The sequence below is a fragment of the Sarcophilus harrisii genome, chromosome 1 (assembly GCF_902635505.1).
Source record: "Sarcophilus harrisii chromosome 1, mSarHar1.11, whole genome shotgun sequence".
Classification (NCBI taxonomy): Eukaryota; Metazoa; Chordata; class Mammalia; order Dasyuromorphia; family Dasyuridae; genus Sarcophilus; species Sarcophilus harrisii.
In genome coordinates, this window is record NC_045426.1 from 694,721,542 (window position 1) to 695,003,586 (window position 282,045).

Here is a 282,045-nt window from a genome sequence, read left to right on the forward strand (position 1 = left end):
CTGAACCATCTATAGGCATTAATTCATCCTCCTGGTGGCCCTGAGGGCCAAAGAGATAGTGCATATTCTGGATTTATACACCCTTTGGGATGTGGGGTTCTGGCACTGGGCCCAATCATACATGGATTTCTCTAACATGCCAAGAGCCATATTTATTTTTATTTTCTACTTTCTCTTTGAGAAAGATCCTGGTGTAGTAGATAGCGGATAAGCCTTGGAATCAAGAGGACCTGAATTCAAGTCCAGCTGTGATAGATACTTGATTTATGGCCGTGTGTAAGTCAGATCACATCTCATCGCTCCCATTCTCTAAGCCTATCAGTTGCAAAAACTTTGCCAGCGTGCACCAGTGTAGAGAACTTTCACACTGGATATTCCCTACTTTTAGGATACTATGGGTCCAATCCAAGTAAAACTTGTCCTTCCAGTTTCTTCCCTACCCATCCTAGAACCAGAAGATCCAAGATCTAGGGCTAACACGATCTTCAGATGCCAGCTGATCCAACTTCTTATTTTAAAGATGGAGGAGAATGAGCTTCAAAGAATCACACAGGACTATGAATTTGAACTCAGGTCCTCCATCTCCAAATCTAGTTCTTTTTATTACCTCTACTATGCTTCTTATTCCACAGAGAGACCTACTAAAGAAAACATCTAGACTCCATTTCCATTTCTTAATGTTATTTTATTTTTATTGATTTGTTGTTCAGTCATCTTTCAATCATATCTGACTCTCCATAATCCCATCAGGGGTTTTCTTGTCAAAAATATCAGTATGGTTTCCCATTTCCTTCTCCAGCTTATTTTACAGATGAGGAAACTGAATTAAATAAGATTCAATAACTTGCCCAGCTAGTAAGTATCTAAGGCCAGTTTCAAACTCAGGTCTCTCAGACTCCCAGCCCTAGTGCTCTATCCACTGTACCACCAACCTGTTCCATTTGTAGTGATAGATTTTGTTTTTACATCACCTTCATTTCTAAGTACATCTCTTTTCCTCTACTATCCAGAAAGATGAAAAGCAATTCAGCAAAACCAGCATGTACACTATTTCTCACCCACGGGCCCCCTGCCCCCTACCACCACCTTTGCAAAGAAGGAAAGAAAATGCATTTTCTCCACTCTTCTCCAAGATCAAGCTTGATCATTACAATTACAAAGCCATCTATTTCAGAATTTTTTGTTTTGTTTTGGGTGATGTTTTTCTGGCCTTTCTCATGTTACCCTTTGGATAAAGACCCCAAAAACCCATCCCTTGCTCTCACCCTGGTCCTAGCACCACTCACTGATTGCTGGAACTCAGGAAGTATATAGGTTTTCAGAGAAAGGAGAGGGAGGGAGGGAGAGCAGCCTGTCTGGCTAATAAGCTGATTATCCCACAGTCCTCAGGAGTGGGGCTGAGCCCATCTTACTGTCACCGAGCCCCAAGATGGGATTAGCGGAGCAGCTTCCATCCGAACAGCCATGGGGCATTTCTCGGGGCACGGAGCGAGCTGGGACCTTCTCCATCGCTCAACAATTTTGGCGTTTTCTCGGATCCCAGTGAGAGATCACCTTCCAGGGCAGCATGGCATCTTTCATGCTCTGTTACTATGGAAATAGCTATGATGTTCAAATCCCACTCGCTCAGATAAACAGGCAGGAAGGAGGGCACCTGAGGGAGATTCTGCTACATGGATGTATCAGCTTGGCCCTTCTTCTCTTCTCTTTCTATTAGCCTTAAGGTAGAAAACCAAAGACAAGCAACAGGAGGCCAGGCAACTGGTTTATCATCAACATTTCCCTGCATGCAGACACAGCAGAGGCATGATAAATTAGAGCTCGAGAAGCCTTATTAGCAGAGGCCGTGTGTGATTTAGCCGAGAAAGTGCTTTTTGGAGGTCTCAGGAGATCCCAGATTGGGGTTTCTAGCTCTCCTCACCCAATCCATGATCTTGTAGAAGCCCCGAGGCAGTCTTTGTGCAGGCAGACTGAAGCATATGGACAGGAAGAGCTCAGAAGAGAAAGCAGCATTTCCTATATGGGCAGAAGGGACGCCTGTTGAATTGACATCACTGGGATTTGGGGAGAAATCTCCCATGCCTCCATGGTTAGCTATCTGGATTTTTCCCAGTTATTAGTCCAGTTCTCTGAAGCAGGTTCCTGGACCAGAATGCTATGGTCCAGGGATCTGATTCCCCAGAATATTGGAGTAGTTTGCCATTTCCTTCTAAAGCTCATTTTACAGATGAGGAAACTGAGGCAAACAGTAAGCCAGTGTACAGTTCCCAGAAGGGCACTGTTGTTCCTTACCTAGGAAGGACTGGCAGAGACCTCAGGAGCCATCTAGGCAAAACTCTTCATTTTACAAAAAGGGAAACTGAATCCCAGATTTTAGGATTGTGGAACTACAGCTGAAGAAACTGTAGTTTAACCTTCTCTGTTTTATAGAAAACAAACACAGGGAGGAAGTTCCCAAGGGGCGGGATTTGAATCCAGATTCTCTGACTATAATCTATTGCCCTTTCCACTGTCCCATGCAGGCTGCTTTAATTCAAAGTGAGGATTTTACAGATCTCTAGGTAGATCTTGACCTGGAAGGGCCCTCAGAGATCATTGAGTCCAGAGCCCTCATTTTTTCAGAAAAGGAAACTGAGGTCCAGCAAAGCAAAAGTGATTTGCTTGTGGTTGTGAATCTAGTTAAAAACATAGGTGGGATTTGAACCCTGCTCCCTCAACTACAAATCCAGCATGCTTTCCAGCAGATCACACTGTGAACACAGCAAGAACTTCCAGGTACTTTTTTGGGGTAACTGTGTAAATTTACAAAATGCAGTCCTTACTGCCTCTGTATGTAATGCATTAGGCAAGTTTAATTATCTCTATTTTATACAAGATTTGGAGTCTGTGGAGGTGACCTGGTTTACCTAAGACCACACGGAAGAATACTGGACTCCTAGATGTAGAACTGCATAGAATCTGGAGGCAATTGAATCTTTTTAAGAGCTAGGGAATCTGTTTAACACAAAGATTAAGCCGCTTACCTGGGACTCCACAGCTAAGTAAATAGTACATGCTACTACACTGATAAATAATCAAATATTAAAGGCAGGATTTGAACTCCTGTCTACAAAACCGGGAGTTTTTCTATCCATCACCATGCAGCCCCTTTGAGACCTGGGAAATCCCAGCAGGTGCCCCATGCAGAGGTGATCGAAAGATGGATGCAGAGTTCTTAGCAGCTGCAAATGAGAACCAAGCTTTTCAGAATGGGGTCACTACTTCTCAGGTGTGGCAAAGCCTTGCCAGGTCTGGGCCTTGGTATATCCTGGGCACTTTCAACAGCATACATGTCTTTTTTTTCTTAAATTTTTTTTAAATAATAGCTTATTTTGAAAATCATGCAAAAATACTTTTCAGCATTGACCCTTGCAAAGCCTTGTATTCCAAATTTTTCTTCTTCTCTTCCCCTCACCCCCTTCTCCTAGATAGCAAGTAATCAATATAGGTTACACATGTGCGATTCAGTGGGGGTATCTTTGACTGCTATACCAGACCCAATCCACACATCTGGCTACAGCTAATCTTGTGGCGTGTCTGCCCCCGACTTGGACCAAGCACAACTAAGATGACCAATGACTGGTCAGTTAGATAGGACATTGGAAAAGAGTTCTGGCCCTGGAATTAAGAGGACTTGAATTCAAATCCGGGTTCAGACACTTGCCACTTACTAGCTGGGTAACCCTGATTGCTTTGGTGACGGGAGGGAAGGAAGGAATATGGCCAATGGTGGGAATCTTCAGTGTTGAGGGCGTTGTCCGAAAATGGGCATGTTAGTGCCCTGTGAATGGACCTATGACTTGTTCTCTCCATTCTAGAAAACAGTTTGGAAGTGTGGGAAGTGTGGACTATGATGCCCATACCCTTTGTGCCAGAGATTCTGCTGCTAGGAATATACTTCGAGGGCTGTGAAAGATTAAAATCTATACCAAATACACCAAATATTTATAATGGCACTTTTTGTAATAGGACAGAATGGAAACAAATCATTGCCCATCAATTAGGGGATGGCTTAAGTAGGCCGTGGTCTTTGAATATAACAGAACATGATTGTGCTACCAGAAACAGTGCATTTGATGGGTACATATGATTCCATATCCTATGGAATGATAAAGAGTTGGTAATGGAACCAGGACAATGAGATATGAAGTGACCACAATTCAAATGTAAAGAATAACAAATCAATGGGCACTGGATACAATGGAGTTATAAGAACCACGCTGGTCTTGAGATAGGAGGAGTCTGCTTCCCTTTTTTGCAGATTTTGGGTGTTTGGTGACTTGGAAAATCCCACATGCCAACGTCAGACTTTTTCGATGGATTGGTTAGTTTCTCTCCCCCACCCCTCGAACCCTCTTCGAACCTCCACCTTTAATTTTGTTTTAACGGATGGCTTTTTGGTAAGAGGGGAAAGAGGGATACTTTGGAAGGTGTAGGGACTATAAAAGTCAATTAAAATCTATTTTAAAAAAGAAACAACATGAGAAATCCACAGAAGCATGGGAAGACTTAAGTGAACTGTTGTAAGACAGAACCAGAGAAACTCAATGTGGATTGACTACAACAGTGTAAATGGAAAAAATAAATAACGAATTGGAACCAAATGCTATTAAATGACACTGAGCATGGCTCTAAAGAAGAATTACGAGAAGGTACCTCACTCCTGTTTTGGGAAGAGGTAGGGGACTATGGGTGTGAAAAACTGCACATAATGTCAGTCTTTTTCACTAAGTTGAATAGCTTTGCTGAGCTGCTTTTCCATTCTCTTTTCAAATTCTTTATTAGAAGAAAATAATCCCTCTGGTAGAGAGAAGAAAGAGGTACACTGGGAAATGCAAGAGATAAAAATGTATTTTAAAAAATGAGGGAGGAGGCAGCTAGGTGGGGCAGTGGATAGAGCACCAGCCTTGAATTCAGGAGGACCTGAGTTCAAATGTGACTCAGATGCATAACACGTCCTAGCTGTGTGACCCTGGGTAGGTCACTTATACCCAATTGGTTCATGAAAAAAAAATGGAGGGGAGCAGCTAGATAGAACACTAGCCCTGGAGTCAGGAGGATCTAAGTTAAAAACTGGCCTCAACACTAAACACTTCTTAGCTGTGTGACCCTGGGCAAGTCACTTTACCTCAATTGCCTCTCAAAAAAACAAAAACAAAAAGTGAGGAAGGAGGAAAAGAAGCATTTTTTTTTAAAGCGCCAGTTTTGTATCAGGTGCTCTATAATTTATCTCATTAATCCTTCCCTGAGAAGTTTCTTGTCATTCAGTCATTTTTCAATCATGTCTGATTCTTTGTGACCCCATTTGGGGTTTGGGGGGCAGAAATACTAGATGCTTTGCCATTTCCTGCTCCAGCTCATTTTACAGATGGGGAAACTGAAGCCACGAACCTTGCCCAGTGAGTGTCTGAGGTCACTCAGCTCTCCCCCAGGTCCAGCACTCCATCCATTGTTCCACTGCCCTCTAGGGGTCTTCCCAGCTCCTTGCCAAAGATCCACTAATCCTGAACCCCAAAGGGGACAATGGGATGACCTGGAATCAGTGAGGAAGAAGGGAACTGAGCACCTTATTTCCCATCGCAGCTAAGCAGGCGCTGTGGGGGTGAAAACTGGCTTGCAATCTGCTCTTATTTGCATGCTCATTAACATGTTAATTGAATGAATCGCCTACATTAGCTGGTAAGATCCCCGCATCTGAATCAGACTACTTGAAATAAGGACTTGAGATCAGCAGGCAGGAGATTCGTTCTCCCTCATCCACATGATCAGAACGTTTCCTTCTTCAGCCTGACCTTTATCTTTCACTACAAATGAGCTAATCCATTACACTTCCCATTTCTATAACACTTTTCTCACCAACCCCCTAGAAGCGGAGCGTGCAACTATCCTTCCTATTTTACAGAAGGGGAAACTGAAGTTAATTGTCTGGTTCCAGGTCACATTATGAGGGATTGTAGGATTTAGACCTAAATGGATCTTGGCTCTGGAGCAGGAAGAGATTTCAGATTTATTCTATTTCCCTTTATTCATTCCCTTTATTCCCTTTATTTATTCACCGAGGCCCAGTAAGGTGAAGGGACTTTCCTAAAGTTGCCCAGCTTCCGAGAGCAGGATTTGAACCTTGGTGTCCAAACTTCCAAATCTGGTACTCATGGTTCAGGAGCATCGGGCGTCCATGTTGTCTCTTTCCTGTCCAGTACTTGGGTCTATCAAGCCCTGGTGGTCTTCAGGTCTCAAAACAAGGAAGAGAATTCCAAGGGGGCAAACTTTTCCCATTCCATAGACCCCACCCACCTCAGACGAGAAAAATGAAAGGATCGACCAAGACTTTAGGCTCAAGAGCACATTGAATTTTTTAATAAAGTCATTACAAATATGTACAAAGTGTTTTCAAGGTATGAAATCCTTCTTACAAAAGATAGCACAGCAAACTTGTCATATCAGAAACCAGAAGGGTGTGTTCTTAAGCTTCTTGTCTGCTCAAGCCACACTGTAAAACCTATAAAACCCGCTATAGAAACATTCTGTGCCCAACTCCAGGATTCCCCTATAACAAGAGTTCTTCATTTTCAAATGAATAAAATATAGAGGATTACAAAGGAAATCGGCTATATTGAAATAAAAATGTCATTTCCCCAACCCGTCCCTCTGAAATCCATCCCTGCATCCCTTGGGGTATCTGTGGATCCCAAATTCAGAGGTCTCTCACTAAAGTAAATTCATTCCCCCAAAGTGGGGCTTTTAGTGAAACCCAAAGAGGGGAGAAGGGGACAAACATAATGGGCTGGGGAGGGACTTTGGAAGTGGGAGCAGATGGGAAGCAGAAATGTTTGCCCAGTGCTCAGTGCCCTGAAAGGAAAGCTGGTGATAAATGAGATAATGCTCCTTTGATCATCCATTTTTTGACTGCAAGGAATCCTGGGAATCAACCAACACTTTACACAGGAAGAATCTGAGAGAGGGGATGTGACATGCCCAAGAAGCTACAGACTGGTGGTCTGCATTAGAACTGGAACCAAATGGGGTTCTCTTGTCACCAAAGCCAATATTTTTTCCATGTTGCCTCTGGGGATGGGGACCCAGAACAGGTAATAAGTAAAATGAAAAGTGATGGTACCTAAAGGCATGGGATGGGTTAAAAAAAAAAAAAAAAGATACCAGTCCCAGCCTTGTTCATTTAGAACAATGCATCCTTCAAAATAGAACCATGGATAGTTCTCATAGGCCCTGGTCTAGTCATACGACCATCCATTAGGATGAAACTTCTATTGGCTTTGATTGTGAAGTTGTAGGATGGTAAACCATCTTGTCCTACTGGGAAGTGCCCACATCTCACTGTTCTGACAAATCCCTAGGCTGGAAGGGACCTCTGGGATCACCTGGTTCACCCTCAGCTCAGGCTGCCCTGAAATCATGAACAATATACAGATCTCTACTGTGTATTTAAAATTCAACATGGAAGAAACTTTCTGGCATCCCCTTAAATCATGGGCGGGGAACATCCACCCGTTTGCCAAGGAGACCCCAGGTGATGATGAACTGAAAGCTATGTACAATAGTCTCCCCCTGCTTGTATTTGATAACCTGATCATTTTGTATGACCCACAAATGATGTTCTAAATATCCAAATGGCCCTTGGCAGACAAAAGGATCCCCTGACCTAAAATAGTCCCTAATTGGGAATGACTTCCTTTCATATATGTCTAATCTAAGACTAAATTCAAGTGAAACCATATGTGTTACGGTAAAGACTCAAAAGTCTCCAGTGGACTGAGTAATATGGGAGGCCAAAGATACAATATCTGATCCCTGCCTTTAAAGAAGCACCCCCTTGCTCTTACCTAGATAGGTTTCATCATAGAATCGAGGATTAAAATTGAACCCTTTTTCTTTAATAGGTGAGAAAATCGGGGTCTACAGGTAGCAACTAGGCAGGGCAGGATTTGAATACAGTTCCTCCATCTCCAAATCTGGAGCGTTATCCATTACACAACTGATCTAGAAATGTTTTATTATTTTCCTTTTAAATGATTCTTTTGGATCAGCTTTCTTCCTCTACATTTGACTAAGTTGGAGACCGTAAAGCTATATGGGAATCCAGGTCCTCTCAGCTCAGGCAGATCTCAATGACAATATTCTACAGCCGATAAAAGCCACTGGGCTCCTCCTGTATGTTCAGTAAATATTCAAAGATGTGAAAAGTTGTTCCAGCTGGTTACGTTCAACTTCAAAGGAGGAGGGGGGGGGATATTATTTGCTTAGGAGGGAGGGGTCGCCGATAAGGAGTCTTAAAGTCCCAGGGGCATCCCGACGCCAAGGCCCCCATCTTCTGGGGATGTAACCCATTTTCTATAGCATTGTTGTTGTTTTGTTTTAAGCACTGAGCCCAAGCTATTCTTCCCTGGAAGCCAGTACCTAAATGATGATCTCAGAAGCTCTCCCCCCCCACCTTTCCCTCTGCTGTACCAAGTCAGTCTGCTGAAATCCAAGATGAGGTCTTTCTTTATTTTAAGCCCTGCCTGCCTGCCTCCCTCACTCACTCCCTCCCTTCCTCCCTCTCTCTCTATCTCCTTTGAGGCTCTGCAGCAAAGCTCATCAAAATCAATGACTTCTTAGTGTCTGGAGAACAGGGGGAGAGAGGGAGAGCGAAAGGGAGTGAGGGAAGAGCTGAGAGATGGAACTTACCATCAAAATACAGATAATCACCAAAGAGCCCCCCTTGCCATCCTATGCAATCCCCGTAATGCAACGAGAAGACAGCAGAGACGTATACGGATATATATCATGCGTCAATTTCCTAATACAAATGTCAATCAAGAGTCGAGTCTCCTATCAAAATGAGCATTAAAAACAGCCCCTTGTCAAAAGCAGGGGTCGCAAAGAAGTGCACTCATCCTAATGATGTGCCTTCCCCCCCGCCAAAAAAAAAATGCAAGATTGAGATACACATCTGCTAATAATACATAAAAGCTATATACAGTGAGTCCTTGCCGGAAAACTTTGGGGGTGTGCTTGGCTCTTTCAGCAAACTAGCTTTCTGAAATCAAAGTCCCTCAGAATATAAACCTCACTTTTTTCCCCCCAGCAGGAGGGACTCAAAAGGTAGCTGAGGAAGAAAGAAAGGATCCAAGTCGAAGAAACACAGCACTGACTGAGCGTTTTCCTCTGGGCCTCCAAAGTGGAGGCCACTGGGCACTCTTACAAATACTAGAGGGATCTGGAAAAGACAACCCTTAAATAAAAACCGCCTTATGGTGCTACCACAAGCCAGGCAGCACTCCCCAGGCAGAGTCAAGGACAATGGAGTAGTTACTATGTTAAGCCAGGAAGGTACAGGACTCGGGTAAGTACGCTGCCCTCCTTTTCTCCGACTCCCTTCCAGAAGTCTAACTCCGACATCCAGCAACTCAAAGCCCCAGAATAAGGGCCCGGGCTTGGCCCAAGACCTGGCATGTGGAGTTAAATGTCAGCATCGAGTCAGCCCCACAAAGTCAAATCCAAGTGAAGGGACTGACCGCATGTGAAAGAATGGAGGATGATCCATCTATCTTCATCTGCAGTTGTTTTAAAAATCTATTTAATGTAAGTTTTATTAGAAAAGGCTGGGGGGGGGGGGGAGATGGCAGCAGGAATTGGGACCCTGCCATGAAGCTCTTTCTGCCTTCTAAGGGACCTGCCTCTTTCAAATGCCAAGGGATCAGTCCCATTTCAGCCAGATGAGCCCAATGAACTCCTGCTACTTGCACTGTGTTCTCACAGCTGGGCTCCCAGCCACCAAAGTGAGCAAAGCCGCTACCCACAAAACGTGTTGTGTATTATTTGGAATCTACAGTCTGAGCCTTCCCTCTCTTGCCCGTCGAGACAATAGGAGCTGGAACGCCCGGCACAGATGTATAATACCAGTTGTTATTTTGTTTTGGTTTGTTTTTTTTTAATGAAAACAAAAATAATAATAATTGCTCCCTGGGGAGACTCTGTAGCCAAGTTGCCCTCAGAGATGCATGCTTATAATGATCTATAAATTTCTGAAAATAGTAACTTATCTTAAAACCCTCCGACAGCTTGCCGGTCTGGTGCCCACCGCTGGGATGCCCATCAGCTTCTCTCCTCCAACCCCTGCTTAGAAATCCTATTCAACATCTTGGCTTGTGAATCCCCCAAACCCAAGAGCAGAGCTCCCTTGGAATGGCTGTGGAATGGATTCCCAGGGCAACAACCTTGAGGAGGGGGAGAAATCCCTGCTCACTTGTGGAGCCAAGTTTCCTTCTGCCGAGCCTTGCCACACCCTTATCAGTGCCCGAGGTGTTCCCAAAAGGAACCAAGGACAGGAAAGAGAAAATGGCAAACAGAACTTGGCAATTCATCTCATTTCAAACAAAAACTCCAAACAAGCAAAATAAATTCCTCTCTAATCCCCAGCCCCACGAACAACTTCAGTAAAACGGTAGCACCAGAAAGGCAGTTTAGCACCCGGCAAATATGAAAACAGCACCAAAGAAACTAGATAGAAAAAATGGATCTGCCCTGGTGGGGCAGAGTTTCTATATACACAAATTAAGCCTCATCAGAATGTTCCAAGGTGGAAACACCCCGGACCTTGTGCCCACCCCTTGCCAAGACTAGCAGGCCTCCATTCCCCCATCTGTATCCCTCAGTGGCTATCTCCAGAGGTTTGATTCTGGCTGTGGGAAATGAGCTAGCTTTGTCCCAGCGGGCCTCTACTTCCTGCTCCTCAAACGCGGAGGGGACAAATGTTCATATTGCGAGTCGCATAAAAGGAACGGGAACGCCCGTTCTTAACAAGGCATGCAGAGATGATAAATATTCCTATTCTCTCTTATATATATATATATATATATGAGGATATGTATATATATGGATAGGTTTCTGTTTCTATTTCTGCTGCTGGATGTCTGAAGGTCGCCTCCAGTCCAATTCGGCATTCCCGTTGCCCAAGGTGTTTTGATGTCCTCCACTTTCCGCTTGTGTTGCCACCCTTCTGGACCAGTGGCTACTCACATTCCGGATTCCCTCCAGGAAAATGGGATCCAGCTTGCTCCAAGGACACAGGATTTTCTCCAGCCTGGGGAAATAAAAGATCTGAACATCAGTGACTTTTGCTCATCAGTCGATTGGCATTTATTAAACATCATCTTTGTGCTGGGCACTCAAGAGCACAACGATAAAGCGGCAAATCTTTGGCATTAGGCGTTCCATTTTAGAATCTGGTACAATGGAAAAAACATCAACTCTCAAGAAGCAGAAAAATCTTCAAAATCTTCCCTCTCAAGCTTATTATTTTCTGTGTGATTTGGGGTTAGTCGCCCAACACCTCCAGGTTGGGTTTCCTCATCTGCAATATAAAGGGATGGACTCAATGACCTCTGAGTTCTCTGCCAATTCTAGATTTAGGATCCTCTTGGGAAAACTAATTTCTTTCTCTGGGTCTCATTTTCCTCATCTGTAATCTGAAAGTGTTGGATTAGATGGACTCTGAGATCTCTAAGGTCCTCTTAGGCAGGCAGAAGCATAACGAGGGTGAGATAACTGAATTTTGTCCCAGGGAAGGGAAATTGAAGCCCCATTGAGGTAGAAAGGGACATTCTTCCTCCCCTGACTACACTATCTTTCTCTCCTGCCAGTTTCCTCCTCCTTCAACTGTGGAGAAATCAGTATGTGTTACCTCTCTCCACCTCTCAGCAGTCACACCTCAGCTATGTGTACCCCCAATCACCCAGGTAAACCCAATCATTAATTATGTTCATGAAGCCAAGAACCAAGTCTTCTATTTCTCTCCCAATCCTAACTTCTCAGAAGATCACTATTTGCCCAGTACCCATTATGGTCACTGTGTGAATTAGTTCTTTGGGTAGGTAACCCACCAAATGCCTTGTGTTCTACATGTGGATTTCCAATCTTTGAGTCTTTATAGAACCCACTGCACTTACAGCTTATTCTAATTCTTTGAGTAGGGATTCCCAGAACATGATTTGTGTCTCACATGGCCATTGCCAGTCTTTGAGTTTTGACAGAACCCTCTATGCTTACAAATTGTATTATTTTTTTTTATTTAGGGATCCCCAAAACATGATTTGTGTGCTATAGGGGATTCCAAATCCTTGAGTTATGATAGAGTATATAGCATCAGGTAAAAGGGTGTATTCCACCTTCCAATCACTGAACCAAGAATCAATATAAAATGTGAGATTTTTCAGCCATTAATTCAGAATTAAAAGGCAGCTATCAGAGAGAAGAGAGGCCAGATTAGGAGCTGAGTTCAAGTCCTCACTCTTCACAAACTGTGTGCATAGCCAAGACATGTGTTCTCTCCATTTCCCCCTTACTCCTACTCCCGAATCCTTCAGCAATTCTCTTAAACTACCAATTACAGCAGAGTTTCTTATTTGCCTCAGTGTAGAGTCTTTCCACACCAGGAGGTCCCCAATTCAATTTTTCCATTCAATTCCTAGGATCACAGATGAAGAATTGAAGGGAGCTTTAGAGGTCATCTCATCCAGTTTTCTCACTTTAGAGATAAAAACACCCCAGGCCAGAAAGGGAGAATGATTTAGAGGATCAATCATCTAGAATGAACCATCTATTCCAACTCTCTTGTTGTACAGATGAGAAAATTGACACTTAGAAGACTAGCCTATTGTTGCAGAGCCAGTAAGTGTCAGAAACAGGATTTGAACCCACATCTTCAGAGCTCTACACCAGTGAAATCATGGATCTAAGTCACAAAAAATATATAGGTGATTAAAAGTCTATTACATGAGATGAACCAAATCAGTTCCAATGGAGCAGTAATGAACTGAACCAGCTACATCCAGCAAAAGAATTCTGGGAGATGACTAAGAACCACTACATAGAATTCCCAATCCCTCTATTTTTGTCCGCCTGCATTTTTGATTTCCTTCACAGGCTAATTGTACAATATTTCAGAGTCCGATTCTTTTTGTACAGCAAAATAACGGTTTGGACGTGTATACTTATTTTGTATTTAATTTATACTTAAACATATTTAACATGTATTGGTCATCCTGCCATCTAGGGGAGGGGGTGGAGGGAAGGAGGGGAAAAATTGGAACAAAAGGTTTGGCAATTGACAAGGCTGTAAAATTACCCATGCATATAACTTGTAAATAAAAAAGCTATCAAACATTAAAAAAAAAGTCTATTATATATCCGTAAAATCGGTATTGACTCTTCCCCCATCTTTTCCCCCAACTACTTAGATTCGAAGTTCTTAATGCTCCTATCTTTCCGGTGAATTATTCTAAAACAATAAGCAGAGGGGTTGGACATGATCATGACAAGTCACAACGTTTTAAAGATGAAAGATGATAGATTGTTTATGGTTTCATTAAGATTTTAATCTTTGTTTTGCATTCAATCATTTTTGATTATTTTATTGATGATTATTAAAATTCGAATTTGGAGAAACTGGCACCAACTTGGGTTGGCCATAGATCTTGCTCTGTGATAGTCCCTTCTTATTCAAGTCCTCCACATTCATGATGGGGAGGAAGGGAGGGAAGAAACATTTATTAAGCACCTACTATGTGCCAACTACTGTATTAAACAATTCATGCATTAAGGTTTCTCAAGTGTTTGACTCTCAGCACTCATATAGAGCCTATTATTTTCCTTTACTAGACGAAGAAGCTGAGGGTCAGTGAGAAGAAGGAATTCGCTCAGCCTATACTTGGAGACTTTCACTGGAGGGGAAACATCCTGCCTCCTGCAGCCTCCCATTCTATTTTGGGTCGGCTTCCTTGATTAGGAAGTTTTCCCCAACATCAAGGCTAGATTTGCCTTCCCATAACCTCCCCACAATGTTCTTCCTTCTGCTCACTCTAGTCAAGCAGAGCAAGTCTCATTGCTTTTGACCATTCAACTACTTGAACACAGCTCCCATGTCCCCCAAATCTCCTTTTCTCCAGATTGAACATCCTCAGTTCCTTCAGTTGACTCACATGATAAGGTTTCTAAGACCCTTCCCATCTTAGCTTCTTTCCTCTAGACATTTTAATTATCGGGGTCCTGCCTAAAACACGGCCTCCCCAGAACTGAGCACAACACTCCAGATGTGAGCTAAGCAGGCCATATGCCACAGGGCTTCCTGCTTCTGACTGTTATTAGCTTTCTACTAGAACATGTTTTTGTTTATTTGTTTTTTTTCATTCAGGAGTGCTTGCAGGGAGACAATAAAGTAGCTCTATGAGAGAAAGAAAGTATGCCCTGATACCTTTCAGAAATCAGAGGAAGCTCCTTCTGCCTCTATCTTCCCTATTTTTTTTTTTTAACAAGATGAGCTGGAGTAGGGCACAGAGCTGCTCCCAGTGTTAACAGCTTATAAAGCTATAGAGAAAGACCCTCTCCAGGGGAATAATCATGGAAGGGGAGAAGGGTTCCTCTGGTCTTAATTATCACTTAAATAATGATACATTTCTCTGGTGCTGGCTTATTAGGAAGCTCAGGGCTGAATGGAGGCTGTAATGGAAGTTAGAATGATGAAAGTTAGAGTTTGGAGATATGTTAAGAGGAAAGGGAAGTTTGGGGTCCCAAGTTTCCAAGAAAATGAATAGCATTTCATCATCATGGCTAATATTTATATAACACTTATTATGTCCAAAGCCTTTACAAATATTATTTTATTTGATCTTGATGACAATCCTATGAGTAAAATATTTTATGAATAAAATGTTATTCCCATTTTACAGATGAGGAAACTGAGATAGATGAAATGACTTACCCAAGGCCACATAACTAGTAAATATTTGAGGTCAATTTTGAATTCAGGTTTTCATTCAGACAACTATGCTACATCAAGGCCTAGAGAAGATCATCCATCATCTCATTGTCTGCAGGGCAATAGCTTTTTGGTCACAGGAACCCTAGAGGAGCATTTGCCGAGTTATAGAGTGGGTGTAATTTGGAAGAAGCAATCCTACTGATGAAATTGTAGTCTTAAAATATTATTATTATTAATTGACAAGCATTTATTTAAGCACCCACTACTAATTATTGTTTCCTTCCTTTCTAAGATTACGGATCCTGGTCCATCCGTAGCCCATATTCCATGCCGTAAAGAGTCATCAGAAATTAGTGAGAGATAATATGATTTTTTTTTTGTAAAAAAAAAAAAAAACTGTTTTTTTTTTCCTGGTGCTTTAAGGTTAACTAAGTGCTGGAGACTGGAGATGCAAAAACAAAAGATGAAATTGCCTCTGCTTTCAAGTATCTTAAATTCTATAATAAAATAAGAGACTGAAATTATAATTAAATCAGAGACTGAAATCATATTATATTCTATAATAAAATCACAGGCATAGATTGAATCTACCCCTCTCATTTTACAGATGAACAGACTTTTGCCTAGGGAGATTAAGTGATTTGCCCACAGTCACACAGGGAGTAAGACCTGAAGGTGAAATTTGAACCCAGGTCCTTTGATACTAGAGTTTATACTTTTTCATTGTGCCACATATAAAAGTATGAGTAAAATAGAATAGGAAACAGCTAGTGGATAGTGGAGTGGATAAAGCATAGAACCTGGAGTCAGGAAGACATTTTCCTGAGTTCAAATGTGGCTTCAGATACCTCCTAGCTGTGTCACCCTGAGCAAGTCACTTCACCCTAGTTGCCTCAGTTTCTTCATCTGTAAAGTGAGCTGGAGAAAGAAACCACTCCGGTGCCTTTGCCAAGAAAACTCCAAATGGGGTCACCAAAAGTCAGACACAACTGTAATGACTGAGCAACAAGAAGAATAGGTGAAGGACTAGGTCTTGATTTCACCGATAGAGAAGATTCCCAAATAAGGAAACATTCTCCCTCAATGCAGAATGGCACCATCTCTGCAACTGATAAACTGAGAATGTTGCTTGGAATTACAGTTTTCAAAGTGTCTTCTGTGAATCCCTGGGAATCCTGAAGGCCCTTTAAGAGGGGCCAACAGGTCAAAATTGTCCTCATAATAATACTATCTATTACAGTAAATATTACTAATTATAACTCAAAAATAAAAGCTCTTAGTAGGGAACCCAATAATTATTAAGAGGGCTCTTAAAAATTAAGAAGTTCTGTTGGCTTAGAATATGAGATTGAAGTGACTTCCTCTGTGTCATGGAGTCAGTAGATATCAGAAGTAGAATTTAAACCTCTATTTTCCTGGTTTTGAGACCATCTCTATTACATCACATCACCTCTTCTATATAGAATAGATACAAAATAAATATAGACAAGGGAGTTAAATAGGAGTAGTTTGGAAAGGAGACTCCTGACATTTGAGAATATCAGGAAAGCCTTTGTGTAGAACTTCAGAGTCAACAGAAAGTCAAATAGAAAAAGGGCCTCTAGTCAGTCAAGAATTTAATCACTAAATTACTACCTGGTTGACTGTGAGAAAAATATTGACTTAGAAAAGTTCACATTAATATTGTCATGTCACTTCACCCTTTGTGCCTCGGTTTCCTCATTTGTAAAATGAGCTGGAGGAGGAGAAGGAAATGGCAAACCACTCCAGTATTGTTGCCAAGAAAACCCCACATGGGGTCACAGAACTTCAGACATAACTCAATCATTGTATTCTTATTTATTTTGCTAAATATTTCCCAATTACACTTGAATCTGGTTCAGGATTCATGCAGGCAGAAGATGGTGCGTTTGGCCCTTTTGATGCTGAAGGTGCACTTGAATTAGTTCTTGAAGGAAGTGAGGGATTGATCCTGAGACAAAAGTAAGGAGGGAGCGTTCCAAGCAATTTCCCTGACAAGGACAGGCGAGTTCGGCTGTCAGGAGGCAAGTCCAGAGTATAGGATCGTCTGTGCTGAGGCTAGATTTGTTTATTAGTTGTAATTTATGGTCAGAGTCTCTGGCTCTATTTTGACCTCAGATTTAGGGCAGAAGGACCTTGGAAGTTAATCTATTTAAATCTCTCATTTTACAAAGGAACTGTGATTTAAGGGAATGGAGACACAGCTTCAAAGCTGGGAGGGACCTGAGAGGCCAAAGATGGAGTTCAAGGGCAATCACTTAGATCCTCTCTCTACTTTCTCATACTATGGAGAAGCTTACCCCTTTATCAGGAGGGAGCCGCCCAGCTGAGTGGGGCTGGTGTCCAAGGGCAAAACTATCATAATTTCTTGGAAGGCAGAGGTTATGTCTCCCATAATTCTCTGGATGATCTTGGCTGACAAATATTAATAGATAACAATGATTGCAAAGCGACTGAGTCAGGGAAGTCAGACTGAGGAGAGGACCTGAGTTCAAATCCTAGCTCTACCACCGGTGTGACCTTGAGCAAGTAGAGTGTCAATCTGCCAAGGGATGTCAATTTCCTGGTACACAAAATGAAAACATTGGTTTTAATGGCCTTAGACTTTCCTTTCAGCTCTTAATCTGATTCTCTAAATCACTCTAATCTCTCTGAATCTCCGTTTCTTCATCTTTAAAATATACACAAAACATTAGATGATCTTTGAAGTTCCTTCCAAATTTGGAACACAAGGTTTTGCAAAGATGAATGTTGAAAATATCTTTGCATGCATTGGGGAAAATAAAATACTATTAAAATTTTTAAAAAGGAAAAAAAAAAGATTTAAATCTAAAGATCCATGAGGTGACACAGTAAATACAATGTAAAGGGAAGCGATCACCACCACAAGCCACAAAATCCAACTCCAGTTTACTTTCTAATTAAAGCAGCAATTATGTAATAATTAAAATGACCTATGTATTGTATATACTTAATATGGTAACATCATTTCTCCAGAGAGAATAGAAGCTGTTTAAGGGCAGGGAATATTTTTGATTTTGAGCACCCAGACCCAAATGCCTGACCCAAAACAGCATCATACGGAAGAGCTAGAAAGGACCTCAGAATCCATCTAGCTCCATCCTCATTTCACACAGGAAGAAACTGAATCCAGCCTCAGAAACTTACTATATGACCCTGGGCAAGCCACTCAGGTTTGTTTGCCTCAGTTTCCTTATCTGTAAAACGGGAATGAGGGTCAAATTATATAGGATCTGTAAAGCATTTGGTATACAAGTATTTAACACATTCTTGTTTCACTTTTTTTAATTAGGACTATTGATCCTGGTCCATCACCAGCTCACATTTCATACCATAAACAGACACCAAAATAGGATTTATGTAGTAAATAACAATAATAATAGTAATAATAATTAATAATAATATTTTTCTAAAGCTTTAAGGCTTATAAAGCATTTGCATCAATAACTCTTCCTGGGGGCAGCTAGGTGGCACAGTGGATAGAGTGCCAGCCCAAAATCAGCCCTGAGTTCAAATCTGGTCTCAGACACTTACCACTTCCTAGCTGTGTGATCCTGGGCAAGTCACTTAACTCCAATTGCTTTACCAAAAACAAACAAATAAATAAATAATTCTTCCTGGGCTTTCATTTCATCTTTTGGATAATAAATCTCATTTGAACTCAACTCTAACTTGATAGTATCTCCTAGCCTACTGTTTGAGCAACTACTGGGGAAGGGGGTCATTAATTTAAAGTGGAGGGGATGGGCAGGGGGTGATCTTCATTATGCCCTTAAAGGTATTTTCCCAGTAACAGAAGTGGATTTGCAAGCAGTCATCCACACAGTTACACACACACACACACACACACACACACACACACATATACACACACACACACATATACACACCCACACATACACACACATACATTCTCTCTCACACACATACACACACACTCTTTCACACACACACACATACACACTCTCTCTCTTTCTCTCTCTCTCTCTCTCACACACACACACACACACACACACACAGAGTAACATGCAGTTCCATCCCATCTCACTTGAACTGCCCTACAGGGGATCATCTCCATAGCTCTGGCCTCTTGATGCCCTATGCTGCCCAGACACAGAACAGCTGGAACTCAGACATCTCGGGAGCCAAGTCAATAAAGAAGGTAAATACAATGGCCAGCTAATGTAATCAAAAACAATGCTAAAAAGCAGCCAAGCTCACATTAATGGCAATAGCCACTCTGGAGCCCACGGAACAGATGACAAAGCGCAGGCTTCCCGCCTCTCCTCAGGAGCGGAATGGAGCATCCTTTACCCTGCATCTCCCAGGTTTTCATAGGCTATCCTCTGGGCCTGGAATCCACTCTCTAGTGACCGCCTTTCTTTGATTTGATATATATTTTGTAAATACTTATATCCTCACGTGTTTGTTGTCCCTTCAATAAAAGGTAAGCTCCTTGAGGGCAGAGACTGTTTCATTTTTGTCTTTGACTCTCTAATCCCTAACCCACAGGAGAGGCGCTGGGTAAAGGCTGGTTGATTCATTAATTGATTGAACTTGTTGGAGAGTTCCAGCATTTTGTCAGTTGGACAGATAGGCAGTACAATGGTTAGAGGTCTGAGTCAGGAAATGTGATGAACATGTGACTTTGAATCTAGCTTCAGATACTTACTAGCTGTGTCATCCCGGATCTTGACCTCTCTCTGCCTCAGTTGCCTCACTTGCAAAGTGAGGATAAAACTGCACCTCTCTCCCAGGGTTATTTTGAGAGACACATGAGATAATCTGTAAAGCACTTGCACAGTGTCTGACACATAGGTATTCTAAATAAATATCATCAATTATATAGTACCACTAGTATTATCAGTTGGTTTCGCTAAACTGTTTTCCTTTATTATAAGAGAGTTTTCAATGATGAGGGTGGAGTGTAGATTTGGGCAATAGCAGGTATATAAAATAAAAAGCATTCATTTTTATTCAATTCAGAAGCAATTATTAAGCACCTATCATGATTGAGATGAAATACAAGACACCAGGGGTAAAAAGACACTTTTAAGAATAATAATAAACCTCTTTGCTGTGCTCGGGGCTCTCCAGACTTGACAGCATGACTCAGCTGTGTTTTCAATTGGCCTTTTCCTCCACCATGCTGGCTCCTTTCTCCCCCTGGGGAATTCCCTCCAAAACCTCCATTTTGGGGTCAGGCCTAGGATGGCCACGCTTCATTTCCCATCCAGCTGTGCATCTGACTATGGACTTTTACCAGCATGTCTCAAACAGGGACCTTCTCGCCACTTCCCCAAAATTTTCAACTCTCTTTTATGTATTATTTTCTACCATTAGAATGTAAATTCCTTGAGGTCAGGGATTGCCTTTTTCTCTTTTCTTTCTTTTCCCTCTTCCTCCCCCCTTCTATCTTTCTTCCTTCCCTTCTTCCTTCCATTTTTCCTTCCTTCTTTCCTTTCTTTCTTTTTTCTTTTATTTTTTTTTCTGATATTTGTATCCTTAGTGCATGTCAGGCATATGGTAAGGCCTTAATAAATAGATTCTGCTGGGGGAGAATAGCATGTGCTTAGACAGATACATACAAAGTAAATACCAAGTAGTTGGTGGAAAACACAAATAATTAGGGGAATTAGGAATTAATACAATTTTTAAAAATTCCTTAATAAAGGAAGGGAGAAAAGAGACAGACAAAGGAGAGAAAGGAAAGAAGGAAGGAAGGAAGAGCGAGGGAGAGAGAGGAGGGGAAAGAAGAGGGAGGGAGAGGAAGAAGAAAGAAGGGAAGGAAAAAGAGAAGAAGGGAGGAAGGAAGGGAAAAAAGAGAAAGAAATAAAAAAAAAGGAAAATAGAGAGAGGAAGAGAAGGAAGGAAGGAAAGAAGAGAGAGAAAGAAAAAAGAAAGAAAGAAAAAGAAAGAAGGAAGGAGGGAGGAAAGAAAATAAGAAAGAAACAAAGGGAAAAAAAGGAAAGTTTGGATCAAGTGAAATATATTTTTTAATTTTAAATTATTTCTTTATAGAATTTGTTCTTACATCACTTTCATTTATGCATATAACTCTGCCTGCTTCCCTGTCTACTGAGCCATTTTGATGGCAAAGGTTTAAAAAGAATAAGGAAAATGCAAGTCAGAAAAAAACTAACCAACACATCGGGTCAAGTCCAAAAACATTTATCAAGTGCTTACTCTGTACCAGGCACTGCTAATGGAGTCAGATACTCATGCTCCACCATCTCTTTTAAGGGAAGGAGATGTATTTTCTTATCTATTCTTTTAAGATAAACTAGAATCAATCAACTTGAAGGACCCTTTCAACTCTAGATGCTGATTTTTGAAGTTAATTTGTAAAGTTTTTACTTTTATTATTTCATTTTGTTTTAATTTTTAAAATATCCAGCTATTTACAATATAGTAAAACAGGCATGAAATGGGAAATGGCAACAGAACAGGGTTGTCCAAAAATCCCCTTCAGGTTCTATAAATACAATAAGTTCCTCTAATACACATAACATGCGACTGAAAGGCTATTAACATGGAACTTTCCACCCTCTGATGTAAATGACAATGGCTTGTGTTTAGAAAGCAAAGACAAATGACCCATGTGATTCATCCGTCTCCATACAATGTTATTAAGTCTAGAAGAAGGCACTTTGGATAAATCCCTTTTGGAAGATGAGAAGTCATGGATGAACCATGATCTGCAGAACTAAAGGGATTATCCACAAGGAGCTAGGTGCCAGTAGATAGATCAATACCTTGGAATCAGGGAACTCTGAATACAAATTTTTCCTCAGATACTTACTAATTGTGTGTTATTGGGTCACTGCCTCAGTTTGTTCTTTTGTAAAATAGAAATGATGAAAGCCTTTATCTCCCTTGAGGCAGGGAGACCAATTAGAAGGCTGTTTTTGGCAACAGTTCAAGTGTGAGATGATAAAGGACTGTGTGAGCAGAGAGCAGGGGTCATATATATGAGATGATGTCAAAGGCAGACCTGAGGAGCTTTGCAATGTACCAAATACGTATAGTAAGTGAAAAGGTGAGAATGATAGTGGGGTTGTTAGTAAGTGCTGGTGACTGAGAGAACCGTGGCACCCTCCACGATAATTGTAAAGTCTAAAGGAAGAAAGATAATGAATTGTTTTGGGCACCTGTTGCATTTGAGATGTCTACAGAACATCCGGTTTAGGATGTCCAAAAGGCAGTTGGTGATGTGGGACTGGAGCTCAGCAGAGAGAGTAGGACTGCACATACAGATACCAGAATCTTCTGCACAGAAATGATAATTGAACCCAAGGGAACTGATGAGATCACCAAGTGAGACTGTACAAAGCAAGAAGAGAAAAGGGTCTGAGACAGAGCCTTAGGGGACAGCCGTGGGCAATGGGAACAAAATAGACGATAAATTCAACAAAGGGAGATGGAAAAGAGTGATCAGAAAGGAGGAGAAACAAGAGAGAAAAAGATCATGGAAGCCTAGACAACAGTGAACATTGTAGAACCCAGAGCTAGGATTTTGTAGGAAAATCAAGGCTGGATTTGAAGTCAGAGGGGCTGGGTTTGGCTTCTGGCTCAGTTTCTCACTCTTTGGTTGAGATACTTCTTTTCTATGGGTCTCAATTTACTCATCTGTAAAATGAAAACTAGATGAATTCTAAAGTCCAAAATGACCCCAAGAGTTCATGTTGTCACCCCTGTTAAGATTGTAAGCTCCTTAAGGGCAGGGACTGTCTTGCCTCTTTATAATCTCATTGCTTAGCATGGTACCTAGCACATAGTAGGTGCTTAACTAATATTTGCTGAACTGAATTAAAATTTATTCTATCCATGCAGGCTTCATATTTTATGTCCTTTTCACCCATCCATATGGCAACATCAAATCAACACTACCACGGTTTCTGGAAACACATCTAGTCAGATTTACTAAGCTCCTACTGTGTATCAGGCATTGTCCTGAAATACTGAGATTACAAATATTAGTAGAAAGACTTACACACCTAGAAAGCAGGTAGGTGGTGCAGCAGATGGAGCAATGAGGCCTGGAATCAGAAAGGCTCATCTCCCTGAGTTCAAATCCTCAGAATTTTACTAGCTGTGTGACCCTGAGCAAGTCACTTCCCCCCACCTCAGTTTCCTAATCTATAAAATGATCTGGAGAAGAAAATGGCAAACTACTCCAGCATTTTTGCCAAGAAAACCCCAAATGGGAACATGAAGAGCTGGATACAAGTGAACAAGTTATCAAGAAGCTTACATTCTTTTTTTTAATCATAGCTTTTTATTTTCAAAATACATACCAAGATAATTTTCAACCAGAATGTAGAAAGATAACACATAAAAGAAGGCTGGAAAATGGGGAGAACATTGAGGAATAGATGCAAAAATCCAAACCATCAGGAGTGCAGGTCTTAACCACAGACTCTGCTTTCAGTCGTCATCCCTGTGACTCCTTCCCTAGCCCCCACTCCTCCACAAGTGGCCTGTTGAGGACAGGCTCTGTCTTACATTTCTGCCCTTGATACTTTGCACCCAAAAGGCACTTAATGTATCAATGAGTTTTTCATTCATTCATTTTGAGATTTTGATCTGGAAAGGATCATCTTAGAGATCATCTCAGCGGCTTCATTTTATAGTTGAAACTGGTAAGCTCAGAGACTTATAACTTAAAAGAACCTGGGAAATCATCTAGTTCAATGGGTGGCAAATTCAAGTCAGGCCTATTGACTTAGATTAACATTACGCCGTATTGTATTTTTATTATTCTCATAAATGTTTTTCATTCACATTTTAATATGATTCAGCAGCACTTAGGTGTTTTGCTGTCCACTTGCCACCCATCAAAACTAGGATTCAACACTTCTGATGCCCTCATCTCACATGGGAGAAAACAAGCCCAGGGAGGGAGCTAAGGTACAATTCCAACTCCAGTCTTTCCCAAGCCAAAGCCTGTTCTGTATTTGCTAAAGTGTGCCTGTCCTAGGTTTGTTAACCTTGAAAGAAGTAAAGTTGGGACGAAGACAGAGAAAGAGATAAAGAGAAAGAGACAGACAGGCAAAGAAAGATAAGGAGAGAGAGAGAGAGAGAGAGAGAGAGAGAGAACAAGAACACAGGGATGTGAAAAGTCTAGCTATGAAGAGGTACTTTTGCCCCAGTCACATCCACAAGGTGAGCTGCTTGTTAACTTTGAAAGAAGCAAAGTTGGGGAAAAGAGAGAGAGAGAGAAGAGAGGGGAGGAAAAAAGACATGCAGAGACCGACAAAAACAGACAGAGAGTCAGAGACATACAGAGAGAGAGGGAAGGAGGGGGAGAGAGGCAGAGAAAGGGGGGAGAGAAAGGGAAGGAGAGAGGGAGGGAGAGAGAGACACACAGAGAGAAACAAGAGAGAGAAACAGAGAAAGAGAGATACAGAGACAGACAGAGGGAGACAGAAAGGACAGAGACAGAGGGAAGGAGGGAGAGAGAGACAGAAAAAGGGGGGAGAGAAAGGGAGGGAGAGAGGAAGAGACAGACAGAGAGAGACAGAGACAGAGACAGAAACAGAGAGACAGGAGAGGAGGGGGAGAGTTTCGGAGAAAGGGGGAGAAATAAAGGGAGGGAAGGAGGGAGGGAGGGAGAGAGAGAGAGAGAGAGAGAGAGAGAGAGAGAGAGAGAGAGAGAGAGATATCAAGGACACAGGGACGAGAAAAGTCTGTGATGAGGTGCTTTTGCCCCATCACACCGGTGAGCGAGCTGCTGCTGCTGGTGTATTTCATTATCCCCACGTACAGTTGTATTTACATCCACAGCTCAGTCACTTGTGACTTGGAATCTCACCAGGAGAGTTGGCCAGCTTCACGCCGGAACATGTGGCGATCGGGAGGAGGGCTGTGTCATTAGCTGCCTGTTTCCCTCACATCTGGACATTTCCCTGAGGTTCCTCCAGCTCACTAACCACATGTCTTCCTGAGAAGCCCCCTCTCCCCTTCCCCCAAGTTAAAGGCGCCCTCAAAGTCTTTGCAGAAGTGAAACACGAGGTGGGAGGGAGGAAGAGACTTGCAAACTCACCTTTAAGCTCCTCTATTTGGCCCCATCTGCCTCCACTCCATCTTTCCTGCCTTTCTCAGCTCCGGCTTCCCATGCCTTTCCCAATTAACATGTGCCCATAAAAGTATATGCAAAATACGAACAAAATGCAAGAGCTATTAGGGGAACATTAGCAATAGGGAGAGAAGGGGGAAGGGAGAGGAATCAGGAAAGTCACTTTTTATTTATTTAATTTTTATTTTTTGCAAGGTAATTGGGATGACATGACTTATCTAGGGTCACACAGCAAGTTCCTGTTAATCTGAGGCTGGATTTGAACTCGGGTCCTCCTGGCTCCAGGGATGGTACTCTATCTGCCCCCTAGTCACTCATTTTTGAAAGAAGGTCCAATTGATTATTGCTGGCATTTAAATTGATTTTATGATTTGCAATGATCTTTATCAACTTTATCTTCTTTGATACTCATGGGGTTCCCAGCAACATTGTCAAGCAGACACTAAAAGCTGTTTTATCCACCCCAATTTGGGGAGAAGGTGATAGTATTGATATAGGGAAATTCTGGAGAGTTAACGCCATCTCCTAGTGCCAATCAGTCCCTGCTTGGTAATTTACAATGTCCAACAATTGCCTGGGAGGAGTGAGAGATTAAATGGCTTATCCAAGATCATATAGTCATGGGGCATCAAGAAAACTATTATTACTGTTAATAGTGGCAATGATAATATAGTAGTATAAACAGACATCATTGCCCAGTATTTAGCAAGTTGACCTCAGAATTAAGAAAACTTGTGTTCAAGTCCCAAGTTTGACCCATCTTGGCTGTGTGACCACAGGAGACCATTTCTACCTCTCATCCAAGAAGTGTTGACCTTTGGCTAAGGGAGTTCCATCACTGAGGAGGTTACAGAGTCAGGGAAATCACAGGTCCAGTTCCTACCCCCAGCCCATTCTTTTTCTTACCAGGAAAGATCTGGTCACCTCCGCCCCACAGCCCTAGAATGGGCTCTGAAATCCTGATCCATCCAATCAATACCTGTGCCTTCTACTTGGGGGATGAGGTTTCCTCTCGATACTTGAATAACCTGTGATTTCATACTCTTTTGACCAATACCAATCGCTGCTGCTTTGTATTTTGGGAGATGAATCGATCTCTTTCCCCCTAACTAATTCTAGTTTAGACTAAGGCAGCCACACAGCTCACCACGAGGTCCTTACTCTAACCCCTTCCGCTTTGGGGGAACCTGCCAGTGTTTATGTGATGAGGACAGATTTTTTTTTTTTTTCCTGGAACAGAAGCCAGGTTCATCTTCCGGCCAGGATGAGAAACGAGAAGGGTACTTCAGTGGAGTCCAAATAAAATTAAAGAAGTTGTTATTGTTGTTTTAAGAAGGATATTCAAAGGCTAGCAACTTCCTCAGTTCGGCTCCAAAAAAATCATAGCAACTAGGTGGATTAGGGCGCTGGAAAGAAGTTAAAATAGTGTCTCGGTGGATTACTAGATGTGTGATCCTGGGTGAGTCATTTAACCTGCCTTAGTTTTTTCTTCTATAAATGGGTGTGTATGTGTGTGTGATTAATGATAGCACCAACCTCATAGGGTTATTGTGAGGATCAAATGGGATAATTATGTAAGGTGCTTTGCAAACCTTAAAGCACTATCTAAATGCTATTATTAACATCATGATCATTTTAGATGAGGGCTGGAAGGGTACAGATGGGAAAACTGAGGCTTAGTGACTGGTCCCCGATCATTTGATTAATGATAAAGACGGGAAATCTGGCACCAAATGTAATTCTCTGGAGCAGCCTGCCTCTCCTCTGGGGTACAGAGGCTGCCTGGTCACCTAAGTCTCAGACTAATCTCCACAGCGCTGCCAGCGATCTGAGCTCCTCCCGAGAGCCGGGCATTTGCTCCCATGCCCAGTCAGGACCTCAGAGCACTGGTTCCCGGGCAGGGCGTCTGCCCGGGGCTGGGAATGGGGAACCCCCGCAATTCCTCTGCCGGGAGACCTCTCCTCCGGCTTAGCCCCAATCAGCCCCAGCCGAGCGCATCCTCCCTCCCTCCCTCCCGCCGAGCGCCTCGGGCAGCAGTCCCTTCCCAAGCGTCCTCCCAGCCTACGGGCAGCCTGCCACCCCGGGGCCAAGAGCATCTCCAGCCCTACCTCCGCCCTGAGCTGGCCGCGCAGCCCGCCCGCCCGCCTCTGGCGCCTCTGGGACGCCAGCCCCCCATCACCCTTCTGGCTCCGGCCGGGTCAGGCAGCTCCCCGAAGCACGCGGGGCTGCAGAAACCCCCTCTGCGCTCACAATCCCGCGCCCCGAACCCCAAGCCCAGGGAGCGGGAAGAAGCTGTCCCCTGACAGCGCTCAGCGCCCGTTTCTCTACCCCCATCTATCTCCTGTCTTCTTTCACTCATGGTCTTTTTTCTCCTGGTTTTTCTTAATCATTTCTCTTACCTTCTGCGTGGTACAGAAATGGGTTCAAAGCCCGTCTCTCAAGCTCTACTACGATTAATTCAATAATGAATGAAGTGAAACTTCCTCGGTTTCCTCATCTATAAAATGCGGGGCTTGGACTAAATGTACATTTCCTCCAAGACCTCTCCGAGTTCTAGAACTTGGGACAGGGTGGATCCTCCCGATTTAGTTCTCCTCCTCTCAGTTTAACTTTGTTAAATGAGGGGATCGAACTCCAAGCTCTGCGATCTACCACACCCTATACCCCCAGAGCTAATAGATCTTAATCTAAGTGTCCTCTCGCCTCTGAAATTCGTTAATCTGAGCGCCCTCTCGGCTCTGACAAGCTAATGTTCTAAGGTCTCTCTCTGTTATTCTCTGTTCTAAGAATCCTCTCAGCTAATGTCCTAAAGTCTCTGACATTCTCAGTTCTAAGCACCTTCCCGGTTTTGACAAGCTAATGTTCTAAGGTCTCTGTCTGCCATTCTCACTTCTAAGAGCTTTCCCGGCTCTGACAAGCTAATGTTCTAAGGTCTCCAGCATTCTCGGTTCTGAGTCCTCCAAGTCTGACTTGTTAATGTTCTAAAATCTTTCTGTGGCGTTCTCGGTTCTAAGAGCTCTCCCAGGTCTAACCTTCGATGTTCTAAGGTCTCTATCAGCTCTAACATTTTATGCTCAGCTCTAGCATCCTTTGAATCCGATCTAAGGGACTCTTCAACTATAACTATCTAGGATTCCTCTTCCTCTTCTTTCTCTATATTTCCTTCTTCATTTTTCTTATCCTTTCTATCCATTATTTTGCTCTTCAGAAAGTTGTTCCCTGTTCCACGCAGAAAACAGACTAAACCCGGGGCTAGACAGGGAGGGCAGCTTCTCCGCGCCTCAAAGGGAAAGAGAGATCCGCAAGTGGCGGATCTTGCTCCCGCTTTGGGCAGGAGTGGGACCCGAGCCTTTTCCCTCTGCCACAGGTTAGTCTAGCGGAGTAACTTTCCCAGAGGTAGCAGACATGGAGAAACTCACAGGCTCTCTTCTGAGAGGATTCGGCTTCCCCAAAAGCCCCCGTCACCCCCTCTTCCCACCTCATAAACATCACACTATTACGACCCCTCAGGAATGAGCCGATGTGAGCCGGCCTCCCCCCTCTCCCCCGCCCCCTGCCCAATCCAGAGAGTAGGGACTCGGTACTCCGCTCCAGCCTGCGAGCCCCAATACCTGAAGGAGCCAGTCCGGGGATGCGCAATGCACTCCCCGGCCGGGACCTCGGGCGTTCGTGCAGGCGTTGGGGCTTTCTCAATAGCGCCTTTTCCACGGATTACCACTAGTGAGCCTCCCAGCCCCGCCGGGCTCAGCCTTCTTCTCTTCCAGGTCCCCATTGCCAATTTCCCTCAAGGGCACCCCCCACACACACACTTCCCTCCTCCAGCTGCTGCACCTCCTAGCTCTGCCCGGTTTTTCAGCCTCCAGTGGGACAGACCTGCCGAGCACCCAGCACCCAGCACCCAGCAGGGTTCAATGCTTCTTAGGAGACAGGCCGTCCCGGACCGTCCCTCTTCTCCCGCCCCTCAAAGGGGACTGAATGACTGACTACCCGTAAGCCCAAACCTCCAGGGCCCTTCCCAGGCAGGCTGGCGACCAGGACAAGTTCCTGGAGGGCCGTCTTTGGAGGTCCCATGTGGGACACGAGATGTGAGATAGAAGGAGGAGGCAAAAGTTGGCCAAGTCCAAAGAATGGCCTAAGCTAAGAGAGGTAGAAGGAGGCAGGGAGAAAATGAGAGAGAAGGAGAGAGAGAGAGAGAGAAGGAGAGAGAGAGAGAGAGAGAGAGAGAGAGAGAGAGAGAGAGAGAGAGAGAGAGAGAGAATAGAGGGACGGGCGCAAACTCCAAGAAATCAAAGGAAGGTTCGGAAGAAAGATAAAGAAGGACAGAGCAGAAAGGAGGGGAGAGACTGACACGCAGAGAGGAGACAAGAAAAGGGCAAAAAAGAGAAGAGAAGGGGAGAGGAAAGAAAAAAGAGAGTAGATGGGAAACAAACGTACCGACTAGGAGGACGGAAGAGTAAAGGGGGTAACAGGGAGAGGGAGGGAGAAGCGGGGAGTGGAGCGGAGACACTGAGGGACAAACTTGGTCCTGTCCAGGGCTTGCCCAGCGCGGCTGGCGTGGGCAGGACCGGCCCCTGAGTCCCGGCCAGCCCCGGCTAGCAGGTCCCCGGCCCGGCCCCAGGACAGTACCTGTTGCTTGGGCTCCGGCTCAGTCTCCGCTTCGGCCCCCCGCCAAGAAGCCCCCGCGCTCCTACAAGTTCCTCCTCCGGAGCAGCCAGGCCGCCAGCGCCGCCACCTGAGCGGCCGCGCACAGCCAAGCCCAGTAGGCGGGGAGCCCGCCGCCGCTGCCCGCCGCCTCGGCTGAGGCCCGCCGGCTCCGCGCCCGGCGCCGCCACATGATCCGCTCCTGCAGCTCGTCCCCGAGCGCCTTGAGGCGGGCGCCCGTGAGCTGCGCCGCCGCCGCCGCGCGCTGCTCGAGGCGGTCCGAGCTGCAGGCGCACACCGCCGGGGGGCCGCGACCGCGGTGCAGAGGGCACGGGCACATGACGGACGCCTCCCGCGCTCCTCCTCCTCCTCCTCCTCCTCCTCCTCCTCCTCGGGCTCGACTCGCTAGCTCCGCTTCGCCCGCCTGGCCCCGGCTCGGCCCCCGGTGCCCTTCTCCGCCCGCGGGCACCTTCTTTCCTTAGCACCGCTGCGCGTCCAGCCGCGTGCGCTCCGGCTGCGCCTTGATGCGCTCCGGCCCCGGCTCCGCACACCAAGTTTCCGTGTTTGTGTACGTGTGTGAGTGTGTGTGGTGTGGCAGGCGGGCGCTGGTGGGGCGGACGACGGCGCTATTATTAATTAAAGTGTCACATGGTAAGGGGGGAGGGTTGGGAGGGGGGTTACATCATCCGGCCCCGGGGGGGCTGGAGGCAGAAGAAACCGAGAGGTAACTTTTAACCCTTCGTGTGCCGGGAGCTAGGTTGGGCTGGGGCTGGGCGGGGGGCGACAGACTCCTCCCAGCCGGAGCCGTCCGCCCGACCACGATCGGACAGCCCGGTGCGTTGCCGGGGACACCTGCGGAGACCAAGAACGGAGCTCCGGGTGTGATTTCCTCCTCTGTTTTGCTTTGGAGCTCTCTCGCTTTCCGCCCTGGCAAGAGGCCGTGTCGCTAGTGGAAACCAAATTCTTCTTATTATTCAAGAGTGTGTTTATTTGGGGAGGGGGAGGGGGAGGGGGGGAAGGCGGGTGTCGGAGAAGAACCTCATTCTGGGTCCAGCTCGACCCGACCTGACGGGTTTCCTATCAGAACTTGTCATCGAATCCCTCTGGTCCCGAGCCTCTCGGAGCCTCCCGACCCTGGCTGGAGCTGGAGGTGCCCGTGGACGGCGGAAACCAACTTGAGCTCTCATCTCTCGGAGCACCTGTTAACGGGCTCGGAGCTCAGCTGGTCACTCCTGGCCCCGGGCGCCCCCGGGAGAAGCCAGCCCCGGCTCTGGGGAAGGAAACCGCTCTTTCCTCCCAGTCACACCTAAGGGCGACTTTTGCCTTTTATAGAAGAGCTCTCTACCTCCCTCGCACCTTTTGGATTTACAATATATGCCAGCACCTCAGTGTATTCTATATATAAATGTATGTGTGGATATGTATATATACACATATGGATATGTGTATATGTGTGTGTATGTGGGTATCTAGGCTACACTGAGGTGTGTGTATTTATACACACTTCAGTGTAGCCTAGATACATTTGTGTATGTGTGAGTATATATACAATGAGGTGTGTGTGTGTATATATATATATATATATATATATATATATATACACACCTCAGTGTAGCCTAGATACATTTGTGTGTGTATACATATATATATATATATACACATAAACATATATACACACCGAGGTGTGTAAATATCTACATTCACTGTGATATGTGTATACATATATATATAATATATATACACTGAGCTATGTGTGTGTATATATATATATATATACACACTGAGCTATGTGTGTATATATATATATACATACACACTGAGGTATGTAAACATTCATACATATATGTGTGTATATACATGTATATACATATACATACATTAAAGTATGTATATAAGTAGGTATACAACATATATACACACACACAAACATATATATTATATATATACATATATACATATATATATACATATATACATATATATATATATATATATATATATATATATACAGACATCTCAGTGTAGCCTAGATACATTTGAAGAACAAGAATTGGGGAAGGAAGGATGGTGCACCCCTATCTCTACAGTAGAGTTGAATATACAGAGGCCCTTCGAATAAGCAGGACAAGTGAAATCTACCCCTCTGGAAATCAGGGTTAAGTACCCAAATTTGTGCCGGATATAATTTGGGGGATGGAAAAGGCAAAGGTAGATCTGAGTTCCATAGAGTCTCGTTCAGAAAGATGGATTCCATGCTGGAACCTCAGGCTTCATTCTTCTTTTACTGGCTGCTTTCCCCAATCTCTTTGAATTTCTGAGCTTTCCCTCTGTTAATTATTTTCTGTTTATCCTTTTGCTTTGTTTGCAAGTCGTCTTCCCCATCAGATTGTAAGCTCCTACAAATTAAAGGAGTTGTTTTTTGTCTCTTTTTGTATCCTCAGCGCTTAGCACAGTGTCTGGCACATTTAATAAATTTTTTATCAACTGATTGATAGGTGTGTAGTACAACTTCCTTATTATAGACATGAGGAAAAAGGCCAAGAGAAGTCAGATCTGAAGTGAAGGGACTTGGATTCAAATCCTGCTTCTGATATTTCCTATTTCTGTGACTTGGGGTAGTCAGTAAACAAGCATCTGTTAGGCACTGTGCTAGAACTGAGAACATAAGTACAGGGTATGAAACAAAGTATTATTCCAAATGGCTTACATTCACTTCTCCACCTCAAGCCATAGTTGCCCCAGTTCTCAAATGACAAAGTTGGAGTTCCCTTCCACTTCTTGATATATAAATAGCCATTTCCAGCCCTTCTGCTCTACATCTGGCCCCTGGACCCAGATGGCTCTGGAGGGGAGGTAACCTTGCCCAGCCCTCCCTCATTTAACTCCAGCTCACTCCCATGTCATAGCATCACCCTCTGATGTCAGGGCCCTCTTGGAGAATGAAGGACAATCAACAACAACAAAAAACCCAGGTGAACAGGCAGGATTGGGACCCAGGTCCTGTTAATGCCAGATTCAGGTAGTAAAAACAAACCCACTAGACTTCAGAGCTGGAAGGGTCAAAGAGCTTTTAGGACCTCCCATTTTTAGATGTGGAAAATGAGGCTCAGAGAGGTTGGGCATAACCACACTTAGCCAATTTCATAGCAATTTTATGACAAAGCCAGGATTAGAACTCAAATCTCCCCCAACTTCCATTCATTCTCTTCAGTAGCATTCATGGTGCTACTAAACCAAATTCTGTCCTTATACTCAAAGGATATATATATATATATCTCACTCATTACTTACTTCAGCTAAAAGGGACAAATGTCCCTCCACAAATAAAGATTCCAACAGGTCAGAGTGCTCAGATGTCTAGGCAGGGGAACAACTGAGTAAGATACTACAGCACAAATCCAGAAGGATCTTTGCATTTCAAAAACTCCTCTTCCTCAATGAACAGAGACCTGGATGGGAAAGACTGGCTCTCATTGTCTCCTGGCCAAGTTTATGAGAAACTCAAGTGCAGGTTCTCGGGATAAAAGATTTAGGGCTAGAGGGTGGGCAAGTGCATGTTCTTGGGATGACAGATTTAGGGCTTCAAAAGAGATCTCTGAAGTCACTTAGTCCAACTCTTTCATTTTATTGATAAGAAGCTGAAGCCCAAAGAGGTGATTGTTCAATGGCATACGCATAATAGGGAGCTGAACCAATATTCGAACCCAGGGTGGCTACTGGTGAAGCACTACTGAGAGCTCTGGCCAGGGATGAGCTTCTCCAACCAAGAATTGCCTTCCTCCAGTCTTGGGCGCAGCTTACCGTTTCCCAGCTCGAAAACCGGGGCCTGATAAATTGCAGGGGTGTCGCATTCCAAGAATTAAGACCCAGTGTCTATTTAAAAAGCCCTTTCGGTTTAAATTGAACAATTTCCCCTTTAATCTGCAGGCTTTTAATGGCTCTCTTCACGGACATTAATTTTAATGGGACGATTATTACCCTGTTTGGAAGTCTGCCCTTTAGATCTATGGCTCCAGCCCGGGAAGAGTCTGACTCAGTGGGTGGTGCTTGGGAGCGTCCCAGCAGCCAGCACGCAAGAGTCCAGCCTCCTCTTTAGAAATGGGCTTTTTAACAGAGGGCTGTGGGAGGCGAGATAATAATCCCAGATTATAGATCAAGATTTGGAAGGGTCCTCGGGATCCATCAGCCTAAGGTCAAAGTAGGCAGCATGGCCCAGTTGTCAGAGCATCTCCACCTATTCCAAGTCTCGCTCGTTTGCACTGCACTCTATCCTTTCAATAATATTATGTATAATATTTTAAGGTCTGCATAGCTCTTTGCTTGCAATATGCCGGTGAGAGAACCAGTGCAAGTAGTACAACAGGAATGCTTATTCCTAAATGGATTTGACTAGATGAGCTCAAAGATCCCTTCCCAATCGAAAAGACTATGGTTTTGTAATCCCTACTTTAAAATAGCTAGGTGTCAGGCAGATGGAGTGCCAGGTCTGGAGTCAGGCCTGAATTCAAATCTAACCTCAAATTCTTACTAGCTGTGTGATCCTGCTCAAATCACTTAACCTCAGTCTGGCTCAGTTTCCTTATCTGCAAAATGAGCTGGAGAAGAAAATGACAAACCGATCCAGTTATCTCTGCCAAGAAATTCTCAAATGGGGTCGTGAAGAGTCAGACACGAATAAATAACAATATCTGTTTTACACGTGAGAAAACCAAGACTGAGAGATTAAATAAATTGTGGGATCATCTATCAGAGGCCTGCTTTAGCTTGATCATTTTAGAGATCTCTATTTTTATAGAAGGGGAAATTGAGGCTGAGGGAATAGATGATTTATACCCAAGCTAGCAAGTATTTATAAAGTACCTACCCGGTGCTAGGTACAATGCTAAATGCTGGAGATACAAAAGAAAGGGGAAAAAGAATAATAAACAGTCCCTTTTCTGGAGGAACTCAGAGTCTAATAGCAGAGGCACACAACTATATACATCCAAGATATAAACAAGATAAGTTAGAAATAATCAGCAAAGAGAAGGCACTAAGATTAAAGAAGATTGGGAAAGGTTTTTTTTTTTTTTTTTTTTCAGAAGCTGAGACTTGAATCACTAAGGCCAACAACTAAAAAGAGCCTCAAGCCAGCTAATGTGATCTCCCATTTTTACAGATGAAGGAAGTGAGGCCCCAAAAAATAAGAGATTAGCTGAGGATCACAAAGATAATAATAAGGGCTTATTCCCCTTTCTAAGCCTTTGCATAGCCTGCTCCCCAAACCTGGAATTCATTCCCTCTTCATTCTCCCTCACAAAACATCTCCAAATCTAAGCTCAGATATCTCCTTCAGGAAGTCTGGCTTGATACCTTCCTTGCCTGGGAATTATTTTGTACAAATTCTGTTTTTAATTATAATCATACATACAAGTCTAGTTTATATATATTATATAGCTGTCTGTGTATTATAATTTATATATTATATAATGTATATATTAAATATAGTTTATACATGATATATAAAGTGTATTATATATATATATATATATATATATATATATATATTTGTGCCAATAGAAAGGAAGCTTTTTGAGGGTAGGCTTCTTGTTTCTCTTTGTATACTTTAACATGGGCACTGAGGTGGCACAGGGGATAGAACACTAGGTTCAGAATCAGGAAAACATCTTCCTGAGTTTAAATCTAGCCCCAGATACTTCTTAGCTATGTGACCTTGGGCAAATCATTTAATTCTGTTTGCCACAGTTTCCCTCATCTGTTAAATGAGCTAGAGAAGGAAATGACAAACTACTCCAGAATGCTTGCCCAAAAAAACCCCTAATGCTGTCACAAAGAATAGATCATGACTGAACAATAACAGAATGCTCTAACATAGTAGCTGGGTTGTAACAAGTGTTTAATAAGTGACTGAATCGATGACTGAATGGTCTATCTGACACGGGTACTTGCAGTTACAAAATTCTGAGAAGTAAACACCCACCTACATTGACAAATCATATCCTTAGTAATTCAGCTGCTGCTTTTCCTCTCAGAGTTTGAGTGACCCTGAGGAGTTGGGAGTGAGGAGGAGAGATTGTCTCTCTAATGTTATAGTTTACAAGCCCCCATCAGTGTACTTCCACTATAATTATTAGTTGATATCAGCCAGACAAACTAAAAGCCTTTTTAGAAATGAGTATTTAGTACTGTGTTGTAATTGGTACAAAATAAACCTCCCAATTTTGATAACCCATTCTTCCACCAATACATACAGAGTTCAGAGGAGAGTGAACTCTAGCTTAAGGCACATATAGCAAAGGAGTAACTCACAGCTCTTGAAGTCCTTTTACTCAAGTCTGCAAAACGTTCCCCTCCCTCCCTCAGATGACATAACTGTTCCATTAGAATCCTTATGGAGTCTGGAATCTGCTTTTCTTTATCAAATCCAGTTCATTTTCAGCTTCTAATATAGAATCAGCTGTTGCTATCTTGGGGACATTGCTAAGAGCTCCAGGGAAAGGTCCAAGTCCTTTGGTCTTCTGAACTTCACTCCCTTCTGGTAGGATGGAAGAAGGAGGCAAGGAAAGGTTGTGTGTCCTCTCCTTCCTAATCAGTTCCTTTCTAGGGGTTTGGCTATAAGATTTCTATCTTAAGTGACCTGTCACTGGGAGCTCTCATTCCAAATTAGCTTTCTAGTTTTAAACAAGACTCAGAGAATGGCTTCAAAGAAATTCCTCAACCAATCTGAACAGACTTCCTGCAGCATCAAGCTGAGATGAAGATGCCAGACCTTGTTCACGCCAGTTTCACACCTGTTTCATACCTCTAATTGATTGATTCGATCAAGCTGTGTTCTCATCTAATAGGAATATTAGGGTTAAGTGGATGAGGGAGAGTTGTCATGACGCTACCCTTGTATACATATTTTAACAAAGGCCATTGAAGCTACAGATGAGACGTTATTAATTAAAAAATTAATCAAGACATTCAAAGATTTAGAGATCCTACAACAGCCACTTACCAGCCATGTAATCCTGGGCAAGTAATTCAATCTCTCTGAGTCTTAGTTTATTCAACCATAAAATTGAAATCATGGGACTAGGACTACCTGCCTTGTAGTTCCCCCTCTGAACTAAGTGGACACCAAAAAGGACTCATAATATCCCATGAATGTGGCAAAACATACAAAAGACTTACAGTAGCCCACTAACAATCATAAAACTCTCTCTTTCTGTTAGTGTCATTTCCCATAAAGTCCGAAGGACTTCCAGAATCATTGAACTACTTTGTGGTTTAAACCCCGACTTCTGTGGTTCACGACCCTATGTGGGGCCTTGTAACTGAATGTGAAAGTCATGTAATTATGGATTATTATCGGTAAACATTTTATTTGTATACTTATTTTATATACCTATAAATCTAAAGGCAAAAAGGAGTCAGGAATGGAGAAAGTTTAAGAAGCCCTACTCTCTTGGGAAGGGAAATAAACTTGGGATTGATGGCAGCCCGCTTACTTTCCAGTGAGCATATCTTCTCTCAAAACATAAATACATTTCTCCACACTCATTTACCGTTTTCTGTACAGTGGATTGTACTCCTCCAGTAAAGGAAATGAATTTGAGGTTGCTAGGTAGGCAACATCATGAAGTTCCATTAAGATGGCTTTTCATTAAGATTAAGACCCATAAAGGTACCAAGATTATAGTGTGACTCTCAGGCCATGGGCACCCTTTGAATGAAGACATTTGGTCCCTCTAGACAGGTAACCTTCCTCCCATTGGAGCCCACCCTGTCTAAATAAGTCCTATAAGAGAGCAGAGGACATAGTCAAATGATAACCTTTGACCCTAACTTCCCCTTTGGGACAACATGACCTTCAATCCTCCTACCAATATTCTTGCTAGCATCTTTGTTCATATTTCCCTATTATGTTATAAGGATCATAATGTTCTCATTTCTTCTTCTTTCATCTTCTGGGGAGTGAAGGCTGGATTCTAGGATTGGGAGCTATTCAGGAAATCTCTTTTTGAGAGATAGCTAGATTCTGGAACTTCTGAACTTGGGTTTCCTCAAGAGAAGATCTCTTAATCCCTCCAGAATTTAGGCTTCAGGAACTCATTACTTGTATTACATGGTTCTCTTCTGCAAGACTACCGCGTGGTTATAAGCATGAATTACTCTACTATCATATCTCTAGGACGAGGCATTCTGGATACTCTTTCACTACATCGGCCACTGTCATTTCTTTACAGAGAGGCTGCTGTCTCTTGAAAATGTGGCCATGTTGCTCCCTTCTCCACAGCCGGCCTATTGACTGAAAGCACTGGATCTTATGTGTCTGACATAAGGTAACCGTTCTATGTTGAATCTGTCAGATCTTTTATATTCTATGATCCTCCTCACTTCTAACATTCTCTGATCTGTCATTTTTTTTTGTTTTAAAGATATAGTTTTGACATTCTGTGTTCTAAGGATCCTCTCACTTCTGACATCCTATATTCTAGGGGCTCTATCAATTTTACAATATTCATTTTTTGATCTTTTCCAATCTTGAAATTCTATTTTCTAATATTCCTTCCAATTCTGACTTTCTGGATTCAAAGGCCTTTTCAGCTCTGACATTACATGTTTTAAGGTCCTTCCCGGCCCTGATAATCCATATTCTAAGGTTCTTTCCAAATCTGATATTCTTTTCTTGCAGGTGGAAATGGATCCCTTTAACATAATGGGCAGATATGAATAAAAAACAGTAGCAAGAATATTGATAGAAGGATTGAATATATAACCGCAGGGCCGTGTACTGCTGAGCTGGATCCAGGAGGAAGAGAGGGAAACAAGAGAATTTTGACTTAAAGTGACCCTTGGAATTCTGCTAGATCACATTCCTAGTCCTGAGGATTCCTTGGAGATCCAGAGAGTTCTGAGACCTCCATGGAGGTTTGGTAGTACCCTAAGGATCTATCAATCAAGAATTATTTGTTAACAGTCTGTTTTGTGCCCTGGGCTTTGCTGGGCATTGTTGAGTACAAAAACAACAACAACAACAAATGCCACAATCCTTGCTCTCAGGAGTGTATAGGAATTTGTTTGAAGTGATGTTTTCTTCTTTAATTAAAGAGATTATTCTCTGCCAATAAATTATAATCTGATTTAATTTCCACTACTATCCAGTTTTACATTTTCCATTGGAGCTGCAGGAATCTGGAATCTCACTTTTAACATATCAAAACCTATAGATCAAGGTTTGGGATTCATTTTAACTTAGCAAGTGATTTTGATTTGGATCTACTTGATTGGTACACCAAAAAGACAAGAATGATCAAGTTTCTAATTGTTCTTATCAAGTAGAGATAATTAAAGCATTTCTAAGCCAGTAGTATTAAATGAGTAGTTAGGTGAACCCTGGATATTTCTAAGGATAAAAGAGGTTACCATATTCCCTTTTAATCCCAAAGGACTTGCAGTTGGAAGGAATGAAGGAGGGAAAGAAGGAAGGAAGGAAGGAAGGAAGGAAGGAAGGAAGGAAGGAAGGAAGGAAGGAAGGAAGGAAGGAAGGAAGGAAGGAAAGAGGGAGGAGAAGGAAGAAAGGAAGGAAGGAGAGAGAGGGGAAGAAGGACAAAAGAAATGAGAGGAATAGGATGAGGGAGAGGAAGGAGAAGGGAAAAGATAGGGAGAAACAGAAACAGAGAGAAAGATAGAGAGAGAAAAAGAGAGGGGGGAAGAGGGAGAGATGAAGGGAGAGGGAGAGACAATAATCCTATTTAATACAAGTAGCAAATTATTACAACTGCTGGATAAACTTTTCTCTCCTAAATCCACCAGTTAATTCTCTCTGTTCTTCCTAATGTAATTTCCCAAATCCAACCAAAAAAAGAACATAGAACCAGAGAAGGAATTTAGAGCAGAAAATGTCAGGGAAGGGAGGGAAAATAGAGCACAGAACATCAGATCTGAGAGGAAGGTGTCTTAGAATATAGAAACTGCTACGATTTATAAGGTTTGCAAAATGCTTCGCAAATATTATCTCATTAAATCCTCCCAATAAGCTTGGGAAGAAGGTACCATGGTACCAATCATATTCCCTTCTTATAGATGAGCTTTACTTTTCTTCTTTTATTTCTTCTTTCCCTTTTCTTCTTTCTGTCCACATAGGGTATCATACCCTTAATGTCAATTCTCTGCCCAAAGGAATGTAAATTTTGATTGCTGAAATCTCATAAGACATCTTGGGGTTTGTAGGCTAGATTTCTTTCTTAATGACCATATCTTAAACCCAAATCACTCTGGCTATCATTGATTATCCAATAATAGATCCCTGGCCAAGCCCTACTTGATCATTGTTTGGGCCCTGCTTGGCTCAGAGTGAATGTAAATAGTTATTATTTGTTTTGGTCAGAAAGTTTGATAATCTTCCCCTCCCAAATATGTGTGTATGAGTATGTGTGTCTGTGTATACACATATATACATACACATATATACACAATATATATACACATATGTGTGTACATATAAATACACACACACATATATAAGTGTGTGTATTTGATTAAGTAAAAGAAGTCATTTTTTGCCTCATTTTTTACCTAGCCTGTTGGAATCTTTACAAACTATTAAGTCATTAGAGTTGATAGAGACAATAATTATCTAATTTAGCATGGTTCAGTATGATTGATCTGATCCTACAAGAAGATGTTATGGGCCAGAAGAAACAAGGTACTAAGTGGAACTGAGAAGCAATGCTTGTGTTCACACCTTTACTCATTGGAGTTCACACGTTTGGGAGATTTCAGGGTTTAGTATGAGATATTGAATTCACACCTCCCTTAATGCTCTCAGGGCCAAAGAGCACTCTTGGAGAAATCCCACTCTCTCAGAAGAGATCATATATAAGAAACAGACAGAGGCTCTCTTGGGGAGTTGAGCTGAAAACATTGAGAGGGGAGCTTGATGTCAAGTCAGTTCAGGAGAAGTCCACTTTCGGAGGCGCAACCAGATTCACTTCATCTCACAAAGCTGTGGTGGCTGGGCTCCTGCACTTCCCCGACTGAGACCAACGCTGGTCTGAAAGGCTCTCCAGAAAGCTGCCCAACCCCAGGCAAGGAGGTGCTGACTGGAGGCTAAAGAAAGCAGAGTCAAAGGACAAAGCTGCAAGTGCTCTTAGAACCAAGCAGAGAGAGAGGCTTCTAAGAAAAACTAACCGGGTTATATTGGAGACAATAAAAGATCTGAACTTTTAGCACCTGGCTGCGTTTGGGTAATTATTACTTTTAACTGAAACTAAGGCTGCCTCCAGAAAACCTCCCCAAGAAACCTGCTTCCAGAGAGAACCATTATTATTTTAAAGAAGAAAAACACCACACTAGCCTTAATTGCTGAATTGGGTGTTGCCTCAGTTAAACTGAACCTGTTAAAGACCTTATCTTATAAAGACTACATCTATGGCCATCTCTGGTCATCCTGATCTGTATCTTGTGACTAGACTCAGATGGCTCTGGAGGAGAAAGTGAGGCTGGTGACTTTGCACAGCTCTCACTCACTTAAATATAATTCACTTGCATGTGAAGGTATCACTTCCCAGATGTTATTGTTCCTCTTTGAGAACAAAGAACAAACAACAGTCCCCAAGTGAAAGGGAGTCTTAGCACAGGGAATAAAGAAAGCAGGAAGACCTGTGTTCAAGTCTTGCTTTCTGACACATCATAGTTAATCAAGTTACTTATATTTATAGTTCCCCCCAGAACATCTACTTAAGGTAGAATTCCTTCAGTCAGGAAATTTCCTATACTGATGAAATCAATACATACAGTTCTTGTCCCTGATGAATTTCATCCCGAAGACTCCGCAGTGTCTTGGGACTTAATGAATTCAGGACAATGTCATTTATAAACATGGACATTTGGCTTCTTATGAAGATGGTGCTTTGTAAATGTTGAAGTAGTTAGAAAATGTTTGTTTTTGTTGGGTTATTTCAATCATGTCTGACTCTTTTTGATTTGATTTGGGGTTTTCTTGGCAAAGATACTGGAGTGGTTTGCCATTTTCTTCTACAGCTCATTTTAAAGATTTGAAAACTGAGGCAAATAGGGTAAAGTGACTTGGCCAGGGTCATACAGGTAGAAAATGTCTGAGACCAGATTTGAACTCAGATCTTCCTGACTGGAAGGTCAATGCTCTATCCATTGCACCACTTAGCTGCCCCAGTAAGCAAATAGGAACTATTAAATGATAGTCACTTAATAAAAGTTTGTTGATGCTGATTTTAAAGTGATGTTATGGGGTTGGTGGAATAGAGAGAGAATATGGACCTGATGTTCTCATATTTCTTGAAGGTATCTTGCAGACAAATAGACAGAAAGAAAGGCACAAAGAAAGACAGAAAGATAGAGAAAGGAAGGAAGAAAGAAAGAGAAAGGAAGAAAGAAAGAAAGAAAGAAAGAAAGAAAAAAGAAAGAAAAGAAGGAAGGAATTAAGAAAGAAAGAAAGAAAGAAAGAAAGAAAGAAAGAAAGAAAAAGGAAAGAAAGAAAGGAAGGAGGAAATTAAGGAAGGAAGGGAGAGAGGAAGGAAGGAAAGGAAGAAGGGCAGAAAGAACCCACAGATCTTTGGGAAAAAACCATGCTTCTTCTCTCCTAAAAGCTTCATCATCTTATAGACATTATCTAATTCATCCTCACAATAGCCTTGTGATGTTCATCCTTCAATTCCCAAGTCCCTTAAAGAAAGTTTTGTGATGGCCAATGCATTTTGCTGATGTTAAGTGCCCATATAAATCCTAACTTATTGGCTTCAGTGTCTGATTTTCTATGTTTATTTGCATTTGTAATGAAAGATAGATGATAAAACTTATTTTTTGTTCATTGACCAAGGAATAGGGAGAATTGCTATCTTAGGAACTGAGGAACTTAAAGTAAGTGTGTGTACACAAGAGGGGAGCCTCCCATTTCTCATTCTCTTTTCTTGAGAAAGAAGGAGACAGTACTATTTTAAGATGGTTCAGAGACTTGGGTAGGGGCAAGGTGATAGCTCTCTCTCTTAGTCTGTTGTGTGTCAAAATAGAGTGCTGGTTCTGAAGTCAGGAAGACTAAGTTTAAATCTGACCTCACATATTTATTAGTTTTATGATTCCAGGCAGGTCAGCCTCTGTTTGTCTTAGTTTACTCAGTTATAAAACAGGAATAATAATGGCTCCTATCTCCCAGAATTGATATGAGAATCAAATGAAATAATATTTACCACCCTGATCTTTCATTTCCTCATCAAGTGAGAAGTTTAGACTAAGAGGCCTCTGAAGGTCAGCTACCAAACACCGTATAGGGTTAATGGTACTTAATATTGTTAAAGCCTTTTTTTTTAACCTGAAATTATATTTTTATTGGTTAGGAAATTTCAGGTAGGAATATTCCTTTCTGTTTCTCTGTGTCTGTCTTTTGCCTCTGATCTCTCTGTTTCTCTGTCTCTCTCTCTCTCTGGTTCCTCTCTATCTCTTTTTCTCCTTCTCTGTGTCTTCTTTCTCTGTTTTTTCTTGTGCCTCTGTGTCTCTTTTTGTGTCTCTCTCTTCTCTCTTTCTGCTCTCTGTTTCTCAGTTTCTATCTCTCTTCTCTTCATGTCTCTGTCTCTGATCTTTCTGTTTCTCTTTCTGTCTGTTTTTGTCTCTGATCTATTTCTCTGTCTCTCTCCCTATAGTGCCTCTCTGTTTCTCTCCCCTATGGTTTCTCTCTGTTTTTCTCTGGTGTGTCTCTCTGTCTCTTTTTCTTTCTCTTTGCCTCTTCCTGTGCCTCTGTGTCTGTCTTTTTGTCTCTCTCCTCTCTTTCTCTTTCTCCTCCCTGTTTCTCACTTTCTCTCTCTGTGTCTCTGTCTCTGTCTCTGTCTCTGTCTCTCTCTCCTATTTCTCTCTCTCTTCTCTTTATGCTCCCCCTCTCACGGCCCCTTAATTACCAACTTTGTGCTGGTAACTCCCATATGCAGATCTATAAGTTCAAGTCTGTCTCTGTCCTGAATTTCAGCCCTGCATCACTCACAGACTATGGGACATTTCAAATTGATTGTCCCAGAAACACCTCAAACTCAACATTTTCAAAATAGAACGCTACAGCCCAGAATTCCTGTTCTTAATGTGATTTAAAAAAAAATCATTTATCAAACATTCAAACCTAATTGTAGGAGTACCCCGAGGCTTTGTCTTGAACCCTGGTTTTTTTCCTACTCTCTTTCTCTCTTGGTGATCTTAACAACTCCCCTGGACTTAATTATCATTTCTACACAGATGTCTCACAGATCTCTGTGTCTAGGTCTGATATCTTTCCCGAGCTTCAGTCTTGCAGCCCCTACATCAGTGCCTATTAGATATTTTAAACTGGTTGCCCTGGAGACATCTCAAACCAACATTTCCCAAATACCTCGTTTATGCATAGCTATTTGAATGTTGTCTCTCCCCCATTAGACTGTGATTTCCTTGAGCATAAGAACTGATTTTTGCCTTGTTTTGTATCCCCTGTGCTTAGCACAATGCCTGGTCTCGAGGAAAGACTTCATAAAGGTTTATTGGCTGAATTTGACTTTTCCTTTCTTCTGTCCTGGACCTGAATAAGGCCATTCCCCAGGGCAATTTATTTTATATTAGAACAAAATGATGAGATACCTGTAGATCATTCAACATTTGAGAAAAATAGATTTATTTAGCCACAGAAAAAGATGCCTATTCAAAAAGGATAAACAATGAGGGTATAAATATAGGGATTGGGAATTCAATGTAATGGTTTTTAGTTATCTCCCAAAGTTCTTTCTCTGGGCGTAGCTGGTTCAGTTCATTACTGCTCCATTGGAAATGATTTGGTTGATCTCGTTGCTGAGGATGGCCTGGTCCATCAGAACTGGTCATCATATAGTACTGTTGTTGAAGTATATAATGATCTCCTGGTCCTGCTCACTTCACTCAGCATCAGTTCATGTAAGTCTCTCCAGGCCTTTCTGAAATTATCCTGTTGGTCATTTCTTTCAGAACAGTAATATTCCATAATATTCATATACCACAATTTATTCAGCCATTCTCCAACTGATGGGCATCCATTCAGTTTCCAGTTTTTAGCCACTACAAAAAGGGCTGCCACAAACATTCGTGCACATACAGGCCCCTTTCCCTTCTTTATAATCTCTTTGGGATATATAAGCCCACCTGCATTTTTGATTTCCTTCACAAGCTAATTGTACAATATTTCAGAGTCTGATTCTTTTTATACAGCAAAATAATGTTTTGGTCATGTATACTTATTATGTATCTAATTTATATTTTAATGTATTTAACATCTACTGGTCATCCTGCCATTTAGGGGAGGGGGTGGGGGGTAAGAGGTGAAAAATTGGAACAAGAGGTTTGGCAATTGTCAATGCTGTAAAGTTATCCATGCATATAACCTGTAAATAAAAGGCTATTAAAAAAAAACAAAAAAAACAATGAGGGTAAGTTGATTCCAAGGAGTGAAGCTCTTTCCCCAGTTCTGCCCGTCATTTCCCATCAAGCATCCAAGTGCCTTTGGAACTTCCTCATGGCTTTATACTAAGGTGACCAGGAAGTAATGGCAAGAAACTGAATTATAGATGTACAATGCGTGTGCAGATTGGATTCCCTGATAAAATAATTCCTCCTCCAGAAAGATACTGGGTTGTATTTTTTTGTTTGTTTGTTTTTGTTTTTGGTAACTGTAACCTTAACATTGAGTATAGTGTTTACACATTGCAGATGACTAATAAATGTAAACTTGTTAATTCATTCCAACCCAAGCCTTTTTCTGTATCTAGCTTGCTATACATTGTTGTTATTCAGGCATTTCCAGGCATTGCTAATTCTCTGTGGCCCTGTTTGGGGTTTTCTTGGCAAAGATAATGGAGTAATTTGCTATTTCTTTCTTCAGCTTATTTTACAGATGAGGAAATGGGGGAGGGGGGCAAAGAGGGTGAAATGATTTACCCAGGGTCATACAGCTATTAAGTATCTGAGCCTGAATATGAATGATGGAAAAGAAAATTTTCTGACCCCAGGCTGGTGCTCTGTGCATTATGGTGCCTCTTAAGGGCCCCAGATACATATTAGCCTACTCTATATTGCCTATCTTTTTTTTTTAATATTGTTAATAATTTAATATATATATTATATATATAATATATTATATATAATATTAATATATTATATTATAATATATAATATTGTTAATAATTTAATAATTGTTACAGTAGAGGTACTGACTTTTGAAAGAGAGAACATGTGTTCAAATCCTGCCTCTCACATTTACTGTTCTAGTGATCTCAGAAAAGTAAGTCATTTAACATCTCTGGGGCTCAGACTCCTCGTCTGTAAAATAAAGTGGGAGAGGGCATTGGATTAGAATCGATAGATGTCTAACCTCTGTTGAGCACTGCCTGAACCCCAGATTAAAATATAATTGGGAAATGCCTAATGAAATAAAAATATAATATAGATAATGTTAATTTGTGATTTTCTAAATCAACATACTGCTCTAAATCAATATGCTATTTCTATTTGAATTTGATGCTACTGGGTTGGGAGATTTCTGGGATTCCTTCCAATTTTGAATCTATCCATTTTCTCCATAAAGTGAAACGGTTGGATAAGAAAATCTTTTAGGGCTCATTCTAGTGATTCTAGAGAGTATTCTGGACAGCCAAGAGTTTCACTGATTAATCCAGGGTCAATGTATAGCAAAGAAGAAAGTTTTTTTTTGGCTCTGAGACCAACTCTGCATTTCACCATTTCTGTCTTTGGTTGTATTCCAGTGAAATGTTAGCCCCTTAAGGGTAGGAGGGTTCTTCCTTCCTTCCTTCCTTCCTTCCTTCCTTCCTTCCTTCCTTCCTTCCTTCCTTCCTTCCTTCCATCCACTGCCTCATCTACATCTATCTAATCTGATTATCTCCTCATCCATCCAATTCTCAATCTCTCTCTCTCTCTCTCTCTCTCTCTCTCTCTCTCTCTCTCTCTCTCTCTCTCTCTCTCTCTCTCTCTCTCTCTCTCTCTCTCTCTCCTCCCCATTTATTTGAGTTGTTTTAGGAAGATTCTGATGATCACTTAGCAAGATAAGATACCAGACCCTGAGGTCTGATGGAACTGACATGGGAGACACTAGCACCAGACTGCCTGTACTCTATGAGCAAAGCAGAATTGAATTAGCCACTCCAAATGTTCATAAGGACTATTTGTGTCCGACCTATGGCAGAGCTCATATTAGTCTGATCGTAACTTGACTCTAACATAGTGCCGACATTTTGGTCCTCTTTGAGAATGAAAGACAACAATCACATCCATCCATCTTTCCATCTTTGTCTATCCTGTTTATCCCTCCATACACCTCTCTCAATCTGCCCATCTCTGTCTATCTACCCATCTCCTTCCATCCATCCATATATCCATCCATTTAGGTCCATCATGTTTCCTAGCGCACCAAAAATGGAGGTTCATAGATCGAGAATACCCCCGCCCTCATTTTACTGTAGAGAAAACTGATATCCTGAAAATCTGTGTCATAGTAGGGGGTTTTTTAGAGGGGGCTTTAGAGCTCATGAAATATAACCACCTCATTTTTCAGATAAGGAAACTGAGGTATAGAGATGACTTGGTTAAGATCTTGTTGCTCAAATGTCTTGGGGGGGGGGAGGTCGGGATTTGAACCCAGGGCTTTCCGATTCCAAGTTTATTGTCTTCTCTACTAAGCCACGAATAACATTTTGTGGGCTTGATGTACGATAATTCCTACTAGTATTTGGGAAAACTGGGAAGCAGTGAGGGGCATATGTTCAGTGCCTCTGCGATTAGCTCAGACCCGGCACCCAGTAGAAGGTGGAGAAAAGCTGGTTGACCGATCCTCTCTCAACGCCTCGGACTTCCACAGCTCCCTCTGTCGCGAGCGCACAAAGCCCCGCCCCTTGCCCTTTTCAGATTGACAGCGTGGACAGTCTCCGGCCCAGCGGGCTCTGACCGCCGGGATCACTCTGAGAGACTGGAGAGGACGGGACCGCGCGTGCGCCAGGAGACTGCCCGGAACCCGAGGGTTTAGGCACCACCCGCGCGCCCAGAAGGTCCCCGGAACCCAAAGACCCGGGTGTCGGTTTCTCGCTCTGTGGCGGTCCCTTCTCCTTGAGGGACAGATCCGGGGGAGCCCGAGGAAGTCGCCGGCGCCGCTGCCGAGGAGACGCCGGCTCTGGGCAGGGGCTCAGGGACCCGGCCCGTGGGGCTGAGGAGACTTGGGAGACTCCCTGTAGGAGCGAGCGGAGCCGGGGACGAGGGAGGGAGCAGGGACTGGCCGGACTGGGGGTCGTCTCCCCTCTCTGGGACTTTGGAGGAGGAGCCCCCTTTTGAGGGACATGTTTTTTTTTTAATTGAGAGTGAATGGGGGGATCCCCTCTTATCTTGGGTAGGAACCCTTGTTCTCGGGTGAGAGTTCAGTTCTCTTTGATGTTGGGGCAAAGGGATTCCTTTTCCTTTGGTTTCGAGGTCAGGAATCCCCTTGGATCTCAGCGTGACAGCTTCCCTCCCGATCTTGTGTGAGGGGCCCCCTTTCCTTCGGGGAGAAGATCCTTCATCTCCGGGTGATGGTTCCCCTTGTTATAGGGGTGACTTCTGATCTTGGGGTGAGGCTTTACCTCCCTTTTATTTGGGGATGAATTGTTGATCTCCACGTGAGAAATCTCCCTTTTTGATTATCGGGATGAAGGGTACCTCTTTAAGGATGAAGGTCCTCCTTATCAAGGGGTGAAAGTCCCCCTTTATCTGTAGTGAGGGTCTTCTTTATCTTGAGGGAAGGCCCCCTCTCTCTAGGTGAGCCCCATCTCTGGATGAGGGTCCCCCTTTATCTCTAGTTGAGGCCCTTATATCTAGGTGAGAGTTCCCCTATCTTTAGGTGAGCCCCCCTTTCTCTCTAGGGGAGGCCCCTATATCTAGGTGTGTCTTATCTCTAGGTGAGGCCCCTATATCTAGGTGAGCCCCCCTTTATCTCTAGTGAGGATCCCCGTTTATCTTTAGGTGAGGCTCTCTATCCATAATCAGGATCCCCCTTTAGGTGAGGCCCCCTGAAACAGTGACTGGAGCCCGGCTCCATTTTCGGGGCACCCCATGGCCGGGGCCGGTCTGGAGGAGTTCCGCCGGCGCTGGCGGGAGGAGCTGGCTCAGCGAGAGGGGCCGGCCAAGCGACGGCTGCCCGCGGGACCCGAGTGGGATGAACGGCGGCGGCGGCGGCAGCGGGGCAACGGAGAGGGGCCGGCTGGGGCGGCCCGGGAGCCCGAGCCGGTGTCGCAGTGGGGCATCTGCGGGGCCGTGCGTGCCGCCCCCGAGGGCGCCCCTGCCCAGCCGGCCCCGGCCGCTACCGGCTATTTCGAGCTGGCCAAGAGCCTCTTGGAGGGTGGGGAGTGCCCGCTGGCCTCGCCCGCTCCCTGGACCGCCGGGGAGTCCTCCTGCTCCGGCAGGGGACGGGACTCCGAGGTCTCCCAGGTCCCCGAAGCCCCCCAACCTGAGAACACCGGCGGTGACCGGCTACTGGAGCAGCTCATCAGAGACCTGGTAGGTGTTTCGGCGACTCCGGGGGTCCCTTTTAAAACTCCCTCCCCCCGCCCCCGGCCCAATGGGAGGCCGAGAAGCTGCTCCTCCTCCTCCTCCTCCTCCTCCCCTCCGGGCCCCGCCTCTTCTCCCCCTCCCCTGGGAGAGGAGACAAATATAGACCCTCCTTGTTAAACTGTATAGAGGATGATGCACATTGTAGCATAAATGTAGCATTTCAGCAAATATAACTTTAAAACGAAGCTTTATTCCTGCGGTTTGCCTTTACGTCACGTGCCCGTGTCAGCGTGCCCATCTCCGCACTCACGGAATATGTTTTCTACGAAAGGGCACGGGATCCTCCCTTGGAACAAGTCTTCCAAAAAACTCCTCAAAGAAACGGTTCAACAAAAGCAAATCACACAGCTGGCTCACAATGTGATATGCTACACGTAGCCCACCCCCCAACAAAATGAGAGAGGGGCATTTGCCCATTCTGCCTCCCTTCCCCACCCCTTCAAGTCATATTTGGTCGTTCAGCACAATTTACTGACCTTTACCCTGTTGGAATCATGGTGTCTGTTGCTTTCCTACTTAAAAGTCTTAATGCTTTAAGTGCTTAGCATCTAATAGGGGCTTAATGCTTATTGAATTAATTGCTTATTTAATGTGTTTCTTAGATTTCTTCCTATTCCTTTTTTATGGCACAATAATCCATTACTATTCATGTACTATTATTTAACTTTCACAGTTACTGAGCATGCCCCAATGTTTCCAGTTCTTTTTACTACCCAAAATGGTTATTTTGGTTTATACGGAGCTTTTCTTTCTTCCAGTATATGCCTATTAGTGGGATCTCTAAATCTCTAAAATCAAAGGTCATAGGACATTTTTAGTTCTATTTTAGTCCCAAAGCTAAAATGTATGCAGCTATTAGGTGGAAACCTCCATTTAAGATGTGGATTTTAAATCAGAAAGACCTGTGTGATTTGAGGCTAGCCATTTAACTGTTCCAGCTTCGTTTTCTTCATCTGGAAAATGGAGATAATGATATTTAACCAGTCCAATGAACATTTGTACAAGATACAGTTTTGACTATGGGATTTACAAAATAAAGACCAGGAAAGAATTTAGCAACTTTGAATCTACTTTTAGTTATTCATCTCAATGGATGAAATGATATATGTATGTTAAGTGCTTTTCAAACTTTAAAAGATCATTTATTTTCTAAATTAAAAGATTTTATTGAAGTCTTTTGTCTTTCAGTTTTCCAGCATCTCCCCCACCCTCCAAAGAGTCATTTCATGTAATAAATATTATTTTAAAGGCAAAAAGAAAAAAGAAAAAGAAAAAGAAGAGGAGAAAATAAGCATTTTATGTAGATCAATACTTTTGGGGAAAGTTAACTAAGGACCCTGCAGTAGCTGGGGACTTCCCACCTCTGTGATCCTCTGCTATCTCTTCTTTTGAGCCCTGTTTTTTTTTTTTTTTTTAAATAGTTTTTAATGGCATTTGCTTTTACTTTTTTGGATTTTAATTATTGTAAATATTTGGGTATGTTGTTTTCTTGGCTCTGCCGATTTCACTCTACATCAGTTCATATAGATCTTTTCATGCTTTTCTGTGTTCATCTCATTCTTTATTTTTTAAAATACTATTTTAATTTTCTAAATACATGTAAAGATAGGTTTCAACATTCACCTCTGCAAAATCTTATGTCCTGAATTTTTTTTCCCTTCCTCTGTCCCCCCTCCTCTAAACAGCAAGCAATCTGATATAGGTTATATCTCAACATTTCCCATACACAGTACTATTCCATTACATTCATATATTACAATTTGTTTAGCGAATCGCTAAATTTCATTGAGGGACCTCTCTGTTTCTAAATTTTTGCTAAGACAAAAAATGATTTTATAAATATTTTGGTGTAAATGGGAGGAACTTTCTTCTTAATAATGCCCTCCCTGAAGTATAACAATAATGAATCTCTAAATCAAAGTATATAGACATTTTAGACACTGTATTTGCATAATTCCAAGTGACTTTTAAAATGATTTTTAAATGTGATGATGACTCAGACTTTCTGAATGCTTTGCTTTTGGAGTACAAACTCTGGGAAGGTGGCATTTGGAGGCAAGATGACCTGGAGGCTACTTAAGACCTAACCTTGTGAGCTTGAGCAAGTCCCTTAACTTTCTGGTCTTCATTTTCTTCATCCTTAAAACAAGGAGGTCAGACTAGATGAGTTCTCAGAAGTTTCTTCCAAGTTTAAACCTGTGATATGTGGCATACAGAAAGGAATGCTTCCTGCTTCAGCCAGTTAACAAGCATTTATTAAGCATCTGCTATCTGCCAGGCACTGTGCTAAGTACTGGGGATACAAAGAAAGGTAAAAGACAGCCCCTCCCCTAAAGAGCTTACAGTGTAGTGGAGAAGACAACGTGTAATACCACAGAATACCTCTGTGCAAATAAGGTAGATGCAAAATAAATTTTAAATAATTAACAGAGGAAAGGCACTAGTATTAAAGGGAATTTGGAAGGACAACTTGTAGAAGGTGAGATTTCAGCTGAGACTTGAAGGAAGTGAAGGAAATTAGGAGGCTAAGATAAGGAGGAAGAGAATATCAGGCATAAGAGACAGCAAGGGCTAATACCTCAGTTTCCTCCTCTATAAAATGACGATAACATCTATTGCCTGAGTCGTAATGAGGATCAATGAGATATACAAACCTTAAAACATATGAGTGTTATTAGTATTAATAGAGGAGGAGTTGCTGCTTACTTTAGTGATAGGCTGCCCACTTGTTGAATTCCCCACTTATTGAATTCCTATAATGTAAACTCTTTGAATCTTTATATCACCAGGACCTAACCCTGTGCCTGGCATCTGGAAGGCCCTTATAAAATTCTTGTTGAAGTTTGGCCCCAAATAAGATATGAAATAAATACTGCCCCTTCCCTCTTTTTTCAGATAAAAGGAATCACAGGTGTGGAATTTGGATATAAATTTGGACTCTTGTGAATGGTGGTCGGTTTTGTTGAATTATTTTTTTCTTCCTTTTTTTAAAAAAAATGTTTTAAGTAATGGCTCTTTGGAAAGAGATGAGGAGAGGGAGACAGTGGGCAGTGTAAAAAGCTTTTCAATACAAAGTTATTTTAAATAAATGAAATGTTTGTTGAATGAATGAAAGTTTCCATGCATCTAAGTTAATGGGGACATAATGATGGGGTAGGGTGGTCCTTGTTCTAAAAGAGCTTATAATCTATAAGGATTCTATATAAGGATATCTATATAAGATATCTATAATTTCCTATAAGGAAATTATTTGTGTAATTAATTAAGAGCTCACTGTGATGAGTCAGAAGTAACATCTAGAAAATATCCTCTGAGATTTAGGGCTGAAATTCCCCTGAAATTGACAAGTTGCCCAAAGGAGTTGTCCTTTAATGGATTGATTCTGAGGCATGCCTAATTGGGCTTTATGGATTAAACAGGAGGTGGGTAACATCCAATATTTGCAACTTATTAGTTCTATTTACCCAAGACTTAGCAACCTTCAGTAGTGTCGCTCTAAATGGAAATGTAACTCATATCTTAGAGGAATATCTTAGATGACCCTAAACCTATTTGATTTCTTGAACTTGGATAATGATGATAAAAGGTCTTACTTCTTTTTCCTGGTAGACTTCTCTGTCAGAGAATCCTTATTTGAACTGTTTATGAAGTAGAATTTATTTTATTCTTAAAACTGAAAATACTTATTCCCTCTTGGGACTATGTAGAAATATCAATAATGTTGATTCAGGTGAAATAATGAAAGAGAATTGATCCCCATTAAAACTTAATTGTGCAGATTTAAAGTACTTTAGTTTGTTGTTGTTTTAGCAGTTAAGTCATTTCAGTCTTTTCCAACACTCCAGGATCCCATTTCAGGTTTCTTGGGAGAGATACTAAAGTGATTTGCCATTTGCTTCCTTAGCTCATTTTAGAGGCAAAAAAAGTTAACTGACTTGCCCAGGGTCACGAAGCAAGTAAGTGTCTGAGAATACATTTGAACTCAGGATCTTCTGACTTGAGGCCTCCTACTCTCTCTATTGGACTATCTAGCTCTGCACCACCTAGCTATGTCCACTCTCCCCCTCTCTTTTTAAAATAGTAGTAGCAAATTTAATTTTGATTGTAAATATTGTTTTATTTTAAAATGTCTTCTCTTTTTTTGAGAGCATATGCAGATCTTTGTAACTTAAGAGCTTCACTTTTAGAGTGTAGTGTTGACTGGGAAGATCTGTGTATTTAGAGTGGCAGGGCCAACCTTGATAGACAACTACAATTCAGTGGAAATGAAAACTCAGCAGTGATTCCCACTGAGTGTTGTCTCTGCCCATGAAGCTTTTAATAATAGCAGTTGGAAATCATCTCATCTTAGGTGGTGAGTTAGAAATATACTAAGTGAGCAATTGGTATTCTTTGTATTCAGTTACTTAGATGCAGAAAGGCAGTCATATTCCTGGGCAGAATGCCACTGATAGTAAATGCCTTCCTTCTTTGCCCCTTCTCTGTTCTCCTTTCTCCTTCCTCCCCTAGTAGTCTTGGGGCAGGCTCAGCAGGGTTTTAGCTCTTCTGCCTGCTTTCTCCTTTCCTGCTGTGATGAATTCTGTCTACATTTCCCCTCTTAATTTTTAGCCAATCACTGTGAAAAACAATCGATGAATAAAATTGTTTATTAGCATCATCAGAGTATTTGTGCTGGGAGGGATCTTAAAGATCATATAGCCAAATTCTCATTATAAAAGTGAGGAAACAGAAGCCCTGAGAAATTCTGTGATTATCAAAGATAATGCACCTAGTAAATAAGCCAAAGCACTCATTTGTACTTTAAATCAAGTCTTCTTAAACTTTGTCCATTCATGACTTCTTCCCTCCCTCCCAAAGAGGGAGAAATTTTTACATGATCTCAAGTATATAGGTATATCAAATAGATATGTAAATCAAACAGTTACTGACAATAACTCATAATTTCACAACCCCTACATTCAATTATGAAACCTCATATGGGGTTTAAGTCACAGTTTAAGAAACTGGACTCTAATAAATCATCCTAAATTTTATCTTTAGTAGCATTTCAAAATAGTATTTGAATGTGAATTATTATTATACATGGAGGCAGGCTACTGAAGGTCATAAAACTCACCCATAGTTCTATTCATGTCCTCAAAATGTATGACTTTTAATAAAAACCTGCTTATACATGGACTTTGATTTTTCCTTATTGTCTGTTTCGTGCAGAAATTTAGGGTTAACATTTTAGAGCCAGGCAAATATATATTATTCTAATTATTAACACTTTAATATTAGCTACTGCTAATACCTGATAATGTTTATAGTAATAGAGCAATATCATCAATATATTTGGAATATATTTATCAATATATTTATGATTATATAAACTGGAAAGTTAATTTAATTGTAATCTTTTTCTATCCTAAGATAGAAATAAATTATTTCCCTAAATATGCACATTTTAGACAGATAGATGTCAGTTACAGGTCTGGGTAATCAATATCAATGATGAAACAAAGAAATTAATTCTCCTGTGATAACTTCTAAACTATATGCAGATTTCACCTCACTCGGACATTTCACCTTACTCAGACATCACCCTCTCCATAAAGTTTTTCCTTAGTTCTCTGGTCCATAAGAATTTTTCTTTCTTCTTTGCTTACAGTATGCAAATAGGCTTTGGTGGTCTAAGCTTGGTATTTCAATGGGAAAATGAATTCCAATTTGCCAATTTTAATAAGGAAAATATAATCATAATTGAACATTGCCTGTGCTGCCCTATATTCCTATTTAACTTTTGATGTGTGTACATCTTGTTCACCTACACTGTAAATTTCTAGAAATTAGGAACCAGTCTACAAGTTTTTATTAGGAATCGTGTCTTATTATTGCATAGTAAGCTTTTATTAGGAATCATAGCATCTAGCTCATAGCACAAAGTAAGTATTCTCTATGTACTTGCTGAATGAATGAATTCAAATTCAGTTAGGTGGCACAGTGGACAGAGCCTTGGACTTGGAGGAACACCTGAATTTAAATCCTGCCTCAAATACTTACTGGTTTTGTGACTTTGGATAAGTTATTTTGCTTTCACAGCCTCAGTTTCTTCATTTATAAGATAGGGATGATCAGCTAATCAATAAACATTAATATGCAAAGTACTAGATAATGATAGTACCTACCTCACAATGTTAAGAGAATTGAGTAAGATAATACGTGTTGCAATATAAATGCTAGTTAGCTGTTTCTTTAAAGTAAATCTTTAGGTGGTATGATGGGAATATGTGGAAACTTTATTTTGACTATCCAGGACATTTGCTATCTTATTGTTTTTCATCAGCACTCAAGAGGAGTGCTTTGAGAGAAGCTGGCTTCATCCATTACATCTGATTGTAATATCTTTTACTTTACTTAGCTTTTGCCAATAGTAAAAGTAATCAAGATAAACTGCCATAGAAAAGAGAAGCTTTTAGTCACATACGGTTTTATTGTAATTGCATGAACATTTTTTGATCATAGTTATAGTTACTTTTCTCTCTTTAAAAAAAAACACTTAGGGAAATTTTCTCTTTGTCCTGTTTTCCCTGAAGGTTTACATTGGAGAAGAAATTAAGAAGAAAGTCAATTTCCTCACTTCTTACTGATTTGGCTCTTACTAATTATCCCTTTTTTAAAAAAATGAGGGGGCAGATTAAATTTCTGACAGTAAGGCACAAAACTAATCCATTTACAGAATTAGTATTACATTAGCACATAGGAGTGCAACTCTCTCTCCCTGGGGATGGATCTATTTGCAATTTCTACCAAGCCTTTTGGAATAAGGCCAGTAGACTTTGGGAAAATTGAGTACTGAGTGACTTTGAAGTAACAAAGTAACATTACCCTTTTGTGTTTTTGGTCTGACCTACCTACACAGTAGTGAGTAAAGAGATGTCTGTCTATATCTTTAAATACAAATATTGTTTGATTTAGAAAAGCAATAAATATATGAGCCATTGGACAAAAACATTTCTCTTGCCATCAACGGTTAACATTTGGTATATGTGCCGCTAAGAAAGCATTTTCCTTAAGTTTGAAGAACTCTATTATCTGAAGAACCACTATAACTTTGATAATTCTTAATATAATAGGGTGATAATGATAGCTGATATTTCTGTAGGTCTATTTTATTTTATTTGGTCCTCCCTGTAACCCTGGGAAGGAGAGCCTTGAGATATTATTGGCATCTTCATTTTCCAGATGAGGGAACTGAGGTTCAGAGTGGTTAAATGACCTTTGGAGGCAGGAATCAAATGGAAGTCTCTTCTGATTGCACGTCAAATGCTCTTTTCATCATACCACACTTCTGTGTATTCCTTAGAGAATCATTAGTAGTGTTCCTCAAATATATTGTACTTACTACTATTTTACAATGTGACCAAGTTTTGCTAAATGACTGTACTTAATAACTATCTAGTTCTTTTCCCTTTTTGGAATTGTTTTGACTTCAATAAAGAAAATTGTGGATTTTTATTTTTAAGTCAACAGTTACTGATGTTATCATTGAATTGATAGTGCCTGTAGTGGGCAGCAATACAGTTCTCCTGCTCAGAAATAGTCTAAGTGCAAATGTGATTTGTAACACAGTAAACAAAGGGAATATTTCTCTGAGCTAGTGTAGCAAGGAGACATATATTCCTGTTTGTTTATTTACATAGAGCTCTCAGAGATCACCAAAATATACAAGACTGCCACTATTAGAGTTGACTTCATAGTCTGGACACCAACTATGTTATCAAAGGGAGTTTTCATGATCTTTTTTTTTTTTCAGATTGATCGTCACATTGGTCTTCTAATGGATAGAGGGTTCTGGCAGGTCAGAAAGCCACAAGACTTGAAAAAGTAGCTCTTAGAGCACCTCTCCCTTTTCTTCTACCATAGGGCTTTATGTGTTGTAGGAACTATAATATTTTATAATATTATATATAATGTGTATTATATATTAATATATAATATTTTTCAGATTATTATATGTCATCTTCTCATTGTTTTCTATGGAATTCAGAGAGAAATAATCTTGGCACAAGTCACCATCCCATTCTTATTCTTTTATTTTTCCAGGGACTGTTTCACAGGTATTGACATAGTTGCTTTTGTATTTGAATATTAAAGAAATAAGCTCCTCTTTTGGAGGCTCATGGAAAGCAGCTTAGTACCATTCCAGTAGCACCCAGGCCAACATGGATGATATGTACCTAATTGTGTTCTCACATGATTGTGATCTTTTTTGCTGCATCTTTATATTTTGCATGTGTTTCATTCGGTGGCGCTCTGAGATGGAATACTTAGTGCCATGAAATCCATGACCACATTCTTGAGTTAGTGTTCTTATGATTAATATAACATTTCTGTTGTGCTTTCAGGTTTGCATAGAGCTTTATGTGCATTATCTCATTTGAATTGGATTTTGGATTACTCAAAATCAGTGACAGAAACACTCCTGTCTTCTCTTCCACTATAGTAACTTGGTATTGCTTCTCTTGGACAGAGAGGAGGATGTAGGAGATACTCAGACTTTGATAAAAGGATCTGTTGTAATTACTGGCCTGGTTCCTTTGCCAGGTTCTGGTACCAGTCCATACTCTAAGCAGGTGGAATATAAATGACCCATGAATTTATAACCCAGTGGCTTGATGTCAAGTAAGACTGTTGTTAGTCTTATCTTGAATTATGTCCTGGTTCCATTACTGAATTTTTTTTTCTTGTTTCTTCTGTCCAAATGTTTCTGCCCCGATTTTCAAAATCTCCATCTTATTGTCGTTCTCTTTCCTACAAGACTGAAAGTTCCCTGCATGATGCACCAGTTTTTCAGAATTGAGGCCCTACTTTATTCTCCTCAGTTTTCACAGAGTTTAGAGTTTTATCCTTGACCCCTATTCCTGTGGCTCAGTATTTACTATTTGCTTCTGTCTTTGTCTAATGCTTGTCACCATCCTCACCTAATATTAGATGCAAACTCAATTTTTGAGAAACCTACCTGTTTGTTACTCATCTCAGACCTCTTTGATGTCAGAGAGCTATCTTTTTTTTTAAACCTTTTTTCTGCTATCAGGTGCTCCTGATATTACCCACCCTGAACATTTGTCCAGAATTCTTCCTTTTGCTTGCTAGGATTTTCCTGAAATGTCTCCCCAGACAAGAGGATAACCTCTGAATCTAAGGCATATTCACATAATCACTGAATTTGAATTTGAAAGTTGGGAGAGACCTCAGGAACTATCTAATGCAATCCATAGCCATATAAGAATCCTCACTAGACTATATCCAACAAACGGTTATTCAGCCTCTGCTTACAGATCTGTAGTGAGGAATAACCCATCAACTACTGAGGCAGCCCACTCCACCTTGGGACAGCTGTCTTTGTTGGGAAAATTTATTGACAAAACTTAATTTCCTTCCCTGTCCTATGCATTGCCATCTAAGTTCCTGAGTACTACCATTGGTTTATAGATATCATAGATCACAGACCTAAGGGAGAAGAACTCAATTTAAGAGATCCTCCTGTTTAATCAATCATTTTATTAACTGTGAGCCAGACATTGTATAAGTATTGAGGATAAAAAGAAAGAGCTGTAACAGTTCATGTCCTCAAGGAGTATTTTAATGAAGACAACATGTACATTTATAGATACATAAAAGACATGTATAAAGAATATCTAACTTTTTATGTGTGGTTTTAAGGTTTGTAAAAACACTTTATATAAAAATATCTTATTATTTCATTCAATAATCCAAGGTAACCTTAGAGCAGAAAGCTATAGCATCTGGCAGACTGGGAAGGGATTTTGGTGATCTGTGTCTTGAAGGAAGCCAGAAATTCCAGGAGATAGCCGTGAGGCGTGAGAGCATTTTAGGAGCAGATGGGCCACCTGATGGGATCATAGCATGAGAAGAGGGTAAGAAGATGGGGGTGAGAAGACTGGAAAGATTGGAAGGGGCCAAATAGATTTATTCTAAAAGTAATAGGGAGCTGCTGTAATTTACAAAAGAGAGGCAGGTGAAGGAGGATCATATCTATGCTGCAGGAAAATCACTTTGTCCACTACATGGAGGAGGGATTGAAGTGAGGAGAGCCTTGTGGCAGGGAGATCAATTAAAAAATTATCATGATTATCTAGACAAGTGATAATGGCCTGAGCTGGAGCAGTGACCTATAAGGGAAGAAAAGACTGAAGTGAGAGAGCTTGTGAAGTTGCCCACATACAGGATATGTGGGGTGAGGGAGCATGAGGATCAGAACCAAGGCAACTGGACAGAGACAGTGGGGCTTTCCAAACTGGAAGGTCAAAAAGGGAATAGGTTGAGAAAGGGAGGGAAGATGATTTCTGTCCTGAACATGTTAATAAGCCCACAACCTCAGCTTAGTAAGCCACTTTGAAATAGGCAATGAATATTTATGAAGGGTCTGAAATTTTTCAGGCACTATACTAAGCACCAGGGATACAAATATTAATAAAAGGAAGACAGTTTCTTACTTCAAGGAACTGATAATCTAATGGGAGGTGAGGGAGAAGAAAACATAGATGTGAGGTGGGAGGGAGGGAGGAAAAAAAGGAGGAGGAGAATGGACTCAAAGTGAGGCCTTAGCAGAGAACTGAGAGAGCAGCCAAGTTAAAAATGAGATTTGCTGAGCTGAACTGCCTCCTTCAGTAGAGGGTTTGGAATTCATGGCCCCAGTCACCAATTTCAATACCAGAGATAGAGAGTGCTGATGAGATTTTACAGAATGATGAGATTATCCCAATAAGGAACTTCCTGGGGCATGGCAAGGAAGTTAGAGAAATCCCACAGTAGGGCAGCCAGTTGAGAGACAAGGATTTTGGAAATGGATTCTATGTAGGCTTTGAGGAGAGAAAGTACAAGCAAGGTCTGGCAAGAGGGAAGGGTGAGACCAAGCTTCTTTCGGAAGGGGGTGATGGACTTCCTTCAGCTCATAACCTGGTTGTGTAAAGAGAAGAAACATTTTCCCACCCTTAATCCTTCCTTAACCCCAAATGAGAGTGCAGAACCTTGGTGATGTGCTAGCAAAGTTCAGTACTAAAGGAAAACCAGAAATAGGATTCCCTCTATATCCTATAGTAGGAATAAACTACTGCTGTTTGCTTGGAGTTTTTTCCCAGAGGCCTATTCTTTTAGTAGTAGTAACTCATGGCATTTATATTTATTTCCGCACACATTTTTCTCTCTCACACATGGACCCCTTTGGAATTGTTTTCTGACTCTTTCGGGAGCTAATAAAACATAGTTGGAGAAATATTGCCCTTCATGAAGGATTTCCCATTATTTTTGCTCAAAGCCCTTTCTTTGGCATGTGACCGTTTATAGACACTTTTCTTGGGTACCAAGTACCTCTGTCTCACTACAATATCTTTGTTCCTTTCTACCCCACAATTAAGGTCCAATCTTTCTCCTTTCTTGACTTCACTTTCTGGCCTTAATACTTGACCCTCCCGTGAGTTACTATAGCTGAATCTTATTCTTTCTGGTTCCTTGGATATTTTCTCCCTTCCTGGATTTGGTGATCTACCCAAACTGACCTCTTGTCATTTCCATGCACACAACTCTCCTCTTGTCTCCATGCCTTTACACTGCTGGCCCCACAAGATTCAGACTCCTCCATAAACTGGGAGATGTAGTTCAGTTTAAATATATATATATATATATATATATATATATATATATATATATATATGAATTTATTTTGTATTTCTCAATAACACGTAAAAAAGTTTTTTTTTTTTAACAACCAGTTTTTAAAATCTGAGTTCCCAATTTTCTCCCTGCCTTCCTCCTCAAGAAGGCAAGCTACTTGATATCAATTGTACATGTGAAAGCAAAAGATTTCCGTATTAGCCATGTTGCAATCTAAGACACAAACAAAATAAAACAATAAAAATTAAAAGTAGAAAAAATTCTGTCTCAGATCCCATTTTTGAACATGGGTCTTTTGGAATTATCTTGAATCACTGTTTTGATTTGGAGTAGCTTTCTTTCCTTTTTCTTTCACAGTTGATCTTCCTTATAATATTGTTATTACTGTGGACTTGTATCTATGGTAGGACCATATTTTCTTTAAAAGCTGAGATTGTGAATTTGAAGCCTAGAACCATGTAATGAATAAGGATGTTTTCTTTGGAATGGTGAATTACTGATTGGCCTGTCATGATGATAAACCACTGAAGTCAGCCAAAGAAGCTGATTAAGATTGCATTTTATTAAGTATATACCTGCTGGTGGAATGAGGAGCATGATTTTTGCCGGATATAAAATGAAACAAGGCAGGTTCATGTGGAAGGGAGCACAGGATCTATTTTTCTTTTTGTTTTGACACTTTCCTTTCTCTTTGTAGGCAGGCACTTTTCAAATAAAGCCCGTTACCTCATCTCTAATTGCTTAACTAAAGACAAGCAAGCTCTAATTTCTCAGCATTAATAAATGACACAGTAGAAGAAGTGCTTTGTTTGCATTGGCCCACTCAGGTTAACCAGTGTAATCCCCTGAGTGCATTAGGAAACTCTGTTCTTCTAGCAGCAAAGGGAAGATGGTGTTTACCTCAATTAAGAGTAGCATTTTATTTATTTACTTTTTATTCCTTTTCACAACCCTGCTCTTTTTTTTCCTAATGAAAACACTTAGTGAATTAGATCAGTCTTTCTCAGTGTGTGGGTCTTATCCTCCAAGTTGGGGGTAGCAGCAGTTGTCTTGGAAGCCAGAGCTGTTTCTCGCTCCTGGATGCCTGGATTCTCAGGCCTTTTTTTTTTTTTTAGCCACTGACTGCTCCAGTCTCTTTAACAAATAAGAGGCACCCTGTTTGAAGTGGGTGAACCTTTGCAGAGATTCCTGCTGTGCTCCCTAGCTTGTAATGTGGGAACTGTTCTTGCTTTTTTGAAGCATTGTGGGAACTGGTTTCTAGGATGCTGAAAGTGCACAAGTGGGGTTGGCCAAGAACTACCTGAGGGGTCAGGCATTTGAGAAAGGTTGCTAAGCCCTGAATTAGTTGCGTGCTTCTGATCTATGGAATAGTGTGAATTTGTCTTCTGATTTAGAAAACAGTGTGATCTCTATTGTTTCTACCTAAGAATGGATGTTTAATAATTACCTGGATGCTAATTATGAACTCTTTTCATACTGTGGAATATGAACTTTATGTCTTAATGATTTTATTTTGTCTTTTCAGAATGAAATCAATGAGATCCCCTTCTTTGACATCCAGCTACCTTATGAATTGGCATTAAAGATATTTCAGTATCTGGGCAGGACTGAACTGGGAAGGTGTGCTCAGGTAAGCTTACCAATAGGCAGATGCCTTTTTTTCCCCCAGTCACAGGGACTAGCAACAAGTACCTGAGTAATTTTAGTTTTATGTCAGAGAACTCCATTAACTATAAATAAATAGATTACATTTAATAACTTTTTTCTGAACACAATTAAAAATTTATGGAATTAATGAATTATTGTGATGCATTCTAAGGAATAATACCCTCTACACTGAAGATTTTGGGTGTTCTACACTAGTTTTCTTAAACCTTTTCCACTTGTGATTCTTTTTTGTCTGAGAAATTTGCCTGAGTATAAAATAGGAATACAAATCAAACATTCACTGATAATAAATCAAAATTTTGGGATCTCCACATTCAGTAATGAGACCCTAAAAGGGTCACAACCCACTAAGTATTTTGTTCTACACTAGCCTCTCAGTTCAATGCAGGAAACACTTCTTAGGTTTGCCTACTGGGGCAACGAGGGGGACGCCATAGTGCACAGGGCCAGGCGAGCCTCAAGTCAGTAAGATTAATCTTCCTGAGATCAAATCCAACCTCAGACAGACTATTGTCTGTGTGACCCTCGGCATATTACTTCATGCTGTTTGCCTCAGTTTCCTTATCTATAAAATGAGCTGGAGAAGGAAATGGCAAAGTACTCTAATATCTTTGCTAAGAAAACCCTAAACAACAATAACAAAATGCCTACTCTGCTTTGACCTCACCATATTGTCAATACTACCATAAGGAATTATTGCCATCTTACATACCTGGCTCCTTTTGTTAGATGTGTTGTAAGTTAACTAAGGTAACAGAAAATACATGACAATGATCACTATCTTTTGCAAGGTTCAATAGCTCATGTTGTGGATGTGCTAACTGTCCCTAATAGACAGATGCCAGCCAATAGTTAAATAAATGATGACACTGGGAACAAAAGTAGCACACACGCAGGATTATTTTTTTAAAAATCCTGGTCAGGCAGTCTGTTGACTAACTACCCACAGGCTCCAAAGAGAATCTCCATTGCCAAGTAAGGATTAGACATTTCCCTAGAATATGTTAATTCCTTTTCCCATTCCATGAGACCGTGTTCATGTATTCCCAGGAAAAGATGTTTGAAAGATTATGTATGTTTAAATAATAAGGAATTATGTACAAAAACCAAAGCAACATGAAGTTAGAGATACTAAATGAAGTCTCAAACCCTTCAATGAAATTCCCAGAGTTTTTGTGCCTGCTCCTTCTGTTATGATTGAACATCAGAATCAATTTTTAAATTTCAGGGATGGAAAAGTACTTCCGAGATCCTCTAGACCAAACAGAGCTCTAGTGAAGGGGGAGAGCCCCACTGTCCATGAAGAACAACCCGGTCCTTTTCTGGGTGATGTGGGGAGAGCTTTGGGCCAAGCTTTCTCTCTGCGGTGGGGTTTTCTTTTACCAGAGGCCATGGCCGTAGTCATCAGACACCGGGCCTTGAAGCCAGGAAGACCCTGATGAGACCCTCCTGTGACCCTCCAGTGTGTGAGCCTGATGTCACTAAACTAAAGCACCGAACAAAATCTTATCTGGCTCTTTGCGACCCCATTTGGGCTTTTCTTGGTTTCTCCTCCAGCTGATTTTACAGAGGAGGAGACAGAGGCAAACAGGATCTAGTGACTTTGCCAGCTAGAAAGTGTCTGAAGCTGGAATTGAACTCTGGTTCCATTCTGGGTGCTCCGTGCTCTATGGCGCCACCTAGCCACCTCGCAATAGAATATGTGGTGTTCTGTGTCCATCTGCCACCAGGAGGGATTCTTGCCTTGGATTTAATAGCCTCGTTTCTACTTGACTTTGACATCACTGTTCTAAGCAGTTCTCAAAGAATAAAAGATACAGAGTTGCTGCTGACCTGGACTGGTAGGGAGAATCTCCTATTCCAGTGAAATCACAGGCCCTAGGATCCTGTCCTTTTATTTTGGCATTAAAATTTATTTTTAACATTATTTATTATTACCTTAGCATTAAAAATAATACAGTTTTTAACATTTAAATGGGAAGTTGTGATTTTAAAAATATGAATTTGTAAAGATTTACCAAGTTGTGAAAGATCTTTTTTTTTAAACATCAATGTTAGATTTTTGAATTTGTATTGAATTAATATAGATTTTTTTATAGCAAAATTAGGCTACCTCCGATGTCCCTTACAGCTCTTGAGCCGAGATCCTGTGAAGAATACCTCTTTAGCATATGATGAAGTTGAATTAGAAAAGATCTATTCAATAGAAATTTACTTTTAGAAATTCAGTTGGAACACCTCTTTTTTGTTAATCAAGGAAAACCAGTATTGACTTCCATCCTCCTTGGACATTTGATTTGTTAAGAGTCTAACTTTACATACTGGCTCTCTTCCCAAAAGGGAAAATAAGAGGGAAGCTGATGAGTCTGATTGCTGGATTTCAGCCGGGCCTGTGAGTTGTAATCTTGGGAGAGGGTTTAATAGTTGCTTTATAAAAAGTCAGTGTTAGAAGATAAAATCTTTCTCTTGATAGGGAACTGCTGTTTAAGAAATCATTTCTTTGAGCATTGCTTTCTATTCTCCTGCTTTGTAGAGAGGGCCATGTGGCTTTCACATCTGCTGCTGCTTCTCTCGGCCAAAGAGTTTATCAGTTACAGATATCATCTTGTAGAAAAAGACATCCCCCTTTCTAGACGGCAGGGCTGCATTTCAGGGTAGATTGGTTATGCTGGTGAGATTATTCTGCAGGTGTGAACAAGCTAATTTACAACACAGTAGTCCAATTGTCTACCAGAAATCTTCCCCCTTTGGCCAGTTGGATTTACTTCCTTTTTTTCCTCCAGTCTGGTTTGGAGGGAGTATATATAAGAATTGGAAAATATTCTTGAATACAGCTCTTGGATAATGTGCAGTGCCCCAGGTGGCCAGGATTTTGTGAGGCTTTCACAGTAAATGCCTACTGAAGGCTTGCAGTTCATAGAATTGGCTTGCTTTTTGAATGTTAAAATGAAAGGTGAAGTAATAAAAATAAATAGATTTCCATTTTTTTCTCATGGTGTTTTTGTTTTTGAAACAAGAAAAAAATCCTTCTGTCGAATGGAATGTCCTGCTGCTTTATATTTTTATTGTAGAGGTCCTTTTTCTTTCTTCTTTTTTTTTTTTTTTTTTTAAATCAAGGTCCCTTGGGGTTTTAATGAAATGGAGCCAGTTTTGTCGAATTGGCATTGTGAACTATATGAGTGCCCTTGGAGAAAACCTGTTTGCTTAGCTTTTTATGCCAAATCGGTAACTGACTAACAGTAATGTAGCCTGATTGTGGATGTCTTTGGAAATTCAAGTAGTTGGAGAAATCCTTTTCCTTTGATTTCTGCCCCCTGTTTTCCCTTCTGTTTCTGCTTTATTAGGTTTTATAGGCTGAGATCTTACTATTTTGTATTAGCTCATGATCTATGAGTCCTAGATGTTTCACTTTGGAGACCTTGACTTTCTGCAGTTGAGGGCTTAGTGCTCAGGGAACTGTGCACTGTTGAAGGAAAGATGTGGTGTTGGAAAATCCCCTCAAACGATCTCCCTGTTTGTAAGAGAATACATGAAATTTGCCAACCTTTAAACTTCTTTGTTAGATTATTTATCATTTGTGTTACTCATTTATTTAGTGCTTGAAGGATGTGATACTTTCTTGACTTTTAAAAATAACAGAATAATAAAGCTTGCCCATCAAAACTTTATGAAGCATCTACTGTGTACAGATGTACTTTGCTAAACTCTGTGGCAGATACAATAAGACATCAGAGTATAGTAGGGGAAGATAAGGCATGTCTATTTAGTCAATCAGCAAGCATTTATTAAATGCCTACTACATGCTCTGCATTGTGCCAGGAGGCTCATAGAAAAACGAACTATAATGTGATAATTGTTATTTCTCTTGTCACAACGTGTGAAAAACGAGAATGTTAGTTTAGCTGTTAGGATGTCAGACAGTGCTGGGGAGAGTGATTTTCAGGTGTGGGTTGCCATTATCCACTTACGTAAACTGCAGGTGTCAGGCCTTCTGTTGGTAACCACACCTGCATTAGCACCTGCGAGGTACTTGAAACTCTGTGTCTGAAAATGATATGTTGAATGTCTAGGTCCACCTTTGTGGAGGAAAGAATTCCATTTCTTTGGGCTTAGCAGGAAAGAACCAATAAAGAAAATGAATGGATGTTAGAAAAATTATAGGATTCCGTGATTGCTGATGGAATTGAAGAGCAGCAGAAAAGTGATCCCAAGATAAATAAGCTGTTAGGTTTGTGATGGTAAGATGTTGTTTGCCTGGACAGAAAAGACTAAAGCAGAGTCTCTTTGGAGCTGTTTATTGAAGTTCTTCACTTAAGGAAGAGCACCAAAATCAGGGTGAGACCCTGCTCATCTTCGAACCAGTCTCTTCTGTGCAGACTGCCACAGGCAGGCAGGACCCAGAGGGATCAGAGGGCTGTCACTGTGCATCTCACCAGAGAACAAGAGATGGGGAGTGCAGAGACCCCTGGAATTGATCATTAACTTCCTAAGATCTGACTGTGCCCCTTTCTGGAGGGACAAGAGTCCAGCATTTGGTGGTGAAAGACTGAAAAGGTCCTCCTCTTGTGGGGACAGTCTGAGGAGCAGGAGAAGGTCGTAGGTGACCTGTGCTGCCCTCCTTGGGTTTGAGTTTGAAGCTAACCCCTTTGCCAGCTTGTCCTCAGTGAGCGGACTTTGTGTGTGAGTGTGGGTAAGTGTGTCCCCAGAACAATGGCATTCTGTTTGCTGGGCCTCATCACCCCGACTCGGGGAGAGCTAATCAAGCTGATCTGGAGCCAAGGGCTGTTTTTTAACACAGCAACTCACAGTGGGGTTGTAAAGTGAAATGCTGGAGACATTTTTATTAGAGACTTCTTGCAGCTGAGGCTCACTCAGTGGGGCTTTTTTTACAGGGGAGTGTCGTGCCAGTTCTGGTGCATTAAAGAAAGGTCAGGTTAGGCTCTCTGGAAAATTTAAGCTAGCAAACTGGCTAAATTTCATATAATTTGATTTTTAAAAATCACAGCATAGATTCCTTTGGGGGGGGGGAATCTTTAAGTACTTGCGAAAGCTTTAGAGCAATCTATATTTTTTTTCTTTAACTTTTCCTTAATTACTTTAAAAAAAAAAACCTTAATGTATTTGCTTTCTTAAAAGATTCCCCCCTCCCATTCCTGTTTAATTTATTAAAGAAATGGGCATCATTTTTATAATTGCAAGACCAGTCCCTAAAATGTTGGCGATTCTGCTGGTTTGCTAACAAAAAACAAGCTTTTCACCTAGCTTTTTCCAAACACAATCATAGTCTGCTCTCTGCTGAGTACATGAGTCTTCTCTCTTAACACCTAGCACAGTGAGAGGCACTCAATAAATGGTTGTTGTATGGCACTGCACTGGAATTGAATCCTAGGCGACATGCACTGATCTGGGCAGACTCAGATGGGAGAAAGGAGGAGGAAAACAAGGAGAGAAGGGAGGAGGGAGGTGATAATCCCTTTGTACTTTTTCCTAGGCAGGCCACACTGTAAATGTTATGTTCACATTTGAAGTGTTAGGGATGCCACATTTGAGAAAGACTTTCAGGATGGTAGGGGACCAGAGACTATGCCATCAAGCAGCAGTTGGAGGAATTAAGAATGTGGGTGAGTGCATGGGCAGACATAGCTGTAATATCATTGATAATTATGTGGAAAAGATCCTAGAACCAAACCAATGGGTACAAATCCCTGGGGAGCAGATTTCAACTCAATGCAAGGAAAAACTTCTGGCTACCTTTGGGGATAATGAGATTCCCATCACTAGCGCTGGAAGTTCACTTGTTGGAGATACTGTGAACAGAATTCATAATCAGGGCATGGGTTAAATTAGATTGACCCTCATTCTGACTCTTAAGATTCTGTTTTCTCTGAGGGCTTTTTTAATTCCTTGAGTTTCTTTAAAACAATTATTTGATCTTTGGAGGCAGCTAAGTTTTAAATCTGTCTGCCAAGTTTGGCAGTTTAGGTTAAGAAAGTGATGTAAGTAGCCTGAGCCTTCAGCCTTTTCTACCCTTCTCATCCAACTTCTTACATTGCTTGTATTTGGGTATCTTCATGCATCACACATGCACTGGTGTATATCTATGCTCAACCTGGCTTAAAAATACAACATCTGCTCTAGGTCCCATGCTTATCTCATTGAATTATACCTGGTACTTGTACCCATAGTCATACATATGTCATTTTTGGAATGGGGGGTTTCATATGTCTTTTATTTTTAATTTGCATATTTATAATATAATTTATAATAATTAAAAAGACTTAGTCACTCAAAATCATTCTTAAAACAATATTGTTGTTAGCATATGCAATGTTCTCTTGGTTTACCTTTCTTTTCATGCAAGTCTTTCCAGGCTTTTCTAAGATCAATTAGCTCATCGTTTCTTATAGCATCATCATGTCATCATCACAATCATATACTACAACTTTACAGCCATTCTCCAATTGATGGAGATCCCTACAATTCTGAGTTCTTTGTCTCACAAAGTAAACTGCTATTAACATCCCATTCACATTTAAAGTTTTAATTACTATTTGTGAATTTCCTTCTATCTTATTTTTTCTCATGGTTTTCTCACAACCTCTCTTTTTATCCTATTCCTGTTAACTTTTCTTCTCTTCCCAATCTCAACCACGTTCTCCTCCAAAAGTCCCTCTCTCTCCCCACAAAATGGAAATTTGACAAACTGAAGGACTTTCAGATATTTGTAACAAGAAAACTAGAACTCATAAGGTATTTTTTTGCCAGGGTGTGGAAGTTAAGTCAGAATTTGCCTTTGATTGTAATTGCTTTGATGTACCTCGATACACTGAATTCAAATACCAAGTATGTGTTCCTGGGCAACCCCTGGCACCTCTGCCTCGGTTTCCCCCTTTATAAAATGGGGATAACAACAACATCTATCTTGTTGTGAGACTCAAAAGAGATATTTGTAAAGTGCTTAGCCCAGTGCCAAGCACACAGTAGGCACTTAACAAAATCTTGTTTCCCAGTTGTCCCTCCACCTCTCCCCCTCTCTTTACTTGGAGTCAGGAGACCTTGGTTCAGATCCCAGCTGGGCCACATTTCTAGCCACATAGTCCTGGGAAAGGCCTTGAGTCTCTCTGAACCCCTTCATAACACTGATACTTTCCTCATGCAGTGGTTGGCAGGAAAGTGTCTCGTGGAACTTTTAAGGGTTATAGAAGCATCATTATTCCCCCATATATTCATTCCCCATCAAATTTCATGAGACTTGTAGGGCAGTTGTGATTTTTCCTACTTTCTAGGGGAGGAAATTTAGATGCAGGAATCTTAGAATCTCGGGATTTTTAAGCTCCAAAGGACTTTAGAGATTATCTAATCAAAATTCCATGTTTTTAGAGATAGGGCAATAGAGGTTCGCAAAGAGGGATTGGGTATTTTCCCCAATTTAGTTAATAAAAGAGCTGAAACAAAAGAATTTTCCTCATCTAGTCAGTTTCTCACTATACTATCTTGTTGCCTGATAATGACTTTTATATAGTAACCAGTCAGCTGGCATTTCTCAAGAGCCTACTATGTGCCAGGTACTTTGGCTCTCAAGGAGCTCCCAGTCAGCTAGAAAAGACAACACACAAACAGCTGTGCACAACAAGGTGGAGATAGAACCAGATGGAGATAATCTCCCTGGGAAAGCTTTTTGCAGAAGGTGGCACTTAGAAGAGACTTGTAGGAAGACTGGTTCAGGCACAGGACCTTCAGTGAACATGCTGGGAGGCAAAAGATGGATCTATGTTTTATTGTACTTTGCTTTCTTAAACCCCACTTTTTTACAAATTGGGGATTTGTGGCAACCCTGCGTCAAGAAATCGTCAAGCATCTTACAGGATAAATATGCAGGAGAGTTCGATCCTTGTACATAGTTCAAATATTATTCCACTAATCTAGCACCCAGCATCCTGCAGCCCCTTTAGAAAGGACACACAGGTTGTCCATAAAGCTTCAATTCAGATTGCAGCAGACAAGTTAGCATCTGCAACAGAAACCATTGTGGAATCCTTCTTAATGTAAAATTTTCATTCCTTAATTTTTGATTTGACAGCTTAGGAAACATACCCATATATGTGTGTATTTCTGTGTGCACCTTTAAATGGGGAGCGCTTTTGCCTCAGCTGATCTCACATTCACAAGAACTGTCAGCCTCTGTGTGCCTTGTTCTTTCCTCAGTCCCTTCCCCACCTCTCCTGGCCTGGTATATTTGATGTTTAGAAATGTCCCTCAGGGAGTGGTACAGGTCACAGGTTACTATCCACTGTGGGTCACTGTACTCATTTTATTAGATGTGAGTTGCAACCTTAGACTTAAGTACAAGCATTAACCACTTGATCCTTTGTTATCATAATACACCATAGACCCCAGATCACATTTATCTGTCTGAACCAGTCTCAGATTCTTGCCAACAAAGTCTCTCCTTTGCAGTCTGGCCAATTTTGTACGTCATTCTGGTACATCATAAATCTCCTTCCTTTAAGGAATGATTGAAAGAAAGCACTAGCATCTAAAATGGCTCGTTTCCTCTGGATGCCAATGGGTTTTAAAAAGGACCATTGTTGACATAATCTTAATTTTTCTACATCAGTCCTTGTTAGCAGCTTGTACTATCCATAGGGGAAAAAAAAAAAGCACATGGGTTAACATTTTAGTCTCATTCCTGCTAGAGCGCTACTTTCATATTTTGAAGGTATTTTTAGCTTATGAATATGATAGAATCCAGGTTCTCATAGTCAAGTGTATACATCTGAATTAAAGAAGTGTGATTTACTAATCAATGACAGAGTCACTAGTGTTTACAGTTCTTTACAGTATCCCTGCATTTCTGGGCATTATTTTGCTTCTCTTTTACTCACTCTTCTAATCTCTAAGCGAAGAGAGATAACGCTTATTGGCACTGAGACTCTCTTATGAAAGATGTTATGTAACTACAAAATCTAGATGTTAACACATTTGAAACTACATAGATTTTTGCATTTTTATTTGGATTCTTAAAATCTCACACATTTAAATGTGACAATCTGATTAAATGTTCTAAGATATGATTGTAGGTAGTAGTTCAACAGTTTTGAATTCTTGGGAGAAAAAACTGGAAACATTTTGCTTATATTTTTTTCAACACAAAGCATTTTGTTAACGAGGCATTTTACACTTCCATAAATCTAGGGCAGTAATAAAGGTGTTGATTGATTTTTGGATGGCAATGGGGCTTCTGTAATTGCATAATTTGACATTTATGTCACTTGGGCTGTTTTAGGTGAGCAGGATGTGGAAGGTTCTTGCAGAAGATGAAGTGTTGTGGTACAGATTGTGCCAACAGGAAGGGTACCTTCCAGATACCAGCATCTCTGATTGCTCCTGCTGGAAACTTGTCTTCCAAGAATCCCGGGCCAAGGAACACACGTTAAGAACCAACTGGAAGGTAAACAGTACCCGGGGTAGTGTTACCTGTAGGAGACTAACTCAGTAGAGGATTAGAAAACCTAAATCTGGAACCCTTCAGTGGCAGTGTGAAATTAACTGCCAGAAGTAAAGGCAGTGGGGAGACTGATGAGCTTTTCCCTCAGCTGTTGGTAAATTGATGCCCATTTTGCTTGTCTTTAGAAAACCATCCCCCATGTTCTATAGTAGCATTTAGGAGTATCTTCTTTCTCTCTTCTAAATTGGGGCTATTGAGTTAATCTTTGTTTATTTGTCTTTAATATGAGGAATTCCTTTTGCCTTCATTGGTGTCACTCGGTTGAACGTAATATTCTTAGTAAATGCAAAGAAGAGATTATTAAAGTCCTGTTTTCCCATCATTATTGACTTGATTCCATATCATTTATCACTGTAGGATCTTTGGAAATATTCAATTATAGCTAGGAATTGCCCAAGAACTTTCTGTGAATGAAACCAGAGGAAGGATTATCATTGATGTAGTTTTGCTTCAATTTCTAGATAGAACCTATGAAAATCAAAGTGCATGAACTTAGTTTCTTCAGTGTTCACTGTTCTTACTACCTTTTCTGTGCAGCCTTTCCCCTTCTCATCAGAATCTCTCTAGCTATTGAACTCCCATTTATTTGGTGCTTAGATCATCTTGTGATAACTCCTATATAACTCCCATGGTTCTTGAAATTGGCTCCTGTATATACCTTATCTTTCCTTTTAGCTAGGGAGATAAGATAATTTACTTGTAATAGTCATTTAATAGCTATTTATTTGTTTGGTTTTTTTTAAGGTTTGATTGATGCTTTTTTTTTATTCTTAATCTCATTGTCATTTCTCAGTACTCATATACTGTACTGCCCTCTAGGATCCTCCCTTATTAAAAAAAAAAAAAAAGCAAAGCTTACAGTTAAATAAAATAAACTCATATTTTGACTGCCTTTGAGAACATAAACCTCATTCTGTACTCACATGTGCTATCTTTCTACTTAGAGAAGGCAGTGTGTTTCATTATTTGCCCTCTAGAATCAAGGTTATACTTATTAAACTATTCTTTCAGAAACCAAATGTATTGGAAATTTAACAATGTCAGAAAACTGGGGGAAACTTTGGTATTGAGATTGCCTTGGATTCATTTTTGATCAAACTAGGATTAAATAGTAACTCTGCAATTAACATGAGAAATCATTTATGAAATTGTTGCCATGTAGGATCTTATCTAAATTCTAGCACGATGAGTTTATGAGTGATCATATTCATTTGTTATACTTTAAATTGGAATAGACTCAGAAACACCACTGGTCAGTAGAGTCAGTTCAACTCATCAGACTTATCAGAAGCTTAACAAGTGGTTATGTCCTGAGCCAACTCCAGTTCTGCTTTTAACACTCTTGTAGAGCTGGTCTTGTGCTAGTAGATCAACTCCATTCTATTCTTGTTACTTCTGAAGTTTGGCTTAGTATTTTCTGTATGTAGTCTGCATGATAGTCCTTAAAGGATCTCAGAGGCCCACTACTTTCCCATTTGGGATGAACTTGAAACTCTTAACTATATCTCTGGATATGCAATTGTAAATATTGTGCAGCTATTCCAAAGAATATAAATCAAACATTTTATAACCACATTCAGTTACAGGACCCCATATGGGGTTGCAACCACAGTGGAAGAAGATGGCGTCTAGATCAGTGGTGTTGAAAAGGATCCCTGAAAGTTCAAATTGACTTAGAAAATAAAAAATTAACATTATCTATGTTATATTGTATTTTGGGGACAGTTAGATGGTTCAGTGGATAGAATATCAGGGCTAAAGTTAAGAGGACTTGTTGTCTTCTTGAGTTCAAATCTGGCCTTAGACACTTTCCCTGGGCAAGTCATTTAACTCAATTTGCCTTAATTTCCTCATCTGAAAAATGAAGTGGAGAAGGAAATGGCAAACTACTCCAGTATCTTTGCAAAGAAAATTCCAAATGGGGTTATGAAGAATTAGACAGGACTGAAATGACTGAACGACAACATTTGTATTTTTATTTATTTTGATAAATGTTTCTCAATTAAATTTTAATTTGGTTCCCAAGCCACGGAGGAATTCTATATCTGGTCTAGATAACATCTGAAGTTCCTTGCAGCTCTGCTTCTGTAATTTTTTGTCCTTATAAGTACTTAAATAGCATTAAATGGACTAGTTTTAAGAATGTTTATCTCTATGGGTCCGGGTCCTAAGGGAGACATTTATGAGAATTTCTATAGAAATAAATCTGTTTATATATATACATCTGAATATATATATGTATATATGTATACACACACACTTCTCTCTCTTTATTTTCCTGATGATTAGAAAGACTTTGAAAATGGTAATACAATTTTAAAAATTGTAAAAAGTTGCTCCGACACTTACCTAAATATTTTGGCACTAGATGACCTCAATAATAGAATAAAAATATTTTCAATTTTTTTAATGCAGAATCGCAATGGTGCAGTGAGCCAGCTGCAGTATGAATTTGGTAACGTTCTATGTGATGTCCATTCTTGTGACGGTGTTGTGATTGCTGGGTAAGCAAAAATATCTTCACTTTTTCTTCTTGATCTTGATATGTCACTTATGCTCCCTTGTCCTTTAGGATAGTGTCAGACTTAAATTTGACTGATGGCACCTTTTGCCATTGCATCTACAGTGGGTTGTGATTCAGTTCTCTATTTCCAAGATCCTTCTCACTGCCAGTGTTCTACTGTTCATACTGAGACTCATACTATAGAATCAGCCTCCTGTTGAGTGGGATTCTTAAGCCATTTGTCTTAATAAGACTTCCTTAGCTTTTAAATTACTCTTGTGGCATGTTGTCTTGGGTTTTCATTAGGGTAAATAGTTTGTATTTTATGAAGACATAAAAAAGTCAAACGAGAAGAAGAAGAGTTGGTACAAACCAGTGTCTACACTAATTCTTTATTTTTGAAGCCTTTATTATGATGAAGGGCTGTGACCACACATTATCTTCCTTCCCCACAACATAGTATATATTTGCTGTTTAAGTTGCCTTTATGTGTCTTGATGCACTAGAGGTCTAATTTCACTCTCACATCTGTAAATTTCTCTGCATTCTGCACAGAAAACCACTTATGAATTCTTCATAAATTGCCAGAGATGCCCACATGTTGTTTTGTGACTGTAATGGGAAGACCATTTTTCTCTATGGATCATGAATGTTTTTACATCATTTTGCAATCATGTATGCATTGTTATAAAGTGCAGATTAGAACTCTTCAGAGTTTTATTTCAAATTTGAGTGACTCACCTAAAAGAGTAGCTTACTCAAGAGAGAAGTGTCTTAGGCATATTTATATAATAATAATAGCAAATAGGTCTGTTTCTTTAGTGAATTTAGGGAAAGCTTTTCTTAAGTAGCATTCTTAAATGGCACTCAAGTTTGGACTGAAGTTCCAAATGGTAGTAGGCAGGAGGATTTTAATGGACAACTAGTGTTCGGATAAAAAGCAGTATTGAATAACTTTTATTGGCACTATTTGGTGCTTTTAATACACAACATATGCCCAGGAGGAAAGCTATCTTCCCACTTTGTCCTTTTATTTGTGATTTCAAGATTAATGCTGATCTTGGGCATCACAGAACTATTTTGAGTAAACATTTGTAAAATGTCCTGCAAGTTTGAGCTGAGTGCCATAGAAATACCTTAAGAAAAGCAGTAAGTATCTACTTATACTAGGTATAGTGAGTCAGGAAGCACTTTTGTTGTGAACTGGCTGGGCATCTCAGTTCACTTTTTGGGCCTCATTTTTCTAATCAATAAAAGATGACTTCTGATGTCTTTTCCATCTCTGGCATTCCATGATCCTGTGACTTATCTAGGAGGTATATCGCTTCAGCTGCAAAACTCAAGGCTGAGATGTTGTCATTTGGATTCTCCTACTCTAAGAAAGTCTAGCAGGGACTTCTCATTCTAGACATGGTCTTTGTGAAGACCAACAACATTCGGTCAATCCTTCCTTTTCTCCCTCTTCTGTTGTCCAAGACCTGTTCTTCAGCCAAGGCCGGCATGAAAGGCAGGAGATGCCAGTTTCATGGATCGATAGACTGAAACTTGATCTGTGGGTCAGAGCAGGCTCCTAGCATCTCTTCTTTCTCAAAGAGCCTTACGTTTATGGCCTAACATCAGATAATTCAATCTCGCCTGTATGTACAGCATCTTGTGTTTATCATTAAAATTTTATCCAGTGGTTACGATGCTTGTTTTCTGGGTCAGATCTTGAATCCCTTTTCATTTGAGACAGTGGTGTTTGTGGTTACCTCACTCCCAATCAATGATGTATTCACCAGGTTTTCTACAGTTATGTTTCTCTGAGGATTTTCTTAAAGAGCTAGTAACCATTTCACTATTTCTTCCCTGTATATTTTGCTTTCATTCCTTCTTTGTAGTTTCCTTTTACACAAAGGAAACCTAATAAGAACAAGCAGGTTTGGTAGTTTTTTTTGTATGCAGGTTTGGTAGTTTTTTTTGTATTCAGGTCTAAAGTTTGTGTATCAAAATGTTCTTTTATGCATGAAATTTTTTTCATACATTTTACTCTCTGGTCTATAGAGACCACGTTTGGTCTCTATTTTTTGGTAAGTACCTTTTATATCTCTTTCTTCTTTTCCATTCCCTCCACTAAAGGAACTTTTAGGTATCATTGTAACTTTTTTCCTTTATCTTTGAGAAACTTTGGTGCATAGCAGAGATGTCAGAAGACAAGAGATGAATAAATATATTAATTTTTTTAGTGATAGGGAGCTGATGGTGATGGGGAGGGAGGAAGCAAATGAAAAGCATTTATTTAAGAGGATTCTAGAAATTGGGAATGCTAATTCTGGGAGAAATTATTGAATACCTTGTGAACACTTGAAAAAAGAAAATGTTCACTGCAGGATTTGCTTAGTGCAATTCATTTCCTTTTTTGATGGGATTAGAATGGTAGATCAGAAAGATACTATCCAAAGCATTCTTGTTTCTTAATTTTCAGAAGACATTTATTTGATCAAGTCTTTCATAATTTCTTACTAGACAAAATGGGAGCAGAATGAACTGGATGAAAGTACAGTTAAGCGGTTGAAGAACAGTTTAGCATTCTATATTTAAGACCAATGTGGCTTAGTATGAACCAGCAATGTTCTTTTATTCTTAAAAACATTATTAGTGAAATTTCAATCTATATTAATAGGCATACAGAGTCCGTGTTAAGAAAGAACCTGGTGTTTTCTGCTCTGGCCAGATCACATCTGGAGTTTCATGTCCACTTTGGGCACCACGTTTTGGCAAACTAGGCTGGACTGTCAGAAGCAATATAGGAGAGTTTAGAAACTGCTTCCTCTCAGCTACCAGAAAAATGATCATCCCCTTGATCTTGCCATCATCCAGAAATGTACCACGCCATGTTCATCAACTCTGAATTTCTTTAAATGATTGTGGTCTGTTGTCATTCTAACTCTTCTTCTGCCTTAAATCCCCTAGATCTAGACTTCCTCTTCACTATAACCTCCAGTCCACAAGAACCACTCAGTTCTCTCCCTGGTCATCTCCCTGCATTAGCTACACTTCCTTCCCCATCTTGACTCCTTGGTGAACCTGTCCAGCTCTGTGCTGCCCTGTCCAATCCCTGCCTTCTGGACCGGTTGCTGATCTTGCCCTGCCAAGCAAGTCTCAGTCTATGAGCCCTCCCACCATTTACTGCTTGTGCCCCGCTTCATGTACAAGGAAGCCATGAGGCTCTTTGGGACTGTTACAAACTTATGAATCTTGGCAAGGCCATCACTAAAGTAAGACAGTCCTTTTGCATCTCCCTAATTAATTCACTGGCTCCCTCATCACAGGGCTCTGCTAGACTTTCCATCCTCCTTCACATGGCTTCCCCTGGCCCCATTCTCTCCACTGAGGACCTCCTCATTTCTCTGATTGAGACCATTCGCTTGGAGTTCTTCTTTCTTCTCTCTTCCTCATCTCACTTCTCCCAGATGCCTTCTGCCACTATCCTCTCCTTCCTCCCTGGCCTTCCCCCTCACAAGTCATCTCATTCCATTCTGCCGTCTCCATCATCCCCTCTGCCACTTATCATCATACCTCCTGTCTCCTCGATGCTGCTTCCTTTACCCAGAAACGGGCCATGCTAACCCTGCCCACCTGATCTGTCCATCTCTGCTAGCTATTGTCCCTTCTCTTCCCTTTTGTGGCTCAGCTCCTCGGGTGGTCTTCTACAATTTTCATTCCTCTTACTTTCCTCACATTCCCTGCTTCCAGATTCATCATCCCACTGACATTTTCTCTCCAAAGTTAAGAAGAATCTTTTAATTGCCAAATCTCTTCTGGTACACGGCTTTATCCTGGTGCTCCCCTTCCTGTTTGAATGTTCCCTTTTAGTTTTTTTTTTTTTGTTTTTTTTTTTGCTGGATTTTCATTCAGATCACATCCTGTAAAGTTGGGCCCTCTGTAGGGCTCTCCTCTCCCCTATCTCTCTTGTTTCACTTGGTGATCTCATCAGCTTCCATGGATTCAGTTAGCATCTTTATACTTAGGATTTGCAGTTCTATTGATCTGGTGATCTGTGGCAGGCCTCTGATCACACTCTCTTTGGATGTAGATTTTAGTGTATGAGGTTGCCATTTCTAGGCAAAGGAAGCAGCATCAAGTAGACAGAAGAGATTGATGATGGCAAAAGGTATCGGGGGAAAGAGAGATGAGGAAGAGAGGAGAAAGGAGAACTCAAAAGCAAATGGCCTCAATAATTTCACAGAAATGTGGGACAGTGTATGAGCCTGAGGGATTAGGAAGATGTGTATGCCCTGGGTGTATCTATACATCTCATAGATTTGTTCCTTTCTTTCCTAACACTGCTACCCTCCTGGTGCCAGCCTAGGATTTATCCTGGAGTTCTCATTATGTCTCCCCCTAAGATCCAAGCCATTGATTCCATATCTGCAGTGTCTCTCAAATATGACTCAATGTCTTCTCTATGGGACCCCCGGTACAGGCCCTCATCCTCATCCCTGGACCATGCAGTAACTCTGCTTGTCTCGGCTCTCCCCACTCCAGCCCATTCTCCCTTCAGCCACTAAAGGGATTTTCCTAAAATGCAGGCCAGATCATGTCAACCCCTTTTCTCCCTCACCTTATCCCTCACCCACACAGACACATTTATGTCCTCAATCAACTCCAGTGACTTCCAGTTGCCTCCAGGAACAAATACAAAATCCTTATAACTTGTTCCATTCCACTTTGCTGGTCTCCTTACATCTTACTCCCAAACACGAATCCAGTGTATCTTATGGCTACTCCACAGACAAGACCCTCTTTCTCTAAGCTCTGAGCATTCTCTCTGACCATCTGTTCCTACTATTGACCCTGGCTTCCATCGAGTTCCAACTAATATCCCATCAACTATAAGAAGCCTTTCCCAACCTCTCTTAATTCCACTTCCTCTATTAATAATTTCCTGGTTACATTACCTACAGCTTGTGTGTACATATTTTTTTTCATGTCGCCTCTCCCATTGGATTGTAAACTCCCTGAAGCCAGGGACTTTGTTTTGTCTTGCTTTGGATCCTTGTGTTTAGCACAGTGCTTGGCACATAACAGATCCCTGACGAACTGAGATCATGTGACATTGGCGGAGGGAATGTTGAAGGATGTTTAGTCTGAAGAGAGAAAAGGGGAAAAAAATAGGAAAGGCTTCTCTCTGGGAGAGAGACTAGACAATCTTTGTTTCCTCATGGTCTTGTTCAGAGGGCAGACCCACATGGGCAAGTTACAGGGTGAAGATTTCAGCTCAGAAGGCAGAATTTTCCAATAGCCAAAACTGCCCATCACAGACCAGGCCACCTCAGGCCCTGTGCAGTGTTCAGAAGATTTTGGATCCAAAAGGTTCTAGAGGAGACAGAAGTTTGGCTGGAAGTTTGAATTAGATGACCACAGTCCCTTCCGACACCAATGAGCCACAGCATTATTCTTTGTCATTTTTTGCAAAGATTGTTAAGATTACTTTATTAGCATTCTGCTTTTATTTAAGATGAGACTGAATCTTTTGTTCTGCACTCTAGTAACATTTTGAGAAAAAGGTGATTGTCTTATTCCATAAAGTTCTTTTTAAAAACATTTTTTTCTTCACTCAGACACCAAAAGAGAGCTTTTTCATGAGCACAGCAGATCACAACAAGAAAGTTCTTCATGAAGCTGCAAATCTCCATTTCACTTGTTGGGTTGTTTTTTCTTTTCTTTTCTTTTCTTTTTTTTTAAACTTGTATTTTTGTCTACATGTATTCTACGTGTTGCTTTCAAAATGGTTGTCTCCTGCTTATTAAATGTACTGAAAGGTGAGCCAGCAAATCTCAGTTCTGAATATACCCTTGTCACTAACTTGGGCAACTGAGCTAACTTCTTGGGGCCTCTTCTTCCTAATCTGTAAAAAGGATTTCCTGTTTCTAGCATTCTGTCTGTCTTTCTAGCTTGTTTGTGTTTCATTCTGTCATTTTCTGTGCATTAAAAAATGCCGTCATGGCTTTGTTAGTGTAAGGTTTTGTAACTGTCATGATTACACTTTTCTGGGAGGAGTTTTTCTGAATTGACCTCAGAAAAAGAACTTTATTAGAAAATTGAAAGCCATAGCTGCATTTTGAACTGTCTTTCTGGGAACAAAGAGTTAGCCCAGCTGTGGGAATTTCTGTTTACTTAGTCAGTGATCTGAGGAGCATCAGTGGGAAAGCTGGCCTTGACCTGCCCCCAGCTGCCTAGTTAGCGCAGTGGTAGGTGAGAGGCCATACCTGCTCTCTGAGCTTTTGAACACCCAATACCATGAGCGCTCCGGTAAGGTTAAGGAGACCTGGAGCACATCTCCTTTGCTTTTAGAAGAATTGGGGCTTTCTGAGAGGCCATTATGGAGGACGAGAGGAGGAGGAGCAGGGATGCTTCCTGGAACCAGGCAGGGCTCATTTCCATGCTCCTAACAAGTGGAGGGTCCATAGTGAGACACACCTTGTCAGTCTCGCTTTGTGAGTCTCAAAAAGCTTCCCCTCCCACTATTTGCTGTCTCATAGTTGAAAGTGTGTTGAAAACAGATGACATCATGAGTTCAGAAAGGTCAAATTAGAAAACCTGATCTGTAGGTCTAGTTACAAGTTGACATAAAGTGTATTCACTTGACTGCCACCTAGTGAAGGAAAGCATCTCAGGTGAAACCTGGAGCAGAAACTTGAGCCTTGTGCTCATCGGAGACCCCTGTGCCAGCTCAGCCTCACCATTAAGCTATTAGCTTACCAAAAAGCTTTTATCAGATGCCCAAGAGTACGGTGGTATTTGGCAATAAATTCCCTCCTCACTGGTGCTTAAGATTCATAAGCCTGAAGCATCTTGCAACAAAGCATAATTTTCTGTTTATATTTGAGGGCTACCTTTTGTTAAAAAATTTAGCAAAATCATTTGTTTTCAAAATGTTTTCTTTGCATTACTTACCATTGTATTCTCCTCTCTCCCCTCAGCTCTATTTAAAAAAATTTTTTTTGATCTAACTTTTAGTCAACAATTTGCACTCTTTTCTGAAATGCACACTTAATTTATCCTTGCTTGCTTGCAGTACTTGTGGATGGGAAAATTCCTTGCCCTTCCCCTTTCTTCCAATCATTTTGTTCTTTGAAAAAACAATTATTTTTTTTTTTTCTTTTTATGCTGAACCTTTAATTTACATGCTCAAATCTCCACAATGAAAGTTATCAGGTAATCAATCAGGTAAGCCCTTGTGGGCCCAGCAGCCATTCTTGTACCAGTCGAGTATGTGTGTCTCCCCAAACACTGGAAATACCATTTCTAATGTTCTGTTCAGCATCAGACATCTAGTCTACATGTATGTGGATTTCAATGTCTGCTTCTCTAATTGATTCTGTTTGCCCAGAACAAAGGCTTGATCATTGTCTATAATTAGGATTTGTTAAATGAAAGTTCTCTACTCAAACATAGACATGAGTCAAAGATAACTTCCTATATTACCTCATTTTTAGTTATTTCATTCCCCATATTTCCCCTAATAGTAGGAGAAGTCGACTCATTTTATGATTGAACAATTTTTTTGAATTAACCAAATTCTTTGACATACTTTTTGCTTTCTGTTTCAACATGAAGTATTTCTCCACAGATTTCAAAATTTTCTACATATGAGAAATGAAATTTTGGTTGGTTTGGTTGACATTTCCTTTTTTGTTCTGACTACATTAGATATTTTTTAAATTAAAGTTTTTTTTTTTTCAAAACATATGTATAGATAATTCTTCAACATTAACTCTTGCAAAACTTTGGGTTCTAATTTTCCCCTCCTCTTGAAGTCTTGGCTTTATCCTTTGCTTTTGTAAGACTTTAGAGATGAACCTGTTTTTGCAGAGGATATGATAATAGCATAGGAAGTCTAGCAGGAGCCACCAAGTCAGACATATTTTGAGAATGGGCCTGGGAGGACTAGTCTGACTGAATTGTGAGAGATTCATCACCAGTTTGGTGTTAAAGTAATGGCTTTTTCAGCCACAGAAATGCACAAAAAGATCATCTAAAAGAGTTGTCTTGGTCAGTTTTTGTGGGAAAGAGAGAATCATTGGTAAGATCACAAATCGTTGCTACATGGAATAAATCCTGGTTATTATGATTACTTTAATCACTGTCCCATGACAAAGTTAATCATTCAATTCAATTAATCATTCAGTTTGCAAATCTAGACAGAGTACTAAAAAGCAGACATGACCTTGCTGACAAAGGTCTGTTTAGTTAAAGTTATGTTTTTTTTGCAGTAGCAATATTTGGCTGTAAGAGTTGGACTGTAAGGAATGATGAGTGCTATGGAATCAACACTTGTGCTAGAGAAGTTTTTTTTTTTCATTTATTATTCTGAATTTAAGAAATAAAACATTTCCATAACAGAGTAGAATAGAAAATATTTTTTAAAATTAATTAAAAAAATTAATAACCTCTTCACTTATATTTAGCAGAATTAAAGTCTGCTTCCTTATACCCTCAAGTTATTGCTCATAATTCTACTCTCTGGGACTAAATAGAAATACTTGAAAAAATCTTCACCGTGATACTTGAACCATGATACAATAGATATTTGAAAACAGTTATGAAATCTCCCAAGTCTGTTTTTTTCTCTAGCTAAACATCCTTAGCTTCTTCAAATCTGATCTTTATTAAGTCAGAGATTCCCAATATCCCAAAGTTTCCCAATATCTAGTCTGTGAACCAGCACTTCTCAGTAGATTTTTACTGATTGACACATTTTTTGCTATCAAAAGTTCTTACTACTTCAAGCTTTTTTTTCTTTTTAAAAATATTTTTAAAAAACAGAAGAGGGGAAAAAAAAAAGATGAAAATAGTGTGTGTTGATCTACATTCAGTCACTATAGTTCTCTTTCTAGATGCAGATGATGATTTCCATCTGAAGTTTGTTGGGATTGCCTTGGATCACTGAACCACTGAGAAGTACCAAATCTGTCATAATTGATCATTACCCAAACTTGTATCTGTGTACAATGTTTTCTTGGTTCTGCTTATTCACTCAGCATCAGTTCATGTAAATCATTGTTTTTTTCTTAATAAGACAATATTATTCCATTACTTTCATATATTAGAATTTATTCAGCCATTCCCCAATTAATTTTCATCATTTTTCCCATCATTTTCCAATTTCTTGCCACCACAGAAAAAAGCTGCTACAAACATTTTTGCACATGGGGTTCCTTTTCCCCTCTGTTATGATCTGGAAAAGGCTTTTAAGAATACTTTGGACAGCAAAGAGATCAAATCAGTCAGTATTTAGATTAATTACAAAACTGTTCACTGGAAGGTCAGATATTAAAGCTGAATCTTAAATACTTTGGCCACGTCAGAAATTGGGATTCATTGGAAAAGTCCCTGATGTTGGGAAAGATCGAAGATAAAATGAAAAGGGGTCCTCAGAGGATGAGGTGAATAGGCAGTGAGGAAACAATGAACATAAATTTGAACAGACTTTGAGAGAAAGTGTAGGACAGAAGGGCCTGGTATGCTATGGTCCACTGGATTCATAGTTATGACTGAATAACAAAAACACTGTGCTAGGTACTGTGGAAGAAAACACACATTAATGACATGCCTTGATTTTGTGCAGCTTATGATGTAGTCAGGAGATAGGACAACAGTTCACTGTAATATAACTACATTAGTGTCTAAGAAAGGAGTAATCAATTACCATGTAATCACTATTCTTCTTTTAGCCTCTTTAAAATATTTCTAAATTTATTAATTTATCTGTGTTGTAAAATATCTGTAAACGTATAAATATGACTGAGGCAAGGGTATTGATAATGTCATAGAAAAAGCACTAAGTTTATTAAATCCATAATAACAGATAGCCCAGATATCTTTAATAAATACTTGTGAACTCATGCCTGCCTTTATCCATCTCCTGTTCTCCCAGGAGCAATGGAACGAGCCACAGATTCAATAACTCTGTGTGTAATCATCACTGACTTGGACTCTATTGATCGTGATTAACCAAGATGTATAGAAAATAGTTTGAAGTGTTCTGTGCATGCAGTCTCTTTGAGGCTCCATTAAAAAGTTCATTATTTTCTAGTTGATGCCTTGTGAGCTCTTTCTTAATGGTGATTACTGTATTGTTGTACAAAATCTTTATTTTGGGATGAAGTTAATTTTTTGTTTATTGCATGATATTTTAATTAAGTTAATATTCCTATTTGTAGGGATTTATTGTCTTTGATATTATACAAAGAAAAGGTATTTTGAAGAGTGACGATTCCTCTAAATTTCAGCATGCTAGAGATAGGGAACTTTCACACAAGGGGCCAGGTCTGCCTAGTGTCTCTGTAACCTTTTTTTTTATGTCCATCTTCTTGTATGGAGGCAGATAAATATTCTTCCTCTGTCTTTGCTCTCAACAAATGCCTTTGGTCTTATCTTTGCTGCTCTCATAGCCTGAAAATTCAGTGATTCTTAAAAGTATTTGGCATCAGATTCACAACTCCTGGTGCTTTCTTGTTGCCCATCTTGGAGCACGAACGTAGCTGCACTGGTACGCCACAGAAGCCCCGCTTGGGTGGCTGCCATTCGCTTGTTTCGTTACTCCCTCTCCCCACATTTCCTTGATGACACCATTTATTCTGGTTCTGTTTCATCAGAGTTCCTTTTTTGTAATGTGTTGTCTCCTGCTCACGTACTCACATTAATTCCCCCAAGAGGGTAGTTTGTCATGACTCAAAAGTCATACAACAGAACTGGCAGAATTTCTGTATAAAGAAAATGGGCCTGGGATTCTGGGAGAAGTTCAGGGTCACAAAACCGCGTTGCCGTTTCCTGAGGATGACCCAACCTGTTTGCATCACCCCCTCTTCTGTACTTCCCCTCCCACCCCACGTCCTTTTCTTCAGCCTGATGACAGCTGCTTCCGGGTTGCTCCTGAAACAAGACACTCCGGCCCCAGACTGGACATCTTCTCTGGCTGTCCCCCATGGCTGGGTGCTCTCTTTCCTCATCTCTGTCTCCAGGTTTCCCTGACTTCCTTCCAGTCCCACTAAAACCCCACCTTCTACAGGAAGCTTTCCCATATCCCCCTTAGTTCTGAGGCCTTCCTCACCTTGTCTCCCAGGTTATCTTCATCATGTGTGTATGTTTGCATGTTATCTCCCCCATTAGACTGGAAACTCCCTGAGGCCAGGGCACATCTCTGGCCCTTCTATGTTTCCCCAGAACCTAGCACAGTGTCTGGCACACAGTAGGTGCTTAATAAATGTTTATTGACTGACTTAAATTATTTTGCACATATTTATTCATCCCTGTATATATTATTTGACTTCAGAAGAATGTACGCTCCTCTATCCATAGACTTCATTTTTGTTTTTGTGCCCTCAGTATCTCACACAGTGCCTGGCATACAGACACTCAATAATAATAGATAGCATTTATATAGCGCTATAAAGTTTACCAGGCACTTTGCATGTGTTAGCGTATTTGATCCTCATGATTCCCTGGGAGGGTGGGGCCATTATCAGCCCATTTTATAGGGGAAAGAACTAAAAAAATTGACAGTTTGCCCAGATTGAATGGATTGATGCTGAATTTGAACTCAGGTCTTTCTTGTTAACTACTGTGCTTTCTTACTGCCTCAGTAATAGAAATGCTTCTTGCATTGACCTGAAGCTGTTCTATATCCTTAGCCATCAGGCCGCTGGTTAGAACTGGTTTCAGGTCCCCGGTCCTTGTTGCTATGTCTTTCCCTCCTTTATGTCCTCTCTTTGTCACTGGACAGGATGAAGCTGGTAGAAGTGATGGAGCATGATTGACGATAGTGACCTGGAATTGGCGTTCTTCCGCTTCCCCCGCCGCTCCCCAGTGAGGCCCCAACTAGCAGTTTTTTGCACTTTCTTTCTTTTTGGTCCTAATTTAATGTTTCTGCCTCTGAGAATATTTGCAGGTCTGAGTGAGAAAGCTTGCTGGAAGGCACCTCCTTTGGCAGCCAGCAGGCCCGGCCACCGGACCGAGGCAGCGACCGTCATATCTCTTGACGCCACATCTCTTGGGGCTTTATCCATGACATCTCCAGACCTCCCCGTGTAAGGGAGGTGCTTACCGGAGGCCATATTGTCCCTGGTTTCCAGGCAAAGGGACTGGAGGTTTCCACCACTGTGCCTGTGGCTCCGCTGTGACCCCAGGTGCTTCTGCCTCTGGGCCTGAGCTTTTCCAGGCCCTCTACTTTTTGATGCTGAGCAAGTAAAATATGCTTTTACCCAGAAATAGACCAGACACTGAGGGGGTAGTGTTGGCCTGTGAGAAAGATGAGCTTTTGACTTACAACTCCATCTTTCTTTTTTGGTTTTTCTTTGTCTTCATAAGACAAGTATCTGAGTGTTTGTTGGAGACTCGCCATTTGTGACTTTGTAGCTCCTGAGAGTTCAGCATTGGCTCAGCAACGATGGGCGGAGAAAGGGCCATACCTGCCCTCTCCCTGCCTTTTAACTGAAAATCAGGCATATTTTTCCAAACCCCGCCTCTGTAGAGTTAAACAGTCTCAATGCACATTTAGAACAATGGGAAGAGCAGTAGGATTCTTCATTTGCACCATAGAGTGGGGCACTTAGCCACTGGTTTGGGAAAAGACTTGTTCTCCATTTTTGTCTTTCATGAATTCACGTCAGCTTGTGTGTTCGTTGCAGTTGTACTTTGCACCAGCACCAATTAGCCAGCCATCGTACACCGAGGTCCAAAGGCTTTCTGACAATGTCACTTCATAGTAGTGTCTTAATTAGTTGAGTGGGATTGTCATTAGGCAATGATAAAGACATCTGGAGCTCTGCAGAGAGAGCAGCCTTTGCTCCTCCCTCCCTTCAACATCTATTCTGTCTTCCCTTGGCCAGTATAGCTCAGTCTTTTTAGATGCCATTTAGGTTTTTGTCCTGCCCTTCTCCCTGCCTCCCTGTGATATTTTACATCTGGGAAACTCTCTGTTTTTTTTTTTTTTTTTTAAACCCCCAGTTCATTAGAACTAAGCCAGTCAGTCTCCCACATTGAGTTGTAATGCCAGCTGAAATGGAGCATTTATTGCCCCACCCCATTCCCATCAACATAAGAGACCTGGAGACTTTAATATTCACCTTCTGGGCAATGCTGCAGCAAAACTGTTCTCTCGTTAACTGCCGCAGTGAGTGGAGATCATTTAAGCAGATATTTACAGAAAAAGGTCTTGCTTATCAAAACAGAATCATTGAGCTTATTTATTCCCAACTGATGGTATCTTTTACATAATGAAATAGTCAAATAAGAAACATTTTTATAGATGGTTAGCTCTTAATTTCTTTCAGGGGCCGATTAATCAGCCTATGGGTTATTCAGCCCCATTTTATTGTGTTTCTGTGTTCTTTGCCTTTGGGGATGTTGCACTGATCATTAGTCCTGCCACTGTAGAGGAAAAAAGATAATGAGTTCTGTTGTGGATATTTGAGTTTGAGATGTCTATGGGACATCAAGTTTAGTTTCAGTTGGTGATTGTGGGACTGAACTTGAGGGGAGATACTGGGGCTGGACATACTGGGAGTCATTGACATAGACGTGATAAAGGTCCCAATAGAGAGTTTGAAAGAGAAGAAAAGGGGATACAAGACAGAGCCTTGTAGAAATCCACAGTTAAGGGTCTAATATGGATGATGAAGCAGCGAAGGAGAATAAGCACTGGTCAGACAGAGAGCAGAGAGAAGAAGCAGGAGAGATGAAAATCATGAAAATTCAAAGAAGAAAAAGTATTTAGAAGTTGGAGTGTGCTCAGCAGTGTGAGATACAGCAGAGAGGTCTAGAAGGATGAAGACGGAGAAAAACTAGTTAGATCAGACAATAAAGACAGAGCCATACAAACATATACATAGAAACATTCTTGTAGCTGTGGAAATATGAACACACCTTAAATTCAGTGTACCATTTCATATGTGTTATTAGACGTATCATATTCTGTCAGTGATTAGTATATAGTATATTATTATCTTTAATAATAAGAATAACTATTAAAGGAGTTATAATAAAACAAAAAATAATATAATACAAATTAAAGAGGATGGTATCGGACTATAAAGTGGAAAGAATGGCAAGCCAAGGATTTAGCTTAGGATAATAGTAATATTACCCATTAACTTGATTCCCAGGCTACTTGTACCACCACATTCACAGTGAGTATTTCTGCATGCTGTAGAATGTGTAAATGACAGATGTACATTGCCCTGTTCATTCTTCTTTTGACAGTATAAATGAACACCTTCTAAAGTCACTCCTGCAAGTAGAAGGGAGAAATTCTCTGATTGCTGTGAATTCACAATAGTATGATCTCTGACCCTCATGTGGGTACTTAGATTCTGTATTTAGGATGATGAGATCCTAGAGTTGGAAGAAAGCTTCTAGTTCATATTACCAATGAGAAAATTGAAGCACAAGGTTTAAGGTCACTTTTTCTCAATTGACCTTAGTTAATGGCAAATAGCTTAAAAGTATAAACTAGTCATACATTCAGCAAGTATTTCCTTGGAAGCTATCTAGCCTCGGTTTCTGGGATAAGTGCTGCCATAACCTTTGGGTATAGTATAGACCCTTGCAATAACCTTGGCTATTACTCTCTCTTAAGGTGGGATAATTACTACAACATAAAATCTGCTCCAGATGACTTTGACTCCATTAAGAAACAACTTCACTGACTAAGATTCATGAGGGTGTTTATATGTATAGGTAGAGAGGTAGAGGATCAGGGGCAGAGAATCCTTCACCAAGTTTCATGGCCTAGGGACATTGCCATTTACCCTCACTGACTAGAGGAATACAGGTATCCAAGGCTGGAGATATTCAGTCCAGCAATCTCACTTACTTACTGACCAACATTTGGGCCTGGGGTAGGAGCTACTTTTGCCCCAATTGTAGTACTTGTTTGTGGTTCACTTATTGAACAGTTCTGTGGTACCAGTCTGTCTACTAGTTCTCCTGAACCATTATATGAAGTTTTAAATCAAATACTGTTAACATGGGAAATCATTCTTTCTTAAGAAAGATCTCTTTTTGAAAATGCTATTATAAAAAGAAGTTTCATAATAATGCTATTCAGAACTAGATTGGTCAGTAAACTCTTAGCTAAAAAAACCTGTAAGAGGATGATCCCAGAGGGAGAATTCTAAGTGCATATAAGTGGTTATAAGAGAAATTGGAATAGTCAACTGTGTGACTTGAATGAAAATTTTGCACATTGACATAATTGCAGCAGCATTATTCCCATCATTTGTGTTTGTTCAATTCACAATTAATAGTACAATTTAAATTTTAGAAGAATTAATGTTATTAGAAAGTGTAAATAAAAATGGAATAAACATTTAATATTTTAAGGATTATTCAAAGATTATTAACTTGCTATCTGTTACATGTGAATAATACATACTTCAAGATAAGCTCAAAATATGAAACTGTTATTGTGTTTTCATTGTTTTCTGTCTCAATGCTTTCAGTACATATTGCACTTTTACTATGTGTTATTATTGCCCTTCAGAATATGTAAGCAAATATACTCTGGATTCTTTCTAGAAACAAACAAACAAACAAAAAAAAAAAACCAAACCATTGATCATTCAGTAAAATTTATTGTGTACTTTTCTATGTGCCAGGGATTGTGCTGTGCATTGATCCCTTCCTTCATGGATCCACAGTCTACTGGGGAGACAGCATTCAAACAACAATATAAAAAACAAGCTGTATATAGAATAAATTAGAAATAATTAATAAAGAAGAGGTATTAGAATTGAGAGGAATCAGGAAAAGCTTTCTGTGGAAGGTAGAATTTAGAAAGTTGGGGAATCCAGGAGACAGAGATGAAGGAGATCATTCCCTGGGGGACATCTAATGAAAATGCCCAGAATTAGCATATGGCGTGTCTTGTGTGAGGAGAACCACGGAGACCAATGTCACTGGATCTCAAACTATGTGGCAGGTGGAGTGGTTTAAGGTAGGAGGTGACTGGGAAGAAAGCAGGGAAGGCAGGTTAGGACTTTGAATGATCAACAGAAGGTTTAATATTTGATCCTGGAGGTGGTAGGGAGCCACTGGAGTTTATTGAACCAAAGGAGGGAGTAACACAGACCTGAATTGTAGGGAAATTAATTTGATAACTGGGAGAAAGATGGACTGGAATGAGAAAAGGTTTGTGGTGGGGAGACCGATAGCAGCTATTTCAATGTAATCATGAAGTGATGAGAACATGAACCAAGGTGGTAACATTGGCACAGGAAAGAAGGAGGCATATTCAAGAGATTACAAATAATCAAAAATTGGCCATGGGACAGAGAGCTAAAAGGTAAAGTAATTGTCAAGTTTGTGTTCGTGTTCAAGTGTGCTTTAGTTAAAATGGAAAAGGAGAGAAAGATTTTAAAACTGAAAAACAAGGTACAAAATTGAGGGGAAAGGAAAGGAGGAATACATTTAAGAATAAGGACTTTGAATGGAGAAGTTACAGGTTCTTCAGCTTTCTACTTGCTTTTATTTCATATGTGATCTGATTTCTTTTAGATTCTAGATAGATGGAGATAAACTTATTTCCATATTTCATGTAATAAATAATAAAAATATATATAGATATTGCTTTAAAAATTGGTAATTATCAGGATAATCACCTGATAATACTTATAATCAACAATACTTGATAATATGATAAAAAAACCTACCAACATTCTTTTTTCTTCATTTGAACTTCATTTACTTAAAAACAATAACTCAAAAAACTCCTAAACATTTTATTGACATTTTTGGTTTTTATATTCATCTTCCCACTCCCATTGAAGCCTCTCTTCTAACAAAGAATAGTAAAAATCAATATGCCTGGTGACCATGTCTGATAGTGGATATGACCTTCTGCATCTGTAGCTGTCCAACTCTCCATCACAACAAGGGAGATGTGTCTCATCTTCTGTTTTACAGGAGCAAGTTTGGGCCAGAATAGTTATTCAGAATTCAGTTGTTTTAAGAGTTTGCTTTTGTACTGTAACATTTGGTGGCCCTGGGTCTGCTTCACTAACCACATTAATTCATGTAAGCCCTCCCATGCTGATTTGAATTTCTTACACTGGTGGCTTTTCATCTGGGCTTTTTCTCTGGCTTGGAATGACTCTCCTCCATTTCACCTATTGACCTCTGTGGCTTCCTTAAAGTCCCATCTAAAATCCTCTCTTTTATTAGAAGCTTTATCCAACTTCTCATAATTCTAGTACCCTTCCTCTGCTAATTATTTCCTATTTATTGTTTGTAGCTTGTTTTGTATATATTTGTTTTCAAGTTATCTCTCTCGTTAGATTATAAAGTCTTTCAGGTAGAGGATTGTCTTTTGCCTCCATTGGTATCCTTAGCATAGAACCTGGCAAAGATTAAGTACTTAATACATCTCTATTAATTATGCAATAATATTTATGCCATTACCTTCATATGCTACATTTAAAAAAAATTCTCCAGTCAATGGACATCTCCTTTATTTCCAGTTTTTGCTATCAAGAAAAATATTGCAGTGAATATTTTGATGTATACATGGGCACTCTCTGTCTCTGACCTCTTTTTGGCCTTTGTGGTGACTAGCAGAACTGCTAGGTCAAGTTTAGTGACTTTTCTTGTAGTGTTTTAAATTATTTTTCAGCATAACTGGACCAATTCATCGTTTGACTGATAGCGTGTTGATGACCCTGTTTTCCCACAGTACCTCCAGCTTTGACAATTTCCACTTCTTATCATTTTTGTTAATTTGATGTGTGGTAATACTTAGGACTTTTGATTTGCATTTCTCTTATCTGTGATTTGAAGCATTTTTTAATATGATAATTAATAGTATATATTTCTTCTCTTAAAAATTGCACATATACTTATCTTTCAGGGAATGACTTGTATTTATGTCAATTCCCCATATATTTTGGATATCAGATTTTTATTTGATTTGAGGCTTTTCAGATTTTGTTTTCATTTATTTGATGTAAATTTTTTTTTTTTGACCAAGTGGACACTATCCTTTATTCTGGTTTCATTGAATTTGTTCACAAAATAGCTTATTTATTTGGGGTGATTGAAATTGTTTTTTTTTTTTAATCTTTTATGCTCACTTCTATCCTGTACTTTGTTAATTTTTACTCATTAGAGTTGTGAAAATTGCTTCTATTGGTTCTCTAATTTAAAAAAAAAATTTTTTTAATTCTATCATTTTCTGTAGGCCTATAGGTTAGAGTGGGAAGGCATCTTAAAGGTTATCTAGTCTAACCCCATCATTTTACAGATAAGTAAACTGAGTTCCAGAAGGGCCCAAGATCATATAGTAGCAGATCCAGAATTAGCTAGTCATCTAGTCCAGCTCCCCCTGATGGAAGACAGTGCTGTCATTTCCTCAGTAAAAAGTCATATAGCTTCTGCTTGGAAGAAAATCTCTTCAGTGTGCAAGTTCTAGACCTCCTGACCTTCAGAGAGGCAACAAATAAAATATTCTTTAGTTAGTTGATCTTCCATAATCAGTCATAGTTTGACATGTATTAGATATGAAGGGGAAAAATATGTTGGGTTGAGATAATACTAGCTTCAGAGTGAACATAGCCCTTTGGAATGTGGGCCAATAAATCAGTTCAGTGTGTATTTATTAAGCATTTAATGTGCCCAGAGCAATAATAAAAGTTGGGGATACAAAGACAGGCAAGAAATAGCTCCTGTTCTCAAGGAACTTACATTCTAATAGAGGGAGACAACGTGCAAAGAGCTTAGTGGATATAAGGTACATAGAGAACAGAAGGCTGTTTGATCAGCATAGTCATAGCAGCTGGGGTAGGAGCAGGGGTGGAAAAGGGATAGCGGGATTAGACTGAGTCTTGGCAGAAATCAGGGAAACTGGACGATGATGACTTTTGAAAGCAGAGTGCTGTGGTTTGAGTCTCTCTGACTCTGAAATGGGTCATGTTCTTTAGGGTAGGAGACTTAATGGAATAATTTAAACTATCTATAGACTAACTTGCTATCAAAACTTTGAGTCAGCCTCTACTCTCGAGTCAATTTTGTAATAAATATGCATATAAAAGGAGCCATAAGAACTTTTGATTATACATGATCATATTTATACCCATCCAGGTAGCATAGTGGATAGAGCATCAGATCTACAGTAAAGAAACCCTGAGTTCAAATCTAGCCTCTGACACTTATGTGACCATGGGCAAGTCACTTCACCCTGTTTACCTCAGTTTCTTTAGCTGTAAAATGGAGATAATAATAGCACCTATTCTACAGAACTGTTGTGAGGGACCATAACTTAAAGTACTTAATACCATGTCTGGCATATAGTGAGTGCCTGTATAAATATTAGCTCTTATTATATTATCAACATTATTATTTGTGATAATGATGAGGATGAGGATGATCACATTGAGTTTAACTCCAAGTTCTGGTCTAGCCATCATTTAATACCATGACTAGCACATCTTAGGCACAGTGCTTGCTGAGACGTGACTCAATTGAAACAGTCATGTGTTGAAAAGGCAGTATGCGTAAGAGAGTTCTACAAAACTGGACAGTGTCGAGCTTTTCATGAGAAGACAGCATTGTCTGGCTCCTAAAGGCAAGATTTAATTGTATCAGCAAATCAATTAGTCTTTGGGGACTTTAAGCAGTCAAATCTGATGCATGGATGAAGTATTAGAAAGCCCATGCTTCCAGAACCATTAGTTCTTAGTGTCTACACAGCATTTTTACATGTGTATATGTATGCATGTAAATACTGATGCTCATAGTTTCCATTAATGCCTCTTTCCTATGAAGATATATAAAATGTAGTTTGGTTATTACAAAAATTATAAAAAGAAAGCTCCCCAACCTTTTTTTTTTTTTTTTTTTTTTTTTTTTTTTTCATAATCTTGTTAATTCTACATGGTTCCTATTCTTTTGTAGAATCATAGACTTAGTTTATTTATTTGACATTTTCTCCTTTGGGAATCACTTATTGAATTATCTTATTTGTGGGGAAGCAGTGAATTTGCCTTGACTATCTTATTTCTGTCATGTTGTTTTAAGGCTCTTTCCATTTTCTCCACAATGGTGCCCTCTGAAACATTTTTGGAACAAAGAGTGCCCTTCTCTTCCAGATATACATCAGGGGATGTGCGGTTGTGGGACACCCGCACCTGGGACTTCACAGCCCCCATCCTGGAACCGATGCATGGCGCTGCTGAGCCTGGATCTCAGCCACATGTCTCCTTTGTGAGGATAAACAACTCTCTGGCTGTAGCAGCTTATGAGGATGGTAAGTAACCACAACCCTCCTCCCTATTAAGAAAAAAAAAAAAGCTTTACAAAAATTAAGCAGCTGTGGCTAGCTCTCCCCCTTCCCGTAATCCTCTACACATACACACTTGCATACACCCATGTTTACACACATACACATATATCTACCTTCATGTGGAAAAGCTGGCCAGTAACCCTAAATGCATTAGCAGGCATTGGAACGTAGCACCCATCTAAACTGGTGTTTAATTCCTCCTGGAACTGTTGCATTGAATTCGAGTGCCAGGCAGAAGTCTAGCCAATCCATCTTAAGCAAATAACTTGTTTGCTGTAAAATATTAAATATGCTTTGGCCTGCTTTACCCCAGGGAACCCATCAGTCAACAGAAACGGTTATGGGTGATAGATGCAAACTTTTTGAGATTATGGGTATTGAGATCTACAAATAGGTCCTTTCTTCTGCTTAGCCCTTGTGATGACATGAAATCTCATTTTCAGCCTTGCCAGGTTCTGGTCTCCATTACACTCAGTGGTTCTGTATAAGTCTTGCCTCACTCACCTCACGGGGGACCATATAATATTTCACCATGTTGCTATTCGAGCTAGAGCACCGCTGCTGATTTCCAGGCAGTGCAGAGTACAATACTGTTAGCTGGCTCGAGGGATAAAACTGAAGACAAGCAACTAATGGGGAGCCATGGACACACATGTTAGTTAAAAATAAAAATAAAAGCCAGAGCTGAAATGATAAAAGAGATTTCCATCTCAAGGTTTTATCAGCATGAACTTTGTTCTTGTGGTTTGATGTTTGTACAAACCATGGATGGACTGACTTTTTTTTTTTAAGCCTTCTATAAGTAGGCCAGCTAAACTGCTTCTGCTATCATTATTGTTAATATTTCATAAATGCTTATTGAGACACCGCATAGATGCTGTAGCTTTAATGGCAGCTTGTGCTCATATGCTATTTTCCAATGGTTTTTTCACATAATTTTATGCAAATGTTGTAGTGTTTGAAGTTTACTTTCATGATTTCAAAGCAATTCATGATGGCTTTTGTGTCTAGTAATGTTCATGGTAACACCTGATTGATTTATTTAAACATTTCTCTCTGGTGATGCACAAATCTATAGTTGAAATTGGCTTTCTCAGTGTTTGATTGCTCTTGCCACGGAAAGCATGGATATATTGCAAAATTATGAAGAATATGTTTCCAAAGCTTCTGAAAAACTTTCCAGATACAGATCTTCTCTTTTATTGAAAATTATTGGGTTTTTCCCTTCTCTTTCTCTGCCCTTGCTCTTCACCTCTGAACTAGACTTGGGAGTCTGCTAAGCTAAACAGCAGCTGCTTCCAGCTCTTCCTTAACACTCACGGGGAGTCATCCATCTCAGCTCACATTAACACATTAATATGATGTTAATGTCATTAATATATTAACAGAAGAGCTACTCCTGGACAAAGACAATTTGAAATAAGCACTTTTGCCTTGGTCTAGGATGACTGAAAGAAAATTCTTAAAAGAGGGAAAATGTGGCAGATAGGGAGACGACTTCAGAAGAGATGCTCTTGAGATTTTGTCTCTGTGCCCTGCAGGAAAGAAGAGTACCGTAATGAAATGGACTCTTGAGCCTCAGCTAGATGCTTGGGCCACAGGGAGCCTTGCAACCATTGAGGCCCTATTGAGTATGAGCCCCAGAGGAGTCAGATTCAAAAGAGGAAGGGAGATGGGAATTGTCCTGGGGAGAAAGTGAGTCCTCCTCCCCCCGCACTCTCCTTGCCCGCTAGGAACACTATGCACACACCTGGGGCGCCAGGAGTTGGCAGGGCGATCCACAGTTGTGATTTTTGAATTCCAACCCACTGGCCTCATCTTTCTTCGGCCTTGTTTCCGATTGTCAGCACTGGCCATTCTCCAGTTTGATTTTACCACTAATTGTGTTGCACGTTACCGTACTGAAATGAATCAAATCAAAATGCTTTTCCTGGAGCATTAGATAAAGCAGGCGAAGGTTCTGAGTAATGAGCAGATGCTGCTAATGCAGGGACAGCAGAGACCTTGCCAGGACTCCATCTGCTCCACGCTTGTCTGACTTTGGCCTGGAGCCACCACTTGAAACCCCCTCCCTGTTCAAAGAGTTTGTCTCGAAAACTCATTCTTTGGTGGTGAGATTGCACACATCTTAGGTGAAAACACTTTTAAATAGAAGTGGAGGAGGGAAGAATCCATCCCTATTCACGTTTGTATATTGATAGGGCAGGAAATAGATGCTTTACCTGCTGCTATCGAGAAAATCAAAGTGACTTAGCATGTTCACAGCTCTGCAGGCATTGTCTGGTCCCTCAATCTCTGATTCTCTCACAACTTTTTTCGATCTCTCTGTCTGTCTCTCCCTGCCTATGTCTTTCTTTGTCTCTGGTCTCTCTGCCCCTGTCTCTCCTTCACACACATACTCCTATACATGTACATAGATAGAACATCTCCTTGTAATCTTGTCCCTTAATAGATGGGCTTTATAGACCCATGGCATGTCTCTGGTTGGACAGGGACTATTTTTGCTTGACTTGCTAGCTTTAGTTTATAAGACATAAAAATCCTTTGGAAGACCAGCAGTCGAAAATGCCAACCTTTTCTCCAGAATGGAATTGCCAGGGCTTCAGAACATTTTAGGTATGATGGGACCTACCAGAATTGCTTTGTCTCAGTATTTTAGGAGGAATCCATTGAGATTTAAATTTATCTACTACCTAAGCATAACAGACTCATACTCTAAGAGCTACCAGAGATCTTAGGGGTCCTTTAGACCAAGATCTTTGCTTTTCAGATGAAGATACTGAGGCATTGTTTAACTGACCCGCCCAAACCAGGGCCTACCCAAGGTTGCACAGCAAGTCAGTCATGGCTGTGTGCCATGTTATCTCGTCTGCTGGAACAGAACCTGCATTGGAAGTGGCAGAGGCAGCTGCTGGCAGAAACCATCTCCCACATTTTTTTAAGGGAGAAAATATTCAGAATAGAGCCTTTTACTTATGCTCCCATGTACTGTTACTTACATGTAAATCTTTTGGCTAGCAGAAGGGTCGAAGTTTCTTTTTTTTCTTCCTAAGTTTTATTGCTAAATTTTTGAAGTAATCTTATAGAAACAGGAGATATTGATTCATTTGAAATGCCTTGGTGATGATTCCTTGGCTTATTGTACTAATTTTGCTAAAACTCTTTTTTTTTTTTAATAATGTTTGAAATTAGGGTATTTTGTCATATTATGGAAGCAATAGCACAAATTGGCTTTCTGGAATTTAGAAGAATTTAGAAGAATGAATTATCAGAGTTTATATTTATTTATTTTAAAGTGTAGTAGTTTATTTTTTCCCTAATCACATGTAAAAACAATTTTAAATATTCGTTTTTAAAACTGAGTTCCAAATTCTCTTCATCTTCCCCCTGCATTGAGAAGGCAAGCAATTTGTCCTACAAAATGTATTTCCATAGTAATCATATTATAAAAGAAAACATAGACCAATATTAAAAAACCTAAGAAATCTAAAGTAAGAAAAAAAAAGTCTGCTTCACTTTGTATTTACACTGGATCAATTCTTTTTCTGGGTTTGGATAGCATTTTTCATCATAAATCCTTCAGAGTTGTCATTGCTTTGCTGACAACCGTTGATTCATTCATAGTTGATCATCTCACAACAAACTGTGTACAATTTTTTCTTGCTTCTACTCATTTATTTCATTCTGCATCATTTCACGTAAATCTTTCCAAGTTTTTCTAAGAGCATCTAGCTCGTCGTCGTTTCTTACAAAACAACAGTATTCCATCACTATACTACACTTTGTTCAGCCACTCTGCAATTGATGGCATCCCCTCATTCTCCCGTTCTTTCCACCAGAAGAAAGCCGCTATAAATGTTTTTGTACATATAGGTGCTTTCCATTTTGCTTTTTATCTCTTTTGGGAAACAGATCTACAAGTGGTACTGCTGGGTCAAAGAGTATGTACAGTTTTATAGATTTTTTGATCATAGTTCCCAGTTGTTCTACATAATGATTGAATTACTTCACAATTCTATCACCAATATATTAGTATCTCAGTTTCTTTCCCTCCCCTCCAACATTTTTCATTTCCCTTTTCTATTCTATCGGCCAATCTAATAGGTCTGGGGTAGCACCTCAGATTGTTTTCATTTGCATTTCTCCAGCCAGTAGTGATTTTAGAGCATTTTCCCATATGACTATAGACAACTTTGATAACTTCCTCTTAAAAGTGACTGTTCATATTTTATCATTGGGGAATGACTCTAATTCCCATAAATTATCTCATTTTTCTATGTATTTGAAAGATGAGGACTTTATCATAGAAACTTGCTTAAGATTTTTTTTTTTCAGTTATGATCACTAACTGTATTTCATTCTCTCCTTTTACACTGTCCCTCTTCAAAAGTGTTTTGCTTCTGACAACTGCCTTCCTCAGTCTACCCTTCCTTTTATGAGCACTCCTCCCCTCCCCTTCTCTCATCCCCTTTCCCTTCTACTTTCCTTTAGGACATGATAAATTTCTAAACCCAACTGAGTGTGTATATTATTCCCTTTTGGAGCCAATTCCAGTGAGAGTAAGATCAAGCATATCCTCTGACACTTCCCCCATCTTCTCCTCCATTGTAACAGTTCTTTTGTGCCTCTCCCCCTTCTTTTTCTCTCAGTTCATTTCTCTTTCTCACCTATTAATTTTATTTTTTAAGGTATCATCCCATCATATTCAGTTCTCATCTGTGTCTTCCATCTATGTATACTCCTTCTACCTGCCCTAATAATGAGAAAGTTCTTATGAGTTTTCTTGTCACCAAAGTAACATTCTGACTTTCTAAAGTCAGAATTTATTTCTGTTGTTTGCTGTTTTCCTGCCTATTTCTTAACTTTTAACTCTGTTATATTGGGACTTTGGTTCCAGGGTGGAGGGTACAGTGTCCCCAGACTTAGGGATTTTATGCAGCTGTCTGTTTTCACAGATACTTCTAGGGAACTGTAAGTTTTCAGTTATTTCACAGAGAGATGTATTTACTACTCTTCTGGCAAGTGCTCTGTCTGTGAGTGACCCACAGACTCTCTTTTCTGTCCTGAAGGAGGATCCCACTTCACTTCACTGTAACCACAAATTCTGATGAGTCCTGGGATTGCCACCCAGGACTGCAACCCAGATCTGAGTATGAGCAAAGCAACAGAGTCCTGCCCCTGGTGCCAGCAAAGAGACTCCTGTAATCTCTTTCTAACCAGTTCAGCTCCCTCACTGTCTGTGGGCTGAAAACTGATTTAGTCATTCCCAAGGTTGCCCCTGGTTTGCTGGGCCTGGGGCTGTACTGGCATGGCCTGCACTGACAGACCTTTCCTGTTCGACTTCCACATTGTCCCTTTGTGGGTTCTACCTCTACAGAACTTGTTTTAGGACATTTAAATGTCTTTGGAAAAGTTTTGGTGAAAGCTCAGTCGAGTTCTAGCTTTCTCTCCAGCATCTTGGCTCCTCCCTCCGGAGTCTTTATATTTAGCTGTACATAGCTGAGCATGGACTTTTTCTATTATGAGATATAAATGGAATTTTAAGTGAGCAAAACCAGCTTCATTTTCCCAACAGTAGCTCAGCTTTTGATAATGTCAGCCTTCCCAGTAAGCCCCTGAACCTTAAATAAAGCAGAGATTTGTGTATTTGGGGAATTGATATGTTTTACTGAAAAAATATCTCTGTAAGTTGAGGTTGTACAGTTGATGTTTCACTTGGAAAATGATTCTTTTGGCCTCCAGAGAGCAAAGCAGGGTGAAGCAGGCTGAGTCATGTAGGGAAGAAAACCTGTTCTCTCTATTTCCATTCTCCTTAATTTTGTGCATGGATTGATTAATGACTTATTATCTGAGAAGAGTTAGGTCGTCATATAGGTAAGTACTTTTGTAGCCCCCAGCTAATGAAGGCTTCTAAGTCTATTTAAGAATTTGTAAGAGCATAATAATTGTGAAAATATGTATAGAAGAATTGTACATATTTAACACATATTGAATTATTTGCCATCTAGGGGAAGAAGTGTAGGGAAGGGAGGGAAATATTTAGAACACCAGGTTATACAAAGATGAATGTTGAAAATTATCTATGTATATGTTTTGAAAATTTAAAAAAAATAATAAAAAAAGTTTGTCAGAGAAGCAACCCCCAAAAGCCTGGGACATGTATGTTAGCAGTCTACCCTTGTGCTATCAAGAGGGCCTCACCGGGGCTTTTGTCCTGGTCTCTGGAACCTGGGGCAGCACAACTCTCAATGACGTTAGCAAGAGGATGGTTCAAAAGCTATTTTTTCAGTCCTGATGGAGCTTTGTGAGAAGTTCTTCTCTGTAGATTACAAAGGCCTTAATTCTGACTGAGATGAAGCAATGTTCTAACTAACTCAAATAGAGAGTGCTTCAAATTTTTCTGCTTTTTAGAAGCTTACTACTCTGGAGATACACTGTGTAAACCCACAGCTATGTAAAATCCTGGGCACAACAAGGTAGGGCACTAATAGTTGAAGGAGGAGGGATTCTACAAAGGTCTCTGGAAAGAGGCGGAAGGAGTAGGGACTCTACAAAAGTCTCTGGAAAGAAGCAACAATTGACCTGAGATTTAAAGAGACCTTGGAAATTCTGGAAGCCCAAGAGGCAGAAGTGAGAAGGAAAGTAGTCAGATGGCCTGTGCTGATCAAGGCCCAGAGACTGGAGCAGGAGCATCCTATGTGGGGAACAGCAAGGAAATTGCTTGTGGTTGGAAAGGATACCCTGGAGTGACAGGGAAGGAGCAGCAAAGGAGAGAGAGCACCCAAAGTCTCCTGAGTCTGAGGAATGGCTGCCTAGGAGCTTGGGGAGGTGAGGGAGGAGAGGTAGGACAAGGCCAAGGTGAACAGAGGAAGGCAGGGAGGAGGGTACTCACGCATCCAGGTTATTCTCTGTACTTGCCTTCATTCTCTCTTCTTGGGAGGCAGGGATTGAAGAAGGGACTTGGCTTTGGGGGAGCTCTGAAGTCATGCAGTCAATCTCCTCATTTTACAGAGTAGGAAACTGAGTCTAGGGAGTGCCAGAGCTCAAGATCCAAATTCAGAGCCTTTGATGCTAGGATCAGCTTGCCTCCACCTAGACCAATTCATTTGCCCTGTGGAGCTTTACTTTCCTTGTGTTCAAAATGAGTGTTCTCCACTTCTGACTTTGTGACTCAGTCTTGTCTTCTCTCTATCGCTGTAATTCAGATCCAGCCTCCTTTCTGCTAATGGCCCCACAGAACCTTCATTGTCTGCCAGCCTCCAGCTTCTCTGTCCGTCTCCGGTGCTATTTCCAGAATCTGCTTTGTTTACTGTCACCCCCTCGGATCCCATGTTACATCCAGGTCAGACTAGACAGAGAGCTGGAACCCTCGAGACAGAAGCTCTGCTGAGCTTCTCAGAAAACCCGGGACACTAGTCCTCAGCCCAGAGAGCCCTGCTCCAGTGGCGATCCCTAAGGATGATGAGGTGAGCAGGAAAGAGCCAAGAAGCTCGTGGCCAGAGGACTGAGCATTGACCTCTGGGTCAGGAAGTTCTGGACTTCAGTCTGGTCTCAGACACCCTCCAGCTGTGTGACCGTAGCCAGTGTCTTGTGTGCTCTCTGAGTCTCCGTTTTCTCATCCAATAAAAGATGGCGGTTACCTTCTGGCATTATGAGCATCAAATGAGAGAAAGTTTGCAAGGTGCTGTGAAAAGGCAGGCAGCCTTTTTTGTTCCTTCTACCAGAGAACCAGAGAACGACCTGTCACACATTTTTATTTCTGATGAATTTCCCTTTTCCACGGGTGGGCTTGGGCTGATTTACTGCCTTTGTCAACTCTTTGTAAAGAGCCAGTTAATTTTAGTCATTCTGACCACTAATTACTGATTTTAGCCACTTAATCAGGATAACTCAGATCACGTTCAGTTGCTTATTCTGTGGCTATTTCTGAGGCTAGGGATTCCTGCCTAGAATCAGTTACCAGGCAAGTAAACTCCCTAACCCGCAGCTGAAAAAAACTACAGTTGGCGAAGCTGCCAAGGCTGAACAGCCCAAATTGATAACTTGTTTTAAATGTATTTGTGGTTCATCGAAAAGATCAAAGGGGAGGGGTAGTGCCAATTGTATTTTTTGAAAACCAGTTCAGCAGTTATTTACCTTTCAAGCAATTAACATAATTACCATTATGCTAAGAAGTAATTTTGGAAAGTTCTGCCCTGAATTCTTATGACTCCATCGGGACAGTTTTAGTGGGGACTTATCTTTTTGATGGAAGCCTAATTGCAATTTTGGCTTTGTGCACAAAAACAGAGGCAGCTAATTGTTTAGGCAAATAGCAGATTAATTTAAATATGCATCCCTAATAAAACAAAAATGGTATCCATTATGGTCCTCGTTCCCATGACGAGGAATATAAATATTCCATGGAAGTGCCATTAGGCAGAGGTCTTAAGGATTGTCTACATTATTTCACAGTGGTAGCACTTTCCAGATATCAAGTAATCTTTACAAAAGCTAACATAAATCAGTTTAAACTCATTTATATCCCATTTCCACTATGTGCAGTTTCATTACCACACTCTGGCTCACCTCCTTTGGGAGATGGGAGGAGCATGTTGCAGGCTGGCATAGGTGCCCATCCACAGCTGCTTAACAGGGCTTTATGTCTCTTCAAAAACAGTAGCCATCGTTACTCATTTCATCCTTAATGAGCATGCATAGTCTTCGTTGGACTAAATACTCCTCTGGTGCTGTAGGAGGAGTCTGTCAGGAAGGAGGGTCCTACATCCACTGGGTGCTGTCCAGGGTACTATGTCCAGGCCCTGACATAAGTCTTAATTTTCATGTGTTTGCATCCTTACACATTTCACTTTTGCTCATCTAGAAATACCCAGTTTTTACTTTTGTGTGCCATTCTTAGATATTCTGATCATTAACAAATGAAATATTGTTAATCATCTTTTTGTTTTCAGTATCATCTCAGAGAATTAATTTTTTCCCCCCGAGCTAAGGAGATGTCAGGAAAAAGCCTTGTCAAACTCTTGTTTTTACTTGACTGATTCATAACCCACGTGCTTCATTTGTGTTTAAACAATGCCAAGAAGTCTAGAGAAAGAGCTTTCACCTACCTGTTTGCTGAACCCCTGTGGAGCATTTAGAGAGGATGTCACTCTGGATGGCAAAATGTGAAAGGGTTGTGGGAGCTACCCCTTTGCAGCTAGTGTCCCTACCCTGCAATTCCATCCCGTCAAAACCTCAAAGAAGTGAGACAAATGGAGGGCTCTGAGTTTGCCTGCTATGCATTATACCCAACCTAGAATACTTTGTGACAGATTTTTTTTTTTTTAATTGTATTCATTGCAGGCAGTGGCCTGCTACATTTGTGTTAGAAGGAAAGGTCTCTTGTGAACTTTGAAGTTGACTTACATATATGTCAGATTTTTGGGGTGATGGATGCTCTTTATCCATGTGCATTACTTGTTTTCCATTTCCTCCTAGGAGAGAATAAAATAGTTAAGGGATTACTGTAATGAAAGGATTAGGGATCGAAAGCCTTCCTTGCCATCCAGAAACTTCCTGATTGGCTAAGAGTGAGCTTGGGACTGTATTCAAGATTAATTGGTCCTTTATTCAGAGGGCTCAGGTGGGCAGGTACCAGATTTGACATGGCCATATTTTCAGATGGGAATAGAAACATTGGCATTCCCATTGCAGAGAAGATTGCAAACCAACTAGGCTTAGAGCATTTTAGTTAAGGTTTAGATTGGAAAACCTTATTTAATACTTAATTTGAGACTAAGTTGATTTCTTTTATATATATACTTCTAATTATTTTATCACACTATACTATTTCTAAAATTGGCACATTTTCTTTCCCCTTATAAATAATCCTTGGAAAATAGACTTTTGGGGTTTGTAGAATCTGAAAGTGAATTTCTGAAAATTCTAAAATTTTTCCTGAAAAAAATTGAAGTCATTCACTAAGAGTGCCCTTTTCTCCCCTCCATCTCGTTTCGTTCAGATGCCTTCTCCTGCTACCTCTCCCTTCACTTGTCTCACATGAATGTGTGGCTCTTTTTGTCACCAAAGTAAACTCTTTTGCATGCACAAGCTATCCCATCCCATCTCATTTTCCTTAGTAGATTGCTCCCTCTATCATCCCCCACTCTCTCACTAATGTTCAGTCTCTCATTGCCTGCTGGCTGCTTTCCTGCTGCCTACAACATGCCTCTTTCTCCTCCTGCCTCAAAAACCCCTCGTTGTTCCAACCTTCCTCACTAGCTAGTCCTGCAGCTTTGATCTCTTTTGTGGCTAACCTCCTTCAGAAGGCTGCCCGTGATAGATGTGTTCATTCTCTCTCCTCATCCTCTTCTAAGCCCTTTGCAGTCTGGTTTCCAACCTCATTGTTCATTCCACTAACCTTCCTCTCTCCAAAGTTACCAAGGATCTCTTGATTGTCATCTGCTGGCCTTTTGTCAGTCTTTATCCTTCACCTCCATGGAGCCTCTAAATCACTCTTCTCTCCTTAGGTTTTTGTGGCACGGCTCTTTGCCATTTCTCCAACCTGTCTGACTATTCCTTCTCAGTCTCCTTACTGGATCTTTCTCCAGGGTGCACCAGTGACCATAGCTGTCCTCTAAGGCTCTGCCCTCAGCCCTCCTCTCTCTCTAAACTGTTTTTCTTGGTGATTTCAGTAGTTCCCGTGGGATTGGTTATCATCTTAGATCTATTTAACCTCTCTTTTCACCTCCAGCTGCCTTTTAGATACCTCAAAGAGAACTCATTCTCTTTTTCCCCAGACTCCTTATTTCCAACTTTCCTGGCATCATCCTCCCAGGCTCCAGGGCTGGTAATCTCAGGGTTATTCTTAGCTCCGCACTTGTACTCACCCCAGAGATTGTTGGTGTTTCTTTCTGTCTTCACAACCTCTCTTTTATGTGGTCCCTTTTCTCAACTCACACAGCCCTTCCCGCAACCCCAACTCTCACCCCCAGACTGGCTCATTGACCCCATTGATTGCCTCCCTGCTTGGAGCCTCTTCCATTCTATATATTCTACACTCAGCTGAGCAAGGAATCTTCCTGAAGCACCGGTCTGAATATGGCTCCCATTACCTGCTTCAGTATACGCCATTGGTTTCCTCATTGCCTCTGAGACCAATAGAAAATCTCTTTAGCTTTTAAAGTCCTTTACACTCCTTCCTGTTCTACTTTCCTCCACAAATTATGATCCAGTAACACTGAGCTTCTCACAGGACACCTTCATCTCCAGCCTCTGGACCTTTTCATTGAAATTCTCTCCCTTCTTACTTCCATCTTCCAGCTGCCCTGACTTCTTTAATACTCATCTCAAGCCCTATCTTCTGCAAAAGACCTTTCATTGTTTGTCCCCACCCCCACTTACAGAGATGACCTCTTCTTATTCTGACAACTTCATTCAACTTTAGCCTAGAGAGGATGAGAGAGCAATCAGCTCTGTAGACCAGTGGAGTCAGAAAACTCTTCTTGAGTTCAAATCTGCTCTCAAACTGGCCTAGGCAGATCTCTTCACCTCATTTGCCTCAGTTTCCTCATCCATGAAATGAGCTGGAGAAGGAAATGATAGACCACTCCAATGTCTTTGCCAAGAAAACCCCAATAGGGTCACTGAAAATGACTGATGTTACAAGGTTCCTTAATGCCCCAGAAAACATTTGTCCTGGGATTTCTGAAGCGAGAAGGGATTTTCTAAGTCGTCTAGTCCAAATCCATCATTGGAAGTCTCGGCCCACAGGGATGAAATCATTTGCCCAGGGCTACACAGCTGATCCCTAGCAGAACTTGGCTTTAAACCCAGTCCCTTTAACTTCAAATCCATCAGACATCTTTCCCCTGCTTGTCTTGCCAATGTGCATATGAAGTCAATTCAGCCAGCATTTATTAGGCTCCTACTATACAAGACTATAGTCTTGGCTCCGTGCTAGGGATACGCTGGGGAAAAAAAAAACCAAAAACATAAACCACATCAAAATATTCTTTGTCTTTATGTAGCTGACATTCTATTATGGTAGAAATAATAAATAGCAAATAATTTGCAATTTAAATAAATTGAGTAATTTTGGTAATGTGCACCAATCAAATATTTATGGAATTATAATTCTTTGCTAGGATGTGCTTCCAGCTTTGTGTAAATAGTAGACACTGGACTGGAAGTAATTTTGGTCTCTTCCTGTTTAATTACTTCTTGTGGCCAAAATATGATAAATTACCCTAGAGGCAGTGGTGAGTAGGATGTATATTCTCAGCAATGGCATCTAGGTGAGAGAGACCAGTCAACAGACATTTAGGTGCATTGACCTAGTCCTCAAATAACTTCCATTGTAGTACAATAGAGAGCCTGACTTCTGCATCAGGACTAGTGGGAGTGTGGGGATAATCCATGAAAAAGGTCTCTGGCATCTGAGGTAGAAGCTGAAAGACTGAAGTGAAGGTAGAGTTGAGACAGTTGGAGAGATATGGCAGGACTCTTGTCCCTGTTATTTGAGGGAATACTCACATGGATGAAGCCCTTATCCAGGAAATTCCCTTCTACTGCTGCTGGGTTGCCTCAAAATTAAGGTTTGGAAATGAGCATTAACTAGACTTGGGTAAGCCACAGCCTTGGACTCAGATGGAGTCTATGTAGCTCCTGTCCAGGTCATAGTTGGTGCCAGTCACACCTTGGACTCAGGTGCAACAGAATTTCAGTTTTCCTGTGTTCTTTTGGCCTGTGGTGCTCGCTCCTCATTCACTTTGTTCTTCTGAATAAAAAAAGGAAAAGAGGTGCGTAGAACAAAATTAAAGTGGTGAGATTCACTGGCAAATATAGGTACTTTCTTATGTTCAACTTGGTGTGAAGACAACACACTGCACTGGAGAGTTAAGACACTTATGACTCAAGAAGAGGGATCTGTTTCATTTCTGATCATGTCCTGATTCTGCTGACAGATGGAAATGCTTGTAAACCAACCTAAATTTATTCTTCTATTGTTTCTGAACCATATGTTATTTTATGATAAAGGCCCCTGTCTATAGCTCTTATACTTGAAAGAAACAGAGCATATTGAATGAAGAGCTGAGAATGGCCTGTTAAGGGAAGAAAGATGTAAAGCCACGTGTGTGTTCTAAGGATAAGAAATAGCAGGAAAATGGACATGAATTTATGAATGAACAAAAGAGACATGAGAAATTAGTAATACTGACTAATTTATTGAGCATTTGTATTATTCTAAACACCATATAGACCTTATGCAAAACAAGCCTTTACTCAGATTCACACAATTCTGGGTTGTGTCATTTTCTCTTAATGGATTTTGGAGGACAAATTGAACTGGAACTAGAAGTGAGGGTCAGAGTGGGGTCTGGAGAGGGTTCCATTTTTTTACACTTTGAGTTATCTTATCTGGGTTGTGCTTTGGTGTATCAGGATATAATTTTGGCCATGGAATTTTCAATGAGTTGAAAAACATGACTTGGTATATAGAAACTAAACAAATTAAGCATATTTACTAATTCTCTGCCATTTATAAGCACTGTGCTAGTGCTAAAGAGAAAAAGATGGAAAACTACAGAGGTCTTTTCTGGCAGCAGTTTCCAGGCAGTACAATGTAAGGTTATTGAGAACAAGGTCCCTCTTCCCTCCTTCCCTACTTTCCTCCTCTCTTCCTTCCTCCCTCCCTCTTTCCTTTCCTCCTTCCTTCCTTCCTTCCCTCCTTCCTTCCTTCCTTCCCTCCTTCCTTCCCTTCCTTCCCTCTTTCCTTCCTTCCTTCCTTCCCTTCCTTCCCCCTTCCCTTCCTTCCTTCCCTCCTTCCCTTCCTTCCTTCCTTCCTTCCCTTCCTTCCTTCCTTCCTTCCCTTCCTTCCTTCTTTCCTTTCCTTCCCTTCCCTCTTTCCTTCCCTCCTTCCCTTCCTTCCTCCCCCCCTTCCCTTCCTTCCCTCCTTCCCTTCCTTCCTTCCTTCCTTCCCTTCTTTCCCTCTTTCCTTCCTTCCCTCCTTCCCTCCTTCCTTCTCTCCCTCCTTCTTTCCTTCCTTTCTTTCCTTCCCTCCCTCCCTCCTTCCTTCCTTCCTTTCCTTCCTTTCCTCCCTCCCTCCTTCCTTCCTTCCTTTCCTTCCTTCCCTCCCTCCCTCCTTCCTTCTTTCCCTTTCTTTTCTCAAGAAAAGCTGATCTGTACAGGAGAGGTGACTCAAACATAGAGAAAATATTGGGGATACAGTAGCATCTGGGAATTAGGAAAGGCCTTATGGGAATAGTCCTTAAATGCTTATTGAATTGAATTGCAGTCTTAAGGGAGTAGAGTGTATAAAAATATATTTTGTGATATAAAGTAATAGGGTTGAGAACAAAAGAGATTTGAGCTTTGAGCTGAGGGAATCAAGGTAAGCTTCAGGGAGAAAATGGCACGAGGCTAGGTTAAGAAGAAGGATCAGGGAAGGCTAGAGGATTCTTTATTCTTTACTTTCTTAAATGCTTCTAGAACACAGGTTCTTTACCTGAGATTTATGAACTTGTTTTAAAAAATATTTTGATAACTGTTTCAATACAACTTATTTCCTTTGTATTCCAATACATTTTATTTTATTTTTGCATTTACACAAGCATTTTGTGTCTGATTTTAAGGAGACCATAGGTTTTTGCCACTCTATCAAAATAGAGATGTAAGAGGAATAAAATCTGAAAATTCAGAGAAGTGTGGTATTTCGGTAACAAAGTATGAACCCATCTTCCTATTTAGGGTTTGTATTTTGTGGTAGGATACAGATAGTTGTTGGAGATACTATTGGGCAGCAGCAGCAGTAACTTTCCAGCAAAGAGGAACCTACTTTATGAGGATTGGAGGAGAGTGGACCTCGGCATTACTTTCCATGCCTCTTTCAGAAATGTCCCAAAGCGAGAAATGTAGTCAGTAGGAAGGGATGCCCACAAGGCAAATGGCCACATTCAAGGCCCAGAACATTGTACCCAGAACTATTCATTCATCATTTTCATTGTGCTCAGGGTCCATGCTCCAGTTTCTATGTGGAGCTCTAGCCTCTCTGGGCCTGCTAGAGCCCTGGAAATCTGTCTTCAGGAATGATTAAGTCAGACATCCCCAGCCTCTTCTACCCTTTCCCAGGGCTCTGCAAAGTGCTGTGGCCCGGGGGGGGGGGGGGGGGGGGGGGGGGGGGGGGGGGGGGGGGGGGGAGATAAGGGACCGTGCATGGCAAAACCCAGTACCTAGAAGAGAGGGCAACAAGGACAAGGGAAAAATAGTGTTTGAACCTTACTCTTACATTGAAGTTTTATGCAGTTAAAAATCTATCAAATAAAACTGCAGAAAGGGTAACGAGTATGAGATGAAAGAAAGATACCATGGATTGAAAAGTGACACAGCCAAGTTCATGTAAATGGGACAAAGGAATAATTTACTTATACAATAACTTAAAAACAAATACTTAAGTGCTTGTGAGGTACAAGGCCCTTTCAAGGATTCTTGTGAGAGAAAAACAAAACAAGGAGCATAATTAACAAATAGAAAAGAGGGGAAACAGAAGAGCTTTCATAACAAGGACGTTATGGATATTGCAACAGAGACATTGATAAAGAAGAGAAAAAAGTGAACAGATTAGAAAAGGAAACAGACAATAAGTACTTTTAGAAACAAAGATTTCTTAAAGGAAAAGCAAAATGTTACAATAAATTATAATGAACCTGAGAAAAGGAAAATGGAATAATTTCAAGAACTAACAGAATGGTTCAAAAGTGCAATAAGAGTCAAAAAGAAAGATAACAGAAGAAAAGGGAAGAAATTAGGATATAAATTAATTATTCTTGAAAAAAAAAAGACAAAAAAGGAAATTTAGAACAGTAATGGAGAAACTCTCCAAACACTAGATTATTTGAAAAAGACAATGTCATTGTATGCTTTGGAAAATAAAAATGCAGATAGAAGAAAAAGATAAAAAGATGGGAAAGTTTATTTTTAAAAGGGATGTAAATAAATTGTGGTAAATGATTATGATGGGATATTATTGTTCTATGGGAAATGATTAGCAGGATACTCTTAAGAAAAACCTAGAAGGGAAATTGGGAAGTCCTTCATGAGCCCAAGCAAAGTGAAATGTACTGTGTACAATGTAATAGTGGTGTTGTGGGATCATCAGTTATGAATGACTTTGCTATTCTCAGCAATATAATGATCCATGAGTATTCTAAAGGACTTATGATGAAAAATCCTATCCATACAGAAAGAAGTGATTGTGTTTGACTACAAATTGAAGCATATTCTTTCCTTTTTGAAACTTTATTTTTTCTTGAGGATTTTTTGTTTGTTTGTTTGTTTTAGGAAAGGAGATATGTTTTGTTTTTTTTTCACATTGACGTTTATGGAAATGTTTTGCATAACTTCACATTTGCTTTCTCAATGGGGACTAATGTTAGGGATAAGGGAGACAATCTGGAACTCAAAGTTTTAAAAACAAATGTAAAAATTATTTTAAATGTAACTGGGGAAAAATAAAAAATATTAAAATTTTAAAAAGGATTTAAATAATCATTATTGAGGTCAAAGAATAACAAAGCTCCCTGGGAAAAACACAATGGTTTGAGCATGGATATCAGGTACCAGTAACTAACTAAAGATTAATTTCAGTTTTTTTTCTAGATTCTTTGAGAAACTTCAGAGTCCCTTATATTTTGGTTACATAGAAATCAACACAATTTGTAGGTTCCTGTTTTTCCTTTCTTTGTCACTCTTAATTTTTTTCATTGGTATCCTTTGTTTTGTTATTTCCAAACACATATTTTTCTTCTACCCTAAGAACCATATCTGGTAGCAAAGAATAAAAAAGAGAAGGGGAAAAAATAGTTCAACAAATTCAATCAACATATCAGTCAAGTCTGGTGTTATATGCATTGTTTGATACGCTTACTCCTGTCACCTCTACAAAGAAAAGTTTTGTCATCTATACTTTATCATTATAATTACACTGAATCATTTTTCATTTTTTGATATTTGTGTTATTCTTTACATTTACATTGTGGGAGTCATATAGATATATATATATATATATATATTTGGGGGGTTTAATTTTTTTTTCACTTTGTATCCTTTCACATAGGTATTCTCATATGTCTCTGGATTGGTTATAGTCATTGTTTCTTACAGTATAAAAATAACCTGTTTCATTCATGTACTTAGCATAGTGCCTGACACATAATAGGTGCTTAATAAAGGTTTATTGGTTGATTGATTGATGTAGCACAACTTGTATGGTTATTTCCCTGGCAATGGGGATCTACTTTATTTTCCAGTTCTTTGTTTACTACAAAAAAACTTGATGTTTTGAATAGTTTAATGCTCTTCATTGCATTGCTTGTGTTGTCTCTGCTCAGGGACTGTTAATGTTTGGAGTTTGATGATTGGTCGTGATCCTGTCCATTGCTACCAGCACAACCTAAAGATACAAGCATTGGCCCTCAGCCTAGAGGGTGCCACAATTGCTACAGCATCTGGCTCTGAGGTCAGAGTGGAATGCCCCAATGACAAGGGATATTGGGAAACAGCAGCTCATTTTGAAATACAGAAATTGGTGAGTTTCTCATTAGTTATGTTCTCTTCCATGCATATAATCGGTGGCTAGAATTGGCCCTAGAAGAAACCTTCCGGACAGGAGGAAAATGTTGAGCAGACTGGCAGTAATCATAGCCATTGGAGACTTTGGTGCTATCCGTGCCTTGATGGACTAGTCCCTCACCCCTAGAAATCTGAGATCAGTTTCTGGCCCCAAAATCAAGTGAAAATGAGTGTTATAGTGTCATTCAAGTCCATATGGTGAGGGAGATATCCCTCCCACTCTTTAATTAAAATTTTTTGGTCAAAATTAGACTGAAAATTGGCTTTCTTCATCCCAAGATTTTCTCACGTGGAATTAGGAGTAACTCTTGAGTGCACACAGATTTAAGTCAGTGTTAATTGGTTAATTGGTTGCCACAGGATGCCACATCTGAAACTGTATTTTCTTTAGATTATGATTTATTTCAGACTGGTTCAAAATCTAGGATTTTTTTCTTCTTTTTAAAAGAACCTATACAGTTTTAAAGATATGGAGGAAGAGTTGAACATGATGAATTTAGATCTAAAAGAAACAAACTGATTTTGGCATTAGAAAGAGTGAGCAGAAAAAATCAACAATGAGGTCATGATTCATTGGCCAGGATTGGAATAAGCCTTAATTCCCATCTCTTTTCTTCCTGGCAGAAATCTTGTTAGGGTTGTGTATTTTTAAGTCCTTGGTGATAAGAACACACACACACACACACACACACACACACACACACACACACAGCCTTCTTATCCTTTCACAATCAAATGTGAGAAATCAAATTTCTCATAGTAAAACTGCTTAAGAAGTTATTGTTCTCAAAGATGTTAGAGGTTCACCTTGGTTGAATTCAGGATGAAAATAGAAGTCTGGTTGTTTTTAGTTACAAAAGGTTATTCTTGGGTTTGGGTTTTGTGTGTGTGTGTGTGTGTTTGTGTGTGTGTGAGAAAAAACTCTTAAGACTCGTCATGGAAATATATGGTCACTAAATACTACTACAACAAATATTCTTATGCTGCCTGAAGGAGATGTAACTAGCTACCCATAAATGTCACAATCAGCTCACTGATGATTTGGACATACTTTAAGATTTCAACAGCATTTAAATGATCAACAGAGAGAGCCAAGCAGTTTTCTGTTTTGGTTCTGTCCTGGAAGATATAGTTTAGCAGAAAGAGAAGGAAAGATTCTAACCAGAAAAAGAAAACAAGCAACTATATTATAAGACAACTTTTAAGATATCTATTTATTTCTTTTCCAGGATAGGGAGAAGGGGGGACTTGTCAGCAAATACTATACTTTTTGCATCTCTCTACTCTCATGATGTGCCATTTTATTTTTTCCAGATAGGTTTGGCAACATTCCAGTGTTTGTACAGAATGCACATCCTTTGTGCTAATTGCATAACGTGGGGTGTTAGGGTGTCATTCACGCTGTGGAAATTGAAGATCAACAAGGTCACCAGTGTTTGCTATCTTTCAAGCTCCCTTGGATGACTTTCAGAATTTAGGCTTTTGATCTTAGCCTATTGTCAGAGTACTGTCTTTTATACTGTTTATTCATATAAGAGAACAGAGTGGTTCATATCCAGATTTTTTTTTTTTTTACTGCAGTCATTCTATATAGTGAAAATTTCACATTAGGAAAAATTGTAGACAATTATTTGCTAGTTATATGGGATCAAAAATAGAAACATGCAAATATCTCCTACCTATAAAAGGGGAAAACACTCTTTTCACCTTAATATTATTCATGTATTCATATAACTTAAGGTTTAGAGCAAAGAATATGGAATTGTAAGAGTCTAGATCCATTATCTTATCTGTCAGTGAGGTGCCATTTTGAAATGTCGGGCAGAACACTCAATTCCAACTTAATTTTTCATCTATAAATGTGACATGAATGCAGTAGTGAAATGAAGATGAAGGTTACTTATTTATTTTCCCTCATCTGAAGATAAAATCTTTCTAAGAATCAAGTACCACATATGTCACATGAAGAGCCAAAGAGATGGTTTGGAAGCTTTTAATTACTAATTACTACTAAACTACTGTTTTTGTACATGTAGATCTGGCTGCACTTTTTAATTTTGATATTAAGAGCCATTTCAGCTAAACCATTAAAGATTTTCAAAACTTTTCTTTTAATAGGTCAACTTTCTTCATCTGATTCCAGATACTGGAAGACATCCTGTTGCAGTTGCAGCTACTGAAGATGTCGTATACCTTCTGAAAGCAGAGAACCCAAGCCGAGTTCTTCACTCTGTGTATGGCCAGCCTGTCACATGTCTGGATGTCTCTTCCAAGGAGGCAGCTTTTGGTGTAAAAAGTTTGGGATGGATGAATGAAGGAAACAAGGTACAGAGAATAGTCAGATGTCAGTTTGGAAAGATGGAACTTGACATTCTTTCAAAGGCTAATGAAAAATGGAATTATTCTGATAGCACTTAGATCAGGGATGGAGAGAGTTTGGGTTTTTGCAATTCAAAGAATCTTAGATCCAGAAGAGAACTCAGAAACGTCAGCTTTCTTTGCCACATGAGAATTCTCTCTCTAGCACTAGTCAAACTGAGTCACTGAAATAAATAGCTTGGCTTGTTGATAAAATCTTTTCCTTACTTACTATTTTGCTAATCTTTGCAATAGAAAGATAATATGCTAATAATAGTAGGGTGTAATGGACAAGCACTGGAATTTGAATTAAAATGAGGAAGTTGAACTAGATCAGGGCTTCCAAATCTATTTTTTCAGTTCTTGTACTCCTTGGCTTTTAGAGATGAAGCTGGCAGGGAAAGTCAAAGGTCTTTTTCTCTGAGTTGTACTGGGAAAAAAAGAGGAATCAGAGAGATGTTGGGGCCTGCTGCTCAGAGAAGGTGGGCCGATGAATACAGAAACAGAGTAAATGGAGTTTTTCAATTCTTAACTTTGCTTCTCTTCTACCTGCCTAAAAGACTGGTATTTGGATTGGATAGGAAAGGATCAATGTGGCTACTAGGGAATTGAAACTCAAGCAACGTAAGGAGAGAGTATGAGAGCAGCCTGCTTCCTTTGGTGGATTCAATCATCAGGCCCGAGTAGACTGTGTCCCAGGATGTCCCTTACTGAAATGATGATCAAGATAGTGCTCTTGAAATTAGACTAGTCATAGAAAGATGATGCCTCAGGTCTAGAAAAAGTCTCCAATGTCACTAATTTCAAAAAAGGAAAAAAGAATATATCCTGCCAACTAGGGGCCAGACAGAATTCAAGGTGATGCTGAAAAAAGGTCCTGTGAGACTAACCACATTTCCTCTATTGTAATAGGTTAGGGGAATGCTATAGTTACAGCTTACCTAGATTTCAGTCAAGAATTTGATGATGTCTCTTCTGTTATTTTTCTGGATAAGATGTAGAGACGTGGACCCACTGGTCATAGGATGGAGTCGGTTGAGCACTGATTAGATGAGCAGACTCAGATTAGTTGTCTCTGAGTCACTGTTGCCTTGGAGGGATGTACCTAGGAGAGTGTCCCCAGAGTCTGTAATGTTTAACCATTTTTTGTCATTGACTAACTTGACTGTTAGTGTGAAGGCCACACTTAGGCTGCAGATGCTACAAAGCTGAAGAGATGGTCAGTATGTCAGATGACTAGAGTGGGGTTCTAAAAAAACTCAACCAATTACAGCATAGTCCAAATCTAATTCATTAAAATTTAGTGGTAATAAATGTTAAACTTTACAGTCATAGATTAAATGTTACTATGGGTTCAGATCTAGGTTTGATAGATGTCGGCTTCTTCTAGTGGAAAGACCTGTGAATTAGGAGTCAGAGCACTGGCTCTATCACTTAATACCTGTGTGACCCTGAGCACATCACTTCTCTGTGTCCTTCACTTTCCTTCTCCATATAACGAGAGGATTGGTCAACATGATCTCAGAGGTCCCTGTCAATACTAAATCTATAATCGTATGATTTATGGAATTCTTCTGGAAATTTTTTTTTAAAGACTTTTCTTTGTTTTAGTGGGGAGAAGGTTAAAACACACACTGCCACACATACCCACATACCCACACACATGCAAAATTCTCGGCTCTGAGTCTTGCTGACAGTGAGTAGAAGATCCAGAAAACATGTAGTATGATTCTTGGGAAAAAATGATTTCTGCTTATTGTAGAAAAGTCTCTGAATTCAGAGTGCCAAGGACTCCCTTCCCTGAATCATCCTGTGGAAAAAGGTAATTTTTTTTCCTACCTTTTTACAACCTCTTCTTGTTGCTAGATTGTCATAATTACTAACAGGAGCTGTTCTTTGTGACCAGTTTAAGCATAACTTGTATTTTCTTTGGAAAATAAATTTATGTTTCCTTATTCCTTACCTCTGGCAACTGGATTTTTGCAAATCAATGATATAAGATAGCAACACTGATGATAATATTGATTTTTTTCAAACTTTTGCAGTGTAACAAAATAGATTGGATTTTTTTTCATAGTATGATATATATAAATTAAATTATTTAATTTTGATTGTTGCATTGAAAAGCAGAATTACCTCAAATGAAAGAGTGCAATCAAATAATGGAAATTACCTGGAGGTAACTTTTTTATGCCTCCAATCCCTCAAAGATTATATTAGTATCTAATCTATTACATGCTAATATCCACTTCTTGAATTTCTTGATCTCTGATTCTTATGATTCCCCCCTTTTAAAAAATTTATTATATTTTTCTCACTTATAACATTTTTTTAGACATTTTTTAAAGTTTTGAGTTCCAAATTTTTTCCTTTCTTTCCCTCCCTACCTTGAAAAGGCAAGCAATTTGATATAGATCATACATATGCAATCATGCAAAACATTTACATATTAACCATGTTGCAAAAGAAAAAGAATACCCCCAAAATCCCTAAAACAAGAAAAAGAAAGAAAGTCAAAAAGTCTGCTTCAGTCTGCAGTCAGTTACCACTAGTTTTTTCTCTGGAGATGAATGGCATTTTTCATCATAAGTCCATAAGTCTTAGAGCATTGTATTGCTAAGAATAGCTGTCAATCACAATCGATCATCATACAGTGTTAAGTGTTACTGTATACAATGTTCTCCTGGTTCTGCTTACTTCACTCTGCATCAGTTCATAAGAATCTTCCCAGGTTTTTCTGAACTATCCTGATCTTCATTTTTTTAATCACACAGTATTACTATATACAACTACAACTAGTTCAACCATTTCCCAAATAAGAGGTATCTTTAATTCTTAGTTATCACAAAAATAACTGCTATAAATGTTTTTGTTCAAATATGTAATTTTCCTTTTTTTTTTTATTAATTTCTTTGGGTTGCAAACCTAATGATATCGAAGAGGTATGCAGAATTTTATTGCTCTCCAGAATGGTTAGATCACTTCACAACTCCACCAATAGCGCATTAATACCCAATTTTTGCACATCCCTTCAAACATTTATCATCTCTCTTTTCTGTCCTATTAGCTTGTCTGTGGGAGTGAGGTGGTTACTCAGAGTTGTTACAATTTTAATTTTTCTTGATTATTATGATTCTTGACACATATTCAGTATAATACACTGGAGGGTCTATTGGACTTGAAGCCCAGCTCTGACACTTAGTAGCTGTGTGCTGACACAAGCTATTTAGTCTTTCAGAGGCCCATTTTCCTCAAATACAAATTAAGATATATCAGTAAAAAGCCTGGATTTGGCATCAGAGCACCTGAGTTTGAATCCAGACTAATATCTCTCCTAGTGCCTCCATTTATTGGTCTTTAAAATGAGGTAGTGGAGCTAAATGATCTCCCATGTCCTTTCCCCCAAAATTAATTGTGCTAGATTCTACTCCAAATTTTTCTTTGGGGAGCTGACATGGTTTGGTGCAGAGGGTTGGACTTAGAGGCAGGATGTCTATGCTGTGAGTACTGACCCTCAGATCTTGGGCAAAGCTGAAGAGTGTCTTTAGGCTTTTTCCTCTGAGGCAATAGTATTTGGTAAGCTAAAAACCAGCTTCCTGTTTCCAAACCAATTTTACAGTCTCTGAGAGGATGTGGTCTTTGTACCATGGTCATTTATTTTTCTTGAATCACAGCTTGGCTGAGAAGACCCTGAGAGCATAAGTTTTGTAGAGGAAGTAGCTTTTCACACCCTGGATCAGTGCATTAGGTTTGTCTTTGGTCTGCTAAACTAAGGAGAGGTAAGCAGGATAGTTGCCCTTTGAATTCTTTTATTTTTTGTACTTTCAGATCATTTTTCATCACAGTTTAAAATTTTCATTTATCTAACCCTCCAGTGGGGTCTGTTTCCCTTTGACTTATTTGAATTTGCATTTATTCCTATAATGTAACTGCCAAAGATAAATGGTATGTTTAAATGAGAAACCAGTTAAGGTGAGAATTTCCTATATAGGTAAGGTGGAAATGTTGCTTAAATATGGCCATGGTTATAATTCACCAGCTAGCTCTTAAAATGGAGCTATCCCAATAGAGAGTCTTATTTTACCTCTAAAAGTCCCCTTTCAAGCCCAACAAAAAAAAAAATCAGCACATTAATTTTATGAATCTTGTTCTTCTCAGGTTGTTTTCCATCAGATTCTCTGTTTCCTCCATCACCTACTGATTTTTTTTTTTAAATTAAGAATTGTAGAATAGTGAAAGTACTTATACTACAAGGATTGTTGAATAGTCTGATTAAAACAGATAAAATGGATTCATTTATCTGAATGCTTTTTGTGTTCAGCACCAAAAAGCTGACATTTGAAAATGTGTTAATGACTACAAAAAAATAAAAATAAAAAGCTAACACAAAACATTTTATTGGGATATTTGCCCTAAGTCAGGAGTCCTTATCCTGGGGTCCACAACCCAAGAAGCCTATAGTAGATTTTAGGGTATTTATAACTTAGGGTAATTTATAATTATAAAAAAGTCACCTCTTTCTTTTCATTAACTGCAGTATAACTTTTCCTTCAATTGTGAATGGAGGCAACACACAAAATTCTGAGAAGGGTCTGTATGTTTTACCAGAGTACACCAAATTTGGGTGGGACACCCAACAAGCTGTAGAGCTCTTGGCAGTTTTACGCAAGTTTGAATGTTGGGCAGAATTATCCTTATGTTGATGAGTATCATGTTTTGACTACTTAGGTTTATATAACTGAGTACATATGCAAAACTTTTTTTTTAAATTAGAGTTTGATTGTTTTTATTACATTTTGTATGAGACCAAATATGAGATCATTAGCTTCTGCACTTTTGGCTTCTCTTCAAGGACTCAGAAGAATGCTCAGGAGAGAGAACCTTGGGGCCAAAGTTAGACTTTATCTATAGTTCACTCCTGATTATGCTGTGGACAAAATCCAGAAACAAAAATTGAATTTTGGCCTGTCTTTTAAACTTCCAAATCTGATAATGCTTTTATAAAGTGTTAACAAGGCCCATGAAGTAGGAGTGTCTCTAGAAGCATATTGTAATTTGTGGCCTAATGCAGTTACCTGATCAGGTAATGCTAGTGTTGCTGAACTAGTTGGGAAGTATTACTCTAAGATCTAAAATGTTCATGTAAATAGATTATATAAATAGCCCATCCTTGTTTTCACTTGAGTTTTCCAAAGAAAGGGAGTGACTAAGAGGGATTTTCCCTTGGACTATCTTGAAAGTAACTTATTCTTTGTTGATTTCCATCATGCACATAAATCAGAGATTGTTGACTTCTCGAACTTAGGTGGAAAGTTCTCTGCTCATCCCTTCCCTCTTTTGTGAGGAATCAGAGAGGCAGCATAGAAGGGATGAGGGAGCATGGGAGACAGGGTTGCCTTTGGCCACCCCTTTGCTTTCCATTTAGTTCACCAAATGCTTGGCAACCTCCATAATCAATGCTCTTCCCTTTGTCCTTCTCCTGCTGATGCTCTTTCCTTCTAAACCAGGGCATTGGGAATAACAGCTGAACCCAGCTGTGCCCAAACCCTCTGTCTGCTCGGAAGTCCTACTTATCCAACGGGAGAGCAGTGATGGGATGGAGAGCTAGCCTGTCTTGTCTCGGACAGCACTCCCAGAGATCCTTGGCGACTCTCACATTGGCAGGAGCAGCCTGGGGTGGTCAGTTGAAACCTGGCCTTGGCGTAAGCCATTGCTCAGGTCTGATCCTTCCTCTGGTGTTTTAAACTGATGTAAGCAAGTCATTTCACTCTTCTGAGGTGGTCTCCTTAGCTGCAAAGTAGAGATAAAGTAGTGTAAAGGAATAGGTGAAGGTGATGGGGATAACAGCTTCACAGATCCTGCAGTGCTGTATCTAGTTGAGCTGGGAGAAGGAGCCAGAAGTCCTGACACCAGCAAAGTCAGAGGTGCACAAAGCTCTAAATTAGGGTTAGACACAGGCCTGGCCATTGGAAGGGGTGGAGGAGATTCTGTTAAGAAATCATCCTGTGGATGTGGCTCTTCAACAATGAGATGACTCAGGCCAGTTCCATGATCTTATGATGAAGAGAGCCAACTGCACCCAGAGGGAGGATTGTGAGAACTGAGTGTGGATCACAATGTAGCATCCTCACTCTTTTTGTTTTTGTTTGCTTGCATTTTGTTTTGCTTCTCTCTCTCTCTTTAAACTGGTTTGATTTGATTTTTCTTCTATGGCAAGATAATTATATAAATAGGTATACATATATTGGATTTTACAATTTTTTTTTTTTTTTACCATGTTTAACATATATTAGATTACTTGCTATCTAGGGAAGAGGCTGGGGGAAAGGGAAAGAAAAATTGGAACACAAGGTTTTGCAAGGGTTAATGTTGAAAAATTATCCATGCATATCTTTTGAAAATTAAAAAGCTTTAAGAAAAAAAAGAGGGGAAAAAAAAGAGAAAGAAATCATCATAAATCAAAGTGGAAGGCATGTCAAGAATTGATTTGTCTTAGTCCCTGCCCTTGGGCAGACAGATGATTGAGGCAGTCAGTTCAAGTAACTTTACATAGAGTTGCATGAAGGCATGAAAAAGCCTGAATTAAGCACCCACTCTGTGCCTGGGGCTAAAACCCCAGGGATATACTTATACTTTCTAATGGGGGAACACCACTGATTTTTGTTGTGATGACTAAGGAGGAGAAGTCATAGGGATGGTGAAAGAGTCCCAGGGCCATTGATTGAGGTGACCTTTCCAGAAATGGCCACCTTTGTTTGATTCCTGTTGCCATAGCTAAAAGTGGCAGGAGAGATGGGCGAGTGTGAGGGCGGTATGGCAAGGGCTGGAATGGATGTGGGGACCTCTTACCAACCAGGAGTGCAGGACATCGGGCCAGAGGGAGTGGCCCAGGTCAGAGGTGGAGGCTGAAGCACAATAGCTCTGGCAAGTGAGAGACGTCACTATGAGAAGAGACTGTAGAAATGGCAGATGGGGCCAGTCATCGCCTCTTTCATTTGTTCACTCAGAAAGCATTTATTGAACATCAGTTATGAGCCAAGATAGTGCCCCTCAGGATGCAAATGTTTAAAAAAATAGAACAACTTAGGCTTTGTCCTCAGTGAGCTCACATTCTGCTGGGAGTGATACGACATATCACAGGTAAGCATAGGAAATCCAGACAGAGGATTGGGGAGAATCTGAGCTATTTGTAGTAGGGAAGAGAAGGCTCCATGGAGGAGGCAGCACCTATGTGACCTGAGAAGGAAGAGGAAAAGCCAAAAAGCAGAGGGGACTATGGGTGGGCATTTCAGGTGTCAGGGGCAGATTGCCTGGAATAGCAGCCATATAGATTGCTGCTATTTATATGCCTTGTTACAGTTTTTAAAGAAGCCTTCTTTTCTTTGAAATCATTTTTCTGTTATTTGCTGTGATTGTATTGGTTGACTCAGTGAGAAATTTTACATAAAAAGGATTTCCATGTTAAGTGACTGATTCTTTCTTCTAAAGCTTCTCTTTCAACTAGACCTCCTTGCAATTAAAGTTTTTGGTTTTTAGTTTTCTCCAAAGAATCTTATTTTTTTTTTCTATCAGGCCTCAAGTCCTTCTGGGAGACATGATGTGTGGAGAAAATCCTGTTAAAATGGCTTTTAATCTAGATGGAATCTGATTCATGTTCTTTGGGCTTGCCCTCTTGGGTTTTCAGGCCTCAGTGACACAGAGGTACACTCTGAAAGCAATAGCTCTTAACCCGTCATCTGATTTCAGAGCATACAGACAGACAAGACCAGTTGATTTTAATCTGAAAACTTCCTTGCAGTGTGGATTTAAAACGCGTGGAAAATCCATTAATGTTACCCTTTTTGCCCCAAATGTCTCCTTCAAATTTATTTTTACACTGTAGAGACCCTGAATCCCCCATAAATACTTCCAGTAGTCAGCTGTACTTATGATGCCATATTGTCTTTATTAATTCTTTTGTCACTCTAATCTAATTTTGTTCTCAGAGGTGGGAGGCTAGAAGATAAAATTGCCTCAGTCGAGAGCTTTATCTTGGTGATGGTTCTCATACTCATAAAGGAAGGGAGAAATCCACTTAGAGCTCTTAGCATCATTCCTTGGATTCGGACATATTTCCTAATTTAGTCCTGAAGTATTGGGCATTTGTTGGCAGATTGTATTAGGCAGCACATCCACGCGCATCCTAATCAGGGAGATGTGAGTGAAGTAATCCAGACGGCTGGAATGTGTTTGACAAGAACGCTTGCTTGGCACTGCTACCCTAGCTGACATCACACTGGAAATTAATTACTAATGTCTATTATGATAATTATTCCCCACACATGTACGTGAAGAGACTCTGGATTGGTTGTTTACCCTGGTCACGAGTTGAAATATCTGTCTGAGAGAGAGTCTTTGAAATCAGAAATTTATTGCTCATCAATTTGATTGTGTTTTTTGAATATGTACCAGAACATACAGGCAGCCTTTCTTTTTCATCACTCCGTCGAACGAGGTAGTTTACAGAATGGCTGAGCTGTAAGACATTGGCAGTTTAGTAGCTGTGCTAATTCTTCTCCCTTCCATGTTGGTTGAAATTAAAAAGAAAATTATTTTCTCCATGGTGAAATATCTGGCCTGTATACCAGTATTTCCTGGTACTCTTGTGCTTCCCATAGAAATTAATGTGGCCCGGTAGGGCTTCTAGAGTTCCCAGAACTGAGCTGTGATTCTACAAAAAGTACATACAGGGACGGTTATTTTTTTCATGTTATTATAATTTTTTATTGACAAAACATATGCATGGGTAATTTTTCAACATTAACCCTTGCAAAACCTTCTGTTCCAACTTTTCCCCTCCTTCCCTTCCACCCCCTACCCTAGATGGCAGGTAGTTCCATACATGTTAAATATGTTAAAGTATATGTTAAATATAATATGTGTATACATATTTATAGTTATCTTGGTGCACAAGAAAAATTGGATCTAGAAAGAAGATAAAAATAAGTTGAGAAGAAAAACAAAAATGCAAGCAAACAATGACAGAAAGAGTGGAAATGCTATGTTGTGGTCCACACTTATGGGAAGGTTATTTTTAAAAATTAATTTCTCTAGTGATGAGAGAGACAGAGAAAGACAGAGAGAGAAACAGAGAGGGAGGAAGGGGGGGGGGAGAGAGAGAGAGAGAGAGAGAGAGAGAGAGAGAGAGAGAAAGAAAGAGAGAGAGAGAAAGAGAGACTAATTATACTAGGTCGACTTGGGGTTTCTTTGGGCAGGAAGGAAGCTTGTACCTTGTGTGACATTTTCCAAAAGGAGTTCCCTTTTACCATCTCAGCAAACAGTTTATTTATTTGTAAGTTACTCTTTGATTTTGGCCTTGTATGGTTATAATATCTTTGGTTGTTTTTGCTTTTGTTTTTCTCTCTTTTCTAAGCATATTTAGGCAATTAGAAAGGCGATACGAAAGAGTAAATGGTTAGATGATTGGATTTGGCGTTATCTGATATTGGTATTGTTTAGAAATCTTCAAGTATGTTGAGGGCAGAAAAGATAGATCTACTGAGACTTCGGAGGGGAACTCTTCCACTAACTGGATTTCTGAACAGATCCTTGGAAAGGCAGTGCCTTGCACCAAGTGGATCTTCAATAAATATTTGTTAAATGAGCCATTCAACAGTACAAAGCCAGATGTAGGTGTGGGGAGATCTATCCTTAAACTTTGCTGTTGGGTCTCCCTCTCTTATGGCTTCCCAGAGTTAGGAATGACCTCATCACCTAACCCCAGGCTCGACATTGATCTCCCACAAGATTAGCTTTTGACTGACAAGTACTAATAACAATGGCCATTTTTATCTTTTATGTCATTGACACTGATATTTGTCAGGCCCTAACCAGGTTTCTGAGGCAATTACATTGATTTGTAATACCCATCAGCCTTCTTAATCCATTTTGGCTCTTGGGTTGAACCTTAGAACTTTATTTAGGATCTAATTTCTCTAATGGTTTCTCTAATCATTGATGTGAAATTTGCATCTCCTTCATTTTGCTTGTCCATAATAATAAGCATGTGCTCATGGGAGAGTCCGTCAGAACTTGTAAAAATTCTGATTTGTGTCACCGAATTATTCTTCTTACTTAAAGGTGTGGCTTTTGCAGCAATATGAGGGGTGGTCATGTGAATGGGTGCCATGCAAGCAGGCTCCCTTCTGTAGGGGGGTTAAGAGAGGGAATTAGTTCCTGCAAATTGGTTTGTCTTGTTATTAACAAAAGGCTAGGGGTGCTGGATCGGAAGGCCTAGGGCTCATGTCTTTAGAGATCCTCACAACAATCTTGGGAAGTAGTTGCTATTATGATCCCCATTTTACAGATGAGGAAACGGAGGCAGACAGTGGTGGTTTACACAGCTAGGAAGTGTCTGAGGTCAGATTTAAACAGCACCCTGTTGTCACCATTATCAGTGCCGAGTCCTGGCCTGGGAGGGAACAGGGCAGATGAGCAGGGCTCAGGTGAGGCAAGAGGAGAGCTCCCATGGGAACCAAGGAGGGGGGAAGGGAGACTGGCTGTGGGAGAGATCGGGCTGTGAAACCCCGTGATGGTGGCTGGGGGGAGGGTTGGGGGGGGGTCAGCCAAGGGTGATCCCTAGGCTGGGGAGTGAGTGCCCGACCAGCACTTCTGTGTGTGTGTGTGTGTGTGTGTGTCTGTGTGTCTGTGTCTGTGTGTGTGTGTATAATGTGAGTGGCTGGTGTGAGTCTGTGATGTATGGTGTGTGTATGACATGTGTATATCATGTGTGGTGTGGGTGGGACTGTGTCTGGGAGTGTACCTGACTTGTGTGGTTTTTTTTATTTGTGTGTCTGTATGGGCATGTGGGATGTATATGTCTGAGACTTGTGTCTCTGTGTGTACCTGACTTGTGTGTCTCTATATGTGACATGTGTGAGACATGTGTGAGACATGTCTATGTGTGTGTCTGCCTTATGTCTGTGTGCACCTTTGTCCGAGTACATAATGACATAGATGTTCCCTGCTCACTTCCCTGAACCTGTTTTGTGATAAAATCTGAATCAACTCACCTCCCTGAGCCTCAGTTTCCCCTTCCATAAAATCAGGGGGTCTTAAGAGCCCAGTGTGGGAGCCGGAAGGGCCCAGGGTACATGCAGGGCAGCCCCTTACCTTGTTTCTCCATTGTCCACTACCCTTTCCTGGGAGCATGACATCCCAGAGTGGTTGTGACGAGTGAGATGAGGCAGAGGGAGCACCTTACTGTCCTGAAAGCCAAGTGGGAGGGTCAGCCATCCTCTTCCTCCCCTCCTTCTTCACCCCACCACTGCCATCAGTCATCCCGAATCTCTTTGTCATTGTCATTGTACTCCTCTTGAGTGTTCTGTCACCTTCTATGTAGTAATAACAATGACAATCAGCTGGTAATTCTGCTTATGGCTATGCTTTTCCTATGAGGGAGATAGTTTGGATGTTATGGTTATTTGTATGGATGGGGAAACTGAGTCTCCGAGTTCCTGTGACTTGTGCAGGGTCCTGACATATTTATTGTTCTCTCAGGAATCTAGTTTCTCTCCTCACTGACTCTTCTCCCCCGCCCCCAACAAACAAAACAGTTTTTAAAAATTTTCATTATTTTGAACTTTACAAAAAACAACAAACGTGAGCATTTCCAGATACAATGAACATAAAATGAGGATTGTATATGAAATGACAAATCTTGATTATTTAACACTTGTTTTTTAAAAATACATAATAAATTCAACATATTCATCTCTTGTCTAGCTCCTTCTGAACTCCCCTCCCTTTTTTTGCATCTCTTGCTCTATCCCTCTACTCTGTATGTCTCTCCCCATCACACACATACACCATTTAAAAAAAAAAACCTCAAACCCCCTCTTGTAGCAAAAAAGCACAATTAAGCAAAACAAACCCACACACTTTCTCACAGTTTCTCATTCTGCCCTTTTATCCGTCGCCTCTTTGAGGCATCCTGCTTCATCATGGGTCCTTTGGAATTGTGGTCGGCTTTCAAACTATTTTTATTTACAGAGATTTAATCACTGTACAATATAAATTGTTTTGATTCTGCTCACATCACTCAATTAGTTCATACCTGTATTCCTGAATTTTGCTCTTATCCCTTTTATTATTACTTAGCACCTAATAATATTCTATTATATTTATATACTAGCCTCAAAAACAGGTTGTTGTTGTTTTTTAATCTTCTATACCCCAACTAACTACTAATGTATTCCTCTTCTCTACTGCCAATGTTCTTGGGAAGGGGATCTGCATTAAATATCTGCTTCTTCACTACCCACCTTCTCCCTAACCCTGACTTCTGCTCCTGTCATAAGACTTGTCCTCTCAGAGATCACTCATGATTTTCCAGCTCCCGTATCCAACCTTCTCTTTCCTTCCCCCTTAATCCCTAACTTCTTCGAAGCGCATGGCACTGTGGACAATGGCCCCATTTGGAGTTTCTCTCCCCCCTTTGCTTTAGAGAACTTGCACGCTCCCAGTTTTTCTTGTCACTAGCCATGTCTGCTTCCCCTGGTACGGGGCATGGAAATTTTTAGAAAGGGCAGTTTCCAGGGAATCTTAGGGGTCCTGATTTCTTGGCTCCAAGTGTTCTGTGTTGTTGCTGCTACATCATGGCCATGCCCATTCATTAATTGAATTGTTGTTGAATTAAATTGAACCCATCTCCTGCTCTAAGTCAAGTACTCTTCCTTTTACATCCTGCTTGAGATGCACACTTGACACATAGGATCTTTGATGGATAATAAGCTCTTAAGTTTCATACTCCTTAAATCTAAGCTAGTTTTTAAAAAATCTCTTCACATGATTGTGTGGAAAGGAAAAAAAATAGAAGTTGGAATTGGTCTCCCCCCAGCTTACCTCTTGTTCCTTAGAGTTGGGGCAGGTTAGATCACAAGTCACCAGTTTGGCCTCGATCTAGCCCTTTGTAGACATCTGTCCATATCACAAAGCCCCCAAGCCTGGCACAGTCCTGAGAGGTTGGCAGCGCCCGCCCAGGAAGGGGCCAGGGCTGGAACAGCAGGGGTTGCAGGTGCATTGGCAAGTGATGGTGGGGAAGCTTACCCAGTTCTTGCCTACACCATGCTTGGCTACACGGAGGGATACTGTACCATCACTGACATATCTCAGCTTTGTGGGCCCTTTCATTCTGAGCAGAACCCTAGGAAAGGCGAGGGGCTCTGGCTTTGTGAGTTGCTCAGGTGATTGTAGCTAACCTGAGCGGCATAGCTTGGGGATTGCCAGGAGGCTTCTACTTAAGGGAGCTGAAAGGATGTGGTCATTGCTTCACTAAGCAAGTTCTTCAAACCTTGCAGATTGCTAGTTAGTGCCGCTAAGTGCACCTGAGATGGAAGTTTTTGTTTGCCAATAGAAAGTCACCTTTGGGATGGCATGAAAGTCAATTTTCCACATGTTCACAGACATAGCTGTGTTAGTAGCCCTTCTGCTATGACTTATTTCTGGCAAGGACTTGCAAAATAGTCTCTCTGGCTGATTGTCAAAAATTACATCATATCGGAGTAAACTGCTTTTAAATCAAACATCCATTATTCATGTATATTAACTGCTTTTTTATTTTTTTATTGGCTGTTTTGTGTATGATTTACTCTTTTCTCTCTGTCTCCTCCTCCCTCCCCAATTGTCTGTCTCTCTCATCTATTCCTTTTAAATCTTAGCTCATCTGTGAATTTATAGAGCCCATACACTTAGCTTTGTGTATGAACATCGATATGCTGACCCTGCATTTGTTCGTAGTTAAATTTCTTATTTTCGTTTGCCATATTTATGGTGGGTCAGAATAGCAACTTGGGACATTTACACTAGCAAATTGCACCCTAAAGACCTGTAAACCTCATTCTTTTGTGTCCTTCATTGAAAGAGAGGAAGAAAGAAAGAATGCTACATGCAGCAATAGTCATTCTGTGCATCATAATATCTGCTAAGAAATATTAGAAAAACTGCACTTGTGAATTGGCTGAATCTGTTAGTTAGTAGAAAACAGATTGGCTGAATTTGTTGATTTGTATACAAGAAAATACACTCTTAGTAAAGCTACCATATCACTGACTAAGATAGAATCGGTGGATAAAGGCAGAGATGTGTAGGGAGCAGATTTCTGCAGAACCATCTGTCCACTTCGAAAGGGGAGCTGGAAGGTGTCCTGGGCAGCTCCATCTAGCTCTGACACAATGCACTATGTGGTCTGGCCTTGGAGCTGCAGGTTCGGGGACCAGCTGAGGGCACCCACACATGCATGCTTGTACATAGACATAGACCCAGAGGCATGTATTATATACACATATACAGCACAGAGGTACATGTGCATATACACACACAAGCACATGGGTGAATAAATACACATGTTAGATACTGAGATCATGTGTATGTGTACCCAAGTATGTATGTACATACACGGACATGCAAAAAAAAGGGGGGGGGAGAGGAAAAGGAAAGAGGAGGGAGAGCTTGTGAAGGAGAAAAAAGAAAAGGAAAAACAGAGAAAATGAGGAAAAGCTCCTGATATCTAGTTAAGGGATCTGGACTTTTAGTCTCTTAGAAGTTGGGAATCATTGATGGATTTGAGTAGGGCAGTGACAGCATCAAAGGAGGCTTTTAATAAGATTCATTTGTTGATGGCTAGAGGGCAGATTGGTACAAACTGTGTCTCAGAAAAGTGTTAGGAGCCTGTTGTTGTTTAGTGTGCAGTGAGAGGGCTCTGATGGCAGGAGGGGTGAAGAAAAGTCCATGGCAGGAAGAGGGAGGAGGGAGATCTGATGGCATGAAATGACTTTAATTTGTTGTTGCTTGAGATCTTGAAACTAAAATTTTGTATTTAGAAATCATTGTAGTCAATATTTTGTCTCTCCTTAAATACACACACATACATACATGCACATACACATGCGTGTGTATATATATGCACATTTATAGAGCTAACTTTTCATATAAATGTTTATATGTGTATATTCATAAATGTATGTGTATAGGTGTAAGTATATGAAATGTTGGTTGTTAAATGAAATTCTGCACATTGAAAGTTCATTTTTACAAAATTAGAAATTATTCTAGAACAAAACCAGATAGACCAGTGATTTTTTTTAAATATAGGGATAAGGCTGGTCACTGGTATAAAACCTTCCCTGTCAGTGCACTTCGGCATTTCCTTTGTGACTTGCAGTTGGAAAGCTGCTGGGGACTCAGATGAAGGACTTGGATGTGACACTTTCTTGCCTCTGGGTGAGATCTCTATCTCCTATTCCATGGCAGGCCTCTCTGGTAAAATAATAATATTAGTCAATCCATCCTATTTATTTAATGCTTCCTGTAAACAGGCACTAGGCTAAAAGCTAGGGCTACAAAACCCAAAGTGAACTAGTCCTGCCCTCAGGAAGCTTCCATTTGATTAAGGGATACGTGTACAAAAATAAGTAAATACAGAAATAGAAAATACTTGGGAAAGAGGGAAGAGAGCATTTCGGAGATGAGAGTGGTCCAAGTCCTTCACATCCTTTTAAGTTATAGAGCCCATTCCTGCACAGAAAACCCAAGGTGAACTAGTCTGCCCTCAGAGGGCTTCCATTCGAATAAGAAATACATTTACAAAAATAAGTAAATATAGAAATAGAAAATACTCAGGGGAAGAGGGAGGAGAGCATCCCGGAGCTGAGAATGGTCCAAATCCTTCATATCTTTGTAAGTTATGGAGCCCATTTCCAGCTACATTATTTAAGTCTAAAGAGTCTTTTTTGAATAGAAAGAAAAAAGAACATTTCACTTTCCGTTCCCTTTACTTTAGTGCCTGTGTTGTTTTTATGTTCTGCCTTTGCTTTCTTGCCTTCTGTGTTGCATACCCAGACTTGAGTAAAACTCATCCATTGTTCCTGCTCAATTAGAGCGAGCTTTTAGACATTTGTCCATTCCTGTTGAAGGTGGCTTCTCCAGCACATCTTCCGAATGTCACATTTATCAGATGCCAGATACTGAAATTCGTGTTCTAACAAGACCCCAGCTTCTGTGTGAGTGGCTCTCCTGATCTCCCTCTCCTCTCAGAATCATTGACATTATCATCCAGGTATACATATATCCACACATGCATACATAAATACATTTCATTTAGACGTACATTATTATTTCCATGTCTGCTTGTGCTCCCCTTCCCAAAATTATTTTGTGTTTATTTTCTGTTCATTCTGGATATATTTGTATGTGTGTCTATTGTCTCCGTTGATAGGATGTAAGTGCCTTGAAGTAAGGAACTTCCACTTTTGTCTTTGTTTTCCTCAGTTCCTAGCAAAGTCCTTGGAACTTAGGAGTCCTAATAAATGTGTGTTGATTGACTTATTGATGAAATTTTTTGCAATGGTTTCTCCTATATAATTATTTGCTTGGAATATGTTGTAGCCTGCTTGTCCCCACCATCTCACTTTCCTTTACTTTTGGGGTAATTTGTAATTATTCTGTTTGTTCAAGACTCTCAACCATACAGTGTCCCTGAGAAAATACCAATATTAAAAAGATAGACATTTGTTTCAGGGAGAAGTTAGGAGGCATAAAATAACTTGGCAGTTTCACAAAGGCAATCCAGGCCCCTTTCTTCCTCCTGTTCAGTTCTTCGACCAACTCCTCATCCATTTGTTGTATCCACCTGAGGTGTACACATACTGGTGGACCAATTTGTGGATTTTCATTCCAATTGCACATCATGTGCTGGACAAGAGTATTCTGAGTCCACTTGGGCTTTCCTGTGCTATTAGTAATCAGTCCCACTCTTGTGAATGATCAAGAGTCTCATGTAGGAGATTATATGCTGTTATAGGGCTTAATGCAATCAGTTCAGTATCATCCCCAAACAGAAGCTGATCTAGACTAAGGATACCTTTTTTTTTTTCCTACTGGAACTCCAGGCTTGAGCTCCACTGTGACATAGTGAACATTATTGATAAACCAATGTCTATGTGCCTGATTTATGCTTTCCTTGATATTAGTGATCATGGGATGGTTGAACAAAGTTACTTCTTCATATTATCTTTAAAGGACTCGTGTAATTCTAATCTATGCGAAGGAGGCATCTCATTGGAACAGATCTTTTGAAATAGCATTTTGATTTACCACATTGAAACTTGAAACATATTAAGTTATGAATAAGTACAGTAAGATTATACATTTACTATATCTTTCAATTATTTATATAATGGTAAAAATGTGTTTTGTTTTGGACTCTCACTCATAAAACCTTCCCTGTTCCATTTTAAAACCTTCATCAACAATGGTGGATATAATTATTATCTTCATTTTATTATAAATGGGAAAGTAGATATTTCAGTTGGTGGTTCATATTCTGTTGGTTGTCTTTTTTTTTTTTTTTTTAAGAAAGCATGTGCTGGAAATGACTCGATCTTTAAAACAATATTTTATTTTTTCCAATTACATGTAAAAACAATTTTTAACATTCTTTTTAAAATAAAATTTTGACTTCCAAATTTTTTTCCTCATTCTCTTCTTCTCAAGACAGTAATTTGATATAGGTTATATGTGTATGTGTGTGTGTATATATATATATATATATGTATATATATATTATATATATATAACATATCATATTAATCATATTGTTAAAGAAGAAAAAGGCCAAAAAGAAATAAAAAAAACTTTAAAAAAAATAGAGAGACTGAAAATAGTATGCTCCAATCTGCATTCAGATTCTATCAACTCTTTCTCTTGATGTGGATAGATAGCATTTTCCATCATGAGTCTTTTGGAATTTTTTTCTCACTAATATTCTATTTTTCCAAGTACATATAGAAATAGTTATCAACATTAATTTTTAATAGTATTTTATTTTTCCAAATACATACAAATATAGTTTTCAACATTCATCTTTGCAAAACCTTGTATTCCAAATTTTTCTCCTTTTCTCCATCCTCCACAAGACAGCAGGCAATTCAATATAGGTTAAATATGTGCAATTCTTCTAAACAGATTTCATATTTTTCATGCTGCACAATAAAAATCAGATCAAAAGGGGAAAAAAAAACAAGCAAACAAACAACAAAAACAAAAATTCTATACTTTGATCCACAGTCAATCTCCATAGTTCTCTCTCTGGATGCAGATGGCACTTTCTATATCAAATCTATTGTAATTACTTTGAATCACTTCATTATCAACATTCATTTTTGTAAGTCTTTGTGCTTTAAATTTTTCTCCTTCCTTCCCAAGACAGCAAGAAATCTGATATAGGTTAAATATGTGCAATCCTTTTAAATATATTTCCATATTTGTCATGTTGTAACTGAAAAAGCAGACCAAAAGGGGGGAAAAAATCACAAGAAGGAAAAAAACAAAAATAAACAAAAAAAATGTGAAATTACTATACTTTGGTCCACAGTCAGTCTCCATGGTTCTCTCTCTGGATGCGGATGGTATTTTCCATCCCAAATATATTGGAATCATTTTGAAGTATGGCATTTTTGAGAAGAAAAGGGCATGATTTTTAAGGCATTCAGAGACTGGTTTTCTGCCTGGAATCTACTCTTCCAGGAGATCCAATCCCTTAGTGCCTTAAAAATTGTCATTTCCAGCACACACTTTCTCTCTGTACTCAGTCTAATCTAACCACATTTCCTCCAATCCTTATTTTCTCCACGTTCCCTCTGGAAACAACCTGGGACTGTGATGTTTTTGTCCTTGATAGTGACAATAGTTGTTCTAAAAGTCTTTACAGATCCTTCCCAGCTTTCATTGGTGGTATTTAATGGGGTACATGTACAGAGCCGGAACTCTGGAGAAATATACTTGAAACAAGGTGTTAACTCAGTGGTATTGATGAGATGATGGTTTTCTATTTCCCATATATACTTAGTACTTAGTATGATGATGTAATGGTTCTCTAGTTCACACATACTCAGTATGCTGGCATGATGTATTTGTACTAAGGTAGATAAGGGCTGAGAAAGACTGTAAATGGGACATTGCCTTTTTGACCATTCTCCTGGTGGCTCTCCTGCCTCCTGCACTCTTCCACTAAGACCAAGGATTTGGGCTGATCCCAAGATCTTCCAGAGAGCTAGCCCAAAAATTACAGGTACAGACCCTCATCGTTTCAAGGCAGTCCCATTTGTAGGTTTGTCAGGTTTACTCTGTAGACTGCAAGGAGTTCACTGACTTCAGTCTCCTTTTTCATCTGCAGCCACTCTGTCTGGAGCTCTCACTGTTTCCTCCTCATTGGCCATCTATAGAAACCAGTGCTGGGCCACACTAAGTAGTTCAGACCACTTTCAGAAGGTATTGGGCACGCCTCCACCAGGCCACTTTGGCTTTCCCCCGTCGGATCGGGGTTTGGCCGCGCTGACTCCTTTCTGGTTCTGAACCTCTTCTCCTTGCTGCTTAATGTACCAGCAGCTGTGACATGGGCAGTAGAGTGAGTGAATATCCCAGGAGGAGCAGGTTATATGTCTAGGCAGTAACCCAGAGGAGTGACAGCAGGTGGCACTGGCCCAATGGAGAAGGAGAGAGGTGGCTTTTAGCTGTTGGCAGCTGCTGAAGCTGTGCCCACCACCTCTGTGCCTGGTTGGGATCACCCAGCACATCATCTCTAGACCTCCGGGGGCATGTGCAGGCAGAGCGGTGAGGAGGACCACGAGAGTGGTCGTAGCTGTGATAAGGGATCACAGTAAACTCTTTCCATCTGGATTTATATCTTTGTAAAGACCCAGTCCCATTTCTGGATTTGGGGCAGTGCCGGAATTGCCTCGCATTAAAGTATGGAGCAATTAGAATATGATTTTATTGTACATTGGGATCATTCCCTTTCTAAACAGTATCTGTACTGGGGATGTGTAAAACTAAAGAAAAAATACAGGTGAATCTAAAACCGCTGTGGGTGTCAAGCAAGAAAGTAAGACAAGAGTATAACTAACCTACACTGGCAGTGTTGGACACCGTTCTTTAAGGGCTTTTTGAAAAGGTTTAATGTCTCCATTTCTGGCTCCATGTAGAATTGTAAGGCTCTGAAGGGGAAGAGAAAGCTGTCTGTTTTCTAATTTGTTTTCCTTTACTTGGCAACAATTTCAAGGCTTAGCTATGAGTCTCAGTAAAACAACAGAAATTCTGTAGAAATACACCTTGTGCCCACTTTTTTCACCATCTTTATAAGACACATTTGTACTTTTAAAAAATTCCCTGGCATCTATTGATTCAGTGGTCACATTAGCGCAGAATATTCCCCAAGACTTTAGCTCCGGGTGGATTTTTCCTCCTTTCTAACATATCTGCCCATCTCTTTCTCAGTACATCTGTCTAAGGAGAGTGGCCACAAGTTTTAGACTCACCCAACTAGTGCAATAAAGGGAAAAATTAGTCTAATGCATGGTCTTAACAAAAGGGAGAGTGTGAGCATGAATAATTAATTTCACTAGTCTGTGGCAATCAGATAAAATGAAGTCCCATTTGCTCAGCCTTATTAAAAGAGAGAGAGAGAGAAAGGGAGGAGGGAAGGAGAGAAATAGTAAAGGTCGTTAAGGGACTTGTAACATGGAACGAATCGCCTCTGAGATGGATAATGTGTTTTCTAATCTCTGTGGTCTTTAACTAAACGTAATGGTAAAGGTACTCTGGATATTTCTAATTCATTGAATTATTAAACATTCTAGAGAACACTTGACTCTTAACTACTAACTTAGAAGTCCTTACAATGAAAATAGAGAAAGTCTTTTTTGGAAAAGAGTTTAGGTCACACTCTTCTCAGTTAAGAATAATCCATCTCTCCTTTAAAAGAAGCAGGAGAAAAGATGAGGGAGCTTTTGTAATCAACATATTGGATATCAATTCAAGATCCACCATGGCCTTTTTCTGCCTCGGGCACTCCTTTATTCACTGTGCTTATTTCTCTTTTATAAATGAATACTTTATTCTTTGTAAAAAATACTTTAAAGAGATCTATAATAAATGTTGGGGATATAGAGTTAGAATAAGTATACATTTTATGGACATAGTAACCAAAACCAGGACTAATTTTTTTTTTCTCCAGAGCCTTTGAATAAATTCCCTAATTAAATCCTCTTGGGTTATTAATTATTAGTGATAGTTGTTTCATTATTAGATTATCTGTTTATTGATCTGAGAGAAAAATTAGTAGAATTAAAAGGTCACTTCCCTGATGCACATAAATCTTATTTTTATTTTCAGCTTTTCTTTGATCTTTTTCTTTGGTCTTGAATCATAATAAACCTGCCCATTTCTTTCAGAAATCCTCAGCAATAGTAGCTGTGATATTATATCAAGATTTGAGGTATTAACTGGTTCTGCAGATATTTGTGAGAAAAATGAGCTTGACGTGAAACAGCTGGTCCTCTAGGTAGGGACAATCCTTAACATAAAAAAGACTGCTACCAGCTCAGCGTGTTTGCTTCTGTAACATACAGGACATCTGAGGTATACAATATCCCCCAAAGCCTGTGGTAAACACGTCTAGGAATTGAAATTCAATCCTTTGGTTCAAAGGACTTGCCCTCGGTTGTGCCTTTCTAGCTTGGGGTCTTAGTTTTTTTAAGAGAGAAGGGTAAATTATTCCATTCTGTTCCCATCTGTGGTAAGTTAACAGGAGAGGTTGCCGATACACTGAAAACCAAGATTAACAAGCTAATTTTTTGTATATGCCTTATGGTGATTATGGATTATAGAGCTGTGGCTGCCATCTTGTCCATCCCCCTATTTTGCCATTGAGGAAATGGGAAAGGGGCAGCTAAGGAGGGGCAGCTAAGGAGTGCCATAGTGACAGAACACCAGGTCTGGAGTCAGAAAGAACTGAATTCAGATCCTGCCTCAGATACTTCTAATGGCCAAGTCACTTAACCCTGTGTGCCTCAGTTTCCTCATTTGTAAAATGAGGTTGAGAAGGAAATAGCAAACCAGGTTTTATCTCTGCTAAGAAAATCTCCAGTGGAGTCATGGGGAATAACACATGACTGAACAATAGTAGCAGAAGGTTCCTGCAATGGGAGTGATTTGCTTATGGGAATGAGCATCTGAAGTTAGGTTTGTGCCCAGCAGTTTGTTCCTTACTCTCTTGTGGTGGATCACTTGCTGTCCTGGCCTCCAGAGGAGCCCTGGGAGCCCGTGCTACTTTAAGTCCAACCTTGAGCCGCCCACTCTGGCAGCCTCCTTTCAGGAGCTTTGTGTTGGACTTTCCACCATGAGGAGAGTTTCCTCTGGCTGTAGGATCCAAGCTCAGGCCAGTGACTGAAGAGCTGTTCTAAAGACCACCTACCCCATGGGCTCAAACCTTTCCTAAAAGACCTTAGACCTATGACCTTATAATCATAAAGAAGTCAAAGTCAGGAGCTCAGTGTTTTTCCACAGTTTTTAATTATTCAACAAATTAGCAGAATTTCAAGAAAGACTCAAGACACTAGATTTGGTTTTGTAAATTTTCTCTTTTCAGGGGGATGAAATCAAAATGCTTTACAAAAATGGAATATGGTGCTGTCTGGAGCTGAGTGGATGAGCTGTCTGCCTTCTCTCTGTGGAGATTAGTGCTTCCTAAACCGTGGACAGAGGCTCACGGTGGGGACTGACCATGGGGGACAGTGGTTTAAAAAGAATCTTTTCATTTCTCTTTGTGTGACTTTAGCACAGAACTTCTCCCAGGGAGACGGGTAAAGAGTTGTTATCATCCAATACCTCCACCTTAGAGTTTGGTTGTGATTCCGTGACACAAGCTACATAAACTTTGTCATTTAGTCATGTCCTATTCTTTGTGACCCACTTTGAGGTATTCTTGACAAAGTTAGTGGAACGGCTTGCCATTCCCTTCTCCAGATAATTTTACAGATGTGGAAACTGAGGCAAACAGGGTAAAATGACTTGGCCAGGGTCATACAGCTAGCAAGTGTCTTAGGCTGGATTTGAACCAAAGTACTCTTGACTCCAGACCTATTGCTTTATCTACTATACCACGTAGCAAACCTGGTCCTTTCTAGCTCCTTTTACAATCAATTTAGACAAATAATATTAAATAACTGCTGTTGCTGCTTCCTTCTTTTCCAAAAGTCTAAGCAACTTGTCATTTATAAGAGCAATTTCAGCAGCTAATATAGTGAATTATTTGGAAGATAATTTTTAAAATGAAACTGCTAAGTCCAATTTTTCCCACCATGTTGCTTATAATTTAGCCCTTTCTTAAATGGTCCATTTTATGAACATATCTTTTGCCTTCCTACCTCTGAGCCTTTTTTTTTTTGGTCCCTTCTGAAACAGTCTCCCCTCTTCAGATCTGTTTGTCTAATTCCCACGCATCATTTAAGACACAGACCAAAGGCTGTACCTTTCTTAAAGCCTCCTTTATCCTTTTTTATCTTGCATTCTGATTATTGGTGTACCCATCCTCCCCCCTTTACAAGACTGGCAAGCCCTTTTTGGATTTTTAATTTCATTTAGTATTATTCTCTGACATATTAGTATTATAATATTATTATTTAGTATTAGTATTAGTAAGTACTCAATAAATATTTGTTGAAGGAAGGAAGGAATTGCTTGGCGGCTAGCATATCTGGCTCAGACATTTACTGGCTGTGTGATCCTGGGCAATATATTTAACCTCTCTGTGCCTCACAGCCTTGTCTGATCAAAGCATCTGCCTCCCAGATTTGTTGTGAGGATCCAATGAGATAATAATAGCAGAGTGGCTGGCACATAGTAGGTACTATATAAATGCTTATTCTCTTCCTGGGTTCTTCCCCTACCTGCAGGGCAAAGATGTCTGGGCCTTAGTTTCCCCCCATGTTAAATCAGAGCACTGGGCCAGGTCTTAGGCTCACAGATTTTAGAGCAGGAAAGGACCTTGGAGACTCAGAGCCAGCTGCTCCACTTTACAGATGAGGAGACTGAGACCCACCGAGATGAACTGTAAATGACTGAGCCAGGATTCTAACCCGCAGCCCCGGACCACAAGCCACATGCTCTGAGGGCCTCCAACAGCTCTGAGTCCTCTGACCTCATTCCTCCTTTTATTCTGAGAATCATCCTGTGGAGTGTCTGTGAGCGGAGCTCAGCTGCCACCACCCCTAATCTTTATGCATTTTCCCCCTTGGGTCCATTTCTGAGACAGCTGAGGACTTGCAGTTAAAAGTTTCTACACGCCCTTCCCACGACTTAGGCAGCGACCACAAGAGCTGCTTTGTCCTCCTTTTCACCACTGGCATTAAACGTGTTCCTTGTCCATCAAGAATATTTTCCTCCAGTTTGCAGAGTCCCCCTAACATCCTTGTCCCAAGGAAGGTTGGGAACTTGACCTGTAAACACCTTTAATCCATTGTGAGGGCCTCAGGTCTTGCCCTGGTTTATCCTGAAGCAAATGGCGCTTGGTCCGGGCCTGGTCCCTGGTACGTTGGGTCCACGTCTGCAGGAGCTGTTCTTTTTCCCTGACAGATACTGCTGTACAGCCTGCAGACTAGTCAGTGCCTGACTACCCTGGGCAGCTCCTTGGGTGACTTCACATGTGTCAACCTCCGGAACAGTCCCCCCCACCTGCTGGTCACGGGCAATAAGGACAGGAGGTATGTCGGAGCTCTCTGGAAATGAATGTCTCCCGTCTTCAGGATTTGTTTTCGTTTTCTCCTCCTCCTCCTCCTCTTCTCCCCCCCACCCCCATCTCCCTTCTTCTTTCCTTTCTCCCTTCCCTTCTTCCTTCCCCCCCGTCTTCGTCCTCTAACACTCTACATGAGCTTGGAGGGCCTGGCATTAGGTAATGGTTGGATATCTCTGCCTCTCTGCTTTCTTTCTGAGAGCATCATGGGAAGATTTTCTTTTAAGCCATTTGGTGGACGCAGTTGGTGGAGGGTCCAGAGAGACCACTTGGAATATTTTTTCCCCCTGCTGCAAAATTTGTCTGGCATTTAAAAGCTCACTTTCTGATATTAAAAACAATAACCTAAGGGATGAATCATGTTCAGTGAAATGAATTCATTTGCCAAATGATGTCAGGAGTGTATTTCAGAACACTATGGTGTCCCTCCAGTGACCAAAAAAAGAGAAGAGAGAGAGAGACGGACTTTATATGAACAAGTTCCAAGCTCTATTTAGCTGATTAGCGGCCTTCCCTTTAACTCGCTGGCTTGGGGAGTCAGGTTTTCCCTGTCCAGTGTCGTTGCCAGCCGTGGGCACACCGGGAACCGTCAGCACGAAAGGATTAAAGTGTTTGAAAAGACCCTCTGAGTCCAATTTTTAGGTTTTCTTTTTTTTTCCCCCCTTTTTTGTTTTTTTGGCTAGTTATCTGCTAGTGTCTGATCCAGTGCCCCAAAGAGATGTGGAATGGCGAGGGGCCAGTGTCTAATGGCACCCCTCCTCCCAGCGCTCGGCACCAGGCTGCAGGTGGTGGTCTGGTTCGGTGGTGGGTATCAGATTGTGAGGCGGATACTTTCTCTTGCCAAATCCCAGACCTCTGTCCCGCCAGTGCAGCAGCTTGCAAAAATAATTATTTTATCAAACAATGTTTTCAGCACCCCCCCTTGCCAACCCCTCCCCGTTTTTCAGGGCAAAGAGAATGCAAGCACGCCGTAGACTTTGTCGGTAAAGAAAACACGCGATCATTTTTCTTAGTCATCTGAAGACAGCTGATGTTTTGATAGGTGTATCGTGATCATCCGGCAAACAGCCTGGGCTCTTTTTCTCTCACAAAGCCAGGTTTGATGAGTGGCCTCCCCATGTGGCCGAGCAAAACCAAACAAATCAATTTATAGTTTTAATCTCGTGTATTAGAGTTACCAAAGCAAGCTATGTGTTGATTTGTGCAGGGGCTACAAAGAACACAAGCTTATCTGATAGCTTTCTTCCCACTGGGACTTGGCAGCCACTTGTTTTCTGGGAGAGTAAATGCAGAAGGCTACTTGCGATGTCCAAATGAAAAGCTTTGGGATTATAGATTTATTCGTGCAGAGTTTGTTTACAACATGAGCATTTGGGTGTTCAGTCACAGCTATCTTCACAGGGAGCTAAAACAGTGGAGCAGAGAAGAGACCCCTGCTCTCTGCATACACAGGCCCAATTAGGAACCAGAGGAAGAGTTTTGAGCCAAGTTGTAATGCCATTAGCAGCTGCACATTGGATTGTCAACTGGGAGGCCTATAGATACTCAGTAGAGCAGACTTTCCCCCCTAGAGTAGGGATCCCTAATTAGGTGCTACATCCCCTAAACAGGAACCAAATAGAGTCTGTAAAAGGATACTCTTGTCACTCCGGAGTCTAAAATCTGACCTAATTATCTGTCACGGTAAGCCCATTTTAATAGATGATACACCTGACGTATACAGTTTTAAATCTCTCTCCACAGGTGAGAATAGCAAAGCGATTCTTGATTTTGAGGGACTCACGAAAAAAGCACCCTCTGATCCCAAGGGGCTTCCCAAAGCAGTGCGGATACTGGTGCATCACTGATGAGATGTGGACGAGGAACCATAAAGGCGGGACCAAGATAGCAACATTTATTAAAGTTTATTTGAAACATGAAAGGGAGGGGGCGGGGGGCAGTTTTCCTTTTTTTCTTTTTTTTAATAGTATTTTATTTTTTCCAAATACATGTAAAGATAGTTTTCAGCATTCATCTTTGCAAAACCTTTTATTCCAAATTTTTCTCCCTCTCTTCCTCCTGCCCTCTCCTAAGTCAGCAAGCAATCCAATATAGATTAAACATGTGCAATTTTTCTAAACACATTTCCATGTTCATTGTGCTGTGCAAGAAAATCAGAATAACAACAAAAAAAAAAAAAAGAAAAAAAAAGCAAGCAAACAATAACAAAAGGTGAAAATACTATGCTTTGATTCTCATTCAGTCCCCACAACTCTTTCTGGATGGGGATGGCTCTCTCCTTCACAAATCTATTGGAACTGGCCAGAATTACCTCATTGTTGAAAAGAGCCACATCTGTCAGAATTCATTATCACATCTTCTTGTTGCTGTGTACAATGATCTCTTGGTTCTGCTCGTTTCACTTAGCATCAGTTCCTGTAAGTCTCTCCTGGCCTCTCTGAAATCAGCCTGAGAAGTTTTTCAACAGTTACAATAATATAGCTAGGAAAGGGAAGGAATTGGGAACACATCTTAGAACCGGGAAAGAAATTGTGAATGTGTTCTGGAAAAACAATTCCATGAAGGTAATGAAGAGCATGTTTATCAAATACATATGATAGCAAGTGTAACAATGTAATAACATTTATATACTGTGTGCTGGACACCATGCTAAGCCCTGTACCAATATAATCTCATTTGATCCTTACAGCAACCTTGGGAATTAGATGCTGTTATGATCCCCATTTGGAAGTTGAGGAAACTGAGGCAGATAGAGGTGAAGTGAGTGGATCAGCATCTCATATTTAGGAAATATGAGGCTGGATTTGAATTTGTGTCTTCCTCACTCTTAGCCTAGCACTCCACTGTACCACTTAGCTGCCTCGTTATAGCTAACAAATTACATATGTCCCCACACACATACACATTTGTAGCACCTTAAAGTCTGCAAAGTACTCTCTCTATGTTATCCCATTTAATCTATATTATCCCATTTAATCCTGATGCAATTCAGTTGCACCCCACCTGTCAAACTTGTTTGTTCCAGATGCTGAAAATACACAAATGGCACACTGAAATCGAGCCTTGTTTTCACAGAATTTAATGTTTGATTTTAAAAGAGGGGAATATCTGGTGCTTTCTTAGAAACAGCAATGATTTCCTGGGGTGTCACTTAAAAAATGTGAAATTACACATATCTAATCTAAATCAGATTGCTTGCCATCTTGGAGAGAGGGGAGGCAAATGAGGGAGGGAAGGAGATCTGGAATACAATCTTACAAAAATGAATCTTGAAAACTATCTTTATATGTATTTGGAAAATAATTTTTTTCAAATCAAAAACGACCTTTTTAATGTGAAAAACAAGCCCCCATTGGACCATAATTGTGCTTCACAAATTGCATTAGAGTAAAAATCCATAAAACTGTCCAGATATTACAGCATCCAAATTAAGGCCAAATGTAGGAGGAAAATTTGTTTTCTTTTTAAAAAAGTGATTCAATTTGACTAATTTTCAACATTAATTAAAATAGGGGAGGATCTTTTCTGGAAATGTTATGCTTGATAATTAAGAAGCAAAAAACAAAAAACAAAAAACCCTCTGGGTTTCCAAAGCACTTTCCTGATACCTGGCGAGGATTCTTCTCCCTATTTTTCAGATGAGGAGACGGGTTCTTAGAGGTGAGCTCACTTGCCCATCACCTGCCAATGAAGGTCTAAGGGGTGAAATCCAGACCCCATGGCAGGACTGGTCCCGTCTTTGGGGTTCTTATAAGAATTCAATATGCTGGTAGCATGAGGATTCTTCTCCCCAATTTACAGGTCAGAAAACTGAGCTTCTGAGATTAAATGACTTGCCAGTTAACAGCAGAACCCAATTTAGAGCCCCAAGGCTTCTTGCTCCCAAATCCAGATTTAATATCCTGTTCCTTACTACACCATGATGTTTTTTGAATCTCCTAATTAGTGATTAAATTAATTTCTAGAAAAGCAGGGGGCACCCCCATACAGAGATGAGGTCTGACGGCAAAGTAGTCATCAGGGAAAAGCTTGGGTGGGGTTTTGCCAGCCCCGTCTTTCTTGGCTGAGCCCAGAGCTGGACTGAGGGACTCGATGGGGATTCTGCATGTCTCTGTCAGATGCAACCTGAGCCTTTTGGTCTAACGGTATCTTTGCTTTTTCCCACCGAGATTAGGGCAAGACAGAATGGATGTAAACTGTGTCAAGAGTGAGTTCATGAGGCTTTAGATTAGGAAGGAGCTCAGAATGACCCCATTTCTGAGGCACTGGCAAGCCCCCTTTTTTCTAGCAGAAATAGTTTAAGCAAATGTAGCTGGAGAGCAGAGAGGAGCCTCTGTTTCCACAACAGTCTTCATGTTGATAATCTCTCAAATGAAGTCAGTGCTCCAGGGAAGGGAAGCTTATCAGTGGAGAACCCCAACAAAATCAGAGGCAGAGACTGGGGCCTATCTCGGGGACGGCAGCAGGTTGCCAGGGGAACCCTGGGAGAGCTGACATTCTCTACATGACAGTCCTTTCTTCTTACGTTATCTTTTTGTTTCTCAGGAAACTTTGGGTCAGCTGCATTGAATTGAATGGCATTTCTTAGGAAATTGATGTTTTTGTGTTGTATTCTTCAAAGTCGTAGGTCTGTGTTTTCACAAGGTCTGTGAAAACTGTAGCACTTGGAGAGTTAATAAATATGCCCATAGACAGAACCCAAGTGAAAATTTTAATAATACACTTCAGTTTATTGAAGTAGGTTTTTAATATTTCCTTTTTAGCTCGTCTATACTAGTCAAACATTATTAGATTTTGAACTTAGCATTCAGCATCCAGCACTGAGTCTTCAACATAGTAGGTGCTTAATTATTTTATTGAATCAATATCACTAGTAATAATAAACATTTGATGAGGGTTTGTTTGATGTGGGAGATGTAAAAGAGATTTTAAAATATCCTGGTCTTCACTGAATTGGGCCTGTGGTTCTTTAAAATATGTTGTCTTTTTTAGTTATCTTATTTAAATGAAATCATTTATGAGGCATCAAAAATGCTACTGAGAGAGGGTTTTAGACATCTCTTTATGCACCGAAATCAAAAGCTGTAACCACTTATTGTCACTGAAACCAAACTGAATTATGCCTTCATTCTTGTTGTGTTTTTGGTGGGGATTCAGGGTGGGGAGAATCTTTTGTTTTTGAAAGGCTAAATTTGAATGCCTCTCTACTTCATCTCCCCCTCTCTCCTGGAGGCTTTTTTGGATAGAAACGTAGCTGAAGGTCAGATCCTTAATAAACCAACCACGCCAGAGTCTGAATGGGCTTCAGGTTGGGCGCCAGCTATTCTATCAAATACAATGAACCTTTATTGTCAGATGGGACTTTCCAAGCCAAACCAATGGGAAGAAAGCCCCAAGTTGTCATCTCCAATTAAAGAGTCTCCGAGCTTCCATCTTGCCCTGTTAATGTTACATCGCGGTGTGCTCATGGCACGGCCTGCTGTCAGAGGGAGCGGGAGCAGGCAAGCTAAATGCTCTGCTGACTCCATCTGTAAGGGTCAAGATAAGTTATTCAGAGCTCGGACGATAGACCCACCCAGAGCGTGCCTCCGTCTCGGTTCCAGCACGTTTTCCTGCCCATCAGATGGATGCGACTCGGTGGGAGTCTTTGGATGGTGCTGGTGTCTTTTGTTTTAATTGGCGGAATAGAGCGGGCTCCTATGGAGTGATTTTCATTAGAGAGGGACTGGGAGGGGGAGCTTTGGAACGGTGCTCCAGCTAGACCATGAATATTAAACATAACACAATTATAGCTTTTGGACCAATTATTTTTCTTTTCAGCAGACTACATTGATGAAACACGGGCTGGATATGTATTTGTGATATCTACCCCCGGCTTCTTTTTTGTCTCTGGACGCTGTTCTTTTTGGCACATTCACACGCCCATTGGCTATGTTACCTGGGGCCCAGTCCATGGAGAGGATTGAGTTAGTGCCGAAGTGTAGGCTTTACCTAGCTGTCTCAGCTTTGAAGCTGATTATTGTGTTCACCTGAGAATTATTATCTGGTTGACTGAGCTAGTCCATGTCCTCACCAGTCTATAGGGAGGAAGCTACAACTTTGCCTCTTATATAGTTCTCTCCAGAAATTTTTTTTTCCTTTCCAAGCAACTTGTTTTCCTGGGAGCCTGGGCGACCTCCCCTTGTTTTTATTCATTTAAAACTCAATAATGGTATCTTTTGGTTTATTTGTTTATTTTGTTTGGAGTCATTCATACTGCTATCCAAATGAAAAACAGATGGCAAACTCTGAACCTGTGGACAGATTGGCGTTTGCCTTTGTCTCCCCAACTGCCAGATCTCAATTAGGGAACCTCACTGTCCAACAGAGTGGCCCTTTACGGAAGCCACTAAGACAGACCTTCATTCACCCAGAGCCCATTTGAGAGGACTCGGTGCTGCACATTTCTCTCTTATGGCAACTCTCTGCTTAGATCAACTATCTTTGTGTCTGGCACGTGGGAAATCTGGCTCTTCCCTAAATGATCCTGGGCCTAGATTTCTCCGATCCTGCTTGAGAATTTCGTAGGGCCCGTCACCCTCGTCCTGCAGCTTGTCACTGCCACGCTGGCCACTCCCTGCAAAGCGTATCATCTGGTAGCGTTACATGGCAGGGAAAATAGTGGACGGCTGAACCCCTGCTTTGGGGTTTACACTCATTTGTTTCTCAGTACGGATCTAGCCAGCCTCCAGGTGCTCTGATTCTAAGAAGGTAACATAGGTAGAATTGTCCCCATTTTGCAGACTGAGAAGGAACTAAGGAAAGAGGTGGTTATCCGTGGTCTCCCAACTGAGAAGCAGTAGAGCCAGACTGGATGCTGGATTTTCCCAGTGTGCTCTCTTCCCTCCACCCTTGCCATCTCTAGAGCTCCCTGTGTTCTTTTTTTCTTTTTCTTTTTCTTTTTCTTTTTTTTTTTTGGCTGAGGCAACTGGGGTTAAGTGACTTAGTCAGGGTCACGCAGCTAAGAAGTGTTAAGTGTTTGAGACCAGATTTGAACTCAGGTCCTCCTGACTTCAGGGCTGGTGCTCTATCCATGGCACCACCTGGCTGCCCCTCCCTGTATTCTTAAAGTGCAACTACAGGTGAATTGGCATAGCTTCTACTCATTCAAGAACTTTCTTGAGGAGGCGGCAAAATCTGCCCTGTCCAGTTGGCTCTCTTAGGTTGTGTAAGAGGCATAATGGAAGGGTGGATGGAAGGGCAACCAAGCACTGGGGGGCCTGGAGTCACTGCCCATTTATGAGTTTTTTCCTTAAGAGGGAAAGCACATCTTCTTATGGAGGTAATTGTCAACATGCCTGGAGAGGACATGCTGCAGGAAGTGTATGCTGAGACGTGCAGTTTTTAAAGAAGGAGAGACCAAACCAAGCCTGGCCCTAACAAAGCAGCCTCTTGCTTGGGGTCAGCTTGCAGTCTTTTTGTTTGCTTCCATGTACCTCTCTGTACATGCTGGGGCTGATGATGCTTCCCGACTTCCCAGACATCTGGGGCGTCTCGGTGCCCCGCTCTGCTTCTCTTTATGAGTCAGAAGCAACATTTGCATTAACTTGAGTGAGCCGGCTGGGCACTTCTGCTGCAGGAACCCTTCGATTTTAGAATGGAATTAGGAGAAGTAGTTCATTTTCTATTCATGATATACTAAATAATAGAGTTGATTCATATGACTCGTGCTTCAGTGCCTGAAAAAATATTGTCCTACCAACAGCATTATTGCCCCCGTGCCATTCACAGCTAATTAGCTCACACGCTGGCTTTTTGAACCTGTGTTAGGCCTTCATGTGTCACCCAGAGCTAAGTTCTCCTTTACCGCCTAAAACAAGCCTGCGGTAGGGACAGGTGCTGCTGGTCCCCAATTAGCAGGTGAAGAAACTGGGTCCCTGGGAAGTTCTTGGCCCTGGGTCACAGATGATGGGAGGGAAGCTTCTCTGACTTGCTCCAAATGCTTAGATTACACTGTTGGGATTGATTTTTGAGTAATTTGATGAATTAAACATTTGTGGGCGGAGGCAGGGAGAGATACATTAACGCGGCCGCGTGCCAGCAGAATATGCCAGCGTGCCCTCGTGTTTATGCAGAATTCTCTCATCTCCTTTCTCCGAGCGTCTCTAAGTGAGGTAATTCTCTATTTTTCGAAAGCCAAAGCAACGGAATTGACAGTCCGCTTCCCTTCCTGTGTTTCTCATCTCTCTGCTCAGGGTGAGGGTGTATGATCTCCGCAGCAGCACGTCCTCGTGCTCGCTCTACGCTCACCAGTTAGGCGTCTCTGCTGTTCAGATGGATGACTGGAAAATTGTCAGTGGAGGCGAGGAAGGCCTGGTTTGTGTCTGGGACCAGCGAATGGGCAACAAGCTGTGGGAGATGCACGCCAGGTAATTGCATTTCTTTGGGTGATTTTATTGCCAGAGTCTAAGCCCAGGTCATTACAGACAAATGAACTAAGAGTAAGTGCCTCCCCTCTACAGCACGCATAGAATTTTAATCCTTTCCTGCAACTACCATCCATTCCAAGTTAATAAAAATGTACTCATTCTTGGGGCAGCTAAGTGGCACAGTGGTTAGAGCACCAGCCTTGAAGTCAGGAGGACCTGAGTTCAAATCTGGTCTCAGACACTAAACACTTCCTGGCTTTGTCACCCTGGGCAGGTCACTTAATCCCATAGCAAAATTTTTAAAAAGGACTCATTTTTTTAGGATCCATCTTAAGAAAACAGAAAGACTTTTATCTCAGACGTGCCTGGCTTGGGCTGTGAGGATATATGGGATTTGAGTGCCAACCTCCATTGACACTGTGGCACTGGGCAAGAGAACATGGATGGCTATCTCCAACTGCGATCTCTGTCTGTGACTTCAGTGACCCAGGACTGGGAAACATGAGTTCTTTCATATAGGGGACTCCCTCTCCCTTCTCTGCTAACATAAGGTCTCAGAGAGGTCAGTGCCTGGGATGCGAGACAGTTACCCAGAATCGTTCAGCTACGTTACGGGTGGGATTTAAATTTGGGTCCTCCTGGCTTGGAGGCCAACTCTACCCCACTGTGCCACACTGCTTCTCAATGTCAGCGGAAGTTCTGCTAGATTGGTTTGGGACAAGAGCATCTTCAGATAGAGTTTGTAATTGCAAGAGCATGTGGGATCTTAGATTCCTGCTGGAGAAACCAATGAATAAAAGATTGTTTGGAGGAAAATTCACAAGGAAAGTGTTCCAGGAGACCTAAAAAACATTTCCTTTGCTCAGGAAAGTTGGGATTTTTCCAAGCGTGCCTTTATAGACTTGAGTAACCAAATGGTTGCTAATATCCAGAGTACTTTTCTATACTGGGAACAGAAATTGTCTATACTAGAAATAGAAATCGTTTCAAGGATTTAAGCAAATTCACAGTAATGGCTGTATAAGTAAATTATTAAGAGGATCATAATAGCAGTAATAAAATTCCTTCTATTTAAAAAAATACCCATGCTTCCCCCAGAGTGTTTCATTAAGTCTGACCGGGTGGACCATTTCTAAGTTTTTTAATGTTTTCACATTCTACTCTTAATAGTTCGAATGGTTGTCACATGTAAACTGTAATTACTAGAATGTGTAAAATGGGATTTCACTTCGACTTAGGTGTCAGTGTGTCGCACGGGGCAGGTTCAAAGAACCCAAACAAGAGCTGGTATTTACTGTTCTGCTTCTCATAATGCAAGGCCAGATATGGCCTCCACATCCACATGCACATCTGGGAAGTTCTTGCCTCACCCAGATACACATGAGAGGAAGGAAGGTTTTAACGAGAGAAGGCAATTACAGGAGCCCTGGCCATACAAGGCTGGGGCTCCACCGGTGTTTTCCATCTCTGGCATCCATCCTACCTTTCAAAAGAAATTCCCCCCATAAGCGTTTCTTATGTGATACACTGATTTCCCACCAGATGGTGCTGGAAGCCATCAAAATTTTCAGCCTTGCCAGAGGAGGACCATAGCTGGAGATGAAGGAGGGCCATGCTAGATCCGCTTAGTCCAATTTCACGTTTCTTTTATTGATGAGGGAACTGAGGCCTGAGAAAGGGAAGTGACATAGCACGTTCAGAATGCTGGAAGGTGGGATAGGAACCTCGTGGCCATTGTCCCTTCCTGTCACTGCTTACTTTCCAGAGTAATTACCTCAACCTTTGACCAATAAACTGGTACCTTTAAGAGAGCTCCAAAACTGTCCTGGGCCCAGCAGTGTCAATTCCAGCAGTGCCTTTGCCATAATTATAAAAGACCTTCTTATTTCACTAAGTTTCACAGTTGATGGCTTCAGTAGATCTTAGTTTTGCCTTGTCTCTTTAACGTTATGGGAGTGGGGTCTCCCAGGAGTCAGTGACTCAGATGAAGCTAGGGGTTAAGCCAATGGTTGTATCTGTTTGGTGAGACCATCACAGCCTTGATTTCCCTGACTCTTTTTTTTTTTTTTTTTGGCTGAGGCAATTGAGGTTAAGTGACTTGCCCATGGTCACACAGCTAGGAAGTGTTAAGTGTCTGAGACCAGATTTGAACTCGGGTCCTCCTGACTTCAGGGCTGGCGCTCTATCCATTGCACCATCTAGCTGCCCCATTCCCTGACTCTTTTATAAATGGATTCAACTCATAGCTCTTTGAATCTTCTGCGACAAAAGAGCTGTTTCCATCAGAATCAGGGTTAGACCTCAGCCCTCTACTCTGCTCTTTTTAGGACCTTTGCTTTGAAGAACTTATCTTTGTTCACAGCTTCCATCATCACCTCCTTTATTCCAAATTCTATCTTTGTAGCCGTGACCTCTCTTGTACACATTTCCACCATCCTTATAGATATTTTAGACTCAACATGTTTATGAGACTCATTCTCCTTCCTCTAGAGCAGCTATTCTTTCTGACCTTCCTCTTTATTCTCCCCATCATCTAAGCTCCAAATCTGACTCATCCTTATTTCTCCTCTCAATTCTTCCTCTTTAATCTCTCTCCTATCCATCTGTTTGTTTCCGTTCTCAGTGCTACCATGCAAGCGCAAGCCCTTATCACTCCACGCCGAAAACATTCAATTTAATTTTAAAAATATTTGAATATCTGCCCTAGAATGAGACATCCTAAAACTCCATTTTTATCCCCATTCCACTGATGAGAAAACAGGCACAGATTCACATGAGCAATCTTTCCCTCAAGATGCTTACTGTCTGAGACCTTGGCTTCTAAGCCTGGCTCTGTCCTCCTACCCCGAAAATTGTTGTGGGAATTTGGACCAGTCACTTAACCATGAGCCACAGTTTTCTCCCATTTATAAAAGAAGGGTTACCTAGACAAGTTCTCTGGTTCCTTCTAGCTGTAAGTTGTACATGATGCTATGATAGGGCTGGATAAACGATAAGGTGTGAGCTGGTCTTATTTTAGGGAATATGTCTGCTCAAGAATTGTCTTCCCACCCTTGGTCTTCCAGACATCCTGTGCGTCACATCTGGTTTAATACACACAGCCTTATCACGGCCAACATCCCCGATGAGAAGAGCCCCCGGGGGGCCAGCATTCTGGATGATGACTTGACTGCTCACCGAAGGTCAGTTGGCCAGCCTGGCTTGGGTGGGACTTGTTGGTGAATTTGAACGGTTCGGGGGTAAGAAAGTTCAGAGGCCATTGTGGTATAGTGGAAGGGCCACTGATTTCAGCCATTGGGGTTCACGTGTAGACTCCACCTCTTAGTAGCTACTGCAGGGGGTTAGCGTTGGTACCCAGAGGACATTTACTTGGTAGAGAGCATCATGGGAAAGTGACCCCAAGGGAGTCATTTGGGAACTGCAACCTGCCTGGAAGGCCAGGTACCCGAACAGAAGCACCTCCTTGACAGTAAGATCCTTAAACTTCAGATGGGGGAAGATTCTTTGTTTTAAAATTTTTATCCAACAAATTAATCTCTTGGCTGGTGTTCTTTGCCTTCATTCCTCAGTTCATAATGGCACAGACACAAATATTCTTCATGTTACAGGTTCCTGAAGGGAATATGGCAAAGCAGTAGGCCAGGGGGAAAGGAAAGGCCTTAAATTTCTGTCCACCATCGATTCTCAGAGTCCTGAGTATCAGAAGAATAACATTGGGCAGAATCCTATTTCTAGTTATTTATCTTTGTTATGAATAACATCTTTTTAAGATCCTAGGATATTAATCATGTGTATCTCTCTCGGTAGTAATGCATTTCCCCCTCACATCTGTTTTCTCCAGACACCGAGGAATCATCTATGCTTATGAGTTTTCCATGGACCAGTTGGCTCTCGAGAGCATCCTTCCGATTTGCCGCTCGTCCTATGATGAAGTGGCTGGCTACAACTATAACATTGGCCTGGCTGTCCCGTACGATAACATATAGGGCACCTCTCTCCATTGGAACGGAGAGGGCAGGAAGAACATAGAGCCATTGCTCCTTGTTTAGAACCTGCAGAACCCCTCAGGCCCTGCCAAATCAACCTCACCGGCACCTGAGCAATAAGCGCTCAGAGGACAAGGGAGGTGGCATGGGGGTGAGGGGGCGGTTCTCTTGGGCCAGCTCGGGCCCCGGCAATGGCCTTAGAACACCAGAATAAAAGGCTGCCAAGGTGCCGGAAGAACTCAAGCTGAAGGTATACATGGGTTCACAGACAAAGAAAACCGGGCCCTCGAAAAGAGCAGTTGATACACTGAGTTTTGGATCTGTTCCAGAGCATCCATTACTTTAGCTCTCTGTGTTACGTCTTCCAGCCTGAGCCAGCAGCTCTGGAAGGATCAGCTCCCCAAAGCTGTTGTTCTCAGAATAAAGAATGTTCCACTGTAAGGACCTTTTAAAAACACTAAATCTGCTACTAAACTATTTTGTGTATAAGATTAATTTTTCTTTGTAAATAAGCAGCCACGCAGTGGGATAACTTTGCTGTTTTGTTCAAGGAACAGCCTGGGTTTCCTGTCTTGTAATTTAGCCTTATATAAATTCAGGATACTTTTTATCCTGAAAACAATCAATTCTACCCCCTGAAGACCTTTTGGCTTTTCAGATGGAGAGAGGCAGACAGAGAGAATGGGAGGAGAGGCAGACAGGGAGGGAGAAAGTACGGGGAGGGAGAAATAGAGAGAGGCAGGCAGGAGAGCCAGCTGAGGCCTGGGGCCCACTTCCCACTTCCCCGGCAGGCAGCTGCTCTTGCTCTCGTTCAGTGCTTTTTTTTTTTTTTGAAGTTTACTCTGAGTTTACTTTCAACCCAAAGCTTCCATTAGTGTAACACCATGAAATATTGCAGTGTTGGAGAAATATTAACTCTGTTAGTCATGGGTGGGTTCGATCCCCAGCCAACCTTCCTCTTAGAACGTTTGCCTCGCCACCGTTTTTCTCCCATGCATTGTCTTAATGAGAACTGCAAATGAGTGATTGGGCCAAAGAGAGTGTCTGTTTTCAAAAAGCAGCCTCCCGTGGCCTTCTGCATTTCATCATTCACCTGGCTGTGCAGATGAGGAAGGCAGTCACTGACTTAAATGAAATTAGGGAGAATTAGTATTAAAATCAGGGGTTAGATAAACATTTTATTAAAAATTTCAAATGAACCCCATTAAAAATGAGCCCCTCCATCAGCAACAGTACTATTAATGACTGACTACTGTTGAAATAATACAATTTCCCACCAGTTTTCACCTCTCTCTGACACAACGTCTTCCATTTATTAAAAATCTATTGCAATTAGACGCCACTGACTTTGAGATGGCGTCCTAGATGAACAGCCGCGTCAGGCCAAAATCATGTGCTTTGAACAGCCGACCTCTGCCAGGGTTGTCAAGTCTTCCACTTTCCCGGCAGGGAAGGAGTCACTGCTCTTTGCTGACAATCACTGGCTCCCCTCCTCCGTAATCCAGCATCCGCCCGGCTGCTTCGGGAAGCTGGGCTTCCCTTCCCTTTCCTCTCCTCCCTCTTCAGTCATTCTTCTCCTAGTACCTTTTATTCACCTTTGGGCAACTTCTCACGGTTAAGTGTCAGCAGGCAGTGCCCCGGTTCCTCATGTTTAGCCCTACTCTATAAATCTTAATTCTGATGAGCTCAGCTCTTTCCAATTCTGGCTACTAAAAACCTCAAGCAGTTTTGCTCATTAAAACTTAATTTTTCATGGCTGTCCTTCAGCTCATAATGGAAGGATTACGCCACATGCAGAATTTAGTTATGGAAGGCTATAAACATAGGCACCTTCTAAGGGAGGATTTAATAGGGCTAATATGAGACAGGTTATAGTGGGGGGCAGGCGTCTGTCTCTTAAGCAATGACATTAAAGCCCTGACCCTGGGGTCACACCTACCATTTACTACCTTTGTGTTGTTGGGCAAATCACTTGGCTCCTCTGTGCCTTGGTTTCCTTTTCTGTAAAATAGAGCATTTAGAATGATTTCCAAGGTCCATGGCAGCTCTTATTGTGTGACCCTGGCATCTCTATGGTCCCTTGCACAAATAAGTTCTATGAACGACTTTCAGAAAATCCCTGACCAAGAGAAGACTCTGGATATCATTTGGAATGGAAATACTTTACCTTTCTGGAAGGGAAAACTTGAGAGATTTCCAAGGCTGTCCGTTGGCCCATGTTTGGAGGCCATCTTTTGTGTTAATAGATTGAAAACTGCCTCAGTTGTGGGGTCCAGAAGCTTTTCAATCAAGCCTGACTGGCCTTTGGCATAGCCATTGTATTATATTAAAATATATTATATTATTATAACATGCCTTGTCATAGCCATATGTCCAGAGCTTCTCTGCAGCCGGAGAGGGGCAGGTGAAAGGCCTCAGATGGGAAGAGCCGGCCCCACCACAGGCTGCCTTGACTCAGCTTCTGCTGTCAGAATCCTGGCGCGCTCTGCACCAGGGTCCTGTTTTAAATTCAAGGTGGTTAAGACCCCCTTTTGTCACACAATGGAATTGCCTTCTCTTTTATTTACTCTCTTTCCAAGAGCAGAAAAGTTTTAATAGCCCCTGCTCTCATTCGATGCTATACTATTTTTGCTTTAGAAGCAAAGACCTACTCTGGCAGGCTCAGTCCCTATATCCATGGTGCCCTTTCCCATGCTAGAAAGGTCACTGACCCACCCATGCTGTAGGAGATGGCAGCTGGAACCCTCTGCCACAGCTCTCTCTGGCTCATCTGCTTAAGAGAAGGCACCACCCATTTTACAGATGAAGAAACAGGCCCGGAAGCCAATCGACTTGCTCAGGTCTCACAGCATTAAATGATAGCCAGGATTTAAAAATGGGCCATCTGACTCAAAGTACTAGCAGTACTTAATTTCCACTGTATCTATGCAATGAACCTGAGGCCAGATGAACTAGCTGAGGTGACCCCAACAGTAAGTCTGAGAGCCGCTGCTCCAGCCCACACCATCCGGACTCCCCGACACAGTGTTTCCTTCCATCCGGCTGTCGGTCACCCTCATGTTCATCACTGTCGCTCCCTCGCTTAACAGGCTAAAGTTCTCAGGAGCTGGTCCCCAACTCGAGCGCCATCCTCCAGAGCTCATTTGACCTGACGCCACATCCCGCCAGCATCCCTGGTAGCTTCTTAAAATGGCATATTTGGAAGCGAGGAGAGAAAGGTAGGGACTGATGCTTAGGGAAGCTGCCGTGGAGAGATGCTGATTCTTTCCCACTCCACTGTTTTCTCCTTCCAAGGTCACTGAGTGGGAGGACAGCCTGGGAGGCAGGTGTTTTGCAAAACCCTTGCCAAAGCAACTTGTATTTTTAACTCCCCCAAAGCCTAGTTAAGTCACATTGTGCTGTTCCCAGCACTGCGGATGGGGAGGTAAGGGGGGAGTGGAGAGGATGCATTCTCATTCGCCCTTATTAACTGTAGTGCAGGTAAGACTGATTTAGCTGTGGAAAGAGAAGGGTCAAGTCAGAAGCAGACCTGCCTTTCTATTGTGGAGGGATAAAAGGCTCTCCTGAATTCTGACCTGGCCCAGAAAAATAGAAGTGTTTTGTTCAAGGCTAGCACTCATTCTTTTCTTAAAGGGCAGCCAATAGTCTGGACCCAAAATCGCTGGTTTTGCTTCATTATAACATCGATTTATTTATAATTTATGCTCTAAAATGACTGTAGATTTAGCTCTGAGTTCTTCCTATTAGGCTTCCCTCTTTGGTCTTCTCTTACACACCCTCCTCTTATAAACACAGAAAATTAATTTATTGCAGATTGTTGGATTCTTTTGTAGGTTGCCTCTTTTCAGTAATGTGGCAAAGCAATTGCTGCTGCTGCTGCTGCTGCTACTACTACTACTACTACTACTACTACTACTACTACTACTACTACTTTACTACTACTACTTTTACTACTACTACTACCAATAATAATTTATACCATGCTTCAAGGTTTGCAAATTTTTAAAACTTCATTATCTCATTTGAGCCTCATCCCTATGAATTAAATACTATAGGTATTTAATACCTATAAATACTATAAGTATTTCATAGGTATAGGTATTATTATCATTCCCATTTTACAGAAGAGGAAAGTGGCTCAGACAGAAAATGATCTGCCCAGGATCACACAGCTAGTAAACATCAGCAGTAGCATGTCTTTCTTTTCTTTTTTTACTTTTAATTTTGTTTCAAATTCTCTGCCTCCCTTTTCCCACCCATTTAAAAAGACAAGCAATATGATATCAGTTATGCATGCAAGATATTTCCACATTAGCCATGTTGCCGCCCTAAAAGGAAAACTAAATGTGCTTCAGTTTGTATTCAGATTCCTTCGGTTCTCTCTCTGGATAGCAGAGCTGTCATGAATCATTTTATCCATGTCTTTCTGGATGTAGCTAAGTCTTTCACAGTTGATTGTTATAATGTTGCTGTCACTGTGTACAGTGTTCTGGTTCTGCTCAGAGTAGTTAAGTCTTTCAGGGATGAGTGTCGTTACAATGTTTCTATTACTATGTACAGTGTTCTGGTTCTGCTCAGAATGGTTGTCTTTCAGGGTTGATTATTGTTACAATGTTGCTATTACCATATATATAATGTTCTGGTGTTCAGAGTAAAGTCTTTCACTGATTGTTGTTGCAATGTTGCTATTACTATGTACAATGATCTGGTTCTGCTCAGAGTAAAGGCTTTCAGGGTTGATCATTGTTACAATGTTTCTGTTTCTATGTACAATGTCCTGGTTCTGCTTTGAATAGTTGTCTTTCAGGGTTGATTATTGTTATAATGTTGCTATACTATATATATAATGTTCTGGTGTTCAAAGTAAAGTCTTTTAAGGTTGATTGTTACAATGTTGCTGTTACTATGTACAATGATCTGGTTCTGCTCAGAGTAGTCTTTCACTGATTGTTGTTGCAATGTTGCTATTACTATGTACAATGATCTGGTTCTGCTCAGAGTAAAGGCTTTCAGGGTTGATCATTGTTACAATGTTTCTGTTTCTATGTACAATGTCCTGGTTCTGCTTTGAATAGTTGTCTTTCAGGGTTGATTGTTGTTATAATGTTGCTATACTATATATATAATGTTCCGGTGTTCAAAGTAAAGTCTTTTAGGGTTGATTGTTACAATGTTGCTGTTACTATGTACAATGATCTGGTTCTGCTCAGAGTAAAGTCTTTCCACTGATTGTTGTTACAATGTTGTTATTACTCTGTACAATGTTTTGGTTCTGCTCACTTCATTTTGTATCAGTTTATATAAGTCTCGGGTTTTTCTGAAACCATCCTGCTCATTGTTTCTTGTAACACACTCACCTTCTATCACAATCATACATCATAGTTTGTTCAACCATTCTTCAGTTTTCCTCAGTTTCCAATTTCTTGCCACCACAAAAAGAACTGCTATACATGTTTTTCTACATGTGGATCTTTTTTCTTTTAATTTTCTCTTTGGGGTACAGACCTTGTAGTAGTATTAATGGGTCAATGAGTATGCACAGTTTTATAGCCTTTGGCTATAGTTCACATTTTTTTTTCCAGTGACTGGACCAGTTCACAACTCCATCAACAGAACATTAGTGTCCCTATTTTTCCATGTTCCCGCCAGCATTTGCCACTTTTTTTCTATCATACTAGCTAATCCTGATAGGTATGAAGTGGTACTTTCAGAGTTGTTTTCATTTGAATTTCTGTAATCAATAGTGATTCAAAGCATTTTTTCATGACTATAGATAACTTTGATTTCTTCTTCGGAAAGCCGTCTATTCACATCTCTTGATCATTTATCGACTGGGCAATGGATTCTTTTTTATAAATTTTGTTCGGTTCCCTATATGTTGGGAAAACAAGACCTTTATCAGAAAAACTTGCTGTAAAAAATTTTCCTAGTTGCCTGCTTCTAGTTTATGTAAAACTTGTTTAATGTTGAACTTGGTTCTTTTCAGTGAGGTGACTCAAGGCAGTTCCAATAGAATTGGATGTAAAGTGTCATCTACATCTAGAGAGAGAACTATGGAGACTGAATGTGGATCAGAGCACAGTATTTTCACCTTTTTTTTGGTTGTTATTTGCTTGAGTTTTTTTTTTCTTATGTTTTTCCCCTTTTGATCTGATTTTCTCACGCAGCATGAAATGTGGAAACGTGTTTAGAAACTATATTGGGTTTCTTGCTGTGTAGGGGAGGGAGGAGGGAGAGAAAGAGGAAGAAAAATTTGGAACAAAAGGTGTTGCAAAGGTGAATGTTGAAAATTATCTTTGCATGTATTTGGAAAAAAATAAAGTACTATTTTAAAAAGAAGAACTTGCTTAATGTAATATAATCAAAATTATGCATTTTACCTCTCCTGATGTTCTGTCTCTTGTTTAATCATAAATTCTTTCTTTGCCCATAGATTCTCCCCCATATTCCTCCAATTTCCCTTTGATATCACCCATTATGTCTAAATGAAGAGTCCATTTTGGTATGTAGCGTGAGATGTTGGCCCATGCCTTATTTCTGCCAGCGTGCTTTCCAGATCTCTAGCAGTTTTTCTCAGATAATGAGTTCTTGCCCCAGTTGCTTGGGACTTTGTGTTGATTAAACACTAGGTTACTGTGGCCATTTACTGTGGCGTATTTTGTACCTAATCTCTTCCACTGATTGACCACTCTCTTTCTGGCCAATAGCAGATTGTTTTGATGACTATGGCTTTATAACAGAGTTTGAGACCTAATACATGGGCTGCCTTTATGTTTTTAAGTATAGGATTTTACCCAACTTCTCCAGACTCAAAAAATCCAGTGGTTACTATTACTACATCAGGCTTCCAGATGTATAGAAATAAAATTATTGTTTCATCAACCTCCAAGCAAGTGAGGGGAAAGGACTTTAAGGGGCTGGAAGGTAAAGGTATGACCTCAACTGGACAGCCACCATATATCCACATTTTTGCCCATTGTCTTCTTCACTTGTGAGCTCTGGAAGGAGTTGCTCAGGTTCCTTCCATTATTTAATCTAATTTTTGCTTTTGTCTTATTTCCTTTTAGTGACTATGACTCGGCGCCCCGTGTATTAGATAGGAAATGAGTAAAAACAAATGTCAGATCTATCTTTTGGCTTGCTGTGTTTTTCAAAATGAGTGGAACATCTGCCATCTTTCAGTTTCGTTCCCTGGATTTGATCATCCTGCTAGCCTCAGTTTCTGTGCTAAAAGTCCAACATTCCCCGGCGCTCATCAAGGCCTTTCAGCTAATGAAGCACCAATAGGGAGAACGTCGTTAACAAAATCATTTCAGAGGCGCCTTTTTAGCCTAGAATGCACAGACTGGACAACAGATGGTCGAAGCCTTTCTGAAAGCGGTACCTGGAGTGATGACCTATAGCTTATTTATTAATCAAAACACAGCAGCACAAGTACACTATGGGGAACCCCCACCAAAATTAACCTCCCCTATTTGGTAGCCAATTTGCCTCACAAACTAATAGGCAGCTCTAATGATTTCCCAAGTCATCCAAATGATCAGAAAGAGAATTCCACACAAATAACTCACCAGGAGGAAAGGAAAAGAACACAAGAAAATTTCATAGCACATGTTCCAGTGAACACTTCCTCTGGCCAATGTGAACACACCCCCTGGGTTCTGGTCATTTGGTGATTCTGAAAATCCCATCTTGTGTCGAGCACATGGACAAAATTCTGGATGAATCAATCTTATCTTAATTAGCCATGCAAATGACGGCAGGCCAAGGGCTCCAGAGAGCTTCGGCTGTGTGGATCAGGAGGGGTGACCCATGTAGCATCTTCTTAATTCTAGCTAAAAGGGGGAAGGGTGGAAGGGAAGCAAAGCAAACCTCAAGCCAGGAAAATACTAACTCAATCAAAAGGGTGGACCCAAGGAGGATATAGGACATAGTTAACTGTATGGCATCAGTGCAGAGCTGGGGCTGCTCCAGGGAATTCCTCCATTGGTGATTAGGAAGCCAGGGTGGTTTGGGGAAAAAAATTCAAAAGCAACCCTGGGGATGATGGGAGTTTTCTAGCAGTTGATACTCTCTGGGAAACCCTTCTTTCCTAACTAATCCAACCTTCTTCTATTAATATGGTTTCCCCCTGCAAATTAGGGACGGAAATAAAGTTGATAGGCAGTAATGGAGATCAGCTAGGACCCTGGTGGCCTTTCAACAAGATGGTCTGCTCTGGATGGACAAGAGCTACATACATTTTAACATATACGTTAATACATTTAATATGTATGGGACTAACTGCCATCTAGAGGAGGGGGTGGAGGGAAGGAGGGGAAAAGTTGGAACAGAAGTGATTGCAAGGGTTAATATTGAAAAATTACCCATGTATATGTTCTGTCAATAAAAAGCTATAATAAAAAAAGAGCTCTATACATTAAAAAGGGGTTCACATTTTTAAGCTGGTTAGTGTTTTGCTGAATCTGTGAAGACTGCCTGGAAAAGTTGCTGACCACAAGACCACGGACAAGTCAATTAACACCTCAGTTTCCTGATCTTCAAAATGGAGAGAAAAACACATGAATATCTATTGGGTGGTTGTGATGAAAGTGCTTTACAAACCTTAAGGTGCTGAGTAGGAATTTCAAATCACCTATCATATTTTATTTTTTAATCCATTTTGTATTAGCTATATGTTTTTTTTTTTTAATTTCCAAATTTATTTGAAGAAATAATAAGCAAAAAGAAAAACAGAAAAGCAATACAAAACAAAAGAGAACATTGTCATGTGCCTAGCAGGACATCAGGGAAGATTCAAAATATATAACAAATACCAATTTAAGAATGTATATTAGTATATTTAATATGTATGGAACTACCTGTCATCTAGGGGAAGGGGTGAAGGGAAGGAGGGGAAATTTTGCAACAGAAGGATTTGCAAGGGTCAATGTTGGAAAAATTACCCATGCACATGCTTTGTAAATAAAAAGCTTTAATAAAAAATTTTTTAAATTAAAAAAGTATATTAGTAGAAGAAACTATATCCATGAATGTCTATCTTTTACTTCCTTGTAAATTGTTCTTTTGTTCTTTGTTGCACACTTTATTTACTTTATTCTTTTTTCCCCACTTTTATTTCTCCTCCTCCCAGAAGGCCATACTTAAGAAAAGATCTATTTCTATATACATATATAGATATATACATACACACACATAGAAACACACATCTCCCTTTCACTCTTCTCCACCCTCAAGGAAACTACAGTTAAGAAAAGATAATTATGTATATATGTGTGTAGGTATGTGTATATATATATATATATATATATATATATATATATATATACACACACACACAATATACTCCACAAAATGGTAGGGGAGATGAAAGCCTCCATGGTTCCTGCTGAGGGTCCAGCCACCCAGCTCGCCCTAGAGGTCCCTCCTTGAAGTTTCTGTGGTGCTAGCCCAGAGGTGTTTGCACTTCGGGTTAATCCAGGCCCGGGGTCTTTCTTCAGATCTTTTGATATTGCTTCAGGAGGACCCCTGTTCTGCCCCAAATCTTCCAGATTTTTCACCAGTCTGTGTTCACCCTGAGGTGCAAATTTGTTCTATTTATGGAGGAAATCTGGAGAGCTCGAAATTTACCAACCTCCTCTTCCATCTTCCCAGAATCCCCTAACACTAACAGGCTTTTAAGAGACGAGAATGGGGACGTCACAGAGCTTCCCAGAAGCTTTGGGACACCTGGGATGAAGCAGGCTCAGTCAAGATTATTACAGGTGCTGCTCAGCCCCTGCCCAGCATGAGAACACAGCGTCCCAGCCCCATTTCCGAAGCCTGGAACATTATTTCTGAAGTTAGTGATGCTATAATAGAACCACCCTTTTTTTTAAATGTATGTAGCTCTTATCCATCCAGACCAGAACCATCTTGTTGAGACACTACCAGGGTCCTAGCTGAGCTCCATTACTGCCTATCAACTTTATTTCAGTCCCTAATTAATGTGTTCATATATATATAAACTATAATAGTTCTGAGTATGAATGGTTGAGTTGTAGAAAAAAATCACCAGAGGAGTTTCTTTAGAATGGGCTGCTTCTGTGAGGTTGAGCAGAGACATGGTCCTAGTGAGCATTAGAAAAAAGCTGGGTGGTACAGTGGACAGGCTTTGGAATCTGAAAGGCTTGAGTTCAAATCCTGCCTGAGATGTTTACTAGCCACGTGATCCTGAGCAAGTCACTTAATCTCTGCCTCAGTTTCCTTATCTGTAAAATGTGGATAATAACAGCACAATTGTGAGTGCAATTATGTTTGCAAAGTACATTTTTCTTCAGTCATTTTTCAGTTGTGTGCAACTCTGTGACCCCGTTTGAGGTTTTTTAGTGAAGATACAAAAGTAATTTGCCATTTCCTTCTCCAGCTCATTTTGCAGGTAAGGAAATTGCAGGGATTGAGGGTTAAATGACCTGCCCAGGGTCACACAGCCAGGAAGTGTCTGAGGCTGGATTTGTCTTCCTGACTCTCAACTGCACTGTCCAGCGGGGCTCCCTCACCCCAAATGCACGGCCTGTGTGACTGTAACCCTAAACCTAACCTAACCCTTAATACCGCACAATTAGTGCTGGAAGGATGGAAAATTAACTGCATTCATTAGATTGTAAGCTCCTTGAGGACAGGGGCTGCCTTTTGCATCTTATTGTAACCCCACTTCTTAGCACAGTGCCTGGCATACAGTAGGCACTTAATAAATGTTGACTGATTACATCATCTGGTACCAGCTGAAAATAGGTAGCTTAGAAAATACCTACTGATCACTCGTGGAAAGGGGATCCACTCCCCTGGAATAAGCTCAGATCTCTTTGGATTCCTAAACTGATTCCCTTGAAGAGCATCTGAGGAACAGAGGAATTCAGCCAGATACTCAGAACTTGGGGCTGCTCCTGGACTTGGGGGGAGACCTCGGGGATCCAGGGGATGCCAGGGGTTGGGGTGATGGAGAGCAGCTCCCAGCCTTATGCAGAGCAGGTCTCGCTATTTATCCAACCCCAAAGGGAAAGGAGAACTGGGGTTGTCCCGAACCCCAGGAAGCAGCAAGATTAATTGAATAAAATGAAATTTATGAGGGATACACAAAATAATCAATACCTGGGTTCAAATGTGTCCCAAGGAGCAGTCTAGGCTTAGCTCTTTGATGATGTTGATAGATCATATCTAGCTCTTTCTGACTTCCCGTGGGGCTTTCTTGGCAACATTCTGGTATGATTGGCCATTTACTTCTCCAGTAGATTAAGGTAAATGGGATTAAGTGACTTGTGCAGGGTCCAACTGCTACTGAGTATCTGAGGCTGGATTTGAATTCGGGATTCCCTGCCTCTAGCCCTTTGTCTACTGAGCCACTCAGCTGCTTCCGTTCCTTACTTACTATTTAATTAAAGTGATTGTATACAATATTTCAGAGTCTGATTCTTTTTCTACAGCAAAATAACGTTTTGGTCAAGTATACTTATTGTGTATCTAATTTATATTTTAATATATTTAACATCTATTGGTCATCCTGCCTCTAGGGGAGGGGGTGTGGGGGGGTAAGAGGTGAAAAATTGGAACAAGAGGTTTGGCAATTGTTAATGCTGTAAAGTTACCCATGTATATATATATATCCTGTAAATAAAAGGCTATTAAATTAAAAAAAAAAGTGATTGTATAAACAGCAAGGGATTGTGGGATCCCACTAGGGGAGAGGGCTACTTGAAATCTTCCTTAAGGAGGTGCAAAGCTTTCCTTTCCTCAAGTTGCTGGAGTATGAACCCCACTTTGCTTGTTTTGTCAGATTGAAGAAAAATAGCCCTTTAGCCAACGTCTTGTTGGCCTTAATGTTGCCCAAGACCTGGCAAGACCCTTTGGAAGAAGGGTACGCCCAGCGGGGTGCCACTAAACAGCTCCCGAGAACCCTTCCAGCTCCAAGATGATGGTACCATTCTGTGGACACACAGGCCAAGGCCACATTCATTAATAAAACCTAATTTATTGGAGGTAAAAAGTCAGTGAGATCTCCCACGCTGTCCGTTCGGTTTAGGAAGCACGTGAGCTGGATGATTGTGGACATGTCAGTAGCAAAAGAACCACAGCCCTGCTGCTCACAGCCACGGCCACATCTCTGGCCTCTGCGGAGCGCAGCTCCCGGGCCCGCGGAGGAGGCCGAGGTCAATGGCACAGGGCGATGGTCTCCATGTTGAGGAAGCGGACATGCATCTTGGTCTCTATGTCAATCCCCTGCCAGATCTGGAATGGGAGGAGTCACCATTAAAGGGAGCCTGCCAGGCCCGATGGGGGAGAAGCCGGTCCATTCCCATGGCCATCCCTCTCCCCGCTGCCCCTCGGCCAGGCCCAAAAAGCTCTGAGCACGTGCAGAAGGGTCCATGGAGATCCGTCACTTCTGTCTGTACCGCAAGTGGGAAGTGGGGAGCAGGGGGTTGAAGCCCAGTTGGTTTTCAAGCGGTTCTTTTAGCCCTGCTTCAGGTTCCCTTCTAGTCTAGAGGCACCTGAGTTGGGCAGGGGGCACCGGGCCTAAGGCCGGGAAGCCTTGAGTTCAGTCTGGTCCAGCTGTGTGACACTGGGCCAGTCACTTCGCCTGTACCTATCTCAGTTTGCTCACCTGTAAACTGGGATGATACTGCTAGCTGCTAGCACCTACTTCCTAGAGTTGTTGTGAGGACCAAGTGAGATAAGATTTGTAAAGCCGGGATTTGGGATGGGCCTGGTGCTTACTAAGTGCTGGCCTCCGGCCTCCTTCTTCCAGATGAGCAATGACCCAAGGCCCGTGTTACTGAGGAGCGAGTGGAGGCTCTGGGCTTGGGGCTCTGTGGTGAGTGATTAATGAGCACAGCTTCTCTGCTCCCCGAGCCACCGCAAACACTTTTAAAACAACTAGCTTTACACCAAGCATCTGGCAGGGGAAAGACTGTTCTGTTTTTACAGAGCAAGATATCGAGGCCCCAGAAAAGTGAGAGAAAGCCTCCATTCGGCCGGGCTAGGACCTCAAGATGAGTCCTAATCAACAATTCTGGCCTTTAAACTCTGTCTCTCTCCCTTCCTCCCCTCCTTCATCATCCCTCTTCTTCCTCTGACTCTGTCTCTCTCCCTGCCTCCTTCTCCAATCTCTCTTCTCTCTCCTTGTTTCTCTCCCTAATTCTGTCTCTGTGTCTCTATCTCTCTGTCCATTTCTCTGTCACTCTCTCCCTGCCTCCTCCTCCATCTCTCTTCTCTCTCTCCTTCTGTGTTTCTCTTCCTGCCTCCTCCATCTCTCTTCTCATTTCTGTCCCTCATTCTGTCTGTCTCTATCTTTCTCTCTTCCTGTCTGTCTCCTTTTCTATCTCTCTCTTCTTATTTTTCCCTCATTCTGTGTCTATCTCTCTCTCCCTGCCTCCTCCTCTCCTCCTCCATTTCTCTCATTTCTCTCCCTCATATTCATTCATTCATTCTCTCTCTCTCTCTCTCTCTCTCTCTCTCTCTCTCTCTCTCTCTCCCTGGCTCCTCCTCCATTTCTCTCGTTTCTCTCCCTCATTCTGTCTCTTCTATCTCTCCTTCTCTTCCTCTTTATCTCCCCCTCTCTCTCCTTCATGCCCTTCATATCTTTTCTGGCTCCCTTTTCTCCCATTGGACCCCAACTGAAAGGACAGAGAATGTCCTTGTGAATAAAGGGCAGACAGCTGCTGAGCATTCTGAAGTGAGAGCTTTCAGCCTCTCTAAGTGAGCGCTTCTCCTTCCGTGTGGGACCTGGTCCCAGGGGCAGCCAGAAATGGGGAGCCCTTACAGCCTCATGGGACCCAGGGCTTTGGCTTGTCCCTCCCACAGCCACGATCACCCCTCAAGGCAGAGAGCACCAGCTCAACAAGGACCGCCATTCCTAACTTCTTTCCAGCCCTCGTGCTCCCAGAAGGTGGGCCTCCTTTGTTCCAGTAGCACCCACCTTTAGGAAGTCATCGAAGGTGATTCCCTCATACACTTGATCCGGTTGCTAGGAATGAAGCAAACAAAAAGTGAGCAGAGACTAGGGAGAGGGAGGGACAAAAGTGCTGGTCCAGAACTAGCCCGGGCTGCTCCTCTGTCCTTCACAGCGGGAGTCTGGGGGTTCAGAAGGCCAAAGGTCCACAGGGTTCCTTCCCCACCACAGGACTCCAAGGAAACTAGGCTGGGCCTCTGCTGGGGGAAGAACTGATGAGGAGAAGGGGGATGAAAGGGGCTTAACTGGAGATGGGGTCTGGCTAATGGTGAGCCAGCAGAGAGATTTCACCAGCCTGAGGAGCCCTTTGTGAGTGTGTGTATGGGATCCGTATGTATGTATGTGTGTATATGCACGTCATATACATATATGAAGTCACTTCACCCTGCTTGCCTCAGTTTCCTCATCTGTAAAATGAGCTGGAGAAGGAAATGGCCAACCAATCCTAATATCTTTGCCAAGAAAATTCCAAAATGGGGGTCACAAAATGACTAAACAACAAATGTGCACATGCATTTGTGCGTATATGTGTACATTTGTGTTTGGTGTATGGCTGCATTGGTGTGCTTATGTGGAAATGTGTGTGTGTGGTTTTATCTATCTGTATGTACGTGCATTTGTATATGTCTCCATCATAATGTGTGTGTGGTGTTTGTGTATGTGTATGTTTTTGTCTGAGTGCATTTGTGTGTATATGTGTATTTGTGTGTATGTGTATATTTCTCTGTGTGTGTGTGTGTGTGTGTTCATACACAGCTTTGGGGAGGAGAGGCTCTGGGTCCGTAATTCCATTCCTGGGGGTGCTCCCGCTCTGGGCTAGCCCATCACTTTAGCTTTCGAAAGTTATCCAGGGCTCCAAGGTTGACCTTTCTCATGTGTCCACAACTGAGCAGGTGTCCGGGATGGAATCTCCTTGACTGCAAGGCCAGCCTGTCTGTTAAGATTCCAGAGAGGGAAGAATTCTGTCCGAGAGGCCCAGGTGCTCCCAAGCTCCGTCTCTCCCGGATTCTCGCCCTATAGTCTCGTGAACCTACTGTGTGTCGCATTTACATAAAATACTTGAACGCAAATACCCACACGGTAAGTAAAGGTAACGTATCTCTCATGGAAACCTTTTCTGTAGCATTTACCTCCCAAGTTTTGCAGGCTTGTGCTTACCAAACTTTTTGAAGCACTATGCAGATATGGATGCTGTAGATGCTTCCATGGATCCATGATTTTATTGTCACGTCAGCTTTCTTTTATGTGTTGCATTCCCCGCCCCCCCCCCCCACTTTGGAATATAAACTCCTCAGGGGCAGGAACGACTTTCATTTTGCTTCTATTTGCATTTCAGCATTTAGGAATAAAGTAAATGCTTGTTGCCAATCTGCTGGTCCATTCTAGCACGGATAATCCCTCCACCAAGGCAGATTACAACTGCATTTGTGGACCATCTGAGGGACTGTTACCAAAATAATCGTTACTGTGTGTCAACTTGGGTTGAGCCTCCCTGAAATAAACCATAGTCATTCTTAGACAAAAGATCTGTAGGGACCTTAAAGGACAGCCTATGCCTGAATATGGATTTTTCTAACCCATCCCAAGCCTTTGCTTGAAAACCTTCCATAAAGGAGAGCCCATTGCATTCTGGGATAGAATGCATCATCATTAGGAATTTTGTATCACGCCTAAATCTGCCTCTGTCATTTCCACCCATCGTTCTTACTCACACTCTCTGGAGTCTCTTTCCTAGAAGATACTGGAAGAAGATACTTCCCTTCAGATACTGGAAGAAGGCTTCCATTTCCCCCTAAGTCTTCCCTTTTCCATGTTCTCTTCCTTATGCAGAATCTCGGATCACATGGTCTTGACAGGACGTCATGTCCTGGTTGATCCCTTCTGGTTGTGATGCAGGTTCTCAAGGTCCCTTAAAATATGACTCTCCCCCCAACCCAGATGAGCACAATACTCCTGTGTGATCTGGCCAGGGCTAAGTGGGTCCTGAATGGGATTATCATTTCTCTCATCTTGGCTGCTATCCTTCTCTTAAACCAACCCAAGTGACCGAGGCTACCATGTCACACTGTTGACATCTTCTGGGTCTGTAGTCATCAAAAGATCCCCAATATTTTTCAAAGAAGCTTCCAACCACGTTTTCCTCCATCTTATAATTTTGAATTGATTCTTTCTGACCCTGAGAATAAGACTTTACAGATATTTATGCCTTAGATTTCACCGTCTTAATTACGGGCCATTTTTGTAGCCCCTTGAGATGTCTTTGGTTACTGTCACACGAGGCGTTAGCGGAGCCTTCCTGCTTTGTGTTATCTGCAGTTTTGATAAACACGTCTTCTATGTCTTCATCCCAGCCACTGATAAGACGGTTGAAAGGGAAAAGGTTAAGGAGAGCTCTTTGGAGCATTCTGCTAGAGACCTTCCAAAGGATAGCTAATCATTAAGTAACAACCACAATGGCAGCTACCGGGTCCATAGGGCTTTAAAGTCTACCAAGTGCTTTACAAATGTTATCTCATTTGATCCTCACAACAATTCTAGCAAACAGGTGCTATTTTTAGCTCCGTTTTACAGATTAAGAAACTGAGGCAAACAAGTCAAATGGCTTCCCCAGCCTCTATCCATTGGGTCACTTAGCTGCCTACTATATTTTGGGTCTAGCCATTCCATAAGTTTTGAATTTGCCTGATAGTTCTGTGAACTAACCGACATCTCTTCGGATGTACAGCCCATCCCTAACCCCACATCTGAAGCCTTTCCAAGCTCGGCGAGGGCCTGCCAAAGTTTTATACTACCCAGGTTTGCCACACCATGATGAGACTTTGGAGGGAATGACTTTAGCAAAAATGGAGCAATATTGGGAAATGCACAGCACACACACACACACACACACACACACACACACACACATACACACAGAGATCCAGCAGCTACTAAAATGTGTCTGTGGATTTTATGTTGCTCAGCAGCTGCCAACAATTTTACTATGGGAAATTAAGAATGCTGTCGCCAATTGAAACTGAAGTAGGATTGGGAGTAATTTAAGGAGGGAAAGTATAATTAAATCAAATGGGAGTTTGGCTCAGTATGGAAGCAAGCCGGGCCTCCCAGACCCTCGTGACCAGTGCCGTGGGCCTCTGTGCTGCTGTAGTTTAATTTGCTGAATGGACCAGATTTCTACCTAGCCAGAAGCCTCCCTCAGGACCCAAGGACCGGCCTGAAAAAGACAAGTAAATAAAATGACCCGAAGCCTCCATCTCCGGGGACGGTCCCAGCGCCTGAGCTCACATGGCTACAGCTGGCAGTCTGTCTCTCGGTAATATCATTAGGGGACACACAAGCTTTTCATCAGCTGAAACACCTCTCTGCTCCACTCCGGACACCACAGGAAAGGCAGACATTTTGTGACTCAAGCTACCCATGTGAAGAGCTCACCTTCTACCCATTAAGGAACAGACAAGTCCTTGAGAAGCACAACCAAGGAAGGTTTGGCTAGTCTTCCAGTACTCACCATTTGACCCACACAGACACTGGCAGCCTCCATCATGGCTCCATCAGCGATGGATCTGGCTGACTCCTTTTCAATGTGGGGGTTTCCAGAAAGCAATTCCTCTACCACCTACCAAGGCAGAGACAGATTTGAGTGACGTCTGAGTCAGTGTGCAGAGGCCTTCTGGAAAGCAAGGGGAGGGCCAAGGTAGGGACCATACTTTACATTTCGATATTCTTCCAAGGTGATCCGTCCATCACTGTCAGAGTCGTACATGTGAAACAGAACTAGAGGAGGGGGAAGAAGGGAGGGAGGGAGAGGGAGCAAGACACACAGAGAGAATATGAGAAAGGAAGATAAAAGAAAAGAGAGGAAAAAAAGAAAGAGGGGGAGGGAGAAATGAGAGGAGGGAGAGGGAAGAGAGAAAAAGAGAGAGAGAGAGAGAGAGAGAGAGCGAAAGATAGAGAGAGAGAGAGGCAGAGAGAGAGACAGAGAGAATGAATGAGAATCAGTCATGTTAAAACTTCTTGCCTAGATATGAAAATAATAGCCCTGTGGTTACTGGGCTAGCTCCCAGAGCATCAGGTCTTCCATCATACACAGAAGAAGCCAGAAGAAGCTATGTCCCCATTGACCATTGAACTAGAAGCTTCCCTTCTCTCCTCTCTTCTGAAATCAACCCAACTAAGAAAGAGATGACCAAAAAGTTGAATCAGCGAGCTAAAACTCACTCTAGAAATGGATCATAGTACACTTTGCTATGGCCTCTAGATTATTTGCACTGTAATCTGTACATTATAAATATTTGTCAAAGAGGATGGCTTGGGGATACTGGCACTGGCCAGTTAATTCTTTCAGCTCCACCTGCCTAACTCCCCTGTGGCTAACTATCATCCCACAAGGCCGATCCTTCCATTTGATTATTAGATCATTCTTCTGTAGGGGGAGGCAAAGTCAGTCTTGTTACATTCACTTATTCTGCCCTCTGGAATTATATCCGTTGTTGCTGGCAACAGATGCTGGAGAGGTTTACTATTTCCTCCTCCATTTCATTTGACATATGGGAAAACTGAGGCACAAACAGGGTGAAGTGATTTGCCCAGGGTCACATAATTAATAAGTATCTGAGGCTGGATTTGAACTCAGGTCCTCCTGATTTCAGAACGGGCGTATCTATCCACTGAGTCACCTAGCTACCCCTGGGATTATATAGAATAAATTAATCTAATCTTATTGCAGAATCATAAAAATTTGATACCGGGGAGTGATCTGATCTTATTTTTACTTGATGCACATAAATCTTGTCTATAATATCCCCAGTAAGTGATTGCTCTACTTCTGCTTCTAGCTTCTACTTCTACTGATGGGGAAATCTTTATCTCATGAGGCAACATATTCCATTTTTGAACAGCTAATCTTTAAGGAGGTCACCCCATTTGACCAAAATTGCTTCCCTGTAATGGCCATCCTTTGGTCCTAATTCTGCCCTTTGGGGCCGAGCAGAATCCGTCTAATTTCACAGTTGAAGACAGCAATGAAAGCAATGTGGTTTAGAGAAAGCAGCACCAACTCTGGATTCAGGAACCTTGGGTTCAAATCCCATCGCTCGCAATTACCGTCTTGGATGATTTTAAGTCATAATCTCTCTGTCCTTCATTTCCTTATCTGTTAAATGGGAAGATGGAGCTAGCTGGCCTGTTAGGTCTGTTCCAGCTCTAGACTATCATTCTTCTCAGTTCCATATGCTATGCTTTTATGACCCCATCATCATCTTCTGGTGGCTGTTTTTGATATGTCCCCATTTGTCAACATCCTTCTTAAAAGATGACATCCAGCCCAGAACACGGTGCGCCCCGTGGGTTCCGATAGTCCGATACACGGTGGGACTTCTGGGCATGGAGTTCGAATCATGCAGCTGACATTGGAATAGCTTTTTGGCAGTTTTATATGTTGATTTTTAAAAAAATGGTGAGGCAATTGGGGTTAAGTTGCCCAGTAACCAACACAGCTAACTAAACGTCAAATGACTGAGAACAGATTTAATTCAGGTCCTCTTGATTTCAGGGCTAGTATTCTATCCATTGCACCATTTAGCTGCCCTGATAATGTTGATTCTCTCTACAATGTTCTCCTTCCAGAGCTGTGACTATCGACCTCTTTGGCTTCCTAGAGGTCCCAACTGAGATCTCAGCTTCTACCGGAAGCCTTTCCCAGCCCCTCCTAATATCAGTGGCTTTTCTTTTTAAATTATTTCCCGTTTATCCTGTATATAAGTTATTGTCGCATATATATTTGCTTGTTATCTTTCCTCTTCGATGGCAAACTCTTTGAAGACAGGGCTTTCTTTTGTCTCTTTTGGTAATCCCAGTGCTTAGTACTGTGCCTATTTAATAAATGTTTATTGAGTGACTGAAGCAGTAACAGAATACATTTAATGACTCTAGGGACTGAAAGTATACAGTTCAGAAAAGTAAATTGAAATAATGTAAATAAGAGGTTTATTATATATTTATAGAGAGAGACAGCATGGGGTAATGGAAGTAGCACTAATCTGGGGGATGAGGAGTCATGGGAGATGCTCAGGAATAAAATCTCTGATGAGCCATTATCAGTGAGACTTAAAAGCTCATGGAAGATGGAAAAGGTAAGGTAGGATAGGAGAAGGGTAAATACCATAATTTTTAGAAAATGAAAGCAATGGGGCAGCTGGGTAGTGCAGTGGATAGAGCACCAGCCCTGAAGTCAGGAGGACCTGAGTTCAAATGTGGCCTAAGATACTTCACACATCCTAGCTGTGTGACTCTGGGCAAGTCACTTTAACCCCAATTGCCTTAGGGGGAAAAAAAAGAAAATGAAAGTGATCAGAGCCTGCCACACTATAAGCAGTCTACTTGACTTCTTTTCCTGGGAAAATCCTAGGATATATTATGAAAGAGAGGGTGGACAAACCTTTAGAAAAGAAAGCAGTGATCACAATGAGCCAACCTGCTTTCATCAAACACAGGATCTACTTCTCACTAATGGCATTTTTTTGGACAGGTTTATTAGTCTAGATAATGAGGAGACCTAGTTTTAATGAAGCTTTTGATACAGTTCGTCATCCTCTTTCTATAGAGATGATACAGAGACACGGTAATGTAATCAGATGGAATTAGAACTAATTGGATGACTAGACTCAAAACAGTAGTTGTTAGTGGTTCAATGTCTATTGATTGGAAGGCAAGATTTGAATTCAGGTCTTTTTAATTCTTATTCTGGCTCTCCATCCACTATGCCATGTATGTCTCTTTATTAATAACAATAACTCACTTGGGTTTATTTACCTCATGGGATCCATCTTGTCCTCATCACTGTAGGTAAACAAGAACTGGGTCTTGTTATAAGTCTGTAAATGCCGCTCCTCCCTAAGGATTTCCCATCTGCCCCGCACCTGTTCCCTCCTCTAGGTAGTGTTTTCCCTCATTAGAAAAGAAAAGAAAGTTTGCCCAGAAAAAGAACTCTGGGAGATGACTAAAAACCATTACATTGAATTCCCAATCCCTATATTTATGCACACCTGCATTTTTGATTTCCTTCACAAGCTAATTGTACAATATTTCAGAGTCTGATTCTTTTTCTACAGCAAAATAACGTTTTGGTCAGGTATACTTATTGTGTATCTAATTTATATTTTAATATATTTAACATCTACTGGTCATCCTGCCATCTAGGGGAGGGGGTGGGGGGGTAAGAGGTGAAAAATTGGAACAAGAGGTTTGGCAATTGTTAATGCTGTAAAGTTACCCATGTATATATCCTGTAAATAAAAGGCTATTAAATAAATTTAAAAAAAGAAAAGAAAAGAAAAGAAAGGACTATCTTGCTTTTCCATTCATAGTCCCAGAACATAGCGGAATCCCTTAATAATATCCCAGTGCTTCATAAAAATGCTTTTTGTTTCATACAGAAGTTGTCCCCCAAAGTCTTGGTGCCATTTTAAGTTTTAATAGTCTGGAACTGCACTAAGATTTTTAGGACACCCTATATAAGAAACCTTGATAAGACAGTATAGTAGGAACCCACTAGATCTGAGTTCAAATTCTCGCTCTGACCATGCGTTGTAGAATGAAGTTTTGTGGAAGATCAGGGCCAAGTTGGGGGTACCACTGCCTAATCTCCAGACACCTGGGGCCTCCCTCTGGCAAACTTAACATCTTCTCATCAGACTTACATCTTAACTTCTCCTTTCTGCAGTGCTCCAACTGTTCTTCATCCATGTTGGTCTCAATTGGTCTGAAGTAAGACATTATGGTCAAGAAATCCTCAAAGTTAATCTCATCAGCCAAGCCATTGGGTGCTTTTCGGAGGTTCCTCCAGAAGAAATTAGGGAGAGAGGGGGAAAAATTAGAACTTCCTCCATTCGGGGAAAAATATTTATAAGCTACCTTTTCTAGTAATTTTCTTCACAGAAAATGTTTTCTCACTGCGGTCTATTGACATTTGGATCTTACAGGCAGGGTAACTGAGGCACAGGCTAGTCATATCACTTACCCAGGGCCATACGGTTCTCCATTTTTTTGCCTCTTTCTTTTTCCATGAGATTATGATGTAGAGGTAAGGACTTAAAAAACAACTTGTGGAATGGTATTTTCTAATCTCTAAGTTGATTTTTGTTGGTGTCTAATCACTTCAGTCACGTCCAGCTCTTCTTGGACCCCATTTGGGATTTTCTTGACAAAGATACTAGACTGGTTTGCCATTTTCCTCTCTAATGTATCTGACAGATGAGGAAACTGCGGTAAACAGAGTGAAATGACTTGTCCAGGATCATATAACTACTAAGTATTTGAGGTTGAATTTGAACTCAGGGCTTGCTAACTCCAGGCCTGGTGCTCTATGTACTATAGTGCCTCCTTGTTGACTTTTGAAGTGGCTCAAATCACCCTTGAAAAAAGCTACTCAAGGGGCAGCTGGGTGAGTTCAAATCTGACCTCAGACACTTAACACGTCCTAACTGTGTGACCCTGGGCAAGTCACTGACCCCCAATTGCCTCAGGAAAAAAAAAAGATACTTGCCTGGGACAAAAAGTAATTTTTGTGAGGGAAGCACCCAAACTCCTGGTTCTGTTTATTTCACTACCCTAGTGATATAGTCTCAACCCTGAATAGACTATTAATGATGTGAAGCGAAGGTAATTGCCTTTACCTGGTAAGGAATAATCTTACGATATCACTTCTCTGTACCCACCATCTTTATTCCTTGTGGGATTGGCCCATTGAGCTAACTCATAAAAAGAGATGACATTTATCTGGCACATCAAAGTTCACAAGGTACTCATTTGATGATCCCAACAGTCCTTTGAGGTACGTATTAGACATATTATTATCTCCATTTTACAGAAGAGCAAACTGAGTCCCAGAGAAATTTCTCAAGTTCTCACAACTAGTAAGCCTCAAAACTGACACAATTCACTTGAATTGTTCTTGGCTAGGACACTTCATAGGACCTCAGTTTCCTTACGTGTTAAAAAAGAGATTGCGTCCTAGCTATAAATCTTCTCATCCCAAAGGGACATTCTCTAAGAAGAGCCAAGACCCAGAGCTGGGAACGAGAAGGTGAATCCCACTCAGGGTAAACTCCGAGGAAGGAAAGGGAAAGAGACTTCTCCCCTGCAAATGGCAGGGAGCACCTTCCCTTTGGCACTTCTTCCAAAAGTGATCCCATGGTCTTAAATTATCGGCATTAGAGAGCTTCTCTCATCCTGCCTTGTTATTTAAAATCATCTCAATGTTCTTACAATGAGATGCAGACTAAATATACACCATATAAAAATAGCCCCCTGTATTTACCTGATACATGTGTTAGCTCCCAGACAGAGACTTAAGGTGCAACAGGAAGCCCAACGTTGAACACAAGAAAGAACCAGAGGGTGGGGCTAAAGCTAGACAAGACTCTGAAGTCTCTTTCTTAAAGGGTCCCTCGAAAGTCACGGTGGGTAGTCCTCTCATCTGTGTTCTTCCTTTCTGAAGGAATGAGTAATTTAGGGAGATGGAACACAGTGAATAAAGAACTGGCTCTGAAGTCTGGAAGACCACTTCAAATCTAGCCTCAGACCCTTCCTGGCTGTATGATCCGAGCAAGTCCCTTAACCTTGTTTGCTTTAGTTTCCTCATCTGTAAATTGAACTGGAGAAGGAAATGGCAAACTAATCCAGTATCTTTGCTTAAGGAAACTCCAAATAAGAGTACAAAGATTGCTGAAGAAAGACTAAAACAATTTGTGGCAGGTCCCAACATAATGATCGGATCTGAAACCTGGTCCTCAGCTGGGAGTTCCGGTTACTTTCTCTTGTGTTGTGCTGCCCTTCAAACACGTAACAGCTGCTCAGGACTCCCTCTTCCTCCCTTTCTTCTTCTTATGCAGAATGAGGATCAGGAGGGAGATCCACAGCAGAAAAAGAAGGCCTCCTCTCTATCTAAATATAACTGTGATTGGCAATCTGTCCCTAACCCCCACCTTCCTAGGAATCCTTGCCGACAGTTTGAAGAACAGGCCTTCCAAGCTTTTGTCAGCCCCTGGTAAAAGTTGTATAGCTTGGCTAACGAGTGGCATTCTCTGTGCAGATGTGCTGGCCAAAAATAAGAAATGCAACTGAATTCTCCTGACAAGGGACTGTTTCTGTCCATGGGTCAGGGGCCAGAAGTTCCTTGGAATCCTGCTTTAATAGTTTCTGTACTCAGGGTTCTCTCTCATTCCTCCCAGATGAGTCTTCTCTCCTTCTTTGGGTGCCGCCATTTTTCAAATATGGACATAATATTGTCTGACTGCCACCGGGCTGGTTTTTGGTCAGACCCGGGGTCTTGTCATCCCATAATCTTTCCCTGAGCAACCACTTGATCTACAGGAGGATGTTCCGGTAGCCAAGATTGCCAGGCCCCTTCCATCCTGTCTCTGAATGCTCTTTGGAGCTGGCTACTGGCTTCTAAACCCACTGTCCCTACATGCATTGATTGGACTGTCTCCCAAAGCCCAGTTTGGGGGTCCATTTAAGAAAAGCACAGACTTCAAGCTTCCTAGCATTAAAAAGCATTTACTAGCTTGTGACTTTAGGCAAGTTATTTTTTGTGTGCCTCAGTTTTCTCAACTATAGAATGGACATAATAATAGTACAGAGTATAATCTACTACAACTACTACCCTCGAATACATAATATATATAACACATAATATAGTACACAGCATATATAATATTGCAGCAATATAAAATTGACATAGAGTCAATAGGCAATCACAACTTCATGAAACTTATGTGAAAAAACAGGATGAAGTGATTCATCTCTCTCTAAAAGCCCTAAGCACAGGACTTGGCACATAGTAGGTACTTAATAGATATTTTTTTCCTCCTTTCCTAAATCCTAGGCAATTGTCAGAGGCACATCAGGGTGAAGTCACTTGTTTAGTTTCTAAGGCTAGGAAGAGATTTGAACCCAGTTTTCTTGTTCCAAGCACACACACATACATACCCTCCTTCTCTCTCTCTCTCTCTCTCTCTCTCTCTCTCTCTCTCTCTCTCTCTCTCTCTCTCTCTTTCTCTTTCTCTCTGTCTCTGAATCTCTCTATCTCTATCTGTCTCTCTCAATCTGTCTGTCTCTCTGTCTCTGTCTCTGTCTCTCTCTCTCTCTACACACACACACATTTTTTCCCCTGGTATCACCAGGATAGTTTTTTTTTTCCTTCCTGTCCCATGATTTTTTTCCCCAAAACTTGAATTGCTATGTAAATAGCGATTATTATTATCAGTGGTTAAGTCATTTTAGTCCTAGGTATGACTCTTGGTGACCCCATTTGGGGTTGTCTTGACAAAGACACCAGAGTGGTTGATCATTTCCTTCTTCAGCTCATTTTACAGATGAGGAAATTGAGGCAAATAGGGTGAAGTGACATGTTTGGGGTTACCCACAAGAAAGTATCTGAGTTGAGATTTGAACTCATAAAGCCAGGCTCAATGCTCTCTGCACTATGGCTGCATATTATCAGTATTGTTCCAAGGGGTTAATCTAATGGTGACTCACAAGAGAGACTCCCATCAAAGTCTGAAAAAGGAATAATCGGAAATAATTCCCAATGGAATACCCGAGGACTACCAGGCAAAAACTCCAAGGACATTCTCTCCTTCCTTGGATTGGATGACCATAAGTCCTTAATATTTAAATGCTTTTTAATATCTTGGTTGTTCTCCTACCTATCTGACCTCTTCCTCAACCTCTATAATAACTGGCATTTCAACACTAAGGTTTACAAAATGCCAACTCAACTTAACCTAAGCTTATTAATCCCTAGATGGCACACTGAGAAAGGTGCCAGGAAAACTCATCTCCCTGAGTTCAATCCATACTCAAAAACTTTTGTTTTTGTTTTTTTGCTGAGGCAATTGGGGTTCAGTGACTTGCTCAGGGCCACACAGCCAGGAAGTGTTACATGTCTGAGATTAGATTTGAACTCACGTCCTCCTGACTTCAGGACTGGTGCTCTACCCACTACACCACCTAGTTGCATCCTCAAATCCTTTATAAGTCAGTCACGGCCAGAAAAGAACTAAATTAAGTGCTTATGGTATACAAGATGCTGAGTACAGACACGTGCCAAGGCGGAAGCACAAAAGGTCCTGTTATAAGGGGCTGGCATTTTATTAGGTGGCACAAGAGGGTGCCCAGACAAGAACGTTCAAGGTAATCGGAGGAGAGAGGCAGCACGACTGACCTGATGCTCACAATAACCCTCTGAGGCAGGATACAAAAGTAGCATATTCTCCAAGCAGCCCAGTTGGTCTCCCGGTCTCTGCCCCTAATTAAACAGTTGGGTCTCTTGCTCTCCCATTCCCGCTAATCGCTAATCTCTTGATTTGTTATTTTCCATTTATTCCTCTCCCCTCATGCAATCACCTCTGGCTCTCATTTCTCTCAGCAGACCTTGATTACACACCTCCTGGGGAAAGGTAGGTGGCAGTCACATTATGAGGGGCTTTCAAGATGGAGGGTAAGTGTTTGTGATGTAGGAATAAACAAACTGAGCCAGGAAGCAGCGTGGAGGTTGAATCTGTTTCATCCTGAAGTGATAGCTGCCCACTAAAAGGTTCCGCTCTCCCCCACCGGCACCTTCCAAATCTGGGCATGGAGTCAATCTCCAGCCTTTACAGCGCCTCCTTATTGTTCCCCAGGTCTCCCCTCCACCATACTCTCCAACACTGAATGCTATGGACTCCACACTTCTCCCAAATAGTCAGTTAAGCTTGGGAAGAGGATCTGGAACTGGATGGAACCTTCAAGGTTATCTGGTCCACTTTTACAGAGGATGAAACTGAGGTTCATTGAGATGAGGGTATCAGCCCAAGGTCACTCATGCCTTGAGTATCAGGAACCCAATAGATTTTAACCTCTCTCAGCCTCAACCTTCTCATCTCTAAAATGGAGATAATAACAGCCACTTAATAAGGGAGAATCATATTGGAAGGGAACCCAGAGACCATCTAATCCAACCCTCTCATTTTGTGAGATACAAATGAGAAAACAGGTAAAGTGATGATGATGATGATGATGGCAATGACGGTGATGATGATGACATCCAACTTCATTTTACAGAAGAAGGAACTGAGGACCCGAGAAGTGGCTTGTCCATGTTTATGAAGCTAATCAGCATCAGATCCAGATCTCCTGATTTCTAATCTGGGGCTCTTTAAATACCTAGAATCAGCCACCATTTTCTCATGTAAACAAGAGACTGAGAAGGGAGCCTGAAAAAATTCAATAATCAATGTTTCCCTCTAGACTTTTGAATTCAACTAGAGCAACTAACGAGGCCCCGATTGGGCCAGTTATCAGCCTTATGCTTTCCTAATAAAGTACAGAGTGTCAAAAGGGGCAGGAGTGAATGAGGGAGGGGAAAGGCAGAGCTTAGAATGAGCCCCGGTCAGAGCCCGGGACATCAGGGGTGATGAGGTACAGTCATGGAAAGCCCCAGGCAAGCTCCCGGTCAGGTGGAGAACATGACTAACCCTAACCCTAACCCTAACCCTAACCCTTCGGTCTTCTGATGGCTCCAAAACCAGAAATAGGAGTGAGAGCTGAAAGCCACATCTTTGTAACTGAGGCAGAAAAAGTTTCTTAACCATGAAAGCTGTCCCATAGTGGGGTGGGCAGCGCCAGAAAGTAGTTCTGTTCTCCCTGGAGGTCTTCAAGCAAACACTGGATGTCTGCTTTGGAGGACATTATGGTGGGAAATTTTTTTTTTCAGGTATCAGGTGGACATCTCTGTCCATCTGTCTCTTTCCCTCTGCCTTTTCCATTTCTCTCTGACTCTCTCTTCCTCTCTCTCTGCTTATCTTTCTCTTTCTGCTTATTTCTCTTTCTCCATCTTTATCAGTGTCTCCCGCCCCCCCTTCCCCTTGTCTCTCTTTCTCTTTCTGTTTATCTCTGTCCCATCTTTATCAGTCTCTCCCCTCTTCTCCTTGTCTCTCTCTTTCTCTTTCTGTCTCTCTCCATCTCCATCTTTATCAGTCTATCTCTCCCTTATCCTTTCTCTATGTTTCTGTCTCTGTCTCTCCCCCTCTCCTTCTTGTCTCTTCCTTTCTCTCTCTGCCTCAGTGTCTCTCTCTCTGTGTATCTGTCTCTCCGTCTTGCCCTTACCTCTCCCCTTTCTCTCACTCTTTTGTCTTTCCCTCCTCACCCCCGCTGGGGTTCTTAGGCTGGAGTCTGTCAACTTTGGCTAACTGTATTTCCCAGTAATTGGTTTCCTTTGTAACCCTGCAATAATAAGTATTTTCTTTTCCTGAGAAGAGGTCCCTTCCAGCCGGAGGGGCGAGTGACCCATTTAAAAGTGAAAACCCCCCTGGGCTAAGGTGCGACCTAAAAGTGGTTATGTCTGCCGGCACCTCCTAGCACTGCCTTCCCCACCCACTGGGCTATTCACTCCTACTCTTATCGCTGTTAAACAAGCGTCTCCTAGGTCTCTGGGGCTAGGGAAACAGTCCTTCTTTTTCCCTTCTAATTTTCCTCCATTTTGAAGAAATCTCCCCAGGCAGGGCTTCCATTGTCTCAAAGTACAGTTAGGGACTTAATGGATCACAAATCAACCAACAAGCTTATCAAATGCCTACTATGTGCCAGGCACTGGGCTAAATGCCAGGGATATAAAGGCAGAACAGAACAGCCTCTATCCTCAAGGAGCTTCCTTTCTAGTGGGGGGAGACGTGAACATAGTTAAGCAAATGCAGGATAAATATAGTAGACGTTTTTGTCCCCAGAATAAGCTGGTTCTTCCTTCTTTTTTTCCTTATCTTTTCCTCCTGTTTCTTTATGTGGAGACCAGAGAAGAAATTATTAAATCTTCTGTGCTCCAAGCTAATTGTACACTATTTCAGAGTCTGATTCTTTTTCTACAGCAAAATAACGTTTTGGTCAGGTATACTTATTGTGTATCTAATTTATATTTTAATATATTTAACATCTACTGGTCATCCTGCCATCTAGGGGAGGGGGTGGGGGGGGGGTAAGAGGTGAAAAATTGGAACAAGAGGTTTGGCAATTGTTAATGCTGTAAAGTTACCCATGTATATATCCTGTAAATAAAAGGCTATTAAATAAAAAAAAGAAAAGAAAAGAAAAAAAAAATCTTCTTTGCTCTTTTTCCAGAAGGATCTAATGAACCAGGTCTAGTATTCCTAGATCTGGCTCCATCAGAGCAGCTGCTACTGGAGAAAACTAGGCAGCAAAGAAGAATTGGGAAGAGTTGCGTAAGAATTCTGCCTCTGGTACTAGCTGTGTCACCCTGGCTACATCACTTAACCATTGTCTGCCTCAGTTTCCCCATTATGAAATGGGTGAAATTTTATCTCATTTGAACCCCATAAAAACTTTGTGAAATGAGTACTCTAAGTACCAACATCACTTTACAGATGAAGAAACCAGGGCTGTGTCAGGTAAATAGTAAGTTACATCACCTCCCAATAATATAATATTTGTAAATCACTTTGTAAACCTTAAAATACTATTTAAATGGGGCAAGTAAATGGCAGGTGGATCTAGCACCAGCCCTGGGGTGAGGAAGACCTGAGTTCAAATCTGATCTTAGACACTTATTTACAAAACAATGTGACCTCTGGACGAATTGTTTAACCCTGATTGCCTTTCCCACAATGCTATGTGAATGCTAGCTATTATTACTGCTAATAATAATAACTGACATTTACATAGTGCTTTAAAGTTTGCAAAGCACTTTATGTATGTGATCTTACTTGAGTCCCATATACTTTAACCTGTTTAACATGTATGGGACTGCCTGCCATCTGGGGGGGGGGAGGGGAAGGAGGGGAAAAGTTGGAACAGAAGTGTTTGCAAGGGTCAGTGTTGAAAAATTACCCATGCGTATGTTTTGTCAATAAAAAGTTATAATAATAATTTTTTTAAATTGCCTTTACATGTAATTGGGAAAATATATATTTTTTAAATTATAGGTTTTTATTTTCAAAACATAGGTATAGATGATGGGTTACTTATTAGCTATATAATCCTGGAGGAAGCAGTATGGTGCAGAGGGTAGAATCTGGCTTTGGAGTCAGGGACAGGTTCAAATCCTCTACCCCTGATTTGGGTACCACGGACAGCTACACACATTGACTCAGTTGAAAAGGATCTCGGCAACTAATCTGGTCTGGACTTCTCCAACTTTCTGATGGAGCCCAAGGTCCCTCCTCACAATTGTGTTTTTAAATAATTGAAGAAAATGCTAAATTTTAGTTAGGGATTATGAAAATGAAGATGGAATTTTTTTTTCCCATCCAGGTTCATAGAGATCCTGAAATTTATTCATAGGATTTGGGGGATCCCAAGTCCCCTCAACCTAATCTATCCACACCTGAAAAAGAACCTCTCCTACAATTTACCTGACACAACTTTCCTGAGGTTTTCTTATCTTTAAAATGAACTTAATACTTGTGGTATTCCTTCCTAGGACTCAAATGAGATTGTTGTTGTCATTTAGTCATGTCTGACTCTTTGTAATCCCTTTTTTGATTTTCTTGGCAGAGATACTGAAGTGGCTTGCCATTTCCTTTTCCAGCTCATTTTACAGATAAGTAAACTGAGGCAAATAGGAATAAGTGACTCATCCAAGGTCATATAGCTACTAAGTGTCTGAGATTGGATTTGAATTCAGGTCTTTCTCGGACTCCAGGCTGAGTGTTCTATCTACTATAGCACCACTTAGATGTCCAAACAAGAAAATAGCTATTGACACGTTGTCCCAAAAGTCTCAGTTTAGCTTAAAAACTATCAAGGCTTAAAACTTTACTGAGAGCTCTGGGACAATCTGCATAAGGTATTAAGGTTTGTAGAACTTTGACATTCATTATTCTTTTTATCCTCATAATAATCCTTCAAGATAGATGCTATTATTATCCTTATTTTACAGATGAAGAAACTGAGGCTGAGAGAAAATCAACACAACCAGTTGGTTGCCAGCTAATCCCAAGGAGGGATTCAGATTCATCTCTTCCTGACTCCTGACCTTCTCTCTTATCTACTGTGTTATCTTGCTGCCCCTGAAGAAACAGGTTAAGCAGTTTGCATTTGACAGCTCTATGTAGTCATCAGTTATTACCATAATACTGGGCAAATCCCAATACAATCACACTTGACCTCCAAGGCACTTGCTGAGATAACTTCACAAATAAAATGGAAATAATAATACCCCTTATAATTATCTCTTGTTGACTTGGGGAACATGGATCTATCAGGGATGGAAGATGCTTTGAAAAAAAATTTACAGGTCATATAATTGCTGTTGATGATATTAGTTGATTGATGATTGATGATCATAAGAATTCAAATTCATTAACCTGATAAACCAGCCAAGAGCTCTTACCTGTTGTCAAAGAAGGCACGGATGATTTTGGATCTGATTGGGTTGAGCTCCAGGTCAGGGATGTTGTTAAAGTTTTCTTTGCTGGTTTCAAAAGAAAAGACCAAGAAGAGAGACATATCAGATCATGTCTTCTGTCATTTGTTCTAGTTAGTTGTTGTTGTCTTGAGGGAATTGAGGTTATATGACTTATGCAAGGTCACACAGCTAGTAAGTATTAAGTGTCTGAGGGTGGATTTGAATTCAGATTCCAAGGCCAGGGTTCTATCCGCTGCACCAGCTAGCTGCCTTTTTGTGTTTCTGTTTTTAACCATTATTGTGGGTCCCAGGACAGCAGTTTAAAGTCAAATGGAAACACCCAGTCAATTGGAATTTATGAAGTGCCTATTGTATACCAAATAGTATCATAGAATCTGAGAACTGAAAAGAACCTCAGAGACCAAACAATCTAATTTGTCCTTGAACTGGAATCTCCTCTAGAGTCTGAATAAATGAATGGATAAGTGAATGAATAAATGAATAAATAAGCATTTGTTGTTCTTGTGATGTTCAGTCATTTTTTAGTTATATCTGACTCTTGGGTGACCCCATTTGGGCCTTCTCGGCAAAGATATTGGAATGCGTTGCCATTTCCTTCTCCAGTTCATTTTACAGATGAAGAAACAGAGGCAAATAGAGTTAAATGATTTGCTTAGGGTTACCCAGTTAGGAAGTGTCCGAGGCTGGATCCTTCCTGGTTCCAGATCTGGCTCTTTATCTACTTCATCATCTTGCTAAACACAGAAGACACAAATACAAAATCAGACAGTCCTTCCTCCTCCCCTTAAAGGGCTTTTGTTCTAAAGGGGAAGACAGGTGGCCAGGGAGGGGCACTTTGGTCCACAGTGTTACAGGAATAATGAATAGAGCCAAAAGGGAGTAAACTGACCCCAGAATGTCTGAGTTGAGTTGGTCAGAGTTCATGGTTTTAGAAGTGGAGAAAGCTTTTTGTTGAAGACCTCTGGAGAGGAGTCAAATCAAGACATTTAAATGCCCACTGTGTGTCCAATACTGTGTTAAGCACCGAAGGAGCAAAGAAAAGCAAAAATGGTCCCTTTCCTCAGCTTGCGTATGGTCTAATGCAGTGGTTCTCAAACTTTTGTTTTCAGTATCTTTATCCTATTAAAAATTATTGAGGGTCTCTCCAAAGTGGTTTTGTTTATCTGGGTTATATTTATAGATATTTACCATATGGGAAATAAAAACTATTTTTGAATTTGTAGACCCTCTAAAAGGGTTTCAGAGATTCCCTAGGCTACTCTAGACCATACTTTGAGAATCACTGGAATGGATTAGTCCACCACTGACTTTTGGATACTGTTGACAGTTGGGATAATTTCCTTCCACACAGCCAGATTTTTGTCTCTGCCCGTTTCTCCCCTCCCCGCTTTCCACTCAGAAAACCATAAATTAATATTATTGGCATTTAATTATAGAGGCAGCTAGATGTTGAAGTAGATAAAAGATTCATCTTCCTGAGCTCAAATTTGCTTCAGATTCATCTAGCTCGGTGACCCTGGGCAAGTCACTTAGTCCCATTTGCCTCTGTTTCCTTATGTGTAAAATGAGCTAGAAAAGGAAATGGCAAACCACTCCCGTATCTTTTTCAAGTAAACCTCAAATGGGATCATAAAGAATCAGAGATGACTGAATAAATCCTTTGTGGGGCTGGCCATGACCATTAATTAAATATGCTTCATGTGGTGGGTAGGTGACTTTTTTCCTGGAATGGTACTTGAGGGGGAGGGGGCAGAGGGTATAAACCTGTGTAGAAAACTCCAGGTCAGGAGATTCTCTCTACCAAGGCAGAGCAGCATCTACTTTGTATCTTAAAATCTTTTTTTTTTTTTTTTTGATGAGGTGAGGCAATTGAAGATAAGTGACTTGCCCAGGATCATATAACTAATATGACTCAGAAGTAAATTTGAATATAGGTTTTTTAAACTCAGAGGCCAAATTTCTACGCATTGTTCATTGTCACAGGAAAAGTGACATAGATTTCAAAGGAGAAATTTTGTGATTTAGATAAATTCATGAGTGATTGACCTGTGATAAATGATTAGGGAAAACAGGGAATTGGAACCATGAAATACTGCAAGGTTTGAAGCCAGCCACATGTCATCGCTTCAAATCCTGATTCTGATATTTACTTCCTGTGTGACCTTAGACAAATTACAACCCCCTCTGAGACTCATGAGTTTCATCATCTGGAAGATGGGGGGACTAGATGACTTCCACAGGCTTTTTCAGCTCTGAATCAGTGATGGATTCCTAACCTTGGGAAGTGCACATTGACTGCTTGCCAGAACTGAATTGAAGCCTCCTCATATAAAGGAAAGGACTAACAGTCAAGAAGGTATGGGTTCAAACACTGCCTCCTACACTTGCTAGTTCACTTTCCTGGTTTGTTTCCTTCTTTGTAAAATGAGGAGCCTTTTAGGTCCTCCTTCTAATTATAAATCTATGGTCCTCTGCCTTCAGCGTTAGATGGAGCACAGACCACGGGGCTGATCTAGAAAGTCTGTAGCATGTTCGTAGATTGAGGGAAACAACCAGAACAAAGCTAAATCTTAGCTCTGTAAGTTTTGGGGGAAAATGAACCTTGTGAACATATCTGTCTGTAGGGAGCTGTGATTGAAAGCCCAGCTGCTTTGTCTGGTGGCCATCCACGTGAGCTGGGTTCTTCTTGTTCTATGACAAAAAAATATGTCTAGTTATTGACTTTCAAAGCCGCCCCCGCCGTCTCTAGCAGATGCTATTTTGCATACACTTGGCACATATTTCTTAGAATGCCAAATTTTACTGAGCTTCCCAGCCCCTGCTTCCTTTCTTCCAAATCTCTTATCCCTCTATCTCAGCTGCCACTTCCTTGTATCCGCTGCTTTCCATACCAAGGTAGGATAACCAGGTAGGATAGCTCAGCAGGTCTGAGTTCTTCCTGATTCCAATGCTCCAGTAGTACAGGTGACAGCCCCATCCCTCCTGTGTGCCTCAAACTCATGTCTTTCCATCAACTCATCCCTGGAAGTGACTATGCTGGGAGGCTTCTTTGTTTTTTCTTGACATTTGGAGGAAATCAATGGAGTATATATGATATTTATCAGTTTCATCATATATTGCCTTTGAAAACCCAGGTAGTGAGCATCAGAGAGGGGCATTTGAACCTAGTTGTCTGGATTTAGTGCTAGTGCGTTTGTCCAACCAATAAGTGAAAAGAAATTAGCCAATAGTATCCCCGCAAAAGCAGTCCATCCCATATTTGCTTGAAGATTTCCAATAAGAGGGAACCACTACTTTCCCAGTCTGCCCACTTCACTTTGGAACAGTTCTCATTGTTTTATTCATTTGTTTGTTTGTTTTGTTTTAACAGCTCTTATTGTTAGGAAACTTTTTCTGACATCAAGTCCAAAGTCTTCTTTGTACCTTTTACCCACTGCTCTCAGTTCTGGGTTCCAGGGCCAGTTATTTTCATCACATGACTAGGTTCTAGAAGAACATAGATTGAATGGTTTTCAAAGATCATCTAATCTAACTCAGGAAACTGAAGTCCAGAGTGGTCAAGCATCTTACCCAAGCTCTCACAAATAAGAGGAAGAGGTAGATTTTGAACTCAGGTCCTTTGACTACAAATCAGCACTCCTTCCACTTTTCTATTTCTTTGAGGTGACTTAAATTGGGACATCATTGGCCTGGGTCTAGGCCCCCCTATAGATTTGTAATCTGCTTCCAGGGGTTGGGGTGGTGGTGGTGGAAGAGTTGCTGAGGAGAGAGGAACAGGCAGATATGGGAACTATTTGTCAGTTCTTACCACTCTGGCTTCAGGGTAAATGGTATTTACCACATGGTGGTCAGATCAACAAGGAAGCCTATTCTTTGTCCTTATTTCTGAACCCAACTGGCTTCTCACTGATCCTGCAACCACAGGGAACCAAAGTGTGGAATTTGAGGTGCAAGAAGGGATTGTTTTAAATGCTCAACTTGATGCTCAGTCTCATTATGGGGGAAGGAGAGAGGTGGAGAAAGGCACAAACCCCAAAGCCCCTGGAAGGATGATCAGAGAACCAAGAGCACAAAATTCCTTCATCTTTAGGGTTCTGAGATGTTTCTCCTTCCCACCCATTTCCCAGCACCCCGAAATAAGAAAAGAGCACCAGAGAGAAGTCACTTCCTTACTGGTAGATTAGATCCCTGGGTCTGATTTTTGAGTGGGGGCAGTGCTGCCAATTATTTGTCTCCCAATACTAATCTTGCCTTCTCCAGAAAGATTTTCTGGGCTGCTTACTCCAGCCCCAGTGAGGATATTCCCCTTTTGAGAATCTCTGTAGGACTTTCCAGCCTTAGACTAGGAGAGATCTGGCTTTGAAATCCATCTCTAATATATCTGTGGGAGCACCAGGAAGATTTTCTGGGAAATATATCTATCTCTGTCTAATATCTAATGCATCTATGGCAGTAGAAACTTGTTCCTTAGCCTCTCTGTGCCTCAGTTTCCTCACCTGTAAAATGAGTATAAGAATGCTTTTAGTGCCTGTTTGATATGGATGTTATGAGGAAAGTCCTTCATGAAGCTCAGCAATAATAACTGAGAGTGAGTATTATTATACAACATTAAAGCTGAGAGGAGCCTTAGGACTGGGAATATGAGAACAGGGAAGGCCTTAGAACAGGGGATGTTAGAGCTGGGAGGGGCCTTGAAGGTCAGCCAATCCCATTCCCTCTTTTTCTAGATGACGATAAAGACACTTGAGCTTCTTGACATCATAACTTGGATGCCATTGAGATCCCAGGCCTCCTGATCCAGAGTTCCCCCCTGGCCCAGGATGCCCATTTGCACAAGTTGCTCCTCAACTTCTCACTCTGGGCTGGTCATTTACTAGGCAGAGGAAAAAGACTCAGTAGGCATTAAGAAGGAAGGCAACTAGCCCAGGGACCAGCTGTGGGACCAGCTGTGAGACCACGAGGACCAGAGGCCGGAAGGCATCCAGCCCATGATTGGATGGACAGAGTTGTTGGCCTGTTGTCTTGCCCATCAGGCCGAGAGTACTGTGAGGGCAGGGACTGTCTCTTGTCTTTCTATATACAGTGTTTGGCACATAGTAGGCATTTGATAAATGCTTATTGATGGACTTAATTGATGTCGGCTATCTATGGAAGAGCCAAGGAGAAATGAACAAGAATGACACTGGACATCCATGTTCCTCACCCAGGGAACACATTTCGCAATAACTTGTATACAGCAAAAATTCTTTAACGTTTAAAAACCTTTTGGCAAAAGTTCTAATACTCTTCCAAATTAGAATGAGATCCTTGAGGGCAGTTGCCATGTAATTTACTTACTCTATACCCATCTTCTGTCCTTCCCCTTCCTTCTACCCTTCTCCTCATTCAAAATACTTCTGTTCCTGAGCTTTCTTTCCATCATCCACTATTATTAGAGGGTTGAACTTGTTTTCTTTGGGAGAAAGAGCCTGATGACTGGAAGATATTTGGTTTAATTCAATTCAACAGGCATTTATTAAGCACCTACTATATGCCAGGCTCAGTACATGTATAATTGAAATGTCCCCATAATCAAGGAACTTTCCTTAATTCATTCTCCTGGCATCAAGGTGATAGAAGGCTGGACCTGGCATCAGTAAGACCCGAGTTCAAATTAGGACTTGTTCATTTAACAGCTGAGTGATTCCAAGTAAGTCACTTTATCTGTATGTCTCTGTTTTCTCATCTGTAAAATAGGGATAACAATAATCTCCCCTTCCTAAGATTGCTGTGAGGATCAAATGAAAAAATATGTGTAAAAGTGCTTAGAAAATCTTAATGTATTATAGCATTGCCAGCTCGGATTATCATTCCTGGGATATTTTGTAAATATTCTATAAATTTAAGTGCTGGTCCTTCCTTGAGTAAAGACAACAACTTGAGAGCCGACTCACTTTGGTCTCTGTATCCTCCAGACCCATCACAGTGCATCCAAGGTCAATGAACATGGATTTCTTAAGTATTTACTATGTACAGGAACTGTGTGAGGCACTAAAGATAGAAAGGCTCCTTCCCTCTCCACAGGTGCTTAATAAGGGCTTCCTGATGAGGGTATAAAATAAAACACATGCCTCTGGATAAAGCTTTCTGCTCTGGAGGCATCCTAAGAAGGGAGAGAAAGAAGGGAGGGAGGGGGTTAAGTCCCTGAAGGATTCCACCTCCTCCTCCTCCTCCTCCTTCTGTTGCCTGTAGCTCTGTCCTGTCATCCCTGGGGTGACAGCTCTGGGGATAATTGTTCTCTACGGCCTTGAGGAACACGGAGAGTGACAGATTATGCAAAGCAGGGTGTTATGGGCTTCCCAGCTAGCCACCAGACGCTCTTCCTGCTGGGGTGTTTATAAAATGAGCCAGGCACCCAGGTCCCGGGGCTGGGCCCCAGGGAGATCAGACAGCAGAAGGAAGGTCAAATTATTGGTACCAGAGCTGGCTGCTGGGGAGGAGAAAGGAGCAGGCGCCGGGAGCCATTGGCTCCCTTTCCTTTGTCTTTGGGTGAGTTAGGAGGCTCAGGAGCTAGGATACCCTGAAGTTGGATGGAGCCATTGAAGCTGGGGGTGAGGAGGGGATATATTAGGGCATCAATAGAACTCTGCCATTCTGGAGTTAGATAAGAGGTTCAAGTCTTTCTTGGAATCTCATCATCTCAGAGGGGGAAGAGGTCTGAAGGCATCGGGTACCCATGGGGTAACTGAATCAGAACACTCTTGATGGTACCCCCGCCCAAGTGATCAGCCCTCAGGGAGAGCCTCCCCTGCCTTCCAAAGTGGCCCATTCCATTTATTATTGTCAGGAAGGTTTCCCTGATATCGCACCTAAATTATCTTCTAATTTTTTTTTTTCTTTTTCATCAAGGCAGCTGGGGTTAAGTGACTTGCCTAGAGTCACACAGCTAGGAAGTCTTAAGGGTATGAGCCCGAATTTAAACTCAGGTCCTCCTGACTCCAGGGCTGGTGCCCTATCCACTTTGCCATCTAATTGCCCCCCAAATTATCCTCACTGACACCTCTTTTTTTTTTTTTTGGCTTCTGGGGTCTTGTTATCCTGCCGCCCCATTTCATGCCCTTTTTTGGTATGTTGTTTTCTCCCTCCCTTGTTAGATTGTAAGTTTGAGGGTAGGCAGTCTTTCTTTTTATCAAAGCCTGTCCCCTCAAGAGACAGGTGCACTGCCTACATCAAAAATTTTTGTCTTTGGATTCTCAATGCCTTGCACAAGATAGATGCTTAATAAATACTGTTGGTTTGAATTTGAGTTCTTCAGTGATAGGAGCTCATTCTCAAAGTAATGCTTCTTTATTGAAAAGCTATAACAGGGGCAGTTAGGTGGTGTGGTGGATAGAGCACCAGCCCTGTATTCAGGAGGCCCTGAGTTCAAATTTGACCTTAGACACTTAATACATCCAGCTGTGTGACCCCGGGCAAGTCACTTAACCCCAAATGCCTCAAGAAAAAAACAAAATAAACAAACAAACAAAAAGAAAAGCTATTAACATCTGGACCTAAATTGAAACCTGTCTTTCTATAATTTCCAACTGGCTCCACCATCCTTTCTTCTCCAGGTGAAAAAGCTCTGTTTTACTTCTAAGGAGATTTCTTGCTGAGGAATAAATTCATTTTCCCAAAGCACTGATTCAAATCTTAATCGTCCTGGGATGCACAGGGGAGGAGATGCTGAATCTGGAATTGAAGGATCTGGCTTCCAATCCTGGTATCTTCCCCAGATCATCCATGTGGCTTTAAGCAAATCACTTGAGCTCCTTCCCTTATAAAATCAGTTCAAAAACTATGATCTCAGATCCCTCATTTGATTCAGACAGCAGGAGAGTGACCTTCTCCCTCTTCTTCTCTCTTCCCTATATACTCGCAATGCCTTTAAGCTCCTTCCCTCCCCTAATGGTGTTTTTTTTTAGATTGCTTTGGGGTCTTTAAGATGGCTTGGAGTTCTTAATTTAGGGTTGTGAATTTCTTTAATCATATTTTGATAACTCAATATAATTGGTTTCCTCTGTAATACTTTGTACTTTCTTTTGTGTACAATTCTTAGAAGGGGTTCATTTGGCACAAACCAGAACACAGATGTGGTGAAGAACTCATGTTCTAGCACTGGTCCTGAAGGTCGTCATTTGGGAAGAGAGGGCGTCCTTCCCCATCCCCATGCCCCAAACTTATCAGGCATTTCTTAACAGGTCTATGGAAGGGACCACATAAGCATCCTACCGGATGGTCAGCTGGTTCCCACTCAGCTGCTTGAACCTCCGGTGAAGCTGTTCGATTTGGTCTGAAGAGACTGGGGGATAAAAAAGAGGGAGAGGTCGTTAGTAATGAAGGGAATTCTCTCAAACTGTTCAGGGAGAAAGGAAAACTCCATCTCCCATCTCCAACACTCCTCACCCAAGATCCTTACCCACCATCCCAAGACATCACTCAATCAGCACTGAGATACAAAAAACAAAACTACATCAATGATGAAAACGCAACAATCCCCAAACAATAGAACAGCCGATGCCTCAAGGAGCTGATATTCCATTGCCCCAATGAAGCTTCTGAACTGGGAAAGGGGAAAGAAGAGGTTCAAGCTGACCCCAGAAATTCATCCCAGGCTCTGGGTGGTCCAGGCCCCAATTTACTCTTGGTCCATCAACAGTAACCACTACTACCACAACCACAACCACAATACTGCTCCTGCTACTGTATTATTATACTATACACTATACATATATGTATACCATACATGGAAATATGTATATATATACTCACACATTATGTGTATAAGTATATAGAGAGAAGAAGAAAAAAGAAGACAATGAAGAAGAAGAAGAAAGAGAAAAAATAAAAGAAGGAGGAGGAAGAGGAAGAGAAGAGGAGAAGGAAGAGAAGGAGGAAGAGGAGGAAAATCAATAAAAGAAGAAGAAGAGGAGGGGAGGAGGAGGAAGAGAGGGAGGAGGAGGAAGAGAAGGAGAAGGAAAGGGAGGAAGAGGGGAAGAGGAGGAGGAGAAGGAAAAGATGAAGATGAAGAAGAAGAAAATGAGGATGAAAAGGAGGAAGAGGAGGAGAGTCGGGAGGAGAAGAAGGAAAAAGAGAGGAAGGAGGAGGAGAAGAAGGAGGAGGAAGAGGAGGAGAACAACAACAACAACAACAACAACAACAAGAGACTATGAAGACCTGAGACTCAGGACAGTGATGACTAGACCTAGTTAATCAATCATAGCATTGGAGATAGCATTATAACTCTAGGTGGGGAAGGGACCTCAAAAGCCATGAAGTCCCCCTCTCCCCACACTCGTCATTTCATAGTCTATTAACTCACAAGGAACTAAGGAGATGCTGACCTATATGGGCAAAAGGATCTAGGAGTTTCACATGACAATGAAATCAAAGGTTTGCCATCCCTGCTCCCAAAAAGAGCTGATTTTTCGTGAGGCTTTAGGGTTTGCAAAGAGTGACACTGTATTTATTCATTTTATATATGATGTTATACAGAACGTCCCAAAAATCTTAATGCAGTTGGGAGCTTTTAACCCTTCTCCCGTCTTCTAGTTAAGTGTTCTTTCCTTCCTCCCCTGTTTTCTAGGTTCTGGCACTCTCCTCTGCCTCCATCACTCCCTTGTTTACTTTCGTAAGCTCTGTGTTCTCCTCCATTCCTTCCCACCCTGTACTCCCCACAATCGTATATAAGCTTGTGGAGTACAAAAGCTTATTGGGGTTTTTCCCCCTTTCTTGCCATTCCCTCAGCACTGAACAGAACACAATTTCCTAGCACTTAAACGAGACATTGGAGGGACCCTCTCTGGTTGCCTCAGCTCCTTGTAATGTAATGCTGGAGAAACTGAGGCAAGAAAGAAATTAGAAGTTTTTAATATTTTAATAGTGGAGAGTAGGACAGGTGAAGCCATATTAGCCAGCCGGTTTGAATGGGATTCTTGTCTCAAAGCATTCAGCAAGTAATTCCAGAGACTCTTATAGGGCTCCAGCAATCAGGGAAACAAAGGCAAGGTGGGGGGCAGAGCACTGGTGAGTGGAAACTCCAGGAAGGACCATAACTTTTTAATTCTGATAGGTTGGGGATGAAGAAGGAAGGATCATAAATTCTGATAAGTTGGGAGTGAAGAAGCTTGGAGACAGGAAATCTGCGCCCAGGAGATGCCCAAGCAAGCATTTGAGATGAGCCAGCTGGAGTTTTATGATTCTTTGGAATGCTAGAGTGGCCAGAGCTCTGCAGCCCTAATTATCTCAGTTAATGGGGGTTGCCACCAGGGAAACTGAGTCAGGGAAACTGAAGAGGAACAATTCAAGGAAACTGAGGCAGGGAAACTGAGGTATAACAGTAGTTTCTGTGTCCTCAGGAGAATGGTACCTTTCTGTCCCCAAGTCAGAACCAAGAGCATTTCTCTGCAAATAAATCATAACAGAGACCCCTCTTTCCATTCCCCACGCTCCCTCCATTTCTCATCCATAGGATATTGCACAGATGGCATTCTTTCCCCCTTCCTTTTGGGGGTAGAATACCAGCTAAACCCCACCCCCCCAAAAAAACTGACGTTCTTGCCTTTAGCTCTTGCATACTCCTCCTCCTCCTCTTCTTTACAAAGGCAAAACTGACCGTTTTGCCTTAGCTAAGAAGCATCTCTACTAAGTGTGTCCTCAAGCTCAGATTGGAGAAATTGAGGGGAACCCTAGAACTCTCAGTTTGAATTTATAGCCTGGCTTTGTACCGTATAACCTCAGCCCAGCAGCCCGGTGCCTCATTTTCTTTAGCAGTAAAGATTAAAATATCACAACCCAAACACTGGCTTCGGGAAGAATCATGAATATACATGCACCTGAATTAATTCTGAAACAATTAATTTGAAACACCATTAAAAGTGTGATACTAATTGAAGTGTGCTGTCCTAAAGGCAGGCCTGGGGTTCTCCCAGCCATTTCCTGAAGTAGTAAGTAGTAATAAGTGCCATCTCCTCCACTGATTAGGAAAGGAAGGAGGGACTAGGGTTTAACAAGCCCAGAATTTGGAGAGTGCCTGGGGCCATGCCCAGGGGCACAGCTGGCCTAGCTCTGAGCCCCTGGGGCAGCAGATTCAGGAGGTACCATTAGCTCTCCCTTCTGGGGCTCACAGCACTCCTCCCCCCATCTCTCTGAGGGTTGGAGGCTGAGGGGGCAGCTTCCTGGGACCCCCAGGGCTGGCACAGAAGGCTGGCAGTGGAAGAGAATGCTAATTAATAATAATAATAATAATAATAACAGCAAAATCCCAAGATCTCACAATTAGATCTCACCCACACCAGAACAGAAATCCTCCCTATTTCTCATGCTTAAGGGGGAAGTGCAAAGGGCTAGATTTGGGGTTTAAAGAGCAGGGTTCCAAGTCCTTCTCTTCCCCCCCCCCCTCCCCGCTTAAAAGACACAGGCTGGCCAACTGATTTAAGAAAAAAGTGTTCATCCAGACTCAAATCCCACCTCAGACAATGTGGCCAAATCATTTCTTCTTTCTCCCTCTGTTCAAAGAGAGGGTTTGGCTGTGATCCTGTGTGTTGGATTAAAATTCTGTCTCTGGCTCAAACCAGCTGCCCGACTCTGGGTAGCCACTTTATTCCAAATGAGCCCCTTGTTCCCTCTCTATAAAATAGGGTTTAGTAACATCATTTACCTCTATAAGGTTAATGTGAGCAACAAATAAATAGATATAAAGTGTTTTGCAAACTTTACATTTTGAGCAGATTAAATATAATATAAAGATAAATCAATTTTAAAAGAAAGAAAGAAATCATTGAGATTATATGGATCTCAGTTTCTTCACCCATAAAATGGGGATAATTATAGCATCTACCTCTCAGGGTTGTTGTGAGGATGAAATGAGATAATCAATCGCTTTGCAAACTTTAAAATATACAACTATAATTTAAATTATTATTAAATAAAAAATAAAAATATTATTAAAATTAAATTTGAAAATTAAATTTGAAAAATTAAGTTATTTTTCTCTCTCTGGGCTTCATTTCCTTTATCATAGACCTCTGGGACTATGTCCTCCTTCAGCACTAGCTTTAGGACTGGCATGGTTAGGTAAGGGTTGCCTTTATTTTTGACACTTCCCTGGGATTCCTGGGAGAAATGCTGTTAATATTGACATATGAAAGTGTCAATAGGGGTGTGGCTCCTTTCAGGAACTGTAATGAATGAAAAATTCAGATTGGTTCAGAAGGTGGGGGTTATTATTCACTTGGAAAAGGATCCAACACGGAGTTTCTAATTAACTGCATTTTCTAATTAATCAACAATTCCCAACTGATTCCAGTAGAATTCATATCCTTTGTACGTCTGTGTATTTGTTTTATTTTATGATGAAAAACATGATTCTCAGACTTCCAGATGGTTTCAGGATACACAAAATGCATTAATACATTAAAAATAAGATTCAGAATTCCGGAATCCCAAAGCTTTATTTATTATCAAAAGATTTCTGGGTTTAGGATTACATGATGCAAGTTGGAATCCCAAGGCAGCCCTTTCTCTTCGGAATAGTTTTCGTTCTTAGGAAGTTTTCCCTTATAGCAAGCTGAAATTTTCCCCTCTGAATCATTTATTTATTTCATTTGAAGGCTAGTACTCTAACCATTCTGCAACCTAGCTGCCCCCATCCCATTGTTAAATCATAATAATTAATCATTATTAGAGAGGCGTTGTGTGGCCAAACAGGAGATAAAAGGCTCTCTGGAGTGGGGGAAACAGGTTCAGATCCGGCCTATGGCACCAGATCACTCTTGAAAATAATAAACCACAGTAGATATTGGCCAGGTAATCAGAGGACGGCCTTTAAATCTTGGCAGTGCTACTTCCCAAATGTGTGAAACTTCGGGCAAAATCTGTAAACTGAGAGAGTTGGAACAGTTGCCCCAAGATTTTTGCCAGCTTTAGATGTACACGGGTTAAATCTGCATTGGGGGAAGGAGCCTCCATACTGGGAATTCTGTCCATCTTCAGATCAAGGGGAAAAAAAGCTGTATCGATCACCTCAGGTTCCTTTACACTCTTTCAGGTTAACAAAACCCTCTTCTCTGGTTTCCTTTGGCACCCAGAAGGCTGTGTGTATTCCCATCAGATTGCCCATGGTAAACTTTTTCTTTTTCCGTGTTTGCTTCCAAGTCCTGTAACCCAACCCTTGACCCTGGCTGATGAAGTCACTAATGCAGTGGGAACCATGGGAACAAGGAAGTCTCATGTTTCTGGAATCCTCTCCTAGGATTCTTCTATTTTTTTTTTAAGTCAACACTGGGGACAGCAGGGGAGCTATAACCCCTCCGGGTCCTCAATCCATCCTTATTCATCATCCTTCCATCCATCCATTCAAATATACACCCATTAAACTCCTTAAACTGTATCTTCAATGAGTAAAGTAGATGCAAACTTTAGCATCATCATAGGATCACAGTCTTGGGGACAATAATAAAAGCCAACATTCAGACACTACTTTGCATGTGTCAGACACTGTGCTAAGTATTTTACAATTCTTCTCATTTGGTCCTCACAAGAGCCCTGAGAAGCAGATGCTATTATTAGCCCCATTTTACAGATAAGGAAACTGAGGCAAACAGATGCAAGGACTTGTGTAGGACAACACAGCTAATAAGTATCTGAATCTGAGTTTGAATTCAGGTCTCCCCAATTTCAACCAGACCCGGTGCTCTATCCCATTGCCCCAACACCCCACAGTTGATGAAACCGATTCCATGAAGGTGATCTGACTTGCCTCATATTACACAGCCAGTCTTTCATTCATTAATTATTCAAATATGCATTTTAAAAGTGCCCACTTTGTGGCCGGTACTGTGACAGGTGCGAGGGACTGTAGCACTTAATATTTGTTGGATTGAAAACTCTGTAACCTAGAGTAAGACATTTCGCCTTTAGGCTAACCAGTTTCTTCTGCAAAATGAGTGGGGCTCCATGTCTCCAAGATCCTTTCTAACTTTAACTCGAGGGTCCTCACATCTGGCCTAGAAAATGGCTTTACTTCAAGAGCCGGGGTGAGGGCTCTGAGACTCGGTTTCCTCATTTGTCCACTGGGAAGGCTGGAGAGTCATCCAGTTTGGAATCTATGATCCTCTGACTTCATAGAAGAGAAACCCACTGTCTCCTGTGGCAATGTACTACACACACACACACGGGCCCACACACAAACATACACACACCCACATCCACATCCACACAGAGCTACATGTACCCACATCCACTCACTCACCCCCACACCAGCTCCAAAACCCAAAACAATGAGAATGACTGACCTCAAGGAACTCACATTCCATGGAGAGAAACCAGGAACACAGAAAAGTACATAATTAATCAATAAGCATTCATTAAGCACCTGCCACGGGCCAGGTACTGTCCTAAGTTCTGGGCAATAGATAGTTCCTGCTCTCAAGAGCTCACAATCTAATAAATAAATATGTAAAATATACAGATAAATATATAATATAAATAATCTGTGTAATTTACAATTATTATCTAATTTAATCCTTACAACAACCCTGAGAGGCTATTTTTACCCCCATTTTACAGGTGAGGAAACTGAGGCAAACGGAATAAGTGACTTGCTCAGGATTATACAGCTAATAAGGTCTGAAGCTGGGATATATATATATATATATATATATATTTGCGTGTTGTTTACATATATATATATATAATGTATGTATATACCTATGTATAGAGAATGTATTGTACACTGTGTGTAAATATATGTGTGTATACTATATATGCTATATAGAAAGAATCTATTGTACAATAACTTGTACAATAGATTTCCTTGGTCTCTCTCTCTGTCTCTCTTTCTCTCTCTCTCTCTGCCTGTTTCTGTATCTCTCTCTCTCTCTCTCTCTGTCTCTCTGTCTCTCTCTCTGTGTGTCTCTCTCTCTGTGTCTCTCTCTCTCTCTCTCTCTCTCTCTCTCTTTCTCTCTCTCTCTGTATCTCTATGTCTCTGTCTCTGTGTCTCTCTCTGTATATATGTGTATCTTTCTGTCTCCTTTCATACAATGTAAATTGAAGGTTATGTATCAATTGGCAGAGTTAGGGGAGAGCAGGAAAAGCCTCCTCCAGGTGACATTTGAGCTGAACTTGCAGGAAGTTAGGGTTTGTACAAGACAGAGATGATGTAGGATCACATTACTGTCCTGAGGAACATCTTGGAAAAGGACTAGAGGCAGGAGATGGAGCATCATGTCCAGGGACAGCAAGGACACAGTTTGACTGGAATGGAGAGGATCTGAAGGGAGCACCGTGTAACTGTCTGTCCCTACAGCCTGATTGGGCATCAGCACAGTTCACATGAGAGGGGGGAAGCTGGGAGGGCTGACGATAGGCTGGTGGGTTTGCCTGTGACTCACTCAAGCTGTTCTCCTGAGCTGATAGCAGCGCCTTTGGTGAGGACTCCAAAAACAAAGCTACCCTTCCAGGGAGGCTGCTCTAGCTGCTGCTATTCCTTCTCGATGGTCCGTGGCCAAGCCTAGGACTGTGCTAGCTCATCTCCTTCCCCTTCTTGGCTGCCATCCCACTAGAGTTCGCTGGGCAGGGGACTAACACCTGGATTTTCTTTTCCATTCTTCTAATTGGCTCCCCAGAGTGCAAGCATGGAAGATAATGAAGATCTCCCCCAACGGACCACCGATCTAGAGCTGCAATGACCTTAGAGGCTATCTAATCCCACCTTTTCATTTTTACAGATGAGGAAGCTGGAGCCAAGGTTACAAAGTAGTAAAAAACAGGGCCAGAACCAAGTCCTCTAAGTCTGTGTCCAGCTTTCTTTCTATTTTTATTAATCCTTCACCCTCTTTCCTTTCCCAACCCCTTGTGATACATCTTTTGTTGGATTTAGCTTCATTAGGCCTGGATTCTAGTCTCAGCTCCACCATTTACCAGCTGTGCAATTCTGAACTTCAGTTTCTTCTTCTGTAAATTTTTTTTGAGGGGTTAAGTAACTTGCCCAGGCACACAGTTAGTAAGTGTCTGAGGTCCTATTTGAACTGACTCCGGGACTGGTGTTTTCTCTACAGTAGCACCTAGCTGCTCCTCTCCTTCTGTAAAATGAGGAGCTCCTATGTGATTCCCAGTCTTCCTTAGACTTTCTAACAGTCTGTGATTAAATTCTAATTCATATCTGTTCCAAAGCTCGATTACACTGAAATCTTCTGGAGGGCAGAGAATACATTTTGGTCTTCCTTGTTTTGTTTGTTTGTTTTTTTGATCTCTAGCCCTTAACACAGTGTCTACAGCATAGTTAGTATTTAAACAAAATAAAAATAAAGTGCTTGCTGACCAATTGACCAAAGGAGACCAAGAGCAGACAACGTGCCCCATTTCCTTTCTACTGTCACAGGTCCCAAATTTACTGCTAGTCAGCAGTTGTTCACCACTTCCTGTGAGAACAGGAAACCAGTTTGTCCACAAAGCAGTGAAGAGCCCAAAGAAGGCCCACAGACACAGTGAGTATCTTAAGACAGATGGTCCCTGAGGAAGGAGCTACCAAACCATCGTGAGTTTGTTTTCTATATCTGCCGGATTTACATATCAGTGAAGATGACTGAGTGGAATGGAAACCTTCACTTATGTGACATGATGTCTGGCACAGAGTAGCTTCCTGAAAATCAACTCTCCCATTCAGCTCTGCTCTTTTTATCATGAATGTTCGAAAATCCCCTATTTCATCGAGTATCCACCTTTTCCTCTGAAGGATTATACTCAGTTTTGCTGAGTAGGTGATTCTTGGTTGTAAGCCTAGCTACACAAAGTAGCTTCTTAAAATAAATGCTTGTTGGATGAATACAGAGAGGCTTGGAGAGATTTACATGAACTGATGCTAAGTGAAATGAGCAGAACCAGGAGATCATTATACACTTCAACAACGATATTGTATGAGGACGTATTCTGATGGAAATGAATTTCTTCGACAAAGAGAAGATCTAACTCAGTTTCAATTGATCAATGATGGACAGAAGCAGCTACACCCAGAGAAGGAACACTGGGAAATGAGTGTGGACTACTTGCATTTTTGTTTTTCTTCCCGGGTTAGTTCTACCTTCTGAATCCAATTCTTCCTGTGCAACAAGAGAACTATTTGGTTCTGTACACATATATTGCAACTAACATATACTATAACATATTTAACATGTATAGGACTGCTTGCCATCTAGGGGAGGGGGGTGGAGGGAGGGAAGGGAAAAGTCGGAACAGAACTGAGTGCAAGGGATAATGTTGTAAAATATTACCCAAGCATATGTACTGTCAATAAAAAGTTATAATTAAAAAAAATGCTTGTTGACTGACAGCTTGATGGACATTTCCAAAGAAATTTCTTTAGCTCTTTTCAGGATTTTCAGACTTTGAAAAAGAATGTGAAGAGACCTCAGAAGTCATTCAGTTGCAGAACTGATCGGTTGTTGTCCTTTATTCTAGAAGAGGAGCAAACTGACATCACTATGTTCTAGTGTATTTGAACAAGAATCCCTCCTATGATGTCCAAAAAGAAAGTAGCTGGAGATCTACAGTGGAGGGGAATCGCTGCTTCTTGAAACAGCCCATCCGTTCTCCATTGGGACAATTATAACTGCGAAGGGCATGGGGTCACTTGTCTGGAGCTACAGATGAGGAAACTGAGGCTTAGGAGGCAGAGACTTGCTTAAAATCAGAAGGGGCTCAACATCAGGTATTTTGACTCACACATTGTTTCCACTGCATCATGTTTGTCCCTTACAACATGCAGTTATCAGAACAAAGAAAATTAGAGCTGGCAAGGGCTTGTGGGAGCCACCAAATCCTGCCAGCATCCAGGGCTCATTCTCCTTTACCTTCTCTATAGCTATCTCCTTCTTGTATAAGGCAGCATGGTAATTATATTGGAGATATAAGAACAAGTTGGACACAACTCCTACCCAAGAAACCCAAAGTCCAGGAGCCAAGAGATAATGAACCCCAGTAAATATGATACTTGTTAGAATATGAAAGGGGGAATAAGAATAGACTATGAAGAGTGCTAGGAGATCAGATGAGAGAGGGATCATGGATTTGTTTATTATCATCGTTCTCATCAACACCACTACCCTCATCCTCACTCTACCACCACAATCATGATCATGATCATCAACACCAACGCTAACATTTATACAGTGTTTTAAAGTTTACAAAATGCTTTATATCCATCATATAACCATAAAAGAACAAGGACAATAATTAGCACTTTTGTGCCAGGTGCTTTACTATTATCTCAATTTATCCTCACGATAACTCCAAAAGGTAGATGCTGAAACCTTTATTCCCATTTTATAGAGGAAGCAAATAGAGGGACTTGTCCAGGATACACAGCTAATATGTATTTGAGGCTGAATTTGAACTCAGATCCTTCTGACTGCAAGTCCAACATTCTAGCCACTGTCAAGGTGACTTAATAATAAGGGATCGAGATATAGAAAGGTGAGTATTGGGGAAAGGGATTGGGAAGTTTTTGACAAAAGGAACAAAAGCGCAGAGATGGGAAAACGAATCTCACGTTCAGGAAACCGAGATCTCAGTGGAAAGGATGCTGAACCTAGAATCTGAAAACCCCAAGTTCAAATATAGCTTCAGACACTAGTTGTATGATTCAGTTTGCCTCAGTGTCCTCATCTGTAAAATGAGCTGGAGAAGAAAATGGCAAACAACCCCAGTATCTCTGCCAAGAAAACTCCAAATGGGCTCACAAAGAACCGGACGCGAGTGCACCACAACCACAAGCAGCACCCACTATATGCCAGTCTACACTGTGTCGGATAACGGGGACACAAGGACAAGTGTTAAACAATCTCTACCCTCAAGAAACTTAAACTGGGAGAGGGCAGTGGGTCCACTCTGGCTGGAGGAGCCGAATGGCTGAGGGATCCCTGGAGGGCCACAGGTGAAAGAAGGAGCTGTCAGAATGAGAATTGTGGCCCTAAGACCAAAGACCTTGGGTTCCTTTTGGCAGCTGGAGCTCTGAGCTGAACCTCGAAGTGCTTTTAGCATTTGGCCTCTTTCCACCATCTGCAAAGCCTGTCTTCTGGAATCCTCGTCAGCCTTCGCTTGTTTAGGGCTAATGAAGAGGGAAGATGAAGTCAGAGACAGAAGGAGACATTTGGAAGCAAAGATGACCCAGGGACCCAGCCCCTTCCACCATAAATGGCCTTCTTCATGACCCTTATGGAAAAGTGGGCAGGGTGCTCCCCCTTCCAGATCAGTGATTCTTCTCAGTCTTTTTTTAAATAAAAAATATGGATTTTTTTGGTTTAACATTAACATTTAAAACTATCTCTCTTCCTCCCTGCTTAGAGAGTCATACCTTATTTCAAATAATGATAGAATGGATCAAAAAGCACATCAGAAAAACTTACCAGCCCACCAATCAACCCTGGACGAACATGCAACAATCCACAGCGATAATTCCCACCTCCATAAAGACGGGAGGCAGGTGTTTGGCTTTCCTCCCAATAGGAGTCATTAAAGAGGAGAAAACTGGAAAGTAGGAATGGGATTCTGGAGTGTTTCCTGAAGATATTAACTAGACCCGTGGCTTCTGAGAATGCTAGATGCTGTCTTGTTCATGAAATTTCCCTGATACATTTCCCCATCTTACACCTAATTATTAGCAATGATTGGAGAGTCAGAGGGCCTGGATTCAAATCTCACCTCTGATTCTATATGACCTTAGACAAATCATTTAATCTCTTTCAACCTTTTTTCCTTCATCTGTGAAATAAAAGTTAAAGAGGAGATGGCCTTTGAGATCCCTTCCAGCTAGAGAATTAGGGTCCTCAAACTATCTTCTTATTTTTTTTCTCAAACTATCTTCTATTGATTTATTTGTGAAAATGATAGAGCCCCTAGACAAATCATTTAATCCCTCTTAATCTTATTTCCTTCCTCTATAAAAGTTAGAGAGGAGATGGCCTTTGGGATCCCTTCCAGCTAGAGAATTAGGATCCTCAAACTATCTTCTATTGCTTTATTTGTGAAAATGATAGAGCCCCCAAGTAGATAGAATGTAAACTTCTTGAAACCAGACTTTTTTATTTTTTATTCACATCCTTAGGTCAGCTAAATGGTGGTATAGTACATTTTCCTGAGTTCAAATCTGGTCTCAGACACTTAGTAACTGTGTGATGCTGGGCAAGTCATTTAACCCTGTTTGCCTCAGTTTCCTCATCTGCAAAATGAGCTGGAGAAGAAACTGGCAAACCACTGCCAAGAAAACCCAAAATGGTACCAGGGAGAGTCAGGCATGACTGAGCAACCACAACTGGTATTATGAAAAGTGAGAGGGAATTCAAGGGCCATTTAGTCCAATCCTTCCATTTCATAGAGGAGGAAACTGAGGCTCAGGGATGTAAGGGAAGGAGCATAGATTTATAATTGGAAGGAAAGTTTGACATCATCCATTCATTTTACAATGAAGGAACCCGATGACCATGCGTGGCCTGCCCAAGCTAGGACGCCTCAGCAGCCCAAAGTCCCCAGTTCAGACACAAACATCGCTGAGTCCTTCCAGAATGCCGCTGAAGGGAGCACAAACAATCCATCAGGGATGACGTCCTTGCTGAGCTCAGCCCATGGGTCCAGCTGACACGGCTGCTTTCGTGGGCCTTTTCATCCGCTGCCAAGCTTCTAATGCTGCTCTGTTAACAGTGTTCCTCCCTTTCAGGGAAGGACCTATAGATGCCACTGTGGGAGCCTGGCTCTTGGTCCAGTGAGTCCATGTCCCTGGGGACAGTCATGGGCAAAGTATGGAGCAAAGGAAAGAGCTCTTGGTTTAGATTCCAAGGAACTGGACTGAGTTCGATCCTATCACTGAAATATTTCCTGTGTCAACCTTCGACTACCCTTGGTTCCTTCTTTTAAATGGGGACAGACAAGGGGGCTTTTGAGGACCCTCCCAGCTCTCAATGTATGAAGTAAAGTGAGAAGAGGAAACCATGCAATCCCCCAGCATCTGTTAGCTACTTGTTAAGGGCCAGGCTCTGTACTTGGCTCTGGACACACACACACACACACACACACACACACACACACTCACACATACATATTCATACACTCACACACACAAACACACGCACTCATACACTCATATACACACACAAATACACACACAAACACACTCACACACACAAACACACACACTCATAACTCATATACACACAAATACACATACACACATACACTCACACACACACACACACACACACACATACACACACACTCACGCACCTCATGGAGTTTCCATTTCAGCCCTGCAGACTGTAAATACATGTAAAAGCACAGAAAAAACAAATGCAAGCTCCAGGGGATCAGGAAAGTCACTGAAGGGAGTTCTTGAGCTGAGTCTTGATGGGAATTAGAAATCTGGGGTATTGTCTGATAGGAACCACATAAAGGCCCAATGAAACTCAATCATAAAATCAACCAACAAGCATTTATTAAGCATTCACTTGTGCCAGGCAGGGCACAAGAGTGCATAGAGCACCATTCCTAAAGTCAGGAAGACTTAACTCATGAGCATGAGTTCAAATAATGCTTCAAACACTTACTATGTGACCCTAGGACTCAGTTTCCTTATCTTTAAAATGGTAATAATTATAATAATAGAACTTATATCCTATGGTTGTGATGAGGATCAAATAAGAAAATAACTGCAAAGCACTGTGCTTGCCACATAATAGGTGCTTTGCAAATCTTCTTCTTATTATATGTATTAATATAATAAATACAATTATATTATTAATATAAAATATTATTACTATTCCATTGAATTGTGCTGAATTTGGCCTTGAGCAGATAAGCTTTGGTCTCTTCTGCCAGTAGGGTGAGCGCCTACAGTCCCATATCAGCAGGAGGAGGCACAGCCTGGAAGGGAGTTGTTCTTTATAATCTTTCATCTAGAGAAGGAGCTAAGAGGATGAAAGAAAATCTTTCCTCACTCATCCCTGAGCTTCCTGCTGCCTTTCTTCCGACTGAGACTGAGGCTCATTTGGATTGATTGGACTTTTGAATGGTCGTCCCCACTGGTCTGATTGGGAGTTGGGGCAGGTGGTGTTTTGGCAGAGCTGTGAGGTGTGTGTGTGTGTGTGTGTGTGTATCCCTGGTTGTATGTTATGTGTGTGTATGTGTGTGTGTGTCTGTATGGTATGTGTGTGTCTGTGTATGGTTGTGCATGTGTGTGTGACTGTGTGTGTGTGATGTCTGTGTCTGTATGGTTGTGTGTTATGTGTGTGTGTGTGTGATTGTGTGTGTGTGATGTCTGTGTCTGTCTGGTTGTGTGTTATATGTATGTGTGTGTGGCTGTGTCTGTCTGGTTGTATGTTATGTGTAGGGGGGGTGGGGCATGTATACGTGTGTTCACTTGACTGAAATCAGACTGTATTTTGCTGGCCTCTCATCTTCCCCTCTAATTTTCTCTCCCTTGCTCAGTCATCAACTGTTCATGTAGTTAAAAGGCCTTGAGAAAAGGGGCAGGGGTTGGGGAAACAATTTAACAATTGTACAATTCAATAGGTCAGACTTTGAAAAGTCTTGGAGAGGCTGGTCCAGTCCAACCTAAAGATTCGGTGATGGGTGCAGGAAACATTAGAAGGAAAAGGAAATTTGAGCCCCGATCCTCAGTTTCACCAATCAGGGTTTGGGTCATCAGGATCTCTTGGGTCACCAGTGACCACATAGAAGACCTCCAAAGGAGGGGAATCCAGCTCCTCCTGAGCTGGCATCCAGTCTTGTCTACCTTTTCATGTCCCTCTTTGAGGTTTTCTTAGCAGACATGCTGGAGTATTCCATTTCCATTTCCTTCTCCAGCTTATTTTATAGATCAGAAAACTGAGGCAGACAGAGTTAAGTGACTCACATAGCCAGTAAGTGTCTGAGGCTGGATTTGAGCTCATGACTCTATGTTTTATCCACTATGGTGCCCCCTAGCTGCCCCCACTTGTTAGAAATTATTATTATTATTAATACCAAGCCTAAACTAGCCTTTCTACAATCTCTCCATTCAATCTTCCCTCTAGGGCCAATCAGAACAGCAATAGTCATAGAGCCCTTCAGATACTTGGAAATGTCAAGCTTCCATCTGCCCTTTCTCTCCCCTCCCCCCATCTTCACCTTCTAACTTCCTTCTCCCAATCCTAATATGGCTTGAACTGGAGAACTGTCCCTATCCTGGTTACCCTCCTCTGGATGTTCTCCAGTTTACAAATGTCCTTCCTAAAATGTACTGCTAGAAAGTGAATACCGTCCTAGGCATGTGCCCCTCTGGGACTGTTTCCTTATCTGTAAAGGGTTAGACTAAATGGACTCTGAGTTTTCTTAAAACTATATCTAAAAATCGCATGATCTCTCTGGGCCTCAGTTTTTCCATCTATAAACTGAGGAGGTTGGACTGGATATTTCTTTATAACTCTAGCTGTCTGATCCCAAGACCCCTCTGGGTCTCAAGTGTTAAAGATTCTGTTGTTTTCAGTCACGTATGACTCCATTTGGAGTTTTCCTGGCAGAGATACTGGACTAACTAGTCTGGCTTTTCCTTCTTCAGCTCATTTTACAGATGAGGAAACTGAGGCAGTTGGGGGAGGGGATGACTAGCCCAAAGCTAGGAAGTGTCTGAGGCTAGATTTGAACTTGAAATTGAGTCTTAGCTCTGCATCATGGGACCATCTAGTTGCCCATCCAGTGCTAAGAGGGCCCTTCCACTTCTAAAGCTGTGGCCTTTGATCTCTTCTGGTCTGACCAGAGGGCAGTTAACACTTCCTCACTCCTGAGCCTCCCCGCCCCTCTCCATCACTTAGCTTTCCCAGGGTTCTAATGAACAGCTTCCTGTCTGGTGCAAAACCTTCTTTGACAGTCAGTTCTGCCCGAGGTCAGACCGGGAAACGTCTGAATGGGGAGGGTTGGACACAAGACTTTGACAGTGAGATCTGTCAAACACAAGCACGGCCTGGGGAGTCCAGGCTTGGGGATGGTGCCCTCTGGACAGCCATCAAAAGGGAGAGAGCCCAGGGGCCAGCCTGGAAAGCCAGACTTTTCACCCCTGTGAAATGGAGAACTCCCATCCTTCTCTTTTATAGGGGACCCAGGGTTTGAGCATTTAAATAGTCACGATTTGCTCTTGGTAGGGCAATCGGTCAAAAACATTTATTAAGCACCTACTATGTGCCAGACACAAGGATACAAAAGGAGGCCAAAGACAACCCGTGCCCTTGAGGAGCTTACACTCTAACAAGGGAGGCAGACGTGCAAACAACTATATACATAGAAACAAGATCTATGGAGGATAAATTGGATATAATGAATAGAAGCAAGATATTAGAGAGAAGAAGGTGTGGGAAAGGCTTCCTGTAGAAAGTGGGATGTTAGCTGGGATTGGAAGGGAATAGAAGGAGGGAGTATTCCAAGCATGGGAGGCAGCCAGAGATGTCCAGTGCAGGTGGCCATTAGTAATAATAATAATAGTTAAATAATAACTAACATTCATATGATGTTTACTATGTGCTTTACAATAATTATTTCATCCAAACACCGGTGCTGGGAGATAGGGATTAATATTATCCCCATTTTATAGATGAGGAAACTGAGGTGACCAGAGGCAACCTTGGCCAGATTTGAACTCAGACCTTCCTGATGCAGCATTCCATCCATGGTTCCAGATAATTGTCGACTGCATGTAGTTTGGCTTTAGGAGGCCATTTCAAATTTGTTGAACTGAATTGATCACAGATCTGAACAGGAAGGGACCTCAGAAGGAGCCAACTCATCATTTCTACAGATTCTAACTCAGCTGCTAGGACTTCAGAGACTTTTGTCCTGACCTTCAGCTTGGGGTGGGGAAGGGGCAAGCCCAAGCCTCTTTAAGAACAGTCAGTGAGGGGCAGTTAGGGGGCGTTATAGCGGATAGAGCATTTGCCCTGAAGTCTGGAGGTCCTGAGTTCCAATCCAACTTCAGATACTTAACATTTCCTAGCTGTGTGACCCTACATAAGTCGTTTAACCCCAACTGCCTTGCCAAAAAAACCCCAAAAAACAAATTAAAAACAAGTCAGTGGGCAGCTAGTGGTCAAGTGGGTAGAGCACTCCACCCTGGAGTCAGGATAGGAGTGTGATCCTGAACAAGTCACACTCCGGTCCCGTGGAACTGGACCAAAGGAAATGTGTTTAAATCTGACTTTGGCCGGTTTCCTACCTGTGGGACTTTGACCAAGTGACATCACCTTTCTGGGCCTCAGCAAGGGGAGGGGGGGCAGGGGGAAAGGGTACAGGACGTAGTGGGGTTCATTCAACAACAATCCTCCAGGTCCTTTCTAGCTCTAGATCCAGGATTCTAGGGAATAGGCCAAAGCTCTCAGCCCCATGTCTGCACCCTGTGAGCTCAGAGTTGGGAGTGTGGGATCACTTCCCCGGTCACTTCCCAGATAAGGGTAGGAAATCCCCCTTCACAAACAGCTCTATGCCACACACAATCTCATTTTACCAGGAAACAGAGCTGAACAGACCCATTCAAGGTCACCCAGACTGAGAGTGGGAAAGGTGTGGCTTCAACTTCTGCCCAGTTACACCAGTCATTGTAGCTCCGCTCCCACAGACTCTCCTCCTTGTGGGACATGACTGGTTGATTGTTGAGGACTCAGTGCTCACCCCAACTCCACCTTTTACTGCTTCCTGCCCTATGTCCCCTTCCCCCCTGGCTTGGAAAGCTTTCAGCAGCAGAAAACATAAGGCTCTGTCTCAGGTGTGATTGGTCCACCTCCAGAACTTGGGGATCTCCGGTGACTTCCCGGGGAACCTTTGGGAGAACAGATGACCCCCTTTCAATATTGTTCCCTCCAGTAAAGGTCATCTGCTTTCAAACAAAGGATCTATTTGTCACTGTGGCTTTTTAATGGCTGCCTCACTGGAGGCAATCACCTGTCTTTTTACTTTGGGAACATGATTTGGAAAGGCTGCAAAACTACTGGCTGAGCCAGTGGCTTTGCTCCAAGCCCCTTTCCCAGAAGCCTTCTCTCTGGTCATCCTAAAGACAGTCAGTGAATCTGGAGTCAGAGCATCTTTATTCAAGCACCGGCTACTTTCTACCTGGGTGACCTGGAACAAGTTTTTTACTTCCCTTCACCTGGTTTCCTCGTGTGATAGTCAAAGTTGCCTTCACAAAGCATTTTTTTTCAATCTATCCATTAAAGAGCAAGCAATTATTAAGTACCTAAAATGTTTGAGGGCAAGCTGGTGTTGCCACAGTGCACAGAGCCCTGGGTTTGGAATCAGGAAGACTCATCTTCATGAGTTCAAATCTGGCCTCAGACACTAATCGTGTAAGCCTGGCAAGTCTCAGCCACTCTCTACCTCAGTTTCTTTGTCTGTAAAAAAAAAGGGTGATAATAGTACCTACCTCCCAGGGTTGTTGTGAAGATCAAATGAAGTGATATTTGTCAGTCAATGTGCAAATCTTAAAGAACTATGCAAATGTTTGTCACCACCACCACAAATATCCTTCCAACCTAATGGGATCCTAAGGGATCAAAGGGGCTGGAAGGGATGGCAGAAGCCACCTAGCCCAAACTCTTCATTTTTACCAAGAAGGAAACTGAGGCACAGAAACTTGAATAAACTTGCTCAAGGTCACACAGGTCACAAGCATCTGAAGCTCGTTTTGAAATCTATAAATTGAGTTTTCTTTGCTTCAGGATGAATGCATTCATTGTCTTTCCTTCAAGAGTTCCGCCTTCCCCTCCAGGACTTTCTTTATTCCACCCCCAATGGTTAGAACTCTCTCCTCTGGATGACTTTGTGGAGACAATGAGGCTAGTGGAAAACACTTCAAGAGCTAGAAGCAGAAAACCTCCTTCCAATCCCAGCCCGACTGTGTGACATTGGGCAAGTCACTTCCCCTTTGTAAAAGGATGGGATTGATCCAGATGACTGGCACAAGGCCTATGATTCTATGTATAAACTTTTTATTGATCTACTTGTGCACATGTGATATGCCCCTATAATAATAACCATAGCTAACGTTTACACGACACTTACCATGTGCCGGGTGCTCAGTGGATAGAGTGCTGGGCCTACAGTGAGGAAGCTCTAAATTCAAATCTAGCCTTAGATACTTACTAGATGTCTGACTTAATGAAAGAAATAGCAAGCCACTCTAGTATCTTTGTCAAGGCAACCCCATGGATGAAGAATTGGACTTGAGTGAACAAGAAACGTGGCAAGTTTTATGATTATCTTATTTGACCTTCAAGACAACCCTGGAGGTAGGTGCTATTATTATCCCCATTTCACAGATGAGGAAACCGAGATCAAGTGACTTGCCCAGGGTCACACAGCGAGTGTCTGAGGATTTGAACTCAGGTCTTCTTGGATTTAGGCCTGGTTCTCTATCAACCTAGCTGCCCTTAGAATAAAAGCTCTCTGAGGGTAGAGACAGTATTTTTTCCTTTGTATTCCCAGCATCTAGGCCAGTGCTAAAAATGCTAGAAGCAAATGCTAGAAGAGGAGTTAGGTCCTCCTCCTTCTATTCCCTTCCTTCTGTCCTCTGGGCCCTTCCTCTCATCTCTCTCTGCAAAGTCAGCCCCCTTCTGTCTTTCCAGTGCAGTAGGCAAAGTCGACTTGGAAAGGACAGATATCCTTGGTTTGGGAGGAAGGACGGGAGAGTTCAGGAGTCCCCTCCAAGGGCACTGTGATGGGGCTGAGCCCCTGGCTCTGGCCGCTTTCCTTTGGGGCTGGGATAAATTCCCTACAGTATCTGGGCATCATTGGCCTCTGAAAGGCAGTTCTGGGGGATCCGATTGCTGCTGATCAGCAGAGCTGGGACACGCTGACACAGATGGCAAGTGCTTGGTTGGCACCAGGGGAGCGGCAGACAATATGGTGGAACGGAAAGAGGCTGAGTTTGCAGCCTATGAACTGGGTGGACTCAGCCTACTCATGTGTGAGGTGGAGAGAGTTGGGGCTTAGAAAAACTGATGTCTGAGGTTCTTCCCAGCCTTCAGAGTGGCCAGGCCAGGCACAGGGGCCCAAGTATCAGGTCACCCTGGGAAAAAAACAAACGGGGTGACCACTGTCCTCCTGTGTCTGGGGAGCTTCCCTCTTCCTTTTACTGACCCATTCCTTCCCATAAGTGTGAAGCCACTTAGCATAGTCCTGGGCCATCCTGGCCGACAAATCACGCTTTCTGACCCTCTCTAGATCATCCTTCCCTGAATGGAAAGACCTCTAGCCTGGGAGTCAGGAAATGAGCTCCCTTCTTGGAACTTCTTGAACATCGAGATGAGAATTCTTCTGCGATCCAACCTTGGTTTTCAAGGGAAGAGTCAAAACCAAAACCAAACAAAACCATGTTTTCCCAGAGGCCTTCACTTCTTACTCTCCTTACATTTCTCTAAAGAACCAATGACCAAGCAAGCCAAAAGTGAAACTACCTTAATAGCAACCTAAGGGAAAAGATGGACTTGGCTTTCTTTTGTCAATCCAGGCACAAAGCCCAAGTTGAGTGGTCTAGAGATTTTATGGGGGTCGGAGGCCTGCAGCCTATGGAGACTGACAACACTCATGGTCCAAAGAGTGCACTCAAGCAGGAAAGGTTTGGAGAACTGTACAATAAAACTGGCACAACTCCATTCACCCACTCCCCTATTTATCCACTTATTTACCCACTCACTCAACCACCCCCTCACTCAATCATTTACTTACTCACTCACTCAGTTACTCACTCATTCACCCACTCACTCACTCATTCAGTCACCCACTCATCCATTTAGCCACTTACTCACTTACCAACTTGCATCCACTTACCTACCCATTTACTCACCCACTCACTTATCCACTCACCCACACACTCCCTCACCCATTCACCCACTCATTCACCAACCCACTCATTCACTCACCAACTTACCCATTCAATCACTTACCCCTCATTTATTTACCCCAATTACCTACTCCCTCTCACTCAACAAATCATCTTGGTTCCTGAAGCTCTCAGGCAAATGGGACTTTTAATGTCTATTTTTCAGGGCTTAGCCAGGTTCTTCAAATTCATAGAGTGCTTAATAAATTATTTGCACACTGCTTGATTAATTAAAAGCAAAAAATGCATTTTAATGGGATGACCAGTCCAACCACCCTTCTCTCTCTGGAGCCGGGTGATCGGCCCAAGAACGAGGCAATTCCATCATCACCTGATGAAGACAGTCACCTTTGCCAGAAAGTTTGTGTGCAATTCAATTCCGTTTCATTGTCAAAGTCTAGGCCAGGTGCTGGGAATAAAGACCAAAGCCAAATGGTACCTGCCACAAAGAGCTTATATTCTAAGGGGATGGTGGTGGTGGTGATGTTGATCGAGGGGGAAAGAAACAGAAATGGAGAAGTCAATACAAGGTGTAGACAAAATCAATTTAAAATCGCAGAATCTCAGAGTTGTGGGGATCTCAGCAGCCACCTCATCCAACTCCTTACAGGAAAAAAAGCCCCACTCTCCCCAAAAAATAGCAACTATGTCAGTTTGACTAGAACACAGTGTATGAAGAGTAACCTATAATCAGGCTAGAAAGAGAAGGCGAAGCCAGATTGTGAAGGGCTTTAAATAACAAAGGAGTCTGTCTCTCTGTCTCTGTCTCTGTCTCCCTCTCTCTCTCCTCTTCCTTCCTTCCTTCCTTTCTTTCTTTCTTTCTTTCTTTCTTTCTTTCTTTCTTTCTTTCTTTCTTTCTTCTTTTTCTCCCTCCCTTCCTTCCTTCCTTCCTTCCTTCCTTCCTTCCTTCCTTCCTTCCCTCCTTCCTTCCGTCCTTCCTTCCTTCCTTCCTTCCTTCCTTCCTTCCTTCCTTCCCTCCCTTCCTCTCTCTTCCAATCTTGAATAGACTGAGTGTGCAGGGACTATTCGCTGGCCCCTTTCTACTTTGATCAGCTCCAGCTCTTGGATCAGCTTAGTTCTGACCCTCCAAAGGCAGTCTGAGGCAATCTCAATCCTGGGGGCTCTCATGTTGATGTCAGATTTCTCATGGACACCTTACAGGCTTAGCTTATTGAAGCTCAGAACACACCAGCCTAAGAGAGTCCCCAGCTTCAGCTTCCCCACAGCAAGGACCATGGGCATAGGTACGTATTAGTATTTTACTTGTATTTTATCTCCAGTCATTTGGGAGCCGCTGAATGGGGGTGATGGTACCTTAATCACTCTTGTGCTTCAAGCTTATTATTCTGGCAGCTGTGGGGAGGATGGATTGACCTGGGGGTGAGAACTGGAGAACCAAAAACCAAAGGGGAGACTATTACATATTAGCAGGGCAAGGGCTGAGTTCTCTCTAGAGTGAAAGCACTAGGAGGAGTGCTGAGGGCCTGTGCTGAGAGTCTAGGCTTAAGGTGGGTGTTGAGTTAGGGGGCTTGTGCATGGAGAGAGAGAGAAGGAAAGTGAGGAGAGAGATTATTCACATAGAACCAGCACCATGTCGCTGAGAAACATTCAGTAGGAGGGCTAAGCCTGTATTTTGCTGAGAAATAAAATACTTAGTGCTGTTATGCTTATCTTGTTCCATAAGAGGGCCTGTATCCCTAGTCCCCAGTGCTGTGCCTAGTTATATAGTAGGAGTTTAATAAATGTTCCCCCTACCTGTATGTTCAGGAATGTTTGTGGCAGCCCTCTTTGTAGTGGCCAGAAACTGGAAACTGAGTGGATGCCCTTTAATTGGAGAATGGCTGAATAAATTGTGGTATATGGATATCATGGAATATTATTGTTCGGTAAGAAATGACCAGCAGGATGATTTCAGACAGGCCTGGAGAGACTTACACGAACTGATGCTGAGTGAAATGAGCAGGACCAGGAGATCATTATGTACTTCAACAACAATACTATATGATGATCAATTCTGATAGACAGGGCCCCTTCAACAATGAGATGAACCAAATCAGTTCCAACGGAACCAGCTACACCCAGTGAAAGAACTCTGGGAGATGACTATGAATCACTACATAGAATTCCCAATTCTTCTATTTTTGTCCGCCTGCATTTTTGATTTCCTTCACAGGCTAATTGTACACTATTTCAAAGTCCGATTCTTTTTGTACATTAAAATAACTATATGGACATGTATATATATATATATTATATTTAACTTATACTTTAACATGTTTAACATGTATTGGTCAACCTGCCATCTGCGGGAGGGGGTGAGGGGAGAAGGAAGGAAAAACTTGGAACAAAAGGATTCGCAACTGTCAGTGCTGAAAAATTACCTATGCATATATCTTGTAAATAAAAAGCTATGATAAAAAATAAAAATAAAAGGAAAAAATAAAAAAATAAATTTGGCCTAAACAAGTAAAATAAAATAAAATAAAATAAAATCACAGATCTCTGATATTCATAATTAAAATTCTAACATGTATATATAAAAGAAAATAAAGAAAATAAATGTTCCCCCTTAATGAATTGAAGAAAATAAAGAAAATAAATGTTCCCCCTTAATGAATTGAATAAAAGAAAACAGACTCTTGGACTTAGAGTTGGAAGTTGGAGTTTTTAGATGATTCATCCCGATTCTCTCACTTTAGATTTAGAATCAAGGCTGAGAGGCGGAGGGATTGGCCAAGGTCACCTAGCTAGTAACTACAGAGCTGACATTAGAATTCAGGTCTTTTTAGATCTAAATATAGAGTTCTTTTTGCTCTGCCATATATGTTATCAATCAATTCACAAGCACTTATTAAGCTTCTGCTACTTGCTGGGATAGATGGGATAGGAATATGGTCCCTAAATAGTCCCTGCTCTCTTTAGGGAAAAACAACACATTTCAAAATGAACACCGGGGAGTGCTAGAGCCAGCCAAATTGAACTGATAGTTAAATTTTCAGCGTGAGCATTTATTTATATGTTGAAAAAAATTGCTACAAATCAGGACTTGATTTACTCTTTTGTGAATTACAACCTTAAGAAAGTGAGGGAGAAAATGTTAACCATGCACATTAAAAAACAAACAAACTGTGTCATATGTACTCCCGTCTCTGTCTCTCCTCCTCTCTCCCCTCGCCCCGCTGCTCCCAGACCTGGTTGTTAAACATTTACCTGAATACTTCTACCTACAAGTAATAATAAGGGCACTTACTATGTGCCAGGTGCTGTGCTATTGCAAATATTATCTCATTTGATTCACACAAAAACCAGAGGAAGTAGGTGCTATTGTTGATCCCATCATACAGATGAGGAAACTGAGGCAGACCTAGGTTAAGTTCCCGGATCGGGATTATCAGGAGATCTTCCTGACTACAGGTCCAATCTATCTACTTTACTATCTAGCTGTCCAAGTAAATATACAAAGATACAAGGAAGAGGGGAAGCGTCAGGAAAGGATTTTGTAGGGGGCTGCCCTTGTTCTATGATCTCAATGAGGATGGAAGTGAGTGAAGGACCATTCCAGATGTGAGAATAGTCTGGGCAAAGATGAGGCAGGAGGTAGAACCTGGGAAAATATACACTCAGCTTAATTTTTTCCTGCAGAGGCAATTGGGGTTAAGTGACTTCCCAGGATCTATGGCCAGACTTGAACTCAGGCCTTCCAGTGCTCTATCCACTGCACCACATAACTGCCTCTTCACTCAGCTCGAGAGGACTTTGTTCCTTGAATTGTTTACCCAGGCTTGTTTTGCTTTAGTGAGTCCAAATTAACTTTGTGGTGCCGTTTATGGACACTGCTGATGGGCAGGAACTCCAGGATTCTGTCTTGTAAACCCATTTGTAAGTACCATGAGTTCTCGTGAGAGACTGGCCCATTGTCACATTGGAATTCAGCAGGGAGCACCCCGAGAACTCAGAGCCAGTGGGCACTTAGGGGCCAGAGTCCATTTTACAAAAGAGAAACTGAGGTCAGGAGTGTGGGAGGAGCTTGCCCAAGACCACCTATGCCATGAGTAGCAGAGATGGCCCAGTCTGTGTGTCTGCTGCAAAATAGAATGTGGGTCTGTATCTTAAGCAGGAGCAAAGGGGCCAGACTGATGTCACCTGGCAGGCCCTCCCCCAACCCCGGGTAGCCATCCCCAGCCGCCTAAGTGATCCTCATTGGACCTGACCTGGAGGGACCCACCATACAGGCTCTGCCCTTTTCTAGACAGAGCCCAGTTTGCCATCAACTCACTTAAAACTCTGGTGGCCAAAACAGAACAGATGGAGTCTGACCAGAACGGAATCCCTATGTCCCATGGACACTATGGATGAGGGAAGAGGAGGAAAAGGCGAGGGGGAGGGAGGGAAGAGACAGACAGACAGATGGAGACAGAGAAAAAGGAGGAGAAGGGGGAAAGAAGGGGAGGAGGAGAATAAGGATGAGGAAGAGGTAGAAGGGGAGGAAGAGGAGGAGAAGGAGATAGAAGTGAGGAGGAGGTGGAAGAGGAGGAGAAGAAAGAGGAAAAGGAGGAGGAGAAGGAAAAGAAAGAAGAAGAAGAAGAGAGGGAGAAAGAAGGAGCAAAGGAGACAGAGACAGAAAAAGGAGGAGGAAGGGAAAGAAAGGGAGGAGAAGGAAGATGGGGAGGAAGAGGAGGAGGAGAATAAGGCTGAGGAGGAGAAGGACAAGGCTAAGGAGGAAAAAGGGGAGGAGGAGGAGGAGAAGAAGAAGAAGAAGGCAAGAGAAAGAGAAGGAGGGAGAGAATAAGGGAAGGAGAGAGACAGAGATAGAGATAAACAAGGACAGAGACAGAGAGAAAGGAGGAAGAAGGGAAGAAAGGAGAAGAGAGGGAGGAGGGGGAGGAGAAGAATAAGGAAGAGGAGAGAAAAGAAAGGGAGGAAGAAAAGAAGAAGAGAGGGAGGGAGGGAGAGAAGGAAAGGAGATAGAGACAGGCATAGAGAGACAGACATAGACAAAGAGACAAAGAGATAGAGAAAGGCAGAGCGAAAGAGACAAAGAAGGAGGAAAAGGAGAAAGAAGGAGGAGATGAAAAAGGTGGAGGAGAAGGAGGAGGAGAATAAGGATAAAGAGGAGGAGGAAGAGAAGAAGAAGAGAGAGAGGCAGGGAAAGAAGAAAGGAAGGAAAGAGACAGAGATAAAGCGACTAAGAGAGAAACAGAGAGAAAAGGGGAAGCAGAGGAGGAGGAGAAGAAAAAAGATGGAGGAGGAGGAGGAAGAGGAGAAGCAAGAGGAACAGTAGGAAAAGGAGGAAGAAGACGAAGAGGAGGAGAAAGAACAAGAAGAAGAAAGAGAAAGGGGAAAAGAAGAGGGGAGGGAGAGGAGGGAGAGAAAGAGGGAGGGAAAAGGGGAGAGAGAAGGAGCATGGGGCACAATAAAATAGTCCCTATTTTCAAGGAGTTAATTTGTAGTGGGGAATTTTTGAACTCAGGGCAAGCTTCACAACCTGGTCAGTCCTGGCTGTCCTCAGTCAGAGCCTCCCCTTTAAAGTCACATTTCTTCTCTACTGTGTCTTGTATTTATTTATTTATTTGTATTTTATCTCCCCAAGTGAATGTAATCTCTTTCAGGGCAGGACCTATTTTTGCTTGCTTTTTGTATCCCCAACACTCAGGACAATGCCCGGCAAATAGTAGGTGATTAATAAATGCTCACTGGCTAACTGACCATACCTGGAGCAAATGGTATGAAGGGGGAGCATCAGCCTGTGTGTGAGGTGTGGTTCTGAAGGGGAGACAGAGTCCTGAGGACCTCATGAAGCTGCTGCTACGGAGTAGTCCTTTATCCTGAGTCTTTCTGGCTTGAGTTTTGCCCTAGGAAGCCACACATACAATCTAGCTTAGATAGGGAGTCAATTCTGCCCACTCTTTCCCAGGTTCCCACCCCTACCTTCTTCCTCAAAGGAAGACAAGCATTTGTCGGTGATCCTTTATATTTCCCTTCTCAGGGCATATTCTGGGCTTCTGGGAAATTCCTTGTTCTGGACCAAACTCCTAGTGACTCCCTCCTCAGTTTTGTTTTTTGTTTTTTATTTTTCTGTGAGTCTGACTGGAAGGAAGCTAAAAGATACCTCTCTTCATTTGCTAACCAAAATGATTCTCAGGAGAGAAATCCACTGACATTTCAGTGAAGATACAGAAGATCTGGTACCAGTACTCCTCGAAACTCTTAGGCAGCTTGCAATTGCCATCTGTCCATGTTCCAAGCCTCCACACAGACCATTTAAGCAGATTTAATTCCCCATAATTACATTGGGTGCTCTTTTCCAAGAAGGACCCTGTACAGGGTCTGGAAGAGCTCAAACCCTCCTGCTGTGGGAATCCAGGGACAGCAATATGAGCTGCTGTTATCCAAACACTCAAGCAAGGGAAGGCAAAAAGATGACAGGACTAGAGCGAAAAGAGATCTCAGAAGCCATGAAATCCAAAGCCCCCATTTTACAGATAAGAAAATCAAGGCAAAAGGGTTCAATTGGGAATAAGTGTTTAAGTATTTTCTATGCTAAGTACTGGGGACACAGAAAAAACTCCCTGCCCTTCAGCTTCTCTTATAGAGGAGATTACATAAAAGCAACTATACACATAAAGGATATAGATGGAAGGAAACCCTAGAGAGCAGGTACTAATGACTTGTTCAAGATCATACATTAAATGGAAGATAGTCACATTCACATCCTAGAATCATTGATTTAAGAGTCAGAAAGGGACTGGGAAATTACTTCCCCTAATTCTTTCATTTTACAGATAAGGAAACCGAGGCCAGAGAGATTTAGAGTCCCTTTGTTATTTGAACCCAATCCCTCTAATTCTCAATCCTCCTGACCTAAACTAACTCCAGAGTGGAACCGAAGGATCCAGATTCTCTTTTCCTCTCTCACTTTGACTTTGGTTACATCTGACCTAGCTGAAAACAGACAGCCTGAACCATATAATCTGGGAGTATCCATCTTATCCCTCAGAGAATCTAATTTCTGAAGGTTTTAACCCAGCTGTCCTTCCAGTGGGACCAGTATCTATCTGAGAAGACCTAGGAAGATAGGGAACCTGAACACCCCGCCCTCCTCCAGAATTTCTGAACAGTGCCAGGCCCAAACAGGATCAGAGTGGCTCAGGGGCCATCCGGCTTTTTCTCTGTGGCTAGTGCATCTTTGGGCACTGTTCTAGAGGGGGGGAATGGGGCAGCAGCATGGAAGCTCTCTACTTGGAGGTTCAGCATTGTGGCAGGCAGCATGGAGCATGGGAAAGAGTCCAGAACTGGGGTTCATGAGCCTTCGTCTCCAATCCTGGTTCTGCCACTAACTAGCTGTGTGACCTTGTGCAAAACACTTAATGTCTCTGGAGCAGTTTTTTCATTTCTAAAAATGAGGGGGATGGATGAGATATTTTTAGAGCTTTTGATGTTGGGGAAGATTCACACCCTGAGTTGAAACAAATCTTATAGTCCTAATCTTTACAGAGAGGAAAATGAGTGGATTCAATTCAATAAATCAATGAGCATTTATTAAGCTCCTTCTGTGTGCCAGGCCTTGGAGCTGCAGAGATCAAAGTTAAAGTTGGTCTTCAGTTCGAATTCTATTGGTGGGCATAGCATGAGCACAGATAAGTACACAAGGAGCTACAAAACACATATAAAACAAATGAATACAAGTAATTTTGTTGTTGTTGTTTTGGAGGGGGAGGCGCTAGCAGAGGGGGAAGGGCAGGGCTCAAGAAAGATGTCAGGTGGGAGGTAGCTGCTCTGATCTGGGATTCTTGCCAATTTGTCAGCTACGATGAAGTGTGGTGGATGGAAATCTGGCTCTGCTGTCAAGAAATCCTGGGTGTGAGTTTTGCCTGACCCATAATGGCTGTGTCCTCTTCTCATTGCTCTCTAAGGCGCGAATTTATTCTACAAGAGTGGCAATCTGTATTGTTGGAGGGACTCCCCATATCAGCAATGCTCAACACTAATGACATCATCACAGGTTCTTATAAATAAAGGGATCAGTGAAGCTCGGATTTCTTGGCAGAAATCAATATTCTCCAGGTTATTTTTTTCCACCTGACTTTGGGGTCAATCATTGTTTTTCTGTATAATGTATAATGTATTTTTCATCCCCCTCTGAAGTAGCAAAGAGCTCTTGGGCTTTAGAGAGATTTATCATTCTCAGAATTCTGGTCAGTGGGCATCCCCCGGAGAGAAACCCAAAGGCCCCTGGGGGCCTTGGGAAACCTCTAGGGAGTGGAGTCACTGGCCTGGCAGGACGAGGCCCTTCCAAAAATAGCTTAGTGGCTCTGGGAGGGAGCAGGGATTCTGAAGGGAACTGGAAGAGTCACAGCGAGGAGCAACTCTGCTGATGGGAGATGTGCTGATAAGACTGGCCTTGTCCATTCTGGCTTTGCAAGGAGCTGGGTCACCTTTGTGGGCTGTTCAGTTCTTCCCTGCTGGGACTGAATCGTGAGCCAACTCCTTGCTTAGAGAAGAAGGGAATAGCAGATTCACACAAGCCTCTCCTCCCCCCCATCGCTGACCTATTAGAAGCCTCCATCTGTCACTTTCTATCTGGGAGATTTCAGGCAAATCGTTCAATCACTCTGGCCCTTGGTTTCTTCCTCTGTACCTGGCACACAGTAGGCACTTACTAAAGCCATGCATTGAGGGGGGGTCGCTTGCCCTAGTAACCATCACTTTTAAAGTCTGCAAAGCATTTTACAAATATTATCTCATTTGAGACTCACAAAAACCCTGGGAAGCTAGTGTCATTATAATCCCCACTTGACAGAAGAGAAAACTGAGGCAGGAAGTTTAATGACTTGCCCAGAGTCTCACAACCAGTTAGTGTCTGAGGCCAGATTTGAACTGGTCTTTCATTCCACAGATTTGAACTAAAGCCTTCCTGCCTCTAGATTTACTGATTCATCTACTAGTTAAATGGAGATCTCTGTGGTCACTTTCAGCACTATTGTAACCTGCCTATATCTTGAATGCATATAATTGTTTTCATGTTTTCTCCCATTAGACTCTAAGCTCCCTGAAGGCAGACATGGGAAGGTGTTTTTATTAAAAATCTTTCTTTGTATCCCCAGGGTTTAAAAGGTACATAGTCAACTTGATTATAAATCCCAACAATTCTTTAAATCACTGTTCAGCTCCCAGATCCCACAACTGATTCTTTTTTGATTACTAGAGTTCTCCTTCAAATGGCTTCATATAATTTTGTATAAGTTACATCCAGAGAACTCCAGAATAGGGAATTTTTGATTGGGGAACCAGGAACTCCAAGGAACAATGAAATCATAGTTATCGGTCAAGCCCAAACCACTGTGTATACTCTTAGTGTTTGTTTGTGTAGCGGGCAAATGCTCCCTCCCTCTTCTAGAAACGGCACTCCCACAGCTGGCATCTTGATGGACCATTAATGTATGCCTCCTGTACAATGAAAGCTTCTTGAGTCAAGGGACTGTTTTGTAGTAAAGACATTGTTTTATTTTCATCTTTTGATAATATAATAGCTAAAATTTCAGAGCACTTTATATATGTTGTTCAGTTGTTTCCAATTCTGTGGGGGTTTTCTTGGCAGAGATACTGGAGGGGTTTGCCATTTCCTTCTCCAGCTTATTTTCCAGATGAGGAAACTGAGGTAAAGAGGGTGAAGTGACTTGCCCACAGTCACATAGCTGCTAAGTGTCTGAGTACGGATTTCAATTTACGACTTCCCGACTGCAGGTCTGGTGCTCTATCCCCTATGGCGCCACCTGGCTGTCCTTACATATATTACCTCACTTGTTTTCCTTTTGCCTAAACCAGTTTCAATAAGTGTTTAATAAATGCTGGTTGATTGGTTGATAGACGATGGAATACTCTAGAAGGGCCTTCTCTAGGAAGCCAAATTGCACATCTCTTCCCTTTTCCCTTCCGCCCCCAGTTTGGGACTTTCCATCCCAGAGCTGCAAGTACCTCATAAGAACAGAAGCTCTTGTATAAGGAGCTCATCAGAAATGGTGAAATAAGGAAGGAAGCTTGCCCTCAGCTGCCTCTGCTGTCATCGCTCTGTCTGAAAACCAGGACCCTCCTTTACAGAGAGGGGCCACTTCAGTGACGGGGGTCCTGGGCCTCCCTCCACTCTGCCTTCATTTCTCAGCCCCGGTCACTCAGAATGGAGCCCGAGATACCCTCATCTTCTCAGCCAAGCCCACTCTTTGAGGAGAAACTGAATGGCAAAGGGCACCTCAGGATGCTAGATCTGGAGCTGGAAGCCACCTCAGCAGAGGCCAGCTAGTCCTCTCTCCTTATTTCATGTGGGAGGAAGCGGAGACCCAGGCTACAAGGATCCTCCAGGAGGGGCCAAATTTGGATTTGGATTCAGTTCTTCTGAATCCAAAGCCAGTGTTTTTTCCACTGTACCATGATGCAGGAGGACCTCTAGTCTGCCTCGGGTCCTCTCCCAGAATAAAGGACAACCACCAATCACTGATGAACTGTCCTTTAGTCTACCTGTTCATCTGGACAGATCAGGAAGGTGAGTCTCAGAGAGGGAAGATGGGATTGCTGGCCCTGTGGCCATCCGGCGGCAGAGCTGAACTTAGAATTTCTAGGTTTGGGCTTCAATTCCAGGGCAGTATAGAGGGAGTTCGATTCAGATTTCACCTCCAGGACCAGAAGCAATGTTCCTTGACCCATTTCTGAGCCTGTTTCCTCATCGGTAAAATGGAAATAATAACAATGCCTGTAGTACTTGTCTCACAGGCTTGTCTGATAGTTAAGATCAAATGGGATAATGTATGAAAAACACTGCCTCGTGCTCTGAACCTGGCATTTTATTGGGGGGAGGGAACTTTGTGGTATGGAAACTCCCTCCAGTGATCCAGATCATGACCCCCAAAGCAATGTGTCTGTACTTTTGAGGGACTGTGGGGGTGGAGTGGGGTCTGGTCTTGTTATTTCAGCACCCGTGCAGCAAAGCATCTCATCTCTAACAGTTTCAGAGTTGCCAAGGAAGAACGGAGAGATTAAATTATCTGCCTAGAATCAAACAGCCTGTTTGTGTCCAGGCTGCTCTTGGAACCAGGCTGAGCGGCCCACCTCAACCTGTTGTCTCACTCCCAACTGAACCCATCCCCCTGTAAGTGCTAGATAAGTGACATTTACTTGAATTCTGAGCCAGTCCTGAGGCTGCCTTATTGCAGGGAATCAGCTTAACTGAGGCCGGTGGCCCTGCTCTGAAACTTCAGGTCTCCTGGAGTGTTTGGAGGCACTGAGGGGCTTAAGAGACTTGCTCAGAATCACAAGTGGCTGGTTTGTGTCAGGGGACCATTTGAACCCAGGACTTTCTGATTCAGGCTTGTTTTCCATCCACTCCATCACACACACTCTTCTAGTAATTGTGACTGTTGGCAGTCCCTGGGACACTGTGCTGTTGAAGTCTCCCCAACACTTTCCTTCCCTCATCTGCAGACGGGCTCCCCTCTGTCCTTCTCCCCCCTTCTTCCACAGCCAAGAGGAATGACAAGAAAGTGGATGAGAGCAGGAAGAACCCACTCAGACCAATCTCACAGCCGCTGCCGAGTAAAAGGGAGAGCCCCCTAGTCTGGGAACCCTTGCCGGGCAGAAGGAAGAGCCCACTGGGGCAATCTCACACCCCAGGAGACCTTGCCCAGCAGAAGGGGGAGCTCCCTAGTCTGGGAATCCTTGCCGGGCAGAAGGAAGAGCCCACCCGGGGCAATCTCAAAACCCAGAAGACCCTACCCAGCCAAAGGTAGAACCCCTTAGCCTGGGAGCCCCTGTCCAGCAGAAGGGAGAGCCCTCTAGCTTGGGAGCCCCAGCCGGGCAGAAGGGAGAGCCCACTCAGGCGACTCTCATAACCCAGGAGCCCCTGTCCAGCAGAAGGTAGGACCCCTTAGCCTGGGAGCGCCTGCCCAGCAGAAGGGAGAGCCCACTCAAGGGATTCTCACAACCCGAGAGCCCCTGTCCAGCAGGGTAGGACCCCTAAAACTGGGAGCTCCTGCCCGGCAGAAGGGAGAGCCCCCTAGCCCGGGAGCCCCTGCCCAGCAGAGGGTAGGATCCCTTAGCCCGGGAGCCCCTGTCCGGCAGAAGGGAGAGCCCCCTAGCCCGGGAGCCCCTGTCCAGCAGAGGGTAGGACCCCCTAGCCCGGGAGCCCCTGTCCAGCAGAGGGTAGGACCCCCTAGCCCGGGAGCCCCTCCAGGCAGCCGGCGCAGCCCCCAGGGGTACTCACAACCGGTCTTGCTCACGAGTTCGCGGACCTCCTCGGACATGGACTGGGAAGAGCCCATCCTCGCAGAAGGGAGCCGGACGAGGGGCTGGGCGGGGGACAGAGCCGGGGAGCAGCCGGCGCGGGCGACACCCCTTCACTCGGCTGCCCTGGGGCGCCCCGAGCTGGGCAGGGGAGCGCGGGCGCGGGCGGGGAGGCGCTCGGAGGACAGCACCTCGGGGCAGCGCGCCCCGGGAGCAGCAGCGGCAGCAGCGGCCCCCGCGGGTCCCCCGGCCGGCCGGAGCCAGCGCGGGTTCGGCACTGCAGCCCGGACTGCGCCCCAGCAGCAGCCCCGGGGCCAGCGGGGAGGGAGCCAAGAGTCCGGTAACGGGGGGAGAGGGAGCTCCAGCTAATATAGAGAGAGTCGGGGAGAGGCGGGCGCGCGCGCGCGCGTCCGCCGGGTCCAAGAGCCTGCCGTGTTCCCGAGACTGCAGGAGAGCGAGAGGCGCAGACCTGGAGGTCAGCAAAGGCTCCCAAGCCTCCCGGGATGGGGGTTGGAGGTTGGGGGGAGGGGAATAGCCTCTAACCCTTCCTCTTTCTCTCTCTCGTTCCTCCCCCACCGCACGGAAAAGCTTTTAAACTCTTAAAATCCCGGCCCCTCAGTGATGGTGGAAGCGAGAGCTGGAAGACAACCAAGAGAAAGAACATCGAATCTCACCTCCTCCTCCTACAGGAGGGGAAACAGAGGCAGCGACGTGGGAAGGAAAGGGCTCGGACTCGAGACCCAGGACCTGAGTTTGAACGCTATCGATCGCTAGTAACTGGGTGACCTTGGGGTCCTCATTTCTGGGGACCTCAGTTTCCCCCTCAGTAAAATGAGGAGTTGGATAAAATGTGCTACATCACTTGGATGGCGAATCTAGATTTAGGGTTCTCGGCGATCTGGAAACCAAGAACCTGGACTTGAATCTGGGGATAGCTCCCTTCTCCCTGAGTAACCTTGGGGGCAAGTCACTCTTAAGCGAGGCATCCTGCTACAGGGAGACAGCGCTCATTGCCTGTATGACCTTGGGCAAGTGACTTCATCTGAGCCTCAGTTTCCTTTTTTGTAAAGTAAGGGAGTGGAACTAGATAATGTCTAAAGTCTTTTCTAGTGGGTAAGTAGTTTACTTGAGGGTGTCAAAGGTCCTCCTCTCTACTCCTCCCCCTGCACCCGGATGACCCATTCTGTTATTGAAGAGGACCATGAGGCCATGATGTGCAAGTGAACTGGACTTAAGTGATGGAGGGCTGTGCAAGGTCACCTGCCTCACTTTCTCCTTCAGGAACATCTGGACCCAGTGGCCAGCTACAGAACAGGACAACTGGAGATGGTCCTCAACTCATTCTGTGGAGAAGGCGATGGGATGGGATGGGAAAAGCAGCACCAGTTTGGGTTAAAAGAACTTAGTTCTAGCCCCAACTCTGCCACTGAGAAGCTGTTTACACACACACACACACACACACACACACACACACACACACATTTATGTACAGCTTATGTTGCATGTATTATATTACTATTATTTGTAATATATCATCATTAATTATATCATATACATTAATATACATGATGTGATATAGTTTATATCCTATATTGGGGTGGCTAGGTGGTTCAGTGGATAGTGTGCTGGACCGGAGTCAAGAAGACTCATCTTCCTGAATTCAAATCCAGCCTCAGACACTTACTAGCTGTGTGATCCTGGGCAAATCATTTAACTCTGCCTCAGTTTCCTCATTTGTCAAATGGAGCTAGAAAGGGAAATGTCAAAATCACTTCAGTATCTCTGTCAGGAAAACCCCAAAGGGGATCACAAAAAGTCAGAAACAACAAGAGACAATATAATATATTCACATATATACATTCATATATACACATTCATCTATATTTGTGTGTGTATACATATTAGGAGTGACAAGAGGAATATATTGGGCAGAGCACCGAATTCCTAATCAAAGGATTTGGGCTCCAATCATGACTGCCTCTGACTAGCTGAGTGACTTTGCCTAATTCATTTGTCTTCTTCCACCCTTGTTTCCTTATTGATGACTGGGCTGCCTCAGCAGTCAGCTGCTAGGTTTTGTTTATGCCCCTTATTCATCTTGTGCATCTTTACCCTTCTCCCATGACCACCAGCCTATTCTCACCTGAAATACTACATGCTACAGAAGCCTCCTAATTGGTCTCTCTGCTTCGACTTCCTTTCCTCTCCAATTAGCCTTACACACAACTGCTAACACAAGCATCCTTTTGGGTTTCACTGGGTTATGCACAGTTCTTATGAGGTGAGTTAAAAACTTAGGATAGAGTGGAAGGATAAATAAATATTAATTGAAAAATCAAATACAATGAGGAAATTGAAAAAAATCCCTTATTGGCTACAATTAAAACTAGAACTGGGGAGAAAAAAAAAAGGATTGTCAAATATACACTTAATATTCAATGTCACACGTGGTTTCCTATTGAAGAATTCAAGAACACATATCCAATTCTGGTGAGTACAATGACAAATTATGTAAAGCAAGAGACTGAAGCAAAAGATGATGTAGTGAATATTAAAGTATATATATATATACATCTGTGTATATGTATATATACATACATATATGTATATATATATATACATAGATATATCTGCTATTGAATAAATGAATGAATGTTTCAAGCCACTCAACCACTGTTTGCCCATCAGTTTCTCAATTTGCCTCAGTTTCCCCCATTCATTAAAATGAGGATAATAAGAGCATCTCTATCCCAAAGTTCTTGTGAGAATGAAATGAGTTAATAATTATAAAGTGCTTAGCACAACTCCTGGCCCATGGTTGGTTGGTTGGTTGTCGCTCTTCATTCTTGAAAAGGACTAAAATGACCTTATTAGATCACACAAGCTCAGAATGCTCTACCACATGTTGGACACAAATACTCCATTTGAACATTTGGAGTGGAGATGTGTCTAAATTTGCAAATCTCCCATTTCTTTTGAGCTATTGCAATTCTGTTTCAATCATAGAACATGGCACCTTTTTTTTTTTTTGTTTGTTTGTTTTTTTTTTGTTTTGTTTTTTTTGTTTTGATGTAGATGCGCCATGTTGGGTAATTCCAGATGTCTCATGCCTCAATGTCTCACAGTTGATTCCAAAGTTCTTCAGAGAGACCTGGAGCGTCTCCTTTCAAAGTTTCTTCTGACCTCTATATGAATGCTTGCCTTATGTGAGCACTTTGTAAAATAGTTTACTGGGCAAATTTATTTTTGGTATTCAAACAACATGGCCAGTCCATCCAAGTTGCGTTCTCCGCAGGAGGGTTTGAGCTGACCAAGGCCTCTGATACTGTCAGTCTTGAGAAGCTGTAAAAAATTATAGCAAAATTGTGTTCCCCGAAGAAGTTCATCAGTTTTTTATGGCAGTTTCAGGATGGCAGTGTTTCCTAGTAATGAATGATGTTCTTGTGCTTTCCCAGTCACCAATGAAGCAAGGCTGTGCGCTTGCTCCCATATTTTAGCATAATGTTTTCACTGACATTGTCAGACCCCTTGAATGAGAAGAAAAGGTCAGCTATGGCACGGATGGTAAATTATTTAACTTGAAAAGGCTACAAGCCAAGACTAAAGTGGAGGGAGACTTGATGCGTTAATTTTTTTGTTTGCAGATAATCATGCACTCACTGCAATCTCCGAGGCCTAGACGAAAGAGAGTACGGATCAATTCCCTGCTGTTTGTACTAATTTTGGCCTGACAATTAATGCCAAGAAAAAAGAGCTTCTCCACCACAACATCCATATGTGGTACCATTGGCTACAGAAAATGGAGAAATTTTGAATGCTGCAGAGAAGTTCTCTTATATTGACAGTATTCTTTCCAGGGATGTCCACAATGATAATGAGGTTGACACACATATTGCCAGGGTTAGCTCAGAGTTTGGGAGACTCCAAAGGAAGGTGTGAGAGAGGAGAGAGATTAGACCGAGTACTAAACTGGGAGCCATTGGGCTGATCTCATTGTTGTGTGCCTGTGAAACCTGGACATTCTCCCAGCACCATGATGGGAAAATGAATGGCTTGCATTTGAACTGTCTTAGGAAGATGCTGCAGATCACCCGGTAGGATAAGGTACCAGACACTGAGGTCCTCTCAAGCTAAACTTCAAGCATTCAAACTCTATTGGAACACAGTGAATACTATACAAATGTTAAATAGTATTGTGATTATTTTATGTGTCAATTGCAAGAATTAGACTAGAAGACTTCTAAGATCCTTTCTAGCTCTAAGACTATGATCTAAGTAACAAGGAGGAGACTCCCCTTTGGCGCTCACCTTTGGATGACCTGGGGGGAGCTGGTCTGGAGGAGACCCCTAGCTGGCTGAGCTAGCCCAGGCTAGCAGGCCTGGGAGACTGAATGAGCTTGGAAAACAATTATGCTTTCAAGACCAAAGCTGGTCACCTCTGGCGCCAGTTGGGGCTTCCCTGACCTTCTGAAGCATCTGGGAGCTGCTGACCAAGCTCATCATTGCCCGCACTTGCTGGAAATTCTATTTTTATGGCCACTCATTTATTTTTATTGGTTCCTGGGATTTTATTTTACTAAATTATTAAAAAAAAATCAAATGAGTAACTAACTGATGGGGCTTTTAAGCTGCCTCCTCCATACTGCAGCTCTTCCCCAGGAACAATCTGCCATAGAGACCCTGAGGCTCTCCTGGAGGGCTGCCTTGTGGAAATTCCTCCTGAGTAGAAGGGGATGAGGGGGGGGCTCATTTTTTAGCCTTCATTTACCCTGAGATGTTCTGAAGTGGGGGTAAAAGGGGGAGGGGAGTTAGGAAACAAATGTGTGTCTGAGACAAAGCAAAGTGAAAAATCAACTCAAGCTCTGGGTTGGCCCTAGCCCCCACCCAAGTAGTCCAGGACTTCCCTGAACTTTATCCTTTATGATCACACATTCTGGCTGGCTCCCATTTACCATTCTTGACTGATTGCACATGTTTCCCTTTACACGTTCTCTCATTTAGGTAGATTTGGATGCCTGCATTTCCGCACCCATGACTCAATATCTCCCAACTCCATGCCTTTGCCCTGGCTGCTCCCAATGTGCCTGCAATACCCCCTTTACTTCCGATTCTTAGAATTCCTAGTTGGCTTCAAAGTTCAGCTCAAGTCTCATCTCCTACATGAAGCTTTTCCTGATCTTCCCAGCCTCCGCCCAAATTATCATCTGTTTACTCTATTTAATTTGCTTATATTTATCTAATAATAGCTAGTATTTACAGATTTTCACTTTAAGGTTTGCAAAGTACTTTACAAATATCTCCTCTGATCCTTGCAATAATTCTCTGAGGGAAGTGCTATCATCTCCATTTTAAAAATTGTTGTTCAACCTTCATTTTCAAAGAGGACCAATGACATCACTGATGATATCTTGACTTTTGTATGAATTGGATTTAAGTTAAGCAGAACTGATTTTACAAATAATAAGAGATGAAGCATTTTACTTAGGATTACATAGCTAGTAAATGTGGGATTTGAACCCATGACTTGTTTCCTGAGAAACTGTAAGCTCCATGAGGGCAGGGGTTATTTCTTTTTTAGCTCGGTATCCTCAGTGACTAGCACAATGCTTAGATCAGAGCAGCTACAGGTAGTGCAGTAGATGGCGCATAGATCTAGAAGTTGGAAGACTCTGGGTTCAAATCTAACCTGGACATTTACCAGCTATGTGTGAGTCCACTTACCTCTGTCTGCTTCAGTTTTCTCATCAGTAAAATGAGCATAATAAAAGTGCCCACCTCCCAGGACTGTTGAAAAAGTCAAATGAGATCACTGTAAAATGCTTTACACCTTGTTTGGCACATAGTAGGTACTTTCTAAAAGTTTATTCCTTTTCTTCCCTCTTTGTATTGATGTGTAAAGTGACCTTTACATTCACTTTCCCTCTTCTTAATCTGAAGATAGGGGAGTCAATTTAATTGAACAAAATTTGACTAATTGCCTGGCAGGAGTGAGGCCTTTGGTTTAAGACAAGATTACAAAAACAGAATTTAGTGAGTATGACAGGATGTAGTACTGAAAGAGACCCCAGAAGCTATCTGTGAACAGGAAATGTTTCCCCTTGTATCATTTCCAACAAGGGTTATCCATCTCTGAATGAAGACCTGTAGAAAGGGGCCCCCTACCTCCACAGGAGGCTCATTCCACTTTGGGACAGCTCTCAGTGTTAGGCAATCAACAAACCTTTATTAAACTCTTATTTACTATATGTACCAGGCACTGGCAATGTAAAAAAAAGGCAAAAACAGACTCTTCTCAAAAAGAACCATAATTCTAATGGGAGAGACGGCATGCAAACAACTAGGCACAGTATTAGGAAGTTTGTCCTTGCTTAGGAGCTTGAATATATCTTTTTCTAACATCTACCCATTTTTCTTAATTGTACTTTAGGGATCAAGAAGACATGTTTAACCTACTTTCATAAGATGAATGAGGGCCGAGACTGTCTCGCTTTTTTGTCTTTGTAACACTATCATCAAGTACGGGTACAAGGGCACACAGTAGGTACTTAATAAATGCATGTTGCTTGAAACTAGTTTTATATCCCCCCTTATACCTCATCCAAACTTTCTCTTCTTCAGGCTAAACTAAATAGGTCCCCAGTGCAAAGGTCATCTAATCCACTCATCCATCTTGGAAGACTGGTGTCAGGAAGAACAAGGAGAGGGTTTCTGCTAGTAGAATGCCCCAGGATAAAGTCAGAGAGGAATAGCAAAGGCCCCTTCAGTCACTCTTCACTCAATCAAGCTGGTCTTAGGATAATCATTTGGTATAAAGAAAGGCAAAAAAAAAAAAAGAGCGAGAGATAGACAGAGACACAGAGAGACAGAAAGTAAAAGACAGGGAGAGAAAGAAGAGACACACAGAGATGAGACAGAAACCGAAAGAGACACAGGCAGAGAGAAAAAGAAGTGCAAGAACAAAAACAAGAACAAGAAGACAGAACAAGAAGAACGAGAAGAGGAGAAGGAAGGAAGAGAGAGAGTGAAAGAGACACACACAAACACACAAGCAGAAATTATGTTTTAAAAATGGGACAGCTAGATGGTGCAATGGATAGAAAACCAGCCTTGGATTCAGGAAAATCTAAATTCAAATGCTGCTTCAGAGACTTGACAGGTATTGGCTGTGTGACCTTGGACAAGTCCCTTAATCGCACTGCCTCACACATCCCCAAAGAAATTTCAAAGAGGTATTATTTTTTATTGCCAAAGGCTTTGCTTACTTTTTAAACCCTCCAAATCCTTCCTCATCCCCTAGAGCAAAGGAGCCACATCTGTAGGCTGAGTGAATTGATGCTCTCAGGATCCAATTCCTGCTCTCTGGATTAGCCTGTCACCAATTCTTTGCCTTGCTTATAATGGGGAAAGGAGGCGGGGCCCTGTGGGTAATGGCCTTGCACTGAGAGTAATTTGGCACCTATAATTTTCACCTAGCAACTGGAAGCTTTTAGTGGGGTCACGTTCAGTATGATTAGCCCCGTTAGCCTGAATCGCGGGGAAAAAAAGGAAGTTCTGTCTTGATCTAGGCTTTGCACAACACAGACCAACCTCCCGAAGGCTTGGAAACACTTCAGTCACCAGGCAACTGCCTCTCCTCCCCCGAGAAGCTGATGAAAAGCTTTGGCACAGGCTCGGCTGACACACTTTGCTTGGAAGGAAAGGCAAGGAAACAATAGATCACAGGACCCTAGATTTACAGCTGGAAGGAAGCTCAGAGACCAGCTAAACTAACCCCCTCACTGATGGAGTGACCTGTCCAAGTATCTGGGGGGGAACATAATAGCTTCAATAAATCAACAATAATACAGGTAACAAGTGACAGCTAGGCGTGGCGGTGGATAGAGTGAAGTGCTGGAGGCAGGAGGACCCGAGTTCAAATTCTTTTCCTTCTTTCTTCTCCTTTTTTCTTCTTTTACTTTTTCTTCTTCTTTTCCTTCTTTCTTCAGACGATTACTAGCTGTGTGACTCTGGACATGTTTGTCTCCTGGTTTGTCTCAGTTTCCTCATCTGTAAAATGAGCTAGACAAGGAAATGGCAAACTACTCCAGTGTCTTTGCAAAGAAAATCCCAAATAGGGTCATGAAGAGTTGGATCCAAGTGAAATCCGATGGAACAACAAATAATGAGGGTCGGAGGTCTACTAGTAGACTCCAGGGCCAGTGCTTTTTCTGAGGTACTATGCTGAATCACGAGGTCTTGGAGTTCTAAGAGTCACCAGAGGTCAACTAGTTCCTGTACTTGAATTGGAATCTCCACCATGACATAGCAGAGGAGCAGCTATACAGCTTTTGCCCAAAGACCTACAGCAAGTGAGACTGCCATCTCTTGATGAGATATAATCTGGTCAAGGTAGAGGATTCTGGGCAACTCATTCTACTTTGGAACGGCTCTTTGAGTTAAGATGCTTGCTTGACATTAAAACAAACTCTGTATTTATGGGACTTTTAAGTAAAGAAAACAAATCTAAACTCTCTTTTTACCTTAAAAATACTTGAAGGCATTTAGTGATGTCTAATGTCTGCAATCCCTGCTGCTGAGGAAGAGTTCCAAAGTAGAGCCAAAGCCAATTGGGTGTCAATACTAAGTTTGGACAAGTCCCCGGGAGTGGAGAGCCATCAGACTGCTTGAGGAAGGGTCAATCAGCCTTCTGGAACATGCCAGTGTTGCTCAAGGTTCCTGTGTCTATTAAATGGGAGGAGCTTTGTCAGTGTGAGGGATGGCTGCTGCACTTCCAGCCTGAATGGGACAGGAAGACCCAGTCTCAAAAGAACAAATACTTGAAGACAGTAATCAGACCATCTTTCTCTTAAGTCTTCTCTGGGCTAAACATCCCTATTTACTTTGATCCATATGCATCTAGCATGAACTCCATCAATCAACAGGCATCTATGAAGCACATATGTATATGTATAACACGTATATACACATATATAACATGTTCCAGCACTGGGCTAGGCACTGGAGATGCAAAAACTTATATGAAACCATCTCTACCCTCACAGATATTCTATACCTCTTCTGGAGATCTCTTGATATCCTGGTTGACTTCCATTTTATCAATGAGTATCCAATAATGGGGTGCTCAGAAGTGAAGGCTACAGAACATAAGCTGGAGTAGACTTCAAACTCCTTGAAGGCAAAAACTTTCAGTTTGTTTTTGTAATCTTAGCATCTTGCGCAAAGCCTTGCACATAGATGGAAATGTGTTTTATAAGTGCATTTTTAAAACTGGATCATAACACAAATAAAACCAGGACAGAATACAATGTGGATTACAGACCTACAAGTTATGACTCTTTTAATGTAACTTAATATCTTCTTTTCCTTTTCTCCTTCTTCTTTTTGTCATTCTCCCTCTATCATTATTTCTATATGTCTATCTTTTCCTTCTTCTCTCATCTCCTTTTTTACTTTCCTCCTCCTCCTCCTCCTCCTCCTCCCCCCCCCCCCGCTCCTCCTCCTTTTTCTCCTTCTCCATCTTCCTCTCTTTGTTCTTATATTACATTTATTTCCTAATATGAACATCAAACCTCTTCCTTGTCTCAAAGGAAAAAAAAATCAAGGAGAATTAAGTTGGGGAAACCATATGCAGTGTTCCATACTCATAGTCTTCTTGAGAAGATAGAGATATGAGTCACCATATAGTTGTGCTTTCTTTGCTCTGAATCAATTTGAATTAGTTCTTTTTCCTATTAGATTACACCTTTGGTTCACACTAAGCTTGTGATCCACTAAAATCCTTAGATCTTTTTCAGAGTGTATGAACTGCCAGCTAGCTGACCTTAAACAGTATGTCCTTCTGACATTATTTTTTTGAATTGGAGTAAGAATTTCCACTTTATCAAATTTCATTTTTAAAAAACAATTTTATTTGAAAAAACAGAGTAAGAAAAAAACACAAAAGAAAACATTTTCATGTGTCCAGCAGAACAATGGGGGGGGGGATTAAAAATATATAACAACAAATTACCAGATCAAGAAAGTATATATATCAGTAGAAGAAATTACATTCATGAATATCCATTTTTTTACTTCCTTGTAAATTGCTTTTTTTAAACTTTATTCTTTTTTATCTCTTTCATTCCCACCCTCCATTCCCACCATTAAGATAAATATATCTTAAGAAAAGATATATTTATGTATACATTTGTAGACATATACATATATACATACACACATTCACACACACACACACACACACCCCACATATATACATATCTTTACAATCCCTACTGGCTCTTTATTTATTTATTTTTTATATTATAGCTTTTTATTTACAAGATATATGCATGGGTATCTTTTCAGCATTGACAACTGCAAAACCTTTTGTTCCAACTTTTCCTCTCTTCCTCGCACCTCTTCCCCCAGATGGCAGATTGACCAATACATGTTAAATATGTTAAAGTATAAGTTAAATACAATATATGTATACATGTCCAAACAGTTATTTTGCTGTACAAAAAGAATCGGACTTTGAAATAGTATACAATTAGCCTTTGAAGGAAATCAAAAATGCAGGTGGACAAAAATAGAGGGATTGGGAATTCTATGTAGTGGTACATAGTCATTTCCCAGAGTTCTTTCGTTGGGTGTAGCTGGTTCAGTTCATTACAGCTCTACTGGAAATGATTTGGTTCATCTCATTGTTGAAGAGAGCTACGTCCATCAGAATTGATCATCGTATAGTACTGTTTTTAAAGTATATAATGATCTCCTGATCCTGCTCATTTCACTCAGCATCAGTTCCTGTAAATCTCTCCAGGCCTTTCTGAAATCATCTTGCTGATCGTTTCTTACAGAACAATAATATTCCATAATATTTATAAACCACAACTTATCCAGCCATTCTCCAATTGATGGGCATCCACTCAGTTTCCAGTTTCTGGACACTACAAAGAGGGCTGCCACAAACATTCTTCCACATACTGGTCCTTTTCCCTTCTTTAAGATCTCTTTGGCTCTTTAATTAAATTCTGCTCCATAACTTGCCTTTTTATTACTTTATCTCCCCCTACTCAAGGATCCTTCCCTTGTCTTCTTCCCTTACCCTTTGCTTTCCCATCTGTTCATCCCTCCCCTCAATTTTATTTCTTTATAGATTTTGGAGGATGCTATATTCTTCATGATATATATATAGTTGCCTATTGAACCCATTCCTGAAGTGCATAGGTTTTCAGAACTGAAGCCCTCCTCACATCTCTAATACCTCTGTGTCTATTTTTCCTTTGCACCTCAATTAGATATAATTACTATTTTTACCTTAACTCTTCCAATCTTTCTCTTGACCTACCCTATTGTTGATTTGAATCTTAAACATACAATATATATTTCCCATGTGAAAAAACATAAACAATTTGTCCATGTTTAGACAGATTGTCTATGTTGAGTTGCTTAAAACTGATCTTTGATATTGGCTCTTATATGTTAAATTTTCTATTAAGTTAAGATTTGATTCAATAGAAAGTCCTGGAAATCTATGAGTTTGTTGAAGGTCCATTTTTTTTCATTTAAAATTACAGATGATTTTTCTGGATATGATATTTTTGGCTATAAGCCTAGTTCTTTGGATTTTCTGTAGCTATTATTCTAGGACCAGTGGTTTTTTTCATGTAGATGTTAATAAGTCTTGTATAACCGCTGAATTGTTTTTTTTCTTGTTTCTTGCAAAAAACTTTTTTTTGATCTAGGGGTTTAGAAATTTGGCAATAATATTCCTGTATGTTTTCCACAAAGGATCTCTTTTAGATGGTGATCAGTGCATTTTTTCTATTTCTATTTTCCCCTAATGTTCTATCACACCAGGATAATTTTCTTGGATTACTTCCTGCATTATTGTGTCAGTGTTCTCTTTTTGGTCACGATTTTCTGACAGTCCAATTATTCTTTTATTTTTGCTTCTTGATCTGTTCTCCAGATCTGTCATTTTTCTTGTATTTCAAATTCTGTTCTACTTTCTCATTCTTTATACTGTTTTATTATTTCTTGGTCTCTCATAGCTTCCCCTTGCCCAATTCTGATTTTCAAAGCATTATTTTCATTTTTGAGACTCTATATATCCTTTTCTAATTGGTTAACTTTTTTTCATAATCTTCTTTTTTTACTTGGTTGGTTTTAGTTTTAACAAATTTTTCTTCAATGTCTCTCCTTTTATTTTTAAATTAATTTTTGAGTTTTTCTGTAAATTCTGGGAGGGGGGGGAAGGCACATTTCACTTTATACTTTTATGGTAGAAGTTTGTTTGTTTGTTTATTTTTAACTAAAGTGTCCTCTGAAGATGAACCCTGGTCTTCCCTATTCACATAATGTTTCAATGGTGGGGTTCTTTCTTCTTTGCTAATTCATTTTTTTAAATGAGAAGTATTAGTGTAAGCACCTGTAATCATGGGATGGGGAATGGTGCCTCAAGCTTCACTTCAGCTCTCCCCTCTGATCTGGAAGTCTAAACCAAGAACTCCACCCTCCTGTAAATGCCCACAGCCATCAGCATCCCTACCCCACTGCCTGTGCACTCACTGAATGCTGGTTCCTTCTCATCCAGGACCACTTCTCAGCAGCATATCTGGGCCTGGCATTCCCATTCAGCTGAAGTTTCCTCAGTCTTCCAGAACTGAGACTCCACTGCCTCAAGCTTTTCTGGAAGCGAAAGTTTCTTTCCTCTGGGTTGAGGCTCTAGCCACACCCAGATAGCCCCAGGGCTCCCCACTTGGTGTTTTGAGGAGCTAACTCAGAGGTGTTTGCACAGGTTAATCTCCAGCCTGGGATCTTTCTTCAGATCTTCTCAAGTTATATCTGGAAAACCCTTGTTCTGCTCCAAGTCTTCTTGATTTTTCACCAGTCTATGTCCACCGTGAGGAACAGATTTGTTCTATTTGTGGAGGAAATCTGGAGAGCTTGAAATTTACCAGACTACTCTACCATCTTCCCAGAATCCTCCCTCAAATTTCATTTTTAAAAGAATGTAATCCAGTGTCCTATGGCATCAAGATCTTTTACTCAAAGATGACAAAGAGAGGAACAATGGGGAGTAGCAAGTCACTGTACTTCAAAGAAGCCTCCCAATATTAGAAAAGTTTATGTGGATGTTCCCTTGTCTTTGGATCACTGTAGCCTAACACTGAGAGGGACCTCAGTGAGCATCTGGGATAACCTGCCTGCAAGGCCATCTCCAATAGGTGCCTCCACCTCTCCCTCCTCCAACTCTCTTCTCAATCTTTTACGTCTAATTTCAGACCTTTTCCTTTAACTGAAAGTGCTCTCTCTGTAAAGTGGCCAAGAATCTCTTAGTTGCCTAATTCAAGGACCTCTTAATCCTCTTTCTCCTTAGCCTCTTTGCCGCATTTGGCCCTCAAATCCTCTTTCCTTGATATTCTCTCATCTCCAGTCATTTACTTGGGCTATTCCCTCCATTCCTGCAATGCAGTGCAATGCACTCTTTCCACATCTCCTTCTGGTTTTCCTGACTTCCTTTAAGTTCCAACTAAAGTACCTTCTACAGAAAGCCTTTCCCAACCTTTCTTAATTCTTCCCTCTAATTTTCTATTTTGTTATTCAGTCCTTTCAATTGTGTTTCATTCATTGTGACCCTCTTTAGGGTTTTCTTGGCAAAGATACTAAAGTAGCTTGCCATTTCCTTCTCCAGATAATTTTACAGATGAGGAAACTGAGGCAGAGTGAAATGACTTGCTCAGAGTCACACAATAAAAGTTTTCAAGGCTGGTTTTGAACTCGGGGTTTCCAAACTTCAAGAATCCTATACCTCTTTTTCCAACTTCTGAACTCGGCACAGTGCCTGGCACACAGTAGGTGTTTAATAAATGTTTATTGATTGGTAGATTGATTGACAGCTCCCTATGTCTTGTTGGGGTTTCAGTTCCAGAGAAACTATTATGAAGTTTTAGCTCTCCAGAGAAAGCAATTCCATTGTAAATTGGCTTTAGTCTCCTATAATTCAGGAGGCAGGGAATGCTTCTTTTATCTACTTAAATCCTTTTATGTCACAATTGAAGGTCTTGGTTTTATCTTGGATGGAGCCAGAGGACAGGCCGTTACCAGGCTGTAATTTACAGCGATGTAATAAGCCTTTTGGGGAATTTCCTAGACATCTCTCCAGATTTTCCTCCCTGAGACAAGGCTAAAACAATCCTGGGACTTTAAGGATAAAGTCTAGAGTATTTATTTCCAGTGAGGTCCTTGTGTCCTTCCTCTTTTCCTCAAGAGATAGATAATATTCGCAGAAGTGAAAGGCCTCAGCACTCTATCTTCTCTCCCCTTCCCACCAGCTTTCCTGCCGCCCTTCCAGGATGACAGTGACTATCATCACATACACACACACACACACACACACACACACACACACACACACCCTTCTTACTTAGGGAGACCCTGAGGCATTTTTAAAAGAACACTGAATTCAGATCTAAGTTCACATGACAGAACTACAAGCTTGGCAGGCCTTTGGTGAGATGAGACTTTAGAGGTCGGGGAGTTCCCCCTGCAAACTTCCACAGGGAACCACTTTACCACACACACTTGGTCAGCACTTAGGGGCTACACTGAAGACTGTCAGGCCCCCTTCCCCCTTAATCTGCTCTTTTCCAGATTTGATTCAGCCGATGCTTACGTGACATGGTTTTTAGTCCCTTTTCCTTCCTAGTCATAGGACCTTTGATTTAGAGCTGAAAGGGACCTTGGGAAAGTGACTTGCTCAATCACACAAGTAGTGAAATCATAATAGGATCATGGGTTTGGGTCTGGATTTAACAAGCTAGCTAGTCCAATTCCTTCATTTTACAGATAAGGAAAGTGAGTCTGAGAGAAATCAAGTGAGTTGTCCAAAGGTAGAAAGTGGCAGAGCTGGGATTTGAATTCCTGTCATCTGACTACAAATACAGTGCTCTGTGTCTTCTGGAGGGGGCCCAGCTCATTGGCTGTTGTTTCTTCTTGTTCTTCTTCCTTCTTTCTACTTCTTCTTTTTTTCTTTCTCCTCTTCTTCTGCTTCCTCCTTCATAATTAGGGTAAGTGCCTTATCCGGGTAGTATGCATTAAGTGTTTGAAGCCAAATTTGAACTCGGGTCCTCCTGATTCCAGGGTCGGTGCTCTGACCACTGCACCTTCTGGCCACTCCCAGTGTTTTCCTTTCTATGTGGCCCCCAGAACCGAACACATGCCTTAGGATGCACTCTGAGCAGGATAAAGGATGGTGAGATTAGCACTTTTCTTTGTGACCTTGGGCAAGTCACAAACTTCTCTGTGCCTCAGTTTTCTCATCTACAGGATGGGGATAATCATCCCTCCCAGGGTTGCTACAGGCTTTGAAAGAGAACCTTAAAGTCCCATAGAAACGTGGAGCTATGGAGAAGTTCACAACTCTCATGGATGCCGGTTCAGGAGGCTCAGCCTCTGGCACTGCTGCAGCCTGCAGTGAGGGAGCATCCTTGGCTCAGTGCATGGCTGGGGCCAGAGGTAGAGATTGCAGAGGCTATGCAGCTCTTTGGGCAGGCTGATTGGCTGTCTAAAAATAAAAGACTATTGCTCTTGGGCTAGGGGCTCCTTAAAAGGCTTGCTTTCTATTATTTATATAATTATAAATAGGGACACATTACAGGAAATGGCGAGGGGGGGGGGCGAGGGGAAGGCGCCCCGGAGATCAGCTCCAATGCTGCATTGAGGAGAAAGTTACAAACAGGCCGGAGAAGCAGTCAGAGAAGTGTCAGAATTCCAACTTCTATTTTAGTCTCCCATCTCCTTGGGAGGACAGGCCCTGGGCTTTCTCAGAGATAGACCAATAACAGAAGGGAACCAGTGATAAGATGGGTAAAGAGGCTGCCGGAAGCTCCGACTCCAACTGTATGAAACCTATGCCGATGCTGACACTTTTGTCATTGCTTTTGGGGAGAGTGGAGAGTGACCAGGAGACGTCTGCTCAGGCTGGAGTCAGAAAGGCCTGAGTTAAGGCCCTGCCTCATATACTCACTAAGCATACTGCCTGGTACACAGTAGGTGCTTAATAAAGAAATGTTTATAGATTGTGTGATTCTAGGCAAATCACATCACCTGTCTGGAACTTAGTTTCTTCACCTGTAAAATGGGAGGGTGGCACCAGGGATTTGGACTTGATGATTTCATTCTAAATCTATGATACTAAGATGGTGGGGATTTAAATCACATCCTTGAACTTGACCCAGAGAGAATATACAAAGAATTAGCACAGACCTGGGCCAGAGGTAAAACATGATCTACATGAGGTCTGGGCTTGGATCTCTGGGAAGGAGTCTGCATATCTCCACAGCCCCAGATATGGTAGCTGGGGAGAAAGAGTGTCAGAATGTGGAGGATATTCTTGGGGGGAAGAATCACCCACTGGAGGAATTATGGGACAAGATTTGTAGAGAAGAAGGAGCATCGTGGAATCTTGGGGGAGAAATAATGAAGAAGAAAAGTACAATATGGAAGAATAAACATTGACCTATCCCTCTTAAACTTGGATCTCTGGGAAGGAGTCTGAATATCCCCACAGCCCCAGATAAGGTAGCTGGGGAGAGAGAGAGTATCAGAGTGTGGAGGATATTCTTGGAAGAAGAAATACCCATTGGAGGAATTATGGGACAAGATTTGTAGAGGAAAAGGAGCATCTTGGGATCTTGGGGGAGAAACAGTGAGGAACAAAGTCACAATATGGAAGAATAAACCTTAACCTTACCCTCCACTTCTATTGTAAATTACTCAAATTGTGCAAATATAGGAGAAAATGAGCTTCGCTCTATTGACCCCAAGTGCTCTCTCTTTCTGACACTATGTCAGTGACACTATAAATCTAAGTCTCTGAGGAAGACACGAGGCTCACCAGAAAGAGATCTGGGTATGAGTCCTTGGTATTTTGCATTTTCTGTGGGAGTGAAATAAAGGCTGTTCTAGATATTCCATGTATTGTTAGCTTGTGTGCTTGCAGGGGAACTGAAGGCACTTGTGTGTGGAGACATAAATACCAACTGTATGGTAACGATCTCAGGGGAGACCCTGGGAGGAGACACAAGCTGAAGAATACTTGGTAGGAAGTTCTCCAAAGATTGAGCCTGGACTATTTCAATCCAGAGCTCAGAGCTTTAAGCCAGGGGTTACATTTAAAATTGCCTTTTTTCCCTTGACAACAGCTAAATATACTTTGCACTAACAGATGGTAAGGATCAGTCTTTGCTCCTGAGAATACTAGTCCTAATTCAAGGGACTCATGCACCTTAATTTTGAAGATCTTCTATTATACTCAAAAGTTCCTTTTTGTATACTATGTCCAGTTTGAAAAAGGAAGAGAGGAACCAAGTCTTTATTAAGTGTGTCAGGTACTGTTCTAACAAATAGTCTCTCATTTGAGCCTCACAACAATCCTAGGAAGTGGTGCTATTTTTATCATTCTATTTTACATTTGAGGAAACTGAGACAGACAGAGGTCATACAGCTAATAAGTATCTGAGGCTAGATTTGAATTCAAGTCTTCCTGATTCTAGATCTAGCACTCTATCCCCTGTGTCACCTAGCTGTATCAACTATAGATATTATTAGCCCCACTTTATAAAGAAACTGGGGTTCATGGAAGTAATTTGTCCAGTCATGTAACTAAAGAAAATATCAGATTGACTGAATTTGAATTCAGGTCTTCTTAACTCTACAGGGAAATATTTTCTTATTTTTTCTCTGATATTCCCACCTTTTCTTCCACATCTATTCTGAAGATTTCAGTTTGTCTGTTTAGAAAATGGGTTAATCCCAACAGGAAAAGTCTAACTCTTTAAAATTGTCTTTGCAAATTCCTATAATACCAAATCTAAGGAAACCAATGCAGTTCTGTTTAAAAGCTGGTCTGGCCATCTGTGTCTTAGAGACTCATCCTATTATCAGAGCTGCCAGTTAGATGGCAGTTGAAAGCTTGCAGAGCTTTTTACAGACATTATCTCATTTGAGCCTCCAAACAGCCATGTGAGGCAGGTGCTATTATTGTCCCCATTTCATGGATGAAGAAACTGAAGCTAAGAGAGTTTAAATGACTTGCACAGCTAGTGATAAGTGATTAAAAATTAAGAGTTTTAACCTCAAATTTATAATGAGGACAATAATGCCCAAATCCCCTTGTTGTGAGAGGCAAATGAGAGAATGTTTGTAAAGTACCTAGCACAGTGTCTGGCATACAACAGATGCTTAATAAATACTTGTTTCCTTCCTCCCTCTCTCTCCCTCTCTTCTGTTCTCTCCTTTCCTTCCTCTCTCCTTTTTCTTCCCTCCTTCCTTTTTTCCTCTCTCAACTTAACTCTCTCCTTTCTCTCTCTTTCTCCTTCCCTTCCTCCTCCCCTCCCTCCCTTCCTCCTTCCCTCCCTCCTTCCTTCCTTCCTTCCTTCCTTCCTTCCTTCCTTCCTTCCTTCCTTCCTTCCTTCCTTCCTTCCTTCCTTCTTCTTTCCTCCCTCTCTTTACCTATGAAGAAACTAATACTAAGAGAATTAAGTTAATTAGCTTAGACAATATCATGAAGTTACTCAGAGTCTAAGGTGAAATCTAAACTCAAGTCATCCTCACCCATTGTTCTAGCTACGGTGCAACCTGCCTCTTGAGTTGGAGCTGGAAGAGAGCTTACAAATCATTTACTCACCAAAGTGGACAAAGTGGCTTGCCTAAAGTCACCCAAGAAGTCATAATGGCAGGATCAACATTTAGACTCAGGCCCCTGACTCCAAATCCAGTACTCTTTCCATGATTCAGAAACGAGGACCAAGGCTCACATTAGTTAGTTTTCAGAAGCTCAGACCACACTTGCCTTTGCTTCCCAAAGTGCCCAAAGTCAAGAGTCCCTAATGGCCAGTGGCTGCCCTCCCTACCCCCTCCTCATCTCCCTGAGGTTCCTGGGGTTACTGTAAGTTTGAGTGAGAGTGTGTCTAAACATGGGCATCAGGGACTAAACTACAAGGCAGCATCCTTCACGAGGAGGCAGCCTATCATTTGGCACTGCCTCATTATAGAGAAGACAGTATTGGCCATTATTGCAAGGGCAGCAGAAGAAAGGGAAGGGGAAAAGACCAGTTGGGACAAGCAACAGGTGCTTGGGTTGTCTGCCCTTCATTGTAATTTAGTCTCCAAGAAAACAGTTGTTTTTTACCCACGGCCCGGAGCCCGGCCCACCACCAGTAGTTATCTGCTGCTTATGTGTGGGTTGGGGGGGGGCAGGTTGGGGGATAATAGCTCTCCCAGCCAAGGCCAATTATGCCCTTGTCATGCTGACTCAGCGGGTGCCATCCGGCTGTCTGCACACGGCCAGCCCATCAGCCCCAGCTAGTCCCCCTGTCTACCTCTGTTCTCACTATTCCAAGCTGCCTCCTTCTTCCTCCTCTCAGGCCTAGTCTCTTTTATAAAGGATGCTACTGGGGCCCTACAAAGATCAGGCGACATGAGTCAGAAATCAGATTGGTTTTCTCTCCTGCTCGAATAAAGAAAAGCAGAGGGATGTGAATAAAATTTAAAAGATGGGTCCCAGCTGTTCCTATCAGGATTTTTATTATTTTATCTTTTAGATAATGGGTGTCCCTATCTCGCCTAGACTGGATGTGCAAGTAATTACTCACAGAGCTGACCCTCATCCCAATTTTCACAATTTCCAGTTGGCTTGATTTCCATTGTGGGCTAGTTTGCTCCTCCATAGGGAGTTCCGGGGGGCTCTGCCTATTGGTATTGGACTTGGTATAGACATCCTATTGGCTTTAGCTCTGAATTCCCAAGTCTAAAAGGTTTATCAGTCCCTTAATTTCCTCAGGCCTAGGGATGACAGTCACGTACACTATGCTGGTTCCTTTCTTGTTCTTTCAGCACTTCTCCTCCTCATCTTTGATGAAGACAATAGGGCTAGAAATTCCAGGGGAAATTGGAAATGGAGTCTAAAGAAGGTGGGAGAGATGTCCTTCTGGGTCCCTGGTCATACAGTGACACAATGAGAAATCAAGTTGTAGGTTGACTGCAATGGCTGAAAGGAGTTGACTTCTGATAAAAACAAACTGGAGGCCTGAGCCCCATTATAACAACAGATACTCCTACTCAATCCTACAAGAGTCAGGGGATTGCAGACTTTTATAACTGACCTCTGGTTGGCTGAAGGGGACCGTAACGATCATTTTACCTTCCTGGATCACAGCTCCCTTTGGCAATCTGTAAAGCCAAAAGATCCCTTCTCATAATGACAAATTAAAATACATAAATATATGAAATGGTAAGAGTGAATTCTTGGGAATCATCAGGAAGATCAAGTATACTGAAATAGTTATTTTTTAAAAAGAGTTCCTAGACTTTAGATTAGGAACCCTTGTTCTAACTCGATCTCTATAATTTACAGTTGAGGAAACAAAGGCTCAGACAAGGTAACACTGTTAGTCAATTGGGACCACCAGGAGGTGCCATAGTGGATAGCACAACAAGCCTGGAGTCAATAAGACTCTTCTTCCTGAGTTCAAATCAAGCCTTAGATGCTAACTAGCTATGTGACCCTGGGCAAGTCACTTCACCTTGTTTGTCTCAGTTTCCCCATCTGTAAAATGAGTTGGAGAAGGAAATGGCAAACTGCTTTAGTATCTTTATGAAGAAAATGGGATCATGAAGAGTCAGACATGACTGAATAATAAAAACTGGGATAAAACTTAGCTCCAGTTTTCTTCCTTTTTGTTATGAGTCTGATTGTTTAAGCTGGGTCACCTTAGAGAAAAAAGAGTCCTCAGTGTCACTCAATCAAAAAGAAATAGTTAACTCTGAAATGAGCAAAGCCCTTCTATCAGCATAGATCAGGACCTTTCTTGCAATTTATTGCCTCAGAGCTGGGGTCAGTAAACTGTAGATTACAAGGCAAATAAGAACCATTATTAGCTTTGCAGGGCCATACAAAAATAGGCAATCATCCAGGTTATGCCTGGAGGTCATAATTTGCCAACCCCAGTCTTAGAGAGCTGTTCAGGGATCATCCAGGCAGTATGTTTCAGATCTGGGACTTGCATTTAGGTATCTCTGACTTGGAGGCTAGCTCTCTATCCATTATGCTACCCTGCCTCTTAATAGTTGCCAAAGCCACCAATCTCATCCTATTTCTCATGCTGACCAAAGGATCTGGAGAATGGTCAAGAGCTTGCTCACTGTCATCTTCACCTTTTTACATCATTTAAGCAGATACTGACCTAGAAGGCAGCTGCCTCTGTCACCTAAGGAACTCCTATTCTTCATCCTGAGATGCCTGGCTCCTAAGAAGAGTGAACTGGGGGAGTGAAACATTTCCCCAAAGAGCTTTTTTTGAAGCAGAGATCACTCTGTAAGCAGCAGCATGATTTAAAAGTTGTGGGTGATGTTATTGGATGTCAGCCCTGGTGCCTGTTTTAGGTAGATATAGGGGTCTGGGGATAGAGACTTCCTTCCCCCTTCCCTCACTCTTCTCTACTGGGCTGATAGTGAAGTAAAAAAAAAAATCTGGTTCCATTTAATTTTAGGTTTGACAATAGCCATTTGCTTAGGATAAGTACTGCTCTAGGCCCTGTGGGATGATTTCATTCACTTTAGCTATGGGTCTTGGAATTTTAAAGTCTGAAGATTAGAAAATGAATTTTATTCAGAGGACAGGGGAGGGACCCAGGGGAGCAGGCTGCAACCTGTAATGAATTAGGAATAAAGAGAGCAGAGGATGTGTCATTGGGAAAGGAGATGGGCTGGCCTAATGGTAAGAGTGAGGGACCACTTGTGGGCCATCGATGAGCTTATCTCATATCGACAAGATATCAAGAGGAAGTGAGGAAAGCTTCTCGGTCATTGGATGGATGCTTTGGGAGGATTTTATGGGAGAAAAAAAAATTGAGAATCATGTAGGATGGCCCGTGGGTGGATTGTGATCTGCATGGATATGAGTGAGCATAGACAGATTTGAGCATATGGGTCCTGGGAATATTGTAGAAACTGGTATCCTATTTTCTGGTGGGCAAGATTTTGCCATGTATTGACAAGGACAGATTAGGTATTGTTCAGTTGTTTTTCAGGCCTGTTTGATTCTTTGTGACCCTGTTTGGGATTTTCTTGGCAGAGAAACTGGAATGATTTACCATTTCCTTCTTCAGCTCGTGTTACATAAGAGAAACAGGGTTAAGTGACTTGGAAAGGGCCACATTAACTACTAAGTATCTGAGGTCAGATCTGAACTCGGGAAGATGAGTCTGCCTCTATACCTGGCGCTGTGCATTATGGGGCCACCTACCTGCCCCTAGCAGTACTGATATAGTATCTAAAGTAATAATACTAGTGATAAAAGCTGCCATTATATAGCACTCTAAACTTGGACTAAAAGGTGAGCTTCTTGAGGATGGAAACCATGGCACCCAAAAAGTGTTTGTTGCCTTGACTCTTAAAGTGACAATTATACACATGATCATTGTGAAAGGCTTTCCTTTCTCCTTGAGTCTGTATTCACTCCAACTGTGAAGCTATGCTGCCCTGGGGTAAAAATTTAACCTTTGAGCTAAGCTGCTGCACTGAACAGGTCAGTAATTTGGGCAGATGCCCTTTATTCATCATTTCCCCAACCCCCAAGATTAAACAGCCCCCTCATTGTTGGGCACAGGCATGGCGGAGCAGAAAATTGGCTCGAGTTGAAAATCAGAGGATCTGACTTTGAATCACAGTTCTCCCACTCCTGGCTGTGTGACCTTGAGCCCCATCTCCTTGGGTCTCGGTTTCCTCATCAGGGGGTTGTATTAGATGGTCATTAGGGTTCCTGCCAGCTTTCAATCTAGGATCCTCAATAAGCTTCCGTGATCTTTGAATGGATATTCAAATATTAATATCTCTATATCTTTATATGTTATTTAGTTAAGAGGATTACTCCTGCTCTGGGGGAAGTTCACAACTCCTCACATTTCTAAGGTGGTTTAAGGTGTATGAAGCACTCTCTTTGTAACAGGCTTGGGAGTATTATCATCCTTGTTTCAGCAAAGGGCTCAGGGGGATAAAGGTGACTTACTTACCCAAGATTACATCATTATTAGGTGCCTGAAGTGAAACTTGAACTTATGGCTACCGGTTCCTATTAATTATGGGACCGTCCCCCTGAGCTGTTCTGCTCGTAGGTACAAGGTACTTAGAAACACATTCCAAAGTTCAATTCTGATGACTTGTGGTGCAGTGGAAGCCATTTAATGGTAGAGACCAACAGGAGGCCATGGGATAATAAGAGATTAACAGGAGGCCATGGTTCATAGAGACCAACAAGAAGCCATGGGTCATAGGGACCAACAGGAGGCCATGGGTGATAGAGACCAATAGGAGACCATAGGATGATAAGAGACCAACAGGAGGCTATGGGACATAGGGGCCAACAGGAGATCATGGGTGATAGAGACCAATAGAAGGCCATGAGATGATGGAGACAAATGGAGCAGACTTCAGAAGCTCTCTGGTTCAACCCTTTAATTTTGCAGATGAAGTTCTGAAAGAAGTGACATGTTCAAAGTGACTCATGTAAGGGAGAGAGCCAGGTTTCTCAATGGTTCTACCAGCTTTGTCAGGTTCCACCAAGCCAGAAAGGCCTGAAGAGCAATCCTAGAGATATATGTCTTGTGCTCTGAAGACCAGACTGCATCTAAATCCAGATAGACTTATCACCAGGAGCCTGGTACAGTGGGAGCCAATTCTTTGGCTGTGGTAACATGGAAAACAGAAACATATTGAATAAATCCAAGTCACGCCCACCAAACCTGGATATTTTCCTGGGCTCCATCCAGGACCCCTTTCTCTTCTTCCTCTATAGGACTTCAGCTTCCATGGATTCAATTAGCATTTCAGTGCAGATAATTCTCAAATCCACATGTTCTGCCTTAAATTCTCTATGACCTCCAGTCTTTCAATTTCAACTGCCTTTCAGATGTCTCAAACTCAACATATCAAAACCTGAACTCATTATCTTTTCCCCCAGCATGGTGTGGTAGAAAGAGTCTCGGATCTGAGTCAGAGAACCTGAATTTAAATCTGGGCTTTGCCATTTCATGTCATACTATCTAAACTTATATGATCTGGGGTAAGCCACTCCTCTCTGTCTCAGTTTCCTCACCTTTAAGAATGAGTTGAAATTACAGGGCCTTCAAAGTCTCTTCCAACTTTAAACCTACAAGATAGAGAAATTCTATAACGAATATGATAATCCGCCAAATAAAATCAATATATAATTCAATTCTCATGTGACTTCAATGCAAAGGTGAACCTAGGTAGGGAACAGAAACATATCCTGGGCAATATGGCTCAGGATTAAAAAATGGTAAATATTAAAGACTTTTACATCTGCACAGATCTTACATCTTAAAATTATGAATATTTGGTTCAAGAAGGGTCAGGACAGAGGGAGCACTATAAGAATACCAAAAGATAAAACTTACTATGTCTTAACAGATAGGAAAGGATTGATTATTGATGTAAATGTCATTCGTGTAACAATAGTCTGGGTATAATCACAAAAATAAAAATCAATATCACAGAAGAAAAATGAGAACATATGGGACACAATTAAAAATAAGTTGAATCTGACCTATTTACATAAATTATTGATACTGGAAAATGAAAAATGGATTAAAAAACAGACATGGGGGGCAAGGGGGAGGAAGACAAAATTAGCATTCATTAAACACCTACTATGTACCAGACAGGAGGAAGCTAAGTAACTTAGTGGATAGAGTGCTAGGCCTAGAGTCAAGAAGATCTGAGTTCAAATTGGGCCTCAGGCTCTTAGCTGTATGACTCCAGGCGAATCACTTACCTCTGTTTCTGAAGGAAATGGCATACCACTGCAGGATCTTTGCCAAGAAAATCCCATGGACAGTATCGGCATGCCCCATGAGATCATAAAGAGACAGACATGACTGAGTGACTGAACAAGAAACATGCCAGACATTGTGGTACTTTTTTCTTTATAAACATAATCTCATTTGATTTTGATAATATTACTTAATTCTATTTCTATCCTGATTACTATCACATCATCAATATGAAAGTTGGTACTTAGTCCCATAGCTTCAGAGCTAAAAGGGACCTCAACATACAAATGTATTTTTTAATTTTATTTTACAGATGAGAAAACTGAGATTCAAAAATCAGTTAACATAATGAGGGAACACCTCAACCAGCAAACATTTGATCTTTTTTTTTTTTTTTAAATCAAGTGCATGATATAACAAAAGGCAGTAGAAGCTTTATAATGTTCCTAAGATTACATGGAGGAGAGAAGGGTTATATGAATAGAAAACATCAAATGGAAGAGTTTATGAAAAGCTTGAGAAGAGACCCAATTAAACCTCATTCAACACTCTTTAGGATGAAATTGGAAGGATAACAGATTAAAAATGAGTTAAAATTTCTAGAACAAGCTATTTTTTCCCCCATCAAGGACAGTGGAGTCATAACCTTTAGATTCTAACATCACATACAGATTAGTTGATCAGTGGAATAGGTTAGGTTCAAAGAGCAAAACAGTCAATAACTATAGCAACCTCGTGTTTGACAAACCCAAAGACCCCAGCTTTTGGGATAAGAACTTACTGTTTGACAAAAATTGCTGGGAAAATTGGAAACTAGTATGGCAGAAACTAGGCATCAATCCACACTTAACACCGTTCACCAAGATAAGGTTAAAATGAGTTCATGACTTAGGCATAAAGAATGAGATTATAAATAAATTTGAGGAACACAAGATAGTTTACCTCTCAGACCTGTGGAACAGGAAGGAATTTATGACCAAAGAAAAACTAGAGATCATTACTGATCACAAAATAGAAAATTTTGATTATACCAAACTGAAAAGTTTTTGTACAAACAAAACTAATGCAGACAAGATTAGAAGGGAAGCAATAAACTGGGAAAATATTTTTACAGTCAAAGGTTCTGATAAAGGACTCATTTCCAAAGGAGAATTGACTCTAATTTATAAGAAATCAAGCCATTCTCCAATTGATAAATGGTCAAAGGATATGAACAGACAATTCTCAGATGAAGAAATTGAAACTATTTCTAGCCATATGAAAAGATGCTCCAAGTCATTATTAATCAGAGAAATGCAAATTAAAACAACTATGAGATACCATTACACACCTGTCAGACTGGCTAGAATGACAGGGAAAGATAATGTGGAATCTTGGAGGGGATGTGGGAAAACAGGGACACTGATACATCGTTGGTGGAACTGTGAATACGTCCAACCATTCTGGAGAACAATTTGGAACTATACTCAAAAAGTTATCAAACTGTGCATACCCTTTGATACAATAGTGTTACTACTGGGCTTATATCCCAAAGAGATCATAAAGAAGGGAAAGGAATCTGTATGTGCATGAATGCTTGTGGCAGGTCTCTTTGTAGTGGCCAGAAACTGGAAACTGAGTGGATGCCCATCAATTGGAGAATGGCCGAATAAATTGTGGTATATGAATATTATGGAATATTATTGTTCGGTAAGAAATGACCAACAGGATTTCAGAAAGACCTGGAGAGACTTACACGAACTGATGCTGAGTGAAATGAGCAGGGCCAGGAGATCATTATATACTTCAACAACAACACTGTATGATGACCAATTCTGATGAACCTGGCCATCCTCAGCAATGAGATGAACCAAATCAGTTCCAAAGGAGCAGTAATGAACTGAACCAGCTACGCCCAGCGAAAGAACTCTGGGAGATGACTAAGAACCATTACATTGAATTCCCAATCCATATATTTTTGCCCACCTGCATTTTTGATTTCCTTCACAGGCTAACTGTACAATATTTCAGAGTCCGATTCTTTTTGTACAGCAAAATAACGGTTTGGTCATGTATACTTATTGTGTGTCTAATTTATATTCTAATATATTTAACATCTACTGGACATCCTGTCATCTAGGGAAGAGGGTGGGAGTAAGGAAGGGAAAAATTGGAACAAGAGGTTTGGCAATTGTCAATGCTGTAAAGTTACCCATACATATAACCTGTAAATAAAAGGCTATTAAAATAAAAATGAATAAATAAATAAATAAAGATTCTAACATCACTGTGCTTGATATGTCTACAAGAAAGTAAAAATGGCAAAAAAAGAAATCAAAGAAAGGGAGAATAACTGGCCCAATCCAAGTATACACAAAGGAAGAGGTTGGTGCTAGAGGTGACATAAGGTAACTAAGAGGGGAATATACCAAATGCTTACAAAAAATTGTAGACATCATCATCGCCACCACCACCACCATCACCCTCGTCACTATTATCACCATCATCACCACCACCATCATCACTACTATCATCATATCCACCACCATCATCATCGGCTAAGAAAGTCCATCAAGAAAACCTGAATCACTTCCAAACCATATGACTACTTTCTTCTTAAAAAAATTTCATGAGAATAACACACAGGAACATAGGGTTTCCTTGACAAAGCTATGAGAAGGGAAGATGTGGGTTTCTGCAGATGATATTTGACACACACCACATCATTCACAAGATTAACTGAGGAGTGCGGTGGAAATATAATCTCTGTTATTGGCATTTAATGTTGCAGAGTAAAATGTCGCCTTGAAGATTTGCATACAAGGTGTTTCTGATGAATATGTTAACATCATACACAATTGTTTGACAGATGGAATGAGCTAATTTTGATTACCTTCTGGTTATTGATATCGGGCAAGACATAAAACAGTTAGACATGCTGAGCAAAGGTGATATAAATTGCCCCTGTCATGAAGGATGTTCAAGGTGAAGCCCAAATGGCAAAGGAATCTGGTCCTGTCTGAAACACTGAAACACATATCACATCAATACTTAGAAGACTGAGAGCCTCTTAAATGAGATAAATGGCCAATTAAGAAAATTTGGTCTGACAATCAATGCAGGAAAAAATAAATAACTGGATGAAGAATGCCTATCATCCAGATTGTGACATGAAATTGAATGGGCATTCTACCTATTGGTACACATATCTTAGACAGGCACAGAAGTCAATCAAAGAATTAGATGTACAACTGAATAGAAGCTGGATTGCATTTGGATTGAATGGTATTTTAATGTCCCTTCTTCTTGAAAGAAAGATCTTAAAAAACATCAATAGTTTCTGGGTAATACTATCCTTCTTCCTAAGTTGCAATTCCCTTCATTTCCCCAGGGGAAGATTTATAGGAGGAAGGATATGGATAAAAGTAGCATTGGATGAAGAGGTGTGAATAGGTCTTGAGTTCTGATAGAGGAGGGACAGATTCACTGATGAGCAAAATACTTGGAACAAAAGACATATAATTATGAAATGTAAGCATTAGAGAGTTCTATAGCTACAAAAATATATCCAGGGGATAGAGATAGATGATGGACAAACATACAGATAGATAAATAGAAAGATATATCTATGTATATAGGTAGATGAATGGATTGTTGAAATAGAATTATAGAAAGATAGATAGAGCCATAGATAGATGGATGGATGGATGGATATATATATATATATAATATATATGTATGAAGAGTAGGACATGACAGAAATGACTGAACATGAATTTATGATATGTATGTTTATATGTATATGCACATATAAGTACACACATATCTACATATACTCATATAACTTGATATTGTTCAGTTATTCAGTTGTGTTTGACCCTACGTGATGGATATTCTTGACAAAGATATTGCAGTGGTTTGTCACCTTTTTCTCCTCGAATTACAGATGAGGAATTGAGGCAGATAAGAATCAAGTGGTCACATAGTAAAAGTATCTAAGGCTGGATTTGAACTCAAATCTTCCTCTCTCTAAGCCTGGTGCTCTATTCCACCACTTAGCTTGATGTTAGCTATCTTCCATGTAATCTATACATACATACACATACATACCTACCTATGTTATAGTTCTATATATGCATGTATACTACTGTTATATTTAATCTATACATACATACATGCATATATACTTGAGTCATTCTCCTTTCTTTCCTCATCTTGTTACTGTCCCCTTCACTTTTATAAAAAACAGGCCAAGGAAAATGGAATATCCCAGAGATCCACGACTTGCCAAGAACGATAGCAACAGCTCATACTTACATAGCTTGCTAAGATTTATAAAATGTTTTCTTCACAACAACCCTTGCCCTTATTACTATCCCCATTTTACAGATTTCCTATAAACTGAGGTTTATAGCAGCAAAATAATTTACTCAAGGTCACACTGCTAGAAAATGTTGGAGCTGCCCTTTGAATCAGCTCTGGATTCTTAGACCAGGGGCACCGCCCATTTTATTTTATTTTATTTGAATGAAGGAAAGATTTTACATTCTTGCAAGAATGGGTGCTTAGGTTAGTAACACGCCTTTGAAACTCCAAGGGCAGGATTTTGTTTCCTATTTTGAAGCACAAGTTCCCTTCCCCTATTCCCCATTAATTAGATGTTACAGAAATTACAGGAGTTGAATCTCCAACCCTCATGACATAGCCAGTCCTTGCCCCCAAGGAGCTTACATTTGCACCTTCTTTGGGGGGAAATCACCTCTACCCTGATTATTCTTTCATGTTCTTGTGGGTTTCATTTCTCCAATTTAATTTTCATAACTGGAAACCAAACAAATATCCATTCATTTCTCACAATTTGCCTTTCTTTCTTTCTTTCTTTCTTTTTTTAATAATTTGATTGACACATCCTTTTGTAACCCTTCAAATTTGGCTAATACCTTTTATATCCCACTTCATAAAAATCTATTAACCTTTGCACAGTTCTCCTTACACAGGATGGATAACTAATCCCTGAATTCTCTGCTAATTCTGCCGGGCACTGTCCATCTTAGAATGGCTATCTCTGTGAAGCACAAATGGTTTCTAAAACACTGGTTGAGAAACCATGCATTGGGTTGCTGTTAAAGAATCACATTTGTCAGTGAATTAGAAAGCATAATTCTGAAAGGGAAGAGGAACAAATGTTAATTAAACATCCAGCATGTGCTACACACTGAGCCAAGCACTTTCAAATTACCTCATTTGATCACTGAAAGATGAAATGATTAACTTAAAACAATTTTTTCCCTTTTTAATTCTTTTTGGTCTGGAGAGAGAAATTATTGTTCAGTTGCTTTTTAGTTGAGTCTGTTCGTGACCCCCTTTGGGGATTTTCTTGGCAGAGATACAAAAGTGGTCTGCTGTTTCCTTCTCTGGTTCATTTTACAAATGAGGAAACTGAGGCAAACAGGATTAAGTGACTTGGCCAGGGTCATATAGGAAAGAAATATCTAAGGTTGGATTTGAATTCAGGTCTTCCTGACTTTAGACCCAGTGCTCCTATTCACTTTATCACCTCACTATGGAGAGACATATCCCTTGGTAATTTTATTCAAGCAGTTGCCTTCTAAATTTCCCATTGGAAATGAATGTAGAGCAATATCTTTGCTCAGGAGGGAAAGAATCTGAGAGCGAGTCAAAAACTATTGCAATCTAGTGTTTGACAAACCCAAAGACCCAGCTACTGGGATAAGGACTCATTATTTGACAAAAACTGCTGGGAAAATTGGAAAGTAGGCAGAAAGTAGGCATTGATCCACATTCAATGCCATATACCAAGATAAAGTCAAAACGAATTCACATTTTAGACATAATGAGTGGTATTATAAGCAAATTAGAAGAACAGGATAGTTTACCTCTCAGATCTGTGCAGAAGGAAGGAATTTGTGAAGACCTAGAAGCTCATTATTGAATACAAAATAGGTAATTTTGATTATATTAAGTTAAAAAGTTTTTGTACAAACAAAATAAATGCAGACAAGATTAGAAGGAAAACAATAAACTGGGAAAACATTTTTTCATTTAAGGGTTCTGATAAAAGCCTCATCTCTAAACTATATAGAGAATTGACTCAAATTTATAAGAATTCAAGCCATAAAGGATATGAGCAGACAATTTTCAGATGAAGAAATTGAAACTATTTCTCATCATATGAAAAGCTGCTCTGAATCACTATTGATCAGAGAAATGCAAATTAAGACAACTCTGAGATACTATTATACAACTCTTATGGCTAAGATGACAGGAAAAGATGACAAATATTGGAGGAAATGTGGGAAAACTGGGACACTGATACATTGTTGGTGGAATTGTGAACAGATCCAACCGTTCTGAAGAGCAATTTGGAACTATGCCCAAAGGACTAACAAACTGTGCATACCCTTTGATCCAGCAGTATTTCTACTGGGTCTCTATTCCAAAGAGATCTTAAAGGAGGGAAAGGAACCTACATGTGCAAAAATGTTTGTGGCAGTCCTGTTTGTAGTGGCAAGGGACTAGAAACTGAATGGATGCCCATCAATTGGAGAATGGCTGAATAAACTGTGGTATATGAATGTGAGGGACTATTATTGTTCTGTAAGAAATGACCAGCAGGATGATTTTAGAAAGGCCTGGAGAGACTTACATGAACTGTTGCCAAGTGAAGTGAGCAGAACCAGGAAATTATTGTACAGGGCAACAGCAATATTATATGACGATCAATTCTGATGGATGTGGCTCTTTCCAACAGTGAGATGATTCAGGCCACTTCTAATGGTCTTGTGATGAACAGAGCCATCTACACCCAAAGAGAGGACTGTGGGAACTGAGTGCGGATCACAACATAGCATTTTTGTTGTTGGCTTGCATTTTATTTTCTTTTTCATTTTTTTCCCTGTTTGATTTGATTTTTCTTGTGCAACAAGATAATTGTATAAATATGTGGGCATATATTGGATTTAACATATATTTCTACCAAGTTTAACATATATATTGGATTACTTGCCATCTAGAGAGGAGTTGGGGGGAGGAGAGAGAAAATTGGAATACAAGGTTTTGCAAGAATTAATGTTGAAAAAGAATCCATGCATCTCTTTTGAAAATTAAAAAGTTAAAAAAAATCTGAGAGCAAGTTTTATGATGACAGGATCTCAGACTCCAAGCGTCTCTACTAATTCCAACATTTACACATAAGACCACTGAGGCAGAGAGAGTGTGTCAGTGGCTGGTCCAGGATCATATGGATAATAAATTCTTAAGCAGGGCTTTCTCTAAGATAAAGATCTTTCCTGGAACCTCCTCCTCATTCTTCCTCCTCCTCTTCCTTTTCTTCCCTTTCCTCCTCATCTTCCTCGTTCTCCTCTATCTCTTCTCTCTCCTCTTTTTCCTTCTCTGCTAGACAATCAAGATTAAGTTACTTGCCCAGGGCCACACAGCTAGTAAGTGTCAAGCATCTGAGGCTGGATTTGAATTCAGGTCCTCCTGACTCCAGGACTGGTGCCGTATCTGGATCCCCTTTCCTTAAAACACTGGCTTCTCCAGGTCTGACTGATCATCTGGCCAGCTAGGAGTTTCTCCACATTTCGTGTCATTTTCCCTCACCTGGGCAAAGGGAAAAAGCTGAATCCCTCACTCGAGGTGATTGGGAGTAACACCGACAAGAGGATGATGAGAAGGAGCTTGAAATGATCGGGGAGATTTTTTTTTCAAAAGTTAGTTCCTACTGTTTCTCCCACCTGAAACATTCTAGGTTTGATCACAACCAAACTGGGGGCACTTGGGAAACATGGCAGCTTCCCTGCCACAGCTTGTCAACTCCCACTCAGTTCTTTCTCATGACACTGGGTGACCTCAGTGGTGAGAGCTGTCAGCTGGGTTTTCCGCACTCACGGTTTCGTAAGAAGCAGGGCCTTTTGTTTCCCCATTCCCAGCGTCACGTTTTGCTTAGCTGCTTTTGGAATACTGAGAGGGAACAGGACCCCGAACAAAACAGGGGGAGGCAGAGAAGTTGAGCTCTCAGACTGTGATAAAGGGAACAGATGGCTGTTCTCAGCTACATGTTCCTACGCACTGTGGAACCCCAGGATCCAGGCATTTCCAGGAAAACTTTCCTACAGGGCCCAGAAAAAAGAGTCCCACCAAGTGTTCTGTGTTTGTTAGGAACCTGAACAAAAATTGAAAACGAGGCTCCTTAGACTTGAATTATCTCAGACCTGGGAGGTATGAGCATCCCCTCCGCTCTGACAGATCGCAGCCCTTGTGTGCTTAGGAGCTGGTTGTCAGGATTCGCTGGGACCAAACTTTCAGTCCTCCACAGCAAATCTTGTGGAGAACCTTCCTGGATATAGGACAGGCTGCATTGTCCTTGTAGAATCTGCAGGGATTTAATACACTTTCAAGTAGGAAAAGGAAAGAGAAGCAGGGAACAAGCATTCATTAAGCCTATCATGTGTCACACATGGTGCTGATAAGATTTACAGGTATTATTTTATTTGATCCTCGTAATTATCCTGGGAGGTAGATGCTACTATTATTCCCATTTTACAGATGAGGAAAATGAGGCAGAGGTGAAGTGACCTGTCTAGGGTCACACAACTAGGAAGTATTTGAGGCCACATTTCACTCAGGTCTTTCTGATTCCAGGCCCAGAGCTCTATCCATTGCACCAATCGGATGCCTAGCTTATTGCAATTATAGCACGTCATTTCATCGTTGGGAAAAACCTCTGGGACTGAGACGTTAGCTCTGTTGTTTTCAAAAGTGACAAAGAGGCTGACTCAGTGAGCAATTCCGAGCCGTTGGAAGCTCTGGACTCAGGCTACCCTGAGACAGGACAGGAGGGGAATAGAAGAGGTCATCCTTCCATCGCGGCAGCACAAAACGCCACGTGTTGGAGTTTCTCTTCACTTACTCTTTTGAAGAAATAATTTTCATTGATATCTTTGGGTTTTATCCATATTTATCTCTGAATATCCTTCCCTGCCCAGCAAGTTGTGTTTAATAACAAATGAGAGTGACAGACACACACATACACATACAGAGTGTGACATAGAGACATAGAGAGAGACAGAGAAAAAGATAAGAGACAGAGACAGCGAGATGAGAGAGAGAGACAGAGAAAGAGAAACAGAGTCAGAGGCACAAAAAAGCAGAGAGACAGAAAGACACAGAGACAAATTCATAGACACACAGAGACAGAAACACACAAAGACACACACACAGAAGGAAGGATCGAGATAGAGAGAAAGAGAGAAAGGAAAAGAGAGATTGAAAAGGAGGGAGAGAGGAGAGACACAGAGAAACAGATACACAAAGAAACAGAGAGACAGAAAGACACAGAGACAAAGAGAGACACACAGAGAAAGAGATAGACTCACAGAAACATACAAAAAGACAGAGACGGAGAGAGATACAGAGTGGAGAGACAAAGATACAGAGAGACAGAGAGAAGGAAAAAGAGACAGAGAGAGGAGAGACAGAGATTCAAAGGAGAGATAGACACAGAGACAGAGAGAAAGAAAGAGAGAAGGAGAAAGAGAGGGAAGGAGGAAAGGAAGGAAGATGGGAGAAAGACAGACAGAGAAACACAGAGATAGAAATAGAGAAATAGAGACAGAGGGAGAAAGACACAGAAGATTGAGAGATTGAGAGAGAAGATAAGAGAAAAAAGATAAGGGATGGAAGAGAAGATATAAAAGAGAGGAGAGAAAGGAGAGGGAAAAAGAGAAAGGGAAGAGAAAGAAGGGAAAGAGTCAGAGAGAGACAGAGAGACAGAGAGAAGAGACAGACACAGAGAGAGAGGGAGAAGGAGACAGAGAGAAAGAGAGAGAGAGAGAGAGAGAGAGAGAGAGAGAGAGAGAGAGAGAGAGAGAGAAGAAAAAGAGAAAGAAGAGAGAGAGAGAGAGAGAGGAGAGAGAATTTCAGCAAAATGAACCAATACACTAGAAGTCTGAGTGTATAGACAATGTTCTATGGGAACAGACTTCCACCTTTGCAAGGGAGGGAAGGCACTGGGCAGCCCTCATCCTTCATAACCCACATCCTTATTATCGCAGACACTGTTGGTCTTTCCTGAGTGCCCCGTGTGAAACGTGTTGTAAGAGGCCCCTCAAGGACAAACTTCAGGGACAAGAGGTCCTTTTCTTGGGGGGGACGGATGAGAATGGCCCCTTCACAGTCACATTCATAGGACAGTCGGCTAACATCCAAAGTGCTTCAGGACCCTTCAATATGGCTACTCTCATGATCACCCCACTTATCTCAAATTCTTTATTACTGAATTCAGAAAGACAAGACCTTGGCCAAGGAGGGAATCGGAGCCTGGGTGGGCGAAGCCTCCATCCTCGACTCCTACAGACCGGAATGGTCTCTCTCCCTCCCCCACTCTCAATTTCCTGGATCCTTTCAGACAATCAGGTTAAGAGTCCAAGCTTAGATTTCACCTAGTCTGACGTCAGCCCGCCCTCCTGCCCTCCCACTCACCTTCCTTGAGTTACTAGCAGCAAGATTCAGTGATTGGCCCAAAGTCACATCTGATCTAACCACAAACCTGGCAAACATTTATTAAGCACTTACTGTGTGCCAGGCACTGGGGATGCAAATAGATGTAGCAGAACTAAGTTCTGCTATGGCTCCAGCTCCGCTACTACCTCGCACCAACTTTCCCACAAAGGATGGGGCAGCTAGTTAGTGCAGTGGATGGAGTGCTGGATCTGGTCCTGAGTTCAAATCTGGCCTCAGACACATAGTAGCTGTGTGACCCTGGGCAAGTCACTTAACACTCTTTGCCTCGATTTCCTCATCTGTCAAATGAGTTGGAAAAGGAAATGACGAACTATTCCAGTGTCTATGACAAGAAAACTCCTCAATGGGGTCATGGAGAGTTAGAGACCATTGATTAACCACTACCACAAGGACTAAGGTCCTTTAACTTCTGCAAAAGTCTCACCTGCATTCAGTGATTCAAGCAACTTGGAAGGAAATATATATATATCCCCAATCAGGGAATAATCTGAATAGAGTGTTGGATTACAGTGAGAGGCTTCCTTCCTTAAAAGACCCCAAATGACAACGTTATGTCTATAGCTTTTGAAAGGAAGAGATCTAGAGTCCTAGGTTCCATAGGTTTCTCCCAACTATAGCAATGAGCTGACAATAATTCCAAGACTGAGTGGGAAAAGGAAAAAGCACAAGCATTTATATAGCTCTTACTATGTGCCAGGCAAACACTTTCCAAATATTATGCCATTTGATTCTCATAACCACCTTGGGAGGTGAGTGCTATTATTATTACCATTTTACAGATCAGGAAATCGAGACAGTCGGCCATTAAGTGACTTGGTCAGAGCCACACAGCAAATAAATATCTGAGGCTGGACTTGAACTCAGATCTTCTCAAAGTAGGTCCTGGCTGCCACATGGGTGGGAGATACCAAGTCCTACTTGCTTGTCAGCCAGCAACCCTAAGTTAGGGGAGGACAATTCTCTTTTGTTTCAAGTCTCTTGTAACGTGGGCTGGGAAAGCTCCTTAAATTAGAGATGATTTTGCAAAGACAGACAGAGCCTTTTACAGAGTGACTTTTCTAACAGGTTGCCACCATGTGGATTCTGGGCAGCGTTCTGAGGGATCTGGTGAGTAATGGATGATGGAGCATTTTATATCTGGAAGGCAGAGTGTTCCTGTGTCACCAAGAAGCAAGTTTTCCAGCAAGAGAAAGAGGGGGAAGGGGGAAAGGAAGGAAGATGGGAGAGAGAGAAACAGAGACTGAGACACAGGGAGAAAAGACACAGAAGATTGAGAGAGAGAAGAGAAAAATAAGATAAGGCATGGGAGAGAAGATATAAAAGGGAGGAAAGAAAAGAGCAGGAAAAAAGAGAGAAAGGGGAGAGGAGAAGGAAGGGAAAGAGAGACAGACTGAGACAAAGGGAGAGACAGAGAGAGATGGAGACAAGAGACAGATACAGAGGCAGAGAGACAATGACAGAGACAGAAAGTCAGAAAGACAGGAAGACAGAAATAGAAATGAGACAGAGAGAGAGACAAAGGGAGATACACAGAAAGAGATGGAGACAGAGAGACAGATACAGAGGCAGAGAGACAGTGACAGAAAGACAGAAACAGACACAGAGACAAAGTCAGAAAGACAGGAAGACAGAAATAGAAACTAAAAGACAGAGAAATAGACAAATAGAGGGAGAAAGACCTACAGATATACAGAGTCACAGAAGAGTTGAGAGACCAAGAGAGAAGATAGATAAAAAGGAGAGAGTAGAGAAGACAGAAGATGGGAAAGAGAAAGAGACAGAGACAGAGAGGGACAGAAACAGAGACAGACAGAGACAGAGATAAAGACAGGCAGAGACAGAGAGATAGACACAAACAAAGACAGAGACAGAGACACAGACAGATACAAAGACAGAGACAAAGAGGAGAGTCAGAGAGAGGAGATACAGGTAAAAGGGTAGGCACCCAGCCAGGTGAAAGATTCTTAACAATTGTTTGGGACAAAAAGACCTACCCAAATTGACTACTCAGAGATCACTCATAGAAAGCAGAATTATTTATTAGAATCTCGAGAAGCGGACCCCATCCTGATCTGTGAACCAAATTCACAGCAGGACAGAGAGCCACTCCCTTGAAAATGTTCACAGTATTTATACATTTCAGTCAAAGAACCCCCCAAATCCCACCCTCTATATGTTGTGATTGGTCACATAAACCTTTATGCCCCTAGTTGGTCAGTGGAATGCAGTAGAAAGGTGATATACAGCTCTGGCCATTTAATCCCTTCTTTGGACAATGCAATGCAGTCCAGGTCTTATCTAAAATTAGGCCTATAGGCCTGATCTACTTTAGCTAACAGTCTCTGATCAATATGTGCTTAATCTGTAAGTTCTTCACCTTTCCACACAATTAAGGGGAAATACCTAAAGCAGAGAATATTAGGGGGCCAAGAGTCAAGCTTTCCCCCTCCTCCCCACTCTACAAGGAAAGCCACAAAACTGAAAGGATGAAAATCATAACCCATGCTGGGAGTACATTTTGCTTTATTCTGAATAACCTTGTGTAGAAAAATGGATAATTACCCTCTTCGCCCCATAGGCCAAAGGGGAGCACTCGGCTCCGAAGAGAAGCACAGGCACCTTCTCAGGCCTCTTCAGAGTTGGGCCCCAATTGGCAGCAGCCAGATGGCTGGTTACCTAGGTCACCCTTCTCTCTGCTGAGAGTAGTTTTTCTTTTATTTGCATCAGAGCCATTTTGGTGGAGGTGGGCATTGTTCTCTACCAACAAATTAAGGAGCTTTCAAGCCCTGGGATGCACAGTTTTTCTGCAAGTTTTTTTCCAGTAGGAATAAAAGTCTTTTCTAACTAGTCCTGATGAGTCATCCAGACTGCACCCCACCTAGACAGCAACAATTAGATCAGCCAGTAGCTACCAAATTAAGAGCAAAACACTTGCTCCATGTCCTCCCCCCACCTTTAACTGGGAGCCATCTGCTTGTCTCTTTCCGGTGTGCACCAAACTCACTGAGGGGGCCTACCCACCTCCTACACAGCCTCAGGGTTGCAGGGATCTGCCCCAAACATGTAAATCCCAGACCTAGAGCCAGATCTTTCTGTTCACATCAGCATGCCCCCTCCCAGTCCCCTGATCCCCTTCCTCAAATGGTCCCATGGACAACTTGAGTGAATAAAGGGAATAATATTTATCCCAATAATAAATTGAAAAAGTATTATAAGATTAAAACTAATTTTTTTTTAATCATCTTCTAGAGTAGACCTGAGGTTCCTAACTTTTTTCATGTCCTGGACCCTTTGCTGGTTTGGTAATGTCCAAGGACTCCTCTGAAAAATGTTTTTAAATAAATAAAATACGAAGAAAATTAATTATAGTAAAATATAATCATCAAAATATTTTTTAAATAGTTTAGGAAACACAGCTTAAAAACTCCTAATTTAGGAGCAGCTAGATGGTGCAGTGAATAAGGCACTGGCCCTTAAGAGAATCTAAATTCAAATCCAGCTTTATACACTTAACACTTACTAGCTGTATGATCCCGGGCAAGTCATTTAACCCTAATTGCCTCGGAGAAAGGAAAGAAATAATAAGAGAGAAAGAAAGAATGAATGACACAAAGAAACAAAAAAAGAAAGAGGAAGAATGAAAGAGAGAGAGAGAAAGAGGAATAAAAGAGAAAGAAAAGAGAGAGGAAGAAGAAAGAGGAAAAAGAGAAAAAGAAAGAGAAAGGAAAGAAAGAAAAGGAGAGAAAAAAAGAAAGAAAGAAAAAAAAGGAAGGAAGAAAAGTCAAATATAAGGCACTTAGGCCAAATATTTTCTTAGTGACAGCCCTTCAGATACTTTGGATCCTAGATCTAAGGTTGCAAAGGGGCTTGGAGATCATCTAATCCACTGAAATAAAATTTAACTAGAAGTTGGAGCCAGTAAACCATATATATAATTCTAGTTGGAGTTGCATACTGACTTAGAAAACCACTTATTAGCATTTTCTATGTTCTATTATATTTTTACTTGTTTTGGTAAACATTTCCCAATGACATTTTATTCTGGTTCTGGGCAGCCCACAAGCACAGGTTTGATCCTTCTGTTCATTTTTTGATACTACTCTTCGTTTTACAGATGAAGAAATTGACTCCCAGAGAGAAGAAATTACTTGCTCAAATTCACAAATCTAAGAAATAGCAGTCGAGAGTCAAAATGTTGACCTTTGATATGAAGTCTAGCACACTGCCTCTTTGCTGCCCTTTTAAAGATAGCCATCCTCTTCCCCCCCCCCCAAGCCTTCTCTTTTCCAGGTTCAACACCCCCAATTTCTTCAACTATTTCTATTATGGCATGGTTTCAAGGATTTTCATCATAGTGATCATTCTTCTCTCAATATCCTTCCTGAAATATGGCACCAAGCAAGAACTGAACACAATACCCTATCTGTGGTCTGAGTAAAGAGTATAATAAGACCACTGCTTCCTATGCTCTGGATGTCATGTTTCTCTAAATGAAGCCTAAGAGTCTATTAGCTTTTGAAGCTACTGTTTTGTTTGCATCTTGTATGTACCTGCGCGTACATTTGTCTCTCCCTCTACTGTTTACAAGCTCTTTGAAACTGATTTGAGAGACTGTTCCTCCCACCCCCTGCTCCTTTGCATTGCTCTCCTTTAGCAATATGTCTGGCATATAGTAAGCACTTCTTGATGCCTGAGTCAAAGGCTCAGAAAAGACAAATGGTTCGATTCTTTTGTTTCAAATAAAACAATTGAGGACTGCTGTGGCTAACATAGATAAAGCAAATTTTAAGTGAGTGGTTCCCACTAGAAAGAGCAGAGAGTGACATCTCTGCAGTGATCTAAGAGAAAATGCAGATTCCTTCCTCCTTTCCTCCTGCTTTCCTTCTTTCCCACCTGCCCACCTACTTACCTTCCTTGCTTCCCGCCCTCCCTTTTTCCTTCCTTACCTTCTTCCCTTTTTTCCTTCCTTACCTTCCTTTCCTTCTTTTTTTGTTTCTCTCCCCTTTTCCCTTTCTTTCCTCCTTTTTTCTCTTCCTTCCTTCCTTTTTTCTTTCTTTCCTCCTTCCTTTATATCCTATGTTCACTGTTTGCCTGCCTGCCTGTCTATCTATCTGGAATAGATACAGATTCTCCAGCCCAGTGTCTTTTCTGAAGAGTAGTTTGGACTTTCCAAAATGAGACACAGGACCAGAATGCTTATTTGATGAAAATCAATAGGCTAATTGTGTAGCTTTTCCACTTATGAATGGTTTAGCCCAATACTGACAAAAGAGACTGATGAGGGCTATACTTGTTCCTGTGAATCAAGGGACACAGGACAAAGACAAGATGGTCATTCTTCTGAATGTTAGAAATAGTGGGAAAATAAACCATATTAAGGTTTTGACTGATAATTTTTTTCTGTATTTTCCTTCCTTGCAAAGTTAGCTTAGATATTTGCATGAAATGAACAGAACCAAGAGAATGTTGTATACAGTAACAGTAATATTGTTTGAAGAACAACTGTGAACAACTAAGCTATTTTGAGTATTATAAATATTCAAAGAAACCACAAAGGACCTATGAAAGAAGATGCTACCCACCTCTAGAAAAAGAATTGACAAAGAGAAGCACGCATAGTATGGTTTTACATTTCTCTCCCTCCTTCCCTCTTCTCTCCCTCCCTCTTTTCTTCTTTTTCTCTGCCTCTTTATGACTTTCTTCTGTCCCTGAATCCTTCCCCTTTGTCTGTCTTTCTCTCCCTCTGTCTGTCTCTAACAGTCTTTCTATCTGTATTTCTCTTTATCTTTTCTCTCAGTGTGGAAAATGATCCAATTTCTCTCTCTCTCTCTCTCTCTCTCTCTCTCTCTCTCTCTCTCTCCTGCTCTTTTTCTCTCTCCCACTCTTGCTCTCTCTCTCTCTCTCTCTCCTTTCTATTTCTCTCCATGTGTCTTTCTCTTGTGTCTGTCTGTCAGTCTATCTTATCTACCTTTAATGAAGGCCTTCTCTAGTGATGGTTGAGGAGGGTGGGAAGGAGACAATTTGAAACTTAAAATGTAATAAAAAACCAAATTAAATGAAATTTTAAAAAAAGTTAGCTTAAATAATTGAATTCATACACCAGAATATGCAGTATGACTGCAGAAAGTAATTTCACAAGAAAGTTATTTCATCATGAAATCACTAAAGAGGATTTTCAAATCCACAGTATTCAAAATACATCTTGTGTATATGTGGCTTATGCTTAAGATCATGCCCAAAGGGCAAATTATGAGGGTTTAAGTAAAACTGTAGTTTCAGAAGCATCATTTTCTTCTCTGAAGAACTTGCTCTTTAAGGATAAGGCTTCCCAAAAATAATGCTAGCACAAACACTTGAAATGGTGAAGGATAATCTTTTTCACACCCCATCAACAAAATGAAAGTGAAGGAGATGAAAGAGTGTGGGCTGAAACTGACAAGGAAGTTGCCATGGGTACCCTGTTGGGGATGCAGAGAGAAATGGGTGCTCAGAATGCTGATAAGCGAAAGGCCACTGGGTAAGGAGGGGCACTGATACAGGAGAAAGCTTCTGGGAGCTGGGGGGCTGCCCAGGTGAGTGTAAAAGAGGACATATTGGATCCAGAGAGAGCTGGTGTCTGAGCTCCCTTGGATACTAGTGGATCTTTCATCTTAGTCCAGTTCCAATCTCTCAAATACTTTAAAATCTGTTTCAATAAATACTGTACAAAGGGAGCTGCTGTCCACTATCAAAGGGGTCGATTATGCAGTTTTTACTCCATGCTTGGGAGAGAGGAGCTCTCAAAAAATAATGTGAGGGAATTTATAAAAAAAAAAACCAAAAAAACAAAAACAAGTTTCAGGATGACTTCTAGAGTCCAGTTTACAGTCACTATTTGTGATCTAGAATAGTACAGGACAAAAATTACATTGGACTCTAAGCCTCTTGAGGACAGGAATTATATCTTATTTATCTTTGTATCCTCACAATGGCTAATGCCTAAGTACAAATATCAATTAATGGTTATTAGGATTAAATTTTGTCAGAACATATTTTGTTTGCCAAGGCAAGGGGAGATAGAATACCTTATAAAATATTTTTTATAAAAATTTTTGGGAGACTCTGAGGGAAACGGCAGAGTAAAATGTTTCCTAGAGGAAGCACTGTACCCCACCTGAATAAAACAAATAAAAAGATCTTAAGTGAGGAAAACTCAGAAATGACAAGAAGATAAGTGAGAGAAACCAACACTTATACAGAAAAAGAAATAAAGTAAATGACTAGTGACCAAGTCAGAGAACCATTTTCTTTTGTTTTCCTATTCCTATTCCATAACCTAGAATAAATCCCTGATAACCCAGTGAACATCATATCCGCTGCAATTTTATGTCCTTGACTTTTGGAATTAGCCTTCTTTGGGAGAACTGCAATTCCTCATCAAATTGAAACCCTTAAATCAGGCCAAAAAGGAGAAGGGTGGTTGTGGAGGAGTGTGGATTCTAGGGGATAAGTAAGTGGATGAGGGAGGATATCAGAAGTAGAGCTTTGATTAAAATTCATTCCACTTAGCATTTACTTCTATGTGGTTTCAACTCTTTGGAACTAGATGCCCCTTAAAGAATGAGCTCATCAGCGAGGTGCTCACTCAAATCTTGACTGACATACATCACTCTCCTTTCCCCTCTAATTGGAGGACTGGACAGTGGAGTACCAAACTCCTTTCAGTGCTTTCCTTTATAGAGAGAAGAAATTGAACCTTTGCAGCTACTTCTCTGCCTAGTTTCAACTCTCTGGAACAAGATGAACTCACATTAGGTACCTCCTGCTGTCTGATCTCTCACTCCTTCTCTTTAGCTCTTTTTCTGCTGCCTTTTGTGTGTGGTCCCCTTCTTTAAATGGTAAACTTTCTTAAGGGCAAGTGCTATTTTTTAATTAGTTGTATCCCCAAGTGCTTAGCACAGTGCTCTGGCATTTAATAAATAAATGGTTTTTGGATTGGATTGATTGGAAAATGGCCATCTCACATGAGGAAGCAGGCAAGCAGAAGAATAATCAAGAAAAATATTAGAGAGGAGATCCAATCACACAGGAGAAACATCTCTTTCAGCAGTATCTTAGGGCACCTTTCCCTTATACTTTCATAGTTGTAGAGAGGGTGGTGGAGGCCAGAAGAATGGGACAGGTAAAGATGGAGAATAGGTCTAACCACTTTGGTCACTTGGACTCTCCCAACAGTAGTGTTCTAACTGGTCACATTAATCCTGTGAGGGAAACAGACTTTATTCAATCTTGGTATCCTGACTGGTATCCAGTCAGTAGATGTCTGAGAGAGGGGGAGAAGAGACATGGAAGAAAAGTGTTTTGCCCTGTGAAAGAAAAGGATTGGCATTAAAGTACATTTTCATCAAGGATACCAGAGAAAAATTAGCAAAGTAATTAAGCTATAGAAAAGCTAATTGAAGTAAAATGAACAAAAATTAGGAAAAAAACTCAAATAAAAGACTATTTCAATGAACAAGTACTTTGCAACAAAGGAAACAGACAAAATTCTATAAAGATAACACAACAAATTCATCAAGGTCTCTGAAACAATGGAACAATTCTGAAAAATCTCTAGAGTGGATCAGAGAAGCAAGGATGGAAGTAAAAATATAAGAGAAATAAGAAAGAAATCTGAGTTTTCATGGAAAAAAATCAGAGACTAGTGAATTTAGGACAAACTTCACACATTCTATATAGATTTTCTGAAAAAGAAAATGTCAGAATTGAAAGGCAGAAAATACAGAAAAGGAAAACAATAGAACAAAATTTAAAAACCAAATGAAACCCCAAAAGATTAGAGCACTCAGGACCTCTACCACACAAGAATGCTGAACTTGAACTTGAAAATAGGATGTGAAGAGACAATCTTATAACAAATTTTCCAGATAAACATAATGAAAAATAGAACCTGAATGTCACACACCAGTAAATCCCACAGAAGAATTCCACAGAAGTTTGGAGGCAGATTGGCAAAGTTCAGATGGAAAGAATCCAGAGAACAGAAACAGAGAGAAACCCCAAAGTAACATTCTAATGAAATTTCAGGAAGACAATGTAAATGAACAACTTTCGCAGCTGGTGAAGAACAGAGCCTTCAAATTTCAAGAAGAGCCAATCAGAAAACCCCAAAATTATTCTGTGGCCACATGATATCAACGTGCAAATTGACCAAATGGCAGGTTAAATACTTTCACAAAGTAATGAAAGACTAAGAAGTGAACTGTTTATTTTCTCATGATTGTGGCATAAAAGGACACAAATGTAGATAAATATTTGCTTTTCTTAAAAAAATTAAAAAGACGTGATATTACCTGAGTAGCAATGAGGAGGCAAAGAGAAAGAACATCAATAACCTAAGGAAGCTAAGTTAATGTTGATATAAGAAGAGAAATTGGGACAGAAGGTGGAAGTGATTTACTATTTCAGGCAAAAAACAATCCCATTTCCTTATTAATAAAGCAACAGTATAAGTGGCAGGATACAATAAAGTAACACCTTTCAGATGGAGAAAGGAGAGGGTGAAATGTGGAGGTGGTTGATGACTGGTCAGGACTTGAAGAGTGAGGGATGAAAGGCTTTCCATTTCTTCCTTTACTTTGGGGGTGAAGAGAGAGATTAAAGATGTAATATTGAGAGGCAGATCACAAAAGAATGGAAGATGGACAGAGTAACATCCCAGCATCCCACAGTGTTTTTATACAAATGTGTGAATGAATAAAAGAGTTATGGTCAAATAATGGCTAGATGATACTGTAGACAGAATGTGGGATTTGGAATCTGGAAGATTTGAGTTCAAATCATCTCAAGTATGACCTTAAGCATGTCTCTTAGCTTCTCAGTCTCAGTTTCCTCATCTATAAAATGGATATAATAACAGGACTTACTTTATAGAATTGTTGTGAGGACCAAATGAGATAACATATAAAGTGCTTTGCAAACTTAAAGCCAGAAAAAATTAGTTAAAACTTTTTTAGTCCAGTTTATCATTTATCATAAATGATAAAGGCATCCTTTATAGATTAAGATAATGGACATAGTGATATATAAGCAAAAGACAAAGGTCTCACTTGAGGATAAATCATAACATCCTGAATAAGGATCAAGTCAAAAAACAAATGATAGAAATGATAAATAATTATGTTTACAAATAATGATAAAAATGAAGCAATACACCAAAACTTTGGGGACACAGTTGAAGCAATCTTCAAGGCGAAATGTATATCTAAGAAAACTTATGTTAATGATATAGAAAAAGAGACCTAATAAACTGAGTATGCAATTAGAAAATTAGAAAATAAACATATTAGCGATCTTAAAATAAGTACAAATGAAGGCAGTTTGGAAATTAGAGGAGACTCTGAGGAACTAGAAACTAAAGTGATTATAGAACTGATAAACAAACCTAAGAGCTGGGTTGCTGAGGACTGACAAAATCAATAAACCATTAGCTAACCTGATTAAGGAAAAGAAAGAGAGGGAAATTAAATTACCAAAATAAAAAATGAATGAAGTGAACTTATAACACAGAGGAAATAAGTTATTAGGAACAACTATACATAATTACACAACAGCAAAACTGGGAAAGTAAAAGAAATTGATGAATATCTACAAAAAATAAATTATCTAAAGAGAAATTGAAAAAACAAAACAAAAGCCAAGACATAGAAAAATCAAGTATTCCACTTTCAGAAAAGCAAATTGAACAAGCCAAAGTGGGTAAAGTTACTGAAGGATTTACAAATGAATTCCATCAAAATTTAAAGAACAAAAATTAAAGAGTAATTAAAATTAAAGAGCAACTCATACCCGTGCTTTGAAAAATTATACCCCTCCCCCTAAAGAGATATGTTCTACCAATTCCTTTTATGAGACACATATAACTCTGTCACCTCCACAAGGAAGGAAAAAAAGCAGAGAAAGAGAAATATTGACTAAGCTCATTAATGAATATTGATGTAAATTTTTGTTCTAAGTCCTCACTAGGACCCTATAAAAATATACCTAGAAAATAATTTACTGTGACTAAATTAGATTCATGCCAGGGACATAAGGGTGATTCAGTGTTAGAATAATGATCATAATTAATCATACAAGAAACCACCATAACAAATGCATAAAATTATATCAGTGGATGAGAAAAATGCCTCTGCTAAAATGCAGCCCTCATTTGGGCTGTTCAATCATTCTCTGTTGTGTCCAACTTTTCATGACCCCATTTGGGGTTTTCTTGGCAGAGATACTGGAGTAATTTGCCATTTTCTTCTCCAGCTCATTTTATAGATGAGAAAACTAAAGCAAATAGGATTAAGTGTCTTGTCAGTGTCACACAACTAGTAAGTATCTTGAGTATCTTGAGGCCAGATCTAACTCAGGAAGATGATTCAAGATGGGCACTCTATCCCACCCAATTGCACCCATTTATGTTAAGACCCCTTAAGATTAAAGGACAAGAATTGAAGACCTCTCCTTAATAGGATCACAAGCATATGCTTAAAACCAAGGACTAACATCATTTGCAATGGTAAAACACTAGAAGCTTTGTAAATTCTAACAGGGAAACAAAGATGCCCACTCTACTCAATATTGTATGAGCTAGTCTGGGAACATTAACTATAACTATGAGGTAGGAGGACAAAAATCAAAGGTATAAATACTGGCAATGGAAAAAACAAAATAACCCTATTTGCAGATGACACAGGGTACTTAGAAAACCCCAGAGAATCAGTAAAGAAGTGGAAATAAAAGCTTTAGCAAGGCAACAAGGTAAATCCATAACAGTCATTCGTATTTCTATATACTCCTAACAAAAGTCAAGAAGAAGAAATAAAGATAAATGTCATTTAAAATAACTAAAAAATGCATAAAATATCAGGGAATTAATCTAAGACATACATGATTTGAAAAAACTAGAAAACACTTTTTAAAGAAACAGAAGAAAAATATTGGATATATATTTACTATTCAAGGTTATATCGGTAAATAACAAAAAAAACTTATAGTAACAAAATTAATAAACTTAGTGCTACAACTCAAATTCAAATACTCAAAAAGGAATGTTTTATAGAACATGACAAAACAACAATAACAAAATATTCATTTGGAGGAAAAAGGTATTAAAGGGAAGTCATAATAAAAACATGAGTGACAATTCACATTATAAAGCAACAGTAATCCAAACAACTTGGCATCGGTTAAAAAACCAGAAAAGTCAATGCAAATGGGGACTGGGAACAGGTTAGATTAACAAGAAACAGAAGAAATTTTAAAAAAATAGTCCTGCGTTTGAAAAACATATTATTGGGAGAAGAGTTGCTTTTTTAAACTAAAACTGCTGGGACAACTGGAATGCAGTTTGGCACAAAATGCTATAGAAAACAATGTGCTCAAAAAGGATGCAGGATTTAAATATAAGAGGTCAAGCTATTTTTAAAAATTAGAAGAGGTCAAGATTCAGTGCTTTCCAAAATTTCTAGGGGAAAAAATTTTTTTTTAATTAATTTAAAAATTATTAATGATTTTTGGTTTTGCATCACCTACATTTTCCAATATATCTCTTGCCCTTCCAGAAAGCCATTCTTTCTAACAAGGAATTAAAAAAACAAACAAAACAACTAGCAAATTATCACATCAAAAAGGTCTCAAACTATAAGCAATTTTCCATATCCATAGTTTCTCACACCTCTTAAGGTGAGAAGGTGCCTTCTCATACTTCTTTCTGGGGCCAAGTTTAGTTATCATCATTTCACAACATGTTTTGGAGCATTTAGGATCCTTTGAGTGTTTCTATCACATGATATGGGATTATTTGCATTTTTCATACCAAGTGATTGGGAACATGGGATCATTCATAATTTGTGATTCTTTTGGTAGCAAGGAACTAGAAACAAAATGGATGCCCACAGAGTAGGATTGGCTGAGAAAACTACGGTGTATGGGATAAAAGCACTAAAATTAATATGAGCTTTTCAGGTCATCTATTTTATTCCTTCTTCTTCTTCTTCTTCTTTTTTTAAACCAATAGAAAATCAAGGCTGTTAAGTTAAAGTTCATTTACACAGGTAGCAAGGCTGGGATATGAATCTCTGACTCCAAATGTAGCATCTATGCCATGACAATTTCAATGTAATGTGATATTAATGCATAATGGTAAATGATGGATATGAGGGATTTAGAGAAACATGGGAAGTTGCACATGTAAAGTAAAATACACAGAACCAAGAGAACAATATACACAATGTTTATATACTTCCTTGGGCAAGAAACACTCACAAAAAGGGAGTAGAACTCAGGGGTGATTGAAAAATCAATGCAAGTTTGAAGACACAAATAATGGAACTTTAGATCTCCTGGCAGAAGGTAAGAACCTCTCAGAATAATCAGATATGGCCATGTTAGATAGTTCTGCTTTGTTATTTTTCTTTGTCAGAAGGGAGGGTTGGATCTGAAGTGAGATGAGCACTAACAGCTAAGAAATGTCAAGATAAGAGGGTTTATTTTTTTGTTTGTTTTTCTTTTTTTAAGGATGGCAGAAACAAAATCCATACCCTTCTAAGGAGTTAACAAGATACATGCAAGTCAGACACAAGGTAACCTTGGAGGAGAAAACAAATAGTAACTGAAGGGGGAGATTTAAAAAAAAAAAAAAAAGATAAGTATGGAAATGAATTTTGAAGGAAACTGGGGATTCCATGAAACCCCAATGAGGAGGGAGATAAGACTGGAGGTAAGAGGATAGAGTCATGGAGGTAGAAGATGAGCCTCCATGTGCCTCAAATAGATCAGTACACCTACAGAATAGAGGAACTAGAAAGGTTGGAAAGGGGATCTCAGAGAACAATTTATGTTTGATCCTAGAAGGCCTGGTTTGGAACACTGATTCTTTTCCACACTAGTTGGGCAATAGAGGGCATGGACAATATTTCTAGGTCTCGGTTTCCTTACCTGCAAGGTGAGGTTAATATTTGCAATACCCCTGCAACATAGGGTTGGGAAAAAGTGCGCTCTAAGTTTAAAAAGAATGATATAAATGTTAATTATTATGACTTCAAAAAGATGAAGGTGAAAAAATCAACTTCTCAAGTCTAAAAAGAACTGTCTTAGATAAGAAAATGATGTGGACTCTAAATCTTTTTTTGTCAATCTGAATATTGGATTTCCATCAATTTGAATCATTTCGAGGAAGATGGTTGTCCAGTTGCGTCTGATTTTATGGGATCCCACACTTATTAGTTTGTGGGGTTTTCTTCGTCAAGATACTAGAGTGCTTTGTCATTTTCTTCTCCAGTATGTCTCCATTTTGCAGATGAAGAATTGAGACAAATAGGGGTTGTCACTGACCTAGGGTCATACAACCAGTAAGTGTCTGAGGCCAGATTTGAACTCTTCCTGGACTTAGTTCCCCTTTTCAAGGAAGAAAGAGAATATTAAATACTATGGAAGCTACTTAAATACCTACAGAATTCCCTTTTTTCCAGATGTTCTTTTGATCCTCTACCAGCTACTTCTCCATTACATCCCTCCAAGTTTTTTTTTTTTTTATGTTATTTTATAAAAAGCTATTGGTTTTAACCATGCACACTTCCCCCTTTCTCCCATGCAACTGCCATGTCTGTCATCAACTCCCCAGCACCATTCTTGGCTAAAGAAGAGGTGGGGGAGGCTCTCTACGCAGTTCACACAGGAAGAACCAACCCACTCTTGCTAAACATTGACATGTTTTTTGTTAAACATCCTGGTCAATGGTTAGATGTTCTATATATCTGCTCTGAAGGGATACAAAATTAATGATTACGAAAAAGAAACTGTATTTCACCTTCTCAAGAACCCAACCCTCAGCACTGAAAAGTAACACAGTCAACTTGCCTCATCCTTCACTCCCTCCTCCCCCATATGACATCTTCACTCCCACTCTCACCATGGTTTTGATGAGTCCTACTCCTAGGAAAGAAACTCTGGCTGGATGATGCATTAGAATGCCCAGAAGGAAAGTTGTCTAAAAATAAGGCAAATATATTGAAACATTATTAGGGAACAATTTTTTTTTTTGGTAGGGAGGGTTTTTTCATTTGGTGTATCTCCCCTCTCTCCACCTTTGCATTTTAAACACAGGAACAAACAGGAAATTCATATCAGGAATTCACTCAATCTTAATTTCAAAATTAATAAAGGCATTTAGAAATGTGGGAGGCAGGACTTCAAGCCATTTACCTTTATTCATCTCAAACAGAAACGACTTAAAAAATATTTGGGATCAAAGGATCTGGGGATATAGAGAAGAGCCCGTAAATGCTGACACAATTTTATTGAATACTGCAAGAGTCAGACAATCCAAAATTGGAAGTGCCTGTCACTGCAAACACGCTTAGATTTACGAAGACATCGTAAAATATAACAATGATTGATAAAACAGTACTTTCTGAATAAAACACCTCTGTCTTTGAAGACCTGATAGAATGAAGCAATCACACAACCAAGGGAGATGGAACTAAACCCAATTACAACTTACACATTAATCAGAACAACAAGATTAACTTTCTCCCATCAAAATCTTGCTGCTTCAAGGGAAATTGACTGGAAGGTTGGTTTGAACACAAAAGTCACTGACCACATTTCTTCAATGAGCTAAATGTGCTCGAATACCAAACCCTCACTTTTTCTCTCTCTTATTTTATGACATCCACCCACCCAATGTGATAATTAAAAAGCTGTAAATTTTTGCATTACAAACATTTATTCTGAATGATTAGTCACAGGCTTGCAAAAATTAATCCTTCAGCGAAATCAGACATGCAGTTATCCCACTTTTACTCTCCAGTGTTATACAAAGTTTAGTACAGAATAAAATTGGGGGGGGGGCATTTTTAGGCCAGAAAAGGTGAGACATTTTACTCATGTCACTTCTAGGTTGTGGGCATGATGGGAAATTTGGCAGGTCACCTTTGGTGATAGTCTGGATAAAATTAATCATTTTTTAATTATACCTCAAAATTCAAATGTTTATATTCACTTAGGGAAAAGGGATGAAAATATTATGTCCAAACATTTAACATTTTTTAACACTTAAAGGTTCTATTTACAGATTATGGTAACAAGTTGCTTTAAAGTGGACAAAAGTTTTGGCAATTTCTCAAGAGAATCTTACAATTTCTTAGCATATTGGGTCCAAAACAGACTTTTAGAAAAATATAAAGTGCCCAAAGGACAGCTTACATTAAGAACTGGTACCTGCTTCCTGGAACCAAGTGAAGGGTCACTTAAGGAGCACATTTAAAAACACTCTACATACATTATTTACAATTGTTTCAACAAAGTCAAAACCAACCATATTCTGATCTTTACCTCTATAAGATTTCACTGTCAAGTTCTCCCTCTAAAGCAGGACAGGCTCTCCAAGAGTCTCCCTGAAGGATCATTTACTTTCACACTTTCAAACTCCAGTCCAAGTGAGCTGCCTTGAGTCTGGACAGAAGAGGGATGTGGAGGGTGGCTAAAGCTCCTTTTTGAGCTGGGGGGAGCTGTGTGGCCACTGTTTCCGGGTGGCTGTTTAATGCTACGTGGCCTGGTGATCTCTGATGGCCTTCCCCAGGGCTGCTGTGGGCACCAGGGTTTTTACTGTGTAAATAAAACATTCATTAACACATTGAGAAAATAATGCATGCAAGTCAACAGTGAGAATGCGGAGGAGTGGAGAGCGCATCTCACCTCCCTAGAACCTTATTTTTACTACATTAATTGCAATGCCTTAAGCTTACAGGGATGAGGATCAGAAGCGGACTCCGGCAGCAGCTCCTAGTCCCCTTATATATGGCATTTGCTCATTGGAGGGTTGTCAAGCTTGTGAAAAGCGCAGGGATCTATCAAAGCTGCCTCAATGCTCGCGCCTCCATATTCCAAGCCAAGTAAATCTCAGAGAAGAAAACAGCAGACTACTGGTCTACCATCCCAGACGTTCCCAAGCAACTTAATTACAGTTTGCTTGTGCTGATGCTTTCGGGCCCTCGGGACTTCCTAAGGGGTATGAAACAGATCCTTTCCTTCTCCTTCCGGGCAGGCTGTATTGCTCAGGTCAAAGGTGAGACAGGTCATCAGACCGCCTTTTTTAGGTCTTGGGAGGTGGGAGGTCAGAAGGCACCCAGCTGGCTTTAAGCATCAGATGGGAACTCGTCCATGCTGTGAAGAGTGATAGATCAGTGACCTGATCCCTTGGCAATGATCACTTCTCAATTGCCAGATTTAAGTAGTTCAAAGGCAGCCAGATAGGGTCCATATAGAAAAACCCAGAGCACATTCCTCTCAAGAATGTTCTCGAAATAGTGTTGAGGTGATAGAAATAGAAGAGAACAATCTCTGGTTAGGGGTGAACTCATGAGCTAGGGAGAGGAACTGAGGATAGGATGATGGATGGTGTGCCCCACACGCTAGAGAAGATGCTTCTCACAAAGATCAGGAGGAAAGTTCCAATGGCCTTTGAACTCATTGAAATGAGGGTCTTTGAAAAGAGAAGCCCGGAGACTTTCCAGCCACATTCTAGGATCCCTTACAAGTTAATTTCCAAATGTTTAATTAAACTCATGGATAAATAAGACAAATGACTTACGATTGCACAAATTCCAAGGGAAATCTGATTTAAAAAATTATTATAAGCACGTATGACCCCTTCTTGTTCATAAAATTAAATCCTCATGGACACAAACTACAGTAAGCACAAGATTTAAAAAATGGTTAGGAGGCTAAGTACAGTGCTGACCATAAGACCTTGAGAACAATAATTCCTAATAAATTGTCTCCTTGGGACGAGCCGCGTCACTGACCGACCATACTGCCTTCCAAATGATTTCACTCATGGCGGAGGCAGGTGACGTCATCTTCGGATCGGAGCGCTAGCACGCATTAGAATTATTTAACTTAGAAGGTAGCTGATATCATTGGTTAAGAAGTGCAATTCCTGGTTGGAGATCGAGCCTGAGGACCATGGGGACAATGTGTTCCCAGAAGCCGGTCCTCGCAGAAAGGAAGAGCAGCTGTTGCAGAGACGCACTCACTCGCCTACTGTCCTCCGTCCACCCTCACTCTTTGTCCTCTTTCTTGGTACTGTAAATATTCTGCACGGTTTCACATACAAACTCTGAATCTTCTGGGTACCGGATTTCTAGCTCCGTGTTTGCTACATAATGAGTTCCAGTAAACTCTGAAAAATAGCGACCGACATCGGGGTGAGAGATTTCTTGAGGTTCCATGTTATATTCCAGATTTTCTGTTGGAACAAGAGAGGCAGATCAACATGGGAGACTTATCTGGAGAACTCTGTGCTTCCCTACAGAATGAGCCTCTCAGAAGTGCTCAGAGCTGGTGGGACCTCAGAGGGCCTTGCGGCCAGGCTATGGGTACATAAGGAACGTTCGCTTCAGTGGTTCATGTGCTGCCTTTGGACCCAGAGAATACTGGTTGGATCTTCAGTCTACAATGACTTGGACCTCTCTGGGCCTCGGTGCGGGAGGCCAGGGAAGGCAGGGAGTTAGCTCTGAAGACTTCGGATTACACCAGAAGTCACAATCTCCTGAGGCAGCCCCTTTCACTTTAGAGAGCTCTGAATACTAAGAAGCTTTTCTTTACAGAAAACTATCAATAACAATGTTATTAAGTGGCTCAATGTGTACAGAGTTGTTTCCTCCCGGCAAACCTGTGAGCTCTGTAGTAAGAACATTTTTAGTCCCCACTGGACAGGAAAAAAACAAAACAAAACAAAACTGAGGCTCTGAAAAGGTAAGTGCTTTGTTCCTAGTCTCCTGGTTAGGACACATCCAGTTTGCTTCCCATGCACTACTGCTGCCTCTCTCATCACAAGTCACCATCAATCTTGGCGATTTCTCCCACGGCTCCCAGAACTGGAAAACATGACAGTTTTTTCAACTGTTTCCAGAGAGCCAGTGGAAATAACACTTGTCCTAAAGTTAGAAGCTATGGTCCAAATATCCTTCTAACACATTACCTGTGCTACTCACTTAACGGCTTTGTGACTCAGTTTCCTTATCTGTCAGTCAAAGACTCTGAGGGATCTTTCTAGTCTAGATCTAGGATCTTCTAATATCATACTACGAGCAGCCAGGGTTAGCCTCTGCTCTTTGTCTCAGGAGAACCACTGCTCTGGCTTTCCCATTTTCTAATTATACAGCCAGCACAAGAGAGATGAAGCTGGACAATGACTACAACAATAAGGACTTTTGTGTTGGTTTTCAGAGATGTATCCTGAAGCTACCTCAAGTTCTATGAATGTACCGTTGGCCTTTCAGCAGATCTCCTGTAGAATGCTTCTGTTTCCTCATCAAGAAGAAAAGTCTAGTTCCCAACATGGAAGACGTAAAGTATTTCTTTAAAAGTCTGACTACATGCTCCTCACAGCAAAGCTATATAATAAAAAAAATATATCAATGGATTTTCTCTTTACGAGGAGAGCATCTGCGGTGATGCTATGACAGTAAAAGTCCCGGAAAGCACCAATAGCTTTGATAAAATTCAGACTTTTAATGGCTAAGGGAACATCCCTTCTTTTGAGGGCTATTTGTAACCAGTAGCAAGAGGAACCAATTAGCAAAGATTCAGAGGCAAGCAGTGCTCAGGGAGTGCTCAGGATGATGTAATCATAGCAGGCTGAAACCTGGACAAGGGGGAAGTCAAGCTGGGGCCCATCTTCTGTTTGCATTTTCTGCTTTCCAAATTTAGAAAGGGGAGACAGGATGATGGGGAGGGGAAGGAATCCTACCAAGAGACAATCCCTACACCTGCCTTCCAGAGAGAGGCTTCTTCTGTTCACAGTAGGCAGACAGTTTAAAGTAAAGTTAATTCAGGTGGGTAATTTATCCCAACAGACTTTATTTCTAGTTTCTCTCTAGTAATTCAGCCAACAATTTATAGCTTTAGTCATGTTTTATTACACAGCAATGTGCTGGCTGGCTGTGTACCTCTTGGGGGTAGTGGAGGTGCGGTGGGTAAAGACAGTCAGCTTCTTATTTATGATGTTGTTAATAGCCAGCTTGCCTCTATGGCAGCATGTACGGTGTCCTGGGAATTGGGACAAACAGCAGCCACGAAGGACAGGCAATTGCTTGGGGGAAAGAGGCAAAGAAGAGACCACGAGGGAGCTCCCCATCACTGGCAGCGGCTGGAGAGAAGCATTAAGTCTAGCTGCTGGTCACTTCCTGGGTAAACAGCCTGGCAGGGCCAGGAGTGGCCAAAGTGAGGAAGCTGGAAGGGGCGCAGCTCTGTGCCCGAGATGGTCAAGATGGCTGGTCGTGTTAACACCGAATACCCAGGGACTAGAAATCAGAGGGAGGAGGTAAATATTGATCTAATGAGAAGGATTTAGAGTAAGTTGATCCAAATATTTATTTGGGGAGAGGGAAAGACAAAGAAAGGACATATAATGCTATATTGTGCCGAAGCATTTACAACACAGACTTGTGAAAGTCCAGAAAACCACAAAAAATGCTCCCTCTCATTTGAAAAAGCCATCTGACTTTTTTGACTCCTTCACTGAGGCGATGATATATGGGAAAAAAAGCAAGGCAGAATTCTTGGAGCCAGTAAGAACTAGGCTTTTGGAAGAGTGGGGAACCTTTAAGTCGGAACAGAACGATCTATTTGTCTGGAGATTTTAAAAAATGAGGAGTCTGGAGGGAGACTGTCCTCAGCCAGCTGCGATGGCCTCAGCTCCCTTCTCTATAGAGGAAGTTGGAACATATTATCTCCAAGGTCTCTTACACGTCTAACAAGCCATGTGTTTGTAAAAGTGGCAAAATGTGCCCTCTGGTGGCAAAACCTTCACATTTAGTTGCTAAAAAGAGTTCTTATTTTGAGTAGATCTCTTATTACATAGATTACATACATACATATATTACATATATACATAATTACATGGAATACTTATATATTTAAATGCATTTAAAATATTAATGTTATTTAAATTCATCTGGTATAAATTCCATCGTCTAACTCACTAAGGGATGCAGGGATTGGCCGAGGTCTCTATTAATGGTAACGCTTCACTAATGTCCTACTCAGATCCTCATTATTAGGAGGGTGGCCCTGGGTTCTAAAAAGCTGTGGCAGCAGAGCACAAACTGTGCTACCTCCTACTGAATAAGAAAAGTTTTGCATCTGGATCTGTCACTCAAGGATAAGTCTGTTTAAGTTCAGAAAAGCTAATTATCCCAAGATTTGATACATGATGATGAAAGTAATTCGGCCAAAGTGACTCAGAGATGGTTTAATAAGGGGTCAGAGTGCCCTCACTGAGAAAATGGTAGCTCTTGCAGGCCTGAGCTATTAATCATAATCATAATAGCTAATAGCATCTGGGTAGGGATTTAAGGTCTGCAAAGCTTTTTACATATTCACAGTAATAAGACTATTAGAACCATGTAGGAAAATTTAATCAGAGAAGGACATTTTGTACAGAAATAAACTTTAACTAAACAAATCTAGAAATACCACATGTTGTTTTTTAATTATGCCCAACCCTCCTTGACTCCATTTGGGTTTTTTTTGGCAAAGATTTTACAGATGAGGAAACTGAGGCAGGGTAAAGGCCCTCACTTTCACCCTTCACTTCACAAAGGTGGAGTGATTTGCCCAGAGTCACATGGCTAGTAAATATCTGAGGCTGGGCTTGAACTCAGGAAGATGAGCCTTCCTGACTTCAAGTTTGGTGCTCTATTCACTGTACCACCTAACTTACAAATACATGAAAATGAACTTTAACAGGAGGTGACAAAACCTGGTTCTCACATTAGGATGACCAGAGCAATGGGACGCTGATCATATATCAAGATCCTTAAACGATAACATATAAATTCCACCAGCATCCAATGTCAAGAGAATGAGAGGAAAGCCCCACTCCAAATGGAGGGTCTAGAGGGGGACATAATGAGAAGGTCTGCATGGGGTCTGCCCAGCACACTGGTGAATTCACTGGATAAGTTTTGAATCCACTGAAGCACCAAAGGCAATAACTGAGAAACTTATAATAAATGATAGCTTCAAAAATCAGTCAAACTGCTGCTGAACTAGTGCCTTATAACTTCCTTAAAAATCTGTATTTTTATTTTTGCCTGTTATTTTGATGACATGGTTATTTACCTTTGGACATTACTTGCTCCTATTCCTATCTTTAAGGGCATAAGTGATCCAGGGATTTCACAGATATTTACAAAATTTAAACCTGTAGCACTGTCTCTTGCAATTATTATTATTATTTTTTGAGGTGGGGAAATGCAAGCCAAGAAAATTAGATAGACCATACAA

The 282,045-nt window shown here is 41.3% G+C and overlaps 3 protein-coding genes across 12 annotated transcripts in view; 1 reads left to right on the forward strand and 2 right to left on the reverse strand.

The window, feature by feature from the left end:
• Positions 1 to 6,290: 6,290 nt before the first annotated feature.
• Positions 6,291 to 29,898, reverse strand: HRK (harakiri, BCL2 interacting protein). Its single transcript, XM_031948663.1, has 2 exons — positions 29,544 to 29,898; positions 6,291 to 11,122 (listed from the first exon to the last, which is right to left on the reverse strand). Exon 1 carries the CDS (start codon positions 29,896 to 29,898, stop codon positions 29,605 to 29,607), a length of 294 nt encoding a protein of 97 aa, XP_031804523.1. The 3' UTR covers positions 6,291 to 11,122; positions 29,544 to 29,604.
• A 17,701-nt stretch (positions 29,899 to 47,599) lies between these two features.
• On the forward strand, positions 47,600 to 155,723 carry FBXW8 (F-box and WD repeat domain containing 8). The gene is made up of 11 exons (XM_023497170.2): positions 47,600 to 49,097; positions 62,353 to 62,457; positions 71,782 to 71,946; positions 74,419 to 74,507; positions 94,633 to 94,790; positions 112,193 to 112,389; positions 114,552 to 114,758; positions 139,239 to 139,366; positions 147,630 to 147,803; positions 150,869 to 150,985; positions 151,645 to 155,723. The coding sequence occupies exons 1-11, from the start codon at positions 48,654 to 48,656 to the stop codon at positions 151,787 to 151,789; spliced, it is 1,929 nt and encodes a 642-aa protein (XP_023352938.2). The 5' UTR covers positions 47,600 to 48,653; the 3' UTR covers positions 151,790 to 155,723.
• An 8,053-nt stretch (positions 155,724 to 163,776) lies between these two features.
• NOS1 (nitric oxide synthase 1) overlaps positions 163,777 to 282,045 on the reverse strand; it is a 415,858-nt gene continuing 297,589 nt past the window's right edge. For 5 of the 10 annotated variants that reach the window (XM_031948666.1, XM_031948665.1, XM_031948664.1 and 2 more), the window contains 8 exons: positions 191,443 to 191,512; positions 185,794 to 185,883; positions 183,157 to 183,237; positions 173,471 to 173,610; positions 169,486 to 169,547; positions 169,282 to 169,389; positions 165,741 to 165,788; positions 163,777 to 164,053 (listed from right to left, as the gene is read on the reverse strand). In XM_031948666.1, coding sequence (XP_031804526.1) covers positions 163,976 to 164,053; positions 165,741 to 165,788; positions 169,282 to 169,389; positions 169,486 to 169,547; positions 173,471 to 173,610; positions 183,157 to 183,237; positions 185,794 to 185,883; positions 191,443 to 191,512 — 677 coding nt within the window. In that variant the 3' untranslated portion in view covers positions 163,777 to 163,975. Of the gene's footprint in view, positions 164,054 to 165,740; positions 165,789 to 169,281; positions 169,390 to 169,480; positions 169,548 to 173,470; positions 173,611 to 183,156; positions 183,238 to 185,793; positions 185,884 to 191,442; positions 191,513 to 275,032; positions 278,000 to 282,045 lie in introns of those variants that run through there. The other 5 variants (XM_031948667.1, XR_004231301.1, XM_031948668.1 and 2 more) reach the window with 5 other exon arrangements.

Bases quoted from the DNA above. Each gene is read 5' to 3' on its own strand.
- HRK (XM_031948663.1), bottom strand. From the start codon at position 29,898: ATGTGCCCGTGCCCTCTGCACCGCGGTCGCGGCCCCCCGGCGGTGTGC.
- FBXW8 (XM_023497170.2), top strand. From the start codon at position 48,654: ATGGCCGGGGCCGGTCTGGAGGAGTTCCGCCGGCGCTGGCGGGAGGAG. The intron at 139,367-147,629 runs GTATGTCGGAGC...CTCTCTGCTCAG, and splicing joins ACGGGCAATAAGGACAGGAG to GGTGAGGGTGTATGATCTCC. The intron at 150,986-151,644 runs GTCAGTTGGCCA...TGTTTTCTCCAG, and splicing joins GACTTGACTGCTCACCGAAG to ACACCGAGGAATCATCTATG.